This window comes from Schistocerca americana, chromosome X, assembly GCF_021461395.2.
Source record: "Schistocerca americana isolate TAMUIC-IGC-003095 chromosome X, iqSchAmer2.1, whole genome shotgun sequence".
In the NCBI taxonomy this organism is placed as follows: Eukaryota; Metazoa; Arthropoda; class Insecta; order Orthoptera; family Acrididae; genus Schistocerca; species Schistocerca americana.
The window spans coordinates 869,068,814-869,357,171 of NC_060130.1; the positions used below are offsets into that span (position 1 = coordinate 869,068,814).

At 39.7% G+C, this 288,358-nt stretch overlaps 2 protein-coding genes across 4 annotated transcripts; one reads left to right on the forward strand and one right to left on the reverse strand.

The window, feature by feature from the left end:
- Positions 1 to 2,957: 2,957 nt before the first annotated feature.
- On the forward strand, positions 2,958 to 9,974 carry LOC124555230 (gamma-aminobutyric acid receptor-associated protein). Its single transcript, XM_047129087.1, has 3 exons — positions 2,958 to 3,162; positions 4,395 to 4,592; positions 8,644 to 9,974. The coding sequence occupies exons 1-3, from the start codon at positions 3,073 to 3,075 to the stop codon at positions 8,707 to 8,709; spliced, it is 354 nt and encodes a 117-aa protein (XP_046985043.1). The 5' UTR covers positions 2,958 to 3,072; the 3' UTR covers positions 8,710 to 9,974.
- Positions 9,975 to 30,827: 20,853 nt separating this feature from the next.
- On the reverse strand, positions 30,828 to 123,494 carry LOC124556474 (type-1 angiotensin II receptor-associated protein). Of its 3 annotated transcripts, none has more exons than XM_047130429.1 (7): positions 123,383 to 123,494; positions 119,199 to 119,280; positions 98,654 to 98,688; positions 98,356 to 98,467; positions 96,518 to 96,593; positions 45,318 to 45,455; positions 30,828 to 31,166 (listed from the first exon to the last, which is right to left on the reverse strand). In XM_047130429.1, exons 2-7 carry the CDS (start codon positions 119,232 to 119,234, stop codon positions 31,015 to 31,017), a joined length of 549 nt encoding a protein of 182 aa, XP_046986385.1. In that variant the 5' UTR covers positions 119,235 to 119,280; positions 123,383 to 123,494; the 3' UTR covers positions 30,828 to 31,014. The 3 variants fall into 3 exon arrangements, with proteins under 3 accessions (XP_046986385.1, XP_046986386.1, XP_046986384.1); XM_047130430.1 differs by having other exon boundaries at positions 45,327 to 45,455; positions 123,252 to 123,467; XM_047130428.1 differs by having other exon boundaries at positions 123,252 to 123,449.
- Between the last annotated feature and the right edge of the window lie 164,864 nt (positions 123,495 to 288,358).

Below are 288,358 nucleotides of genomic sequence, written 5' to 3' on the forward strand. Positions count from 1 at the left end.
ATGCCCTTGACAAATCCAGGAGGGGCAACATAGCCTGGTGTAAAAAGTTCTTGAAACATGCTGGTCCATCTCAGGGCCATTAACATCCAGAAGACATGATAGAACTCTACAGGCAACCTTTCTATACTAGAGGATCTGATAATGGCATCCTTGTCGATGGCAGCCTCCTGTTCGTCCCTAGTGATCTGTTCTGTTGGTTGGGTATCTTCTCTGTTGGGGATTGTGCGGGTGATATAAGACAAGATCTGATCAATTGCTGTAGCATTGGCAATCCCAACGCCATGGATGTTCCCATAGTGATCGCCAAAAGTAGTGACTATTTCATATTGTTGATTGAAGGTCGGTGGCTATGGCATGATGAGTTTGGTTACGAGCAGTCGTCGTCGGCGGCGTCGTCGTCGTTAATCATTGTTACTGATATGATGCATGGTAGGTGAGTCCTGTAGATGCGTTCTCATGAGGACACCCTGTAGACGACGTCAGGTCATTGGTACTATGCACAACTTAATCTGCTGCTCCTCCCTCTGGATGTATGGGTCGGAACCTTGGATGTCTAAGTCTCAGAAGACGGTATAATAGTAACTAGTTGTGTGTTGGCGCCATTCCGCCATATCTTTCTCGTATCACACCAGGGTTTGCTGTAAGAAGGACTTGGCGCACTATAACTACCATTCTAAAATCCTTCTGTAGGTGGGGAATAGTCGTTTGCAAGCTGTCCAAGTTTCTGTTATGTGCCGTTGATATTCTGCCTCCTGGAGGTGTGTGATATTCATTTTCCATGGCTTATGACTGAATCAGAGTGATTGCGATTTGAGAAGAATTGTGCAGATATATGCACTGTGGTCAGACAGCTGCCAAGTTCAACGTATTTGACATCAGATGCTAGCTCTCTGGAGACGTAAATCCTCTCATGTCGACTTTCCGAATGCCTTGTTTGATACGTGAGGCCGCAGGCATTGCCAAACTTCACTTTTCATGTGTCGCCAAGCCAGAATTCTCAGTCGATCATGTGGAGTTCTTGACAGATATTAAATGGAGGCGCCTGATCTCTCTGTTGCAAGATATAGTTGAAGTCGCCTTCAAATATGCAAATAGCACAACTCTCTAAGAATAACAGGGCAGTGTCTTTGGAGTGGAATGTGGCTCTCTCCTACCTGTGGGTGGATGTAGCCACGCCCTTGTCATGGAAGATGAGCAGAGCTGTCCAAGTGTGACTCACGACCTATTCTTACAGCCTTACTTCCATCAGTATCTCGTCTCCTTCCTTCCACACTTCACAGACCTATGGGACTAGCACTATTGGAAGAAAGGAAATTGCAGAGATGTGGCTTAACCACAGACTGTGGGATGTTTCCAGAATGAAATTTTCACTCAGCAGTGGTGTGTGTGCTGATATGAAACTTCTTGGCACCTTAAAACTTTCTTCTGAGAGTGCTAGTCCCACAAGTTTGGCTGGAGAACTTCTGTAAAATTTGGAAGATAAGAGATGAGCTACTGGCAGAAGTACAGCTGTGATTACAGGTCAGGAGTTGTGATTGGGTAGCTTAGACGGTAGAGCACTTACCTGCAAAAGGCAAAGGTCCCGAGCTCAACTCTCGTTATGGCAAACAGTTTTAATCTCCCAGAAAGTTTCATATCAGCGCATACTCTGCTGGCAACTGAAAATTTCATTCTGGAAATTTGCTATATCGAAAATGTTGACAGATAATCTTCATGAGTTCATTATTAATAACCCTAAAGGCGTACCATATTCAATAAGATTGTTAAATTATTTACAACATACATTTTGGAAATCAAATAAACATGGTAAGGAATTGGTTAATATATTAATTTATTAATAAACTTCATTTTGAAATGCATCTTCCTGGATGTAATTATTGTTGTCCAGATAAAAAATGAGATGAAGGTAAAGGAATCATTTCACTACATGAAGCATTTAAAAAACACAACCTTGCTTATAGAAAACATAAAGATCTAAAACATAGACATGAAGCTGACAAATTCCTGTAATTTTGGACAACATTTTGTTTTCTAAATTTTACATTTTATTGGGACACAGCAGCTAGTAGAAGTAATTCACTACCTTAAGTATCACTGCAGAATACAACAGCACTGAGTGAGAAGCTATTACTCATACAGGCATTGGTAATGGGTGGATCATATGGCACGGTAATGAGTCATTGGAATGAGGAGAGGTGTGCAGGCCATGAGAAAGAATCTTGCTTGCCAGTCATTAGGTGGAGGAACCAAATACGTTCAGGTTTGAAATTGAGAATTTCTTTATTAAATAATATTAATTCTTAAGATCCACTTTTGGCATAGTAAATGCTAGGAGGAGCTCACAAGTTACTAAAACTTCGATACTACTATAACACTATGGAGTAAATCAAGTAAATTAGGAAACAAATGAAAATCATTCTGCTACAGGTCACACTCAAATAACTGTGAACTTAAGCGAAGATTTCTGCTGCACCCTAATCTCGTCAGTCTGCGGTAGGGTGTAATCTGAGTCTATTCTCCGTGCTGTCGTAACTGTGCCTTCGACTTTCTGAGTAACTTCTGTGATGAAATGTTTCAACTATTTAATTGTAAACTGTTTTACTGTGTTAGTAATAAATGTGTCGCTATGGGATACAGGGACTTATTTCAAATAGATTGGCTTACCACACTCCACAATTATAGACATACAGGTCACCTGCTTGCACCTTTCAATGAATCCAACATTCTTCGAGAACTGCTTTAAGGGACTACATCGTTGAGAGATCTGTAAGGTAACGCTTAACTAACGCATCTAACTAAAATTTGTACGCTGAAGGGCATGTGATAAGACTTTACCGTCGAAACTAATAGCTCCTCACATTGCCCCTAATGAGTAAATACTTCCTGTTAAACAGGCAGCCGTGGTTCAAATCAAATACCGACATTTGCGAATGCTGCGGAACAGTATCTCAGGATCCTTGCAGTTATAACTTTGGTCTTTGTCACAAGACAGTGTGGTGAAACTGTCATTCGTGGCTGAGAAACTGCGTATATTTGCAATTGGTGATTAGGGAAGAAAGAAATTTAGGGAAGATGAAGTTTCAATACAAGGAAGAACATCCATTTGAGAAAAGAAAAGCTGAAGGAGAGAAAATACGCCGAAAATATCCGGACAGAGTTCCTGTAAGTAATAATGTTTTTGTCTCCAAAAATTCTGTAGATATTTGTTGCAGTTGTTTGATGGTCGCTCGAAAACTGTGCAAGTAGACTCCCTTACTACAATAATTAGATTAAGATACAGTTAAACTGTTGATACTTGTATAGGGTTTATGGAGCTTGACATTTCAAAGGAATTTTCCTTCCAGTCGCCCGCTCTTCCGAGTATTAGAATTATTTTTCGTGAAACATTTCGTCTATTTTACTTTTGTTTTGTATTTGAGCACTGTATTTCATTACCATAATGAATTTACTTTGTTGTATTGTAAAAGACGGGACGATCCAGCCTAACACAGTTTCTAGTATTCAAGACGGGAAGAAACACTTTTGAAAATAAAGACGGTTGTTTTGTTTTACCTGCCCCAGAAAATCTGGTATTTCAGGCTATTTAACTTTTTGAGAGTTCAGTACCAGTCTCATAGTTACTGTGTAAACGCTGACGTTAGCACAGTGGCACTACGGAATGGTAAAAGCCCCCCCCCCCCCCCCCCCTTTTCTGTTTCTGAGCTAAAAAGTGTGTTGTTACAAACTTACTTACAGTTTAGTAATGCGCCTCACTCTGTTTCGTCGTTTGTGTTAATTTAGTTGATTATCTAGTTCCGTGAACAGTAGGCCTAATGAAGGAACGCAATCATGGATGAAAGAAAGGAGATGACGAATCGATCAACAAAGAGAAGTAGCAGCCAATAACGAATTGTGCAAGACAGTTAGCTTGCCACGAAACTGCTGTGCCAAATTGCTATTTCGGCAGTCTAAAATCAGCGGAATGAAGTTACCAAGAAGCCCAGTACTTTGAAAGATAACGCTACTTTCTCAGTTTTATATTAATATCTCGGAGCTAATAACTGGGGCATCCAGTGCTCAAGTCTTGGCGAGTCTATTGTATTTAATTTACTTTATTTTTGCTTTATAAGTACACGGAAAATAAACTGTTATACCTGCAGGTTTGTGAGGTGATTCAGATGTTATGGGTGGGGGAGGGCTTGCAAAAATGTCTGTATTTCTGGCTTAATCTTGCATTTTCGGTGCTCAAAACGGTGGGCAGTGAAGTGCTTATTGTCCTTGTATTCCCCACTATAGTCTTTCTTTGTGATGGTTAAGTATATTGCTGTTGTTTTTGTGGTTGTCTTCAGTCTGAAGACTACTTTGATGCAGTTCTCGGGTGAGTTATATAAAAAGTAAGCTACGTATTTTTTCAGGTTATTGTGGAGAAGGCACCAAAAGCAAGGATTGGTGATCTAGATAAGAAAAAATACCTTGTCCCTTCAGATCTTACAGTTGGACAGTTTTATTTTCTTATAAGAAAAAGGATTCATTTGAGACCTGAGGATGCACTCTTCTTCTTTGTAAACAATGTGATACCGCCAACAAGTGCTACCATGGGGTCATTGTATCAGGTAAGGGTGATTACTCATAATATTACATATTTGCAAACCTGGAAATCGTCATTGTTGCCCATTTACAGTACCATATTTCTATAGTGATGCTTCTGTTGCCCATTTACAGTACTCTATTTCTGGAGATATTTTAGTAAATTGTTGAGATTAGAAAGGGAGAACAGGTGCCCAACTTCTTTGTTGAATTGTGAATAATGGTATGAAATGCAGTTGCATCTCCTATTATCACAGATGTGTGTAATAGTTAAGATCCAGGCTGCTTGTTCTTAAAGCAGTGCAGATGCTCTTATAAGTTTACCTGCAGGATATTTTTGTCCTTTTTTCCCCCCTGTATTTATAGTTAAAATTGTACAGCAAATGGTACTTGTAATCACAGAGTTTGGGGAGCTAAATGTGCATTGAAGCTGAAGTTATGAGTCAGTGATATTTTTTCAAGGACACACACTTGATTTCTGTGGTTGATTTGCACATGAAGTAAAGTTTAAGATTCATGTTCATATATTTCATGCTTACTGTTAGCTTTTTTCTTTTTTTTATATCATTTTTTATTTTTTAAGTAGTGACACTTCAGTTTTATACAGTCACAGACTTCATCACATTGTAATATGTTTTGTGAAAGATTGCATCATATGGGAATACATGAAGTGTGTCAATTGACAGGGGGCTGTTAAGAAGTGGAGCCATAGATGTCCATATGTCTGTAAAGGGACTGGAACAAAGTAGGAATTTAAACCTTGTGTACATAAAATTGTCACATGATTATAACAATACACATTCCTTCCTCTTTCCCAGAAATTTTAGGGTTTATTTTCAGGTAATAGGCACCTACATATTATCTCTGAGGTCTAGGACCTACATTTGAGAAACTGTAAAATAATTTAAGTAAAGAAAGTTTCTTATTTGTGATCGCTGAATAATTAGCAGGTCATTTAATTTGCTTTTTTTTAACAAGAAAATGGAGTGTTTAAAAATAAATGCAGTTTTCTTTGCTTCAAATGATGCTGTTCTTAACAATTTGAATTGGTCTTTGCTACTGAAAAATAACCTGGCCTCTTTTGTTCTGGCAAATGGTATTTTTCAGTTTCTTTTCTTTGAGTAGCTGTTAATAGTCATTACTCCTGTAAGCTTCTTCTCTCCAAGAGTGTGTTGTAAAATAATATTGTCAGAAATCTGAGTGGATGTAGCATATATATCTATTGTGATTGGGGAGTTCTGTGGTTTTGCCATGCAAGTAATAAGATTTTTCCTTCAGCAAGGTAATGAAGCTGAACAGCTATCTTTTATACCCTTAATGTATAGCTCTGTGCTCTCTCTCTCTCTCTCTCTCTCTCTCTCTCTCTCTCTGTGTGTGTGTGTGTGTGTGTGTGTGTGTGTGTGTGTGTGTGTGTGTGTGTGTGTGTGAGAGAGAGAGAGAGCTATTTCTTTACATTAGATTGTATTATGATGAAAAATACTGTATCATTGTGGTACTTCTCTGGATGAACAAATAAATAGGTGTGTAGGTCCCAGTCTAACCACATATTTGGGGGGGGGGGGGGGGGGACCAGACAAATATTTATGACAACAGTGGAGAAGTGAATTCTTCTATTCCAATGCTAGAAAGTTATTTTCTTGGCTTTCATTTGTTATGTGGAAGTATCATCCCACTGGCTATGTGAAACTGGTGTGTTACCAACCTATGAACAGTGAGAAAAACTGTGGTGACTGCCCCTGGCCCTGACCTATAAATAATTTAGCCCTTTCATTCCCAAACTGTGTGTACAGAAGGCAGGAGATGAGGCTCTGGTGGAACAAAGTTGTGAGGCTGCGGCACAAGTCATACTTGGATATCTCAGTTGGTTGAGCACTTGCCTGCAAAGGCCAAAGACACCAGGTTTGTGTCACAGTCTGGCACACAGTTTTAATCTGCTAAGAAGTTTGAAATTAGTGCACACTCCACGGCAGAGTGAAAATTTGTTCTGGAGCACTGATATATTTTCTCTGGGCAAAACCAAAATTCATACGGCGTGGAAGCTCAGTTGATATTTATAGTATCTAATGCATTTACAGCAAGTTTGTAAGTATCCAGAGATTAAATATTGTATATGGTTGTCTTAGTAACTGGCGAAAACTGTTATTTTGAATTGTAGGTAAACAAATTTGATTTTTGGAAATGAGATTTTTGTTTGGCATTGTGATTTCTTTTACTGATCAAATGTTACATTGTTTGTTATAGTTATGTGACATATGTATCTTTTCTTTAATTTCTAATTCTATACTCCCTTGTTTCTTAGACCATTTATAATTTGTGGTATAAAGCTTGTTTGATTAGTTGGTTATTTCGATTGTGATCTTGCTATGTTATTGTTTGCAACAAGGATTCAGAATTAATCTTCAATAGTTGAATGTTGTGGAGTGAAATGGGGGATGCTGAATCAAGTATTAAATTTTTGCAACTGTTGGGTGTCAGGGGAATACTGTGAATGACGTGTGTGGCAGTGATATGAAATGGACAAAGGTGTCATGACAACATTCTTCTGACATGTGGAGATGTCGCGGGGATAATTTGTGGTGGCCTATCAGGTGCAGAATTTTATTTGAGAAGTCAGGGTTCAATCTTTATGTTTTAGTTATGTTTGACAAAGTTTTTGTTTTCAGTCCTCAGTTAAATATGCCATGCATGAGACTGGTGTTCCTGAAAGTATGGTAATGATTGGTTTACATTCTGTGAGTGCTGTGTGATGAATTCATTAACTAGGTACCAGGGGTGAAGTGGAAGTAGACGAGTCGTCCTTTGAAAAGACGAAGGTGGTTGGGGGCGTAAAGTTGTTATTGGTGTTGCAACTTTTGAGGCCATTGTTTCTGTTGGGGATTGTGATGATGTTTTTTCATATTGTTACAAATCGCAGTAACTGTGTTTTGACTTCATGAATGCAAGAGTATGTAGCACAGGAGTGTACCTTCATGGCAGACAGGTTTGCTTCATGTAACGGGTTGGGCAGTAGGGGGATATATAATCACTTTGATGTGAACCATAATATTTAATTAAAGGCTATGAAACGGGGGCCTGTACTAACACTCTTGAGGGACATTGGAGGCGGTGGGGGGGGGGTGTGTCATCTTGATGAGTACTGTTGATAAAAGATTATTCCACAGAAGTACCATATTTTTCTGGTGTTTTTGAAGTTAACAGGCAAAATATATGGGACCCATTCAGGTCTTTCAGGTTAAACTGTATAGCTCAACTGATGTTGATACTGTCTTCTGTTAGTTTTCATGATTTTTTCCCTCACTCAAGTCTAAATTGTAATAACCAGGCAGAGATTTGAAACCCACTCCTTCCTAATGCAAGTCCAGTACTTTAATCACTGTGCCACCTTACTCAGTTTTTATTGTGATAGGATGGTTGACTGAAATAATATGCTGTGTAGAATTTTGTAGCAATATGGCATATTTGAGCTGTGTGTATCCTATTTTTTTTTTAGGGATAGGTAGCTCTTAATGTGTTGGGGTAAGAATGAGGACAATGTGCAATATTTTCATCTTGGCTGCACTTCTGTGATCAGACAGTAAGGGACATACCAGCCTGATTGGTATCTCTGCAGTGATGTTTTAAAACTGTCAATACTGTGTTAACTAGTACCACACCTCATATTAAATGGGTTTGCTTTTTATTAAAAAGCACTGTGCCAAACATCTGAAGTTGTTGAGACACACTACTTATATTGTGGCATGAAACAGAGAAATGCAATTAAAGATAAATGAAATCCACTCTGACCAGGGGTGACATATTTTGAATTTAACCTATTTTAGGTGGTAATTTGGATGATGATTGTATTCTTTTTGTCCACAGCATATTATTGTATCAGCCCGTATGACAAGCTCCTGCAAGTTGGTTAATGTGAAATACGCACACCATACCATGTATTTGCTCTCTTTGCACACCACTTGAATCTTAGCCTTAAGAGATGCAGCTACTTCCAGTACATAATGTGTTCTTTAATCATATTTTATTGTGGGCAAGTTTGGTCTTCACAAAGAAAAAAAAATTAATGTTTTTGTTTGTTTGCAGGAACATCATGAAGAAGACTGCTTTTTGTACATTGCATACAGTGATGAGAATGTGTATGGCTTTTGATGCAAGGCCGTTATTCTTACCAGCATGCGAAAACGTGTAAGATCTGCTGTAATGAGAGCTTATGGCTGGTTGGAGTTGCATATTCTACAGAAAAGTATTATAGCAGCAAATTTAAAAACATATTCCCTTGACTAATTTTAGCAGGACTGATACTGCATATTACATTTTATATCAATGTAGCATTTTTTAAATAGATTGTAGCAAGGAATCTGTGTTTTTTTTTTAATTTTCTGGGAAACTGTGCAGACACTGCATTTTTAGAAGCTACAAGCATTTTAACAGAAAGTAGAAGTTCTATTATCCTTTTACTGTAGGATATTTGGATTGAAATTATGACTTGTGTTTTTTGCACAGTGGGTTTGTGTTGGCCAATACTATCTGTTATTGTTTTATAAATTATGGAACACAGTAACTTTTCAGTATGTATTAGACTTCCTTTATGCCTTTAATGTAGCAGTTCCAACTATCTCTCAGAGGAGTTGTAAATTTTTATTGTATATAGTCTACAAACAAATCTCCATTGAGTCTGCAAAGTATTCTGTGTAAAAGTTATGTACATTGTATTCAAGAAACACCTGTACAGTAAGTACTGTAGCCAAGTTTACCTTCTGATAAACTGCAGACACCGTAAGTGGTGAAGTATACCATGCAGATGATTGTGGTATTTTTATCATGAAAATGATATTTTGTGTGTAGTTGATGTTCTCATTCCATTATGTGTTATATTGTATCTAACATTAGATTGTACATATTTTATTATTGTGCGGTTCATTGGTTGCTAATGCTTCTTAATGATAAAAAAAAAAAAAAAAACTAAAATTCAGATGGAGGGTTTTCAACAGTGAGTTCTATATTAATCCTTGTAATAATTCACAAAATGTTTTGTCTTCTGCATCAGATGATCACTGATAACACTGATGATGTCTCCTCGGTATAGCTCTGCTGTGTGTCTCCTGAGAATGCAGCTGTCTAGCATTTATTCAGTTCCCATGACGAGCAATCCTGCCATTTGTACAGAGGAATGGTGTAATTTTCATTCATGTTTAACTACGTGATATTTAGGGGAGATATTTCCTCTTACTACTTGCTAAGTTGAACAATTATGCCATAACTTTATGCTTTGTACATATCTGTATGCAAGATCGATGTGGAACCTAGACTAGCTGAAAATATTGAGTGAGTGACAAAAGCAGTCTGCTGTATTTTTGGATAACAATATACTGTGAGCTATAGTAAATAAATTTGTTTGTCGAATTACACTATAATGACTGACTTCATCAGAATCAAAACTACCCTTTATGTATCTATAAGATCCAAGTAAAAATTTTCTAAATGTACCCAATATTCTGTCTCTATCTCTCTCTCTGTGTGTGTATGTGACAAAAATAATTATATTTGCATTGCATTGTAGCTTGAGAAGCTATTTTATATAAGAATATAATAAATTAGACTATATGATTGTCTCATAAATTTCACACCTTTGCCTGCTCTACAATTATGAAATGTTCAAATGTATATGCGAATTCCTAAGGGACCAACCTGGTGCGGTCATCGGTCCCTGGACTTACTACTTAAACTAACTTATGCTAAGAACAACACACACACCCATGCCTGAGGGGGGGCTCGAACCTCCGGCGGGAGGGCTACAATTATCAGCAGTGTTTCACTTGCCACACAGTCCATTATTGTGCTACATTAATATTCATTTTGCCTAGTAAACTACTGTGCACAAAAAATTAATAAAAATATGATAAGGTTCAGCTGTGAGGCAATTTAAAAATTATTTGGATAAATTATGCCAACATGGAATCCGATACATAATATTGCATATTTGATAGCTGCAGAAAGCAATGTTAATTTTTCTGTGCCCTACAAAGATATCAGTTAGTTCCATGTTCCAAAGATAATTTGAATGTCATGATGTAATGTGGTGGAATGAGTTGTTGAACAGACTGCTACATTGTCTCTCAGTGGAACGTATGATCTTTAAGTGCCTTGAAGGTAATGGCTGTTTCACAACAGATGAAAACATACATTTATAATAAGAACTAGGTGAACTGCAAATGAAAGGGAAAAATCTGTCAACAAGGTACAAATTAGTAAGTTTTCTGTTAAGATCATGGATTGAGGTACATAGTAATCAGTTAATAATGAAGTAGCCAATCATTTTTATAGGACTTTTGGAGTATGACTATCTTTCTTGCTCAGTTAGAAAACCTCAGACCTCCCATGTGTTATGTCCACCAAGGACACTTCTTGTTTAACTTTTCATTTGCAGAAAACTGCCATCATAAGACTCTGTACCTAAAATTGAAATCTGCCATCACGAGACACTGTACCAAAAATTTTTCTCCTTTCTTATGCTACTTTTAATACTTGGTTTGGAGATGCCTTATGTCCTCTTTTCAAGAGAAACTTACGCTATAGGTATCTGTCGTAACATAGCCCTATTTGACACATTTGCTTATGAGCTCCAACACTACTTTCATGTCAGCTTTTTAGGTAATCAGTTTCAGTTAACACACATATAGAACAGCCATTATTATTGCTTCATTTGAGAATCTTAATTAGCTGTTGATGAGTTTGCTCTTGCATATATCATAAGAACAAAATTAACCCTCTGAATGGTGCTGTGGTTTTGTCTACATTTTACATAATTTTATTTGTTACAAATTTTTCATCTACCTAAATTTTATAGTTTATTACCATTTTAGTCTATTTATTGCGTAATATAGTCAGTAAAATAACTGGAAGTGGTTTCTGCTTATTAAGCAAGCAAAATATTAGTGCTGAACAGAATAATTATGCTCGAATAATCTCCTTTTGTGGGGTACACTATAAATTGCTTGTACTATTGTGCTCTAAAGTATCTGAATGACCTGAATTGTGTTCTGCCTGATTCATATGTGAACCACATGATATATCTTTCTTCCGTGTGCACTAATATTTTTTTGGTTTAGTCATTTGACCACATGAAATGGTTACTATGAGAGACAACTAGAGAACATTGTCCTGGATGGCAATCAATCCAGATGCAAATTAATACCACACTAATGCTTGTAAATTCAAATGTGTTACAATAAATGACATTTCAAAAAGCAATCAGCTTGAAATTATACAATGAAAACTTTTGTTCTGGACTGTGATCTGAGACTCCTATCCAAAAACTATTGTCCCCCTTAACTAAACACGAAAGATCTTATTTATGGTTTCATTTACAGATAACAACATATGTGCAAGTTGAAACTTGAAATGATATGACAAAGTTTGTGGGAATTTGAACCCAGCACCTGATCAACAATTAACTAAACAATCAAATGTTAGTTATTGAAAACTTTCACAAGTAGCAAGATGATTGAAATAGAAATAATGAGGCGAAAATGTTTTTTTTTTTCTTTCTGGAATTTGATCTTGGCATCTGATGCCCTTGTTTTCTAGCCACAAATAGATACTAGATATCAGTTTACTTCAGCAGTAGTGAGATGTGCAATGTTCGAACTGGAAATAATGTGACAAAAAGTTCTGAGCTGACTGGGAGTTGAACCTGCACAGACTTCTTGCAGATGATGCAATTATCTTTAATGAATTACAGTCTGAAAGAAGCTGCACAAATATTCAGTTAGATCTTATGGCAATTTGCTCTAAGTGCTCAGAAATATATAATTGTGCACTTCATATGATGAAAAACATAGTATCCTCTGACTACAATATCAGGCAGTCACAGTTGGAATTGGTAAACTCATACAAATACCTAAGTGTAAAAGTTTGTAGGGACATTAAGTGGAATAATTACATAGGTCCATTTGTGGATAAAGCAGGTAGCAGGATTCGGTTTACTGATAGAATACAAGGGAAATATTGTAGTCTGCAAAGGAGATTGCTTACAAATTACTCGTACATTCCATCCTAGAATATTGTCCAAGTGTGTGGGACCTGTACTATGAGGGGATATTGAATGTATACAGAGAAGGGCAGCATGAACTGTGACAGGTAATTTGACATGCGGGAGTGTGTCACAGAGAGGATGAAAGAACTGAACAGGCAGATTCTTGAAAATAGATGTAAACTGTCCTGAGAAAGCCTACATACAAAGTTTCAAGAACTGGCTTTAAATAATGACTCTAGGAATGTAGTACAACCCTTGGCATACGAGGTGTGGCTAGAAAAAAACCGGACTAGTACTGGTGAAACAATAAAACGAATGCAATAAGGCTGAAAGTCGCGTGGCCTGTCACGCGACTCTCGCTCCGCCTACTGCTCGAGTTTCATCTGCCTCCTGCACTCAGTCTGCCCGTGGCGTCTGTTTTAAGTAGTTGACGTTTTGTCTGTGCATCGGAAAATGTTGAGTGTACAGAAAGAACAGCGTGTTAACATCAAATTTTGTTTCAAACTAGGAAAATCTGCAAGTGAAACGTTTGTAATGTTACAAGTGTACGGCGATGATTGTTTATCACGAACACAAGTGTTTGAGTGGTTTAAACGATTTAAAGATGGCCGCGAAGACACCAGTGATGACACTCGCACTGGCAGACCATTGTCAGCAAAAACTGTTGCAAACATTGAAAAAATCGGTAAACTTGTTCGACAAGATCGCCGTTTAACAATCAGAGCAGTGTCTGAGTTAACAGGAATTGACAAGGAAAGTGTTGAGCAGATTCTTCATGAAAGTTTCAACATGAACAAAGTGTGTTCAAAAATGGTTCCAAAGTGTCTCACAATTGAACAGAAGGAACGCCGAAGAATGATTTGGTCTGACATCCTGGAAAACATTGAAAGTGATCCCACCTTCTTACAAAATGTTATTACTTGCGATGAATCGTGGTTTTTTACTTACGATCCCGAAACTAAACGCCAATCGATGCATTGGAAAACTCCTGGTTCTCCACGACAAAAAAAAAGCACGAATGTCAAAATCGAAATTCAAGGCAATGATTGTTTTTTTTGACATCAAAGGGATTGTGCACATTGATTGGGTACCAGAGGGACAAACAGTGAATCAGCATTACTACATTAGCGTCCTGGCTACCCTACGTGAGCGAGTATGGAGAAAACGGAACGATTTGTGGAGAAAAAAGTCATGGATCCTTCACCAAGACAATGCCCCAGCTCACAGTGCGTTGTCAGTGAAGACGTTTTTGGCAAAACACAACATTCCCATCTTAGATCATCCACCCTACTCACCTGATTTGGCCCCCTGTGACTTTTTTCTTTTCCCTAAAGTCAAGTCAGCTTTGAAAGGAATTAGATTTGAGACTGTTGAAGCAGTAAGTAATGTATGGACTCACCGAAAATGATCTGCAGCATTGCTATGAACAGTGGAAAATTCGTATGGAGCGGTGTAGAGACCGAGGAGGAGAGTACATTGAAGGAGATAACATGAAATTGTAAATAATTGTAAATAAATGTTTTTTCCAGCATCAGTCCGGTTTTTTTCTAGCCGCACCTCGTATTACTCCCATAGGGATTGGGAGGACAAGAGTAGATAAATTACAGCATGCACAGAGGCATTTAAACAGTCATTCTTGCCATGCTCCATATATGAATAGAATGGGGATAAGCCCTAATAATTGGTGCAATGGAATGTAACCTCTGCCATGCACTTCACAGTGGTTTGCAAAGTATGGATGTAGTTGTACATATCTTCATTGCTGACTACACACAAAGAGATACAACCACCAAATCATTTTTCACCAGTAGTTAGGAGTGGCATGTTTGTACCTGAAGTGGTATGAAAAGTTCTGTGTGACTGGAATCAAAACCAGCACCTATCCTAACTACTGACAGCACACAAAGACATGTCAAAAGTCATCTTTTTTTTTAATTTTAATTTGGGGTGCACATGCTACAGCTTAAAATGAGAAGGTTAAGATTTTTGTGCCAGACCAGGATTTGAAATCGGACATGAACCTTTTCTGGAGACTTTGAAAAGTTTGGAATCATGGGGAAACAACAAAACGATCATCCTGAAGATGGGTGCCAGAGTTTGTACTTGCTGTAGCTTCTGTTTCTGTCATGGCCCAACCTATACCAACTCTGCTGCAGTCAGTAGTGAAGGTATATTGTGTTTAATGTCAATTTGAACCCATGGTACAACTGTAAGTTGTTCAGTTGGCATTATCAAAGGTAAAGAGGGTCTTCGTTCTTGTAAAAGTGGTTGTCTGAAGTGTGAATTGAACCCAGACAGTAAGCATATAAAGCTAGAATTATTCCAACAGACCACCAAACTACATGTATGGTTTGTTCATAATTTTGTCGTAATGATGTATGCTCCACACTGGATGAGAATTCCAATTCCCTGGAGGTGGATCACATGCTGTACAAAACATTCATTTCCTTGTTTGTCAAAATGCCATTCACCATACACACAGTGCATACTTTTGACTTTGTTATCACTGAAATAAAATCACATAAGAACCATCTGCACAAAGTGGCAACATGGTAGGATACAACATTTCTTTAGAAAGCTTCTTTTTTTTTTCACTTGAGCTGCTGTGGTGTTTTGTACATTTGTAGTGTCATAGTAAATATGACCTGTAGCCTCTCATTTGAGATATTTTGTTCACTTTGGATTTAATAGAGAGTTGCAGGTAGTAGAAATAGCTCAAAACATTTGTGCCATGTACGAGGAAAGCACAACAAAGAAATCACATCAGAAAATGGATTTCTTCTATCAAATAGGATTATTTACACGTAAATTTTTGCCCTGTTTAAGAAGACAGTTGATCTTTGATGAAGGACATTTTTATGATTCAGCAATGTGGTCCACGTGTTTACTGGCAAATGTGATGAACTGCAACCTTCATGAGACACTTGCATTGAGTGGCCAGTGTTGGGAAAAAAGAAAGGGCAGATGATTAAATGCCCTTTTGCTGATGAGGTCATTAGAGATGTAGCAGAAGCTAGGAGAGGGATGGAAGTTGGCATAAACCTTTCAAAGGAAAGATCTATGCATTTGTCTTATTGATTAAGGAAATAACAGAAAACCTCAATCAGGATGGTCAGATGGAGATTTGTGTGTTAACTTCATTAAAAAATAATGGTTGGCCCTAACAGAAAAATATCTTAAACAAAGACCAGTGTGAGTACACAAAATATAACATTGTGTGTCCGAAGACACAAATAGGTGTTCCATGTTATTGGAAATGTCTGTCCATCACAGCTGGCATCTGTTGCCAACAACTGAGATGCCTTGCAATTGCAATATAAGAGAAGCGACAAAGGAAACTGCTGCAAGAGTTCATACTGCATGAAAATGTCCATCTGCGCTTGCTGTTTTCATGAAAGAACCTATCTAGAAGCTTGTCTGGAAAGCCATTCCTACCACATTTGTACTTATAATCTTGCTCCCTCAAATATTTACCCTTCTTGCTTTTCATCAAACAAGTATTAGAAAAAATTTTTGTGGACAACTATGTACTTTAAACTTGAACTGACATCATCTTTATCTCTAAACTAGTTGCTTTCTACAGATGTGGAATCAAAATCTGCCTGAGTATCATCAGACTGTTTTAGTTAATATGAGAGGATATAATGTTAATTTCTCTCTTAAGCTTTTTGTTATGTTCAATAAACCAATGAAAAACACTACACAAATATGCACTGTTCTTATACAAATGAATTACAACTTACCACAATAACCTTACAACGAAAGCATAATTTAGTAAAACAAATAGAATCCGTTATATGAGCCTGTTCAAAATTTTACGCATTAGTAAAATATTGCACACATTGCCTTCGATATGGTGTCTCTCTGTGTGTGGAGCCCTGTGTGCTACCCAAAAAGTATTTCGGAACTACCATGGAAGTATTTAAGCCTGACAGTGAGAGTACACAAAAAAATTCATTTCCACACACAGTTCAATCAGATTTTGTATTCGCAAAAAAATAAAAATTCTGTCAGTATAAGTAGAAAAATATAAGTTTTAATAAGGGTACAATGTCACAATTTCTCAAATTTTTCATCTTTAGCTCAAAGGGGTAGTAAATTAAGGACTCAGGAAGGCTTAAGATGGAGAAATTATGATTTCTGTACTGAGTTTTGGTCTGGAGGATTGTAGCTTGGTAAGAAAATAGGTAAAAATATGGCAAAAGTCAAGGTCTCGAGCAAGATTGGAATCAAGAGCTAACAAGTCTTCCAGTTTACAAAGTGTCCACATTTCATTATAAATAGTAAGCAAATGCTCTTGTTGCCGTAGTGACTGGTAACACATAATTTAGAAAGCATCATTCATGCAAAACTCAGCTTGCCCTTTTCTCACATGGTATACTGTGAACTATGGATGAAAGGCAACAGACAGGGTCTGAATTTCTAGATTTATGAAAAGCATTTGGCACTGTTTCCCACTGCAGACTGTTAACAATGGTACCAGGATATGGAATAGGTTCACAGATATGTGAGTGGCTTGAAGACTTCTTAAGTAAGAGAACCCAGTAGTACGTTGTCCTCAATGGCTTGTGTTCATCAGAGACAAGGGTGTCATCAGGAGTGCCCTGGGGAAGTGTAGTAGAACTGCTATTACGTTCCACATGCATAAATGATCTAACTGGCAGGTTGGGCAGCAATCTGTGGTTGCTGATGATGCTGTGATGCACAGGAAGGTGTGATTGCTGAGTGACAGTAGGAGGGTACAAGATGACGTAAACTAAATTTCCAGTTGGGGTGATGAATGGCAGCCAACTCTCAATGTATAAAAATATAAATTAAGACAGATGAGTAGGAAAAAAAAACTTACAGTGTCTGAATACAGCATTAGTACTGTGCTGCTTGATACAGACATGTTATTTAATGATGTGGGTGTAACATTATAAAGCAATACGAAATGGAATGTGCTAGGAAAGGCAAATGACTGACTTTGGTTTATTGGAAGTGTTTTGGCAAAGTGCGGTTCATCTGTAAAAGAGACTGTATATGAGATGCTTGTGCACCCTATTCTTGAGTGCTGCTTAAATGTGTGGGATCTGCATCAAGTCAGATTATAGGAAGACATCGAAGCAATTCAGTGGGTGGGCTGCTACATTTGTTACTGGTAGGTCTGAACAATACGTAAGTATTACAGATATGCTGCGGAGCTCAAATAGAAATCCCTGGAGGGAAAGCGACATGCTTTTCAAGGAACACTATTGAGAAAATTTAGACAACCGGCATTTAAGGCTGACTGCAGAACAATTTTACTGCCACCAACATATATTTCGCATAAGGACCACCAAGATAAGATATGAGAAATTACGGCTCATATAGAGGAATATAGACTAATTTTTCCCATTCTCTCTGCGAGTGGAACATGAGAGACAATTACGAGTAGTGATCCAGGCTACTCTCCACCAAGTACTGTATGATGGCTGTAAGAGTATGTACACTGCTGGGGGAAAAAGAAAATAGTACACCTGGAAAGATGACATCAATTTTGATCTGATGATGGCATATGCCACCTGGGGGATATAGTAGATGTACTTGATAATGGTTTCAACATCACCCGCCAGCAGATAGGAGAGCTGCACAGCTACCTGATCGCCACCTGTGTCTACCGTTTAATAGAGAATCCTCACATCCAGAAGACTCATTTTGTTGTGCCAACATGTGACCCAAGCAGGCAACCATGCCATGGAGATGTACTCATGCTTCCTGCAGCCAACTGAGCGAGTTTGAAAAGTGTCACACTGCTGCCTTCCAAGTGGCGGGATGGTTCTTTTGGAGAATTGCCACACGTTGGATGTAGCGCGTCATTTGTGCAATGATGCAGGTATCAGTGGTCATTTAAACATTTTCACACCAATGGACGAGGTTCTGGACATCCACGCAGCACAGACGCCCGCAAGGATTGTCATACTGTAAGGGCAGCACGTATAAGAGGGCTTGTGAGCCCAGATGTGTAAACATGACCCATTGCAAACTGGTTATTAGGAGTAGGACTATGAGCACTCACACCTCTAGCCTGTATTCCTCTCAACCACAGCATCAAAGTGCGCGGCCTGACTGGTACTGTCAGAAGATCTCTTCGAAAATAGATTGATGCACCATGGTCTTCAACGATAAAAGCATATCCTGCCTGCATGCAAGTGATGTTCATTGGTGCATATGTCGTAATCCTGTTGAGCACTGTCTTGTAGCATGCATTTATCCAAGACATACTGACCCCACCAAAGGCCTTATGATGTGGGGTGTGATAAGCGACAGCTCTCATTCACCTTCCGTGTTTCTACAGGGGACACTAACCAGTGCCCGGTATGTGCAGAATGTTGTTAGATCCTTTCTTTTGGCATTCTTACAACAAAAGGTGATATGTTGTCCCAACAGGATAATGCTCTCCCAACCACTGCCCGTAAAACTCAATGTGCTCTGCATGGTGTGCAGCAGCTTCTCTGGCCAGCATGATCTTCAAACTTATCTCCAGTTGAGCAGGTGTGGGGTATGATGGGACGAGAAGTGACTCAAATGACTCATGAGCCAACAACTCTTACAGAACGACAGGAACAGATTGAGAAGGCATGGCATAACATATCCCAGGATAGTATTCACCATCTGTATGATCAACTGGATGCCAGAGTCAGTTCCTGAATTGTCACCTGTGAAGGCTACACCACATACTAATATGGGTGTTTCAGCATGGGTTGATACCTGCTAACTCTGCTACTGATCTGTAAATGGAATCTGTTCGTATACTCTGTATGAACTGTTGCAACAATAAATCTTGAGTGAATTGGAAACCTCTAAAAGAATGTACCAACTATTTTTCTAGCAGTGTATGTAGATGTAGAATTTGCAACGTAGAATATGAGATTAGCTATAGATTCTGCCTGGAACAACCTTTGTGGACTAAATACATGAATTTGATAACCTGATGTTACATCTTTAGTGAGAAACATTCAGATTATTTTTTGCACATGACAAAAAAAATGTGAAGTGAATTTAGCAGGATAGTTCTGAACCTCTCCTGGAAATAAATCAATGGTCACGTAGTTGCCAAACACATTCTACAATGTTGCCAATTCTCCACTAGACTAGTGCTAGGAAGAACATGTTACCATAGCCAATGTGTCTTGCTAGCACCTGGGAAACTCATACGTCAAAAACATGGTGGTGCCAGCTACCACAGAGTCGAGTGATAGTCAAAATACCTCAAGTACAGATGGATGTGTTTTATTTCGCATTTCTGTAACTATGATTTTGGGCTAAAGTGTAGTTAAAATTAATATCTTTATGCACCCACTGCAACTAGATCATCATAAATAAGAGCAGGAGAAATTATTTGGGCAGTCATAACTATTACTGGTTTTCAGTCTTAAGCATACTGCAAACTGAGAAGCTCATTCAAAAGAAGCTATTCACATTGTTGGCATCATCTGACACAAATCACATTATGAGCAAATAACGTTCTTTTTAATATCACATACTTAAAAAACTGTTTTCCCTATGCATGCTTTCAGTGGCACCACCCCTAATAATAAAACAAATAAAAAGGCAACATAACACTGATTACTGAATGTGAACATCGACAAAGAAATTCCATAAGTTGTGAGTAACATAAATTTTCAAATGAGGAAAGTAAACTTTGCAAGGAAATCATCTGCAGTTACCAAAAAATAGGACTCAAAAAGCTGTAAAAAAAGTGAAACAAATGGATGAGTGCATTCCAGCTTCTGATAACATGAAAGGAGAAGCAACATTGATGAGAGTATGGGTCAAGGAACACAAAACTTTGCCATTAATGTTTAGAATATGTCATCCTTAAGGAAAACTGTTATTTGGTCTATAAAAACCAAAGGAAGAAAAATTATCATATACTCATAGTTATAACAATATAACTGCTGATGAATGAGATTTTCAGTTTCCAGACTGCTTAATATGAAGAAAAATCAAAGTAACATGATGAGCTTCACCTCGGTGTGCAAGGGACAGAATTTCTATGTAGCTCCTTGTGGTTGGTGCATTTTGTTTGTACTTTACTTCCTGTCTGTTCATTGTTTTCATAATTCTTGAAATTGCCCCTACATGGCGAACAAATGGTAAATACATATCACTGAATATCTCTTCGAGCCGTTTTATGCACTTGCTTTGGTAACTCGACTGCAGTGGGGAGTGTCCACCACCTGCTACTACTATCATCACAATCCCAGTGCTATGCAATATCCAATCTCACTACGCGCCACAATTATGCCATTATGGGAAAAATATATCAGCGTACCTGGAGCAACTCCCAGGTTGTAGATACGCTGCTTCCAGTCTCCACATAACCACAAACTAGGACGTTTTGTTTGGTTGGGAAGCTCAGCAATGATATATTTACAGGAAGACAATCATAAAGAGAAAATACACTCCTGGAAATTGAAATAAGAACACCGTGAATTCATTGTCCCAGGAAGGGGAAACTTTATTGACACATTCCTGGGGTCAGATACATCACATGATCACACTGACAGAACCACAGGCACATAGACACAGGCAACAGAGCATGCACAATGTCGGCACTAGTACAGTGTATATCCACCTTTCGCAGCAATGCAGGCTGCTATTCTCCCATGGAGACGATCGTAGAGATGCTGGATGTAGTCCTGTGGAACGGCTTGCCATGCCATTTCCACCTGGCGCCTCAGTTGGACCAGCGTTCGTGCTGGACGTGCAGACCGCGTGAGACGACGCTTCATCCAGTCCCAAACATGCTCAATGGGGGACAGATCCGGAGATCTTGCTGGCCAGGGTAGTTGACTTACACCTTCTAGAGCACGTTGGGTGGCACGGGATACATGCGGACGTGCATTGTCCTGTTGGAACAGCAAGTTCCCTTGCCGGTCTAGGAATGGTAGAACGATGGGTTCGATGACGGTTTGGATGTACCGTGCACTATTCAGTGTCCCCTCGACGATCACCAGTGGTGTACGGCCAGTGTAGGAGATCGCTCCCCACACCATGGTGCCGGGTGTTGGCCCTGTGTGCCTCGGTCGTATGCAGTCCTGATTGTGGCGCTCACCTGCACGGCGCCAAACACGCATACGGCCATCATTGGCACCAAGGCAGAAGCGACTCTCATCGCTGAAGACGACACGTCTCCATTCGTCCCTCCATTCACGCCTGTCGCGACACCACTGGAGGCGGGCTGCACGATGTTGGGGCGTGAGCGGAAGACGGCCTAACGGTGTGCGGGACCGTAGCCCAGCTTCATGGAGACGGTTGCGAAGGGTCCTCGCCGATACCCCAGGAGCAACAGTGTCCCTAATTTGCTGGGAAGTGGCGGTGCGGTCCCCTACGGCACTGCGTAGGATCCTACGGTCTTGGCGTGCATCCGTGTGTCGCTGCGGTCCGGTCCCAGGTCGACGGGCACGTGCACCTTCCGCCAACCACTGGCGACAACATCGATGTACTGTGGAGACCTCACGCCCCACGTGTTGAGCAATTCGGCGGTACGTCCACCCGGCCTCCCGCATGCCCACTATACGCCCTCGCTCAAAGTCCGTCAACTGCACATACGGTTCACGTCCACGCTGTCGCGGCATGCTATCAGTGTTAAAGACTGCGATGGAGCTCCGTATGCCACGGCAAACTGGCTGACACTGACGGCGGCGGTGCACAAATGCTGCGCAGCTAGCGCCATTCGATGGCCAACACCGCGGTTCCTGGTGTGTCCGCTGTGCCGTGCGTGTGATCATTGCTTGTACAGCCCTCTTGCAGTGTCCGGAGCAAGTATGGTGGGTCTGACACACCGGTGTCAATGTGTTCTTTTTTCCATTTCCAGGAGTGTACAATAGTACACAAATCACAGGAAATGAAGCACTTCAATTCCCACAGAAACAATATGGTTTAACCTATTTTAACGAGAATAATGTACAGGGTGTCCATAATTAAAGTTCCAGTTTGAAAACGCTGTAGAAAGAGAACCACTGCTCAGAACGCTGTCAAGTTTGAACAGGTTATTACTGGGGAAACGTCATGGAACAAAAAAAAAAAAAATTATGAAAATTTGACGAAGTTATTGTAAGCATCTTAACGTAAGTGGGGTCAGCTACAAATGACAGATGACTCACTATAAGACAGATATGGTTTCAGTTTCACATTACACTATCTGTACTGCACAAGTTCAGCAGTCAACAGTTGTGGCACTGTTAGCTAAGTAAGCCCATCCACCACAACAAGGTCATACCAAATTAGAGGGGAAAAAGTGGGGTTTTAATTGTCCTGAGGCCAAAAACAGCACAAAAAGCAAAATACATTGGTTTGTAATCGACCAGGGGCCAAAAACCACATAAATAGCAAAGTTCCATTGGTTTTTAAGTGTCATGAGACTGGCGCAAGGCATGTTCAATATGCTGTCCACTATTTTCTGCCAAAAGTTGAAATCGAGAAACAGCATGTTCCACAACAGATCGGAGTGTCTCAGGGTCACATTCAGAACTGCGAAATGTGAGCCTCCAGTTCACCTACATTCATAATTAGAGCACTGAACACAACAACTTTCAGATAACCTCACAGCCAGAAGTCACACGTATTATGACCAGGTGATCTGGATGGCCAAGCTGTAGGGACATGATGGCTGACAGTTCTAGTATTTCTGAAATGCCCCTGAAACAGCTGCTTCACTGGCTGTGCATAAAGTCACATTTTGTGAACTCACACTAGTCATTGTTTGAAATTTTTTGTTATGGTCAACGATTATTTTCCTTTTATGACGTTAATACACAGTGGTAAAAATCCTCATCTGAGCATCCTGATTTTAGTTTTCCATTATTGAGAGTTCAGTTTATTTCCTTCCCACTCCTAGCTTCTGCTTCATCTCTAATGACCTTGAGGTAGGTGGGATGTGTAACACTAATCATATTTCCTTTCTGTTTTCCCCTACATCTTTCACTGAATCCAAGAATCTCACAAGTGTCAAATGGTCACAGTTCATCACAATTCCCAATAATCGGGTGGACCATATGGGCAAACTGTAAAAAATTCCTTTAGTGCAGGCTGTTGGTGGTCTTAAGTTGGCAAATAATGCACATCAAAATTATCCTACTTGCAACAAGAAAACTAGTTTCTGATATTTCTTTGATGCACTTATTCCATGTGTGGCAGAAATGTTTCCAGCTGCCTCCACTGCCTTTATTATATCCAAAGAGAAGAAAATGTCAGAAATGCTAACCTTTTTTCCTGTTTCACACACTGTTTCCTAATTCTTAAACAATGTTAATCTAAACCTTCAACTATGCCATGTTCTGTAAGTCATCACAAAAACAGTTCTAGAAGTTCAAATAAAAAATTAAGATTGATAAATCTACCTACAGCAACCTGCAGGATGACATGCCAAACAAAATTGTCATGAACTTACACACCAGCCTACTTTTATCAGGTTAATTTTGCCCTTGTAAATTACATACAGTTTGATAAATAAGATTGTGGTTGGGTTAATCAATATAAAAATGTATTTGACAACAAACTAATTCATATACATACATCATATATGAACAAAAGAAAAATTCAGTTGCAATTAATAATATGTCCAGTCACCCACAGCATCAATAATTGCTTGGCATTTCTGAGGCATCTTTGAAACCAAGTTTTCTATTTATTCGGGTGGAAGAGACCTCCAAATGCAACGAATTTGCACCGACAGCTGTTTCAAAGTGAATTTTGTTTGCACTTGATGCAACGTTAAGAATGGGTTTCCCGAAAATAGTTTCATAATAATTTTTTCCATTTTTGAGGCACTTTACCTGTTGTGCCACGTTCTTCAAAGCCGTGCACAGTTTTAACCAATTTACAGCATGTTAGCCACTTTTGTACAAATGCCTTTGATTTCCCCATATATTTAGACACTGCAGCATGACTCATTTTAGGATCTTTAGGGTGGCTAAAGAGAAACACGAGTCTCAAAACCTGACATGCAATCTGCACTCATGAATCTTCTTGTGTATTTCAGTCAAGAATTCAAAGCAAACTAATGCTTTACGAACATGGCATTGGCTGTGAAGGACCTAAGCTGATATCTTTCACCATTTGTATGTAATGCCAACCACACTCTTAGCAGACTTATTTCAATATTTTTCACATCATATGCTGCATTAAAGAAAGAGAGAATGCAGTTTTGCATATTGAAATATGGTATAAAAAATAAAGAGAAGAATGTGCTTGATATCTTGGCTTCACCAGTAAACAATAACTACATACACCACCACAGTACTTCAACTGGAAAGCAGCAGTTCCTGCAGTAATGTTGTATCCTACCATGTTGTCAATTTATGCTGATGACTGTTATGTGGTTTTATTTCAATGATAACAAAATTATGTCAAAATTATGCATTATGAAGCAGAGGCAGCAGATGAACAGTGATGCAGATGCGTGAAGAAATGAATGTTTTGTGAAGAAATGTATGTTTTGTATAGGCTGTAATCCCCCCAATGAGTTGGAATTCTCATCCAGCATGGAGCATCCTTCTTTATGAAAACATCATGAGCCCAGCTGTATGTGTAGTTTGGAGGTCTGCTGGAATAATTCTAGCTTTGTGTGCTTAATGTCTGGGTTTGATTAACACTACAGGCAATCATTTTTAACAAGCATGAACAGACCCTCTTTACTTTTGGCAATACCAATTGAACAACTGTGGTTTCAAATTGAAATTAAACACAATGTACCTCAGCTACTGCCTGAAGGAGAGTTGGTACAGGTTGGGCCATGAGAGAGCTGCCAAGACTCTTGTCACCGGTAAGCTTTCTTATACCAGAATCAATCTAATTAATGAGCCAGTCACCATGTAAGGTCACAGACACTTGTTTCTTACTGTATTTGAATTAGAGATGTTGAAAATATTGATGCTGGACTAGGAATTGAACACTAATCTCCCCTTTTGTGGGATTTGACACCTTCAAGACAATTGTTTTGAGACACCTTCAAGACAATTGTTTTGACATTTCCCCAAGATTCCAAAGTCCTCAAGGTTTCCATAAAGAGTGCATGTTTGCATTCAAACCCTGGTCTGCCACAAAAAATTTTATCACACCATTTCAAGCTGTAGCATGCGTGCTCCAAATTAAAAGTGAAAAATAACGGTTATTTTTAATGTGACTCTGTGTATTGTCAACAATAACGATAGGTGCTGGTTTCAACTCTCAGTGAGAGACAGAATTTTTCATCACGTCATTTCAGGTTCAGGCATGCCACTCCTGGCTACTAGTGAAAAATAATTCGATAGTTAACACCTCTGTGTGTAGTCAACAATGATAATATGTGTGGGTTTGACTTCCATATCAGCACAGAACTTTTTGTCACATTATTTCCAGATATGACATGCACACATCTCACTACTGCTGAAATAAACCGATACTAAAATCTAGTCATGGCTAGAAAATGAAGGCAATAGATGTTGGGTTTATATTCCTGTGACGCAAAATATTTGCCTCATTAGTTCAGTTTCAGTCATTTCACTACTGATGAAAAAATTCAGTATCTAACATTTGATTGTGCTTAGTTAACAATCTGATTATGTGCTGGTTCGAATCCACATCCAACACAAAATTTTATGCCACTTGATTTCTAGTTTAAACCACACTTTGTTACTTGTGAATGAAACCATATTTATGGTCTGTTAGTTAACAGGGAGAATAATTGTTGGATAGAAGTCCCAGGGTCCCAGTCCAGTACAAAAATTTTTGCCATTTAATATCAAGTTTAATCTTTCTTTTTGAAATGTCACTGGTTGTAATAAATGAGTTTAGAAGACCAAGCCATCTTTAATAACATGTTTCCTGATAATTACATTATTTATTTATTTTCGTTACAGCCATTTATGGGCTATGTTCACACAACTTCTCTCACTTTCTAAAGTTCTCTTCCTTCCTCTTTCATCAGTACTACTCCATCCGTTCGCTCACTCATGCGCGTTCTTCTACCGAGAATACTCTGTTCTTCCTCATTTTCTCCTCAAAGAAATCCTTCACCTCTGCAACCTTTTTCCTGAAGAGCTGCCTGTTCACAATTTCTTCTGCCATGATGCCGCATTTTTCTAGATCCCAGTGCACTTCTTTCACCCAGGGAACTAGTGTCTTCCTATTCTCCTGGAAGAGAAGAATCTTGTTGGCAAGCCTCTCTGATTCCATTCTTTTAATATGTCCATAGAAAGACAGACTTCTTTTCTTCATTGTGGTGATGATATTTTCAAATCATTGATAAAGTTCTTGATTTGATTTTAGGCAGAACGTAAATTCATTAGATATTTTTCAGGGCCCAAGAATCTTTCTAAGGAACTTCCTTTCTTTCTTTTCCAAGTCTGAAAGTCACTTCCTGGCTATTGTCTCAGATTCATATAAACATTCAGGTTTGACGACTGTACTGTAGTGTTGGAATTTGGCCTAGGATGAGAGTGATCTAGATTTGTGTGTGTTCTGACACAATCTGAATGATATTTCCATTTTTCTTGCCTGTTCTTCAATTGTTGCATTTTAATTGTTGTTTGGAGTCAAAATCTCTCCTAGGTGCTTGAACTTCTGAACTCTCTTGATGTCGCCATACTTTGTCCTCATTGTCCAGACTGGATTATTCTGGAATTAATTTTAATCTGGACTGACAGCCATAGAGACCTGTGTTTTCTAGAGATCTCTTGTAGTATTCATTTTGTATGGTCGAACAACTGTACCACAGGGAAATTAGAAGAGCTGCAAGAAAGTTACTTTATGTGGGTCACACACTAATCAGACAGAATGCAATTCATGTCATTACAGATATTTTTTAGTATGATCGTATATAACAATGATGAAAATGCACAAAATTTCTTAAATATGTACATATTTAAAAAATGTCAAGTATGTACCTGAACCCACATGGATGCCATATAAAAACGACGCAACATTTCAGTTGATCTCTGCTACAGTCATGTTATTTCCTTATCAAAAAATATCTTGAAAACATTGTGTAGTTTCAAAGCATTCATATCTGTATTTTTCTTGACAAGTAAATGCAATCTTTCGAATAGCTATTTCTAACGTGCTACCCTCAGTATCTACAACAGACACCTGCAGCAGAACCACTGAAGTTCCTGCCACCACCACCACCACCACCACCACCACCACCACCACTTCAATTTGAATTGTCATCAGTTTCAAACATACCTTCTTTGTGACAAAATGTATAGTTCTGAATCATTTAATCTAAAATTTGATTGTTAATAATCTTTCACTAGCCACAACACTTGTCTTTCAGTATTTACAACTGTTCAACAGTATGGAGTTAATTTGAACTAAAATCATTCATATTAAACAATACAGTATTCTTGGTTTATAACCACACTAACCAAACAGTCAACATTATGATGAGTGACAATGATGTTTTGCAACAATTAGTAGTGAAGTAATCTTAGTCAAATTAATTTTTTTAGAAAAATAAAAATAGATGATATGTTTGATTACCCTATATACTCCTATAAATACAATCAACCAAACAAACAAAGGCACAGAACAGCAGGGAACCAACAGCAATTAGAGCTGCAAGGAACTACAGTTGTGAGAAAGACTCACTGATGATCCATCTCATACTCAAGAAGGCATCTGCAGATGACGATGTGTACACTTCGTGTTTCATCAAGTACCAAGTGATCTAGGATTGCATTGCAGACACGTTACGGGCTAGTGATGCATTAAATGTTTCAGCTATGAAACAATTTGCATAAAACTTTGTTTTATATTGGAAACACTATCAGTAACTTATCAGCTTCATTTTAGAATAATTATTTTCATTTCAGAATGTCAGTTGGATGAAAGTTAAGTTTGGAAAGGTTTTTGCTTACCCTCTATGTATTTGTCTCCAGAATGAAGATCAGGACTTAACTTCCAATTAACCTTAAGGTTAATAAAGATGAAAATGAGCTTGGATCGGACAATGATAGGGGAGGAAATAAGGTGTGTGCTTTTCAAAACAACCATCCCAAAATACGTACACTGAAGCCCCAAAGAAACTGGTATAGGCATGCGTACTTAAATAGGGAGATATGTAAACAGGCAGAACACGGCATTGCGGTCATCAATGCCTATATAAGACAAGTGTCTGGTGTAGTTGTTAGATCGGTTACTGCTGCTACAATGGCAGGTTGTCAAGTTTTATGTGAGTTTGAACATGGTGAATATAGTGGGCACACAAGCAATGGGACACAGCATCTATGAGGTAGCGATGAAGTGGAGATTTTCCCATATGACCACTTCATGTGTGCACTGTGAATATCAAGAATCTGAAAACCATCAAATCTCCGACATCGCTGCGTCCGAAAATAGATCCTGCACGAATGGGACCAATGATGACTGAAGAGAATCATTCAACATGACAGAAATGCAACTCTTCCACAAATTGCTGCAGATTTCAATGCTGGGCCACCAACAAGTGTCAAGTGTGTGAACCATTCAATGAAACATAATTGATATGGGCTTTTGGAGCCGAAGGCCCATTTGTGTACCCTTGAAGCTTTACGCCTCGCCTGGACCCATCAACACCAACATTGGACTGTTGATGACCGAAAACATGTTGCCTGGTCGGATGAGTCTAGTTTTGAATAGTTTTGAGTGGATGTACATGTAAAAGTATGGAGACAACCTCATGAATCCATGGACCCTGCACATCAGTAGTGGACTGTTCAAGCTGGTGGAGGCTCTGTAATTGTGTGGAGTGTCTGTCATTTGAGTCATATGGGACCCCTTAAGCGTCTAGATATGACTGACAGGTGATACATACGTAAGCATCCTGTCTGATCACCTGCATCCATTCATGTCCATTGTGCATTCCAATGGAGTTCGGCAATTGCAGCAGGACAATGTGACACCCCATATGTTCAGAGTTGCTACAGAGTGGATTAAGGAACACATTTCTGAGTTTAAACACTTCTGCTGGCCACCAAACTCCCCAGACATGAACTTTACTGAGTATATCTGGGTTGCCTTGCAATGTGCTGTTCAGAAGAGATCTCCGCACCCTCTTACTCTTACAGATTTATGGACAGCCCTGCAGAATTCATGGTGTCACTTCCCTCCAGCACTACTTCATACATTAGTCTGAGTCCATGCCAGGTTGTGTTGTGGCACTTCTGCATGCTCGTGGGGCCCTCCACAATATTAGACTGGTGTAATAGTTTCTTTGGCTCGTCAGTGTATTAACACATTGGCTGCCGGACACTTAAGTGATGGATGTTTCAATGGCGTTAGGCTGTGGCCACCAGTGGCCACACAGCAGTCAACATTTTAAATAAAACCTGAACTTGGTTGGCCATACAGGGATTTAAACCTCACTCAGGAATGGGTGTCTAGTACCATTTGGCTGTGGTTAACTACACTGTTGTTAAATGATTATTAAAAAAACTGCTACCTGTGAATAAATTCTTTCTTCATTCAGCTATATAGTGATATTTTGTTCTCTCATCCACTCATGAACTTTGCTGATAATCATATCAATTGTTGTGTGTGAATTTAATTTAAGTTAATTTTCCATTGTACTGTACTCCTGGGAGAGACTTAACTGCTTGTGCTTTTGGTTTTTCAGTCCACAATTTTACAAAACCCATTATCATGTCTGTGTCTACTGTACAGCATGTTCTCTCTCTTACAATCTCCAGATTCATTTCACAAATTGATGATATTTCATGAATAGTCTTGCAGAAACCTTGAACTTTCACTTACAGCAGTTCCTGTTTCTTTTGTCTTTTCCCCCACACACCATAGGTTACCAAGCAATAACAGGTGTGGCATGTACCATATTTGGCAATTAACATTTCCATTTAACCCACAATGGTGGGGAAAAAGAAGTGCACCATTTACCTTTGTTCCTTTAACTTCTGTGCTATGCTTCCAACCTGCGTAACATTTTCTCAATGATTTTAAGCTTCTTGTAGACAATCTGCATTATTGCCTTTCAGTCTAATTTGTATACTCTGTACTTCCCATTTGGGCATATGTATATTTATCAGGCAAACTACTGAAAACCTAAATATGGATGGCCATACACAGAGTTTTTAAACTCATTTCTCCCAAATGCAAGCCCAGTCCACAAACTACTGTATCACTGCACTGAAACTTAACATTTAGTGTGTTCAAAATACTCTTTGCAGTTAGTTGTGAGAGTCATATACAGTGCGACAACTGGACACTCGTGGGAAGAAATACGAGTAGAGACAAATTTGATAACATGTATAAACACAGTTTATTAAAAATATTTGCACTACAAAATGTACAGTGAGTATTCCTCAGTAGTTAATGAAATTTTCAGCTGAATTAGGATATTTCTTACTCCATTTGGAGACAAACATCTCTCCACACAATTAGAACTTTTAAATTCATATGGTAATGTACAAAAAAAGACTGCATCAGGCACCATATGGTGGTGGTATTTTCTCTGTGCCCTGAGCAGAGTATAATGATGGAATGGTGCTTGTTCCTGCTGCATTATTGCTGGGGACTGCTTGGTGAGTTCCACTGTCTATGTCCTCATATACTGTCCTGGTTCTGCCAGAATTACCTGAAAAATTCCAGGTTAAAGGATTTAAATTTTACAAATATTGTAACACGAGTACACGCTTATGTATAACATAGTAACTCTTATGGTTATGATGCCACCCAGTTACATTATATGAAATATGTACAACTGGCACTTAAATTATTAACTCTCGTGAGGAAACATCCCTAACTTTATCTCATATTTTAAGGAGAAAAAAGCACATCTGCAAGATATTAGCCCCATCAATCAACCTTGTACAAAATTTTGCAGTGGATCAGTATGAGAATATTGTTAAAATAATATTGAATATACATAGGTGTGAGGTTGAGATTACACAGTTGTATTACTTACTGTTATTCAAGTAGAATAATGTGTGTTCTTAAACAAGATTTTAAAACTCATTGAGCAGATTTGTGCACCTACCCCCTCCTCTTCCCTCTCATCTTCAACATCTCGCAAACAGAGCACTGGTTGTCACTCTGCTGTACTGTATTTCGCACTCTGGCATTAGGTGGTGGTGGTGGTGGTGGTGGTGTAGTGAGTGACCAACAACCAGTGCATGCAAAAGTTTGAGAGTGGTACTTTCAGAAGGTTGTAACTGCATACTTTCAGAATTATGGCCCAAATTTTCACTCGGGATCAATTCCTGGGGGCTGATACCTTACAAGTGCGCTTTTTCCTCCTCAAAATATGAGGTCAAGTTGGTGATGTTTCCTTGACTGAGCAAGCTTTTCAGTAGTTTTGATATTTTTTTTTCCAGAGCTCAAGGTGAAGGCTGGAAAAGTGCCTCATAATCCACATTAGGGCAAAATGATGAGGGTGCTAAAATTTCTTAGTTTATGAGTTTGTATCTTTCTGGAATGTGGTAAGTGATTTGTAGTACTGGTACTGCTTTAAGGAGTAGGAGCATCCAGAGATGATACAATAAAATTTCAGGAAGATATGCATGAAATGCCATAATAACAGTCACTACCTCCCAACAATTTTGAAGTGCTGTCAAACTGACAGTGTACTTTTACAACTGTGACAAACTTCTCCTATTGGAAAGCTACAAACACCCTATGTCAGTTTAAAGCAAAAAAAAGCAAGGGTGGGTCCGGTAATCATTTGCAGAAATTGGTGGCAAATACAGATTGTGGTCCACATCAGAACTAATGATACAAGTTGTGAGACTAGACTACATTCCTTCCAATGAAATAAGTACAGTTGACAAGACTAGCCATTGTGCTTTGATATGCTCACCTTCTGCAGCTTTGTTCTGAGAGATGACTGCAGGCCTCTGATTCTGATAAATGTGGAAGGCCTGAGCCAGATACTTAGACAATTCTGTGACAATCCACATTGTGACTCATGACAAATGAGTGACACTGGATGAAGAAAATCTTCTCTTAATTTTGTTTTCATTACTGCAAAGTTTAAGTTGGGAAGCCATTTTCAAATTTGTACATAGTGTTCAATGATAATTTTTCAGATAGTTGACTCTCCACCCAGTCAAGTAACAGTTACTGACCACACACAACCTTCCACCAGAAGAAAATACTACGATATTAGTAAGCCACTGTACAAACTTTCACAGAACTAGTCCAAGTTGGCTAAACCTAAAAGACAAGCTGTGCAAGACTCAAGTGAAATTAAATCAGTCTCCCTTGAGCCTGTACTATTGGTCCCTTTCAACCTGGGGTAGGAATAAACTGACTCCTCTCTCCCAAACCCATCACTTTTTCTCTCTCCTGAGGAAAGAACGAACTGTTCCAAGAGTTAGGAACAGTTTCTCACTTTTAAATGAGTGCTGATAGTGCTGGAAGCTTACCTCCTGAGGGTAAATACTGGTCAGCTATTCTCTCTCTTTTTCACTCATAGTTTCATTTATAAGCAAATCAAATGACAGCCTTACATTTATGAGTTGAATCTTTCCACTAATTAAGAATCTGGGAAGTGACTCATGCTAGAATAGGCCTCAAGTCAGTGGGGGTTCTGCTTAGCATGCACCTATGAAGGTTGCCTGAAGATCACAAAATTATTGACATGTAAGAGTAAAGGAACTGTTGGTAAACCTGAACTATTAGACAGTAAGAAAACTACCAAATATCTCATGAACATTTTCTTAGGAAATTCCAGGAACTAGCCTTCAGGGCACTATGTATGAATATGCTACAACACTCTACACATCACTGACAGAAATGAAGCAGCAAAATTAGACTAATAACTTGCACAATTGTACAAGCAAGCAGTTTGTGAATGGAACTCAAAGAACCCTTAATATATGGTGCAATGAAACAGACACCACCACACACTTCACAGTGACCATAAAGTATAGAATAAGGTATTAATTACAATGGTCTTCAGGACTCTATAATATCTAGAAACAAATAGCAGCATAACAACACTATGAAAGCCCGACACCTGTATGTATTTAACATTTTGCAGGCAACTGCACAACAAAAAACTCTTATCAAACTTTTTTGTTGTCCTCCAAACTCTTTCAAAATCCATATTAGACACCAGCTTGCAATTAGCTTCAATTAATAATCTGTACATCTACATCTGCATTTATACTCAGTAAGCCACCCAACGGTGTACGGCGGAGGGCACTTTACGTGCCACTGTCATTACCACCCTTTCCTGTTCCAGGAGCATATGGTTCGCAGGAAGAATGACTGCCGGAAAGCCCCCGTGCGCGCTCTAATCTCTCTAATTTTACATTCGTGATCTCCTCAGGAGGTATAAGTAGGGGGAAGCAATATATTCGATACCTCATCCAGAAACGCACCCTCTCGAAACCTGGACAGCAAGCTACACTGCGATGCAGAGCGCCTCTCTTGCAGAGTCGGCCACTTGAGTTTGCTAAACATCTCCATAATGCTATCACGCTTACCAAATAACCTTGTGATTAAACACACCGCTCTTCTTTGGATCTTCTCCATCTCCTCTGTCAACCCGACCTGGTATGGATCCCACACTGATGAGCAGTACTCAAGTATAGGTCGAACGAGTGTTTTGTAAGTCATCTCCTTTGTTGATGGACTACATTTTCTAAGGACTCTCCCAATGAATCTCAACCTGGCACCCGCCTTACCAACAACTCATTTTATATGATCATTCTACTTCAAATCGTTCCATACACATACTCCCAGATATTTTTCAGTGTTTGTTCTGCTATCATATAATCTTGTAGTTAGCAGAAGGAATACTACACCACTTTTTTTCCCAGGAGTAAGTCGGAAACAGATGTTTCCAACATAAAAACAGACTTGTTTACATTTAACATGCTACTAATTTTCACATCCTGTTTACATTTAACATATTGGTAATTTTTTTTATGCTGCAGATGTATGCGACAGCTTCTTATTAGTTACCGTAAATCAGTGTAAGTTACCTTAAGAATTTTTAATTTTCCTGGTGTAGATGTCACATTCATCATGCTACTTGTGCATATTTTGACAGTATTCAGGCAATAATGATGTTACTGACACTTAAGAAGACAGTCGTAATGTAATTTTGAATGAAATATTCTGTTTTAAAATTTCAAATGAAATACTTCAGCTTTCAACAGCTGTGTCTGCCACTGTTGTCACAACTAAAACTCCTGGGGTTGTCACAGTGTCCCATTTATACAAATGAGGCAGCAGAGTCTGGAACCTTCCAGAAGACAACAGAAATGACATGAGTGGGAAGCTGAGTTGGGCAGCTGGCTATTAATCTGCACAGAGCCTAAGGCTTAACCTCATGAAATACCTACAGGATCACACTTGACTGATATTTTTATTTCTGATGAGATAGGTGTAATTGAAAGCCACCAACTGGAAGACCGACACAATAATGGGTGGATGCAATTTTAATTTCATGATACACCAGGTCAAATATTTTGAGAGGTTGCTCCCCATACAAATAAGAATTTTGTTGCACTGTCCACTTGTGGCACGTAAAGGAAGATTAAGATTTAATGCCCCTGTAAATAATGAGATAATTAGAAACTAAGCACAAGCTCAAAATTGGAAAGGTATGGAATGAAAGTGGTCACTTCCTTACTTAGGGCTCCTCTTGGCTTTTACTTTAAGCATCTTAGAGAAGCTAAGAGAATCCTAAATCTGAATGGCTGGACAGGTCCCATGAATGTAAGTCCCAGCCCACAAATTTGTGTATTCGGCGAGGGACTACTTTGAAAAAGAAAAGGAAAACAGTAAGCCTTATTTCCTGCTGTTCAGGTTGTTAAGAGAACTGCAGCAGCATTGAAAATAAGCAAGATTGCTTTTTGTAACAACAGGGAAAGAACACTACAGTATTGACAGTGGTGAGAGTGGCACAACAAGGCTGCACACACCAGCAAAGAAGCAGCTGAGGACGAAGCCACTGACAGCTTTGGACGATTTTCAGAAAGACTCTATTCGTCCTCATACATATGGCTATTATAAGAGAAGCAAACATTCCACTCTACCTGTGTCACTTCACAAAAACGATCTTTCCAAGGATGCAAATTTTCATTACATACAGTGCTAAAAGACAGGCTTCAGCTATTCAGTGTTTAATGGACCCAAAATATTGATGGAAAGGACAGATGTAATGGCATGGCTGTGTATATTTCTGCACAAGATCACGGTTGAAAATATAGTGTGGATAGATGAAACGTGGGTTAATGCCAGACATTCATTATGTAGGGGCTGGAGTGATGGAACGCCACAGGGGACCAAGGCAATGCCTGTTGGAAAAGGAGGGCACATTATTGTTTTATATGCAGGTACATCGAACAGTTATGTGCCAAACTGCTTGTTTATGTTTTGTTAAAAAAAGACCGGTTATTACCATGAAGAGAAGAACAGTGGTTCGAAATGTTGCTTATGACGAATCTGACAAGTCCATCTGTTATCGTCATGGGCAATAACCCCTTATCATTCCGTTGTTCACAATAGGACACCAACTTTGGCAACAAAAAAAAAGAAGATATTATTCAGTGGCTGAAATGACGAAAAGTGGATTTGAAAGAATCTATGAAGAAGGCAGAATTACTCAAGATTATGGCATAAAAGAACCACAATTTCTTACATATGTAGTTGATGAGAGTGCCAAAAGGCATGAGCATGAAATTGTTTGGCTTCCTCCATACCATTGTCACTTCAAAGCCGTTAAAGGGGTATGGCTGCAAATAAAAAATTATTTGCCTACATACAATACAAAATTCATGACGTATGAAGTTGAAATCTTTTTGTAGCAGATATTAATCAAGTACAAATGAGACATGGACAAAAATTGTACTGTTCACAAGCGTCATCAGAGAGGCAGCCAAAAATGAAGGCATTGTGGAAGAATGCATAGAAAATTTAATTATACAACTGGGAAGGAGCAGTGAGAGTTTGAGCAGTGCCGAAGAAGACTATTTCACGTCACATTCTGACAGTAATGAGAGAGGTGTTCCTCCATTAGCATAACTACAACACACTCCGTAATATAAGGAGTGACCAATCATCTTTATTTTGAGTACCACTTTCAGATTTTAACTGTTAACACTTTGCTGTCCACACATCTCTTACAAATGTATTCGCTTGGCACCGGCAGTGCTAGTTCAGATTACTTGGATTGTCGCCAGCCGTTCTTGACATTATCGGGAGGTTATACATTATTAAGTTTTCCTAATCTTGTTGTCAGTTCTCCTAAGGTCACAACCCTGTTTCCCCATTCTCATAAAATTTCAAAGTTATATATACATAAATAAATACAAAATCTGTTTTTTTCATATATTTGTTTATTTGTATTGTCTTTGGTACTTAGTACTACTCTTTCGTAAGGTATGCAGCAAAAAGTCTCCAAGATGTAATGCAACTCCACAAGACTTGCACATTAAGTTTGTTGTTCTCCATTTTTGTTTTTGCTACATACATGGCAGTTCCTTCATTTTCGTTTATTTGTTTCGGAAATAAGTATTAGCTGGTGTTGCTTTACGTGACCAGAAAGTCTGCCAACCAGATCATGAGGAGACGTATGCAATGTAGTGGCAACCCTCAAGTTTTGCTCAGAAGCAGGTACATGGTCTTTTATCCACGAATCACACACGTCCAATAAAAAAAATTGTGAAATCACTCTAGTGGTCTGTGCCGAAATATTGCCATGTATGAGACACATTAAATAATGTGCAATTAAAGAGGTACATGCAAACCTTTTTTGACCATTTTATAATTTTTCTGTATATAGGGTAATAACTCAAATATTGATCTGTCCGATCCACTCCTTTCATGTATTTGTTGTAGTCTAATACACTTCAGCTTTCTTTTATTGTGTAATTGGTTTTTCTACATTTTCTTTGAGTGTCAGTCGAAGTGGCATTATGTATTGTAGAGATCATTTGTATTGTTTTAGTTTTCGAAGCTCTCCATACCTGTGCGAGTACTTCACCTTTCCATTGACGACAAGATTCAAACACGTTGACTTTTGCGTGCTTTAATTTTTCCGAAAATCCTATATTTTGCTGTATCGTTCCAAAAACTAATTTTCTTTTCCAGTAACTTCTCTGCAAGTTCTACACTATTATTATAATTATCCATGTAGAGGTCATGCCACTTTCCATAAGAAGGTGTAAATAGTTCCATCACCGTTTTTGCTAAAGGCTATCATGCACCGCTATATATCTTGAATGAGGAAACGTATCCCACACTCTAATCTCACAGCATCTGAATGAGTATCCCATATTACGTAATTTTCAATGGACTGTAAACTTTAAAATTTAACCGTCCACACAACAGTATCATTCCTTCATCAATTGAGATGTTTTGGCTTGAATTAAAGGTCTCTCTCAACTTTTCAGAAAACAATCAATTGCGAATTGCACTTCGAAAAGCCGGTTGGCATTATCCGGTTAATTGTTGTTGTCAGAAAAATGTAAAAATAATAATATTTGTCTGAATCAGTTGTGGGACATTGTTTTGTGAAATATCGGTGTGGCTATCAATGGATTTGTTGACCAATAATCAGTGATCCTTGCTGTTTTTTTACAATTCCCATAAGGACAGCAAGCCTAAACCATTTTTGAAGTTCGGGTCCAATAATGTTGACAAATTCGCCATTTTTTAAAATCCAGTTTCCTTCTATTGCAATTCTGACTATACTACTTGTTGGTTTTGTTGCTAATATATTCAAATAGATCATTCCCAATATACAATTCTACAATATCCTCGACACTCTGTATCTTTGGGAAATATGTTAGGACTGGGAGATCTTTCAAATTTATTACTGGTCCCCGGTAAATCAAAGTCTGACCACTGTGCACTGTCGTCATCTTCTGATTCATCCAAATCAGTTGGCAACTGTAGCATTCGCCAAATTCTTCTTGAACGTATTTTACTACCTTCCGACAATTCTGCTTCACTTTCATTTTTTTCATATTCAGTGTCTTGTTCCCACTCGGCCAAGTCGTCTGAAACGTCAGACAAGGCATCCGCTCATTCATCGTAAATAATCTTATCGTCTCTCATCTGCCATGATGAAAGGGCACATACTTGTTGACTTTTATAACTTATTGTTACCTAAATAAAACACCAACAGAATGCAAAAGATACTAAAGTGCTGTCGCTTGCCACTGTGCGATACTATGCTCACGACACCACTGTGTTGTCGCCAGCCACTGTGCGATACTATGTACACGACACCACTGTTGTGTCACTGGCTGTTGACTGCTGTTTCGCGCGCGGCACCACTGTGGTGTCGCCGGATGGCATATTGTTAATGTACTGATAAATTATTCAGTCTCTCACTGCAGAACTAATTAATATTGCTAATATTTAACAATGGAAACAAAAATTGCAAATGTTCGATTTGAGAAAATTGTTTTCATTTGTATTTTGAAGTTTGACAAATAACTTTATGCTGTATTGGCATATTAGATACTAAATATGCTCATTTACATTTTTCGATATTATACAGGGTGTTCCATTTATCTTGTGACCGTCTGTGCAGTGCAATAGATACTGGGCAATGAGAGCTCCGTTGCCTGGCTATAAGATGCTGTGTCGCCCACCTACTGCTGCGGTACGACATGAATACATTTAAAATTTAAGCAAATAAATTTTGTACTCGCCAATGTCATGCAATTACCTGCCGTTATTTTCCACACATTTCTGACATCTACTCAAGAAATTATCACATGATGTAATTCTGTCCAAGATACTGAATTAATTGATTCATGGATATTATCCTCGAGTTCCTCTGTCGTGTGAGGATTTGTTGTGTACACTTCGTCCTTTAGTGCACCCCACAAATAATCACATGGAGTTAAATCGGGACTTCTAGTGGTCCAGATATTGTTACTTATCATTCTTTCATTGAACACATCATTAATTGCATGCAAAGAAACATTGTTCATATGAACCCTTGCTAAATCCTGTTGAAGAAATGTGAAGCTTCATTCTCTTTCACTCAGTTCATTAAAAAATGGCCGCAAAATGTTTTTTTTTACACATCTTTCACTTGTAACTGTGTCATCAAAAAGAATTGAGCCTATTATTCTGTCACCACTAACTGCACATCACATCCCTATTTTTTGATCATGAAATGGTTCCTCATGAAGCACAACAGGTCTACCTGCGCTCCAATGTTGACAGTTTTGGGAATTAACATACCTGTGTAACTGGAACGAAGCCTCATCTGAAAACAGAATGAGGTAAGGATCCATTTCACCTTCACGCTCTTGTTTAAAAAACCCATTCGCAACACTTAACCCTGTGTGCAGGATCACCAGGTCAAAGTTATTGTACTACTTATACTTCATAGGGCCTTAGACCAAGCAGCTTAGCACCTCTTTATACAGAGGTGCACAATATTTGTGTTTGCTGCAAAAGATGTCCAAGACTTTTCAGGTATGCAGTGTCACCGCGATGAGCTTCTGTGAGCACTATACGTCATCTTTTATGCTTCTAGTCTTTAACACTTCTCGCTTCACAAAATTTATTCACTAATTTGAACTCCATCACAACTCTGAACTCTAACACCTTGAAACTTCTGTTCAAACAATCTCCAAACAGTATGAGTGGACACTCTACACACAAATGGATTATAAATAAACATTTGTTACGGAACTGAATAATTCGCTCTTGCCATGGTTGCATTCGCAAACTTCCCTGTTACACTTGTGATGCCCATTTCACTGGTCGACAAGGTATGTATGTGTGTATGGCCTTCAGGCATGGCTGGCCTGCAGTATCCCAGGCAGGCGGTCATCAGATAAATGGAACACACTGTATATTACAAGTAGCAACTGTAACTAAATTCATGCATACACTATAGCTAACGGCACTTGTGGTCCTGGGTGAACCAACAGAACTATCTTTTTAGGTTTGCCTTCACTTGATCGAATGCCTTCTGCATTTCTGGTGTCTAATGCAGTGACTGCTGGCCACTCATGTTCTTGACCATTAATCCTGCTAACAGCACCTGCGCCCTGGTCACCCTTGGCAGATGTCGATTGCAGTTTCGTGTTCCTAAAAACCTTCCAAGTTGGTGGTAATCAGTTGATCAAAGTATCTCTTCAATTATGGCTATTTCATCCTTCAAGGGGCACATCCCGGCTGCTGACCGTTTGTCACCAACGAATGTCACCTGCTGTTGCCAGAACATGCACTTTGCCTTACTGATTACCATTCCATATTTATTGATGTTCTCAAAAATGGTCCTGAGGTGCTCTTCATGCAACTCCTCTGACTTTGAGAACACCAATATATTGACCAAATATACAAAACAACTTTGCAGTCCCTTTAGCAGCTCATTAATAAACCACTGCCATGTCGTGTCTGTGCTGTGTTCTTCAAGCTAAATGGCATTTGCACATACTTAAACAAACCAAAGGGTTTTGTTACTGCTGTCTTTGGTATATCCTTCTCAGTTACTTTTATCTAATAGTATGCTTTTCTTGCAGTCAATTACGCTTATTATTGTCGCTCCTGCCAGAACTCTGGTGAAATCCTTTATGATGGGTATCAGGCACTGTACCGGTGTTTAACACCCGGTAGTCACATAGAGCTTCCAGTTGCCATCTTTTTGTACCATGTGCAGTGGCGACACTCGGGGTGGGGGGGGCAGGGGGGGGGTATCAGATCTACATAGCATGTTCACCTTACACAAGTACTCAAATTCTGCCTTTGATACTATGAAATGGTCTGGGGCTAACCTTTGTTGGAGCACTGTGTTGTGCAACACCATTGGCATATGCACCATGATGTTACCAGTTACCTCTCACTCTCTCTCACTCTCTCACACTCACTCTCTCACTCTCTCTCTGTGTGTGTGTGTGTGTGTGTGTGTGTGTGTGTGTGTGTGTGAGCATATCTGTGATGAATTCCCCTCTTTCCTAATTTGTGTGGTGCTGTTGTGTACCTCTATTTCTGTCTGACACAGTAAATTGGCAACCACTATGACCTCTGCTAGCACAAAGGTCGACCAGTAACTCTGCTGGCACCCTTAATATCTCAATTTCACATTTTATCCATCATAGTTTCACCTGCTGAGATTCCAGTAACCTCTTCAGAGGAAACTTAATTACTCAAAGTTTTCGCCAGATTGTTCAAACTATGACAAACTCAGCAAACTAGTTATGTGCATTTTATTAGGCACAATGCTACATTAATAAAGGAATAGTAATCACATACTCATGAATATAAACAAGCAAACAGCAGTGTTCTTTTCGTGGCCTGCCATGCCTACTGCTGACTGCTGTCATATGAGTGTGCACAAGGTTTCGTGCATCTTGTTGCTCTGTTGCCAAACCACCGGTGATACCAACAAATCTGTACCTGTTGGCTGTTTTGGGCAGCTCTTAATTGTTTCTTGGCCAGGTAAGTTTTTCTGGTTTTGCAGTACTACTGACACTTGCCTCTGTAGTGCACCATATTGTTGTTAAGCTTCTGCATTTGTTTAGTAATATCCACATGCTGGCACTTCCGTATTGCTGCAGTCTCTTGCTGTGCGTAACCATCTCACCATTGTCACGTTTGCTCTATGTGTACTGTCCAATTTTGCATAAATTTGGTCTGCCAGTGATATCAGCATCTAAATATCGTCTTTATCACCAGACATTACTGCTGCCCTCACTGCACCTTGCAACTACGCTAGCCACATGTGTCTCAGTATAGCGTATGGTAACTGCTTCTGCAATGATTCCTTGTAAGTACTACCAATATTTGGAGAGTGTGTTCTATCTTCAGTACCTGTTGTATATTTTTACCTAGTGGTTTACACATTCTGCTGATCAACAATATTTCCAAGCGTGTATACTGCTGTTTTACCTATGGCTTAAGTATGATATCTGCACCTATGGCAGCTGCCCTGGTGTCTGATGCTTTTACTGACACTGCAAACCTCATGCATTCATCTTATCTCATTCTGTTGAAATGCCAGCTCAAGCATTGTAAACCAAAGTTCCAGTTTGTTCACTGTTAACTGTGATGTCTGCACCTTTGTTTGGGATTCATTTGTTGCTGCACATCTGCTGCTAACTGCTGGACTTTGGCTCACTGCAGAATTCTCCTGTTCCTCAACTGCCAACTGCAACCCATCTTCTCTGATAGCTGCTAACTCTCTGTGTGCGCACGCATGTGTTGCCCCTTGACCCAACAGTATTGCTTAGCTCTGCATGCCCATTTGGGTATCTCTGGTTGGTTGCATGATCACCACTCATATGTTGCATCCAAATAATTACCACACGTCAGGATTTCTCTAAACTTTATTACCAATCTTAGGCACGCATTGTCAAAAGAAATGCAAAATACTACAACCAAAAACAAATAATAAAATCCAAGGCATAAAGCAACTACCAACTGGGTCTGCTCCAGAGAATAAAAACCAACTTGCACTGTGCGCAAGTCACTCTGGTGGCAACAGCTCCCATAATGTTATTAGTGTTAGGCTGAACATCACACATGTATCCACACAAGTACTGTGGTTGTAAAACTTCCTGGGGTTGTTTTTACTTGTGATAGCTCTGGTACCTAAGACAGAAGCTTTTCAAAGCAACTGACTGTGGTATAATATGCTTTTCTGTCAGTACGTACAACCTGTGGGGCACCACCTATTTAAAGTATTTCATCACTTTAGGCATGTGAACACTCAAGATCCAGACTTTCACACCCATTCTTAAAATTTGTGAAGTTACAATATGACAACAGTACCATTAACAAACAAGAAATCTTGCCTATTTTGATTATCTGTATTGTAATCCATAAAATATTAAAAGAACTCTGTGTCAAAGCATAGAAAACACTAGGTAAATAACACTCTTACACCCACTTTTTATTTTCCTTGCACTTTTTTTTGGTGCTAAACCTTATAACTTGCAACATTGTCTAACTAGGTCCAATGCAGTGCGGGTGGAAGAGTAATACTAATTGTTTTAATGCAGACTAAACAGTTTAAAATTTACACTACTGGCCATTAAAATTGCTACACCACAAAGATGACGTGCTACAGACGTGAAATTTAACTGACAGGGAGAAGATGCTGTGATATGCAAATGATTAGCTTTTCAGAGGATTCACACAAGGGTGGCGCTGGTGGCAACACCTACAACGTGCTGACATGAGGAAAGTTTCCAACTAATTTCTCATACACAAACAGCAGTTGACCAGCGTTGCCTGGTGAAACGTCGTCGTGATGCCTTGTGTAAGGAGGAGAAATGTGTACCATTACGTTTCCGCCAATCCCAGGAAATGCATTTGCATTTCCTGACCTATCCCAATGAAGACGGTACAAAGTAATGGCTGTGACAGGTCTGACCAGAAGATTTAACACAGCCATTCTACTGCTAAACTTTTCACCTGAAGCTGAAATAATACAATGGCATGTAAATACACAACCAACACGGTCACATTGTAGCCTATCGCGATTGCGGTTTATCGTATCGCGACATTGCTGCTCGCATTGGTCGAGATCCAACGACCGTTAGCAGAATATGGAATCGGTGGGTTCAGAAGGGTTATACGGAACGTCGTGCTGGATCCCAACGGCCTCGTATCACTAGCAGTCGAGATGACAGGCATCTTATCCACATGGCTGTAACGGATTGTGCAGCCACGTCTCGATCCCTGAGTCAATAGATGGGGACGTTTGCAAGACAACAACCATCTGCATGAACAGTTCGACAATGTTTGCAGCAGCATGAACTATCAGCTCTGAGACCATGGCTGCGGTTACCCTTGATGCTGCATCACAGACAGGAGCACCCGAGATGGTGTACTCAACGACAAACCTGGGTGCACGAATGGCAAAAAGTCATTTTTTCGGATGAATCTAGGTTCTGTTTACAGAATCATGACGGTCGCATTTGTGTTTGGCGACATCGCAGTGAACGCACATTTGAAGCGTGCATTCGTCATCGTCATACTGGCGTATCACCCGGCGTAAAGGTATGGGGTGCCATTGGTTACATGTCTCTGTCACCTCTTGTTTGCATTGACGGCACTTTGAACAGTGGAAGTTACTTTTCAGATGTGTTACGACCCATGGCTCTAAGCTTCATTCGATCCCTGCGAAATCCTCCATTTCAGCAGGATAATGCATGACTGCATGTTGCAGGTCCTGTATGGGCCTTTCTGGATACAGAAAATGTCCGACTGTTGCCCTGGGCAGCACATTCTCCAGATCTCTCACCAATTGAAAACGTCTGGTCAATGGTGGCCGAGCAACTGGCTCGTCACAATACGCCAGTCACTACTCTTGATGAATTGTGGTATCGTGTTGCAGCTGCATGGGAAGCTGTATCTGTACACGCCATCCAAGCTCTGTTTGACCCAATGCCCAGGCGTGTCAAGGCCGTTATTACGGCCAGAGGTGGTTGTTCTGGGTACTGATTTCTCAAGATCTATGCACCCAAATTCCGTGAAAATGTAATCACATGTCAGTTCTAATATAATATATTTGTCCAATGAATACCCATTTATCATCTGCATTTCTTCTTGGTGTAGCAATTTTAATGTCCAGTAGTGTAATAATCTGTGATTGTAGGAGCAGTGCTACTTCATCATTCAGCACACCATAGAAATTTGTAGATAGAACAAATTATATAGGTGTGCTGCATTAACAGAAATGCGAAAGCCAAAACATGCATAATAAGCTTCCAAAACCACATATAGCTTGTGCAGAAATTTCGTATCAATTAACTAAATTTCAAAATTGTGTCAGGGATTAGTAATTAATGATTACCAAATATACCACCAAATCCAGGGAATGCATTTGTATTTCCTGACCTATCCCCATGAAGACGGTACAAAGCAATGGCTGTGACAGGTCTGACCAGAAGATTTAACACTGCCATTCCACTGCTAAACTTTTCACCTGAAGCTGAAATAATAAAATGGCATATAAATACACAACCAAATATTTTCAACCATGTTCAAAACTTAATATATCAGGGAATTAACAAGTATTAAGATATTTGTTGGAACATTACACATTAGGCCATTACAAACACTTATTTTCTCATTACTGAAGGCAGGAAGCAATATTACACATTCAGAAATTAAATATTTGACACATTATGAATCACAAAAGTTTATGAAACTGACTGTGCAGCATTTCTTCTAATGTGAAAACCTGTGCACGAATACATTTAGCAATACTGGTAGTCACATACAAGTTTATGCTTTGCATGCTAATGTACATGGACATTAAGAATTATTCTTTACTTTGTTTAGATAACAATTGCAATCTTTTTCAGATTAGGAAGGAGAACGAGCAAGTTTGCTTAAAGATTGCACACTGAGCATATTCATTTATTGCTCTTTGAGTCCAAATTATTGCTATAAAATTTTAAACTGTAAAATTAGATCATAGTAATGAGTTGTTAAAAGAATGTAAACAACACAGAATACCTTTCATATTATTTATATCACACCCAGAAAAAAACATGAGCCCTTTCTCAATTCAGAGAACACTAGACAACTGAAAAACACACAGTGGCAACTTTTAAAATTTGATAATTAAATTAAAATACAATTTCAGAGCTTCACTCAGTCTGCTTGTAAAACTGAACAAGTTAATGCACTCTTCAAATATATATACACAGGGTGTTACAAAAAGGTACAGCCAAACTTTCAGGAAATTATATATATGGCTATTATTCATTGTTCATCTTTTACTTTTATCTTTATAGCCCCATTGTCACTACCATGTAGCAAAGATTGAATGTAATTACATTATAAAATTTGAGCAGCATTTCTACGCAAATTTTTTTTTACCAATGATCACTGAAAAATTCTGCATAAATAATTAAAACCAACCCATTTATTATCTTTCATTGTTTGTCTCTTATTTGATAAAGCTGCCTTAATATTTTGAATGGTTAAGTTTTTCTATTATCTGACTATTTTAATTAGGTCTTTAAAGTCTGAAAAAGCAGGTTGTTTTATTAACACAAATACTCATACTTTAGTCTTTACTAAGACGGGCAGGGGGGGGGGTCCCATCAGATATTACGGTGGGATCCCACCATAGTTAATAAGGACCCATGCCCCAACACAGCTTAAGGAACCTATCATTTCATTTGCTAGTGGAGTGGTTACTCCCATAGTTCCCTAGCTGTATTTGGCCTCTTCTGCTATTTACTTTGGTACAAATATCTCTTTCTGTTCCCTCCTGTTGGTCACACCTACCAACTTTTGTTTCTTCAACACAGACAGGTGAAGCTTTCTAAGACTGAGGGTACATCAAATGTCCTTATCTAATTGTTAAACCATCTCTGTATGGATTAATAGTCAGATGTGGTTTCATCAAAATTTCTGATATGAAAGCTCCATCGTACTCTTACTTGGCAAGATTGCAGTAAGCTCTTCAGAGGAAACTTATTTACTCAAAGCTTCCACCAGATTGTTCAAATTATGACAAACTCTGCAAACTAGTTATCACGTGAATTTTATTAGGCACAATGCTACATTACTAAATAAATAGTAACCACATACTTATTAATATAAAGAAGCAAATATCAGTTTTCTTACACATAATTTAACAAACTTTTATAAAGGAAACTTAAGTGCACACAAAATGTGAAACTGTAAACAGTCTGTCCTTAGAAGTGCTAAAACGTGAATACAATATTACTAAGTAAAAGCTAAAATAAGAATTGCATGATCGCTCTCTTCCAAAAGCATTTTTATGAGCCAATCTCTGAAAGTACATCAAACCTCACTCCAAATTATTTAGGAAGCATATTATTCATTTCAATAAGTCTAAAAAATTCACTTTATAATTAAATCTGTTTTAACAGAGTGCAGTGTTGTTGGTTTATTACCTCTGCTCCCTTGTCTACATATGCGAAACAAATTAATATCAGTTGTATGAGGTCACAAGTAAATGAAAACTGGTAAAACTGATCACACCAAAAGCAATTTTGAAAAAGATGCTTTATATTTATGGGGGAAGAAAATCAAACTAAACTCTGCATTACAGAGGTTTTAAGCTCTCTCTATTAAAAGAGTCTACATAATACATAATTCACGAACACAAAATACAGCCCTGTTAAATTGAAAATATCAAAAACAGGACATAGACTAAGGTCATACTTTGTAAACAACAACAACAACAACAGCAGCAGCAGCAGCAACAGCAACAGCAACAAAAAACAACAACCTACAGCAGAGCTGACCATGGCTGTGGAACAATTCGAAGTCTATCATTAACAGGGTCTGTTCTTAAAGAACTTCCGAATGCTCCTTTAATGACAATGACAACAGTGCACTCGTGCCCACACACATACACAAATGATAGTTGTTACTTGTGCCATAGAAAATTGGCACATATGTACAATGGTAATTCCTATGTAGCGGTGATTTCAATCCCTGAACTTTAACAATATGATAAATTATAGAAAGTCATCCAGATTTATTTCTCAACTTCTAAGAATTGCCATTTTCTTGCCTTATGTTTGTGCAGTTACTTGTTAAATATTTTTGGCATCATCAGATCATATAAATCCAATATAATATGCTATTGCAGAAGGCAAAGTATACATAGAAATATTTTTGTATAATATTGTAGTTTTGTATTTCACATCAATAAAACCTATGCCTAAATTCAGGGCCAGCAGTAACATCCTGGGGTGCAAAATATGCATACCCTTTGTGGTAAAGGACAACCCATGTCAAGACTGTGGGCCCTGCCTTGATCCAAGTTCGCAGGTTAATCACCGGGTGCCTAAAACCCATCCCTGTCTAAAAGATACACTGTCTTGCTGACATTGCACCTGCAAGCATTCACTGTGAAGCTGCTGATTGTCAAATGCAACTGAAGGTTGAGAACATTGAAGCTCACGAACTGTTTGGCCTTCAACAGTCTCAGCCTAGGCAGAAATCAAGGGAAAGTTTCCTCTAGACATCAAAGCCTTTGGAAGTACCTTGAGATAAGGAAAGACTTTCATTGTGGAAACCCAAGCACCAAGACTGTATGGACACGTGTGGACATTTCTGGCTGGTTACAATGAGAACTGGGGTGTTTGGAGGTCCCTAAACTGAATAAAAACTAGTGTCGACAGGGCTAAGTCACTGCTCAACTCGTGGGGCTTCAGATCAGAGGACATCAAGTGCAAGTGTGACCAAGAACAGTCAGCCATATGTGCCAATGTCATCTCTGCCCACTCTCATGCCCAGAACAAGATTTCTTGTCTGGCAGTGACAATACCCTAAGTGTAGCTCAGTTCTGGAGAAATGTTATCTGCATGTAGATTTGGTCAATTCCTTTCTCTTATTAATTTTTTGTAATATATGTATACATAACTATGATTGTTATGTTCTCATGTTTATATTTCATTCTATATATTTGGCATACTTCTGACATGCATAAATACAAATAAACTGAGGTGTTGACTCAGACATCCCAATTAGTCATGTGTGTTTTTGATACTGACACTGACCCTTGTTTCACAAGTTTTAAGTTGTGATCTGGGTGATAGCAGTAGCTGAAATTATGTTATAAATAAAGATGTTTATTAAATGATTTAGACAGTTTTATTCACAAAATGGACCAAAATAAACTGGCATTTTTGTCTGGAAGTAGTACGATCCTGGACTTGTGCATTTACCACCGATATGAGAGTAATAATTACAGCTTTGAAACTGACATTTGATAGATTTGGAAGTTCATTTACAAAAGTAAATAACAAAAACACAACATGTTACATATTTTGAACTCATCAGCCAGACTTCGATTTTGTTCTTATTACTAAGGATTTCTGCACTCCGTTCTGGAGGAAACAGTCCTTCCATTTGGCAATTAATACTATAATTGCAATGAAAATTCTCTGATTAAACTATCAGAACATATGTGAAGTTATATGTATAACTATCTTTAAACAGAACTCTTCAAGGAAGCAACACAGCACGCGTGTGTGTGTGTGTGTGTGTGTGTGTGTGTGTGTGTGTGTGTGTGTGTGTGAGAGAGAGAGAGAGAGAGAGAGAGAGAGAGCGTGAGAGAGAGAGGTAGGTTATGAATAAATATATTAATGCTACAAGTGTACATCAGAAACAGCATGCAGAGAACATTATAATGAATAGCCAAGTACATTAACTATGATACACTAAAGATAATTACTAGAAAAATAATAAAAGAGTAACTGACCCCAGACCATATGATGCTGGAAATTTCTTTTAAAATAGACTGCAATGAAAGATAAATGTATTAATTTCATTTCAAAACCAGATTTCTAAATTCTTACTAGAATTCACTGACAAATTCTTAAGCTTATCAGCACACTGAAGTGTAGCAAGGTGGAATAGATCCACTTGTTATAATGCACTCCCAATAAATATACTATTATTTTCTGCTATTTCCTGAATGCAATAAATATACCATTTGTATATAATCTCTAAATCATTTCCAAAACATTATTCAGTGTATAATTTAGAGGCAGCCAATAATTACAGTCTAAGTAATTTATATAGCACCATTTTCCTTAATGAAATATTCAGAGTCAACTATTCACTAAAACTATATGTTCTTCAAAATTCAACACAGTTAATAAGCCTCTATTTTAGGACATTATTTGAAAGTTGCTTGTCTTGTGCTTCTAAATAAGATCTCATTTTTCCTGAAAACTTTACAATTACAAAGCTATCTTTATTCAGAATAGTCAGTTTTCACAATATCAATCTCAAAATGTATTCCTTTTAAAAATTCAATGCTGTTGTCCCATAGTCCTAATTTTCCTGTTTCCAAAAAGATATATTTTTTACTAGAACAACATTTTAGTTAATGAAATATCTTAATCAGGAAATTAAAATTTTTAGAAAAATCTTAGCAGGCTTTCCCAGGAATACAGGTGTACGGCCAAAATATCCTTACATGAAACAGAGTTTACCATTTACATAATTTTGAAGATATTTATGCAACTGTTAATCAAAATAATAATTTCACTGCCTAATATGTATACTGAGGTGACAAAAGTCATGGGATAGCGAAATCCACATTACAGATGGTGGCAGTATTGCATACATGAGGTATAAAACATCAGAGCATGGGTTGAGCTGTCATTTGTACTCAGGTGAGTCATGTGAAAAGGTTTCAAATGTGACTATGGCAACACAATGTGAACAACAGACTTTGAATGTGGAACGGTAGTTGGAGCTAAACACGTGGGACATTCCATTTCGGAAATCGTTAAGGAATTCAATATTCTGAGATCCACAATGTCAAGAATGTGCTGGGAATAGCAAATTTTAACCACTACCTCTCACCATGGACAACACAGCGGCCAACTGTCTTCACTTAATGTCCAAGAGCAGTGGTGTTGGCGCTGAGTTGTCAGTGCTTACAGACAAGAAATACTGCATGAAATAACAACAGAAATCAATGTGAGACATACAACAAACATATCAATTAGGATAGTGCCACAAAATTTGGTGTTAACAGGCTATCACAGTAGACAATCAATGCGAGTGCCTTTGCTAACAGCACGGCATTGCCTGCAGTGCCTCTCCTGCATTCATGGCCAGTGGGTTCATGACCACATCAATTGGACTCTAGATGACTGGGAAACCATGATCTGGTCAGACGAGTTTCAATATCAGTTGGTAAGAGCTGATGGTATGGTTCGAGTGGGGTGCAGACCTCATGAAGCCATGGATCTAAGTTATCAAAAAGGCACTGTGCAAGCTGGCAGTGCCTCCATAATGGTGTGGGCTGTGTTTACATGTAATGAAATGGACTGGATCCTCTGGTCCAACTGAACTGATTATTGACTGGAAATTGTTATGACTGGCTACTTTGCGACTCTTTGCAGCCATTCAACAATGGAATTTTTGAGGATGCCAATGCGCCATGTCACCAGGCCACAATTACTCACGATTGTTTTGAAGAACATTCTGGACAATTTTAGCGAATGATATGGACACCCAAATCGCCCGACATTATTCCCATCTAACATTTATGGAACATAAGAGGTCAGTTCATGCACAACATTCTGCACCGGCAACAATTTCACAATAATGGACAGCTACAGAAGAAGCATGGCTCAAAATTTCTGCAGGGAACTTTCAATGACTTGTTGAGTCCCTGTCATATTATGTTGCTGCACTATGCCTGGCAAAAGGTCTGACAATACTAGGAGGTATACTGTGACTTTTTGACCTTGGTGTATATGCATTCTTTTCTTTACTTTTTATTTATGATGGAACAACTTTGTATTTTATTATTCTGCAAAAAAACCACAACCAAAAAAAGGGGGAAAAGAATTGCACATCTCTTTCAATTGGTGCTGGGCACAAAGCCATAGTCAATCTGTGATGAGTTATAATGGAATGCAGTTAAATGTATATCTTTAGTCAATATGTGCCTTTGATCACATGAAGTCCAAATAGACTGTAGTGTTTTCATTCATTAATGTTCACAAAGTCAGTCCAAAAAGTCAGCATCAAGAAACGAGTACCGAGTACAGACTATGTATTATTGCCAGTTATTTGTCTAAGTTATACTTATCAAAGTATATCTAGTTTAATCTGTCTAATTACAAACACAAAGTATCACTTAATATCATAAATTTAAAGTCTTCTGCTGCATTTTTCTGCCTGCTTACAAAGGTTAATCTCAGAAACTATGCTGTGTTGTCTGAACAAGACACAGCCAGGGTAAAAGCACCACAGGCACAAAGATGCAAGCTGGTGTCAGTGCCACAGAGACTCGTCACGTTTGCAAGTGCCATTGGCAGCACTGAGGATGAAGATATCGACTTCGCCTTGGCCAGCTGCCGGCCAAGTACAATCCACCAATGACCAGACGACAACGGACAGAAGCCTACTTGCAAGACAGAAGAGCAGCTCTCGCCCACTTGTTTACAGATCGCTGTCCAGGGCTGACTTTGACAGGGAACATCATTCAGTGAACTCTTAGAAGTGAGCAGACAGTAGCTGTAAATTGCATTTGCTATGTACTGTGAAGTTTACCTATGATTATTTACACTTAGACATTGAGGGTCTTTTTTTGTGTTATGTTACAAGTAGTGTTGCAGATTTCATTATTCAACAGGCCACAAGGATAAGTAAACCTTCTAACTCATTTGTGTGACTGTTACTAATTTGTTGGACCATTGTAGAAGCTCCGTTCTCCTATTCTGTTACCTGACTATGGGGCACAGCTGTGTAATAGTGGAAGGGAGAAATTGTCTTAGCGGTGTACTGCACCAGAAGCTATTTGACAAACTCTCAAACACTGTCTACTGTACAACAGTGGCAACTCTGCCTCCCCAGCAGTAGCGACAAGACATTTACAAAACTGGGGACGATGGTTTACAAAAAACTACTGCAGGGATTTCGTTACCATTTTCACTAATAGATAGATAGACTGATCCACAAGGAAGGTTTGTGTATATAATTTATAACGACTATGCCGGACATCATCCTGTCATAGGTACATTGCATTACATGTGCGAGGTGCGGCAGGTCGCTTATCAAAGTAGACATAAATTGCTTCTTCTTGGTTCGGAAATGCTATTGTCATCATTCTGGAATGATACAGCCTACTTGTACACCTGATGTTTCAGTTGTTTGGAAAATGACCCTTTCAATGAGGAACTACAGGTGGAACCTACATCATTAAGGTATGATGTATATGCTGTTAATGTGTCCTTTAACATGTATCTTATTAAAGAAAAAATTATTTCAATGTTGGGGCAACTATATGAAGGAGCAAAGTAGATATAAGCGGGAGAGTGCTGAAGATTATTCTTAGTAATATATTAATCTACCTATTACACACTTCCTGTCATTTACTGTCTGCTTTCTGTGTTTAGTTGACAGAAGACATGCTGCAGTGTGTATCAATTTCAACAATGGCCTTCTGCAAGGTTCCTAATGGCAAATGTCCATTGCATGCAGTTCCCTTTCGAATATTTGCTTGGAAACTGGTTGAGATGGATTTGTGATCACTGTCAGCAGCAACTGTTGTCTGGTTTAAACCAGTTCTGGTCAGTCAGGATATTTTTATAACCAAATTATGTTATTTGGCTGTATGTGGTACACTATTCCTTGTAGGTGTGTTAAACAGTTCAAGCTAAGAGCACAAATCAGGCAGCTTCATTCACAATGTTGTCATGAGCACATACAAACATGATAGCTCCTTTCTGCCATTCTCTCATGTCAGACTATTTTACTGTGCCAATTCCGTAAAATGAACTGACACACTCACCATTTCAATGCTACAAGTCATAGCACAGGTGAAAGGTACCACGATAGCATGTTAACAGTTCTACATCATCTACATTCAAACTCTGGAAACCACAGTGAAGTGCATGATAGTGGGTACGTCCAACTGTACCAGTTATTAGGGCTTCTTCCCATTCCATTCACATATGCAGAGAGGGAAGAATGACTTTACCTCCTCTATATGTTCAATATCCCTGTTAGCCCTATTTGGTACAGGTCCCACACACTGAAACAATATTCCAGATTGGTGGGATAAGTGATTTTTCAGCGATCCCTTTGTAGACCGACTGCATTTCCTCAGTGTTCTATCAATGAACCGAAGTGCGCCACTGACTATCTACAAATGAGCCTTTGTGATCATTCCACTTCATATCCCTACAAGGTGTTACACCCAGGTTTTTGTACGAGTATACTAATTCCAACTGTGACTCATTGATAATGTAATCATTGTATCCTATGTTTTTTCATATTGTGAAGTGCACAATTTTACATTAACGTTTAAAGTAAGTTACCAATCTTTACTTTACATCACTCTGAAATGATATCAAGATCTGACTGAATACTTATGCTGCTTTTTTCAAACAGTAATTTATTATAGAGAACTGCATCAACAGTGAAAAGTCTGAGGTTACTATTAATATTTTCTGCAATGTCATCAATATACAATTATGAACAGCAAAGGTCCAAACACACTTTCCTGGAGCACATCTTAAGTACTTCTACATCTTTCAATAAGTCTCGAGACAAGATAACACGTAGCATCCTCCCCACTGAGAAATCCTCAGTCCACTCTTATATCTCACTTGATACCCCTATGATTGCACTTTTGGTAAAAAGCATGTGTGCATTATTGTGTCAAATGCCTTTCACATTTCAAGAAACACTGCATCTACTTGACTGCCTTGGTCCATAGTTTTCAGGATGTCATGTGGCAAAAGTGCTATCTGGGCTTGACATGATCAATGTTTTCGCAATCCATGCTGGCTGTCATGGAGGAGGTCATTCTGTTTGAGACTCCTCATTATGTTGTAGTTCAGAAGATGGTCCAAGATGCTACAACAAATGGATGTCAAGGATATTTCATGGCAGTTTAGTTTGTGGATCACTTCTGATAACCCTTCTCGTAGATGGGTGTGGCATATGTTTCCTTCAAACTACTGGGCACAGTTTTTTGTCTGAGGGATTTTTGGTATCCTATGGTTAAAACAGGGCTAAGTCAGCAACAAATTCCTTGTAGAATCTGATACGAAAGCCATCAGGCCCTGCAGCTTTGATCAATTTTAGTGATTTCAGCTGATCATCATCACTATATCACTTATTTTTGGAATGGTGCAGCAATTAAACTGTATCCCAGGAGTCATTTGTAAAGGAACATTTGAAAACTGAGTTCAGCTCTTCTGCTGCTTCTTTGTCACCCTCAATTTCTCTCCCTGCCTCATGTCCAAGTCTCTGGACCTTAACTTTGGCACCACTAACAGCCTTTACATGTGACCAGAATTTCTTTGGGTTCTGTGAAACATCATTTGATAATATTTTCCTACTGTAGTCTCATGGGTTCACACAGTGCCCTCTCGATATCCAAGATGTTTCATTCAGCATCTCCCTGTCTATAGCTGTATGCTTTGTTTTACACCTATTATACAGTAGTTTATTTCTTCAGATGTTTCTTTACACTGACTATGCCTCAGAGTTCCTCCCGTCATTTTTTACATATATAAGAAGCATATAATTAACTATTCATTTAGACCTGAGCCACAGTTCTACATGATCCTCTCCCGAGCTGAATGTTTTGAATCCCTTAGTGAGATATGACACTACTGCTTCTTTATCTAGAAAGATGAACATATTTCTACTTGTGTTAGTTACGCGCGCGAAACAGCAGAGTGGCTCATGGACAGTTGAAGAAAAAGTGTTCCAGAGGTGGACAAGCAACAGTTTTGTGTGGGGGTGAAGTCAGAGCTGCGAGGATCTTACATGCCTAATGAACCCGAGGAGCTGTCGCTGGATGGTAAGTTGTAGTTCCCCCGCCTCAGCACAGAGGCTGGGTCTGGTCCTATAAGCACCAGTGGCCGAATACCCTCACGGTGGACAGTGTCAATGATCTTCAAATACAGAGGCCTCACTGATCCATACACTGCACACCCATAGTCCAGCTGCAAATGCACGAAAGCCTTATAAAACTGGAGCAGACACACCCTGCCTTGCCTGCCTGCCTCCCAAGACCTGCAGCTAAGGCACTTTAAGATATTCAGTGCCTTGAGGGTTCTGGCTTTAAGCTGTGGCAAGCACAACTATTTCTAGTCAAAAATGATGCCCAGAAACCACACTTAGTCTCTAGAATGTGGGATGGTGTCCTCCACATGCAAGTCAGGCAAAGTAAAGAAATGACGAGAATGATTAAAATGAAACACACACACACACACACACACACACACACACACACACACACACACACACACACAAAAAACAGAAAACCCGTCTTCGCAGCCCACTCCTCTAACCTCTGCACTGTAAGTTGCAACTGACAGCTTGCTTTTGCAACACTGGAGCATGAAAATTAAACTGCAAAATCGTCCACAAATAAAGAGCACTGTATGGGACTCTTTACGGTAGATGTGATACCACTTATGGCTATGGCAAACGGCAAATAGGGTAACACTTAAAACACTGCACTGAGGGAAACCTGCTCAAAACGATTTGACATCAAGGCACCAACTCGGGTCTGAAATGAAAAAACCATTGAGACATGAAAAAACCATTGAGACATGAAAGACCCTATGAAGATGGGGAGGTGGCCATGAAAGCCCCATTGCTGCAGTAGTGCAAGAATGCATTGTCTCCAAGTCGTATTGTACGTCTTACTGATGTAGAAGAATATACCGATACAGTGATTGTTGCATCGGAAAGGCTGCTGAACAGCTGCCTCTAGCAGGGTCAGATTGTAGACAGTGGACCAAAATCTCTAGAATCCATACAGAGTGGTTAAGGAGTTGTCTGATTTCTAACAATCGGGCCAAACGATGGTTACCCACTCGCTCCGGGGTATTTTCTATGCAGCTTGTAAAGGCGATACTCCTGTAACTACTGGGAGATGTATGGTCTTTTCCCGGTTTCAGGAGAGGTATCAGAATTGCCTCCGTGAGTTGGCGTATTGACTGTCTGCCATAATAAGATTAAAACATTTGAAGAGGATTTCCTTTGACGCAGCTGGCAAATTTTGAAGCATGCAGTGCCAGATTTGGTCATGACCAGCTGCTGTATCACGAGTCTCAGACAATGCTGATTCGAGCTCCCGCATGGAAAAAGGACAGTTGTAGACCTCAGAACAGTTGGATCCGAAGTCCAACTTGTCCCTCTCTACAGATGCAGAGTAATGATGAAATGCCAGATCCTGGCTTGCTTGGCAGTAGCTTTTGCAAAATGTTTGGCCAGTGTCTGAGCAATGTCTCCGGGCGTCATTTGGAGACACGTCAGTGCTGCTATTGGTCAACGGCTCCTTTTACCAGAAATCCTCCTGATGGCTTCCCCTACTTTTGTAGAACAACTGGAATGGTTAATGGAGTCCAGGAACGCTTGCCATGACCGTTTTTTGTTTTCCTTAATGACACATCGAGCCTTTGCTCTTGCGACTAAAAGCCATGAGGTTTTCCACTGTCGGGTGGCTTTTAAATCATCGAAGAACAACATGTCTGGCCCAGATGGCTGAGCAGCATTCTCCTATCCACAAAGGTTCGGGTCGCCTGCTAACAGGAATGAAAGACTGTGGTATAGAGCGGTCAGTGGCATGATGGATCACACGCATGATGTGGTCCACCCATTCCTGAATGTTGTCACGGTGTTCAAACACAGCCAACTGGCTGAACAGTGTCCAGTTAGCCCTGCCAGTCATCCATGTTGGTGGCTTCTGTTTCAAATGCACCATCCAGTAGGTGAATGTGGATTGGGAAGTGGTTACTGGAATAAAAGTCGTCAATGACCTCCCAGTGAACATAGTCAGCGAAGAATGGAGAGCAGAGACATAGGTTGATGGCCAAGAATGACCCGGTAGCAGCATACGAATGAGTGGGAGTACCAGTGTTTATGGTGCACAGCTCTTGAGATGTCAAGGAGGCTCTCCAAAACCTGGCCCTGAGGGCAAATAGTGGCTGAGCCCCACAGAAGATGGCGGCCACTGAAGTCTCTCAGGACGACAAATGGTCAGGAGAGGTTTTCCATAAGATCTGTGAGAGCCTCAGAGTCTACTGCATCCAGCAGAGGTAAATACAGAGAGCACACTGTAAACATCCAACTTGCATAAATTTCAACTGCTACTGCTTGCAGGTGAGTAGCCAGGGGAAGAGCAGAAGAGTTGTGCGCATTAGTAACAAACACTGCGAAACCTCCCTTGGCTCTTTCCCCCCATAGGTCATCCTTGTGGTATACCTTATAGCTCCACAGCAAGGGACATCTGTATCTGTAAATACGTTTGTTGTAAACACAAGGGGCGTGCCTGTGCTAGGAGTTTCAGTTTCTCTACGAGATTCCTGAACCTACTCAAGTTCCACTGTAGTATGGGAGCCATGTCATTGGTGTGGTTTTAATTTACCCCTATCTTTGCACTGGAGAGGTGAGGCACTTTTCGAGTGAGGGCAAATGGAGGGGCTGCTTGGATCCGAGGCATCCAACTTCATGATGTCCTCCTCCTTAGTCAGAATTGCCATAATGACATCAGACGGTGCCCGGGACAGCTTGTGACCTGAATTTTTGGATAATTTCCCTACACCCTATCCCATCAACGATGATGGGGACAGGGGGCATTGCGAGGCACTCTGCTTTACGTGTGCCTTCTGGATGCTCACTGTGGGAATGTTGTTGGTCTTTCCTGTTGCAGCTGCCTGGATTGCTTTGTCCTTACTCTTTTTTTTCCTTAGCATGTACAAGTGCAAGTACATGTGCTAGTGGTGGGTAAGGCACACTAGACATTGTCTGTGTTGAAGCGTCCACCTTGGGAATAGGTTTCTGCACCAAGGATAAAAATGAGATGGCAAAGACAGGCAGTTTTGATACCTTATATTACTTTTTTTGTTTCAGCATAGGGGGTCCGCTTGGTCACTTATTTCCTGTATTTTGTGTTCCTCAGCAAAAACAGGGCAGTCTCAGCTCCAGACTGGGTGGTTCCCAGAGCAGTTGCCGAAGATCGCTGGAGACAGGTAGTCAGTTCCAGCATCATGAGCTGCTTTTCCTTACTCCCTGCAGGTTGCTTCACCTCCACAACTCATGGCTGTATGGCCAAAACACAGGCATGTATAGCATCACATTGGGTTTGGTATTAAGGCCGAACATTAAGTAGAACAAACCCCACCACAATATGTTCAGGCAGTGTCAGAGAATTGAATGTGACAATGAAAGTGTCTGTCTTTTCAGTGTCTCCATTAGTCCTTCACGTTCGTTGCTGAGATGCCCATTCTTGTTTCATTTCCACTATGTTCATGTACGTGATATCTCAGCATGTGACACGCTCTTTCAGGAGCTGAGAGAGGTGTGCATCTCAACAATGATATCATATTCATCCAGTTTCTGCGATTTCTTAAGAAGTTCCACCTGCTGTGACCTGTTAGTTTTGACCAACAGTAAGCCATTATGCAGTTGTTTTATAGATTTTAAAGTGACAGCAACGCCTTCCTAATCTTTAAGGATATAGAAAGGGACACTTTTTCAAATGTCCATCCTTCTTCTTTATCACCAAAAACAGGTTATTATTCAAGACTCCACGAGTCGTCTTTCTGAAGTCCAAAGTATTGTTATCAGGAGGACTAGCCCCTCTCGTTCTCTTGGATGAATGGGTGTGAATACTCCCGGGCAGTACACCCTTCCCACTGAAAGGAGAAGATGATTTTGAGGGTTCCACCTCGGGAAGCAGCTAGGGTAATAAGGGTCCACTCAGACAGAGCCCCACGTGCCTGAGTAAGCTTTATGCAACTGAAGGGTGGCAGGTTCCCCAGAGTTCGCTCACTAACGACTGTTCCACCTCAACAGCCATATGTCCCATCAGCACGCAGCACACCTTGAGATCGAGGGTTTTTATAGAGGTTTATTCCATCCTTGCGATCCAAGCCGTCAAGCCAAGATTCCATTCCCTGAGACACACAATGTTCCATCGCCACTCCGCATTGTCGTTGCTGAAGCATGCCCACAGCTTATGGTGACGGGGGACTGGCAGTGCTTAGCAGTCTCCAATTCAGGAACCCCTGCTGTGCCCCTGAGGGTGCATGTACTGAAAGCAGCCATCTAAACACAACCATGGTTTCATCATTTGTCACTGGGATTCTGTAGCAGAACAATGTTAACATCCTGACTAACAGCTACTGAGGTCAGAATGTAAGAATGAAGAGAAAAAGATAGTGTAAAAATGCAGAGAACATTTTTAACAATCTGACTAAACTACATCTGTCAATCGAACTTCCCCTGTAGGCACATTTAGTTCCTTTCCTCTGCATCAAACTGAAATGATTTTCCAGAGTGGATAATTAGCTTACTAAAAACTCTGACAGCCAAATTCCAGTGGGATTCATGCATTAAAATACCCAGTATAATATCTGGTAAAGGAAGAGAAGGACAAGGCAGTTGTGAAACAGGGCTAGCAGAAATTGAGGCCAGGGAGGTTATGCTCTATGTCTACATCTACATTGATACTCCGCAAGCCACCCAACGGTGTGTGGCGGAGGGCACTTTACGTGCCACTGTCATTACCTACCTTTCCTGTTCCAGTCGCGTACGGTTCGCGGGAAGAACGACTGTCTGAAAGCCTCCGTGCGCGCTCTAATCTCTCTAATTTTACATTCGTGATCTCCTCGGGAAGTATAAGTAGGGGGAAGCAATATATTCGATACCTCATCCAGAAACGCACCCTCTCGAAACCTGGCGAGCAAGCTACACCGCGATGCAGAGCGCCTCTCTTGCAGAGTCTGCCACTTGAGTTTATTAAACATCTCCGTAACGCTATCACGGTTACCAAATAACCCAGTGACGAAACGCGCCGCTCTTCTTTGGATCTTCTCTATCTCCTCCGTCAACCCGACCTGGTACGGATCCCACACTGATGAGCAATACTCAAGTATAGGTCGAACGAGTGTTTTGTAAGCCACCTCCTTTGTTGATGGACTACATTTTCTAAGCACTCTCCCAATGAATCTCAACCTGGTACCCGCCTTACCAACAATTAGTTTTATATGATCATTCCACTTCAAATCGTTCCGTACGCATACTCCCAGATATTTTACAGAAGTAACTGCTACCAGTGTTTGTTCCGCTATCATATAATCATACAATAAAGGATCCTTCATTCTATGTATTCGCAATACATTACATTTGTCTATGTTAAGGGTCAGTTGCCACTCCCTGCACCAAGTGCCTATCCGCTGCAGATCTTCCTGTATTTCGCTACAATTTTCTAATGCAGCAACTTCTCTGTATACTACAGCATCATCCGCGAAAAGCCACATGGAACTTCCGACACTATCTACTAAGTCATTTATATATATTGTGAAAAGCAATGGTCCCATAACACTCCCCTGTGGCACGCCAGAGGTTACTTTAACGTCTGTAGACGTCTCTCCATTGATAACAACATGCTGTGTTCTGTTTGCTAAAAACTCTTCAATCCAGCCACACAGCTGGTCTGATATTCCGTAGGCTCTTACTTTGTTTATCAGGCGACAGTGCGGAACTGTATCGAACGCCTTCCGGAAGTCAAGAAAAATAGCATCTACCTGGGATGCCTGTATCTAATATTTTCTGGGTCTCATGAACAAATAAGGCGAGTTGGGTCTCACACGATCGCTGTTTCCGGAATCCATGTTGATTCCTACATAGTAGATTCTGGGTTTCCAGAAATGACATGATACGCGAGCAAAAAACATGTTCTAAAATTCTACAAGAGATCGACGTAAGAGATATAGGTCTATAGTTTTGCGCATCTGCTCGACGACCCTTCTTGAAGACTGGGACTATCTGTGCTTTTTTCCAATCATTTGGAACCCTCCGTTCCTCTAGAGACTTGCGGTACACGGCTGTTAGAAGGGGGGGCAAGTTCTTTCGCGTACTCTGTGTAGAATCGAATTGGTATCCCGTCAGGTCCAGTGGACTTTCCTCTATTGAGTGATTCCAGTTGCTTTTCTATTCCTTGGACACTTATTTCGATGTCAGCCATTTTTTCGTTTGTGCGAGGATTTAGAGAAGGAACTGCAGTGCGGTCTTCCTCTGTGAAACAGCTTTGGAAAAAGGTGTTTAGTATTTCAGCTTTACGCGTGTCATCCTCTGTTTCAATGCCATCATCATCCCGTAGTGTCTGGATATGCTGTTTCGAGCCACTTACTGATTTAACGTAAGACCAGAACTTCCTAGGATTTTCTGTCAAGTCGGTACATAGAATTTTACTTTCGAATTCAATGAACGCTTCACGCATAGCCCTCCTTACGCTAACTTTGACATCGTTTAGCTTCTGTTTGTCTGAGAGGTTTTGGCTGCGTCTAAACTTGGAGTGGAGCTCTCTTTGCTTTCGCAGTAGTTTCCTAACTTTGTTGTTGTACCATGGTGGGTTTTTCCCGTCCCTCACAGTTTTACTCTGCACGTACCTGTCTAAAACGCATTTTACGATTGCCTTGAACTTTTTCCATAAACACTCAACATTGTCAGTGTTGGAACAGAAATTTTCGTTTTGATCTGTTAGGTAGTCTGAAATCTGCCTTCTATTACTCTTGCTAAACAGATAAACCTTCCTCCCTTTTTTTATATTCCTATTAACTTCCATATTCAGGGATGCTGCAACGGCCTTATGATCACTGATTCCCTGTTCTGTACATACAGATTCGAAAAGTTCGGGTCTGTTTGTTATCAGTAGGTCCAATATGTTATCTCCACGAGTGTGCATTTCTGGGAGAGTACTCACCCAAGCAATTCAGAAAAGTTAATGTATGGCATGGCTGCTTTCACAAGCAGCTCTGACACATAGGTCATATTCCTGTGGAAAAGTGAAGTGCAAAGGTGAAAGGCCTGTCCTTCCCCACATCTGCCCACTACCTCTTATTCCAGCTCAGTCACTGGCATTTTTGGACACATCAAAGGCAGACATCTGTGGAAGCTCATATCATCTTCACTGCACAACACTATTTAGATATAACCAACAAACTATTGCTGAAGGACAACTAACCACCCAACTGCACAGCCAAACACACTACTGTTTATTTCAACAACTGATTCACAATCTGTGCCATTTAGATTCTCCCAATAAACACTAGCTTTCCTAAACTGCACATACTCCCTGGTCTTAACAACCCCCACCTTCCCTCACTTCTCCATTATATCCCCATCCTAAAAACCACTTCTTTGTTCAAATGGCTCTGAGCACTATGGGACTTAACATCTGTGGTCATCAGTCCCCAGAACTTAGAACTACTTAAACCTAACTAACCTAAGGACGTCACACACATCCATGCCCGAGGCAGGATTCGAACCTGCGACCGTAGCAGTCCCGCGGTTCTGGACTGAGCGCCTAGAACCACTAGACCACCGCGGCGGCACTTCTTTGTCATATCAGCTTTTGACTGTCTGTGAATGTTGCCTGCTGTTTGTTTACCAGCAACTGGTAACTTCACCTGACTCTGCAAAGTTTATGTAAGATGATTTTAGTTATATTTGGTGTCAATGTATTATTATTAGATTATTAGTAAAGGTGCAACTCTGCACAACTCATGAGGAAGTGCTGCCCACAAATGATTTGGCACTCGGTAAAGTTCTAAATTTAGATTACACACTTTTTGGAGCATATATCGCATACACCAGATATATCACCTTCTGGATCACATCTACTCACATACGTGAAGAAATTTGTGGTTAGGAAAAATTTTCAACCCAATGAGGGGATTATGACACCTGTAGATTGATATTTTGCAGACGTTCTAGGATGTCACTTCAGGAAGAGAATCTATTCACTGGTGAAATATCACCATCCATTGACCTAAAAGGGGAGTATGTTGATAAATAAGATAAATCTTAACTCAAATACAGTCTTTACGGCAGACGAAGAAATTTTTATGTACCCACATAGCAACTACTTGTAACATAGCAGAAGGAAATCAGATTAAACTGTTCATTTCCTGGTGGACCTTTCAACTGTATTAACAATATTCATATGTAAGGACCTGAGGAAAATTATGGAGCCTGATCTTTTTATTACATAACATGAACTCCAAAGACATCAACTATAACACAAAGAACACAGTCATGCTGTTAATACAGAACACGACTGGTCAAACAAGAATACAGGAGTTGCCGTCAAAAAGTAGGCTGTTATATGGTACTACATGTTCAGCTGGAATTGTTTCTATTACTTTTTGGAAAAAGTGCATAACACTTCCTTAGCTTTGAGGAGAGAAGGGATTGGGGTAAGATGAGGGCACAATGCAAGGCTACGTTCCAATGAGAGGAAACCTCAAGATCTGAAGACTGAGTCCATTACTTTTACATATATTATTCTTGCTTATTTCACTGAGCACATGCACATTTTTGTGGCTGAGCATTGTCTCCGACAATAACTTAATTCTTTGAGTGAATCTTTTAACGTAACCCAAAATGTCATCCCTAAATTTCTGATCAGGCACCGGGAAAGATGAAGGCACAGAGAGTAATTATTTACCCCGAGAGCTGTCAACCAGAAACAAACAGAATGGCACCCCACAAATTTCTCTCAATGGTTTTCAACAGATGGCAATGTTGCCTTCATTCTGCACATATCACAATGAGTCGAGAATCACAGTCTAAAGGAAACTAAGTGTGTCTGCTTGTGGACTAAGATAACCCATATACTAGTCCACCACAATAATCCAATTTTATGATGTGCTGGGTGAGTTGTAGGTATGTCATGGGCTTCAAGACCTATACATCATACATTCATGACTGTATACACAACTGTGTTCATGGATATCGTTCAGTCACTGGCACTCTCACTTTCAGGCAGTTTCAAGTGTTGTGATTATTCATTCAAAGTATTCATGAAAATGTATTGATCATCAGTGCCCAAATGTTGATAACTGTTTTAACTCCAGGTCTCGTTATATTAACATTAATATCCTGCACAGTTAACAGGTCACTGCAGGCTGTACCCTTAGGCCTCTAACAATACCTGGCTATCCTTGCCCTGCTCCAGTCTTTTACATGCATGCTACAAACATATGCAGGAAAAAAAGCTGTCAGTTATTTTGGCTGTTTTCTCTTGCAGACAAAAAAGAGCACTAACACAATTGTGATGTAACCAACCATTACCTGCAATGTTCAAATTCTTTTTTAGTTTCTAATTTATGAAGCATGTGAATTTGTCACGAAATGTAAAAATTTTCATCAAAGAAAATGAAAACCACAGAAGCAAAGGGTGAAAGGCAAGCATTACATCCAGTCATATGGTAAAGGTGGCACTAGAACACATATTTTAATCAAACTGAAGGAACCCAATTATAGAGAAGAGTTGTCAAATTCCATTCCAGAACAAAACATCTTAACTCAATAATACACAAAAAATAGAATTAAGCAGGCGGACAATGAGCCATGGAAATCAGAGCTCATTCATGGCCAAAAATTTAAAAAGCCAAGACAAATAATGGCTAGAACAGATAAAGAATTTCTGAAAGACACTTCAAGACAACATTGTTAATTTATTACACAACTGCCATCAAAAAATTTTTTACTGTTACTCTTCCCCCAACTAATTTCTTTATTTCATCTTATTTCTTTCGTCATCCCTAATTTGTACATTTTCAATACTAGTATCAACTTTTCTTGTCACATTGTCCGCCCTGCACTTACATTACTGATCAAGGCCTTTTGCCAATACAACTGATTTTACCCCTGGTGGTGGTTGTTTTGTCCCAAATTATTAATAGATTTCCTCAATACTTGTAGCCATTATAAATATTTAACAACAATATCTAAAGACAAATAAGATGCTTGGGTAACACTGGCAGATGTAATGAAGCTGAGAAAGAATACCCAAAATGCCTGAAGATTTCCTAAGAGATTCTGTAGCAGTGGCATGCAAATGTTACTGCCAATCAATTACCCCATGAACAACAAACATGAAAATTGAAAACCATGCGAGAATGGATTCCATTCCTGTAATCTGATTCTGAAAAGTCTAAATTACACCTCTACAGCTGATACTGGTTCTTCATTGGACTCAATATGTTCCACAGCTACAAATTGTTAAGCTGTGGGAAGAAGTGCAACTTTAAGGGTAGCACATCTGGAAAATAGGTGGATGTTTCAACATTTTGCATTTCAAATTATTCAGTTCACTAACAAATCATCTTTGGGGGCAGGTGCACTGTAACAAATGAAGAAGATTTTTTGTTTGTTTGTTTTTAAATCCACATCCCTATTCCTGTAAGTTGATCCTTTAAGATGGTCCAGAGGATCTGTGATGCACACACCCATAATGGTCTTAGACTATGCAAAGTATTTAGGGAGTATAATCCCCTTTGGTGCCCAGATGACACTGGACACAACCTTTTTGCCACACAAAACATTTAGTTTGGCCTTTGGTGCGAGGCCACCAGCTTCCATTCACTGCACTCATTACTGTTTCATTTCTGGAGTTTGTGGCACAGTAACAAATCATCACACAAAATCCACCGAGTTCTCTTTAAAACAGTCTAGACCTTTATTTTTGCATCTGCTTTTGATCAGCATTCAACCACTTTACTGGAATTAGGTGTGAGGCACTGCATTGATTTCAGTCTTATGTGAACAGCATGAAGCAGAAGGTTGCTTTACATTGTGATATGGCTGGGACCAAGGTTCCATCTGATGGGGTACCCTAATATGGGAATTTTTCAAGATTCCAGTCTAATTATTTGCCATTATCTGTTTCAAGCAACTGTAAAACTAACAGCATCTGACAAGCATACTTTTAGAAATTCAGGCCATGAGCTGAAAAATCAAATCATGTTTTGAAGATGAGCAACTTTCAGTTCATGAGTAATAGACCAAATTTTAGTTCCAATAAAATATAATACAGCCAGTTTCTTTGAATAATTCTGTTTCTGTTGACATTAAACTATCTTAAAATGTTGGCACTATAAGTGAAGCAGAATTATTATTATTATTATTATTATTATTATTATTATTATTATTATTATTTTTAAATTTAAGGACTTATGGTAGTTGGGAAGACCTTGTGGCTAGCACACATGCACATCACCCTGCATAAACTGACTGAAGGTGCCTTTATGATAGTAATATTTGCTAGTCAGCACCATTGATCGAAATAGATGACAGAGGGATAGAAAAACAATTAAAATTGCTCAAAAGAGGAAAGGCCGCTGGACCTGATGGGATACCAGTTCGATTTTACACAGAGTACGCGAAGGAACTTGCCCCCTCCTTGCAGCGGTGTACCGTAGGTCTCTAGAAGAGCGTAGCATTCCAAAAGATTGGAAAAGGGCTCAGGTCATCCCCGTTTTCAAGAAGGGATGTCTAACAGATGTGCAGAACTATAGACCTATATTTCTAATGTCGCTCAGTTGTAGAATTTTGGAACATGTATTATGTTAGAGTATAATGACTTTTCTGGAGACTAGAAATCTACTCTGTAGGAATCAGCATGGATTTCGAAAAAGACGATCTTGTGAAAACCAGCTCGCGCTATTTGTCCACGAGACTCAGAGGGCCATAGACACGGGTTCCCAGGTAGATGCCGTGTTTCTTGACTTCCGCAAGGCATTTGATACAGTTCTCCACAGTCGTTTAATGAATGAAGTAGGAGCATATGGACTATCAGGCCAATTGTGTGATTGGATTGAAGAGTTCCTAGATAATAGAATGCAGCATGTCATTCTCAATGGAGAGAAGTCTTCCAAAGTAAGAGTGATTTCAGGTGTGCCGCAGGGGAGTGTCGTAGGACCGTTGATATTCACAATATATATAAATGACCTTGTGGATAACATCGTAAGTTCACTGAGGCTTTTTGCAGATGATGCTGTAGTATATCGAGAGGTTTTAACAATGGAAAATTTTACTGAAATGCAGGAGGATCTGCAACGTATTGACGCATGGTGCAGGGAATGGCAATTGAATCTCAATGTAGACAAGTGTAATGTGCTGTGAATACACAGAAAGACACTTTATCGCTTAGCTACAATATAGCACGTCAGCAACTGGAAGCAGTCAATTTCATAAATTATCTGGGAGTAGACGTTAGGAGTGACTTAAAATGGAATGACCATATAAAATTAATCGTCGGTAAAGCAGATGCCACACAGATTCATCGGAAGTGTCCTAAGGAAATGCAATCCAAAAACAAAGGAAGTAGGTTACAGAACACTTGTTCGCCCACTGCTTCAATACTGCTCATCCGTGTGGGATCCGTACCAGATAGGGTTGATAAAAGAGATAGAGAAGATTCAATGGAGAGAAGCGTGCTTCATTACAGGATCATTTAGTAATCGCGAAAGCGTTACAGAGATGATAAACTCCAGTGGAAGACTCAGCAAGAGACACACTCAGTAGCTTGGTACAGGCTTTTGTTGAAGTTTCGAGAACATACCTCCACCGAGGAGTCAGGCAGTATACTGCTCCCTCCTACATATATCTCGTGAAGAGACCATGAGGATAAAATCAGGGAGATTAGAGCCCACACAGAGGCATACAGACAATCTTTCTTTGCACGAACAATACGAGACTGGAATAGAAGGGAGAACCGATAGAGGTACTCAAGGTACCCTCCGACACACACCGTCAGGTGGATTGTGGAGCGTAGATGTATATAGAAACTTCTCTACTTTGAACGCTTTCATTCCTTGATGCACTATCCAAGAGATATGCAGTGTTAATTCACAAAGCTCAAGCAACTACATAATGATCTGTGGATTTTTTACATTGATATCACATTACATCTATTTGCTCAGAAGATATTTGACAAAGTGAAACTATTTAAAGTGAACAGCCTAATCCATTCAGCGAATGAACACACACACACACACACACACACACACACACACACACACACACACACACACACACACACACACGATCTTTACATTGTAAGCACTGTCATTCTGAGAACTGTGTAATGCTCTGCTGCACATATCTTCGGTAAGAGGCTATAAAATTTGAAGGCTATTTTTCACAAGCAGCATATTTCCCAATCCAACTCCCATGTTACCTTCGTCTTTTTCTTCTGAAGCAATAGCAGAGATTGAAACTGGGCACAGACTTACTATTTTTTTTTTAAATATTTGTAAAGTAGATATGTTTCTAATCACTAGAGATGATTTCAGTTTGTTGTAAACTCACAGGTGTACACCTTCATTTATAACTGCATAAATTTTTATTTGCCTCTCTGATTTTGCCATGCATTGAAACAGCAATTTTCTTTGTGCTTCTGGAGGGAGTAGAAAGCCTTTTATATATTGTATAGGGTGACACAGCTGCCCCTACAACCATTTTTGCAACATGCAATATTATATCTCGCCTTCACAAACCACATGCATGATTTTCATGTAGTTTCATCACTATGCACAAACTATTAGTCCTGCAGAAAAGATGAACAGGACTTCTGTAAGAAATTTTATGTAGTTAAATTTTGTACTGGGATACATTTTCACTGTAGGTCTTACAAAAGTTACCTTCAAATGCACCTCCATTCCCATGTTCAACCTCCACCGATCAGTATTTCTTGTATTTTGTTCATAGCACTCCCTCCTATCACTGTACTGCATGAAATATTTCCGGAATTTGAATTTTTTTTGGTCTTCACTGACTAGCATTTTTACACTACCCGTTTAATCTAGCACTTTAAAGTATAACTGACATATGTGTAAATTTTACCTAACAATTTTGTGCATTTTAACAGCATAAAATAAACAATTTTATTGTTATAAACTTCAGGATTTCTGACTATGAAACTACCGTGCTTGTAAGGATTAAGTTTGGACTAAAATTGTAAATGCAATTAGTTTTAGCATAACGATTACAAAAGTCATTTTTCGTTCATTACCCTCATGGTCATGTTTAAATTATGAATGTTAAAGTAACTGACTATGCCAAGGGCTTAATAGCCCCATCAATAGAGGCCAAAAAGGACTAATATCAGGAATAGTTCATAAAGTTGGAAATTTTTGAACAGTGCTAGAGAGGAGTGCCACAAACAACATACTAGAAATCATGACTGGTGAAGGACGAGAGTGAGGTGGAGGTGTGTCTGAAGGTCACTTCAGTACGTTGTTCTTGAATAACACCGTGGCCTCCAGCAAAAATGCTTTCCAGCACAAAATTTAATTATGTTAAATCTCCTACAAAAAAGTCCCACTCATTTTTCTGTAGGACAAATAATTCGGACACAGTGAGCAGGAGAATATGAAAATCTCGTACATGGTTTATGAAGGCCAGATATAACACTGCTGGTTACATAAAATGACAGCAGTACGGACAGCTGAATTTTCCTGTATATGGGGGGGTGGGGGGGGGGGGGGGGCCGAAAATAACTGGAATCTTAATGATGCACATCGTATACTTGTAGTAGCACTTTGCACCGCCAGAGGGTTGTAGTAGGAGCTCTGCTGAGTCATTCTGCCACACAGCATCATCACCCAACAGTGAGAAGTGTGGTTTCTTTGGCAGTTCTTTGAGTATGCGTACAGTGCAGACATGACACGAGGAAAAGGCTAGTTCTTACGAACAATGTGCGGCAGTGAAGTTTTGTTTCTTGCTCAGCAAGAATGCAGCAGAAACTGTTGTGATGATTCAGACAGCCTACAAAGACCATGCTCTTAGTAAAATGCAAGTGTACGAATGCTTTTCTCTGTTTAAAAAGGGAGAAATGGTGGTTGAAGATCAGCCCTATTCCAGTCGACCTTCAACTGCTCGAAGCGAAGACAACATCGACAAAATCTGTGATCTCATCAGTGAAGATAGACTCAAGACAATCGATCAACTCAAGAACTTGTCCGGGTTGTCCTGGAACTCAATTCAGCACATCTTTAGCATCGATTTGGGGATGTGAAGAGTGGCAGCAAAATTCGTGCTGAAGCTTCTTACCGGAGATCAAAGGGATCATCGCGTTCAAGCCTGTCTCTAAATGAAGGACGCGTTCAAAGATGATCCACATTTTTCCAACAAAATCATTACAGGTGATGAGAGTCATGGTGCTATGTGTACAATCCAGGATGTAAACAACAGTCATCACAATGGAAGTCATCTGGCTCACCTCGACCAAAAAAAGCTCGACAAGTGAAATCGAATGTGAAAACAATGTTGATCTGTTTTGTTTTTTTTTGACATCAAAGGGATCTTAAACTCTGAATTTGTCCCTGAAAACCAGACAGTAAACCAACAATTCTATTTGGATGTTATGAAACGGCTTCGCAGAAGTTTGTCGTGAAAACATTCGGCTTTGTGGGATTCTGGTGTGTGGTTCCTGCATCACGACAACGCTCCCGCGCACACGGCTCTCAGCGTTTGCCAGTTTTTGGCCTCAACGAAGACTACCACCTTGACCCACGTGCCCTATTCACCGGATTTAGCACCCTCTAACTTCTTCCTATTCCCGAGGGTGAAAAGAGGTTTGAGAGGGAAGCGTTTTGCGGATGTGGAAGACATAAAACGCAGTGTCATGTAAGTGCTAGTAGGTATCAAACAGGGCAAATTTAAAAGGTGCTTTGAACACTGGAATGAAAGTTTGGACAAGTGTATTAATGCTAATGGAGAGTACTTCAAAGAGGATTAAGGTTGTATTTGAAAACAAAGTATATGCTTTCTAGAAAGAAATTCTGGTTATTTTTGGGTCCCCCCTCGTATGTAATCACTTCCAGGCTGTTTCCTCTCCCTCCACTGAAAAGGGGGATGGGGTGAGTATGCAAAAATTATAGAAGTGACCAAATTGGAATCATTTTTTAACTATGCTGCCATAGATTGTGTGCTTATTTTCATTTCGAAAATAATTTGATTTAACTTCTGGTATTACACACTCTTACAGTTCTGAATGACTTTCAGTTCACTGAAAGCACATACAAAATGTAGCAAAACTGTAACAAAATACTTCTTTTCAACTGGTAACAAACTATATAAAACAAAGTTCTTGTAAGTATGGTTATAATTATTTGAATAGAAGTTGTATTACATTGGTGGTGGCAGTTGCGATGTATACCATGATGTAGGAAGAGACACCAGTGTGACATGGTGTTTTTTCTATTTCTGGCCAGTTAAAACTGTGTCAGACTAGGACTTGAACTCAGATATCTGGCTTTAATAGCCAGTGTGTTACTGATTTGGATAACTCAAGCAAGTCACTTTAACCAACTCAAAGCTTCACTTTAGCAAACACTTCCACCCAATCACTTCCAAAAGTAAGTGTACAAAATACTATATTCAATGAGAAATTCAGCGAGTTCTGCTGCAGATTAAATGAGGTTCAGTGGCAAGTATAAAATGAATCACGTGAAAACTTCAAGAAATTTTCAGAGTGTTTTCTGTTTCATTAAACACTTTCACCACTAGTCTGCCAGAGAAATGCAACTCATTACTTGAACTAGACTACTGCTGGCATAAAAATATCTAGTGCCAAAGGAAACATGGAGAACTGAAATGCAATAAAAGCCCACGAGTTCATAACTTTTGATGAAAACTATAAAAAAAAATTAAGAATGTTGTATAGACAGGAAAAGAAATTACATTAAATTCATCCAGAAGCAGGGAAACAAATTAATGGCAGTTTGGACAGTCATTAAACCATAAAGTTAACAATCAAGAAACTTCAAAAATTAAGATACAAGATACACTGGTGGAGAAAAAATTGCAACACAAAGGAGGAGTTGGGTGACAAACAAAAGTTGGAAGGCATGTTTCTACATCTGACAGATGACGTCCATTCCATTGTCACAGCAGTCGCATAAGAATGACACTAGTAGCACCACTATGAGGATGCAAATCATGTGTGCTTTAAATACATGCTGTAACAGTCATGAGCGATAGTTACCTTTGAGACTGGATGTGATGAGTTTATGTTTGTCAAGAATGCCTTTAAGGCAGCGGTGGCACCGCAGCCGTCACTATCAAGACCTCACCGATTTTGAACAAGGTCATATAATAGGGCTATGAGAAGCTGGATGGTCTTTCTGCAATACTGCAGGAATGTAGCCAGTGTACACGACTGCTGGCAGCAGTCATCACAAGAATGAACGGCTGCAAGGTCGCACTACCGAGAAGGAAGATCACTGTGTTAGGAACACGGTTCTGGTGCATCGTAACCGCATCTGCAGCAGCAATCGGAGCAGCGGCTGGCACCACAGTGACGACAAACTTTTACAAATAGGTTACTCCAATTACAGCTCTGAGCCAGATGCCCTGTAATGTGCGTTCCACTGACACTAAACAGCTACCATTTCCATCTTCAGTGGTGACAAGCGAGAGATCGTGGGAGGGCAGGTTGGAATTCTGTTGTGTTTTTTGACAAAAGTTGATTCTGTCTTGGTGCGATTGATGGCTGTGTGTCAGAAGGTGGCCAGCTGAGGGCCTGCAGCCAACCTGTCTGCATGCTAGACACACTGGACCCACACTTTGAGTTACAGTCGGGGATGTGATTTCGTATGGACAGCAGGAGCACTCTGTGATTATCCCACAGACCCTGACTGCACATTTGAAATTTTTACATCAATCTGATGATTTGACCTGTTGTGCTGCCATTCATGAACAGCAAACCAGGGGGTGTTTTCCTACAGGATAACACTAACTGATATACCACTTCTGTAACCCAATATGCTTCATAGATTGTTGACATGTTGCCTTGGCCTGCTTGACCACCACATCTATCTCCTATCGAGCACATATGGGACATCATTGGACGACAACAACAGTGTCATTCACGTATAGCATCCACTGTCCCTGTATTGACTGATCAAGTGCAACAGGCATGGAACTCCACACCACAAACTGACATCCAGGACCTGTACAACACAAAGCATGTTTGCATGCCTTAATTCAACTTTCTGATGGCTAAACTGGTTAGCAGTTCACATCCGCAATGGCTTTTCTCACACTTATGTTAACCTATGCCTACAATTTTAATCACTTAGATATGTTACCTAGACAAATGTATTCTCGAAATTTCATTACTTTATTTATTTATTTTTTTCTGCTAGTGTAGCTGTACTGTAAATCATGCTTAAATACTAGAACAGTTAAATGATTTCTTCATAACTGTAGCAAAATATCTCAATGTAAAACAACACCCAGAAAATGAACATTTACTCTGTTTTAATCTAAATGTAAATGTTCTATTAAATTTGATGAAGGGATTGACAAAGAGGTGGAAACAACACTATGCTTAAAAAATAAAAACTATGTTGAATGAGATTGAACTAACACCAAGGTTTTTAAAGTAGCTTTTGGTATACAAGCAGGCCTATTATTCATGATTATAAATCAATCATTTGAAGAGGGATACTTTCCAGATGTGCTAAAATACGCTGAAGCCAAACTCTTAATCAAAAAAGGCTCCAAAGACGACATTGAAAACTACCATATTGTCCTTCCTCTTACAGAATTCCCTAAAATCTTTAGAAAGTTTGTTGCAATACAATTAGGAAATTTAATTTAAAAAATTGATGTCACTTTAGATTTGGTTCCCAAGTAGGCAAAGGCTCAATTTCTGCTATTAATGAGTTTGTGGAAAGAATTAGTTTATCCATAGACAAGTCTCAGACAACTGCAGAAATTTTCTGTGACTTACCAAAAGCCTTTAACAGTGTAAACCACTCTTTACTTCTGCAGGAACTGGAAAAACAATGAACTAAGGGCTGATATTTAAAATGGTTTGAGTTATAAGAGGGCAAGTCAATTATCATCCACAAAGTAGTTATAAAATTTTATTGTAATCAAATAGAAAACCAACAAGAACATAATTTTTCGACAGTCTCCTTGCGTTTCAATGCACTTGGTCCATTGCTGTACTAGCTTCCTGATGCCCTCATAAAAGAAGGCTCTCAGTTGACCTGCAATCCAGGAATGCACCGCTTCTTTCACTGCTTTGTCCGAGGCAAATCGATGGCCCCTTAATGCCTGTTAGAGTGGACCAAAAGTGATACTCAGAAGGGACAAGATCAGGACTATATGGAAGATGATCCAGTACTTCAAATTTGGGTTTCTGGAGCATTTCAGCAGTGTGGGCAGCAGTATGCAGATGGGCATTATTGTGCAACAACACACCACCTTTTGACAGCAATCCTTGGCGTTTGCTTCGCTTTCCCCATAATGTTCCAGTACTGGACCTGAATAGCGTACATTAATTACTTTGAATCCCTGGTGAGGAATGGCATTATCTTTTGGGCAACACAAGAAACATGAAAAGAATATAAATCTTTGGGAAAAAACCCTCCCTATCACAAATATGTGCAAAAAAAAAAGATCAAGAGTGGTTTGTCCACTATTAGGTATTAAGAGATCTGAATTTATAAGAATGTAGCCAAATGGAGGGTCGGTGTGGTCCAGACCCCCTTATCACCTAAATTTCATTTGAGTGATAAATGAAATTACACATGACCTAACTGCCACGTGGTTAAACAGAAAGATATTTTCGTTTTCAATCATACGTTGAAGAAAGGATATGCACTGTCGACAGCCAAGAAGGCCATCGATAGATTTAAATTATTGATATATTGATAGCACTATCAGCTATCGTCTACCACTGCTTTGGCCAAGACCATCTGCTGTTCACTGTTGCCTTTACTTGGCTCAGTTGTTTCGTCAATTAATTCAGTTCTTACTTGCAGTTTAATTCAATGTAAATCCTACAGTTTATGGCTTCTTTTCTGTGTGACATTATGATAGTTTGTAATTATGAACACTTGTAACAAGAAAGAAAAATGAAGTTTGGTTTACCCACTAGCATTATGGGAAGTTAAAAATATGAACATGCCACTAATTGTCTGTCTGTAGCAGTTTCATGTCAGCACTGGAGTTGTTACTTTGAGACTGGAGGAACTTTGGGGGTTGCAACACTTCACTTCACTTCACTTCACTTCACTTCACTTCACTTCACTTCACTTCACTTCATTATTTCACAAGGCAGCAGAGCGGTAAAAGTAACAAATAAAATTAAATTAAAATCAGTGTACAAAAACACACTTGTATTTGCCTGTTTTGACCAAATATCGTGATGATCAACAAAAACATCACCTAAACTGCAATAGTTGCATTTCTTAAATTAAAAAAAATGCTCAAAATTCTATCATTACTAGCCCAAATGGCAAAATATCACTTTTGGTCACCCGGGCGATTCTCAGTTATAAAAACCAGTTCCGATAAAGAATGACGGGGAGTGGTTTGTGGAGAGTGGAAGAGATACGTGATGACAACACATTCTGTAGTTTGTTTCTAAAATATTTTCTCTTTGGGCTGCTTGAATTCGTCTGAACCAAAATGCATCCTCCATTCCTACTCCCCCTCCCCTCTCGTCCATAATCATTTTACACTCTTAATACTACTAACTGAAGTTTTTTCAGGTACTCTGTGATTATCTTCAAACTGTGATGCATTTAAGTTGCAGGAATAGTCATGTAAAATTTTTCTTTTGTTGTTTTTGTAACAGCACTTATCTTGATTTGGAGAATAGTTATTTATTTCTTGGGCAGACCGTATTTGGTTTTAATGCTAGTTTGAATAAGATTTCGACAATATGCATAGTTTGACAATATTTATACTGGAAGGCAGCTAGTGATGACCATTTTGTACTATGTATCTGTGCATAAATATGGCTCAGTTGTGGAATGGTGATATATCGTGTCTTCAAATTTTACTGCAAGAATGATGTTCTACAGTGAAATGTTTTATTCGTAAAATCCTTGGAATATTCAGTCCAGAGTCACAACTGACAACTAACATATTTGTAAATGAACATCATATAAGAGATAACACCTGTCATACCTCGCAGATGCAGGGTTGTCAACTGTGCAGTTTTAGACTAGACAGTCCAGTTTTTAAATAAAAACTGTGGTGTCCAGTCTAACATCCTGACCAGAGGTCAGAAGTCCGGTTTTGGGCCCCCTTAAATTAGGCTAAACTGATATTTACTAATTTCATTTAAAAAATTATAGAAGCCAAATAATGAAAATGCAATCAGTTTAACTTTTCAATTTGATTATTCTTTGGTTTCAATATTTTGTATCATATTGCGTCACAAGTTGAGAGCATTGTGGATTTGTTGCTACGAATTCCAATGTATTTTAATATCAGCTGGCAGGTTCATTTGTTTGACAAGCCTCGTCAAAGAAGCTTTCTTATTACTACACCGCAGTGTCCTTTGTCGTTCACTGTCATCAAGTCATTTGAAGACCGCTCCAATAAGAATGAGCTAGGAAAGACAAATCAATAATAGTGTGTATTTTCTAACGATAGCTGCACGTCACTCCCACGTGGACAATGAAGCAGAGTCACAATATCAGTTTACGTCTATTTGTCCTTCTGCACAGTTATATTTTCCTGCGGCAAAAAACAATAAGCAAAACAAGCTGTGACAATGCCGCATTTTCGTTTTATTATCGGTGCTTGCAATACAGACCTACTAATTTTACAAGGAATACCACTGTCAAACACATGACTACGCCAAGTCTACTCATTGTTGTGCTTGTCTGATTGATGCACTGAAGTACTTTGTCATGGCTGTATTAGGTGAACTACACACAACATGTGTTTAGTTTAAAATTTGAAGTGTTTAACAACAGCATTTTAGCAACAGTGATACATGTACATATATATCAGTGAGCTTCTCAAATGCAGCAGTCTATAAAACAGTGCCATGTCATTTGAATGAAAAATGGCTGCAAGAAACAGACTTTTCAGAGTAGCTTTTGAAATAAGATGAATATACTGGATATTGTAAAACATGCCATGTAAGTTTCACAACTCAGTGAAAGCAGTAAAGCATCACACCAGTACCAAGACTAATATTGATAAGGTGTGGGATGTGTTAAGAAACTTTGAACAGCAAAGGTAATTCGTGTCAGCAGGAACTAGTCAGGAAGAGGATGTGTTAGCAACGGCACTAAAACACACACACACACACACACACACACACACACACACACACATATATATATCAAAAAATGTTTTGCATCACCTCAATTCCAAGAGTTCTGGAAGCTGTACAGAAAACTGGAAAAATGATCAACAAACATCATTTCCGCCCTTTTTATTGCACATGAAAACCACACATTGCATGTTGTACCACCATACAGCAAGACCTTCAGAGGTGGGTTTTTTTTTTTTGGTGGGGTTTAAGGGCGCTCAACTACTGAGGTCATTAGCGCCCAGTCACAGTTATTAGAGCACATGGAATGTAGTAAAACTCAAGGGGAGGGGGGACACCAGGAAGGTTTGACAAAGATGCAGATAAAAATAAGTAAAAAAGTTAGATGTCTTCGGACAAGCCAGTCAAAGTTATAAAACGCAGAACACGAGCAGCTGCTCGAGCGTCATCAGCTAAAATATCCGGTAAAGTAGATGGCAGGGACAGGACAACACGACATTGACTAAAGCGGGGACACGACAATAAAACATGGCGCATTGTTAATGCCTGACCACAAGGGCACTGCGGGGCTGGGTCACCGGAGGGCAGGTAGCGGTGGCTAAACCGGCAATGCCCAATCCGCAACCTGGTCAGAAGGACTTCCTCTCGCCGAGATGGTCAGGATGAGGTTGTCCAAGCAGTTGGGAGCGGTTTTACTGCCCGGAGCTTGTTTCCTTGGAGGGATGACCAAGCATCCCACCACAACGACACAAGCCTCTTACAAACATCCCCACGAACGTCAGTTGACGGGACACAATGGGAGGCTGGCCGAGGCAGGACGACTGCAGCCTTGGCTGCAGCATCCGCAGCCTCATTCCCAGGCACTCCTACATGTCCGGGAACCCACAGAAAGCTGACAGGAGAACCATAATCAGCGAAAGAATGGAAGGACTGCTGTATCCGTTGAACCAAGGGATGGACCGGATAGGGAGCTCCAAGGCTCTGAAGAGCACTGAGTGAGTCAGAGCAGAGTACATACGATGAATGGCGGTGGCGGCGGGCATACTGAACGGCCTGATGGAGAGCAAAAAGCTCGCCCGTAAAGCTGGAACATTGGTCGAGGAGCCGGTATTTAAAGGTGACGGCCCCGATGACAAAGGCACAGCCGACACCATCGTCAGTTTTGGAGCCATCGGTGTAAATAAAGGTGTGACCGGCAAGTCGAGCACGAAGTTCGACAAACCGTGAGCAATACACTGCAGCCGGAGTACCCTCCTTCAGGAGTGAGCTGAGGTCGAGATAAATAGGAACCGGAGCCTGGAGCCAAGGTGGTGTCAGGCTCTCACCCTCTCTGAAGGTGGTAGGGAGAGCAAAATCCAATTGTCGAAGCAGGCGACGGAAGCGGACTCCGGGGGGCAGCAGGGCAGACACATACAACCCGTACTGACGGTCGAGAGAATCGGTGAAGAAGGACTGGTAAGAGGGGTGGTCGGGCATAGGCAACAGCCGGCAGGCATACCGACACAGCAGTACGTCGCGCCGGTAGGTCAATGGTAATTCGGCAGCTTCAGCATAAAGACTCTCAACAGGACCAGTGTAGAAGGCTCCGATCGCAAGACGTAACCCCCAATGGTGGACGGAGTTGAGACGGCGTAAGAGGGATGGCCGAGCAGATGAGTAGACGAGTAGACGAAGCTCCCATAATCCAGCTTCGATCGGACTATGGACCGATACAAGCGAAGCAGGACAGTGCGATCCGCTCCCCAAGATGAACCACTAAGAACTCTGAGGACATTAAGGGAACGTGTACAACGGGCCGTCAAATAAGAGACATGCGGAGACCAACACAGTTTCCTGTCCAACGTGAGCCCTAGAAACTTAGTTGTTTCCACGAATGGGAGAACAACGGGACCGAGATGTAAGGATGGCGGAAGGAACGCTTTATATCGCCAAAAGTTGATACAAACTGTCTTCTCTTCAGAGAACCGGAAGCCATTTGCCACGCTCCATGAGTATAGGCTGTCTAGACAACGCTGAAGGCAGCGCTCCAGGAGGCATGTTCTCTGGGCACTGCAGTAGATCGCGAAGTCATCGACAAAGAGAGAGCCTGAGACATTAGCTGGAATGCAATCCGTAATTGGATTGATCGCGATGGCAAAAAGGGCTACACTCAAGACGGAGCCCTGAGGCACTCCGTTCTCCTAGAGGAAGACGTCGGACAATACGGAACCCACACGTACCCTAAACTTTCGATCCGTTAAAAAGGAATCAATAAAAAGGGGCAGGCGACCGCGTAGGCCCCACCTGTGCATAGTGCGGAGGATACCTCCTCTCCAACAGGCCGGAGAAAGGTGTGCCAGCATCTGAACGTGAATGGCATCTGGCCCCGGAGCAGAGGACCGGGACAGTGCAAGCGCACGTTCGAGTTCCCGCATAGTAAAGGGGGCATTATAAGTTTCCAGATTCAGCGAGTGGAAGGAAGGTCGCCGAGCCTCTTCTGCCTCTTTCCTGGGAAGGAAGGCAGGGTGGTAATGGGCGGAGCTTGAAACCTCCGCGAAAAACCGGCCGAAGGCGTTGGAGACAGCCACAGGATCAACGAGGACCTCATTACCTGAGGTCAGGCCAGGTACCGAGGAGTGGGCCTTAATGCCCGACCGCCGGCTCAGGCCACCCCATACGACAGAAGAGGGAGTAAAACTGTTAAAGGAGCTGGTGAGAGAGGCCCTACAAGCTTTTTTGCTGTCTTTGATGACTCTACGGCATTGCGCTCGGAGTCGTTTGTATCCAATACAATTCGCCAACGTAGGATGGTGGCGAAAGGTGCGTAAAGCACGTCGCCAAGCACGGATAGCGTCTCTACAAGCCTCATTCCACCAGGGGACGGAAACGCGACGTGAAGAAGAGGTAGTACAAGGAATGGAACGTTCGGCAGCATTGATGATAACAGCCGTGAGGTATTCGACCTGACTGTCACAACTGAGAAAATCGTGGTCCGGAAAGGTCACCAGGGAGGAGTAAAGTCCCCAGTCAGCTTTCGGTATGTTCCAGCTCGAAGGACGTAGGGATAGGGTATGGTGCAGGAGACGAACGACACAGGGGAAGTGGCCGCTCGAATAGGTGCCAGAAAGGACATACCACTCGAACCGACGGGCAAGAGTGGTAGAACAGATCAAGAGGTACAAGTGGGAGTAGGTATGAGTAGAGTCTGAGAGGAAAGTCGGGGCGCCAGTATTGAGGCAGACAAGATTGAGATGGTTGAAGACATCCGCCAAGAGTGAGCCTCTTTGACAGGATGCAGGAGAGCCCCAAAGGAGATGATGGGCATTGAAGTCACCAAACAATAAAAACGGCAGGGGAAGCTGAACAATCAGGTGCATCATGTCAGCCCGACTAACAGCGGATGACGATGGAGTGTAGATGGTACAAACTGAAAAAGTAAAAGCAGAAAGAGTAATACGGACAGCTATTGCTTGGAGTGGGGTGGTCAATGGGATGGGATGGTAATAGACATCGTCCCGAACGAGCAACATGACCCCACCATGAGCTGGGATACCGTCCACAGGGGTGAGGTCATACCGCTCCGAGGTATAGTGGGTATAGGCAGTACGGTCAGTCGGGCGCAACTTGGTTTCCTGGAGACCAAGGACGAGCGGACAGTGCAGGCGGAGGAGCAGTTGTAATTCCTCCAGATTAGATCGAATACCTCTTATGTTCCAATGTAACAAGGTCATCGCTAGTCAAAAAAGAGGGGGAACGAGACGGGGAAAGAGCTGGTCACCTCGACGGCCGCGGAGGGCCAGCTTTCGAGGGAACAACGCTACAACCAGCGGGAGGCGGATCCTGTTCCATCGAGTCGTCGCCAGCTGTGGCCGCTGTCCCTGGTTGTGTAGGAGGGGGAGCATCATTTGCCGACGAGAGGCCAGCTGAGCGCCTGGCAGCAGAGCGTCCCGGCGAAACTGAGGACGGCCGGGAGCAGCGACTCACGGATGGAGCATCAGACGAAACGCGCCGGGGTGGATAGAGACTACTTCTTGGAGGCCTTCTTGGAAGTCCGAGGAGGCACAGGGATGGTGGGCTGTACCCGAAGAAGGTCCTCATGCGTGGGGTCCATTTTGGAACGCCGGACCTCGGAAGCTGGGGTCCGGAACGTTTCCCCCAATGGACGCCTAAGAAGAGGATCACTTCTCAGGCGGCGGGGGGGGGGGGCGGGGGGGGCGGGGGGAGTGTGCGGGTGGGGGGGGAGGAGGAGGAGGAAGGGTGGCCCCTGGGGCAGAGGGGGTGGGGGCCACGGGGGAGGAGGATTTGGAAGGGAGGGATTTGGGAGGCGGAGGCAGAGACCCCGGATGGGGGGAGGAGGCGGAGGGGGGACAGGATAGGGGTGAGGATACCGCGGAAGGAGTGGACACAACTGAGGCAAACGAAGTGGTCAACGGCACGGGATGGAGGCGGTCCTACTTCTTCCTGGCCTCAGAATAAGAGAGACGATCCAAAGTTTTGAGTTCTTGTATCTTCTTCTCCTTCTGATATGTGGGGCAGTCTGAGGATCTAGGCGAGTGGATGCTAGGACAATTAACGCACCGAGGTGGTGGGATGCATGTATGTTTCTCACGAAGAGGACGTCCACAATCGCCACAAAGGGGCTCAGCCTCACACCGTGACGACATGTGCCCAAAGCGCAGACACCGAAAACAGCGCATAGGAGGCGGGACGTAAGGTCGCACGTCGCACCTGTAGCACATCACCTTTACCTTCTCCGGGAGAACGTCCCCCTCGAAGGCGAGGATAAAGGCCCCGGTGTCGATGCGACGGTCTTTGGGGCCGCGCTGGACTCGCCAGACGAAATGCACGCCTCGGTGCTCCAGGTTGGCCCTGAGCTCCTCATCAGATTGCAGCAGGAGGTCCCGATGAAAAATAACCCCCTGCGTCCTATTTAGTGCCAGATGCGGGACAATGGACACTGGGATGTCCCCTAGGCGGTCGCACGCCTGGAGCGCCGCCGACTGTGTGGCGGAAGTGGTCTTTATAAGAATGGACCCCGAAAGCATCTTACTGAGAGCCTTGATTTCCTCGAAGATGTCCTCAATGTGCTGGACAAAGAACATGGGCTTGGAGGTGGCGAACGTCCCCCCATCGGTTCGAGAACAGACCAAATAGCGGGGGAAGTACTTCGCCCCAAGCCGGCGGGCCTGTCCCTCCTCCCAGGGAGTGGCCAAGGGGGAAAGGGCAGGAGAACCAGAACCAGAGACAGTACCTTTCCTTTTGAGAGACTCGACAACAGAGCGACCTGATACGTGTTGACGTTGCATCTGCGAAACGTCCACCCCGATACCATCCACTCCGACCAGGGGCTCTCCCCACGGGCGCCACCCAGCCTCAGCAAGGGCCACCTGGCAGGATGACCGTTGCCGAGAGTCCTGATGCCCCAAGGAGACTGGCATCTACTCCTTGGCCGACATGGGGAGGGTGCAGCTCAGGTATCGGCAGTACAATCCCTGTGTTGTCAGGGGGCTACAACCTAGAGGGTACATGACGACCCCACCACAACGGGCTGGCTACCATGCTGGATTTCTTGTGCCATGGGAAGTCCATCATGATCATAGATGCAGATGGGGACGCACTATGGGCATAACTTGTACAACCCATCAGGCGTGTAGGCCCAATTTGAGGAATAGTGGGTATGGTTACAACGCCGGTACAATGCTGAGTGCCAAGGTCTTAGTGCACTGAGGACCAGTGGTACACCACGTAAGGCGTCCTTCCCCAAAAGGCTCGTACTTCTGTAGAATTTTGAAAAATGGAGGTCAAACCCCAAGGCCGAAACGGTTGAAACTCCTTTTAGTCGCCTCTTATGACAGGCAGGAATAACTCGAGCCTATTTTTACCCCGGACCCGCAGGGGGTATTTCAGAGGTGGTGGTCCAGTCTGCTGCACATATGGGTACCTCTAATACACAGCAGCACATCCTCTTGCATTGATGCACGTCTGCATTCGTCGCTGCATACTACCCACAAGTTCGAGCCACTGTTGGTCCAGATTGTCCCACTCCTCAATGGCAACTCAACTTAGATCCCTCAGAATGGTTGGTGGGTCACGTCATCCATAAACAGCCCTTTTCAATCTATCCCAGGCATGTTCAATAGCGTTCATGTCTGGAGAACATGCTGGCCACTCTGGTCGAGTGATGTCGTTATCCTGAAGGATGTCATCCACAAGGTATGCACGATGGGGGGCATGAATTTTAGTCCATGAAGATGAATGCTTCTCCAATATGCTGCCGATAAGGTTGAACTATTGGTCGGAGGATGGCATTCACATATCATACAGCCATTACGGCGCCTTCCACGACCACCAGTAGCTTATGTTGGCCCCACATAATGCCACCCCAAAACAGCATGGAACCTCCACCTTGCTGCACACCCTGGACAATGTGTCTAAGGCATTCAGCCTGACCAGGTTGCCTCCAAACACGTCTCCAACCATTGTCTGGTTGAAGGCATATGCGACACTCATCGGCGAAGAGAACGTGATGCCAGTTCTTAGCGGTCCATTCAGCATGTTGTTGGGCCCATATGTACCACACTGCATGGTGTCGTGGTTGCAAAGATGGCTCTCGCCATGGACATAGGGAGTGAAGTTGCGCATCATGCAACCTATTGCACACAGTTTGAGTTTTAACACGACAAGCATTATTCAACATGGTGGTGTTGCAGTCAGTGTTCCTCCGAGCCATAATCCGTAGGTAGCGGTCATCCACCGCAGTAGTAGCCCTTGGGCAGCCTGAGGGAGGCATGTCATCAAAAGTTCCTGTCTCTCTGTATCTCCTCCATGTCCGAACAACATCGCTTTGGTTCATTCCAAGACGAGTGGACACTTCCCTTGTTGAGAGCACTTCCTGGCACAAAGTAACAATGTGGACAAAATCAAACCGCGGTATTGACGGTCTAGGCATGGTTGAACTACAGACAACACGAGCCATGTACCTCTTTCCTTGTGGAATGACTGGAACTGATCAACTGTCGGCCCCCTCCATCTAATAGACGCTGCTCATGCACGGTTGTTTACATCTTTGGGCGGGTTTTGTGACATCTCTGAACAGAAAGGGACAGTGTCTGTGATACAGTATCCATAGCCAACATCAATCTTCAGGAGTTCTGGGAACCGGGGTGGTGCAAAACTTTTTTGTGTGTGTTTGTATTAACATATCAGTGTGAAACATCACAGTTACCTTTCAGAAGACTGTGGAAATGCTCTCCTATCAATTTTTGTTTCAAGTTTTGAAAGTATCATACAAAATTCACTGTGGACAGACTAAAGCTGAAGCTGTAGTGGATAATGAATTGGCTTCACATTCTCTGTAACAAATTCTGGAAAATGTTGGTAAAACTCCATTCTCAATTGCATGTGATGCTTCAAACAAAGGAGATATGAAATTATTTTCAGTTGCTGCTATCCTGTACTTTGACCAAGAAACAGGAACAACTTCAGCTGTTAAGGATTTTTACCATGATGCTGATGAAGCATCAATTTCTATAGTCAAAAGATTACAGAGAGCATTATTAGGAGTGGCCTTTCAGGATGCAACTAGCTGCTTATGCTGAGGACAAATGTTGTGTTAATTGTGGGAAAAACCAATCTGTTTTTATGGAGTTAAAAAAAAAATGTTTGCAGTAGCAAATCTTGTTGCAGGGGATTGTCACATGCAACACTGCACAACACTGTGAAATACAGACTAAAACTACTGTCACATGAAGTTTAATCTTTAGTGGTTAAGGTATTTAATGAGTTTTCTTCAAGTGCAAAGAAGATGAGTGAGCTTAAGGACTGAGTTACAGTTCTTCACACTACTCTGGCATGTCCCTACACGCTTTTTTACTCTTTTCTGCTGTAGACAGATTGTTCCAGAAATGGCCACTGTTGAATTCCTAATTTCTGAGCCAGGGTGAAGACAGTACTGCCAAACTTATTTTGACATTCATAGCCCATGGAAAGACAGTGAAGTAGACAATGAAGTATCACTCCCAGAGATTTACATTTATTTTGTACACAGTGTTATGCATTTATTTAATACAACCATAAAACTCATGGAAAGTGATTATATACAGATAACTGAAATATATTCTGTATTTCTGAAGTTGTGTATAGAAATTATTAATAGACAAATAATTTCTTCAGATTCTAGGTATTAGAAGAGCTGGAAAATTGTCTGCAAAATGAAGAAGCAAAATTTGTCAGAGCAGCTCAGGGAGTCTACTAGGGTTCTGGAAATCCAGAAAAATGGTTTAACTTCAGTGACGATTCAATTTTCAAGCTCAGCTCGCAGTTACATCCTGAAGAGCCCCTTAAAATGGAGAACATAATGAAACTGTTAGATTATTTCAACATAAATATAAATGAAACTTCCTGGCAAATTAAAACTGTGTGCCGGACTGAAACTCGAATGCGGGACCTTTGCCTTTCGCAGGCAAGTGCTCTACCAAATGACATACCCAAGCACGACTCATGCCCCGCCCTCACAGCTTTACTTCTACCAATATCTCACCTCCTACCTTCCAAACTTTTAATCTGCCAGGAAGTTTCATGTCAGTGCACACTCCGCTGCAGAGTGAAAATCCCATCCTATAAATATAAATGGTGATGAGCTGTTCCCTGAAATATGTGAACTAAATGACATCTTGCCATACATGAAGGACCTACCAGACTCAAACATTTCAAGCAAATGGGTGACTTTTTGTTTAAAGAGATGCAAAGCAGACAATTTGTTGAAAGTTGTTCAACATGTCCTACCAGTGCCACCATCCAACGATTTTGTGGAGTGAATTTTCAATGTGATGCTAAATATCTGCAGCAATGAAAGAAACAGATTAAGTGGAAATGGTGAAAGCTAAACTATTTGTGAATTTGAACTACTGTATGAAATGTGCTGAATTTGCTAAGTTGTTCAATCTGACAACAGGAAACAACTTGTCGAAGCTGTGAAGTCAGAAAAGAAACAAAGAAACCAGAGGCTTGTAGAAATGGCAGGATTTGCAGTTTTAACAGTGAGTATCGTGTTAAATAAATGCACATTTCCTGTTGCAGCGGCTATAACTTATGCATTGTGTAATGTGTCACGAATAATAATAATAATAATAATAATAATAATAATAATAATAAATAATTATATATTTTTGAGTTGTCCAATTTTGGCTCCAGTTAAAGTTGGCAACCTTACAACAGGAGTTTATTACTATCAAGACTGTATAACCATATTATCATGAATAAATGCAGACTCATTTGTGACTTCACATACATTACAAGCACAGCTGAAATCAATTTTTGAATCAATGATAAGATCTCAAGACTGTTGCTCACAGTATTTATGTATTCCATTTTGTTTTATAAACAAATTTGGTTGCTTTAGTTTCAAGTTGACTGTTGAAATAATTTAAAAAGAAGTTCTTGATCACTTAAGAAAATTAAGGAACTTTAATGAAATAGTTAATTTGAGATTGAATGAAGGAACTTAGGATGCTTTGATATGCTGAAGGGATTCTGACTTTGTTTCAGATAATTCGAAATCTTAAATACAACACTGTACTAGGAGAAAGATAGCTATTGTCAAAAGAGGTTTGAACCCTTTGACATTAGAAGTTACTCAGTTCAATGTTAAGATTCTTCTGGTCTGTTTTGTTTTAGGGCACAAAAACAACTGTGGTCATATGTGCCCATGTAAAAACTACAGAGCACAAAAGAGGATGAGTTGAAAAACAACTACACGCTAATTCCAATTGATGTACGAGAAGACAGCTAAAAAAAGGGACATGTAGAAAGGGCTATAAAATACAAAATAGAGAATCGGAGGTCCAGAACTAAAAATTAAATGGCCTTCACCATACTGCTACGATGGATAAAAAGTAAAACATGGTCAATGGATAAAAAATAAAACATGGTCAATGGATAAAAAGTAAAACGTGGTCAATGGATAAAAAGTAAAACGTGGTCAATGGATAAAAAGTAAAACGTGGTCGACAACCTGCGCATCGTTCGCCAAAATGGCCGATAACTCAGGTGGCAAACCCAATCAGGAACGTAAACGGTTACAAAATGGGCATTCTGTCAGAAAATGGTGGACAGTTAAAACTTCGGCACAAAGTGGTGGGGGAGCACACAGAGACTGACGGTCACCGAGAGTGTGAGCAGAGAACACAATTGGAAAGTCTGTGTCGTCGGATGTACTCCACGGCCTGATACAGGGTGAAGAGCTAGGCTGTAAATAATACTGAGCAGTGTGCCAGAAGCAGATACCAAAAACTGTCAGCACCAATGACGAAGGCACACCCGACACCAAGGTCAGTCCGAGAGCCATGAGTATACACAAAGGTACTATCGTGAATTTCCATGCAAAGGACATGAAACTGAAGGTGATAAAGCAAGGAACTCTCTCTCTCTCTCTCTCTCTCTCTCTCTCTCTCTCTCTCTCTCTCTCACTCACTCACTCACACACACACTCTCACTCACTCTCTGGGAAAGTTGCAGGTAGTGCGAAGTTAAGCCGCCGGAGCAAGTGGCAAAAGTGCACTCCAGGAGGTAACAGAGAAGACGGATTTCCACAGAAAACCATTTATGACATGGGTGGACAAAGTGACTAGACGGTCAACTGCAGAATGGTGTGCTCGAAATCCACACTGTGCAGTGGTTAGTAAATTGCAAGACTCGAGCCACCATACCAGCTAGGCATGAATCATACATTCCATCACCTTGCAAACACTGCTGGTCAGAGGGATTGGCCGGTAGCTAGAAGGAAGGTGTTTGTCCTTACCAGGCTTAGGTATGGGTATGACAGTGGCTTCACGCCAGCTTCCGGGAAACATGCCCTCTGCCCAGATTCATTTGTACATATTAAGCAGACAGTGCTTGTGCTCAAGAGAAAGGTGCTGCAGCATCTGAATGTAGACAGCGCGAAGGACTGGGATGAACTGAGAGCATGATCTAGCTCCCACATAGTGAAGGCGGCACTGTAGCACTCTGCAATGATGGTGATGAGTTGGGTTGAGGGGGCACTCGACATCACGATCATCAGCGCCCTGACGAAAAGTCAACATGAAATCTCATGGGTGGGGACGAAGGCTGTCCCACATGCAGAGCAGTTTATAACGTACTACAGTCTGCTGCCCTTCCCCACCAGTTTAGGGATGAGGCCTGATCACAAAATTTCACTAATCTGTTAACATTGGTATCGGTATCTGCGAGGCTGGTGGGCAGATCTCCAGCAAGACCAAGGGCTGCCCTATTATCAGTATACAGGACACACGTAGCAACAATATGCTGAACTGAAAGCGGCACGGCACAAACTTCAAAGACAGGTGGATCCTCCTCCTCCTCCTCCTCCTCCTCCTCCCCCCCCCCCCCCCAAAGGAGGAAGCCATTTGTGAAAGGGCTATGCCCGATGCGCAGTCTGGTACGCAAAACCTCCTCCTGGTGGTGAGGCTGACAAAGTCTGCCAATCTTTTGTGGTCGGTTTGAGCGACCGCAGTTTGTTGTCCGACACCTGCAACCATTCAGTCTACCATTGACACATGATGCATCTGTCAGAAAATGATAATAGCGTGCAAGAGGATGGGACATTGATGGACAGCACCATCCCAACATGCTTCTTCGGCAGCTTTATCAGCCATGTTGTTACCCTGTATACCAACGTGGCCAGGTACCGAGCAAAAGATCACCTTCTTGCCACGGCGTTGGAGCCGACGTAAGCTGTCATGGATGAGCTCAATCAGTGGGTCTACCGGATTCATTTGGTGAAGCGCTTGCAGTGCACTAAGAGAGTCAGAACAGACAAGAAAACTCTTACGCTAATGTCTGTGAACCCTCTCCAGTGCCATTAGAATGCCATATAACTCCACATCATAATTTGTAAATTGTTCTGGAAGATACACTTTAAAAAACCTATCAGGGAAAACTGCAGAACAACCAAGAGTGTTCCCCTGGTGGGATCCATCTGTATAAATAACAATAAAACTATGGTACATACTTAAAATAGACTAAAACAAAGTTGTAAAAACCATATCTCTAGTACAATTTTTCGGGTACTGCTTCAAGCTTAAAATCACTTTGGGCCTCCGAAGACACAAAGGCGGCAGTGCATTCCATCCCTGGGTGTGTATTTTCATGCCCGAGAGATCCAGATCCTTGTGGCAGGTCGTAGCACATATACCAAATGGCTGGGTCGTTTGAGGCCAATTCCTGAACAGTCATTCAAAGGCAGGTTGGAGCACTGAACTAAATGCCAATGAATGGGGTGAAGCTGAGATTTCCAGCGCCTGTTGAGCCAAAAGGATACGCTGCCGAATCCAGAGTGGTGGTTCACCAGCCACTGCACACGTACTCTGAACTGGGCTGGTACGAATGCCTCCAATCGATATCCGAATGCCCGCATGGTGGACAGCATCTAACATCCAGAGGTAGCAAGGATGGGCTGATCCATGGACCACACTGCCATAGTCTAAGCATGATCGAACAAATGCTTTATAAAACTGTAGGAGGCGGGACCTGTCAGCTCCCCATGTTTTTCCCCCAATGAATTTCAAAATGTTCAACAACTGGAAGCCCTTTGTTCGTAGGTCTTTCAGGTGTGGGAGCCATGTTAATTTTGAGTCAAATAATAAACCCAAAAGCGCACTGTCTTGAAAAAGTAAAATACGGTCCCCCTTTGTAAGCTCTGGTTGGTTAAAACTCTGACGAGCGCGATTAAAATTTACACACACAGTCTTCTCAGGTGAGAACCGAAAACCAGTTGTCTGGGTCCAGGTTCCCAGCCTCCTAATGATCAGTTGTAGCTGCCTTGTCGTCATATGATCAGAGGAAGAGTAGAAGACTGCAAAGTCATCCACAAACAAAAAGCATTTGACAGGGCTACTGACTGCAGAGGAAATGCTCTTGACAGCGATGGCAAACAATGTGACACTGAGGACACTGCCCTGGGGCACACCATTCTCCTGAACATAGCAATCAGATATGGCATCGTGAATGCGATAACAAAAACGCCTGTCCTCGAGAAAGGATTGGATCAGAAGTGGTAGGCGTCCACGTGGTTCCCATTCATGAAGTTGGCGAAGGATGTTTTACCTCTAAGTAGTGTCATATGCTTTTTCTAGGTCAGAAAACACACAAACTAAATGGTTTCGGCATAAGGAGGACTTCTGTATTGCCGTTTCCAGTAGAATTAACTTGTCCGGAATGGAACGGTAGCACCTGAAACCACAATGGGAGTGGCTCAGGTAACCTCGGGATTCAAGCAGCCGGATGAGGTGGCGGTTGACCATGTGTTCAAGAGTCTTACCCATACAACTAGTAAGGGTGACACTCCGATAACTGTTAGGGGCGCTACGGTCCTTACCTGGTTTCCAGAATGGAATTAAGATTGCCTCCTTCCAAGTCATGGGGTACTGTCCATCAAACCAAATCTGATTTAAAAAAGAGAGGAGCTGACCTTTCATTTCAGGGCACAGATGACGAAGCATGGTATAATGGATCTCATCAGGTCCTGAAGCAGTGTCTCTGGCTGCAGATAAAGCTGATTCCAGTTCCCACATGGAGAATGGAAGGTTGTAGACTACTTCATTACACGAGAAAAAAATTGAGTTTCCTGATCTCTGCAGTCCGACAGAATACCTGAACAGCAGGAGCTTGTCTGGATGACTTAGTAACTATAAACAAGTGTTCAGCTAAAATGTGAGCCATCTCTTCTGGCATGTCCACCAAGACCCCATTATTTGACAAGGCCATAAGGGGATGTGGACTACCCTTGCCTGAAATCCATCTTACTGATTCCCAAACATGCGCAGCGGAAGTGGACCGATTAATGGAAGTCTTTACCTCCAGGAAGCCCTCTTCCATTCTTTGATCACTCGCCTTGCATGTGCTCTCGCAGACCTGAAGACCTGAAGATTTTCTGTAGTTGGACACTGTTTGAAGTTCTAAAGAGCTGTCCGTCTGGCCTTGATTGCCAATCGACAGTTGTCATTCCACCAAGGTACAGACCATCGTCTGAGGTGGTTACTAGACCTGGGGAGGGACTCTGTGGTAGCCCTTTGGATCTCAAGAGTGATATGGGCCATCGCCTCTTGTGTACAATCCTTTTGTTCAAAAATAGCCTGTCGACTGTACTGTAACCAATTTGCCCTTTGTATCATCCACCTGCTTAGTCTCCTGTTGTCACTGTCGTAGGCGGCAGACAAATCCACACTGGGAAGTGGTCACTAGAATGTAAATCTGGAGCCACTTCCCCCTGAACTGAATCTGCAATAGCTGAGGAACAAAAGCAAAGATCAATAGCTGAAAAGACCCTGTAGCTGTGGAGAAGTGAGTCATCTGACCCGCATTCAAAAGGCAGATATCCTCAAAATGGATGAGTTGCTTGATCAGCCAACTCCTGGAGCAAGTAGTAGCCTAGCCCCACAGCAAATTGTGGGCATTGAAGTCCCCCCCCCCCCCACAAGAAGGGATGGGCACAGGAGTGTCTGGAAAGGTCTGCCAGTGCATCCGCATTCAAAGTGTCATAGGGGAGGGGAGGGGAGGGGAGGGGAGGGGAGGGGAGGGGAGGGGGCAGGTAGGTACAAAGAACCTGTGATAGCAAACTGTGAGAAAACTTTCACAGTAATTGCTTGGATGGTCGTGGTAACAGGGACAACAGAGAAGTGGTATCTGTCATCAAGAAAAATAGCCACTCCACCTTTAGCCCTGCCTACAGTAGTATCATCTTTCCTGTACATGTGGTAGCCCCGTAATGTAGGTGTGTCTGTGACTAAGATGCGTTTCTTGTAAGCAGATGCAGAAAGGTTTATCCGGGACCAACAGCTGCAATTCTTCTAATTGTGAGCGATATCTATTCAAATTCCACTGCAACACCGAAGCCCCTATGGAAACCATTGGGTAGCAATGGTGTTTCTTTCCTTTCTCCCTCGGAGGTGGTGATTTACTGGGTAGGTCAGGGGGAACGTTAGCCGGTTCCGCGTTCTCTACTTCTTCTGACTGGAAGTTCATATCTTCAAGAGCATAGTCGCCATCAGAAAGGGAGAGCGCTCGTCGTTCTGAAGGCTTACCTACTGCTTTCGTGGACTTAGAACTACTTTTAGAACGATGTTTTTCTTTACTGACAGGAGGAGGAGGCTGCCTGGGTTGCTGGGATGGCTTAGGTGGCTTCTGAAGTTGGGGAGCGGTATGTGGCTACTGCTGATGGCTTCCGAGGGACATCAGTTGCAAGTGGAGCACCAACGACATGGACGCTAGCAGGGTGAAGATATCACTTGGCGACATCCTCGAAGAGGATCTTCAAATTGGTGAAGAAGACCATGCTACCTTAACATTAGGTGATTTCAAAACCTCAGAGTTGAATTTGAGGTCGCATATCTGCAGAGCCATGTCCTTCATGGAGGAACATGTAGCCAGAACAGAATTAAACGTGCCAGACTGTAGAATGCAGGGTTTGTGACTAGCCAATAACTTGCGAGCGACGGGGTATGGCACTGTTTCCTTTACCCAGATTCCAGAACAGCCTGCGCATCAAGATACACAGGACAATCTCTAGAGAAGGAGGCGGCATAGCCGTCATTGCAGTTCATACAGTGGGGAAAAGGAGGTGAACAGTTGCCCTCATGCGCACCTCTACTGCAGGTTTCATATTTGGCTGGTTGTCGACAAGACATAGTGTAGTTGAAATGATGACACTGGTAGCAGCACATTTGGTTCAAAATGTACGGTCGGACTGTGGTAATTTCATAGCCTGCTTTGATCTTGGACGAAAGCACCACTATCAAAGTCGAGAAGAAGAGTGGGATGGAGGAGGGGGGGGGGGGGGGGGGGGGACGGCACTAAGGAGGAACCTACCTTTTTCAACACCCGATGGATGGCAATGACACCCTGATAAGAGAGGTACGTTTGAATTTTGGCCTCGGTCAGACCGTTGAGCAGCCTAATATAAATAACACCACAGGAAAAATTCAGAGTTCTAAGGGCCTCGACATGAACAGGATACCCACAGAGAAGCGAGGTGGCAAGCAGTAGTGTGCTTGAGAATCCAAAGTAGCTTCCAAAAGTAAAGTACGATTCTGTAAACAATAGCATGATTTCATAGGGCTGGCAACTGCATCAACACCTTTCTGAATAATTAACAGGTTTACCGCTGTGAAGGACTGACTGTCTTCAGTACATGAAACCCCTACAAACTGTGCTGCACCTGGAAGGGTCTTTGAATCCATAGCCTCAGTCCATTTACATTTCGTAGTCGCTGAGTGTGAAGATGATTGGCTCATTACGAGAAAATCCCCCATGATTGCCAGCGTCTCTGATGGCATGCTACTTCCAACTGGGAGGCCCCTTCACAAGGGGGCACACCCGCCTTAGGTGATTGTTCACACCTCAGGTCACATCTCCCGAACACCTGACAGAGGGACCAATCAGCATTTTGGGAAGGTAGCAGCTCAGGCAATCACCCCTCCCTGGGCCTGGCCTGTACCAGGGGGTATGTGCAATTGTTGACCCAGGGCTGGGAATTACACATTACTCAGTCACCTGTGATGCATCAGAGGCATAGACCAGCCTTCAGGCCCGCACAGGGAGTAAGAAGAAAAAAAGAGGAACGTCAAGTGTCAAAGTTGAGGAAGGACAGAAGAAGGGAAACAAAGAAAGGGAAACGGAATGAAAAACAGTGGAGAGACTGTTGTTCTGTCAGAGACTGACAATGTGGAACATTCCCAATAACACCCCAGACATGTTCCCCAAGGGAGAGGAAAAAGAAGAGCAAGAGGAGAGACACGCAGCACGGAAGGGAAAAGATGCTGCAAAGGCTGGGGCCCTATGGTAGCCAAGCACAAACCCACCGAAGAGTGGCGAGCCCCGTGGCGGGGGCCTCTGTGATAGAGAAATATCTGGGTATTTACTGTTTGTATGAAGGCCTCCCAGAAGCAATGTATGTACATAAAATTATTTACTTTTTCTTAATGTCTTTTTAACATAAAAAGATGAGCCTTTTTATGGGCCTCTAATAAATTTGACTACCCATTTGACAAAATTGTGGCTACGTCCTTGGAATATATTAAGCGTTTCGTGCCTGTAAATATATGCTCTAACTCACTCTATACGCAATGCTAATCTAGAAGTGCATGCTCAAAAGTAATGCCTCTGAATTTTTTTATGTAAAAAATCAAAGTTCTTTAAATAAAACAAACATTTTACATATTTATTTTTCATATCTATATATTTTCATCCCACTGCCACTAGAGAGCTCCAAATTTTAGCATGTAACATGGTGGCCTGTAACACAACTATATCAGTGTGTGAGAAATGGTACACGTAATCGAGTTTTGACTTCAAAAACTTCATCGACACATGGAACACCCTCTCCTTTACCGATTTTCACCTTTTTCTGAAACTTAAAGAATGCCTTCAAGGACCTCACTTTGATAGTGATGAAGTGTTGCAAGCAGAGGTGAGGTTGGGGCTCTGTGAACAAAGTCAAACATTCTACATTGATGGTCCTAACAAACTGGTCTTTCGCTGGGAGAAATGTGTGTGTCACCAACGTATGTTGAGAAATAAATACAGGAACATGAAGAACAAAGATGCACAATATTAATACAGTTCATTTTATTTAAAAAGATTTAAGAGTTTTCACATAAATTCAGCAATTAGTAAGTAATTTCCAGCTTACGCACAGTGCTAGAAATAAACAAAAATTCATGCTTCCAGCCCCAACCTACAGTTATTTACCCAAACCACATAGTACATAAAAAATCTAGGATAGATTGCTGAAGAGAGAATTGTACAGTGTGTTAGTCCAAAAGTGCTATTGCACAGGAGAGGAATTCTTGAATGACAGTGTCATAATTTGAGCAGGATATAGCAAACAGAACTGAAATATGTAAACCTACAAATTCTGTTTTAACAATGATTTGGTTTTCATATAGCGTGTGAAATTAAATAATTATTAAAGGTAGATTCTACAACGCCAAAGTATCTTAAAACTAGAATTTAGCATAGTATAATGTTGATTAGCCTCCTTCACAACAAATCACCAATTTAACTTTAATTTTATGAAACAAAGTTCTGATTTCAAATCATACGGTTTCTCCTACAGTGCTGTTGAACTAGCACCTCTGGGAGAATGGATATGGCAAGGAGTTGGGCTTCCCTTCCAGGGTCATTACTTGAATGGAATTACTCCATTCTTTTGTGGATATTGCTCTTTACATGAAACGGAGGTTTCATGCTAACGTCCTGAAACCTACAATGTTTTCATTCCTCTTGTATAAATCAACTAGAAGAAAAGTGTTCATTTTATGTGAAACATTTAGTTTCAGATAGTTATATGGAAATTCATAGAGAGATACCTGTATTTTTATCCCTCATATTCGTGCCCTATAAGAAACAGATGAATGAAAATGGCAGAATCAGTTAACAGAACAGCTGCATCCATCAAGTCTATCATGAGTAAAGACACACTGATAGTGACAGACATTTTTTGATACTGTTAGAATATACACTTCCTATCATGTAAACGCAGAAACTTCAGCAGAATTTTCCAATAACACAAGTAGCAAATGATCGGTATCAATGAATACTAAATTAATAAACTAAGGTTACTGAAAGAGATCAAACTCTACTAACTGTCTAAACCAAAACAATGTATTCCAGACAAATTTCCTTATAGGTGTACTTACCTCTTGAACTTGAAGGAAAATAGATGATAAGTATCACAATATCTAAAGCGATACACAAGACATTCAGCATCAGTGCCTGAAATAACAAATCAGCATAAAAAGGTTGGTTTTAACACCAAAGAAACTATGTTACATATTCAGTGACAAACATTTCTTATGTACATGAAAATACATTCATAAATGAGAAAGCTCTTGCTACTTTGTAGGAACCAGCTACTAAGAAAGCACATGCAGATTAAATCTTTTTGGGTCTAAAGATAATATAAAAGTAGTACGGCAACTGTTTGTATGAGGGTTGGAACTTTAATAGTGGCAACTATTTATTTACAACCTAAACACAATAGACACATGTTTCATAGTTTTACTGCCCTATAAAGTTGTCACCAGCATTGTGTATAACCCTTTACCAGTGAACTGGAAGTCATAGGATACCCTTTGCAGTGGCAGTTGTATTGACAGTTCGGGTGGAGCTGTCTATTGCCTGACAAATATCTAACAGCTGTGAAGCGAATGCTATGAAGTGCCTCCTTCAATTTAGGAATAAAGTTGTAGTCACATGGGCTTAAGCCTGTGGAGTGTGGTGGGTGGTACAGCACTTTCGAGCCAAATCAGTCATAATTTGCATCGTATGTGCATGAGCATTGTCCTCCAAAATGATGGGCAGGTCCTGCAGAAAGTGTTGCTGCTTCTTTCTCAAAGGTGGTTGCAGGACCCAACCAATGGCTGCTTCACAACCCGTGACATCTGGTCCCTTCACCCCAGCACCAGCTTTTCTGAACTACATAGATAGGAGTTACCCTTTCAACACATCCCACATTCTTGTAATCCAGATGGCATCAATCTGTGCTAACCACCTGCACACTCTCCCCCCCCCCCCTCCCCCCCCCCCCCCCCAGTCTCCTCTTCCTCCTTCGTGCCACCCTATCCCATTGAAATCCCTTACATTATCATCAACATGCACTGCAAGAATTCTCCAGTTAAAATGTCTACGTGTTGCATTTCTCTCTCACAAACCTACTGCTCCCTCCAAGCTATGAGTCACCCTTTTCCAAACCTCCTTCATGTTCCCATCTCTCATTCCCTCACTCACTCCACACAACACAACCCATCACCCCAGTTTACAGTCTACCTGGACTGCAGACAGAGAGAGAGAGAGAGAGAGAGAGAGAGAGAGAGAGAGAGAGAGAGGTGGGGGGGGGGGGGGGGATGGAGAGGGTGCCTTTTGTAGGCCAATTTGAGGTTGTCTCCCAGCTTCATAGACTATAAGTGTGTCATACCAAACTTCATTTCTACTTGCCTTGTATCACTGTGGTACACTGAAAACAGCTAGATGGGCAAAATATGTGGTGGGATAGTCCAGCAATGGTACACAAAGAAACAAATTGTATTTAATTTCACACTGAAACTGGAGAACAGTAAAGTAAGAATATCACCAAAGCAAGATGATATTAATTTCAACTCAAACGGCAATCATTTTTCACCAGCATTGACGCAATGAAGTGGCGACTAAAGAGAACTTTAACAGGTAGGATATATGCTTTTTGAAACTCCGAATTAGACTAATTCTACACTATAGAAGGAGTAAGTAAAAACATAACATTTGGGAAAAAAGCTCAAGCCATCAAAATTTACTAGAAGTCTGAAACTATACAAAAATTTTTAGGCTTCATTTTGATAAAAGACATTTATAGTTAATTGCTTTTAGAAGTTATGTCTATTATACAGCTTTTTGTCTCCAGTCACATGCAAAATATCTAGTCAACCAGATAGAAAACAACCTTAAGAAAAATTCACTTATAGGAAATAAAATTACTGCAGTCATGTATGTCCCAACTTACCATTTCTGTTGCATCAGAAGATTCCTTGTCCTTAATAGCCCAGAAAAGAGCAATGAAGAATAGAAGTGAGTAAAAGAAATATGAATCTGGACACCAGTCGCCTTGTAAGGCCCTGAAAGTGAAGGGACGTGCATACTTTAATTGCCCGGCTAGCAGTGTTAGTAACTAGAATATCAAACAACTGTTGTGTAAATTGTCTAGCAGCATATTCACAAACTTCCTTTAAGTTGATTAGGAATGGAGGCTATTGTTAAAGCATTTTAGAATGGTAACATTAAGAACAATGGAGTCTACTCACCATGTTGATAATATGAAGTGTATAATAAATATAACCTGAAAATGAAATACCCATGATTTTAGTACAAAATTCTCCAAAAACCAAACAAATCTTTTAGCTTGTTACTTTCTACAAATGTTTATAATTCTATAATTAATGCATATCATTTTAACCAGTGTAATGGTATGACATCCTTATGTTATGGATGTGAAGGTGCTGGTGGCAGTATTACCACTCAAATTTGAGCGAATTAAAGAAAGGCACGATGAAAGATTAGTGTTTTTCCATCAACAATGACACCATTAGCAATGAAGCAGAAGCTTTAAGATTTGGAAGGAAATCTATTATTTTTCAAAACATGATCCCCACATTTATCTCAACTAATTTTAGAAACCACAAAAAACTGAAATTTGGATGGCTGGATACAAGTCTTAATAGAGCTCCTCCCAAATGCAAGGCCATTGTCGTATTCCCTATTGGTTAAAGATGGTCTATAAAAAAAAGGAACATAAAATGTTAAGTATGGACAATTCCTAAAGAGTCTCAATCACAAAATATTTTCATGGTTGGAAGAGGAATGGTAAGGTATGACAAGCAAGTGTATGAGTTACAAAATTATTTTGCATGCTGCTCATACTAAGAGGGGTTGCAAGCAAGTTTACACAGCCTTTCACCACCCTGAGCATACGTATTGTAAATACAGTTGGTCCAAAAATGTCACTGTGTCTAACAATATTTCTTCATAGTGCCCAACAGTTCATACTCATTTTTACACAAGATAGCTCCACAAACCACATAGCATACATCTACAATCATGTTAATATTGTATGAACACACTATAAAACCAGATCTTACAACCTGTGGGTTATGCAATATCACCTGTCTTTTTTGACCACACATGATAGGCCACTCACATCTCTGTGGAAGAAGAATCATTTAAACACACCGGTAGCATGAGTCTGACTCTCCAGGACACACCATCTTCCTATAGGTTCCACTATAGATGATGTCTTTTTAAGATGCTGCACTCTGAGCTCCAGCCCAGATCTCCGAGGACTTGCAGCCAGACCCCCAACTACGAACTTGCGCGACACTACTGATATTCAGTAATAGAAAATAATTGTCAGTGTTCGATCAACATTACTGTACAGACAATTCAGTAACCGTATGAGTATTAAAATGTAACAGAGAAAACAGGAGACTTAAGTTATGAGTAATTGAAGTTACTTTGTACATAGTGTAAAAAATACTCATGTTATTTATTGACTGTCTGTAGTGCCTACACCATCTTTTACAACTACAGACAATGGGTTACACACCCTAAAATTTTTTATACACCATGTCTTTAAGTGTGGCAACACAACAGCCTGACTGAAAATGCCTGTAACTTTGGACACACTAATTTTCTAGAATGTTTAAAAACATCAGTCTGTGAAAAGTTTTCAGAAGGACAATTCACACAGGTGTTTATAGATGTAATAGCACTAAGCACTACTGAAGGGGTTGTTTTTTTTTTTTTTTTTTTACACAAAACTTCTCAGTTGCTACTTGTGTGGAAAAACTAGTTCTATAGCCATCTCTTGTTTGGCAGGGGGTGGGGGGGGGTCACGTTAACACAACATTACTCTACAATCATGGGACTGCAGACAAATACACTTTAAAACACATACTAGTGTGCAGCTGACATCTTCCCTGCACTGTTAGTGAGAAACACTATGATAATTGCTCAGTCAAGTACAAACCTTCCCTGGTGTGAAGATGGACAATGGCTTCTTGCCGAAGTTTGAGACATTAACAAATTTCATTGTAACTTTCTATTGAATCACAAAATGCAGATAATGAGAAATCCTCCTGCTAACTGAACTAATCCACATTACAAGAAAACAGACACTTCCAGGAAATCCTGATCACCCCTTGTGCTGTGGAAAGTTTGCTGGAACAATCTATGGAGTACAGAAACTGTTGCCATGGTTGTCTTGCCCTCTTTAGTTCAATCTACCTCTCAGAAAGCCAAGATGATCTATGTAATTAAAGAATCTGAAAACATTTTTATCTAATCTGGAAAATTACTCTTGCGAGAACAGCCAACCAATGTTGAACTGCCTTACAGGCCTTCTCTGAAGAGGTTTATGGCACGAACCTTTTTAGCCCGAGTTTCTTTATCTTTATTTTATAGAGATGCACAGGATTTACTGTTACAAGCCGTATACATCCACGGTTTTGACACACATTTGCAGACACAGAGATTGTAGAGGTGGTGCGGTAGGCTGAGAGAGAGAGAGAGAGAGAGAGAGAGAGAGAGAGAGAGAGAGAGAGAGAGAGAGAGAGAGACTGTACCCTTACATGCCAATACTATGGCCAAACCAACAAGATTTATCAAAATGCCTTTCGTTTCATGTATGTCATAGCTTGAGGCATATGAATACAACAGTAGTGTGCTCTATGATCACTGGTGAATTCCATGGTGGAATTGCTACTATAGTTTTCAGCAACTCTGACACAGTGTCCCAATGCAGACTGTTGATAGGGGTCTGAGCATATGGATTATGTTACTATTCATCTGAGTTGCTTAAATATTAAGTAATAGAACCCAATACATTTGCCTCCAAAGGCAGTGTTCAGAGACATGGGTATCATCAGGAGCGGCCCAGGAAAGTGTGGTAGGACTGCTCTTATTCTCTACTGGTGAATCCAGCAATGCTTCACAATTACTAAGTATCTATGGGAATTGGATATATTATCTAATCACCTTCTCCACCCTCTCCCTGCCCATCTTCTCCTCCCATTCTCTCCACTGCTCCTTCCCCTCTCTATGTCTATCTGTCCACCTCCTCCTCTCCCCTCTCTATCCATCATCTCCACCTCCTCCACGTACATTTCCTGCCGCCCCCTGTCCACCTTCTCTCCCTGAATATACAATGTTTGTTTAAAATATATATCATGAGAATTAAAATATATGGCAGAAACAATTTGTCTAATGGTTTGGTGCCCTCATATCGTAATTAAAACTGACTGTGAGAAACAAAACCACACATTTTCACAGCAGAGCACAGTGCAGCATTTTCTTCCTCGCAGTCTGTTTTAACAGAATACCTGTACATCGTTGTTTAAATAAATATATAGCCCATGTCAGTCTGAATGTTTATTAGGGTACCATATACAAATTTTATGGTAAATTGGTCAGTCGGTCGAGAATATTTTAAGACCTGCCAACAACATTTCCCTGTTTGTGTTATATATATAACACACACACACACACACACACACACACACACACACACACACACCTATGTCTGTCCGGAAGTTTATTACGGTACCATGTAAAACTGTATAAAGTAAATCAGTCAAGAAATTTGATATTTTGGGAACAATGTTTCCCCTTTTTATACATCCATCTCAATGTTCAGAGTATCACAAAAAGTCTGAAGTAAATCAGCCAAGTACTTTGAGATTTTTGCTAATAACATTGCCTCTGTATATTAGATTATACATATATACCATATATATTAAAAAGAAATATGTAGCCTATTTTCATCTCAATGTTTGTTAAAGTATCATGTATGTATCTGCAGTAAATTGGTCACCTACTTTTCTAGTAATTTGGTAACATCATTACATGGCGACTTGTCTTTACACAGTAACTAGCAAACCCAGCAATGATTTGCAACTGCTACATACATATGGAAATTGGATATACATCCTAATCCTCTTCTCCTCCCTCTGTGTCCACTTGACGACGACGACGACGAACCACCCCCTCCCATCTGTCCATAACCTTATCCACCATCCGCCTGTTTCCTTCTGCCTCATCTCTCTCCATCTCCTCCTCCCATCTCTCTGTCCATTTCCTCCTTCCCCCTCTCTACGTCCCCCCCCCCACCTGTACATCTCTTCTTCCCTCCTCTCTCCGACCTTGAGCCTCAATTACTGTCATTGCAAATTTGTATTCTGTAGTATTATTCAAATCATAAACCCGTAAGCTACGTACACAACCTTTCTGTTTTCTACGAAAACAGACAGTGAGGAAGGAAACAAAATAACTGTGAGGATGAAAACAAAATTATGCATTGTTGGGCATACTAGTTTTTAAAAATTATATATAATGAGAAAGAATACATATGGGAGAAAGAAGTTGTTTGACTGTGAGAATGGAAACAAAACCGCACAGTTTCACAGCAGAACACTTCACAGAAAACCTGTACATTTCTTTTTAAAAAATATGTAGTCCATATCTGTCCCAATGTCTATTAGAGTACAATGTAAAAGTAAATCGATCAAGGACTTTGAAATTTTGGAAAGAATGTTTCTTCTTTATGTATCAAATATATATTGATATATTAAAAAAAATATACAGCCTATGTCCGTCCAAATGTTCATTACCGTATCATGTAAACACTAAAAGTAAACTATGAGATTTCTGATAACAGTGTTACCCCTTTATTTATTACATATATATTTAAAATATATGCCCTATGTCTGTCTGAACGTTTATTAGAGCATTGTGTAACAATTTGAAGTAAACCAGTCAAGAACTTTTACATAAATGATGTGGCAGACAGGGTGAACTGCTGTTTCCTCACGACACTGTGGTATGTGGGATGGTGTCGCCCTTGAGCGACTGTAAGGGGATACAAGATGACTGACAGAATTTCTACTTGTGACGAATGGCAGCTTGCTCTAAATGCAGAAAACATTAAGTTACTGCAAATGAGCAAGAGAAACAATCCAACAATGTTCGATTACAGCATTAGTAATGTGCTACTTGACAGTCACAGTGATTCAGTATAACACTGCAAAGCGATATGAAATGGAAGAGCATATCAGGTTGGAAGTCGGGTAGGTGAATGCTCAACTACATTTTATTGGGAGAATTTTAGTTAAGTGTAGCTTATACATCAACAACATGGCATCTAGAACACTAGTGCCACCCATTCTCGAGTACAGTTTTAGTGTTTGGAATCTCCACCATATCTGATTAAAGGAAGACATCGAAGGAATTCAGAAGCACGCTGTTAGATTTCTTACTGATACATTCGATCAGCACCCAAGTTTTACGGAGATGCTTTGGGAACTCTAATGGGAATCTGCGAGGGAAAGACAATGCTCTTTTCACAATATTGTGAAAATTTAGAGAAGCGGCATTATCAGCATTCGAGGCCAACTGCAGATCAATTCTACTGCTACCAACGTACATTTTATGTACAGACTACAAATATAAGATGAGGGAAATTGGGGCTCATTAAACAGACATTCATTTTCTCTTTGCACTATTTGAGAGTGAAGCAGGAAAGGAAATGACTAGTGGTATGTGGTACCCTCTGTCATTCACTGTATGGTGGCATGCAGAGTATGGATGTAGATGTACTCTACATTCCTTTGTCTCATTTTTAATAAGTCACAACTAAGGTGCAAACTATTATGCCAGACGAATTAACACTCCTCAACTCTGTGCTGGGTTCTTAGATTTACTTCTGGAGGAGGCCTATTTGTGGAATAAAACGTATACTTGACTCTGAAACAATCTATGTACACAGGACTGTCACATGTATTTGTTATTGCCTTTGAACACTAAGTTATCCCTCAATACAGTACAAGATAATAGCATCTTCTCTGAAAGTTCAATTGACAAACTTCGCTACATAGTTCTAAGACAACTCCAACACTGCTGGCTCCATAATGTGACGCCGCTGCAGTCTTCACTGATGATTGCAGACCACCCCGACATCTCTCATTATCGTCTCATCCGGCAGCGCCTATGTTTACTTGTGGTTCCATCGCAAGGTACCAACTTTGCCACGGACCCTCACACAAATAGTGTCCCAAATGTTGGAAACTGCAGAGTGTTCAGCAAATACAACTATTCACTAATTTGGGGAGCTGATCTTGAGGTTGGGTTTTTTTTTTAGGGAGGTTGATAAGTTTATGATCAAGTTTACTGACTGTATTATCCCATTCTCTGTAACAAGTACCAGTCTGGTACAATGGCGACCTGTGATTGCAGAGTGTGCTCAGTAAATTATGATTCTATTGGATTGATCTGATAAGCCTCCTGTTCACCAACATCAAGTTTCTCAATTCTTAACACTTCTGCATCCAGTAAAAATAACAACCTGCAAAGCAAGTTGATGGCAGATACAGTATTTTGAGAAATTATGCTGGCATTAATGGTTGCATACAACAATAATGCAGGACCTCCATCCAATGGAAAAAACCATGAAAATACTATTGAATTGCTGTCCTTTACCTTATAGAAACTACAATCTTATTAAGGTCCCTGTAGGACTCTCTATGAAGCATTGATATTTACAGGATGTGTGTACCACAATAAGACAAGCAAATGTTTTGAAACACAGTTAATGTCTCATTAGTACTGAATGGGTCACCATAAATTAGATTTTAATGTTGAAGACATGAAAACAGCAGGTTTACCTTCTGCAACACCACTTCTTGTATGAAACATTTTAAGTAAGCAGTAAAAGCAGTGGGCTGAACATCATTTGCCACAATAAAACTTGGCACAAGATATATGACACCATACCACATCAAATATCTCACCTGAAAAACAGCAAGAAAGTGCTAACAAAATGCTAGAACATTTACTGATACAATATTATCTTCTCCCATAGCTAAACTGTGAGCTGTTTACAAACATTACTCAGATTGGTTTGAGGCTCAACTATCACCACCACCTTCGGTTACAGGAGTAGTTTAAGTAAATCCAAAGTAAACAAACTTAATGTCAAGCTTGGAGCCTTGGGTCTAAAAGAGACAAACTTATAATTCCTGGATGTGACAGTGTAAAGGTACTTGACATGGGAAAATTAGATAAATAATATTTGTCATAAAGTGAGAAAGTATATTTCTAATGAGAGAAATGCCATTGATATCCTTTCACCTTGAATTTAAATTCCACTCTTGAACCTTTATTTTATTTCCCTCACGGCTTCTTCGAAGTCAAGATTGAACAGTAGGGGTGAAAGACTGCATCCCTGTCTTACACCCTTTTTAATTTGAGCACTTTGTTAAATTATGTTTAAATTGACATTTTGTAAAATTGTTAAAACACTTATGATGTAAATTTTAATTTAAAGGAATGCAGTGCTTTACTATGCCATCTTCAGGCCCCTGACCAACGTATAGGAAGAATCTACCTCTGTTGTGATCAAAACACAAGCCAGCAATAGAGGTATTAGTATATACTTGCTACAGTGATCACTCCAACTATCAACTGCCAGTGATGCATAGAGAGTGAGTGAGTAATTCGGATGAAGGTCTTCCTGGTCAATCCATTTTCCATATTTAGAGATGGCAGATTTTGCAAGCCATCTTTCGAAACACTGCTTATAACAAATGAAGTGTCCTCTGCATACATGACAGCATCTACTTTAGACATATCTTTTACATCTAAAATAAAGATTAGCCAGCTAAGTACTGATTTTTAAGGTACTCCATATTTAACAAATTCAAAATCTCGATAGACTTCTATGATGAATTGTTCAAATTTTATGAAAAGGATAGTCGCTATATTGTTACATTCCATCTGGGATTTTCCACAGTTTGTTCAAATTTATTGTTATTTCTGTACACTGTTCTCCATTTTCCATTAACAATATTATGATATCAGTCCGATTATGCCTTACACCACAACACTTACACTTATTATCAAATAAGCTGTTGCTTACACAATCAAAGGCTTTTGAAAGGTCAAGAAACATATCACAAACTCTTGTTGGTCTAGTGCTTTAGTTACATACACTGTGAATTCAGCTATTACTGTGTAGCTGAATCCTTCCTAAACTCATGCAGCACATCATTAAGAGTCCCACATTTTTCTATAAAATTTGCTACTCTCTCTTTAATTACACTTTCCACTATTTTAGACGATGCAGGTGTAGTAATTATTGGCTGATAATTTCCTGGATCTTCCTTGTTGCCTCCTTTGAAAACTTTGTTGTTTTCAATCTAGAGACTGGTTTGATGCAGCTCTCTATGCTACTCTATCCTGTGCTGCACCTCCCAGTACCTACTGCAACCTACATCCTTCTGAATCCGCTTATTGTATTCACCCCTTGGCCTCCCTCTACGATTTTTACCCTCCATGCTGCCCCCCAATACTAAATTGGTGATCCTTGATGCCTCAGAACATGTCCTACCAACCGACCCCTTCTTCGAGTCAAGTTGTGCCAATAACTCCTCTTCTCCCCAATTCTATTCAATACCTCCTCATTAGTTATGTGATCTACCCATCTAATCTTAAGCATTCTTCCGTAGCACCACATTTTGAAAGCTTCTATTCTCTTCTAGTCTAAACTATTTATCGTCCATGTTTCACTTCCATACATGGCTACACTCCATACAAACACTACCAGAAACTACTTCCTGACAAATCTATACTCTATGTTAACAAATTTCTCTTCCTCAGAAATTGCCATTGCCAATCTATGTTTTATATCCTCTCTACTTCAACTATCATCAGTTATTTTGCTCCCCAAACAGCAAAACTCATCTACTACTTTAAGTGTCATTTCCTAATCTAAACCCCTCAGCATCACCTGATTTAATTTGACTACATTCCATTATCTTTGTTTTGCTTTTGTTGATGTTCATCTTATATCCTCCTTTCAAGGAAGGCACTGTCCATTCCGTTCAACTGCTCTTCCAGGTCCTTTGCTGTCTCTGACAGAATTACAATGTCATCAGCAAACCTCAATGTTTTTATTTCTCCTCCATGGATTTTAATACCTAAGCCGAATTTATCTTTTGTTTCCTTCACTGCTTGCTCAATATACAGATTGAATAACATCGGGGATAGGCTACAACCCTGTCTCACTCCCTTCCCAACCACTGCTTCCCTTTCATGCCCCTCAAATCATAACTGCCATTTGGTTTCTGTGCAAATTGTAAATAGTCTTTCGCTCCCTGTAATTGCCCCCTGCCACCTTCAGAATCTGAAAGAGAGTATTCCAGTCAACACTGTCAGAAGTTTTCTCAAAGTCTACAATTCCAGAAATGTAGGTTTGCCTTTTCTTAATCTATCCTAAGATAAGTCATAGGGTCAGTATTGCCTCATGTTTCCAACATTTCCACAAAATCCAAACTTATCTTCCCCAAGGTCAGCATCTACCAGTTTTTCCATCCATCTGTACAGAATTCATGTTAGTATTTTGCAGCCGTGACTTATTAAACTGATAGTTCGATAATTTTCACACCTGTCAACACCTGCTTTCTTTGGGATTGGAATTATATTCTTCTTGAAGTCTGAGGGTATTTCGCTCATCTCCTACATCTTGCTCACCAGATGGTAGAGTTTTTCCAGGGCTGGCTCTCCCAAGGCTATCAGTAGTTCTAATGGAATGTTGTCTACTCCCAGGGCCTTGTTTCAACTTAGGTCTTTCAGTGCTCTGTCAAACTCTTCACGCAGTATCATATCTCCCATTTCATCCTCATCTACATCCTCTTCCATTTCCATAATATTGTCCTCAAGTACATCGCCCTTGTATAGACCTTGTAAGTACTCCTTCCACTTTTCTGCTTTCCCTTCTTTGCTTAGAACTAGGTTTCCATATTCATACAAGTGGCTCTCTTTTCTCCAAAGGTCTCTAATTTTCCCGTAGGCAGTATCTATCTTACCCCTAGTGATATAAACCTCTACATCCTTACATGTGGCCTCTAGCCATCCCTGCTTAGCCATTTTGCACTTGCTGTCGATCTCATTTTTGAGATGTTTGTATTCCCTTTTGCCTGCTTAATTTGCTGCATTTTTATATCTTCTCCTTTCATCAATTAAATTCAATATTTCTTCTGTTACTCGAGGATTTCTTCTAGTCCTTTTTTTACCTACTTGATCCTCTGCTGTCTTCACTACTTCATTCCTCAAAGCTACCCATTCTTTTACTGTATATCTTTCCCCCATTCTTGTCAATCATTCCCTAATGCTCTCCCTGAAACTCTCTACAACCTCTGGTTCTGTTAGTTTATCCAGGTCCCATCTCCTTGAATTCCCACCTTTTTGTAGTTTCTTGTTTTAATGTACAGCTCAAAACCGATAGATTGTGGTCAGAGTCCACGTCTGCACCTGCAAATGTCTTACATTTAAAACCTGTTCCTAAATGTCTGTCTTACCAATATATAATCTATCTGAAACCTTCCAATATCTACAGGCTTCTTCCATGTATACAACCTTCTTTCATGATTGTTGAACCAAGTGTTAGCTACGATTAAGTTATGCTTTGTGCAAAATTCTCCCAGGCAGCTTCGTCTTTCATTCCTTATCCCCATTCAATATTTACCTACTACATTTCCTTCTTTTCCTTTTCCTACTATCGCATTCCAATCACCCATGACTACTAAATTTTCGTATCCCTTCACCATCTGAATAATTTCTTTTATCACATCATACATTTCATCAATCTCTTTGTCATCTGCAGAGCTATCTGGCTTGTACTACTATGGTAGGTGTGGGCTACAATAATTAGTTCACTATGCTGTTCGTAGTAGCTTACCTGTGTTCCTATTTTTTTATTCATTATTAAGCCTACTCCTGCATTACCCCTCTTTGATTTTGTATTTATAATCCTGTATTCACCTGACCAGGAGTCAGGTTCCTCCTGCCACCAAACTTCACTAATTACCACTATATCTAACTTTAACCTATCCATTTCCCTTTCTAAATTTTTTAACCTACCTGCCCATTAAGGGATCTGACATTCCACACTCCAATACGTAGAATGCCAGTTTTGTTTCTCCTGATAAGTAAGTCCGCCTGAGTAGTTCTCGTCCAGAGATCCAAATGGGGGACAATTTTACCTCCGGAATGCTTTACCAAAGAGGACGCCATCATCATTTAACCATACAGTAAAGCTGCATGCCCTCGGGAAAAATTATGGCTTTCGTTTCCCCCTGCTTTCAGTCATTCATGGTACCAGCACAGCAACGCCGTTTTGGTTGATGTTACAATGACAGACTAGTCATTCATCCAGACTGTTGCCCCTGCAGCTACTGAAAAGGCTGCTGCCCCTCTTCAGGAACCACACGTTTCTCTGGCCTCTCAAGAGATACCCCTCCATTGTGGTTGCACCTACGGTACAGCTATCTGTATCGCTGAGGCACGCAAGCCTTCCCAGCAACGGCAAGGTCCATGGTTCATGGGGGCATTTGAAAATAGGGATGACTTTACTCATTTTTAAAAAAAGTTGGAATTATTCCTTCTTCTATGGCTAAGTTTATGATAAAAGTCACAGGATTTACCACCAACTGCATGTGTAATATCTGTTTTCTCAAAATCTAGAGAGGCACCTTAAATACTCTTTGTGGGCAAGAAAGCCTTAGGAACATTACTTGCTTTTGGAAGGATCATATTGTTGCTGTATTCATCTCTGTGTCACCTTCTACAATTTTTACTCCCACACTTCTCTCCAATAAACTGGCGATCCCCTTATGTCTTAGAATGTGTCTGACAACAAATCCCTTCTCTTAGTCACATTGTGCCACAAATTTCTTGTCTCTTCATTTCTATTCAGTAACACCTCATCAGTTACATGATATACCCATCTACTTTTCAGGATTCTTCTGTAGTACTATTTCAAAAGCTTCTATTCTCTCCTTGTCTGAACTGTTTATTGTCCACATTTCACTTCCATGCAAAGCTACACTCCAGACAAATACCATCAGAAAAAGACCTCATAACACTTGAATCTACATTCAACATTAAACTTCTCTTCTTCAGCAACACTTTTCTTGCCATTGCCAGTCTGCATTTTATACCTTCTCTACATCGGCAGACACATTATTTTAGTGCCAACTTTAACTATCTCAGCACCTCCAGGCTAATTCGACTACATTCCATTATCCTTGTTATGCTTCTGTTGATGTTCATCTTATATCTTCCTTTCAAGACTGTTCATTCTGTTCAACTGCTCTTCCGTGTCTTTTACCATGTATGACAAACATGTTAAACCTCAAATATTTTATTTCTTCTCAGTGAACTTTAATTCCCACTCCAAATTTTTCTTTGCTTTTTGTAAGTGCTGGCTCAATGTACAGATCAAACAACATCGAGAATAGGTTACAACTCCATCTCACTCCCTTCGCAATCACTGCTTGCCTTTCATGACCTTGACTCTTAACTACACTACTGGACAATAAAATTGCTACATCACGAAGATGACGTGCTACAGAGGCGAAATTTAACCGACAGGAAGAAGATTCTGAGATATGCAAATGATTAGCTTTTCACAGCATTTACACAAGGTTGGCGACGGTGGCAACATCTACAATGTGCTGACATGAGCAAAGTTTCCAACCGATTTCTCATACACAAACAGCAGTTGACCGGCGTTGCCTGGTGAATCGTTGTTGTGATGCCTCGTTTAACGAGGAGAAATGCGTACCATCACGTTTCCGACTTTGATAAAGGTCGGATTGTAGCCTATCGCGATTGCGGTTTATCGTATCGCGACATTGCTGCTTGTGTTGGTCGAGCTCCAAGGACTGTTAGTAGAATATGGAATCGGGAGGGTGATACGGAATGCTGTGCTGGATCCCAGCGGCACATTGTCTTGTCCGCATGGCTGTAACAGATCGTGCAGCCACGTCTCGATCCCCGAGTCAACAGATGGGGACATCTGCAAGACAACAACCATCTGCACGAACAGTTTGATGACATTTGTAGCAGCATGGACTATCAGCTCGGAGACAACAGTTCCGGTTACCTCTTGATGCTGCATCACAGACAGGAGCGCCTGCGATGGTGTACTCAATGACAAACCTGGGTGCACAACTGGCGAAACATCATTTTCTCGGATGAATCCAGGTTCTGTTTACAGCATCATGATGGTCGCATCCGTGTTTGGAGACATCGCGGTGAATGCACATGGAAGTGTGTATTCGTCATCGCCATACTGGCGTATCATCCATCGTGATGGTATGGGGTGCCACTGGTTACACATCTGGGTCACCTCTTGTTCGCATTGACGGCACTTTGAACAGTGGACGGTACATTTCAGATGTGTTATGACCCGTGGCTCTACCCTTCATTCGATCCCTGCAAAACCCTACATTTCAGCAGGATAATACACGACCGCATGTTGCAGGTCCTGTACTGGCCTTTCTGGATACAGAAAATGTTTGACTGCTGCCCTGGGTACCACATTCTCCAGATCTCTCACCAATTGAAAACGTCTGGCCAATGGTGGCCGAGCAACTGGCTCGTCACAATACGCCAGTCACTACTCTTGATGAACTGTGGTATCGTGTTGAAGCTGCATGGGCAGCTGTACCTGTACACGCCATCCAAGCTCTGTTTGAATCAATACCCAGGCATATCAAGGCCGTTATTACGGCCAGAGGTGGTTGTTCTGGGTACTGATTTCTCAGGATCTACGCACCCAAACTGCGTGAAAATGTAGTCACATGTCAGTTCTAATATAATATATTTGTCCAATGAATACCCGTTTATCACCTGCATTTCTTCTTGGTGTAACAATTATAATGGCCAGTAGTGTACTATCTACATCTACATCCATACTCCGCAAACCACCTGACGCTGTGTGGCGGAGGGTACCTTGAGTACCTCTATCGGTTCTCCCTTCTACTCCAGTCTCTTATTGTTCGTGGAAAGAAAGATTGTTGGTATGCCTTTGTGTGGGCTGTAACCTCTTTGATTTTATCCTCATGGTCTCTTCCCAAGATATACTGCTTGAATCCTCGGTGAAGTATGTTCTCTAAACTTCAACAAAAGCCCGTACTGAGCTACTGAGTGTCTCTCTTGCAGAGTCATCCATGGAGTTTATCATCTCTGTAATGCTTTCCCTATTACTAAATGATCCTGTAACTAAGTGCGCTGCTCTCCATTGGATCTTATTTCTCTCTTCTATCAACCCTGTCTGGTATGGATCCCACACCGGTTAGTAATATTCAAGCAGTGGGCAACCAAGTGTACTGTAACCTACTTCCTTTGTTTGTGGACTGCATTTTCTTAGGATTCTTCCAATGAACCTAAGTTTGGCATCTGCTTTACCGACCATTAATTTTATATGGTCATTCCATTTTAAACCAATCTTAATGCCTACTCCCAGACAATTTATGGAATTAACTGCTTCCAGTTGCTGACCTGCTATGTTGTAGCTAAATGATAAAGTGTCTTTCTCTGTATTCGCAGCACATTACACTTGCCCACATTGAGATTTAATTGCCATTCCCTGCACCATGCGTCAATACGTTGCAGATCCTCCTGCATTTCAGTAAAATTTTCCATTGTTAAAACCTCTCGATATACTACAGCATCATCTGCAAAAAGCCTCAGTGAACTTACGATGTTATCCACAAGGTCATTTATATATATTGTGAATATCAACGGTCCTACGACACTCCCCTGCGGCACACCTGAAATCACTCTTACTTTGGAAGACTTCTCTCCATTGAGAATGACATGCTGCATTCTATTATCTAGGAACTCTTCTCTCCAATCACACAATTGGCCTGATAGTCCATATGCTCTTATTTCGTTCATTAAATGACTGTGGAGAACTGTATCAAATGCCTTGACTTCTGCAAGAAACACGGCATGTACCTGGGAACCCGTGTCTATGGCCCTCTGAGCCTCGTGGACGAATAGTGCGAGCTGGGTTTCACACAATCATCTTTTTCAAAATACATGCTGATTCCTACAGAGTAGATTTCTAGTCTCCAGAAAAGTCATTATACTTCAATATAATATGTGTTCCAAAAGTCTACAACTGTTCGACGTTAGAGATATAGGTCTATAGTTCTGCACATCTGTTCGATGTCCCTTCTTGAAAATGGCGATGACCTGTGCCCTTTTCCCATCTTTTGGAATGTTCCGCTCTTCTAGAGACCTACGGTACACCGCTGCAAGAAGAGAGCAAGTTTCTTCACGTACTCTGTGTAAAATCGAACTGGTATCCCATCAGGTCCAGCTGCCTTTCATCTTTGGAGCGATTTTAATTGTTTTTCTATCCCCCTGTCATCTATGCAACAATCTAGAGAAGGAACTACAGTGCAGTCTTCCTCTGTGAAACAGCTTTGGAGAAAGACATTTAGTATTTCGGCCTTTAGTCTGTCATACTCTGTTTCAATAGCATTTTGGTCACAGAGTGTCCGGACATTTCGTTTTGATCCACCTAGCACTTTGATGTAAGACCTAATTTTCCACTTTCGAATTCGTTGAACGCCTCTCGCATAGCCCTCCTCTCACTACATTTCGCTTCGTGTAATTTTTGTTTATCTGCAAGTCTTTGGCTACGTTTATGTTTGCTGTAAAGTTCCCTTAGTTTCCGTAGCAGTTTTCTAACTTAGTTGTTGTAGCACAGTGGCTTTTTTCCATCTCTTACGATCTTGCTTGGCACATACTTATCTAATGCATATTGTACACTCCTGGAAATGGAAAAAAGAACACATTGACACCGGTGTGTCAGACCCACCATACTTGCTCCGGACACTGCGAGAGGGCTGTACAAGCAATGATCACACGCACGGCACAGCGGACACACCAGGAACCGCGGTGTTGGCCGTCGAATGGCGCTAGCTGCGCAGCATTTGTGCACCGCCGCCGTCAGTGTCAGCCAGTTTGCCGTGGCATACGGAGCTCCATCGCAGTCTTTAACACTGGTAGCATGCCGCGACAGCGTGGAGGTGAACCGTATGTGCAGTTGACGGACTTTGAGCGAGGGCGTATAGTGGGCATGCGGGAGGCCGGGTGGACGTACCGCCGAATTGCTCAACACGTGGGGCGTGAGGTCTCCACAGTACATCGATGTCGTCGCCAGTGGCCGGCGGAAGGTGCACGTGCCCGTCGACCTGGGACCGGACCGCAGCGACGCACGGATGCACGCCAAGACCGTAGGATCCTACGCAGTGCCGTAGGGGACCGCACCGCCACTTCCCAGCAAATTAGGGACACTGTTGCTCCTGGGGTATCGGCGAGGACCATTCGCAACCGTCTCCATGAAGCTGGGCTACGGTCCCGCACACCGTTAGGCCGTCTTCCGCTCACGCCCCAACATCGTGCAGCCCGGCTCCAGTGGTGTCGCGACAGGCGTGAATGGAGGGACGAATGGAGACGTGTCGTCTTCAGCGATGAGAGTCGCTTCTGCCTTGGTGCCAATGATGGTCGTATGCGTGTTTGACACCGTGCAGGTGAGCGCCACAATCAGGACTGCATACGACCGAGGCACACAGGGCCAACACCCGGCATCATGGTGTGGGGAGCGATCTCTTACACTGGCCGTACACCACTGGTGATCGTCGAGGGGACACTGAATAGTGCACGGTACATCCAAACCGTCATCGAACCCATCGTTCTACCATTCCTAGACCGGCAAGGGAACTTGCTGTTCCAACAGGACAATGCACGTCCGCATGTATCCCGTGCCACCCAACGTGCTCTAGAAGGTGTAAGTCAACTACCCTGGCCAGCAAGATCTCCGGATATGTCCCCCACTGAGCATGTTTGGGACTGGATGAAGCGTCGTCTCACGCGGTCTGCACATCCAGCACGAACGCTGGTCCAACTGAGGCGCCAGGTGGAACTGGCATGGCAAGCCGTTCCACAGGACTACATCCAGCATCTCTACGATCGTCTCCATGGGAGAATAGCAGCCTGCATTGCTGCGAAAGGTGGATATACACTGTACTAGCGCCGACATTCTGCATGCTCTGTTGCCTGTGTCTATGTGCCTGTGGTTCTGTCAGTGTGATCATGTGATGCATCTGACCCCAGGAATGTGTCAAAGTTTCCCCTTCCTGGGACAATGAATTCACGGTGTTCTTATTTCAATTTCCAGGAGTGTATAATGGTTTTGAACTCTGTCCACTGATCCTCAACACTATCTGTACTCGAGATAAAACTTTTGTGGTGAGTCATCAAGTACTCTGAAATCTTGCTTTTTGTCATCTTTGCTGAACAGAAAAATCTTCCTACCTTTTTTAATATTTCTATTTATGGCCGAAATCATCACTGCAGTAACCGCTTTATGATCGCTGATTCCCTGTTCTGCATAACTGTTTCAAATAGTTCGGGTCTGTGTCACCAGAAGGTCTAATATCGCCATGAGTCGGTTTAACTGCTCAAGGTAGTTTTCAGATAATGCACTTAAAAAAAATTTCACCGGATTCTTTGTCCCTGCCACCCGTTATAAACATTTGAGTCTCCCAGCCTGCACCTGGTAAATTAAAATCTCCTCCCAAAACTATAACATGGTCAGGAAATCATATTTTCCAAATTTTCCTTCAGCTGTTCTGCCACAACAGCTGCTGAGCCAGGGGGCCTATAGAAACATCCAATTATCATGTCTGAGCCTGCTTTAACCGTGACCTCCATGCAAATTATTTCACATCTCTGTCAATTTCCTTCGACACTATTGCACTTGTTATTGCTATAAACACGTCTCCCCCTTCTTCACTGTCCAGCCTGTCTCTGCGATATACATTCCAATCTGAGTTTAGAATTTCATTACTGTTTATATCTGGTTTCAGCCAACATTCCGTCCCTAGTACGATGTGGGCATTGTTACCGTTTATTAACGGGAGCAGTTCTGGGACCTTTCTATAGATGCTCCTGCAGTTTACTATTACCACATTAATACTGTCATTCCCTGTTGTGTTTTGCCTACTGCTACCTTGTCGCATCTCAGGAGGCGTCTTGTCGGGCCTAGGGAGGGAATTCTCTAACCTAAAAAACCCACATGTGCACTCCACACGTACTCTACTACCCTTGTAGCTGCTTCCTGGGTGTAGTGCATGCTTCACCTATTCATGGGGACCCTACATTTCTCCACCCGATAGCGCAGGTTGAGAAATTTGCACCCCGACCACAATTGGTTCTGGGAACGACACTACAAATAGTTAGCTCAGATTCCACCTCACGAGCAAGGCTTTCTGCCTTCATCAACTCCGCCAACCGCCTGTATGAACTGAGGATGACCTCTGAACGCAGATGGCAGGAGTCATTGGTAGTGACATGAGCAACAATTTGCAGTCGGGTGCACCCAGTGCCACATCTCAGATGATATCCCCCCAGCAAGAAGATAGAGTGAACATTGGCCTTCTTCCCTGACCTTTCCGCTATTTCCCTAAGGGGCTCCTTCACCCACCTTCCATTGGAGCTTCCAATCACTATTAAACCCCTCCCCCCGTGTGCCTGCTCAGACCTTGCTGAAGGAGCAGCCACATGTCCACTCACAGACAGAGCAGGCGACGCCACACCGCCAGTCTCCACATTGACCCTCTGCCTCGTGCGATGCGAACGCTGTTGAACTCTCCACTCCCCTTGGGGAGAGGGTGGTCCAACCGCACCTGGTTCCCGTGAAGATGTCTCGACAGCAGGGACCGCGGGAGAAGCATGTAACACCTGGGGTGTACCATGCGATGCACCACACTCCCCACTGCCGCTACACTCTGAGGCAGCAGCCTGAAGACTGCTGACCGTGGCCATCAGCATGTGTCTATACAAGTTGTATTTTACCCCTGCTATATTCAAAATTCACATTATCTATTCTGATATAAATAAATATGACAACAGAAATACCAGGGTGGGATATGTAATGGGTGTAGAGACAGATAGAACTTGCCACATAGTTGAGGCAATGAGCAGTCAATACATGTGCATTCTCTATTAGTTAGCTCCAAAGGAGGACACTGAAAGCTTAATAATACAAGGAGAGGCAAAAAGGTGTTGACATTAAATAGATGTTCTCTTGTTTTTATTTTTTGCAGATTAAATGACAGTGTCCCAATATTCCATATAGGAACAAAGAAAGATAGCTGCCTGGATGGACATCTTTCAGTCTGCAAGCATCGTACAAGAAAAATTCGAGGCCTGGACTGGACTGGCTTTCATCATTGCACCTGACAATCTGTAGAATCTACAAGAAGTTTGTAATGATGGGGTCTGTTCAAGACAATTCCAAGGGGAACAGCGGTAGAAAGATCTGTCTGAACTGAAACGAATATCGTGCCAGGCCAGGAAGTGACTGTAGCCATCCCAAACAAGGCCTCATGCAGCCTCTCTAGAGATTAACATGTCTTGAAGGTCAGGGATTAGAATTTTGCACTGTGATGTAGGAATGAAGCCATACCACTCACAGATTGTGCAGCAGCTCACAAACGTGGACAAGCAAGCACATGTGAGTTCTGAATAAATTATCTTGGAAATTGTGCACATGGAGCCTGACATTCTGTTCATGTTATCTGATGCAGCAACATTCCATATCAGTTGCCATGTGAACAAGCACAACTGTGTCATCTGGGTGACCAAGCATCCTCTAGAAGTTCCAGAGCACATGCGGGATTCCCCGCAAGTGAACATTTGGTGTGCAGTGAGCAAATCTGGAGTGATTAGACCCTTCTTTTTTGAAGAACAGACCATCAGGGGAAAGAATTACTTTGCTACGATCAGCATGTTTCAGGAGGAGAACACGCCACTTCCCATTCTCCAGTGAGGGTACGTTCAAGATGGCACACCTACCCATTGCAGTCAGACGATTTGGGAGTATTTGAACATTCAGTTAACACTGGATTGGTAGAGGTGGTCCTCTCCCATGGCCAGCATGTTTACCTAACCTGATGCCATGTAATTTTTGGCTGTGAGGCATGTCACTGACCGTGTCTATGCCAGCAAACCTGGCAAATTGGACAACTTGAAGCACCTCATCACTTAGGTCATCACTTCTATCCTTGCCCACATGGCCCACTGGGCTTTACAATCAACAATGGACAGATTCTATATGTGCACTGAGTGGGATGGGTACCAAATTGAAAGCATATAACCAAATCTTTGACTTGTAATTTCACGTGATTGTACACCCATTTAATGTTAACATTTTTTGCTTCACCCTGTACTTACTGTCTTGCTTACATACTTATCAACCGCTTAACACCATTACTATACAGAGAGTTGTCAGTACTACCATCATTACTGTTATAAATAAATGTTCAAAAGAGTTACAGTTGAGTTTGTAAAAATGTATTTCAGGCACAGAGTGAAGCAATTTGTCTATTTCCATATTACGCACATTAATTTTTGTTACCACCACCACCACCACCACCACCACCACCACCACCACCAATAATAATAATAATAATAATAATAATAATAATGCAGAAAAGCTCATTTCTAAAACACTGCAAGACTGGACACAAGAAAAGACAAACTGTAATAAAATTATATGGTACTAACAGCTGGGATATCCCATCTAGGGTTGACCTATTTACACCTTTTTGGCAACTTGTGCAACACCAGTACCCCCATTTAAAAAAAAAAAAAAAATCACCAACCCATCCCGGAATTTACCCTGGGAACCTATGATCTAGAGGCCATGGCACTAACCACCAGACCATGAGCTGTGGGAAAGGTGTGTTAATATGAGTTTTCCCTGAAAATGTGGGTGAGAGTTGAGGGAGGCAGGACAGGTGATTCCGTTTGTACTTCTGCAAAGCTTAATTTCTGGATTAATTGAAATCTCACACTAAATAAAGTGAATAAATTTACTGGATGCCTACACTGAAGTTACAAGAATTATTGAGTACTAACAACAAACTAGTTACTCACCTTCAAAGGGTTATTTATTATATTCAGCTCCACCATTCTTCTGGATCTCACAAACTGCAATTACTAACAAGTATCTGAAATTCTGAATAAGATAAACAAACTGTTATATGACAAAGTATATATAGGGACACACACACACACACACACACACACACACACACACACACACACACACACACAGAGACAGACAGACAGACAGAGAGAGAATGTAAATCTATGTGTAACTAATTTTATGATTCACTTCACATCACGCCAAAAATCCATTTGAGTGAACATCCTGACAAGCACCTAAAAAGTAGAAACTCATTTCCATAATTACCTGAACATTTTTTTTATTCCAAAAACCTGTAAATGTAGTTTTAATAAAGAAGTGTTTCAACAGACCTAACACACCAGAAACACTGAATACCTCACTAACATCTGTCACATATCTTAACTCACACGAAGTATAACCAATTCCACTGTTACAAATAAAATGAATCATTTTAACTATACTTAGGGTGAACTGTAAAAAAAAAAAAAAAAAAAAAAAAAAAAAAAAAAAAAAAAAAAAAAAGTGAGTGTGGCTACTTCAGTTATATACAGCTTACATTTCCTTCATAGGGCAGGAAATCCTCACCTAGGTTAGCGGCAATACTCACTTCAGAGATGGTCAGTTTAAGCCATATCCAGTACCAATATGAAAACAAGTTTCTCTTTTGGATTTGATGATGCACTTTTCAGCAATCTGGCCAACTATGATGTTACATCAAATACCTCACAGTTAAAATTAGAATACAGAAACAGATTGTACCCATCAGAAGAGCAGTGTTATGGGAACAGATACTAGAACATAACAAGCATTATGTATTCATACTTGGGCTCCTTGCCATTTCTATATGACTTTGGGTGCAATTCACAGATACTTTAACAACTGATATGGCCTTATCTTGTGGCAAAGAACCTACTCAGAGAATTCTTAAAGCAAATGTTTTATTCAGTATAACAGAACAGAGAACATTGGTTCAAAGAATAGAACATGAAAAAGATTATGATAACTATTGAAGATCTTATGTAGTCTTGGTGATACTGGGTTCTTGAATACATAGGAATTGTGAAATATTGTGTGTGTGTGTGTGTGTGTGTGTGTGTGTGTGTGTAAACATACCTCTTTAAAAAATGAAAACATATAACAACATGCTCATGTGCGTTCTCTCTCTCTCTCTCTCTCTCTCTCTCTCTCGTGTACCATTCACCCTTTCATTGCCACATGCCACATCAATTACAGAATTTTTATGATTTTATTCTATGTCTATTTCTAATAGTATCATTGACTGGTACATGACTATCACTTTGTAAGAAACAGTAAAATTTGAAGAGGTTTGGTATTTCAACAAAGAATAGAATCTGCATTAAATTCTGCACTGCTATAGGTGTACCATTATTATTATTTTTTTTAGTTTTTCCACAAGGAAATTTTCAATTCGTTTCATGTTATTCACAACCAAAAATCACACAGTCTCTCTCCCCCCCTCCCCCCATTTTCTCCAAACACATGAAGGAGAAAAAAAAAAAAACATCTGTTATTTCACTTTTTAGTATTGATTTGGCATAAATTTTAAAGAGCTTGTAAGGAGTGAATGTGCTGCACTGTTATCTGTCAAAGTAATACAGCCTAGTGAACCCACACACATACTCCTTTTTTATTTTTTACAATTTATGTTTATGTATACGCATAAAGCTTTGTTTGTGTCTTATGATTTTTGTCACAAACAAAGCAATAAATTTTAAAAGGTCTGAAGAAATTAGTGCAAATCATTCAATTGTACCATGTAAAATGATCTAATTAAATTTTATATAGATCACTGACTGCTACCTCTTTTCCCATACTGAAATACTTTGAGAAATTGTAAGGGCACATTGTAGTTCTATCACCCCATTTTATTTCTGATCAATATTTTATCAGATCTCCAGAGAGATTTAAGCTCTGGGATGATTCACTATTACACATGTAAAAAGAATGAGTACTTTTCATATTCATAAATACCAGTTTTCCATAGCTGAACAAGAGAAATTATTTTTTAACACACACTTTGAAATACTGCAGAAAACAGCTTCAGGACCAAACTGTGTGAATCTGAATGCACTCTGCAAGTTTGAAAAAACACCTGCTAACAAGATCATACTTACACTGTCCTAAGTCGTGTATGGGCTATTAACAACAGTTTCAATTAAAGCAATCCACTCACTGTAATACCTACAATAATTGACGATTTGCTAGTATACACTTCTAAATTATATAATACACTTCTAAATTATATAATACACTTTATTAGAGGAAAATATACTTCAAACCCAAAAGTAGTTAAGGAAATGAGTGTGATAATAGCTTTAATAATTTACATTTTGTTTCTGTCACAATGTGGGTGAAAGTTACGCAGTAGAACCCCTTGCATTTTTCACAGTTTATGTTCAATATATGTGAATGATCTACATTAAAACACTCATTGCATAACTGTCCATTTCTTAATATATTCTTTTGGAATTTAGCTTGCAGTTTTAATTTTTAAGATGAAAATCTGGCAAAACGCATTGAAATATGGAGTGAACTTAAACATTAGGCTATGCTACAGATTGAACTGTTTCTATCCCCTTTATGTGGCATTCACATTTGTTGGCTTTGCCTGCTCACAACCAAATTATCACCTTTCTACCTAACCTAGACCTCAGGCGACACTAAGGACCAGTGTTGCCACAACCACGATTTCTGAGAGGGTGAGTGGTCCAATATCACACTCACACCAGCATGTGTTCATTAAGAAAATCATTTATTAACAAAGTAAGTCAGAATTATAGGAATAAAGAAAGGAAAAAACTTGTTATTTTGCTTGGATGTAACATCTCAAAACAAGACTTAAATATTTCATAAATTATTTAAATTCTCTTAGCATCAATGAAGTAATTAATGGAGATACAGTTGCAAAAAACACTGAAGTCCTCTTCCGACATGAACTTGCAGCACTGAAGGTGATACGTGTTTACAACTACTGGTACACAGCATTTTCGCTCAAAGACAAAAACAACAAAGCTGATGTACAGAGCTGATTATGGATAAGTAGTTACAAAATTACTCCTGGTCTACAACAGAATTATGGATAGCTAATGGCACATTGGACAGATCTAGATCTACAAAGAATAAGATCAATTTTTTCTTCTCAGTGAAAAGACAAACGACATGGACTATAGATCATGAAGAATTCACAACTTTTAAGCTGCTACATATTAAAATTTTGCTGAACACACACTTCAGATATTACCACAGAAATGAATACATCATTCATTACATTCAAATGTCTTTCTTTTGCATACAACACACCACATAAAACTCTTCTTAGTATAAACAACAAATATACTGGTGGCCTAACATGAGAATCAATAGCCAAATTCCTCAATACTGAATTGTTGCTTAGTTCAGCTGACGGCAGTGGGGAGAGGGGGGATTGCATATCAGTAGCAAAGCAGTGTGGAGATGAATTACAGCTGAAAGACAAATACGAGTCTTCACTAACAGTTAAAACACGAACAGATAGCTAAGGCATCAACGGTATCTTGAGTGCACCGAGTTATATTTGCATCACAACGTAACAAGCTACATTACTGATATTGGTACCTGGTCCAGATGCAGCTAGCAGATGCTCTTCTTTTACAAAACAGATAAATAGTTGTAAATCAGGACAACTACCTTCACTGGATGTGAAAATTTGGGACAATACATTTATCTGAGGACGCCTATTAATGATACTTAAAACTGTAACTGGGTTAAAAATGTGACAACACAACTGAAAAATTAACTCGGAAGGGGGAGGCATGGGGGCGGCGGCAAAATGAAATTCTTTTAAACTAAAGTAGGTGTTACGTAACTTTTCAACAGAGCCACAGATCAAATCGGAGAATACTACGGTTTCTGTATCTATAAGCCAATTACAGGTTTATATCACTTCATATTTCGTCATCACACGTCCCATAAACAGTTTTCACGTTAACTCTGAATTCCAAAAATAAGTAAAAACTTACTTCTCTTCAAGAGCTTGACAAGTCACTATATCTGCTGATGATATCTCATTTAAATCAATACCGTCGTCTCACTGACGCAACGGGGAAAATGAAGCTAACACGTTGAGCATTTAACTTATCACGATACGTACACAAACATCCCCACGCGACGATGACAGTTCTGCCGCACCAGAGTTATTTTATTTTGTTTGTGCTTGTCACGTGCATTTCTTCTGGTCTCATAGTGTAGCTTGTGAAACATCTGTGGAAAGCCGTCAATGTGTGTAGAAAAATGCAGCCAGGACGATCTTTTTACGCCCCTGTCCACTTAATAATAATCAGTCTTGTGTAAATGTTAGTTAAGAATTACATTTCCTAATCAGAGTTTTATTTTACAAATTCGCAACAAAGTGCCAGAGTTGCAAGCGCTCAAAAAAGCAATAAAGCTCACATAATACAACGTACAGAAAGCTGTATAAAACCTAAAATTGATAGAAGTGAGAGTTTTGGGGGAAATTTTTGTGTATGCCGAAGGGGTACGCTAACGTGATATGGATAGGCTTAATTTGTCCCAGCAAAAAGAAGCTCAAATCCACCGAGGTGGAAACTTACGCCGCATGCGCGATGGTCTGGACAAGACAAAGTACCAAGGATAGACATAAGCTTACAATTGCATCTCTTTATTGACCACCAGAATCACGTACAGATGCAACTGAAAAACGTAGAGAAAACCTCAGTTATTTAGTATGCGTGTTCCCTTACCATACTAATCAAGTTCTGAAGGAAATTGGTTTCAACCGTTGCAGTGTTCAGGGTCTCAGAAACTAATTAAATCTACTGGCTTTAAACACTGGTCATAATGGTTTCTCAATATATGGAGTTTCTGCTGGGATATTGAATATTTTCTTCAAAAATGAGAATATTGGGTATAGAGGAATGTTATATACGAGTCACCGGTTTTGACCAGTGATATAGGAAACGTATGACAAACGCCACAAATATAGCGATGTAATGTGATGATATAGGCGAGTTTTTCAAAGCAATGAAGCTACTGATCAGGCCGTCAGGGCAACCAGGTTTTGTTAATATCACCTTCGTTGGCTTTGCCGACTCACAACCAAACTGTCACCTTCCTATCTAACCTAGACCTCGGGCAAAGCTACAAACAATCTGCTTCCACAACCAATTTCTTTTGCTTTGTATTCAAAGGCTTCGCCAATTAGCAACAAAACTGTTTATATATATAGCCAAAGAGGATGGAGAATATAAGCAACACAACATGTTTACATGTATAGTTTGTAAGTTTTCCATGTAATCTAAAAGCCAAGGTCTATAAGAGGAGTCTTATGATTCATGTAATTAGTATTGTGTTCATAAGTCTCTGTCGAAATATGTAATTTTTTCAGATAGCATAAAGTGACCTTGATAATTGCATCTCTATATATATCCATTGTTTATAAGAACCATAAAGCAGGGTTTCCTTGCACCACTTTTGGACAGTTTTTTGAACAGTCTTTTAATGCATAGTAGTTTTGTAAAACGACTTTGAAAAAGAGGTTAGTCTGTTCTATAAAATGCAAAAAACCATCTACTACCAGTAACATACAAAGACATCAAAGATGTGTTTTTAATATTTAACAATATTTTACAAATTGGAACAAGGTAGCCCCTAGAGTGGGTTACTTTGCTCCGCTTAATATAAACATTATTTTAAGACAGGATAATAGCTTGAGGCAATGGTATTGTATTACCTTATAGAGCCATAGTAAATCAACATTTCTGTATTTTTTGGTATTAAAGGGACAGAACTAATAAAACTCCAGGGCAGCGCAATATTTTTTTATTTAAGATGCATGTAAGTATCAGGCATGAGCAAAATTTAGATTTGTTTTGTTATCAAAGAACTGTCCAATGTTTCATTAGGTATGCTGGCGTGTCAAAATGTCAGTGACTATACCAGGAAAATATTTTCATCAACTTTGACCAGCCCTGTAATGGAGAAAATGCTTCTTTTACTTAACTGTTTTGAGGGGTTTGTACCTTCAATTAAATCATCCCATTTGTGAAAAAGGTACATCTTTATTTACAGGTCATTTCCAGATGTTCAGAAATGGCAGTATTTATGGACGCACCATCTTCAATAAAACTTTCAATAACACCACGGTAATGTTTATTTTTCACACTGTGCAACCACAAACACAACAATCTGCTTGTTGATTGGTTTCAGTTCTTCACGTGGTTTCGACAGGTTCTCTTCATCCTCAGCAGATGCCGCTAACACTTCCATTTGATTCCTTCTGTGTGATTCTCGATCTTTGTTCAACCTTTTGTCAAGAACTGGTTCTTCTATTAAGTCTTCATCACTAGAATAACCAGGTACTGCTAGAATTTTGTCTTCTTAAGTTGTATGCTAGTAACTGCCACTGGTTTAGAAGCATTGTGTGGCACTTCAAGCACGTGTTCCATTTCTTATGGACTCCAGGCATTCTATCAGATTTTCAGTGTTGTAAACTGCATATAGGCAAAATCCTAACCACTTGTACGATACTATAACAACATAAATGACTTAGTTGTATTCATTTTCAACTAATAAGATTCCTGCCAACATGAATGAGGTAAAACGAAGTTGTGAAAGTACTGTGGAGCTACTTTGATCCACTTTATCAGTGGAGCAAAGTTGCCCCATTTTCCCAGAAAGTAACATTCACAGCTGCTTTCATTCAGACAGTCATCAATAACATGTTGATTACAAGTTTGTGGGTATAATTTAGATAATAAATAATTTACACTTATAAATGAACGTCATTTGACTTCTGTTTAAAATGTTTTCTGGTAGCAAAACACCACTTTTTCGTGACAAAAATTATCTCAAAAATAAGCTAGTATAGAGATGATTGGCAGAAAAAACCCAAGATAGCAGGTGGTAGAATAACTCAACATATGATCTAATAGAAACTGTCAAGTGTTGGGCAGAATCAAAACTGTTCCCAAACGTTTATTAGAATATGTGCTAGACAGGACTGAATCTTTTTTCAGAGTTGGAGCAAAGTTACCCACTAGGGGCAAAGTAGCCAAACTTTATGGTAGTTATTTTAAGATTAGTAAGCATGTCTTCTGCAGATGTAGACCAGTGTAACTCCATGCAACATGCAGAAAGAAACTATATGCATATCACTGTTTTTAGATGGTTATATTAAGATAATCATTTCTTTTATTGACATATTCATATTAGTGTGTGATTTCGAAACTTATTATTTTGTAATTTTTTAAACTCCATGTAAACATCACGTGTCCAAAACCAATGTACTGAATGGTCCACAGATAAATAAGACTATTACTTTCTCTAGGTTGCCTTATGTAATTCAGTGACAAATAGTGTGCATTTCTCTCTATCTGGACTTTTCTATGTATATTTTATTTATTTTCTGTTAGTCTTGTGTAATGTACAGTACCTCTGTCATATGTAATGCATGTATGTATGTATGTATAATGATGAAATCCATGCCAAGAAATTTTTTCTAGAGATGAATGAATAAATAAGTAAACAAAGATACTCTTCTACATTACGATTCCTCTGAAACAAAGCAAAAATTATCTATATTTTTGCTGACTTAAATGTTCACTTTCTGAGTGCAAATAGCAGTGGGACTGAACTTTCGCACTTAATGAATACATATAATCTCAGTGCTTTTGTTGATTTTACCTCAGCGGTCACAGATAACTGTAAATCTCTCACTGACATTTACATTAACATGACCAGAAGCCCTAACATAACAGTAAAGAAAATTTTAAACTTTTCTTTGCCCATGATGACCAATTACTTATAATCAGAAGTCTTACTACACATACCAAAATCAATGTATGTAGTACCATTACAAAAAAACTTATAGGCTTCAGAAATTCCTTACAGAACATAAACTTGGATCCAATCTATAATGTTGAAAATGTAGATACTAAGTTTCATCTATTTTTCCGAGATTTTATGTTCTTGTTTCAATCAATCATTCCTAAAAAAAAACGGTTCATGAAAACTACTGAGTACCCATGGATAAATGTTAGATTACACAAGGGATCAAAACTTTGCATAAATGGATATGAGAGCTGTTTGCTTCATTTTGATAATCCAATGTCCTGGAGAGAAAAGCACACTACCATACTGCAGTATCCTAAAAATGGTTCTGAAAAAAAAAAAACCAGAGAGTATGACTATTAAGTATGGAATTGATGCTTCCAATAACAACATGAAGACCATATGGGGTATAATAAAAAAGAGAAAGAAGAGAAATTTCACCAGACTCCAACATTGGGGAATCAAACATGATGGGATCGTTTTCAAAACATCTGAAAACGTAGCAGAGATTTTCAACAATCATGTCCCATCAGATATATCCCCAAACTGAACGTAGGGGCTCTGTTTATGAGGAAATGGCTCTGCTTCAAAATGCAGGTATCTCAAATTTTAACCAGTTGTAGATGTCTACTATAACTTTGAATAAAACTGAAACGGTGATTAGTGAAATGAGAAATAAAAACTCCACTGATAGTGATGAAATATCCATAAAAATTCTTAATTGCTGCTATTATCCTACAAATGGGATAGTGTGCCATGTCTTTAACAAACAACTACAACAAGGAACTGTTCTAGATACACATTAATATGTCGTTGTTAAAAGTATTTGTAAAAATGGTGATAAAGTTGAAGTAGGTATTTATTGTCCAGTTTTCCTCCTAAGAAGCTACTCAAAAATTCTAGAAAAGCTTTCTCTTAGAAGGCTTTTAAACCATCTCAGCAACTCCATCTTACTGAACAAAAAGCCATTTGGCTTCCGGCAGGGTACTGCTGACCAAATCTTAGATTTCATGAAGAGAAAAATGTTTTTTACTTAATTTTTTTTGTGATGTGTGCACATTCTTCGACTATGTCAACTATGATATTCGTTTAAGAAATGTGTTTTATGAGATAGGTGGAGCGACCAGCATGTGGATGAAATACTTCCTGAATGACACGACAGATTACACAAGGGACCAAAACTATGCATAAATGGAGATGAGAGCTGTTTGCTTCATTTTGATAATCCAATGTCCTGGAGAGAAAAGCACACTACCACACAGCAATATCCTAAAAATGGTTCTGAAAAAAAAAACAGAGAGTATGACTATTAAGTCTTGAATTGATGCTTCCAATAACAACATGAAGACCATATGGGGTATAATAAAAAAGAGAAAGAAGAGAAATTTCACCAGACTCCAACATTGGGGAATCAAACATGATGGGATCGTTTTCAAAACATCTGAAAACGTAGCAGAGATTTTCAACAATCATGTCCCATCAGATATATCCCCAAACTGAACGTATGGGCTCTTTTACTGAATGTTAGATTTGTTGACTATCTCGTATGGAATACCTGCAGGATGTAAGTGGGGCACTGTCAAGTGTAAAGTCTCACAGGGCTCTGTGCTTGATCCCCATCTTTGCTAACGACCTTCCAATGTGTACGAGCTTTGAGATAAATTTTCCACTTTTTGCAGACGACAAGACTATCGTGGTTAACAAAGAAGGTAACTGTAATCTGGCTGTGTCTGGTATAAGGAAGTAAAACAAACTGTGCCCTGGTTTGGATGAAATGAGGTGTAGAAGTAATCAGCTTTCCACGAAATCAGACTCTTCGGCCTTTAGGAAGACGATAGTACACGATAAAAATCTCAAATCCAAATTGAAAAAAAAGAATAAGACCCGAATATTTCGAAAAATCATATATCAGCGAACACAGTGACACTATGAACACCGAAGTGTGACTCGCATTTCGTCACTTCTTTTATTAATCATAAGTTGTCCATCAGACACAAATCTAAGCAGCAGAGGAGAGTGAACAGTGGTCGCGAACAGAGCTCATCGTTCTTATCGGTGCTGGAGAGTGTAAACACTGGAAGTCATGCATTTCAGACTATATTCCGTATTTCTACTTGTTTAGGATGTTCATACAAACTGATTTTTAATGTGGTACTCAAATGAAGATAGGGAAACACTCCCAATAGATACTGGTTAAATGGTAGCAGCTGGAATTGCAGCATTTTATACTGACTGCACTTGCGTGTATAGGAATTACATCCCTGTAAAACAAAAAATCAATCGGGTTGGCCATAACTTCCAAATCAACCAGAATGTAAAGAAGCCTAACATGCATTTCCGTTACCAGATACAGAATTAGTTTCAGCAACTGCTATAGCTGGACAGGTGCAGCACAATGACTGGAAACTATCAGTGGTGGCAACAAAAAACACAACAGCAGCAGCGTATACGTCTAGAGCTACTGCCACCCCATCACGAAGAGTTTCATCAGCCCATGTGCCCCCAGTGGGAGCTACAACAGCAGCAGTGGGAGCAGGGCATGAACGTGTCGACACTGCTGATCACAGGAGTCTGCATAAAATTTGACTTGAGTTTATTGAACCATAGTGCCAACAGCTTGTTACAATTATAAAATCACATATGCAGAAAAATTACAAAATCTATAGTTGATTTAAAATTATTTTACAGCGTCTAAGGTAGGTACAATATTTATGTCTTATGAACATTCACTTATCAACTACAGACAAAACAGAATATAAAAAAGAACTCAACAAAGATTGGAAAACGTACACTTGAAGATTAGAGTATTTATACAACCACAGGTAGTACACAAAATTCCATTTACAGTCATTACTACAGGAAAACAGCATGTTGCTTACATCTCCTTCTTCTTTCTTCTGACAGTCGCAGAAAGTGTTACCCCTGATGACTATGAGATGTAAATGGGAAGGAGTTGACCGATGGTTAGGATGCGTTCACAAAAAGGTTGCTACCAGTTTTTTGCTCACCTGAAATTATCGAAACTAGGGAGTGATTATAATTACTGATTGGAACACAGCATATTATTGACGTTTATGGCAGATTGAAAGGCGCCAGTCCTCTGTCCATGCTACCTCGGCCAGTTTCTGCATTCATAACTTGAAATCAAATGTTATTAGATTGAAGTTCACTATGGGACCAACTGGTCGACCTTTTCATTGTAAAAGAATCATGAGCTGGCCCCATGAAATGGAGATACTCATACCTCTTCCGTTATTTAGCAATGATTATTGTATAATTTCCAGTAACTGAATATTCATTCCACTTTTCCACTTTTGGTTTTCAGTAACCTTCAAATAAGTTTTTGATTCTGACACTGTCATTGTGTTATGGAGCTCTGCATGATGGCCAAATTTGAGAACTTCTTGAATCGTTATCGCCTCTGCATTAAAAATGGAATAATATGGTGCAGACAGAGTTACTTAAAATATTTCAGTTTGGGGACAAGAACTGCACATTATACAGCTCCTGTCTGTTGATATCGAGAGCCGTCCATATACTTATGAACAAAGTGTGGTCAATAAAGATTAATGTGTAGCACTGAAACTTTAACTAATTGTGCCAGACCAATTGCTCATAAAACTGTAATAGTGAATATTGAGGTTTTTCATCAGATATCTGAATGGGATTATGTTGCTACGTGTTTGAATCCAGTGACTGATGACAAGCACTGAGTCTAATGCTGCCACAAGTAGAGGGCAAGGGTTCTGCATTTCTGATGAAGACATTAATGGAAGACGGTCTCTCATTTCTTGGAGGAGGGTGATTAACCTACTATATTTTAGGCGGGTAACTCCTCTAGCAAGAAAATACACAGCATGTTCAGCGAATTACAGTGAGGCTTCAATGGAATCAATCGTGTTGCTCCTAGGCAAATCCACAGCCATCTGAACTGTATCATGTCAAATTCATGAGGTGCACATTTAGTTGCATTGTAATATAAGAAGCATCTATAATCGATGATGAGTAGACGAGGCCATTGTCTATAATCAAGAGGATGTAAGGGCCTGTATCTCATCAAGTTCCAGCTTCAGATGTCACAGTGTTAATGTTATTATCTGTTTTCTTGATTGCATGAGAGATTAAGAACATGTCACATACCATGCCTAAGACCTTCACTTTAGTCTGTGAAGCCTGGAAGGCAGGGCATGAGGTACTGGCGGGAGTAAAGCTGTGAGGACAGGTCGTGATACCTGGCAGGGTAGCTCAGTTGGTAGAGTACTTGCCCGCAAAAGTCAAAGGTCCCGAATCCGAGTATCGGTACAGCACACAGTTCTAATCTGCCAGGGAGTTTCATATCAACGCATACTCCACTGCAGAGTGAAAATACCTTTCTGGAAACGTCCCCTCAGGCTGTGGCTAAGCTATGTCTCTGCAATATCCGTTCGTCCACAAATGGTATTCCTGCAAGATTCACAGGAGAGCTTCTATGAAGTTTGGAAGGTGGGAGACGAAGTACTGGCGGTAGGAAGGCTGTGAACTCAGGTCGTGTGTAGTGCTCGGGTAGCTCAGTCGGTAGAGCACTTGCCAGTGAAAGGCAAAGGTTCCGAGTTTAAGTCTTGACAATGTACTCAGTTTTAATCTCCTAAGAAGTTTCATATCAGTGGTCTTTCCTTTCTTCTCTTTAGCTGCTCACAGGAAAGAAAGACCTCCTAATAGGATGTCTAAGCTGGTTGATTACTTCTTTTAGTGACTAAACTACTGAAGATGGCGCGGTTGAAACCGTTAAGCTGTTGATATATAACTAGTGGGTTAATATGTAAATGGTCCTGCCTGATTTACGCAAAGAGAGTCAAGATCGTGACGTGTAGAAGAAAGGCACAAATCGTCAGCATACTGGAGAGTTTTAATGCCGACTGAAACAGCATTGTCCATATTTAGTGTAGATATTAAAATAGAAAAGAGTTGAGGGTTGAGTCATGGGGCAGTTCTTTTGATGCTGTACAAGGACTGAGTAATTTGTTCTGGAAACTTACCTATATAGGGCGAGTCTTCTAAAACTTGCACCACAGATATTGCTGAAATGGAAATTGCTATTGATGTGCTGGTTTCACAGAATGGATAGGTAGTCAGGGGCTTGAATTGTTAGCCAATCAACAGATTGTAACAATACTTAGAAAGTGTATTTTTTGTGTAAACATACACTTTTTTAATTGATGCACTGCCTATTGCGATTTACAAACTACAAGTAGGGTGAATTATAATGTCAGTGGAGTTTGTTGCAGGATCGTTTACGAAATATTGTATTTTGAAAAGTTTCCACACTGACACTTGTTTGAGCCATTCAACACACCTAGTTGCTTCGTAAAATGTTGCTGTGTTTGCTTACAGTGTGCTTGTGTGTCTCTTGTGTGCACTGCAATTTGCTAGTCAGTTATTGCATAACACATGTGTGACGTAGTTATATGCATTCTGACCAGTAACGAGACAGTTGACCATCACAGGTAGTGTTGAAAATGACCATCGGCAGCAGCAATACACTCTTCCAGTCTGGTATGGAACGACTGCTGCACACATGCTAATGTTTCAGCGGAGACGTCCGAGCAGGTTGCAGTAATACGTCGTTGCATATCATCAGGTGTAGCTGGTATTTCCTTGTAGACAGCGTCTTTCAGATTTCCTCTCAGACAAAAGCCTACAGGCGTCGAATCCAGGGAAACAATCTGTGAAGACATGTTGTAGTACTTTGTGCTTTATAGGCTGGACAGCCCTCTAGTTGGTACCACAGATTTCCCACAGTTTGCAGAGGAACGTCTTCTAGCATCCTTGGAAGAGGGTCCGTTAGGAGGCCGCGATAATTGTGCGCGTTCAGTGTTCTATCTATGAAAAACAGCCCTATGGGCAGATGGTTCAGTATCTCAGGCCACACGTTTAAACTCTGTGGACACTGACATTCTGTGTGACAAAACCAACAAGCATTCTCAACAGTCCAATTGTACATATTTTGGTGGTGTACCTGGTCATAACTGGTAAATGTGGCTTTATCACTAAATAAAATACATGATATATCTGCAGTATCTTGTCTTAATGCGCCACGTACAGAAGTTGACATGAGTCTCATAATCGTTTCCAAGCAGTTCTTGATGAAGAGAGTTGTGACAGGGATGGTATCTATGTCGATGGAGGATGCGTAGGACATTTGCCTGGCTCATGCCATTGTGCAGGAGCTGACATGAGGATCAACTGCAACATTATCAAGAACAACAATTTCCCCATCTCCTGTCGTTACTTGTTTCCTTCTGTTACGTTGTCCAGATATTACACTACCACTTTCACGTAAAGGTTGAAGAGGTTGATAAAGAACTGCCGATATGGTTAAAGTCTATCAGGAAATGTTGCCATATTCACCATACGAGAACGAACTGCATGCTTGCTACACTCTTCATACGCCATGAGCTTGTCGGCTTTTTCTGCATTGGTAAAATCCATCGTTCACTCAACGAGTGTCACACACTAACTGACTACCAAGTCGCAATGTACTCAAGGGACGCACAAGCACACTGTGAGCAAATATAGCAACATTGCACCAAACAATTACGTGTGCTGAATGGCACAAACAAGCGTCAGTGTGGAAACTTTTCAAAATACGATATCTCATAAACGATTCGCACTAGGATCCTGCAACAAACACCACTGACATACTAATTTACCCTACTTGTAGCCTGTTAATCTCAAAATGCGTCGTTTCATTTAAAAAAGTGTGTGTCTACACAAAAATACACTTTCTAAGTATTGTTACAATCTGTTGATTGGCTAACAAATTGAGCCCTTGACTACCAGTCCATTTTGGAAGAACAACACATCAATAGCAATTTCCATTTGCGCAATATTTGCAGTGCAAGTTTTACATGAAAAAATGAAATGAAATGATTGTGTGTCATCGTTGGCCAGAAGGCTCCATCAAGGGAAGTTCGGCCGCGGTGTTGCAAGTATTATTTCAGGTGACACTACTGTGGGTGACTTGCACATCAGTGATGATGATGAGGACAACACAACACCCAGTCCACGAGCAAAGAAAATCTCCAATCTGGCCAGGAGTCGGACCTGGGCGTGCTACATGGTAGGCAAACACGTTACCACTCAGATACGCAGGCGGACAGTTCTAGATAATTCCCCCTGTATATGTAAGTTTCCAGAACAAATTACTCAGTTCTTGTACAGTGTCAAGAGAACTGCCCCATGGCTCAACACTCAGTCCTCTTCTGTTTCAATATATACACTAGATATGGACAATGCTGTTTCAGTGAGCATTAAAACTCTCTAGTAAGCAGACGGTTTATGCCTTTTTTCTAAACGTCACGATCTTGAATCTCTTTGTGTAAATTAGGCAGGACCATTCGCACATTAACACACTAGTTGGATGTCAACAGCCTAACCGTTTCAACTTAGACATCTTCTGTAGTTCAGTCATTGAAGGATGCAGTCAACCCGTTTAGGCACTCTATTAGGAGGTCTCTCTTTCCTGTGGGTGACTAAAGTGAAGAATTTAATTTTCCCTCTGCAGGTGTCCGCTGATATTAAACTTTGTGGCAGATTAAAAACTTGGCTTGGGGCTAAGAAATGAAAGAGGAAGCCGCCTGGTAGAATTTTGCACAGAGCATAACTTAATCATAGCTAACACTTGGTTCAAGAACCATGAAAGAAGGTTGTATGCATGGAAGAACCCTGGAGATACTAAAAGGTTTCAGATAGATTATGTAATGGTAAGACAGAGATTTAGGAACCAGATTTTAAATTGTAAGACATTTCCATGGGCAGATGTGGACGCTGACCATAATCTATTGGTTATGAACTGTAAATTAAAACTGAAGAAACTGCGAAAAGGTGGGAATTTAAGGAGATGGGACCTGGATAAACTGAAAAAACCAGAGGTTGTACAGAGTCTCAGGGAGAGCATAAGGTTACAATTGACTAGAATGGGGGAAAGAAATACAGTAGAAGAAGAATGGGTACTTTGAGGAATGAAATAGTGAAGGCAGCAGAGGATCAAGTAGGTAAAAAGACGAGGGCTAGTAGAAATCGATGGGTAACAGAAGAGATACTGAATTTAATTGATGAAAGGAGAAAATACAAAAATACATTAAGTGAAGTAGGTAAAAAGACGAGGGTTAGTAGAAATCGATGGGTAACAGAAGAGATACTGAATTTAATTGATGAAAGGAGAAAATACAAAAATGCAGTAAGTGAAGTAGGCAAAAAGGAATACAAACGTCTCAAAAATGAGATCGACAGCAAGTGCAAAATGGCTAAGCAGGGATGGCTAGAGGACAAATGTAAGGAAGTAGAGGCTTATCTCACGAGGGATAAGACAGATGCTGCCTACAGGAAAATTAAAGAGACCTTAGGAGAAAAGAGAACCACTTGCATGAATATCAAGAGCTCCAGTGGAAACCCAGTTCTAAGCAAAGAAGGGAAAGCAGATAGGTGGAAGGAGTAAATAGAGGGTCTATACAGGGCCGATGTTCTTGAGGACAATATTATGGAAATGGAAGATGAGGTAGATGAAGATGAAATTGGAGATATGATACTGTGTGAAGAGTTTGACAGAGCACTGAAAGACCTAAGTCGAAACAAGGCCCCGGGAGTAGACAACATTCCATTAGAACTACTGACAGCCTTGGGAGAGCCAGTCCTGACAAAACTCTACCATCTGGTGAGCAAGATGTATGAGACAGCCGAAATTCCCTCAGACTTCAAGAAGAATATAATAATTCCAATCCCAAAGAAAGCAGGTGTTGACAGATGTGAAAATTACCTAACTATCAGTTTAATAAGTCACAACTGCAAAATACTAACGCACATTCTTTACAGACGAATGGAAAAACTGGTAGAAGCCGACCTCGGGGAAGATCAGTTTGGATTCCGTAGAAATGTTGGAACACGTGAGGCAATACTGACCCTACAACTAACCTTAGAACAAAGATTAAGGAAAGGCAAACTTACGTTTCCAGAATTTGTAGACTTAGAGAAAGCTTTTGACAATGTTGACAGGAATACTCTTTTTCAAATTATGAAGGTGGCAGGGATAAAATACAGGGAGCGAAAGGCTATTTACAAATTGTACAGAAAGCAGATGGCAGTTATAAGAGTCGAGGGGCATGAAAGGGAAGCAGTGGTTGGGAAGGGAGTGAGACAGGGTTGTAGCCTCTCCGCGATGCTATTCAATCTGTATATTGAACAAGCAGTAAAGGAAACAAAAGAAAAGTTCGGAGTAGGTACCAGTTCAGGGACAATGGGCCCATTAGCCTTCTGAAGTAAACAAAGCCAGCCACTTATTCTGTTTATTTCCAAAACTTGTGTAAATAAATCGCACCTCAATAAGCCACTTACACTATTATGCAGTATTTATTTTAGTCAAATTTATGACCTAATTATCTCAATGGTTATAATTTACGACCAAGAATAAAAAAAACGGTTACCTCTATATTTATGCTACCTTACCTTAATTGCTATTATTCACGGTATTCTTATCTCAGTTACTATCATCAGTCACCCAAAACTATACATTGCAGTCAATAAGGCTGCCCAGCGCTAGCCAGACACTTTGACATTACAATGGATTTGTTAAAACGCCAGGAAATTAAAAAAAATCCCAGTGATATAGAACGGTCTATGACCTGAATCTGCCAGTATTATGTAAAAAATCACACCAGCATAGTGCTAATAACAGAATGCACAATTGCTGACGTGATATAACTTTTTAAAAATGTATTTACTGTAAGTAATTTGTTCTCACATTATCAGGGTGCTCAAGTAAATCAAAATGCACTTCCTGACATGTTATAACTTCCTAGTGATGAATCACAATGCGTATCCAGTGTAAGGAGTGAGCATCAAATAGTTCCTGCCGCACGCAGATGCTGGAACAGCATATCACGTGGCCAATAAGCAATGAGTGGAGACAGAGAGAGAGAGAGAGAGAGAGAGAGAGAGAGAGAGAGAGAGAGAGAGAGATAGGTAGATAGATAGAGAGAGAGATAGTGTGTGTGTGAGAGAGATAGATAGATAGGTAGATAGATAGATAGATAGAGAGGGAGAGAGAGAGAGAGAGAGAGAGAGAGAGAGTGCATCTAGTGCATCAAGTGGACTCACTGTCTTATGATGCACTCCAGCCTCCTCAATGTTTACTAATAGGGTCATGTGTAGTGAACAACTGTTTGGCTATAAACAAACTCTGGCCAGAAGCAGTGGGGGAACACGCTATAGACAGGCATCTCTTTGTTACTCTCTGTCTAATCGCTGCTGTTGCATTCTATAGAGGCGACCAACAAGTCACACAATGCTCTGAAAAAACTCACTTATCTCTGTGTTATACCAGTTCATAATATAGCTAAGCTATGGGGGTCACTACACTTCCAACTACCTAGTTTCAACTAGTTTTCAGTATCATCCATTACCCTGATCAAAAAGACTCATATCGTAAATAGGAGACTCTTTAAAATTTTTAGCAGAGTAGTGAAAAAGAAAACGAATGTTCTCATACAAAAGCTTTTCTTAATTTTTACATGCATATTTACATGCAAAAAACAATTCTTTTTATACTTATGTTTGCTGTAGTTTTAATAACACTGAGCTTAATTTTTATCTTATAATTTAAATCTTCATTAAAATCATCTGACTCTTTTTCCAACATTTAAGTTTATTAATACAAAGAAGGTATGTTCTCCAAACCAAAATTAGCCGAGTTCATAACGATGAAATGAACATAATGCCAACTCAAATGGTGGTGTAGTCATCGCAATTGGTAGTTGGAGTTGCATGCATTGTGTGCTGCATTGTGGAACTTGCCAGCTGGATGTCAAGGATCCCTATGTGGAATTTTGACTTTTTTTCTGTAATGACAGCCAACGAATATGGAAGTTCACTGCAGTGTTATATCCAGGGTGATCCAAAAAAAGTTCCCAAGCTGACATAGTACATCAGGAATACAACAAGAATCAGTAATCTCATAGGAACCAGAGGTCGCAAACGCCATGAGAGGGCACTATGATCGGAAGAGGGCATTGCTATAAGAACATGGGCAGAACACATGGAGGATGTAGCCATTATTGCCTTGGAAGCGTTATGGGTAACATGGATGGCTACACATGCTGCGAAATGGCTGAGATGACTTTGATTTATGGTGTGGCCAACAGCCACAGTAGTGTGATTGCACTATGTGAAATATCCCAATATAAAGGTGCCATGTTACACATTATTCGCCATCCTGCACAGCTAATTGGCGGAACTGGCTCGTTCTATGTACACAACCTGGATGTTGCTCGCCAACAACCAACATGGAGAGCTGTGGCTGAAGAAAGCGTTCTCAAAAGGGTACAGTGTATACCATCAGCAAGTACACGAGGTTTATCCCAAGCCACTTATATCCCCAAACTCTTCGCCTGTCGCATTGTACATGACAAAGGAGTACATCCATTTAATTTCCAGTGCATCCAGATGTTGCAAACAGGGGAATACAATGAGTGCATGGTATTTGTGCATAGGTTCCTGCAGGAGTCCGTTGCAGACCAAAGCTTCACAGCAAGTGTCCTCTTCGCTAATGAAGCTGCATTATCACTTGAGGGTGCGATGAACGTTCACATCCTGTATATGTGGGCGGATTTCAACCTACATGCCACACATACACATGCCTGACGACGCAAATTTGCCTTTAAAGTGTGGGCTGGCATTGTCGAAGATTGTTTAATTGGGCAGTACATTCTCCTGGATCTACTTGTTGGTCGCATGTATCTCATATTCCTGAGAGAGGTTTTTCCAGACATGCTGAAAGGTGCCGGCCGAAGTGGCCATGCGGTTAAATGCGCTGCAGTCTGGAACCGCAAGACCGCTACGGTCGCAGGTTCGAATCCTGCCTCGGGCATGGATGTTTGTGATGTCCTTAGGTTAGTTAGGTTTAACTAGTTCTAAGTTCTAGGGGACTAATGACCTCAGCAGTTGAGTCCCATAGTGCTCAGAGCCATTTGAACCATTTTTCTGAAAGGTGTTCCCATGCCTTTTCGTCGCTGTATTCAATTTCAGGATGATGGAGACTCCATAGATTTCAGCAGACAAGTGAGGGCACATTTGCAGGCGACCTTTTCTGGCCGCTTTCTTGGTCATGGTGGGCCAGTTGCATGGCCACCATGCTTACCCAATCTGTCGAAAATCGAATTTTTCCTGTGGGCCTTGTGTATGAAACATATCATGTCACTGAAGGACCTAGTGGGCAGGATCGTTGCAGCAGTATGATGTCTTAGAGATACACCAGATATCTTTAAGAGTGTGCACTGTTCATTGCAGTATCAACGTCAAGTGTGTCCCAGTGCATCTGGACATAACTTTGAGCACCTCCTGTAGTGAGAGTCCATTTGTAGCATGTGGCTAAATAACTGCAACCTTTGCAAATGACTGATCCTTGTTGTATGCCCAATTGCCACGTCAATTTGTAAATATTTTTTTGAATCCCCCTGCAGATAATTATTTTCCTATGATTCTGTCATTTGACTGTTTATGCAATAAATCACAATATTCCTCGCTAGTTGCTGAAGCTCAGAGAGCAAACATCTCTCTGGATTTTACCCAATGTATGAATTAAAATGATTATGACTCAAGTGATATATGTGTACAGCATGGTATGCCACCACATAATGTACGTGTCATTTTGAAGATAAAACGTGAGGTATTGGGGTACCCTCTCAGCACATTATAGGGGCGAGGAGCCACTCAAACTCAGCATATACTACAAAGGGGATTTGCTCCTGGTTGTGGACATTTATGAATTCTAAGAACTTATTTTCCTCAGTGGGCTTTTCCACATGTGCTGGTTCTTGCATAGAGGAATCCAGCAGATGCTCTGGTAATCGCTCACTCATAGTAAATGAGCTGAGACATCCAGGACAATAATGTCATTTACGACCATCTATACTCAACAGGGAGGAAGTTATGTGAGACATGGCCTTGACCTAGGTGTAATGTGGTTTCTTCCCCTGAGAGAATAACAACTAATCTACGTGTTTCTCATGCTAACCAGCAAAATTAAAACAATGAAGGGGACCAATGACTTTGTGTGTAACAACACCATTATCTGCCTTAGTTTTCCCTAGGCTGTAAACATGAATAGATATATGAGGATTCTGCCAATTGAATTTAGATAAGATCGGGAGTTTAATGGGAAAATTGATCCCATCGAAGCTATAAAATCCACGAAGATCATCCATTTCGTTCCAAGCTGTAGCTTTAGGATGATTCCTGTATTTTCTTTCACAATACAGTAGTGACCAAACAATGGAAAAACCATCATCTTTATTTTGAACTTTATAACTGTTCTGTTTTTTGGCTATGTTCTCTGTACCTGGGATATATGTGGGCTCCCCATTTAATGAGTAAAAAAACATGTGAATGAATATCCAGGTGATGCACATGGCTGAGTGCCTTAGCTGAGCTCTTTACTGCATTTCAGAAAATAGGTCCAGTATGACACCCCAGTCATAATCTCAGAACCACTCAGCAACTTACATGCCATGTTATATCACACCATTTCCTGTCGAAATATGGAAAATAATCTTCTGTTCACCATGACCATCTTTTTTAGTATTGACTGAGTTCATGGCATAAAACTGCATTGCACTTAATGGCAGAACACTGCAGATCATTAATGGTTTCAGGAAACCGTCTTTCCAAAATGGGTAGACATGTGTTTAGGAAACGAATTGGGTCCTGGTAGCCTTAGTCGAGTTATCAATGCAGGCATATTAGATCCAGCCCCAGATGTGACTGTAATTATTTTAAGCTGCTGTGCAGCTAACCTGGTGCAGACCTACACTCGTGCAATGGACAGGGAAACTACTGCTAGTCAGTAGGTAATTAAAAGCAATAGCTGACGCTACAGCATGAGCTGGATTGGTTCTACCTGAGGCGACATCTACAGTCTGGGCCAAGGTGGTGTTGCTGCTGTGAGACTGCTTCCAGACAGCAGCTAAAGTTTGTATGTTCTGCCTCATTTTTGGCCCACCAACTCACTCATGAGTTTGTTAGCTAGTTCACCAAAGTTAGCCAAAACATACAAACTTTAGATACTATAACATAAATTTTTCAGCTCAATTTCACTGTATTTTTAAAAAAGGTGAATGTAAGAAAGTAAATTAATATAATTTTTTGTAAAAGGTGAATGTAGGAAAATAAATAAGATGAATTGTTTAATGAAAATTATTCACTAACAGTGGTAAGGTTTTTATGAAGAGCAGTTTGTAATTGTCTTTTTAAATAAGGTCTGTTTACAGTTTTACCACAGTCATATGTGACTTTAATTGTTTGGTAATGATACACACATTCTCTACATATATTTCGATGTCCGTCTTTTCGATGTATATCTTTATTAAATTCAGTAATATTTTGTTCATCCATACATTGACTACATTGCTTTGCTGTATGGTGTTGTCTATTTAAAGATTATGAATCAAATAAAAATTAAAAAACTCACAGCATCAAGAACTCTATATCACGAAATTCATTATTTTTATTTTTAAATTTCTTCATCATTTTATATCTCATCTGCTCGTTTTCAATCAATTCAAAAGCCCAGTTAATAATTAATTTAGAAAATGTATCTGGTAAAATAATCTTCAACTCATCATTAAGCTCCATACCATTTTATTTCTCCATATCTAGTATTTAAATATTCGCATCCAGTAACAATATGTAAAACATTTATCTCTAACACACGTATTTCTTAAATCTTTTTTGAGACAGTTGCATTGTTGAGCTTCTTGATTAGAGTCGCCATTTTACCTAAATAACGTAAAATTTTAATAGAGAAATAATTATTTTTTTACTGTTAAATTTCATGCTTTATAAATGGACTCAGAAAATAACAATAATAATTGTACAACAGTTTATACTGTTGAAGAGATAGCGGAAATGATATATAGTACACCCAAATTAATTTCCTTATTTTTAGGGAAGAAGATTATTATGAATATGAAGATTATCCTGATTATTATGAATATGACAGTAATGAGTAATGTCCATAAAGTAATTTATCAATTTTATTTACCAAAACATCTTTTATTATCACGAGTGCTGAGTGCTTTCTTGTTTGTTTCAACTGTGCATATTTTGTGCTTTTCACCTCAAATTATATTAATTTTTCTGTACTGTTCTCTATCGTTAAACAAGCAATCTTTATGATCTTCTAGACTTATTCTATTTTTGACAACACATTTCTTAACTCCTTTAGATTTTTTCTCAATTTTATCACCAATTTTATAAGCATACATTTTTGATCTTAAAACACAGAATTCTTCCATTATTTTCCCATTACATTCATCTTTCATTTTTCCGAAAACTTTCTTGTTTGCTTGTGGAATTCCATAAACATTGTTTGCTGGATAATCACTTGTATCAAAATAATTAATCATCGATTTCATGTGGTCATAAATATCTTCGGTTTCAATATTGTAAATGTAACTGTCTGTATCTTGATATTGTAACTCAATATTTTCTCCGTATTTTGATTTCTCTATTCTATAGTGAAAATCATACATCAATTCTTTAGATGAATCGATTATACTCATTCCAACATAGATAGGCTTATTAAATGTGATTTTTGTCTTGTTCATATGGATAGCAACAAGAGGTTCATGAAATATAGTGCTTCCTTTAAAGTTTGCCTTTGCTCTTAATTTATCACATTTTTCTCCATCTGATACTAATTTTGTATCACATCTATTTCTAATATTTTCCATTGTCTTCCCATACACAGAATTATTCAGTTATAGAAATCTTTCTCAAAGTGATTTGTAACCTTGGTCCTCATTTTTAGTATTCAAATCAATATATATTTCTTGAAGCAGTCTGATTGATTAAATTTTAAAACTCTGTGAAATTTTGTTAATTTCATTCTGAGAGACAAATACTGTTTAAGATTTCTATAATGAACTATATATTTATGTTTGTCATTCAGAGTAGTCAACAACTTGCTTTCTTTAGTTGCTGGCACAACTTTATTTTCCGAAACAAATGGTAAATCTTTATGTAAATCATGTAACTCTTTAGAATATTCTAAATCTACTTCAAAAATATATCCAATTTTAGCAGTATCTGATATTCCACTTATTTTTGCACAATCGCACTTAACACTCAGGTCTTCAGACCAATCAAAATTATTTGTTTCATCCTATTCAAATCCACAAAATGGCAAATGTTGACTCATAGCATGAACATATAAATTGTTTGCATCTAAATATGCTAAATAATTCGATATTTTTTATCATCAAAATCTTTTAGTATTTATTATTTGCTTTTACATATATTTACAACATTGGGATATTCTTCTCCTTATTCCTTTTTCAACCATAACAATCATATCATTATCATGTAATAAATCAAGTGGTTGTTTAGTCATTTTCAACATTACATCAAAAGATAAACCAGGTACATTAAAATACCAAGATGGATCTGAATCACAGGCTTTTATACAAGATCTTCTAAAATTTTCAAACACATCAGACAACAACTGTACAGCAGTTTTAAGATGTAAATCATTATATTCACTTAGATTTTTCATAATAAATTTTTCTCAAAATGTTTTTGCATGTTTATAAATATCATCATTTATTTTGCAGTCGTCAGTTTATTGTAAAATTCTTCTTTTGCTGGTAATTGCGTTTCTTTAAATTTCTCCAATGAACCTATGTAATCATATGGATAAACAGCTTTTCTGATCACTAGACTGACTACATCTTCTGAGTAAAATTTTCTGATGTTTTTCATGTAATTCTTTTTCAGATTTGACTAAAGTTTGTCAAGTGAAGAAGCTATAAATTTAAATGTGTCAATAAATCTCACCTTCAATGACTCTGTCTTCTTTCCAAAACTAATATATGTATCTTGATTGTTTGGTATGAAATCTATTTGCTTATTATATAACCAAGTTCTTTCACAAACAAATGAGAGTCATATCCAGATAAATTATGTAAATAAACTGGTACGAAAGTTGGATGTTTAAAGTGTAAATTACATAACGGATTTATATGTTATCTGGTCAAATGATCATGATGATAAACCTTTTTATTTTTCTGTAAGTAATGACATTTAAACAAGGTACAAATTTTTGATTTATTGTGTCTTGATTTTTCTTCAGAAATGAATGGACTAATTTCTTCAACTTCAGAATATATTCTTCCAATTTCTTCCACTTTTGTTTTTATACATTCAATAAAATTTTGATACAATTTGGTCCTCTATAAACAACAGGATCTTTATAATGTTCATTTACATAGTTGATATACTAGCAGAATCCACTTGATTCGTGTTTTTGATATTTGATTGTATATGAACTTTCTGGATTTGGTTGGCTATTATCCATTATTAATCACAAACTTTCAGAACCAGCATAAATAACAAAAGGAACTTCCATTGTATGTTGATAATTTTTAAAACGACCATATCAACCTTTTTCTGGTATCTCTACTTTTAATGGTTTGTTAATTAAGCATTTTTTTGTATGACCATGTAAATTTTTCTTACTGTTGAAATGTAGTTAACACATATCGCAAATAAATTTTGCTTTTGTGTCTTTTGCAATTTGACTTGAAACAAGTCTAGGTAAATCTTTTATCCAACAACAGTGTGAATTTTCACCATTTTTAAAATATAATAAACTTACATGTTTCTCTTTCTTACATTTGGTAATTTTTAGTGGGTACACTTGATATTTTTCATCAAATGTATAAACATTAACAGATACATTAATTCGACTCTCAATTTTTGCAATGTGATCAACCGCTATAGGAAATTCAAGGTTTTTAAGTTTCTGATAAAGATCAAGACCAACATTTTATATTTTATTACTTTTTCTGAATTTTTATATACAGGATACAATGCAGATTTTATTGCCCATGGAAAATATTTTTGATCTTTATTTTTCACATTAATATGGGCTTTTTTACTTTTTATTTTATCTGATAATTCAATGTAATATGATCCTCTCAATGGAACATAACTGTTAATACCTAACTGAAGCTCAATAATTCTGTTTAATGTCCACCCTGATCCACGAGCTTGAAAATCACCCATTGCCGATAAAATGTTTCATTTAGTTGTCTTAAATTTTTTAATTATATTTCTTCCATTTGTGATCCTATAGGTCTGTGTCGGGAACTGAAATTCCATAATATTTCTATTTGTCTGCATTTGATAATCACAAAAAGTTTAAAAGCTATTTTCAGTCTGTGATATATTTTTAGATTATCTTTCACAATTTTCATAATTTTGGTTTTGCTGCAATCAAGAAGGTATTAGGTTCAATTGAGTTTACATTATTCTCAAAATTTATCGTTTGTAATCTCTTTACAAATGCAGTATCTACTAGATAATCTCTAATAGTTTCTGTCTCTCAGTTTCTCAAATAAATTAGTATGAAGAGGAAATAATAGTTCATTATTCGTTCTGTCGCATCCCAAGGGTGGGTTTTGCCAGGGATTGAGCGACATGGTTCGTGAAAGGGATCTAGCCAGTTGACCTTAGTGAGAGGGAGAATTTTTGATCTGCCTAAGATCTTAAAATCCCTGGTGTGAAGCTACAAGACTAGGAGGTGGTAGAAATAAACTCTTCTGAACGTTACACAAGTTCTAGTTTATTCAGTAAGAACACAGATCACCCTAACTGCATTGGTGATTGTACCCACAGAATGGTGAAGTCTTTCACAGGGACAGTGACTGACTTCCACCATTCCGACTGCCTGACAGAAGCTCTTCAGTAAAACTGCTGCCCACACTAACAGTCTACATCAGGGTCCTGTGGCTACTGCCTAACACATATCAGCGGCTATCTCCGGTTGACTGCCTACAGCCCGTTCCTGAGCCCAAGTCAGCTGCTGCTATTCACACTGACTACACTGACTACTGTCGCTACTGGAAGCCTAACCTCGAGAGCGCCAGAGTGGTGTGCTCCCGAATTTTGTTAGCTTTCTCCCTTCGACCCCGCCAGCGCCTGATATGATGCAACATTGAAGGCAACTTGTCCTTATTTGGTTCTGTTTAAGTGTTAATTTAATTCTTTTCCTTCAGAAGCTGGGTGGAGGGATAGAGGTGCCTCTCTCTATATGGTTACGTACTGTGTCCTGAGCCCTTCATTGGCTCCTCCTTATGTAGTGCTGTGCCCACCAAGGGCCCTCTTTCTTTCTCTCTCCACTCCCAGACTTCTCTCTCTAACCAGAAGTGCCCTCTGTTGATACTTTTAATTGACTGCTTATCACAGGTCCCCTACACAGAGCTTCTATTGTCTCTTTATAACTTGGTGGCTGTTTGCTTCCTTATCACGTACACCTGCCAACAGTTTGGACTTCCGCCTTGGCTATCCAGCTGCATTCTGTTTCTTTGTGACCCCTTTGCCACACCCGGCATCCAGCTTTACATTTTAACTCACCTAATGTTTACATACTATTTCCGTCACGCTGCCTGAGAAGACTGTATTTAAACATGGCTTTTTCCTGCAGTTACAACAATTCTAGTGTTTTGTTTCGCAAACACATTAGTGGAGAATGGAAATATTTTTTCAATGTTTTATTTTCTTTAGTTTCGAAAGCATCATCTTTATTTTTAATTTTACCATAAGGTAATTGTTTCCAAAAACTGCTTCCTTCTGTGATCTGATTCATCTAGCACTGATGTCTTTTAATAAATTTAATTAGATTGGTTTTATTTAATATATTATAATCTCTTAAATTATTGCTTTTGCAATAATCACAAAGTTGAACAACTGTGAATTGGCAATTGGCCAAGTAGTCCTTAGACTGCGTCTGCTCCACTTGGTCCTTCTATTTATAGAAAACAAAATAATTTTTTTTAAAAAAATTATGGTCTCAAACTTTCAAGGCTTATTATTTCTTATTTAATTGATATTTAAAAGTTAAGTACAAAATTTTTCTAATTTCTTATTTCTCATATATTCTCTACTACATTTTTACATTTACTGTCATGTTTATCTTTATGTGATGGATTTATATAAAAACACTTAATACTTAATTTCTTGACCAGCTACGTTATTTTGTAGCTGGATCAGCGACAGCTTTGTCATTATTCATCGACAACAATATTTCTGAATATTCTTCATTCGGAATTCGTTGTGAACGACCTTTATAGTAATAGTTGGCAATATTTTTTCCACATATCCAAGGATTTTGATTTTCATTATAATTTTTTAAATGATGTTTATTTACACAATGTCTACACATCGTTCTATAACCATCTTTTGTTTATTTCTGAAAAGTAAACTTATCAATTGACTTCTCAGAATTACAACATTTACAAAATTTGGATTGGATTGGGTGCTCCATTTATGTAGAAAAAATTTATTAGCTTTGCAATAAAGTAAACTCTTCCAATTTTTAATGTATCTTTTAATATATTTGTTACCTCAACCACTAATGTTGTACATTTAATACTAAATAAAGTTAAATCACTTTTGCCAGCTCTAACCACTTTTTTTTAATTCATTATATTTGTAGAAAGTATCATCCTTGAAAAGATACCACATTCCATTAGTGTACCTACATGCAAAATTCATTTTAGTTGGCAACTGTGGAAATTCTCTTGTTATAACTCCTCGTGATTTGTATGTAAAATTACACTCATCTAATTCCACATAGAAAAGTTCATTAAAGAATAAAAACGTTTTCCCTGAATAAGTGTTGACTGCACCATTTAATAAAAATTGGTCACGTAATCCGGTAGCAGAAATCAGTTTCAAGTATCCTGAAATTAAATGCAATGTTTGAAAATTTACCATATATATCATATTGTCAACAAATAATACAATTTCGACACTTCGTCTTTGATATATTCAATCTATTTTTTGGGAATTTTGACGTACGAATGTTAACCAACTGGTTATCAATTGCGGCTTATTACCATCTCTTGAAACCCAGTTCCCTTAAAAATGTATAAAACCCCATTTAAAAAAGTAAGTGATCGAATTTTTTTATTTGACATAATGACTCAATTAGTTCATTTAGTATAGAAGGTTGTGTTGATGATGGATGAACTGGTACAGTTCGTTGTGTCATTATTTTTTTACCATACAAACTTTGAATAGTATCAATACCATCTTGAAATAATTCTAAATGTGAACAACTATAGTATGGATACATTATTGACTCATAAACATCTGAACGATATAAACCTAATGAGTGACCAATTTTGTTATCTAAATTTTCAAATAAATTTGTCTGGTGTTTTGGTGTATTTTTTCAGTTTCTAAGTACGATAACTTATCATCATCCATATGTATCTCTACTGGATCATTATTCTTATTTGGAATAATCCATGACCTAACACATTTCCTTTTCCATCTAGATCCTTTGGACATCGATGACCACATATTTCATTTTGATGTAACTGTCTTTTATTTGAAATTAAATTAGCAGGGTTGTTATTGAGGTGAAATTTAATATCAGTATATTTTTGCCATAAATGAAATGTTTTTTCTAATATTTCTAATTCTTTCTTAATAGCTCCTTTATAGAATCGTTTTATATCCTATTCTCCATTGATACATACTAGTTGCATATGTTCTAGAAGAATCTCTTACACTGCATCTAGTTAGATGTATAAAATTTAAATTATCTTCAATTTACTCACTGGTGATTTCAAGATCATGTGTTGAAGAAACATTAATGATTCTCTTAGTAGAGCTTCACAAACTTGAGTGTTTTCTGTTGTTGATGAAATATCTAAGTACCCATAATCAGATAAATGCTACTTTGCTCTTTTCATTTGCTAGTACTATTTTAACAAAGAACAATAGCAGAAGTATCTTCATTGATATATAATTAAAATATTATAAAGCATTTTTTCCCAAGAAGAACTGGTTAGTGCTCAAAATAAAAATCAATTTCATTTTCATGTGTTTGACTTGGAACATTGATTTTAATACTTTTTCCACAATATGGTCAACTCTCTTGTTCACTTAATCATTCATCAGTATACTCTTTATCAAAAATATGCTTACAACCTGTTTTCACAAATTGGTGATTTTCATTAGTTAAGCATATAACACATTCCATACCTTCAGAGTGTTCAATTACTTCATAAGATTTAAATACTTTCTCTTTAATGCTTTTGACAGATATTTATATTCTAAAATTAATCCCCAATTAATTTTGTCTTTAAATTCCATTAAAAACCCTCATTCAATTTTTGAGCAGTTAATATACGATCCCAATTCAATTTATCTTGAAATTCTCTTATAAAATTTTCAGACAACTTATGTCTATACTATATAACTTCCCAATCTAATTTATCTTGAAATTCTGTTATAAAATCTTGGGATAATATCTGACTATATGATATTCTGTACCTATCTAATGTCTCTTGAAATTGTTTCATAAAATCTCCACTCAGTTCTTGATACCTTGAAATATCATTCCAGTGTATTTTATCTCGAAATCCTCTCATAAAATTTCAGCTAATGTTTGATCGTATGATATTCTTTCCACATCCAATTTATCAGCAAATTCTGTCATAAAATCTTCAGACAGTTCTTGAAGAGGTAAAACAGAAATTCAATTCATTTCATCTTGAAATTCTGTCATAAAATCTTCACTCAGTTCTTGTTGATACAGCATTTCTAACGTAGCTAATATATCTTGAAATTCTCTTACAAAATCTAGAGAAATTTGTTTTTGGAATATAGATATGTGATTCCAATTCAATTTATCTTGAAATTATCGCATAAAATCTTCATTGAATTCTTGATATCTTGAAATATCATTCCAATCTAATTTCTCTTGAAATTCATTGTTAATGTTGATCATATCAATAAGGTCTTGTTTTCTCATTTTAGAATAACCACTAATTCCTAATTCTTTTGCTGTAGCTCTCAGTTCGCTGACTTTCAGATTAATTAGGCTCTACCATTTATTAGAAATAAATTTTAATAATTTTGTAAAGAAAGGGAAATCAAAAAATGAGTTAATCATGAACGATATTTTGTCATTTATTCAACTTGGAATTTCATACTGGAAGATCATCCCGAATGAAAATATTAATGAAAATCACCGATCGAATTTTACAATTGTTGAAATAAGGATAAAAAAGCTGCTTTGATAACAAACGACATTTTACACTTTATTAAATTTAGAATATTACAGGTGCCAACCACCACCTATGGAAATATAAAGCAAATTTAAAGACATCTAATTGATTCTTTAACAAATTACAACCTTGAATACAAGTAAATTGAACAGAGATGCAATTATTAAAAATGTTGATGAAGATAAGCGAAATTTTAGAAATTTTTTGGACGTCGTTCTGAGAGAACTTTCTGATTCTGAAGTTTCTATCATACCTAAAAAGAACATTAAAACACTTCTTGGTGACTCCAATGTGCAAATTGGGAGGGAAAAGTAATTTAGGACTATTGTAGGTGAATATCCAGCACACTCAAGAACAAAACAGAAATGGTGAAAGGCTGATCAATATGTGTGAAATGTTCCAGTTAAACCTCATGTCCAAACACTTCCGCAAACTACCAAGAAAAGCCAAAACTTGGAGACATTCAAATCCAAACCTAGGAGAATTTCAACTGGATCACATAGCAATATCTAAAAGGTATATCATGGAAATTATGAATGCTAAAATAGTTAGAATTGGGAATTCGACTCAGATCATTATCTCTCTAAAACAAAAATGGTGACCAAGAAAATGAGCAGATACAACACCACAACAGCTAATATTCGAAAAGAAAATATAGAAAAATTTAGAGAAGAAATTGAGACAAGTAAAGAAGGTGATTGCTGTGAACTCCAGATCCAAATAAACCAAGCAGCACAGAAAACTTTAGGATTGGCCAAGAATAAAAAGAAAACATGGTGGAATGAGGAATGTGAAGAAGCACTAATACAAAGAACTCAAAAATGGAGAAATTTGATATGTTCGAAAACAGACGAAGTCCTTGAACAATACAGACAACAAAGAAAATAAAAATAAAAAATAATCCAGAAAATCATAGGAAACTTTGAAAATTCTCAGCTTGTTGAAACAGAAGACAATTTTACCAAAAATAATACTAGAAATTTTTACCAAATTTTTAAGCACATACTTAAAGGATTCAGACATCAAAATTTTTTTCAAAGATGAAAATAGGAAAATGGGATTAATTAACAAAGAAAATTTTAGAAAAATTTCTTGAAAAGCTGTTAAACGGTCCAGATCCATCAGATAAAATAGAATTTCCCGTGACACCTCAAAAACTAGAGTAAGATTTCCCACCAACACAGCTGGAAATTCATGAAGCCATCAAAACACTCAAAAACAATAAAACAAGTGGTCAAGTCTTCAGTACTGCAAAATTATTGGTCAGAATCAAAAATCATGAAGGTCCTACAACAGCTTCTTGAGAATGTGTGGAAAACTGAAAAGATTAGAGTTGAGTGGAAAACAGCATTAATCCACCCACTACATAAAAAGGCTGACAAACAAAATGTCAATAATTACAGAGGAGTGCCACCTCTGCCAGTGGCATACAAAATATTATCAAAAATTCTCCTGAACAGAGTTTTCGATACTTTAGACAAACAATTGGGAGAATATCAGGGCGGTTTTCGAAAGGGAAGATCCATTGCAGAACAAATTTTTAACTTAAAGTCAATAATTCGCCATATAATGTCACCCAGCATACCAATAATAGTGTCATTTATTGATTTCAAGAAAACGTTTGATTGTATGGACAGAGAAACAATAGATAAGGTCATTAGAGAATTTGGTGTTAAATCAAAATTAGCAAATATGATTCGTGAAACACTAACAAGTAAAGAATCTAAAGTAAAATTTATGGGAGAAGTTCTCAGTCATTTGCAATAAAAACTGGTGTTAGACAAGATGATGGTTTATCACGTTTGCTGTTTAACTGTGTTCTACAAACAATTGTAACGATCTGGATTTTGGAGCTAAAAAATCGCAAAATTGAACCAATAACCCTGGGAAGGAAAACAAATGGAATCAAGGTATACTGATTGGCTTTAGCGAATGATCTTGCAACACTTTCAGAAAACCTGACAAAAACAGTTATTCAGATTAACTTTCAGGAAAAAATAGCAAACAGAACTGGTATCAAAATTTCAGATGAAAAATCAAAATTCATAACAAATATAAAAATATACCAAAATTCATAGAAACACAAATAGGTAAAATAGATTCAGCAAATAAATTTAAATATCTTGTAGAGACTATGCAGCAGAATGGACTAGAGAAATCTGGAATAGATGTAAGAATTAACAAAATGGAAATAGCAGATGGTTTGACCAAAAATATTTAAAATAAGAAACTTATGTCTAGAAAAACAAAACTATAACAATACACCATGGTGATTCGACCAGAATGTTTACATGGATCTCAGTGCCTAACAATAAACTATAAGATGGACAGACTTGAGGTACTGGACAGAAGGATTATTAGAAAAACAATGGGTGCAACAAAAACTGCAGATGGTTGGAAAATAAGAAGTAATGAGGAGATCTACAAAAATATGTTATAATCTAGAACACACTAAAAAACTGACATATAATAAATTTACTTATTTTTTACAAAACTAATAAAAATTATTTCTCTTAAATGGGGTCGATTGTAGATCTAATCAACAACATACTTACATATCATAATAAACAAGTGATTATTGATGAAGAGAACAATCCTTGGTTTAAAGCAAAAGACATTACTGAAATTTTAGAATACAGAGATACAAAAAAGCAATACACAAAAATGTAGATGTTGATGACACAAATAATTATGAAAATTTAAAGGAGGACTCTCAGTCCCTATTAAGAGATAATGAAAAATCTTCAATATTTGTCAATTAATCTGGATTATATTCTTTAATTTTAAAATCGAATCTTCCAGCTGCAAAACAATTTAAAAGAAGGGTTACCCATGAAATTTTTGCCTTCAGTTCTACAATATGAAGAATACGAAATGAAAGAGAGGATAACTCACTTGGAAAATTTAAATAAAATCATAGATGAATGTATGGAAGGGTTCAGAGAAGTAATTCCTGATGCAATTGGAATAATAAGCGAAAGAAACAATAAAATAGATGCACTCTTGCCTCATTTGATTCCTCCAACAGTTGATGAAAATTTAAGACCAATCTTTAGTCTTTCGAAGTTATTTGATGATGAATGTGATTATAATTACTATGTCATTAGAACACAGTGAAAAAATTTATGGAAACAGCTACATAGAAACGAAGATAGGCATCCAGATTGTGAAGAAATGTTGAGACTTAATTACAATCCTAACCTAGTCAATTTATACCAAAGAATGAGATTTAAGTGATTCATTTAGAGATATAAATATTTTATACTTATTTTTCAGTTAAAGTGATGGATTATTGAACTGTGTTACATATAATAATCGCAGTTCATCAAAATTGAATCTTTTTATCTCTATTTTAAAATCAGTAGGCGACAGGTCACGATTTACATTGGCTCCAAATAAAATAATTCTCTTGATTTTTACATAATAACCAAATGTGTATTTCAATATTTCTGTACCGGGATTAAAATCAAACTTCAATTTATCTTTGTCACACATTCTTTTCTGAAAATCACTTATTGTAGGGTTAAGTCTACCTTTGAAAAATAATCTGTAATAGCTTTTTCTGCTTTCTTGTTTGTAAAGAAAATTGTTATAATATTATAGTTATATAGATGAATCTGATTAATTTATTTATTAAGCCATGCATCAGTGACATAGTTATAAAACTGTGTTAAAATACTTGTGTATTCAGGTTTTGTAACACATGTATTGTTTAGTAACTGCATCATAAGCATTTACTCGATCTTTTGTATCTACAGTTCTTCTACCTTTAAAATCAATATAAGTTTTAGTTGCTTTAAAAATGGTGTGAAGTTATTTACGAAAATGTTTGATTAAGCTTTCTATTTTTGGATCAATTTCACTTTGGATTTTTCTAGATCTCCATTTTTTAATTTCAAAAAAATGGCTCAAATGGCTCTGAGCTCTATGGGAGTTAACATCTGAGGTCATCAGTCCCCTAGAACTTAAAACTATTTAACCTAAATAACTTACACGCAACACACACACTCATGTCTGAGACAGGATTCGAACCTGCGACCGTAGCGGTCGCGCGGTTCCAGACTAAAGCGCCTAGAACTGCTCAGACACACTGTCGGCTTCCGATTATTTATTCCACCTTTAGGCAATATTCATTTTGAAAGCTGTCCATTTATTAGGTACAACATATAATTAAAATTGAAACTATCACACAACAGTTTGAAAACGAACAGACACAAATGACTACATATCATTTCATCAAAATTTTGAATACGTTGTCCTTTATTGTACAGCTGATTCGAACAGAGATATTTAGCCAGTTCTTAAGGAATATTTCCCCCAAATCAGCCAAAACAAAATTTTCATAATGATTCTTATAACAAATCCAGTGAGTACCAATATAATCAGATGTATTTAAATTAACTATTCCACATTCATTATTGTTTGGTTCATTAGGCAATTCGTTAATCATAAAGACACACCACGAAAGTGATTGATTTTTAATTGTTTAACTAAATTTCCTTTGTCAAAATTAGGTAAATGATTATTGTGCTTTTTGATTATTTTTTCGATTTTTTTGCGTTTTGAGCCCAGCTTTCTTTTCCATCTCTAAATTATGTCTCTTTTGTTCTTCCAATTCCTTATCTGCTTTCTTTTTATGTATAACCACATTTGCAATTGGTGCAGATACGCCATCAAGTGAACGAATTGTTGGAAGATATAGTAAAGCTGTTAATGATAAAGGAAGAAATGCACTATCATTGTTTGTTAGTCCTGCGCCTTCTTCTTTTTTGTTAGATATTCAATCTCTTTTTCACAAATCAATAGTTACAGCAACAAACAACTATGCACCTGTGTTTTTTCTTTCTTTCTTTTTTGAACATCAGTGAAAACTGGTTCAATTGCATTTAATTGATCTTTACTTAATTCAAGTTTAATTGATTTTGGCTTAGTTTTGCCACTTGGAAGCAAAATATAATCAATTGTAAAGCTGCTCATTTATATAGATAAAATTTTATTAAAGTGTTATAAACCTTATCTGTTTTCATCAATATCTAAACCTATTCCTAATTTTCGTTTTCCATACATTACTTTTTTCACCTAAAGAAATGTGACTTGCATGCATTCTTTCTTTTTAGCTAACTAAAGTTCTTTATCAGCTTCATGTCTTTTTTCTAAATGTTTATTATCTCTAAAAGGTATATCGTGTTGTTTACAAGTTTCATCTAATGGATTAATCCTTGATCTCCGCCAGCCAAACATTCTTCTAGTTTGGATTCCGAACCACAAGATGGATAACTATGAAGATGCATCAAGAATGGTAATTTGTTATTCATAGTTTTCACTAATCTTTTTCCATATTTTTCTCTTTTCCAAAGTGGATGTGGTAAATTATTCAAAAATCTGATCAAATATGGGATTCCTTTTGGATTATTGGTAATAAAATCACTAAACTTATTTTTAAACATCTAAGTTAGTCCAACTTTCTCATTATGATCATTTTTATTTCCTGCTAATTCTTCACCATGAATTACTGCTAATCTATCGACTAAATCTCTAACATCATTCATCCAAACACATTAAACTGGTTTTTCTGTACATTTTTTAATTAAGCCTTTACCCATTTTCTCAGGTGAACTTATTTATGAAGAATATGAATCTGGTGGCACTTGATATACTTTTGGAAAATAGACATTAACAATTTCTTTTATCAGTTAATTGTATTTTTACCTCTACTTGCCTTTATTTAATTAGTATTATTTTCAGAATATAATACACCTGCATGGTATAATATGTCTGCATGGTTTGATAAATCTTACCATCAAATTTATCATCCAATGCATCCATAGTAATTTGTTTTTTAGTAAAGTGTGTCGTTAATCCATCTGTGCCTTCATATTTTTTCCACCAATTTTTAATTTATCGCTATCGAAATCAACAGGAAAACGTTCAACAAATTTAAATTTATCAACAGGTCTTAATCCAAAAGTTGGCTCTTCACTTTGATTAATATACTTTAACATTCGTGTGTTTACATTTTTAACATTATCAGGCTGTTTTTAATTGAATTGAATCTATTTTAATTTTTTAACATATTCAGACTTTTTTCCCTTTTTCATATTTATTCAATGCATATTGAATTTTTGATTCACTTAATGTATAGTCATATATTCCTGGAATATCATCAGACGAATCATTCAATTGTCTAATTGGTGATAAATCTCCAAATTCTTCGTGATGGTGATATAGAATCATTTGTTTTTCAACTTCGCAGTTTTCTGTAACAGCTTACAGAACATTGTAATCTAATCATTCGACTCCTTGTTTATCTTGTTGAATAGCATCGATAACTGGTTGATCCTTTTTATATTTTTCATATTCTGTTCTTGCCTGTTTTTCCAAAACTCCAATTGTTCTTTCAATTCTTCAGCTTTCTTTCTGTTCTGTTTGGTTTTTTTAACAACCTCCTGATTATATTTTGCAAACATTTATTAAGGATGAAAACATATGAATTAAACATTTAATGTTTATATTGAACGTTTATGTTTGCATTTTGTTATGTTGTTATGTAATGTTCTATTTCATTTCTGAACTTTCCCTCATTTGTTTTTCTAGTCATGTCTATCATAAAAAATCCAAACTTATCATTCCAACACATATTACAAATTATTTTAAAATCGTCAGACTTTAAATCACCTCCAACATATTCATGATAAATATGATTTAAATTTGTGTCATCCTGTCCAAAAAATTTAGAAAATTTAGATTATCTATTACCAATTGTTTTGGCATTTTTGAGTAGGTTTGAGGTAAATAAAAACGATCTTTTCCTTTATGTCTTCCTCTAGTAAAATATTCTCTAACTACGTCTTGATTTTCGGGATGAAGTCATCAAATACAGCAACGGAATTATCTAGAAATTGATCTAGTGCAATAATTTCATCACTGTTTTCAATAAACATAGTAATCTTTTCAGTATTTCTATCTTCAATTTTTGTACACCTTTTTACAGATTCAGAATTTTTTGGCTGATCTAAACTTTTGGAGTAAACATACAAGTGATTAATTTTATTCCAATATAATCATCCCAGATCTAGAACATAATTATCAGTCATTAATGTATTTTTCCACAACCACTTAGTCCTATGATTGCACATCGAAAAGAATTTCGTCAAAGTTTATCATGGTTACTTTTTGATTTCTTTTCTGATACTCTTATTTTTCGTTCCCAGTCAATTTTGTACATTTATTTTAAAAACTTAATAAATGTGTCAGTTAAATTAACTGAGTGTAAGGTCATCTGTTTTAAAAAAAAGATTGACTGTACCTTTACCTGAAAGTTATAAAAATGTTTCACTTGTTGGTGTTTATTCAACTTTTTTAACTCTGAATATAACATCAAAAAATAATAAATTGTATACTGATGGAGAAACGAGAGAAATTCCAATTGGTCAATAAACTTTGAAAAATTTATAAGAACTTATTCATTCGAAGAAACAAAGAGTCACATTAAAGCAGATGACATTCTGAACAGGGTTACTGTTGATAGTGATGTTAAATTATATATGTATATAAAAGAATATAATGTTGCAAGTATACTAGGATTTAAGAATCAAATTATTGAAGCTAATGAAAAGACTGTTGCTAAGGATGTTCCTAAAATTATTCCTTTTGAATTAATAAATATAAATTTTAATCTAGCTGATCGAATGTTTGTGAAATATGATGACCATTTTCACAGAGAAATTGATATTATTGCTTCATTGAAACCTAATGCTGAATTTGGAGCACCAATAATCCATGAACCACATTATCCAGTAACTACTGCAATTTTTGATGCTATTCAGGATTTGGAAATTACTATAACTGATCAAGATGAAATTTAATTGGGTTTAATGGAGCTACAGTAACAGTTGTTTTAGAAATGACTTAATCTTAATAAACTATTCTCCTTAATAAATCAGTGACAGCTAAAACAGTCTTTGTGCGTATCATGAATAAAATCGAGAATTATCAATTTTACTCATTGCCTTTGAATCAGAAAACTGTAAATAATTTAAATGTGTCAAATAAGGATACAGAAATTGAAATAAATATTGATGATGGATGGCTTCATCGGAATCATGCACAACTTTATATGAATTTCAGTATTATTGGAACTGATGCAACAGGTTATCCAACATATGGTGGAAAATCCAACAAAAATTAATAGACAGTTATGTGGCAAAAATGTTTGGTTTTATAACCATAAAGAAAGGAAATAATATTTTACTTAGAATCAAACATCCTATTATTTCCTCATCAGGTTTGCTGCATTTGACTTCAACTGTTAGTGATAAAATAAGCTTAGATTGGCATATTCTTAATAATGGAATAAGAGAAATGAAGTGCTATATCCATTGTCAATGTTTCGTGGATTTTTTAAAGATTATAAGGAAATTATGTGTGAAGGATATTTAACTATAATTTTTACTAGAAGTTCAAGTTCTGAAGATGTAATTCTTCGATGGTCTGATTATAATGATGCTGGGATTGAAATAAAAGACACTCTTAGAAAGGAAGGAAAAATTATCATTGAATCGATGGAAATTCGTGTACCATTTGTTAAATATGAACCAAATTATGAGATAGAGTGATGAGAAAATATTCTGAAAAATCCAAAAATTCCGTTATCTTTTTATGAACTGTAGAAGTTGCTGGATTAAGTGGCAAGAAAAATTTTCAGTTAGATAGCGATAACTAACTGAAAACTATTAAACTACTATAACTCAGAGGAATTTGACATGCCATATTTTCTAGTTGTTATAGTTCAGACACATCTTAAAAATAATCAGGTAACTGATTCATCGTTATTCGATCATGTTAAACTACAGAATATATGTTTTATAAATGGAAGAAACGAAATTTTCCCACAGGAGATGTGGAATATTAATCCTCCAGATAATTTTGTCATAGCATACGATGCATTTCTCGATTTTAAACGAGTTACTGTACTAAAAGGAGATGTAGATATTTTTCTAATGATAATTTAAGTGTTTTAACTATCGTTACATTTTATTTACAAATTCGACTCTTCAAATTATAGTATATTTTGATAAAATAATTTGCCTTTATTCAAAAATAAATTGATGAAAAATGGCACTTCTAGAACATGCTTTGCCACTCGAATAACAACTACATATACGATTTGTACATAGAATTTCTTTTCTCTGCGGATTAAAAAGCTGAATTCCTATAGAAACTGATTCTGGTGGGCAAATGTTATTGTAATTTGCTATCATCGTTCACTGGTCGAGCCCATCAAGAAAAAGAAGATGCCAATAAGAGTCATCAGGAGCTTTTCCATCCATTCCAGAGACAGATGACAAGATGCAACAACAAGAAGAAAAGAATATGATGGGTGGATGATGAAGCAACCAAAGTCGCAGAACAACAGTGACGCTCAGAAAAAAATATCCCTTGAGGGTGAAAATGAAATAAAGAGAGTACCATCAAGAAGAAAAACACCTTCCAGATTTTCCTTCAAATGGCTTCGAAGGTTTTGCATTTTTGGACAATGAATTTATTTTAATTCATTTTATTTATTTTTTCCTGTTGAAGTTTATATTCTTTAAATGGAACAGCTAAAGCAATGTGGTATGTGTGTAGAGAAAAAGAATGTTAGTGAATTTTACAAGGATAAATATCGAAAAGGTGGATATCGTAGAATGTGTATAGAATGTAGTAAAGAATATCATAAAATAAATTTTACTTGTGAATGTGGTAGAACTGTGTTCAAGAAATCACTCAAACAACATAAACAATCAGGAGTTCAAAAAATCTTATTGCTGCTGAAGAAGAAAGAATTAGGAAAATTTTAGGTAAGAAATAGATTGCCATAATCAGTATTATTTATATTATTATGTTCGCCTTGTATAAGAAATTATATTACATTTATTTTCTTACATTCAACTTTTATAAAAAAAATATTATACTTATTTTCTTACAGTCACCTTTTATAAAAATGTATTAAATTTATTTTCTTAAGTTCTCATTTAAAAAAAAATAGTTAATTTAAACTGAAAGCTATATGTTACAGTAGCTAAAGTTTGTATGTTCTGGCTAATTTTCGTGAACTAGTGAATGAACTCATGAGTGAGCTAGTGAGCCAAAAGTGAGCCAGAACATACAAACTTTAGCTTCTCCAGACAGTTCCAATATTCCGATTGGAAATACACGATGTTGATAAGTAATGCATGACGATTCTGAACAAAAATCGTTTGCAAGCATAAATATTTTTCTGGTATTTATGTAGACCACAGTCTATGGCAGTGTCGATCCATTTGGAGTACATCTCCTTATCATTATGAGATTGGATATTTCTCAATATATTATTCACCTTGGCATGGGGATCTGTGTGTGCCATCACCAATCATTATGAAGCACACCTAGAAACAAAGCAAATATATGACAGAAGTTGTGTATGTTATGTCGAGGCCCTGCACTTGCTCAGCCAGCAACCAACACCATAGACGGATTATGCAGGCGTGGACCTTGCAGGGGCAGCTCTTGAGACGATAGACAAGGTGGCTGCACTCTGCCTGGACACCAGGTGGCAACCCAAGTGCCACCATGGTCACTGGCCACACAGACCTTTTCTCATCTCCTTCTCTTCTCTGAAAGTAATACCTGCAGTATCCTGGTGCTTGGGCCTATTTAGGCTCGCGCCCAGGCTACATTCGAGCAGTTCATTCAGAGTGAATGTCCTGTGCCAGGCACTGATTGCGAAAACGTTTATGCAATCAGAATGTCACTCTGGAACCACCACTATGATGACGATGCATCCACATAGATCTTTGTTCTCAGGAGCTGTCAACTATGGACCTACACTGTTTGAGGTCTCTACACTGAAAAGACATGGCCTCTGATGCTGTGACCAGCAACTGGACTAAGTAATATATGTTTTTGTGTTTCATTGGCAATACTCCAGACTTACTCTTTTGTGCAGCCCTTCAGGACTTTGACTGCGACACACTTAGTGTTTGGACATTGGATTTTGGCACTTTCAATTAACTTTACCATTATCAGACCTTCAGCCTTCAGATTATATTGTTGTTCTCCCAGTATTCAAGAAGTGACTTGTCAGAGAAGATTGTTTATGTCTGTTATAACAAAACTTCATATTCGTTTGATACCTGGGCATTTTTCCTGCACTGCCTCCTGAGGACACATCAGTTGGCGATGAGGTACTTTTTTTCAAGTCAGTATATCATGTGTGCTCTGACACAGATAGACAGTGTTTCGGGCAGTGTTTGTTCTTCCACTTTCAAGTACACTTATTATCATTTTACTTCCAGTATGATGGAAAGTAAGGCCCAGGTGTTGTTTCTGCTCCAGCAGATGCAGAGCACCCACAAACTCCTGACTGAGTGACTGGCAGCCATCTCCACATCACTTCCAGAGCTCTCCAACCACTTCTCCTGCATCTACTCTATGCTCAAGGGTTTCCACTCCCCCCCACCATTGTAGCATCTCGACAAGAAGGTCGAGCGGTGGGCAAACTGCATCATATTCATGGAACTGCACTTCTTCACCTAGCCTATGGCGCCACAGGTGATTTCCAGCAGAGTGCGCTGTTTCTGGCATACATGTTGCTGGACATTTACCACTTTCTGCAACAACTAAATCCAGTAGTGGAATCCCTCGCTCTGACCTATGACAGGTAAAGTCCAATTTTGAAAATTTGGAAATTTGTGGTAAGTTCATATGGGACCAAACTGCTGAGGTCATCAGTCCCTAGGCTTACATTCTACTTCATGTAACTTAAACTAACTTACGCTAAGGACAACACACACACCCATGGCCGAGAGAGGACTTGAACCTCCGATGGGGGTAGCTGCACGATCTGTGGCAAGGTGCCTGAGACTGCACGGCTACCCCGTGTGGCTTAGTCCAGTTAATACTCTGACTCCCAGGTGCATCTGGTGGCAGCCCACCACAGGTTTATAAGCAGTTGTATGGATTTTCCTTGGTCCAAGAATTGATTCTCATGCATGCTGCTGATGAAGGACTATGCATTGATTTCTTTAAATTGAAGGACTCTTCCTTAGAAACATGTCTCCCCATTATCAGAGCCTTTTAACAGTCTCTCAGATCATTAGCCACCCTACATGACCCATCACAAGTGTTTGCTGCTTGTTCAACACACTGTGTTCAGCCCCAGTCATGCTCCCCACTCAGGTCAGATCCACACAATGTAGGCAAAGAGTTAGTGGTCAGATGGTGGCCTCAACAGCTTCCTTCCTGCAGCCAATGTTTTATCAGTCACCAAAGACACCACTGCCTCAACCAGTGCACTAAGTGTACCTCTTGTGGGAAATCTGTACATAGGGCTGAAGTGTGCCAGTAAGGACTCAAAATGAATATTTACTGTGCATGTATGGACCTCTCAGATGTGGGGTAGGACGAGAGGATGGACCTGTTCTCAGACACGTCATACATGCAATCTGTGCTCTATCACTCACACTAGCCATCATATCTGAGATAAGCATCGCTGATAATGAAATGAAAAAAATTGAAATATTGTTGAAATGGAAACGGTATCCAAGAGCACAGGAAGACTGTGTTACCAAGAAACTGAATGAAAAGTTGATCAACAAAAAGCCAGACGTTGAAAAGATTTTTAATAATCATCTTTTTAAATGTTGTGGGGAAAAATAGGATTCAGATGTTCATTAGAAAAGGCAAAGCTCTATATGGAAGAGGCAATACCTGTACAATTTAATAAAACTGAAATTCTGCCCATCTCTCCTTCTGAAGTTAGGAAAATGATAAACTCACTCTAAAGTAAAAGCTCGCACGCAATTGATGGCATCTCTAACAAAGTATTGAAAGCTCGTTCCCAACAGATAAATAGGATTCTCAACCACATACATAATAGCTCACTGAAAGAGAGCATTTTTCCTGATAGATCGAAATATACTATTGTTAAACCATTGCATAAAAAAGGGGATAGGTCTAATGCCAACAATTATCCTCCAGTCTCAATGCTGACAGCTTTGTCCAAAAATTTTGAAAAAGTAATGTACTCCAGAGAAGCTTCACATATTTGTAAAGAAAAGTACTAACAAAATGCCAATTTGGCTTTCAGAAAGACTTTTCAGCAGAAAATGCTTTCACTAATCAAATTTGATAAATTCTCTAAATAACCAAACATCACCAGTTGAGATTTTCTGTGGTCTCTCAAAGCCTTTTGAATGCGTACATGATGGAATTCTCCTAGATAAGCTTAAGTATTGTGGTAGGAGTGGAACAGTGCACAAATGGTTCATATTTAACTGGAAGAGCACAGAAGGTTGAAATAAACAATTCATATAATGTGCAAAGATCAGCAGATTCCTCAAACTAGGGAGGTACCAAGAATGGGGTCCTACAAGGTCCAATCTAGGATCCTTTGTTCTTCTAAATATATATTAATAACTCTATATTCATGAAGGTGTAAAACTAGTTCTTTTTGCTGATGATACAAGTATAGTAATGACAATCAAGAAACAAGAATTAGCTGCAGAAATTGTAAATAATGTCTTTCAGAAAACTATTAAGTGGTGCTCCGCAAAAGGACTCTCATTACTTTTTGATAAAACATAGTATGTATGGTTCTGTACAGTAAATGGCACAACACCATTAATAAATATAGAGTTTGAACATAAGTCTGAAGCTAAGTCAAATTATTCCATATTCATTGATGAGAGATTGAACTGGAAGAAAGACATTGATGATCTACCGAAATTTTTGAGTTCAGCTACTTATGCTATTAGGGTTATTGAAAATTTTGGCGATAAACATATAATTAAATTAGCTTAATATGCCTATTTTCATTCACTGCTTTCGTATGGCATCATATTTTGTGATAATTCATCATTAAGAAAAAAGATTTCATTGCACAAAAGTGTTTAATTAGAATAATAGTGGGAGCCCAGCCAAGATCATCTTGTAGACATTTATTTAAGGAACTAGGAATATTCGCAGTAGCTTCGCAACATATAAATATATTCACTTACGAAATTTGTAATTAATAACCCATCCAATTCAGAAGTAATAGCAACATGCGTAGCTACAACACTAAGAGAAACGCTAATCTTCATGACTCTGTGTTAAATCTAACATTGGCACAGAAAGGCTTGAATTTTACTGCAACAAAAGTCTTTGGTCACTTACCAAATATCATCAAAAGTCTGATAGACAGCCAACCAACCTTTAAAAACAAATTAAAGGAATTTCTAAATGATGCCTCGTTCTGCTCAATAGATGAATTTTTAGATATAAATTAGTAAGCTTACAAGAAAAAAAAGTTGAATTACGACATGTAAAGAAACCTTTTGTTAAACTGTTACATTCCACATCATTATGGAGTGTCGTATTCATGATCTATGGAAGAAATATTAATCTAAACTAATCTAATCTAATCAACAATGTGCCCATCCAGCTGCAGATAGACACAGGGTCCTCCATGACCATCATATATTGGTAATCTTATTATCACTTAGGGCTCCCGCTCCTTCAACCTTTTGACGCTCCGCTGTGTAGCTACAGCAATGACAGCTCTACTGTCAAGTGTCTGGGCGCCAAATCCTACCTAAAAGATCTCTCTTCCAAGTTTAGCTCAGTCTTCGTACAACACTCATCATGTGTCCAAGTTTTTGAAGCACATGTGGCTCTTCTCCCAGCAGTGACACCAAAGTTCTTCAGAGCCATAAATGTTCCCTTCACACTCTGAGATAAACCTTGGCTGGAACTAACGTGGTTGCAAGAAGAGAGTATTCTACCTCTATTCCCAGCAGTCAATGGTCCACCCCAACCATCACCATAGAAAAACCAATCGGCACATTGCACATTTACAGGGACTTCAAGACAACCACTAATGCCCAATCTGTCACAGTCACTTATCCTGTTCCCAAGGTAGAGGACATAATAACCTGCCTCACAGGTGGAAAAGTATTTGCCAAGATTTACCTCCATAACGCATATCTCCAGCTTCAATTTGGCAGATTTCTAGCACTTCTTGGTGATCAATACTCCATTTGGACTGTTTCAGTATAATAGACTTCCATTTTCTGTGCTACCTCGAGCATGTCACCTGCAGTGTGGCAGGTATGGCAAACTATTTAGACAACATTCTTGTCACAGACAAGGACAGACAGGACTTGGCTAACAACCTACAAGCACTGTTCACAGTCCCCCAACAGGCCAACCTCAAATGCAATAAAAACAAATGCTGTTTTTTTTGTTCACCAAGTGGAATACTTGGGGCATGCAAAATTGTGCATCAGGCATTTTCCCTACCCTGCAGTATATTGAGGCGGTCCAAAAACTTCTAACCCCCACCAACACCATCCAGCTGACATGAGTGTTGAGACAACTCAATTATTTCCTTAAATACACTGGCAGCAGCACCTGAAGAACCATTACACCACCTCTTATGCAAAGATGTTTGCCTGTAGTGGACCTCAGCACACGATAAAGTCTTCAGGGACTTGGAACAGGCCCTCCTCCACCCCATATGTCTTAAGGGCATATGACACCACCAAGTCCCTAAACTTGGCAGCTGATGCATCAGACTATGTGTTGATGCAGGCCTTTCACATGTGATTGATGAGGTGGAACGAGCAACTGCATTTGCGTCTAAGAGTCCCTCCACTGCACAGAGTAACTACAGTCAGATAGAAAAAGGAGTCATAACCATAATATTTGGCCTAAAGAGTGACATGGGCGCCAAACTTGTCATCTACCACAGTACCAAGGACTCAGTGCTCTATGAGTTACTCTGCATGGTGGAACATGGTTGGCTGCTGGACTGCAAACAGGTATGACATCCAGAGGTTTATGTATTGCCAGGATGAACTCTTCACCCTTAATGATGTGCTCCTGCTCCAGGGTAACACAGCCATACCATGGTCATCATCCTGGTAGCCCCCCAGCAGCATTTATTATCTGTCTCGTGTGTCGGCCACTGGGGTGCTGTGCTCAACAAGTGCCTGGCCCACCAACATGTCTTTTGGTGCGGTGTGGGATTTGGGATTGGGTTGTTTGGGGGAAGAGACCAAACAGTGAGGTCATCAGTCTCGTTGGATTAGGGAATGACAGGGGAAGAAGTCGGCCATGCCCTTTCAAAGGAACCATCCCAGCATTTACCTGGGAGTGCTCCTGGTTAATCGCCATATACGCTAGCAGTGTCTTTCCCTACATCTCAAACATGTCTACTGCATCTAGAGAGCAGACTATTCAAACCCTGTGGCCCACATTTTTTCAGTTGAAGGGCTCCCAGAAATTATTGTCTTGATAAACATCCCCAGTTTGTTTCCTCAGAAGCTCTGCTTTCTGTGAAGCAAATGGAATAATGCTGATACATACTGCGCCCTTCCACCCTCTTTCAAATGGTCTAGCGGAATACTTTGTGCCTTTAAATCCCAGCTGTTAAGGCTCCATCACCATCAAACTTTGGATGAGGCCCTTATACTCCTTTTGGCTTCTTATCGTTCCACACTCAGGACAGGTCAACACCTGCAGAAAAGCTCTGTGATTGACCATGTTGGGCGCTATTATGTAATACCAGTCCCACCATCACTTCCTCTCAGCAGTCTGGCTGCCGCTGTCTCTCTCTCCAAGATCCTGTGTGGACCCTTGTCTTTACTAAAAGCCGACAGCATTCGATTCCTGTGGTCGTTTTCAATCATCAGGGCAGCGCCATCACTGTAAGCGCCTTAGCGAACTGAGGCATCACTGTGGTCCTCTTTCTGAGTTCAATAGTCTACCATCATCTTTTTTTCCAGAGGTGGAGTCCTCCACAATGCCGATCCCATACACTGCCGATCTATCTCAGCTCCAGCCTTTGGCCAGCACCCTGGAACGGTCCTCAGCTGCTCCATATGCAAAATCAGGGCCAATGGAGGCAGACCTCAACTCCTCCCCCCCCCCCCAACCACCCCAACCGCCAGCTAGGACCCAGCCCCTTCCAGGGACATTGAGATGTGCAACCACCTCTCCTCCCCTTCAGGGCGATGGGGGAGGGGGTGGGGGAGAAATGCTGTGTTGAGGCCTTGCACCTACTCAGCCAGCAACCAACAGCAGAGAAAATGCAGAAACGGACCTTGCAGGGGACAGCTCTTCAGATAAGAGACAAGGGATGGCAGCATTCTGCGCAGTCGCCATGTGGTAACTCAGTGCAGCCAGATGTCACTGACTCCATGGACCGTTTCTCCTCTGTGGGTCACGTGATGGAAAATAGTACTTGCAGTGTCCTGGTACCCAGGTAGTATTTAGGCTGGTGCCCAGGCTAAGCTCAAGTAGTTCACTTCGAATGAGTTTCCTGGGCCAGGCACTGAATGCAGAAGCATTTTCACAATCAGAATCTCACTCTGGAGCTGCTACTACTTTGACACCGTGGTCCACGTTGATCTTCACCCCCAGTACTTACCAGCTGTAAACCTACACCATTCATGACCTCTACTCAGAAGAGGCATGATCTTCAGCACTATGACCAGCAACTGGACTTTGTAACATTTGTCTCTGTTTTTCATTGGCAGGACAAAAAACTTTAGCTTTTACTTGTCCTCTCGGAACTTTAACTTTTGCAAGTCCTTCTAAACCTTAGTAGTGTCATGCTTAGTATATGGATATTGGATTTTTGGGATTGCAATGTACTGTAACATTTTCAGGTCTTCAGACTTCATATACATGGTGGGGTAAATAAAAGTGGCCCAGATGAGTGGACACAAGTGGACGTGAATTCGTGGCAGCATTAACAGAGGAGGAAAAGACCTACAGTTACTTTCACCTGGATGGAGCAATTGCCCATACAGCTAGCCGAACCTTGGAGCATATTTACGCAGTCTTCGTGCCTGACAGAGTTGTTAGCAGAGGTCAGGGCTGTCTATAAATCCTTAAGAATACGAGGAGTAGGAGATCTCTTCTGAACAGCACTTTGCAAGGCATCCCAGATATGCTCAATAATGTTAATGTTTGGAGAGTTTGGTGGCAAGCGGAAGTGATCGAACTCAGAAGAGTATTCCTGGAGCCACTCTGTAGCAATTGTTGACATGTGGGATGTCGCATTGTCCTGCTGGAATTGTCCAAGTCCGTCGGAATGCACAACGGGCATGAATGGATGAAGATGATCAGACAGGATGCTTACATACATGTCATCTGTCAGAGTCGTATCTAGGCTATAAGGGGTCACATATCACTCGAAATGCACATGACTCCAGACCATCACTGAGATTCCACCAGCTTGAACAGTCCCCTGCTGACATGCAGGGTCCATGTATTCATGAGGTTCTCTCCATACCCGAACACATCCATCCACTCGATACAATATGAAACGATACTCGTCCGACCAGGCAACATGTTTACAGTCAACAGTCCAATGTCGGTGTTGACGGGCCCAGGCGAGGGGTAAAGCTTTGTGTCATGCAGTCATCAAGGGTACACAAGTGGGCCTTCAGCTCCGAAAGCCCATATCGGTGATGTTATGTTGAATGGTTCGTACGCTGACACTTGTTGATGGTCCAGCATTGAAATCTGCTGCAATTTGTGGAGGGGTTGCACTTCTGCTATTTTGAACGATTCTCTTCAGTCGTTGTTGGTCCAATTCGTGCAGAATCTTTTTCCGGCCTCAGCGATGCCGGAGATTTGATGTTTTATCGGATTCGTGATATTCACGGTACAGTCGTGAAATGGTCATACGGGAAAATCCTCACTTCATCGCTACCTCGGAGATGTTGTGTCCCATCGCTCGTACACCGAGTATAATACACGTTCAAACTCACTTAACTCTTGATAACCTGCTATTGCAGCGGCAGTAACCGATCTAACAACTGCGCCAGGCCGCGCATAGTGGCCGCGTGGTTTGAGGCGCAATGTCACGGATTGCGCGGCCCTTCCCACCGGAGGTTCGAGACCTCCCTCGGGCATGGGTGTGTGTGTTGTTCTCACCGTAAGTTAGTTTAAGTAGTGTGTAAGGCTAGGGACCGATGACCTCAGCAGTTTGGTCCCTTAGGATTTCACACACATTTGGACAGTGATTTGAACTGCGCCAGACGCTTGTCTTATATAGACGTTGCCGACTGCAGCGCCGTATTCTGCCAGTTTACATATCTCTTTTTTTGAATACGAATGGCTATATCAGTTTCTTTGGCGCTTCAGTATAATAAACTTTATTTTCATTCGATTCCTGGGCATTCCTCGTGCTCCACCTTTGGCGGACCCAACAGTATGTGAACGTAAGTAATTGTAGATATGCGAATTACTGCTTATGTATTCAGTCATCTATAAGTGGAGTCTGTTGCTGTGAACTCATATTCGAGATTGACGTCACAGCGTGGGATGGAAAAATATCAGCCATCTCATTACATTCAGTGTCGACGTCTGTGACGTTAACCCATTCTGCCACGGTCAACTCCTTACCGAGCACACCTGGAAACAAACACATTTGGTAAGCACTGTGTGCAAAAATAGATTATTATTGCAGCAAATGGATTACCACTCTGGTACTTGGTTATCTATAATCGGAACCCGGCACTGTGAACTAACAGCTGAGAATTCCATCACCAAATCCACATCATCTACATGAGAGCAAAGCATCTCATCGTCATGGATCTGGCTCTCTCTGATATAACGGCCACTGACAGAGCTCCAACCCTGGGTGCTGGGCAGTGTCGAGTACTGGAATAGTGGCTCAATATTTCTAAAAAACGCAACGGACGATGGCATGTACGTATCTAATTGAAATATGCAGAGTGAAGAAAAAAGCTGCGCTTGGTTGTCGGCATATGATTCCTCATTCCAACTCAAGACTAAAGAGTATCCAGCAAAACCTGGTCCTGCCAATAGGTTTAATAGGAATGTGTCTTACAAAACGAGGCTATGGCAACTATGTAGCTACATGCGGCGTGGCTAAGAACAGGTGGCATGAATTCTGCGCTGTGCTGGAGCTGTCCCTTTAGCTCAGTGAGACTAGGCAATTCCGTGGGGAACAAATATGCAGACTCGCTGATGTCCCAACTGCGTTCGCACCAAACTTCTTTTTTCAGTTAAAGCGTCAAATTGTATCCAATATACCCCTCCACAATGTGTTACCTTGTGTATTTATGTCACTGTTAGCTTTACTTAAACATTTAAGACATAACATGAACTTCTTATAGTCGTAAATGACCACTTTGTTTCGTCCATGACACAAATAAAGCCAACAAAAAATAACAGTGGATGCAGTAACATCGCCTGTATCCTGTGAGATACAAAAAAACACAATAGGTAGGATACATTAGATTGCACATTATGCTATGCACAATTAATCGAGTATGTACATTTGACGTCCAGGCTTATCTTCACAGAGCCGGTACATACACGTACGACCAACGTTCGTTTTGGAGAAGATGTTCAAAGCGACTACCTCAGATCTGCAAACACTTCGCCACTCGCTGTATGATACTTCGCTGGACCCTACACAACACACCTGAATGCAGTGTTGCCGAAGCGTCATGCACACGACCTATTAGGATATGTATATCCATGGGTGGAGTATTAGAAACTTTTTCCTTTAACTGTCCCACAAATAAAAATCTATTGGGTCTGGGGAACGTGGAAGCCAGAAACATTAGATCTCCACGACTAATCTATTTCCCTGCAAACGTTTCATTTAAACAGAAACGCACATCGATTCCAAAGTGGGACGGTGCACCACTACGCTGAAACTATAGCTGTCGCTGAACACCAAGTGGAACGTTTTCTGACGCGTCAGATTAATTTTTGCAGAGAAACGTACGATAAAGGGGCACATTCAACTTGTCTGGCAAATTGGTAAAAGCCTAAAAGCATTCCTCACAAGATTTTAGCCCACAGGTTCATGCCAAAGCATGCCTGAAAGCCACATTCAGGTGTGAGATGTGGGCTGTGTTGGGACTACTAACGGCTGTTGCAGAGGTTGAAAATACCTTCACGACTGAAGCTACATTCGTCAATCCGTATCACGTTATTTATAAAATGTTCGTTATCTTTGACTTGGTGCAAAAGTCGTTCACAAAACCGAATGCATCAAATGCGGTCTTCTGGACGCTCGTTTTGAGCTTACGTTTAGTGATATGTATGCAGTTCTTCATCGTGCAACATGTCCAAAACCAGTCTTTGAGATATCTGAGGCTGCCTTGCAGTATCATGGGTACTTAAGCCATGTGACTGGTGAACGATTTAAGGAATTGTGTCATCTGTTAGTGGAGTACGTCTAGTCCTCGAATGACCTCTGTCAATTATTTGTGAGCAAAGATTACCGGTTTACCCTTAGGCGTTGTTCCAGGCGACGAAAAACATTCTTATCAGGATGGTGCCTTTAAGGCTTCCGAACAGCATACGCAAGAACAGTAGCAGCAGCAGCGTGACTATCAGATGCATCCAGAAGCAAAAGCATATCGTCGTATTCATCGTCTGTGTACTCCATTGGAAAGCTACCACACATTAAAATAACAAGACCAGTTATGGTTGTACACTGTGCAGTTAGTAGAAACAAGTGGAGTTCAATGGATCCCACTGTCATGTGATAGGCTACAATCATGTGACAAAATAATGTCCTGAGTAAAAACGACGAGAACTGGGGAAAGGACTTCTAAAAAATAAAAAGGAACGTGGTGAGTTTCTTTGTCGCCTTCCCATTTTTTTCCGCGAGCGGCCACCTTAACGGTTTTTCTACAATAAACTTTAGTTTTATTTTTTTATTTTTACAGAAAGGAATGTATAGGGGTAAAAATATATTATGTGTGACCATCACCAAAATAACAAATAATTAAGATCAAATAGGACACCCTCCAGGCGAAAAATAATTACGTGCAGTTAGCATCTCTAACAAAAGAAACATTAATGGAAGTAAAATCGCCCTCCCGGCGAAAGAAGCGAAATAGCATCTGCTCGCCGCCTAACCTGCGAGTAGATGCACTCAGAATCCCAAGCAAATCAGGCATGTTCTGGGCACGTGTTATCGGAGAATATTCCATTTTGTCGGTGCACGGCTCTGACAGGTGAGTTCTGGTATTACACACTCACAATGAAATCACCTTCTCACATGGGGGACACTCCAGCTGTAGGAGGGGTGGGGGATCCAATAAAGCACAACTCAAACAGTTAGCATAGTACTGACGGTATCTCGAATTGTGTGTGAGAAAGGTAAAGCGATCCTGCAGAAGTGTCCAAAAAACAAGTACACTCTTATCTTCTTCAGGAAACAAGTAAGAAATTGATGGGTCCTTTATCCAATTCACCGCATTGCCTTCATAAATGGGTAATAGGTCTCATCTGGGAAAGGAAGTGAGTTCGGTGCAGTGGCATGGGGAACTGTACATAGAAGAAAGGAAATCATTTTTCGAATTAGTTGCCACACCTCTGCAGAAGATCCACACATCAGCTGATGTTTATCCATGTCAAGTGTGAGAAACTGGGGACAAAACGGCGAATCTGTCTAGTTAATGACATGTAGACGAAGTTGTGTCATGTATTTCCCGTTAACAACCAGATACCAGGTTGTACAAGCGTTTGTTTTGAGGAGGACATGGTGCGGTGCACAGGACGTCAGACCATGGGACATGCGACCATAGGATATTGGCTTTCCACCACATTCTGGGTAACATCTCTCATCATTAGGCGATAAATATCACGTGCTGTAGGGTTCCTGGTGCAAGGCATATCGGCATATACATAACTGTATTCGATGAAAAAGGTCCTGACATGTGAGAGGGAGACAGAAATATGCGAGACTGCAACTTGCGCCACTTGGGAGGGAGGGACCAGTTCATCAATCAAGCTTCCCGTTAATCCAGTTGGATAGTGGGTCCACTACTTAACCATTGCACATACATAAATTGCAGTCGCTCTCGCATGTACGTTGACAAGATCGAGACCACCATCTCAAGGAGGAAGAGTTATCGTGTCGTAGCGGACTTTGATGATAAAACTCTTGCTTACAAAGTAGACAAATGCCACATGCAATTTGTGTGCTATTGTCTTTTGCATTGGTAAAACCTGTTCCAAATGAGGTAGTCGTGAAGACAGATGAGTGTTAACAAAATCCACCCATTTTATCATATCTAATGCTCCCAGGAGGTTGCCACAAACGTTTGTGCAGACCATTTGAAGGAGGCATTTATAGCTAAGTGAGACTATTCGCTGTATATCATGCACGAAAGTGATCCTCAAACATTTGAGCTTGTCCTTAAATGGCGATGGGAACACATTCCCTACTGGGAGACCTCTACCAACGAACATAGCACCAGATTTCGTCTGATTCACATGGCTTCCCATAGCAGTCCCATATTGATTGATCCATTCCAGTGCCTCTCACACTCTATCTCCCAATAGATCCAAGAACACCAGGCCATCGGCATATGCACGACAGATGAAAGCTCATTGTGATCCCAGTCAGTCGGCTCTGCAAAGCGTGTAACAATGGTTCAAGGATGATGGCTTGAAAAAGCATCTATAGAGGACATCTGTGTCAGACCAACTGCCTGATAGTAATATGGCCTGCTGCACTGCCATTGACTAGCACTCATGATGTGGCCCCTCGGAGGAGTTGCAAGATGATGTGTGCAAATGAGTGGGGGAAGACCATCTCTCACAGAACTTTCTCTAGAAAGTCGCGAATCACTCTATCAAAGGCGTCAAAGGCGTGGTCGAAGTCCACTGTCACTAAGGCACTGTATATGCAGCAGGTTCTAATTTACCGTCTAATAAAATCATCAGACGATCAATCCCAATCACAAAATGATCTAGAGAGAATTTCTGTATAGTGTGAAAAGTGCTAATTGGCACTAAACAAAGAAAAGTGTGAGGTCATCCACATGGGTACTAAAATAAATCCGATAAATTTTGGGTATACGATAAATCGCACAAATCTAAGGGCTGTTAATTCGACTAAATACATAGGAATTACAATTACAAGCAACTTAAATTGGGAAGACCACATAGATAATATTGTGGGGAAGACGAAACAGAGACTGCGCTTTGTTGGCAGAACACTTAGAAGATGCGACAAACCTACTAAAGAGACAGCCTACATTACACTTGTCCGTCCTCTTTTGGAATATTATTGCGCGGTGTGGGATCCTTACCAGGTGGGATTGACGAAGGACATTGAAAAAGTGCAAAGAAGGACAGCTCGTTTCGTGTTATCGCGCAATAGGGAAGAGAGTGTCACTGATATGATACGCGAGTTGGGGTGGCAGTCACTGAAACAAAGGCGGTTTTCTTTGCGGTGAGATCTATTTACGAAATTTCAATCACCAACTTTCTCTTCCGAATGTGAAAATATTTTGTTGACACCCACCTACGTAGGGAGAAATGATCATCAAAATAAGAGAAATCAGAGCTCGAACGGAAAGATTTAGGTGTTCGTATTTCCCACCCACCATTCGAGAGTGGAATGGTAGAGGAGTAGTATGAAAATAGTTCAATGAACCCTCTTCCAGGCACTTAAGTGTGAATCGCAGAGTAACCATGTAGATGTAGATGTAGGCACTGCCAGGGCTATAATGTCGTGATAATCACTGAGTGCTGTCTGAATTTTACTGTCGCCACCAAAGCACGTTTGATCCCAGGAAGAGTCCGGGTAAAAATATGAAGTCACAGTATAACATGGTCAACGGCCGATGATATCCAACTCCCCAACCCCCAGATGGCTTGGGCACTGGGATAAGCAGGCCTTCTACGAATTCAGGTGGATGGAGAAGGTCAGGGTTCATCAGATCCTGATACATCACAGTCCAGTGTGAAGCCATGATGTCATGGAATGCACAGTAAAAATCCAGCGGGAAGCCGTCAGGATCTGGGGATTTGTTTCTCTCTCCCTTATGGAGAGCATCAGCGACATCATCAGTCGTAATCGACGCTGTGAGAATCTCCACAGCAGCCCCATCAAGGGTTCCTATCAACGAGTGGAGGACATCATTCATTGCTGTGGTGTCACGGTCCTCTGCCACACAGAACTGTTTGTAGTGGTCCACAAAGGTGCCTGTGATATCATTCTGGCCGGCCGGAGTGGCCGTGCGGTTCTAGGCGCTACAGTCTGGAGCGGAGCGATCGCTACGGTCGCAGGTTCGAATCCTGCCTCGGGCATGGATGTGTGTGGTGTCCTTAGGTTAGTTAGGTTTAATTAGTTCTAAGTTCTAGGCGAGTGATGACCTCCGAAGTTAAGTCGCATAGTGCTCAGAGCCATTTGAACCATTTGATATCATTCTGGGACATCAACTGGCGACCATCTGGTATGTCGAGGGCGTGGACAAGCGTTCTTTGACAAGACTGATTCTCTTGGATAATGTGATGCACATCTTCTCACACCCAGCCTTGACATCTCGCACATACTATTGTGCTCTCAAGGAGGCGACACATAATCGAATTTATCTTCACCTTAATCTGTTGAATTTCAACCTTTCTTTGAACAGAGGGAGTGTGTCCTGAGAACCGCTACGGTCGTAGGTTCGAATCCTGCCTCGGGCATGGATGTTTGTGATGTCCGTAGGTTAGTTAGGTTTAAGTAGTTCTAAGTTCTAGGGGACTGATGACCTCAGAAGTTAAGTACGATAGGCTCAGAGCCAACCAAGCAATTGAGAGACTGAACTTTTAAATTCTAGAACTACAGTCCATACTTAACCTCAACTAGAGTAATTATTCATCATCTACTATGTTAGGTTAGACTGGGTTCAGAACATTAACATCGATGACAAGCCTGCCCCTCAAGCAAAAGCTGAATATGTTTTAATGTGTGCTACATGCTTTTAATGACTATTTTTATTTCTCATGTGTTGCCGTAGCTATTGTATTGTAGATATACAGTAACGACCCAAAACACTGCGACCAACTGCTTAATAGCTTCTTTCTCCGTCTTTGGAACGAGATGCATCACTGATTCTGCGTTTCAGCGATCCGACAGTTTGCTGATAGGTGATAGGTTTATGGAGATCTCTGGCATTAGATGTCTACGCACAGACCATGTAATTCGCGTAAATAATGGGCCGCTGATTTGCGTACACGGTGATGGCGCCAGATAGCGGCCCAGATGGGTTCCATAGGAATTAGATGAGGCGAATTTGGTCGCCCAGACATCAGCGTGAGTTCACTATAATGCTTCTGAAACCACTATGCATCTGAGAAGACATCAAGCATGAAGGGATGCAGGTTGTTCGCAGCTGTCAGCATGCCTTCGATCACTACCACAGGTCCCATGCAAGCGCAGGAGACAGTCTTCCATAGCATAATAATATTCCCACCAGCCTGGGTCCGTAGCGCGCTACACGTTTCTAGCCGCCGTTCACCTCAATGACGGCGTTTGTAGAGACGACCAGCGACCTAGTGTAGTAAGAGTGTGACTGACCCGAAGAGCCGACATGTTTCCATTGATCTACGATCGAATCCCGATAGTCCCGTGCCAACTGCAGTCGTAATCTCCGATATCGTTGGGTCAACATGAGAACACAGGGGGGTGGTCTGCTGCAGAGCTCCATTTTCAACAATGTACGATGAACGGCGTGTTCCGAGACACTTGTGCGTGCTCCAGCATTGTGCTCTTTCGGCAGAGATGCCACAGATCACCATCTATCCTACTTCACAGAGCAGATAAGCCTCTGAGCCCCAGGCTCTCTGGGGACGCATGGACGTGCAACCATTTGCACCTAATGGTAGTTTCACTGTTCTACCTCTTCCTGTAGATGCTCACGACGGTAGTACGTGAATAGTCGACTAGCTTCACCGTTTTCGAGACATTCGTTCACAGGTTTTGCTTAGTAATAATCTGCCCTTTGTGAAAGTCACTTATCTCAATGGATTTCCTCATCTGCAGTCCATATCTTCGCTAGGATGATCCCCCATCTGTGTCTGCTCCGCTTACATACTTTTGTTGTCGCGTCACGTGCGCGCAATGCCACCAGGCAGCATCCAACTTCGCGGTGGGCAGTAGTCATAATGTTTTGGCTGATCAGTGTATTTCCCTGTGAAGTGACCGTGGCAAGCGTGCAAATAGGCCACTTTCCAACAGCCACGGAACTCCGTAGCCGGGGGTTCGTTTCCGGCTACCTTTAAACTGGGCACCTTAGTTATTGGTGAACACACTATAAGTTGGTGACAAGGTAAAGTCCTTCAACCTGCCAATATCAAATCAGAAGGAATAATCCCAGCGTTACATAAACTGGCGACAAGAACAAACTGTGACAACTGTCGATGAATTTTCAAGGGGATTTAAGACAGGATTTAAAGCTAGTACAATTCAGCTGGCAAACAAAAATTTTGAGAGAGCGAATTCACAGATTTATGTGGCAACGTTTTCACACTGCGTGGCCTTTACATTGATTACCGATTTTTTAAATCTGTCTGTGGATTTCCAATCCCGTTTCCTTTTCTGGAAGATTTCAGAGAATTTTGTTTACTGTTTTGGCTGGTATTTTTCAGATATGGCTCAACCTGACTTGTGCAGCCAATGATGTTGTGTTTACAACAGCACTCAAATATGCAAAGCTGCTTCTGGTGATGCTGGCAAAACTAGAAGGCGTGAAGCAACATTGCCAAAAATTATTTAAGATGCTGCCGCCATCACTCCCGGCGTTCGACCGGAAGCTTGAAGCTTGGCACAGTTATATCTCTCGAATGGAACAACATTTTACTCATACATCAAGTATTACGAGATGCTGAGCGTAAAGCTTTCTTTATTGCTAATCCTGGTCGTGAAGTGTTCAAATTAGTGAAAACGTTATGTCCAGAAGTCGCGCCAGTGACTCTGCTCTATTCAGAAATGAAAGATAAATTAGAATCATATTTTGGGGCTCAAATTGGTGTTGCCGACGCTAGGCATAAATTTTTTCGGTGCTGAATTAGGGTTATGGAAAGTATATTGCACAATTACACGGCTCAGTTAGAGAGTGTAAATTTGAGTGCGGAAACGACGAATATTGAAAGTCAAGTGCAGGGTCTCTCATTCAAGATATGCTGAACATACACTTGCTAGACAGTAAAATAAAGAAAGAAAGATCTGTTTAGTTAATCTGTTGTTGCAAGACTCTGAACAGACGCAAGCATCAGCAGAGCCGATACATTTTGACGATGCTGACGAGTCTGCAACATAAACACCTCGCTTTCCCTAGCACTCACACATGGTATGCCAAGAACACGACATAATCAGATTCCATAAACGATTTCTCTAATGCTAAATTAAAATCCTATGCACGCTGTCGAGTTAACTACACGCAAGAAACTGTTTCTTTCAAAATAAACAGTGATATTATTGTAAAAAATCATACAAAAGTGGTTCAGAATAAAAATTAAAGCGAACACGTACAAATCAATAAACTCTCACGATCTATACGTAATGTGAATGCAACAATTTCAGTCACTTACAAGGCTTTATGGGTAACACTTTGTGTTAAGAAAGTGCCGTTAAAATTTCAAACTGACACAGGCTCGTCAATTTCCATAATTAATCTATGGGCGTACAAGAAATTAGGATCACCGAAATTGAATGAATTTCAGTGTTCGCTTGTTAGTTACTGCGAACAACAGATCGCTATCAAAGGTCAATTCATTACAGATGTTGCGCGCAAGCAATTTACCGGACAGGCCCGATTCATAGTTCTCATTTCACAGATAGTAACAAATTTGTGGGACTTTCATCTATTCAACACACTTGGCTTCATCATTCAGGACGGAGCGAATCAGATTCATACTGATGTTCCAACGGAATGATTACAAAAACTGTTGCAGGGAACATGATCACGTTGAAGAGAGTGGTATTATGTGCTCCATAATCAGTAGTTAATAGGCAACACCAACTGTGATAGTTCAGAAACTGAATGTCACACTAGAGATCTGTAGAGATTTTAGAGCGACAGTCAATATGCAGTCCATCACTGATTCTTATTCAGTTCTGAAACAAGAAGAACTGCTGTCTAAATTAGTGGGTGATCTATACTTTGCAAAACTTTATCTCAAGGAGGCCTGTTTACAAATATCTTTGGATAGCGACACACAAAGATTCATCGCTCTAAATACTCCATTCGGTCTGTATAAATAAAAGAAGTTACCATTTGGAATTGATAGTGCTCTGAGTTTGTTACAGTGATATTTAGAATAATTAATTAGGAAGTCTACTCACGCTTTGAACTATACAGACGACATCACTGTCTCAGAAAAAGCTCCAGACGAGTTGTTAAATAATTTGGTGTCTGTCTTCAAAATTTTGCAAATGGCAAATTTAGGATGTAATAAAGATAAGTGCACATTCTTCCCGCGTGAATTATAATACTGAGGACACATTCTGTCTGCACACGGCATCAGGCTGACGCCGCACAACATAATGAAACAATCCAAACCCTTCAGGCTCCCAGAGACCTCAAGTAGTTGTGTGCCATCTTAGGAGAAATAAATTTCTACAAGAAGATCATTCCACATGCAGCTTTAATAAGTGAACCTCTTCGCACATTATTATGCAAAGGCACAAAATGGAATTCGAACAGTGAATGCTAACGTGCATTCGACAAACTGAAAAAAAAAGAAAATTCTGCTCGATGCCAAATGTATAGCAACATATCACTCACTTAAAGTGTAGAGAATTGCAGATGACACGTCAGATTACTGAATCAGCGCCGTTTTGTCGCATTGAAAGCATGGTTTTGACCAGCCTACAGCTTTCCGGTGAAAACATTGTCAATTGCTCAGAGGAATTGCAGTCGGATTTCGAAAGGCACATTTGCAATTATTTTCGATGTTAAAAAGTTTCGTGGGTATAATTACGATCCTAGATTCACTCTATTTATGGACTACAGCCATTCGGTGGGTATCTTTGAACCAAGTAATACCGTTACTTCCAGAACATCTCAACGTTTGCAGCATTGGGCGCTACTTTTGTCGAGCTATGACCACAGAATAATTATCAGGTCCACAGAACAACATACAAACACAGTTTTGCTTTTATGACTGTCAATAGGGCAAGATGAAAAGCTCGAATCTTCAACAGGAATATGTTTTTAATTAGATTTAGTTAGCAGAGACATTGCTGAACATTTACCACTGAATTCTAATTTGATTGCAAAACTTGTGCCCAAGGTTCCAGTTTTATCTAGGATTGAACAGAACATTCAGATGGAGTGGCCTATGGATCTAAAACGTTGATAAATAGCCCGAAATTAAATCATACTAGCACATGAGACATACTCTCACTGTTTAAAAAGCTGTCCTTGTGATGAATTCAGATTTAGGAAAGACACACTTGGTTAGTTGCAAACTCCTTAAGTCCAAAGTACTTCAAATGCTACACCAGTGCCACTGGGGCATAGTACATACCAAATGCATTGCCTAAGAGCAATGCTATAAGAAAAATATAGACAAAGGTATCAGAGTGATGCTGTCTAAATGCCAATTACGCCAAAAGTACCAGTCAGCTCGATAATTTCCGTGGCCACAGGCATTGGGAGCCAGGTCACGTTTGCATATTGACTTTGCTGCACCATTTTTAGGTGGCTGCTGGCTCATCATCATTGACATTTTTTCCTAATCTGTGATCATCTATGATCATCTGTGCTCCAGATGTCATCGATTGCGTTCAAGTAAACAATTCAAGCTTTATCAAGGATTTACTCCAGTCAATGATTGCCAAAAGCAATAGTTACTGACAATGGCAATCAGTTTTCTTCTCATGAGTTCAAACGTTTTTGCGAAAGAAATGGCAGTTCACCCTTTAAAACTACATCTGGAAGTCAATGGATTACCAGAAAGATTTGTACAGATCATCAAGTCGTATATGCCACAGCAGTATAATAAGAATAATGTTTTAGTGATATTTCACTCTCAATGCAGAGCCACTCCTCATGAGGCAAAATCTCTAGCTGAAAGACTACATGGGAGACAACACGTACTCTAATGCCAATTTTAAAGCCACTTGTGCGTCCTTAGCTCGAGGATCAACAACAGTTAAGGCAACAGTTTTTTTAAAATTAATGATCCAGTACTCATTACATTGTAAAAGTTTAGAAAGAAATTCTGGCTACCAGGCAAAGTAATACAGCATTTCGATAGTGTCATGTTTAGAATATTAATTTCTCATGGTGTCTCAACACGCCATAGGAATCAAATAGGGTTGTAACGCGCTCATACACATATGGGCAGAGCTCCTCAGCTGCTCTCTTTTACAGACTCGCGCCTTCGATGCAGCCAATCGTCTGGAGGATCCACAGATAAAGTCGGGCAGCCTCCGGCAGCAGGGCCCAGCTGTAGCCAACCAGCGGCCACTAACCTCGTCCCACAGACGAGCCTATGAACCTGGACGCGGCCAACGTTTGACCGACCACCCCCTCACTGATGTTTTGGGTGTAGTTTCTAGCGGTGCCACAGGCGGCTGCCAGGGGAGCAACATACGTGCATCCACCATGTTTGCACTGGGGATGAGGAAGCAAGAAGTGATTCTTCAGTTTCTCCAGGCGTATCTCATGACGAAATAAATCTCGGGTGAACAGCCTGGTGTGAGTGTACAAAGGACACAATATTTCGGCAATAGACCTTGTTTCCACCATCAGGTGTGCTGTGTACATCAGCACGCCTGATGATGGCAACAAGGTCGATTGCCGAAATATTGTGTCCTTTGTACACTCACACCAGGCTGTTCACCCGAGACTTATTTCGTTAGAAAGCAAGAAACTACCGAAGACAACTTCATCAGCTTCACAAACCCCTCCCCTCCAGGGACGGTGTATTGTGTATTCGCCAACTGCGGTACACAATGTCATCATCAGGCAGCGCCATACAACAGCCAGTCTCAGCGAGTAGTATGGTCAATCGCCTCCTACATGGCGCACATACGAGGAACTAGTTTATGCTTCCACTACTAGACATTTTATAGGCCATCCATTCGCCAACTGTTCTATCTGCCACTACAAAGGATGCTGAAACCCGCAGCTGCTTCAATACTGAGAATGTTATGCACCTGTCGTCAAATGAGAGATTTTTTAGCACAACATGGTTTGGGACTACATTATCCCATTATCAAGTGCTATAAAACAAGGAAACAAATCAATACATTGCAATACTACACATACTGACACCCATGTAAAAATCTAAATTGTCCTGCAGCATAAGATATGTTGAATTTTTTATGCCATTAGACACCGTCAGACGCAAAAGGTCAGCAACAAACACATATTGTCAAACATTTAAGTCTTCTGTGGACACTTCATGTCGACGAATCATACTCTCTCAAGGCCCAGTTGTGAACTAAAGTCAACTGCCTTCATCTACCAAAGATGCTATAACGTATATACATGGTCCAGTCACATTAACGTGACCACCACCTATGTTCGACATCAACGTGCAATAACCACTCGCAGACGGCAGGGGGCAGCTCTAGCAGTGGAGCATATACAAACTGTGTCGGGGAAAGAGGGGAGGGGGAGGGTGGGGGGTGGACACACAGTGCAGTCGTTTACATAATGCGGCGAAGTGGAGCAATTTATCCGACTTTCAAAAGGACACGATTATTGGCTTTCGGGCCGCAGGTGGAAGTATTTCCGAAACGGCTAAGTTTGTAAACTGTTCGCGTGCCGCGTGGTTCCAGTACACCGTGCTCGGCAAAATGGCACTATCGAAAATTGGCGCCAAGGCAACCGTGTTGCACCATGGGTCATACATGACAAGGGCCTACAACAGCTGTGGAGATGTGTACGGACGAACAGACGTGCAACTGTTGAACAGCGGACAGTTCAGATGATCCAAGGGACTACCAATAGTATATCCTCAACGACCGTTCGGCTAACACTGCTACGTATGAGTCACCACAGCAGCCCCCTGGTTAATGTGCCAATGCTGACTGCTTTTCATTGGTGCAGAAGACTGGAATTTACACGCTAATAACACAGCTATATGTCCACTGAGTGGAGACATCTAGCGTTTTCTTATGAACCATGTTTATGCTCCAAAGGACAGATGACCTTGGCGTGTAGTGCGTCAAACGTTCGAAAGACTTCCAGACCGGAGGAGGGAGCGTTGTGGTCTGGAGAATGTTTCCGTGGCATTTCCTGCGTGATCTCGTCAGCTTGTAGCATGAATGACACCAAGTATCACTTGAGCTTGTAATAAGACAAGTCACTAATATTTGTATCTGGTTCCAGAGATATCCGAACTGCATGAACTTCTGTGTTCTTCACACATGTCAGTTGTCACATGCGTGAAGAGCACGAATACTCATGAAGTTCGGATATCTACGGAACCAGATAAGAATATTGGTGCCTTGTCTTGTACACTGAGGTGACAAAAGTCATGGGATAGTGATAGGACAAATACAGATGGCGGTAGTATCGGGTATATAAGGTATAAAAGGGGAATTCATAGGCGGAGCTGTCATTTGTACTCAGATGATTCATTTGAAAATGTTTGCGACGCGATTATGGGCAGTCGACGGGAATTAACAGATTAACACGGACTGGCAGTTGGAGCTAGACGCATCGGACATTCCATTTCGGAAATCGTTAGGGAATTCAATATTCCGAGATCCACAATGTCAAGAGTATGCCGAGAATGCCAAATTTTAGCCATTACCTCTCACCATGGATAACTCAGTGGCCGACGACCTTCAGTTAACGATCGAGAGCAGCGGCGTCAAAATGTTCAAATATGTGTGAATTCCTAGTGGACCAAACTGCTGCGATTATCGGTCCCTAGACTTACGCACTACTTAAACTAACCTATGTTAAGAACAACACTTACATCCATGCCCGAGGGAGGACTCGAACCTGCTGCGGGAAGAGCCGCGCAATCCGTGACATGGCGCCTCAAACCACGCGGCCACTCCGTGCGGCCAGCAGCCGCATTTGCTTAGAGTTGTCAGTCTGACAGACAAGCAACACTGCATGAAATAACCGCATAACTCAATGTGGGACGTGCAACGAACCTATCCGTTAGGACAGTGCGGCGAAATCTAGCTTTAATGGTCCATGGGAGCTATACGACCGACGTGAGTGCCTTTGCTAAAACCACGACATTGGATCCTCTGGTCCAATTGGAGCGATCATTGGCTCTAAATGTTTATGTTAGGCTACTTGGAGACCGTTTGTAGCCATTTATGGACTTCAGTTATGGATGATAATGAGCGATGTCACTGGACCACAACTATTTGCGTCTAGTTTGAAGAACATTCTGGACAATTCGAGAGAATGATTTGACCATCCAGATCACCCGACATGAATCTCATCTAACACTGACGGGACATAATCGAGAGCTCAGTTCGCGCACAGTATCATGCACCGGCAACGGTTATGCGATTATGACTGGCTGTAGAGGCAGCATGGATCAATATGTCTGTAAGAGACTTCCCACGATGTGTTGAATTCACGCCACGTCTAGTTGCTACAATACGCTGGGCAAAAGGAGGTGCGACACGATGCTAGAAGGTATCCTATGGCTTTCGTCACCTCAGTGTACATTCACGATTGGTACTCGGTGTCATTCATGCGACAGGCCTAAAGATGACGCGATTGGTAAGTCGAAATTGTTTGCCTAATAAAACAGTATCAAAATAACGGCTTTTGGTATTTCATCGACCAGCTGCTGTCGCACGCTTCTGAGCCCAAGACGGAGTTACATTTACTCCATATGTTTAAGTCGCTGAACGACACTGAGGTCCAAGAAAAACAGAAGACGATACACGCTAGCGCACGGAGGCTAGACAGAGGACGCCGGAAGCATTTATGCAGCTCAATTGGCTGAATTGGCCCAACACCGGTTGAAGGAGAGATGAACGAAATAGGCGTGACAGGGACAGGCGTCGTGATCCTCGCCAGAGAGTGCAAGGCTGAACGAAACACAGGACCGCGGACGCTATGTCAGTCGCCTTCAAGCGTCGCGTAAAGAGAGAGGGTATGAAAGTAATGTGTGCGCGCCACCAGTGGCCACGGCTAAGGCACAGATGCTCGAGACTGTATTAGTAAGTGGTCAAAGACAATAAGATTGCCCAGGAGACTATTCATTTGTAACTATCACATACGGAATGTGTGGCACTGGCGATCAGAAGCGCAAGGCGACATTGACTAGCATTGTGATGACCCAGAGATACCTGAGAATGGATACAGCCAGTGTCCCCCCATCGAGATAGCCTTGGAGGGAATCAAGACCAGGGTGCGTCTGTATTCTGGTTCCAAAGAGATGACACTTTCAATGTCATTTTACTCAAAACCTGCATGGTGTGACAATAAATTAGGTGAGATGCCCGTAAAGAAATTCCCACGTTTCGTGGGAAAAAGGAGCGTGTGGAAAAACAGTTCCTGGTGTCGGTAAGCGACGGAGGAAGCAACCTTCAATTAAATGCAATGATTATCGATTTTATAATCATCAATGATTTGTTCCAGAGCAGAATGTGTTCATGGACTGGACCACAAAAAAATGTGACTAATTTTTTTAAAGATTTGCTTGCATAGAGTGCAAAGGGCACTATTGGCGCATGTAATTTAGTAAATTATAAGGAAGGCAAAGAAATGTGTATAGGTGGGCCGTGAGAACTAAAAGGTAATTTATTAGATGGAACAGGGGTTCCAGTAGTAATGATCATTCCAAGCACCTAGCCGATGAAAGAGAATCTGATAGACATGTTACGACTGCTAGTGGATTAAAGGAGCTCGCATATTTGTTGATAACGTTTGGTAGGCAAGAGGCCGTTAGCCTCCCCAAGGCGCCCATGCGAATACGGAAGTCACGCACCGAGAAGAATACGCTAGTACGTGACAGACGAATATAAAGATGGGAAGTGGCGTCGCCATAGTAACGGAGACGCTCATTTGGAGCGGAGATTGCAACAGAGATCTTAATTTAGCAGAGAAACACTTCGAGTTGCTACAAGAAAATATAGGAAATGCCCCCCCCCCCCCCCCCCCCCAATAATAGTGAGACTCGATGTCGTCCGTCCACAGTTAGGTGATTGTCAGAGGACGGCGAGTTTCTCCACCCATCAGTGTGGTGGGAGAGAGCGCGAATACCTCATTCAGATGAGGTTGATAAATTGTAAGGACCGGAAATACCCAATTTTTGTCAATGTGTTGCATGTAATCATAGTTATTACATAATTATTGTGGTTAGATAATAATTTCCGTACATGGGGAGTCTAGGATATTACTATGGATGAAAGAGAGACAAGAGCGGATTTTGGTTGTGAGGCAGGCGAGGTCACAGCTTGTTGCTGTCCTCCCCCCATTTTTATGGATGTAAGAGACAAGGGCGGATTTAGGGTTTGGTTGTGAGGCAGGGAGGATAACGTATTGTTGCTGTCCTTCCCCCTTTAAAATCAAAAAGAGAAAAAGAGCTTGCTGTCATACATATGTGTGACAGAAGTCTACATTTTACTCCGCCAGCCAACTTACGGTGTATGGTGAAGGGTAAATCTTGTATCACTACCTTTCCCAAGTTCCGTTTGCTAACGTCTCATGGGAGACTGACGGTCGGCAACCTCCATATTAGTTCTCAGTGTGTGTATAATAGCGACTCAGGATATAAAATGACCTTAACGGCAGTCATTGAACTTGAAGGTCATCATTTGCACATGAAGTGATCACCCATGATGTCATCACGACTCCCTCTCCTCCTCCCCAACCTTTCCTCTCACCAGCCAAACAAACTGAAGTATTGTAATAAGGCAATCAATCGGAATGTAACTGCAAGTTTCTGGGAGCTATTTTGAAGATATGCATCATTTCTGACACCTTCACTTGAAAGTCAAAGATATTTGCTTAAAATTGCTTACTCACACAGTCGATACAAACCAGGTTGGCACTCAGCATGGTGACTGATAGGAGCGACCATGAAGGCATCTGCCTCTGTAAATACTGTACTATTTTGTCATTTAAATTTAATCTCCGATGTGTGCGATAAAATATTCTCAGATTTGTATGATTTATAAACCCCTGTAAATTTCGTATCTCTCTCTGTCCACCACCACCTCGTTATATAGGTAAGAAACGTGGGTTGTCGTGGTTTCAACTGCTAGTTCAACTACTATTCAAGGTCACCCAACTATCCACTTTTGACTACTTTGCTAGTTCATCAATCAAAAGACAGAAGAAAAAATATTATTTTTGGGTTTTGAAACAACCATCATCGTGCTGTTATCTGCGACAATGTGCCCAAATGCTTTGAATTTTTTTACACTGTATTCAAAATAATTTATCTAAAAGTTATGTAAAGGGTGTAACTTGCAGTATTTTTGGCCATGCTCAAAAGTATCTGAACGCTGTGAATTCTTTTGCACCATGTTCAAAATAATTTATCCTAAAATTATGTAAATGATGTAACTTACAATGTTTAGAGGTACTTTACGCAAGTAGTATATTGACGAGAGTTCTGGCATAAAGAGATATTTGGAGTAAAAATTCCAGGATGCAAACCAAGAATCTAATTTCAGTTTTTCCCAACCAAAAAATTTATCTATACCCACAAAAACAATATCTCATTTTCTCATTTTTAAAATTTACAGATCTAATAAATTTTATTCTTGATAAATAGGAACCATCAAAACTAATTTTCCTATATTGGAAAAACCAAATTCTAATTTTCTCAGTTAAAAATTTACAAACCTAATAAATTTCTTCTTTATAAATAAGAACCATCAAACCACACCTATCTATATCATCTACTGAAATTTTAATTAAAAATCTCAAAGGTACATTTTAACCATTAACATTTTAATAAAAATAAGAATCAAAGTTCATTCTACATGAATACATCTACATCTACATCTACGTGATTACTCTGCTATTCACAATAAAGTGCCTGACAGAGGGTTCACTGAACCACCTTCAAGCTGTCTCTCTACCGTTCCACTCCCGAATGGCATGCGGGAAAAACGAGCACTTAAATTTTTCAGTGCGAGCCCTGATTTCTATTATTTTATCGTGATGATCCTTTCTCCCTATATAGGTGGGTGCCAACAGAATGTTTTCGCAATCGGAGGAGAAAACTGGTGATTAAAATTTCATGAGAAGATCCCGTCGCAACGAAAAACGCCTTTGTTTTAATGATTGTCACTCCAATTCACGTATCATGTCTGTGACACTATCTCCCCTATTTCGTGATAATACAAAAGGAGCTGCCCTTCTTTGTACTTTTTCGATATCATCCTTCAGTCCCACCTGATGCGGATCCCACACAGCACAGCATTACTCCAGAATAGGGCGGACAAGCGTGGTGTAAGCAGTCTCTTCAGTAGACCTTTGCACCTTCTAAGTGCTCTGCCAATGAATCGCAGTCTTTGGTTTGCTCTTCCCACAATATTATCTATGTGATCGTTCCAATTTAGGTTATTTGTAATTTTAATCCCTAAGTATTTATTTGAATTTAGAGCCTTCAGGCTTGTGTGACTTATCGCGTAATCGAAATTTAGCTGATTTCTTTTAGTACTCATGTGAATAATTTCACACTTTTCCTTATTCAGCCGGCCAGAGTGGCCGAGCGGTTAAAGGCGCTACAGTCTGGAGCCGAGCGACCGCTACGGTCTCAGGTTCGAATCCTGCCTCGGGCATGGATGTGTGTGATGTCCTTAGGTTAGTTAGGTTTAATTAGTTCTACGTTCTAGGCGACTGATGACCTCAGATGTTAAGTCGCATAGTGCTCAGAACCATTTGAACCATTTGAACCACTTATGACCACAGCAGTTGAGTCCCATAGTGCTCAGAGCCATTTGAACCATTTTTCCTTATTCAGGGTCAATTGCCACTTTTAGCACCATACAGGTATCTTATCTAAATTATTTTGCAAGTCGTTTTGATCATCTGATGACTTTACAAGACGGTAAATGACAGCATCATCTGCAAACAATCTAAGACGGCTACTCAGATTGTCTCCTATGTCGTTAATATAGATCAGGAACAATAGAGGGTCTATAACACTTCCTTGGGGAACACCGGATATTACTTCTGTTTCACTCGATGACTTTCCGTCTATTACTACGATCTGTGACCTTTCTGACAGGAAATCACAAATCCTGTCGCACAACTGAGGCGATACTCCGTAGGCACACAGTTTGGTTAGAAGACTCTTGTGAGGAACGGTGTCAAAAGCCTTCTGGAGTCTAAAAATGTGGAATCAATTTGACATCCCCTGCCGATAGCACTTATTACTTCATGAGTATAAAGAGTTAGTTGTGTTTCACAAGAATGATATTTTCTGAAACAGTGCTATGTGTCAATAAATCGTTTCCTTCGAGGTACTTCATAATGTTCGAATACAGTACATGTTCCAAAACCGTACTGCAAATCGACGTTAGTGATATAGGCCTGTAATTCAGCGGACTACTCCTGCTTCCCTTTCTGGGTACTGGTGTGACTTGAGCAATCTTCCAGGCTTTAAGTACGGATCTTCCAAAAACAATGGCTCTGAGCACTATGCGACTTAACATCTGAGGTCATCAGTCCCCTAGAACTTAGAACTACTTAAACCTAACTAACCTAAGGACATCACACACATCCATACCCGAAGCAGGATTTGAACCTGCGACCGTAGCGGTTGCGTGGTTCCAGACTGAAATGCCTAGAACCTCTCGGCCACACCCGCCGCCATGGATCTTTCTGTGAGCGAGTGGTTGTATATAATTGTTAAATATGGAGCTATTTTATCAGCATACTCTGAGAGGAACCTGACTGGTATACAATCTGGACCGGAGGCATTGCCTTTATTAAGTGATTTAAGCTGCTTTGTTCCTCCTAGGATATGTACTTCTATGTTTCTCATCTTGGCAGTTGTTCTTGACTGGAATTCAAGAATATTTACTTCACCTTCTTTGGTGAAGGAGTTTCGGAAAACCGTGTTTAATAACTCTGCTTTAATGGCACTGTCATCAGTGACTTCACCGTTGTTATCGCGCAGTGAAGGTATTGATTACGTCTTGCCACTGGTGTGCTTTATGTATGACCAGAATCTCTTTGGGGTTTCTGCCAGATTTCGAGACAGAATTTCGTTGTGGAAATTATTAAAAGCATCTCGCATTGAAGTATGCGCCATAATTCGAAAACTTTGCCAATCTTGGGGATTTTGCGTTCTTTTAAATTTGGCAAGCTTTTTTCGTTGCTTCTGCAACAACGAGCTGACCCAGGGATCAGTATCATCACTTATTAATTTATGTGATGTATATATCTCATTTGCTGTCGATACTATCTCTTTGAAAACATTCCACAACTTTTCTACACTTACATGATCAGATCGGAAGGAGTGAAGACTGTCTCCTCAAGAGGTGTTAAGAGCATTTATATCAGCTTTTTTAAATAGATATACTTTGCGTTTCTTTTTGATGGTTGTAGGTGTGTAAGTAGGCTGTTTAGGTTTTCTTATTGGTAACGCCACGTAGCGCTCTGTATGAAAATCACTGGCTGTGCTGTGTGCAGTCTGTGGCTAGTTTGCATTTTTGTCTGCCATTGTAGTGTTGGGCAGCTGGATGTTAACAGCGCGTAGCGTTGCGCAGTTGGAGGTGAGCCGCCAGCAGTGGTGGATGTGGGAAGAGAGATGGCGGAGTTTGGACATTTGTAAGACAGGATGTCATGAACTGATATATATAATATGACTTTTGAACAATATTAAGGTAAATACATTGTTTGTTCTCTATCAATATCTTTCTTTTGCTAACTGTGCCTATCAGTAGTTAGTGCCTTCAGTAGTTTGAATCTTTTAATTAGCTGGCAGTAGTGGCGCTCGCTGTATTGCAGTAGTTCGAGTAACGAAGATTTTGTGAGGTAAGTGATTTGTGAAAGGTATAGGTTAATGTTAGTCAGGGCCATTCTTTTGTAGGGATTTTTGAAAGTCAGATTGCGTTGCGCTAAAAATATTGTGTGTCAGTTTAAGGACAGTCACGTATAATTGTTCAAAGGGGACGTTTCATATGTCGACCCTTAGCCGAGGATACCTCACTGGAATCTTCTGATTTTTTTCTTGTAGTTTGTGTAATTAGTGTAGCTATTGTTTATTGCTAGCGCGTAATTGTAGAGAGAATCTCCTTTGTAGTTGCAGTCTTTCATTGTTGTTGTGGCATGCATGTAGATTTGCACCAGGTATTTCGCAGCTGCGCTTGCAATTAACTAGTTATTATTTTCAATGCTATGTTAATGTGTTTTCTTATTTTGCTCTTCAAATTGTGCTTTTCTGTGTTGTCATGTGAAATATTGTGACAATAATGGCGTGTGAAAAACGTAATACTAGGCTCCAAAGTAAACTGAGAAATAATAGTGACGACGAGCGTAGTTTATCAGCACCACTGTGTAATGAATTAACAGACATTCAAAGTAGTAATTTGGTAATTGTGCATAGGGAAATTGAGCCGGCGGTAAATAATGGCGTAGACAGTGAAACAATTAGTGAACAGGGAAGCATTATCGATCGATCGCTCAGCAACAGCTTGCCTCAGGAATCCGAAATGACAGGACACAATCTCGCAAATACTGTAGATTCAGGTTTTGGGTCCTCACCGTTTTCTCAAATAAGTCAAGACACATTTTCTGCTTGTCAAAACGTGAATGTTGCCGGTGGAAATTCACTGCTGAAAAGCACTGAGGAACATGTTTCGGACACCAGTGCATTGTTATTACAATTAATACAACAAATGGGATAAACACAGCAAAAGCTTAAAAAGTTAGGCACAATGGAACAAAATCTTCAAAAGTGAGACACAATGGAACAACACCAGAGACAAACACAGCAACAGTTAGACGCAATGGAACAAAATCTTCACACCACACTTGAACAAACACGTGAAGATTTAACTACTGAGTTACATAAAATCGAATCGAAATGTTAAAAAGTCTGTGATGACGTAAAAACACAAATTTGTGAGCATTTCCAACCTTTTTTTCGCGTCATGAAAATGCATTACAGAATCACGAAGCAGCCATAAAAGAACTGCAAACTATTGTTCATGAAAATCGTGAGACCTTGCAAGCTAAAATTGACTCAGTTGCATCTACCGATTCGGGTATGCAACTTGCAAAAATTCAGGAAAACTTAAAGGACATAGTAGATGCTATGAAAATTGGTTCAGAAAGACACATGGAGGAAATTAGTTCATTATCAGAGAAAGTAGTTGAACTTTCGGATCAGCTAAATAATTTATCTACGAAGGTAGATGATAATCTGAATGACACAAAACCGGTAGTCTTTAATGACACAGAAGAGTGCGAACAAATTAGGAAATTCAAACAAAATCAGAATCAAATTAATACGTAACACCAAAGAGAAATCCGGGAAGTACAAGATCAGCTGACACAGGTAATACAAGAATTACGTATTTCAGAGGACACTCGCGTCCCAATACGGGAAGAGGGACATAGAAATTCGGAACAGCCACAAAATAATAACACAGCGAATTTCGGAAATTATGAAAGAAATTGGCAAGGTGCACCGAATTTTGAAATGGAACCGCCGAAACGGTGTAACAATGAACAATATGCGACTCGCCGACATGATGATTTTGACTATAAGCTGTTCATTACTACACGTAAATTTAAAACATTTAAGAATTCTGGCAACGACATTCATCCACAGGCGTGGTTCCATCAATTCTCTCATTGTTTTCCTCCCAACTGGTCATTAGAGCACAGATTAGAATTTATGTGTGGCTACTTAGAGAATGAACCAGCTGAAAGAATGCGATCGGTCATTCACGATTGTCACAGTGAAAGAGAATTTTACCATGCCTTTCTCTCAGCATATTGGTCTCAAGCTACACAAGACTGAGTAAAACATAGCATCATGATGATGAAACACTTTGAACAATCTGAATTTTCCAGTTTTGTCAAATATTTTGAAGACATGTTGCATAAGAATCAATATCTTTCAAACCCATACAGCCCTTCAGAACTCATCCGCGTTTGCTTAATGAAATTGCCTGAACATTTAAGAAATATTATTTTGGCAGGACGTTGCAAAGACGACATTGAAGCTTTTCAGGGACTCTTACAAGAATTAGAAATTGACACTGACAATCGCGGAACACGAAAACAGGAGTACAACAATTACAGGTCACATCTGTCACAATTCCGCGATGACAGAAATAATACACGACAAGGCTATTCTTACAACGTAAATCGTGACCAAAACAGACACCACCCGTATGACAACCACTGGCAGAGTAATAATAGTTACAGAGAAAGATCGCATTTCCGTAGTAATGAATATGACAGAGATTACCATAGAAACAGACAATATGATAACCAGAACTATTATTATCAAGGGAGACAGAATAATTTCAGACGCAACAGTTCAGCGCGTAGTTACGATTCCGGGAGAAATTCTCCACCACATGACCGACAAACAAGAAACTATGTAAACTACCGACAAAACGACAGACCTGAATTCCATCAGAACCGGCGAGCTTCAAACAGGGCAGGGTCTTCTCGTCATGGTGAATTTGTAGAAGTTAGGTCTCCTGATCCCAATAACGATGCGCGCCAACAAAGAGACAGACAATGACTCGCACTGCAGGCAGCTGCGTGCGCCGGCTGGCTCAGAGAAAAATAACATAGATGCTAACCTTGAGAAAAATTCCAGTATTCTTTACCGACATATACCACACGATGTTTCCGTTGAAGCTGGAGCTCTGCATAGTCGTAAGAGTAAAGGTTTACACCACATTTCACATGTAAAACCGTTTATTGAAATATAATTTGCTTTTTAACTTTGTCTTTGCCATATAACTTTTCACTTTACATTACTAGTATGCTTTGTCAAACTTAGAATCTGTTAACAGGCAACAATGTTTGAAGTTAAATATCCAGTCAAGAACCAAGAGAACTTATTTAAACAGAAATTACGAATGCATTGTATAGTGAACAGACGACACAGTGTTATTGTGTGTGTACATTCTTGCTTGTTAGTTGCACGATTACGTAATGACTATAAGGCTCACATACTTAGAACATTTACCAGTACTGCTAATGAGATTTTAATGCAACAATTTGGTTTACTTGAAAATACATTCTAGATTTAAAGTACTTTCTGCGAGATACCAGATGACACAGTGGTTAGTTTATGTGACAGCTATGCGATTTTATCACGACGCTACTAATGAGTGACAATTTACAATGTTGCTTTTGCGGCGTTTCTCTTTCATATCTGCACAGTTTTTCTGTATTATTCTGGAAAGTAAAACAAGTTTTAGTAGTAACTTTTGTGGTATAGCTACGATGAGACTGCCTTTTCCGTAGCACAACAATACGTTACAGCACAGTACTTTCTTCATCACGGCAATAAGCGTAATTACTAAGATATCTATACGCAAAGCATTTCACTTTTGTGTATCATGAGGTAAGTACATTTACTTTTGCGGAACTTAGCTTTTGGAGGACGATAACTACGACACTTCGACAGAGACTATCTTACAGCAAGACGCACATTTAGCGCTACAGGACACGTATTTGAGTGATTAATTTTGTACTTAAATCATTTTTTTTAAAGATATTTGAAGTACAATGATACAAAGGTTTTCCGTGATACATTTCATTCCATTGCTGTAATCTGTAACACCTGAGGGTATAATTACATTAATCCTCAGGCGGTACACGCTTACTTTGTGTACCACGTGTGTGGCAAGCACAAGGATCCCTAGCTAATATGGTATTTGCTTATACAACTTTACACATCGGTACCATATTTCTCCAACACAGAATTACACAGCTACCTGATTATTTAACAGAGAAACAAACATTTTTTCTACTACATCAGTGACCGATGTTTACATAATTACACAGTTGGATAACTTCACACTTATGAAACTGTATTTTGTCTGTACTTTGTGAACTGTTCATATTTTTTCGGAACCATTGTGATACTATGAGAGCTTTGAATGATGTATTTGGTAAGGGAGCATGATTTTAAAGTACGTTTGAGGTAGATGACACTATTGAAATGAGGAGAGAATATTTTTTAGGTTTTGAAATTATTGGAGGAAGCTACGACGATTTTGAGAATTGACTGAGATGTTATGATATTATTACGACGACGATGTGTATTATGCTGTTGAGATATGTTTATAATCAATATGATGATGCTAACGTATATGAGGAATTTGATTATGCTACATATTTCTTATGATGAAATATTGAAGAAGTGTCGACGAATATGTATATGTATAATAAGGTAAGGAATAATGAGTAGTGGTTAGGGACTCTGATTTGTGGAAAAGGATGTTGGAAACCAAGAATCGTACTTTAAGAATTATGAAATGTGTGTATATGCGTGAATGTATTACAATGGTGTCGAAAATTTTTTGGACGCTGTTATATTTATAGGATTTTATTTTCTACACATTTGTAACGCAAATTCTCAACCTGTGAAAATGTTTTTATATGAGACTGTCACTGTAGCGGAAACTGCTGTCGTAAATATTTCAGTAAGAAAGGTAAGTGACCTTGACGTAATGTGTTTTGGGCGCCCAGCTGAGAGATAGTCATCTGACAAAAGAAAGCCATTAGGTGGAGAAAAAAAAGGAGGCCATTATCCTCGCTATTGACATTCCTTTGTAGAAAGCATCGCAAATACGACATGCTCAAACTTGAAAACATATGATTATACTGTGGAGCTCTTAATTTATGATATTTACTAAAATACCTAATGAAACGATGAGAAACATTTCACGGATATTGTCTTGCTAGTTGAGAGAAATGCCATATGGCTTGCTTTATGTATTTGTTTACACATTTTGTTTAATATCTAGTTCCTAGCTGCACTGCAGCATTGGTTAAAATAAAATTTTATAGATGTACTAATATAAATATTTTATGCCTACAGATCCAGTAAAAACTAACTTTGTGATGGATGTACTCCAAAAAAATGAGGGAGCACAAAAAGACATTTCCACTTCACAGGAATTGCATACATAATTTTTGTCAGTGACTTGGTAACTTATCTGCTAGAGCAAGTTACAGTGATGCATCACTCTAGTGTTAAGATGTGACATAGGTATTAAACATGGCCATTTTTACTGTAATATTTTTTCTGCTTGAGCTATGTCATGTTTAGATATAAGTTATTGCATTTGCTGCTGCTGTCTGCAGGCATAGTGCTACTAAATTTCACTTTGTATTACTCTGTAAAGCCAATTTTACTACTGATTTATTTTCCTTGTTGCTGCACATTGGCTCATATTAGTTGTAATGTTGCATTTGCTTGGTAATTTAGATTTACTGTAACTTGCTTTGACAATTTACATTTTTTTTATTGCTGTTTGTATTAATTGTTTTGCGCTGCTGCATTGCCTTGTCCTTTAGTCTAGCATCTGAGCTCAGTAGATTTAAGTTAGCTTAAGAGGGGGTAGACTATATAAGAGAATGAGTTGCAATGCATTGGAAGAAATGCATTGAGAAGTTATACGGAAAAAGTATAGAAAGCAGGTATAGACGGGACTTTTTGGAAATAATGAAGAACGAAGGGAGATCTCCGAGAAGTAAAGAAAGTTTTGTTTGCAAAATACTGCAGTAAAATAAACCCTGTCCTTTCCTTGTGTTATCCCACAATGTGTTCTTCCTGTCTTTATGTGTTTATCTGATGAGAGTTACGTTGTATAATTTTTCTGATAATATGTTATTTACTCTGTAAAAATGTTTAGACATTATTTATTCTGTTTTGTTTTAATGCTCATGTGTGAAGTAGATCTTTCAAAAGTTATTGTGATCTTTTATGTATTTACTTATGTCATAATTCCTATAACACTGATGTATATGTTTATGTCTATTCTTTTGTAAAGGCCCTATTACTACAAATGTCATCTGTATTGTTATGTTCTTTAATGATGTATTTTGTACCTTTGTAATTGTATTCTTATGTTATAAAATTGTAGTTGACACCAGTTCATCATATTATTAACTTGTAAGTTTCATTTCACTGCACACGTTTCTGTTGGTCATAGTATATGGACAATATGTGAGAAGTAAGGACTGTTAGTGTTTGCACGTGTGTTAATAATTCAGCAAGGGAATGGATAACAGCATTGCTGGTTCTAAGGACAATTCCAAAAACTTTGTGAGTGCACAAGTGGTGGTTATGGACTTGCTATATTATCTGCAAGACTCTTCAATGGTGATTGTGCACCTGCACAGTCACAACAGATGGCTGCTGGCCATCTCTACAAGGACTACAGTGGGTCTGCAGCTTTGATGACCCACCAATACCATTATTTCTACAAGGACTGCAGTGGGTCTGCACCTCTGGTGGCCCACCAATACCGTAATCTCTACCAGGACTACAGTGGGTCTGCTCTGTGATGACCTACCTACCAATATTCTTCAAAACGTCGAATGACTCTGCTGTTGGTTTGTTCTGTTGTGGCCCATTACCTGTCAGCATTTCAAGAGTCAGCACTGTCTTTCTGTTGGAAGGACAACACCACTTCTTCAAGACTGCATGGAAATCCACTACTTCCATGTGCGTTGTCTTTTACTGCTCAGACTTTGAGAAGAAGAAAAAAACAACACTGCAATTTTACTGTGATGAATGGTCAGGACTGTCTTTATGGACTGTGAGAAAATTTTAGCTTTTGACCAACATTGTATCAATAAGTGCGTGCATTTGATATCTTTGTTGTTGCAATTATGAAAAATTTTATCAAATCAGGCATAGTGCTACTAAATTTCACTTTGTATTACTCTGTTAAACCAATTTTACTACTGATTTATTTTCCTTGTTGCTGCACATTGGCTCATATTAGTTGCAATGTTGCATTTGCTTGGTAATTTAGATTTACTGTAACTTGCTTTGACAATTTACAATTTGCAAAATTTTTTGTGGGGAGCATGGAGGCTATGTAAGTAGGCTGTTTAGGTTTTCTTATTGGTAACGCCACGTAGCGCTCTGTATGAAAATCACTGGCTGTGCTGTGTGCAGTCTGTGGCTAGTTTACATTTTTGTCTGCCATTGTAGTGTTGGGCAGCTGGATGTTAACAGCGCACAGCGTTGCGCAGTTGGAGGTGAGCCGTCAGCAGTGGTGGATGTGGGGAGAGACATGGCGGAGTTTGGACATTTGTAAGACAGGATGTCATGAACTGATATATATAATATGACTTTTGAACAATATTAAGGTAAATACATTGTTTGTTCTCTATCAAAATCTTTCTTTTGCTAACTGTGCCTATCAGTAGTTAGTGCCTTCAGTAGTTTGAATCTTTTAATTAGCTGGCAGTAGTGATTTTGTGAGGTAAGTGATTTGTGAAAGGTGTAGGTTAATGTTACTCAGGGCCATTCGTTTGTAGGGATTTTTGAAAGTCAGATTGCGTTGCGCTAAAAATATTGTGTGTCAGTTTAAGGACAGTCATGTATAATTGTTCAAAGGGGACGTTTCATATGTCGACCCTTAGCCGAGGATACCTCACTGGAATCTTCTGATTTTTTTCTTGTAGTTTGTGTAATTAGTGTAGCTATTGTTTATTGCTAGCGCGTAATTGTAGAGAGAATCTCCTTTGTAGTTGCAGTCTTTCATTGTTGTTGTGGCATGCATGTAGATTTGCACCAGGTATTTCGCAGCTGCGCTTGCAATTAACTAGTTATTATTTTCAATGCTATGTTAATGTGTTTTCTTATTTTGCTCTTCAAATTGTGCTTTTCTGTGTTGTCATGTGAAATATTGTGACAATAATGGCGTGTGAAAAACGTAATACTAGGCTCCAAAGTAAACTGAGAAATAATAGTGACGACGAGCGTAGTTTATCAGCACCACTGTGTAATGAATTAACAGACATTCAAAGTAGTAATTTGGTAATTGTGCATAGGGAAATTGAGCCGGCGGTAAATAATGGCGTAGACAGTGAAACAATTAGTGAACAGGGAAGCATTATCGATCGATCGCTCAGCAACAGCTTGCCTCAGGAATCCGAAATGACAGGACACAATCTCGCAAATACTGTAGATTCAGGTTTTGGGTCCTCACCGTTTTCTCAAATAAGTCAAGACACATTTTCTGCTTGTCAAAACGTGAATGTTGCCGGTGGAAATTCACTGCTGAAAAGCACTGAGGAACATGTTTCGGACACCAGTGCATTGTTATTACAATTAATACAACAAATGGGATAAACACAGCAAAAGCTTAAAAAGTTAGGCACAATGGAACAAAATCTTCAAAAGTGAGACACAATGGAACAACACCAGAGACAAACACAGCAACAGTTAGACGCAATGGAACAAAATCTTCACACCACACTTGAACAAACACGTGAAGATTTAACTACTGAGTTACATAAAATCGAATCGAAATGTTAAAAAGTCTGTGATGACGTAAAAACACAAATTTGTGAGCATTTCCAACCTTTTTTTCGCGTCATGAAAATGCATTACAGAATCACGAAGCAGCCATAAAAGAACTGCAAACTATTGTTCATGAAAATCGTGAGACCTTGCAAGCTAAAATTGACTCAGTTGCATCTACCGATTCGGGTATGCAACTTGCAAAAATTCAGGAAAACTTAAAGGACATAGTAGATGCTATGAAAATTGGTTCAGAAAGACACATGGAGGAAATTAGTTCATTATCAGAGAAAGTAGTTGAACTTTCGGATCAGCTAAATAATTTATCTACGAAGGTAGATGATAATCTGAATGACACAAAACCGGTAGTCTTTAATGACACAGAAGAGTGCGAACAAATTAGGAAATTCAAACGAAATCAGAATCAAATTAATACGTAACACCAAAGAGAAATCCGGGAAGTACAAGATCAGCTGACACAGGTAATACAAGAATTACGTATTTCAGAGGACACTCGCGTCCCAATACGGGAAGAGGGACATAGAAATTCGGAACAGCCACAAAATAATAACACAGCGAATTTCGGAAATTATGAAAGAAATTGGCAAGGTGCACCGAATTTTGAAATGGAACCGCCGAAACGGTGTAACAATGAACAATATGCGACTCGCCGACATGATGATTTTGACTATAAGCTGTTCATTACTACACGTAAATTTAAAACATTTAAGAATTCTGGCAACGACATTCATCCACAGGCGTGGTTCCATCAATTCTCTCATTGTTTTCCTCCCAACTGGTCATTAGAGCACAGATTAGAATTTATGTGTGGCTACTTAGAGAATGAACCAGCTGAAAGAATGCGATCGGTCATTCACGATTGTCACAGTGAAAGAGAATTTTACCATGCCTTTCTCTCAGCATATTGGTCTCAAGCTACACAAGACTGAGTAAAACATAGCATCATGATGATGAAACACTTTGAACAATCTGAATTTTCCAGTTTTGTCAAATATTTTGAAGACATGTTGCATAAGAATCAATATCTTTCAAACCCATACAGCCCTTCAGAACTCATCCGCGTTTGCTTAATGAAATTGCCTGAACATTTAAGAAATATTATTTTGGCAGGACGTTGCAAAGACGACATTGAAGCTTTTCAGGGACTCTTACAAGAATTAGAAATTGACACTGACAATCGCGGAACACGAAAACAGGAGTACAACAATTACAGGTCACATCTGTCACAATTCCGCGATGACAGAAATAATACACGACAAGGCTATTCTTACAACGTAAATCGTGACCAAAACAGACACCACCCGTATGACAACCACTGGCAGAGTAATAATAGTTACAGAGAAAGATCGCATTTCCGTAGTAATGAATATGACAGAGATTACCATAGAAACAGACAATATGATAACCAGAACTATTATTATCAAGGGAGACAGAATAATTTCAGACGCAACAGTTCAGCGCGTAGTTACGATTCCGGGAGAAATTCTCCACCACATGACCGACAAACAAGAAACTATGTAAACTACCGACAAAACGACAGACCTGAATTCCATCAGAACCGGCGAGCTTCAAACAGGGCAGGGTCTTCTCGTCATGGTGAATTTGTAGAAGTTAGGTCTCCTGATCCCAATAACGATGCGCGCCAACAAAGAGACAGACAATGACTCGCACTGCAGGCAGCTGCGTGCGCCGGCTGGCTCAGAGAAAAATAACATAGATGCTAACCTTGAGAAAAATTCCAGTATTCTTTACCGACATATACCACACGATGTTTCCGTTGAAGCTGGAGCTCTGCATAGTCGTAAGAGTAAAGGTTTACACCACATTTCACATGTAAAACCGTTTATTGAAATATAATTTGCTTTTTAACTTTGTCTTTGCCATATAACTTTTCACTTTACATTACTAGTATGCTTTGTCAAACTTAGAATCTGTTAACAGGCAACAATGTTTGAAGTTAAATATCCAGTCAAGAACCAAGAGAACTTATTTAAACAGAAATTACGAATGCATTGTATAGTGAACAGACGACACAGTGTTATTGTGTGTGTACATTCTTGCTTGTTAGTTGCACGATTACGTAATGACTATAAGGCTCACATACTTAGAACATTTACCAGTACTGCTAATGAGATTTTAATGCAACAATTTGGTTTACTTGAAAATACATTCTAGATTTAAAGTACTTTCTGCGAGATACCAGATGACACAGTGGTTAGTTTATGTGACAGCTATGCGATTTTATCACGACGCTACTAATGAGTGACAATTTACAATGTTGCTTTTGCGGCGTTTCTCTTTCATATCTGCACAGTTTTTCTGTATTATTCTGGAAAGTAAAACAAGTTTTAGTAGTAACTTTTGTGGTATAGCTACGATGAGACTGCCTTTTCCGTAGCACAACAATACGTTACAGCACAGTACTTTCTTCATCACGGCAATAAGCGTAATTACTAAGATATCTATACGCAAAGCATTTCACTTTTGTGTATCATGAGGTAAGTACATTTACTTTTGCGGAACTTAGCTTTTGGAGGACGATAACTACGACACTTCGACAGAGACTATCTTACAGCAAGACGCACATTTAGCGCTACAGGACACGTATTTGAGTGATTAATTTTGTACTTAAATCATTTTTTTTAAAGATATTTGAAGTACAATGATACAAAGGTTTTCCGTGATACATTTCATTCCATTGCTGTAATCTGTAACACCTGAGGGTATAATTACATTAATCCTCAGGCGGTACACGCTTACTTTGTGTACCACGTGTGTGGCAAGCACAAGGATCCCTAGCTAATATGGTATTTGCTTATACAACTTTACACATCGGTACCATATTTCTCCAACACAGAATTACACAGCTACCTGATTATTTAACAGAGAAACAAACATTTTTTCTACTACATCAGTGACCGATGTTTACATAATTACACAGTTGGATAACTTCACACTTATGAAACTGTATTTTGTCTGTACTTTGTGAACTGTTCATATTTTTTCGGAACCATTGTGATACTATGAGAGCTTTGAATGATGTATTTGGTAAGGGAGCATGATTTTAAAGTACGTTTGAGGTAGATGACACTATTGAAATGAGGAGAGAATATTTTTTAGGTTCTGAAATTATTGGAGGAAGCTACGACGATTTTGAGAATTGACTGAGATGTTATGATATTATTACGACGACGATGTGTATTATGCTGTTGAGATATGTTTATAATCAATATGATGATGCTAACGTATATGAGGAATTTGATTATGCTACATATTTCTTATGATGAAATATTGAAGAAGTGTCGACGAATATGTATATGTATAATAAGGTAAGGAATAATGAGTAGTGGTTAGGGACTCTGATTTGTGGAAAAGGATGTTGGAAACCAAGAATCGTACTTTAAGAATTATGAAATGTGTGTATATGCGTGAATGTATTACAATGGTGTCGAAAATTTTTTGGACGCTGTTATATTTATAGGATTTTATTTTCTACACATTTGTAACGCAGATTCTCAACCTGTGAAAATGTTTTTATATGAGACTGTCACTGTAGCGGAAACTGCTGTCGTAAATATTTCAGTAAGAAAGGTAAGTGACCTTGACGTAATGTGTTTTGGGCGCCCAGCTGAGAGATAGTCATCTGACAAAAGAAAGCCATTAGGTGGAGAAAAAAAAGGAGGCCATTATCCTCGCTATTGACATTCCTTTGTAGAAAGCATCGCAAATACGACATGCTCAAACTTGAAAACATATGATTATACTGTGGAGCTCTTAATTTATGATATTTACTAAAATACCTAATGAAACGATGAGAAACATTTCACGGATATTGTCTTGCTAGTTGAGAGAAATGCCATATGGCTTGCTTTATGTATTTGTTTACTCATTTTGTTTAATATCTAGTTCCTAGCTGCACTGCAGCATTGGTTAAAATAAAATTTTATAGATGTACTAATATAAATATTTTATGCCTACAGATCCAGTAAAAACTAACTTTGTGATGGATGTACTCCAAAAAAATGAGGGAGCACAAAAAGACATTTCCACTTCACAGGAATTGCATACATAATTTTTGTCAGTGACTTGGTAACTTATCTGCTAGAGCAAGTTACAGTGATGCATCACTCTAGTGTTAAGATGTGACATAGGTATTAAACATGGCCATTTTTACTGTAATATTTTTTCTGCTTGAGCTATGTCATGTTTAGATATAAGTTATTGCATTTGCTGCTGCTGTCTGCAGGCATAGTGCTACTAAATTTCACTTTGTATTACTCTGTAAAGCCAATTTTACTACTGATTTATTTTCCTTGTTGCTGCACATTGGCTCATATTAGTTGTAATGTTGCATTTGCTTGGTAATTTAGATTTACTGTAACTTGCTTTGACAATTTACATTTTTTTTATTGCTGTTTGTATTAATTGTTTTGCGCTGCTGCATTGCCTTGTCCTTTAGTCTAGCATCTGAGCTCAGTAGATTTAAGTTAGCTTAAGAGGGGGTAGACTATATAAGAGAATGAGTTGCGATGCATTGGAAGAAATGCATTGAGAAGTTATACGGAAAAAGTATAGAAAGCAGGTATAGACGGGACTTTTTGGAAATAATGAAGAACGAAGGGAGATCTCCGAGAAGTAAAGAAAGTTTTGTTTGCAAAATACTGCAGTAAAATAAACCCTGTCCTTTCCTTGTGTTATCCCACAATGTGTTCTTCCTGTCTTTATGTGTTTATCTGATGAGAGTTACGTTGTATAATTTTTCTGATAATATGTTATTTACTCTGTAAAAATGTTTAGACATTATTTATTCTGTTTTGTTTTAATGCTCATGTGTGAAGTAGATCTTTCAAAAGTTATTGTGATCTTTTATGTATTTACTTATGTCATAATTCCTATAACACTGATGTATATGTTTATGTCTATTCTTTTGTAAAGGCCCTATTACTACAAATGTCATCTGTATTGTTATGTTCTTTAATGATGTATTTTGTACCTTTGTAATTGTATTCTTATGTTATAAAATTGTAGTTGACACCAGTTCATCATATTATTAACTTGTAAGTTTCATTTCACTGCACACGTTTCTGTTGGTCATAGTATATGGACAATATGTGAGAAGTAAGGACTGTTAGTGTTTGCACGTGTGTTAATAATTCAGCAAGGGAATGGATAACAGCATTGCTGGTTCTAAGGACAATTCCAAAAACTTTGTGAGTGCACAAGTGGTGGTTATGGACTTGCTATATTATCTGCAAGACTCTTCAATGGTGATTGTGCACCTGCACAGTCACAACAGATGGCTGCTGGCCATCTCTACAAGGACTACAGTGGGTCTGCAGCTTTGATGACCCACCAATACCATTATTTCTACAAGGACTGCAGTGGGTCTGCACCTCTGGTGGCCCACCAATACCGTAATCTCTACCAGGACTACAGTGGGTCTGCTCTGTGATGACCTACCTACCAATATTCTTCAAAACGTCGAATGACTCTGCTGTTGGTTTGTTCTGTTGTGGCCCATTACCTGTCAGCATTTCAAGAGTCAGCACTGTCTTTCTGTTGGAAGGACAACACCACTTCTTCAAGACTGCATGGAAATCCACTACTTCCATGTGCGTTGTCTTTTACTGCTCAGACTTTGAGAAGAAGAAAAAAACAACACTGCAATTTTACTGTGATGAATGGTCAGGACTGTCTTTATGGACTGTGAGAAAATTTTAGCTTTTGACCAACATTGTATCAATAAGTGCGTGCATTTGATATCTTTGTTGTTGCAATTATGAAAAATTTTATCAAATCAGGCATAGTGCTACTAAATTTCACTTTGTATTACTCTGTTAAACCAATTTTACTACTGATTTATTTTCCTTGTTGCTGCACATTGGCTCATATTAGTTGCAATGTTGCATTTGCTTGGTAATTTAGATTTACTGTAACTTGCTTTGACAATTTACAATTTGCAAAATTTTTTGTGGGGAGCATGGAGGCTATGTAAGTAGGCTGTTTAGGTTTTCTTATTGGTAACGCCACGTAGCGCTCTGTATGAAAATCACTGGCTGTGCTGTGTGCAGTCTGTGGCTAGTTTACATTTTTGTCTGCCATTGTAGTGTTGGGCAGCTGGATGTTAACAGCGCACAGCGTTGCGCAGTTGGAGGTGAGCCGTCAGCAGTGGTGGATGTGGGGAGAGACATGGCGGAGTTTGGACATTTGTAAGACAGGATGTCATGAACTGATATATATAATATGACTTTTGAACAATATTAAGGTAAATACATTGTTTGTTCTCTATCAAAATCTTTCTTTTGCTAACTGTGCCTATCAGTAGTTAGTGCCTTCAGTAGTTTGAATCTTTTAATTAGCTGGCAGTAGTGATTTTGTGAGGTAAGTGATTTGTGAAAGGTGTAGGTTAATGTTACTCAGGGCCATTCGTTTGTAGGGATTTTTGAAAGTCAGATTGCGTTGCGCTAAAAATATTGTGTGTCAGTTTAAGGACAGTCATGTATAATTGTTCAAAGGGGACGTTTCATATGTCGACCCTTAGCCGAGGATACCTCACTGGAATCTTCTGATTTTTTTCTTGTAGTTTGTGTAATTAGTGTAGCTATTGTTTATTGCTAGCGCGTAATTGTAGAGAGAATCTCCTTTGTAGTTGCAGTCTTTCATTGTTGTTGTGGCATGCATGTAGATTTGCACCAGGTATTTCGCAGCTGCGCTTGCAATTAACTAGTTATTATTTTCAATGCTATGTTAATGTGTTTTCTTATTTTGCTCTTCAAATTGTGCTTTTCTGTGTTGTCATGTGAAATATTGTGACAATAATGGCGTGTGAAAAACGTAATACTAGGCTCCAAAGTAAACTGAGAAATAATAGTGACGACGAGCGTAGTTTATCAGCACCACTGTGTAATGAATTAACAGACATTCAAAGTAGTAATTTGGTAATTGTGCATAGGGAAATTGAGCCGGCGGTAAATAATGGCGTAGACAGTGAAACAATTAGTGAACAGGGAAGCATTATCGATCGATCGCTCAGCAACAGCTTGCCTCAGGAATCCGAAATGACAGGACACAATCTCGCAAATACTGTAGATTCAGGTTTTGGGTCCTCACCGTTTTCTCAAATAAGTCAAGACACATTTTCTGCTTGTCAAAACGTGAATGTTGCCGGTGGAAATTCACTGCTGAAAAGCACTGAGGAACATGTTTCGGACACCAGTGCATTGTTATTACAATTAATACAACAAATGGGATAAACACAGCAAAAGCTTAAAAAGTTAGGCACAATGGAACAAAATCTTCAAAAGTGAGACACAATGGAACAACACCAGAGACAAACACAGCAACAGTTAGACGCAATGGAACAAAATCTTCACACCACACTTGAACAAACACGTGAAGATTTAACTACTGAGTTACATAAAATCGAATCGAAATGTTAAAAAGTCTGTGATGACGTAAAAACACAAATTTGTGAGCATTTCCAACCTTTTTTTCGCGTCATGAAAATGCATTACAGAATCACGAAGCAGCCATAAAAGAACTGCAAACTATTGTTCATGAAAATCGTGAGACCTTGCAAGCTAAAATTGACTCAGTTGCATCTACCGATTCGGGTATGCAACTTGCAAAAATTCAGGAAAACTTAAAGGACATAGTAGATGCTATGAAAATTGGTTCAGAAAGACACATGGAGGAAATTAGTTCATTATCAGAGAAAGTAGTTGAACTTTCGGATCAGCTAAATAATTTATCTACGAAGGTAGATGATAATCTGAATGACACAAAACCGGTAGTCTTTAATGACACAGAAGAGTGCGAACAAATTAGGAAATTCAAACGAAATCAGAATCAAATTAATACGTAACACCAAAGAGAAATCCGGGAAGTACAAGATCAGCTGACACAGGTAATACAAGAATTACGTATTTCAGAGGACACTCGCGTCCCAATACGGGAAGAGGGACATAGAAATTCGGAACAGCCACAAAATAATAACACAGCGAATTTCGGAAATTATGAAAGAAATTGGCAAGGTGCACCGAATTTTGAAATGGAACCGCCGAAACGGTGTAACAATGAACAATATGCGACTCGCCGACATGATGATTTTGACTATAAGCTGTTCATTACTACACGTAAATTTAAAACATTTAAGAATTCTGGCAACGACATTCATCCACAGGCGTGGTTCCATCAATTCTCTCATTGTTTTCCTCCCAACTGGTCATTAGAGCACAGATTAGAATTTATGTGTGGCTACTTAGAGAATGAACCAGCTGAAAGAATGCGATCGGTCATTCACGATTGTCACAGTGAAAGAGAATTTTACCATGCCTTTCTCTCAGCATATTGGTCTCAAGCTACACAAGACTGAGTAAAACATAGCATCATGATGATGAAACACTTTGAACAATCTGAATTTTCCAGTTTTGTCAAATATTTTGAAGACATGTTGCATAAGAATCAATATCTTTCAAACCCATACAGCCCTTCAGAACTCATCCGCGTTTGCTTAATGAAATTGCCTGAACATTTAAGAAATATTATTTTGGCAGGACGTTGCAAAGACGACATTGAAGCTTTTCAGGGACTCTTACAAGAATTAGAAATTGACACTGACAATCGCGGAACACGAAAACAGGAGTACAACAATTACAGGTCACATCTGTCACAATTCCGCGATGACAGAAATAATACACGACAAGGCTATTCTTACAACGTAAATCGTGACCAAAACAGACACCACCCGTATGACAACCACTGGCAGAGTAATAATAGTTACAGAGAAAGATCGCATTTCCGTAGTAGTGAATATGACAGAGATTACCATAGAAACAGACAATATGATAACCAGAACTATTATTATCAAGGGAGACAGAATAATTTCAGACGCAACAGTTCAGCGCGTAGTTACGATTCCGGGAGAAATTCTCCACCACATGACCGACAAACAAGAAACTATGTAAACTACCGACAAAACGACAGACCTGAATTCCATCAGAACCGGCGAGCTTCAAACAGGGCAGGGTCTTCTCGTCATGGTGAATTTGTAGAAGTTAGGTCTCCTGATCCCAATAACGATGCGCGCCAACAAAGAGACAGACAATGACTCGCACTGCAGGCAGCTGCGTGCGCCGGCTGGCTCAGAGAAAAATAACATAGATGCTAACCTTGAGAAAAATTCCAGTATTCTTTACCGACATATACCACACGATGTTTCCGTTGAAGCTGGAGCTCTGCATAGTCGTAAGAGTAAAGGTTTACACCACATTTCACATGTAAAACCGTTTATTGAAATATAATTTGCTTTTTAACTTTGTCTTTGCCATATAACTTTTCACTTTACATTACTAGTATGCTTTGTCAAACTTAGAATCTGTTAACAGGCAACAATGTTTGAAGTTAAATATCCAGTCAAGAACCAAGAGAACTTATTTAAACAGAAATTACGAATGCATTGTATAGTGAACAGACGACACAGTGTTATTGTGTGTGTACATTCTTGCTTGTTAGTTGCACGATTACGTAATGACTATAAGGCTCACATACTTAGAACATTTACCAGTACTGCTAATGAGATTTTAATGCAACAATTTGGTTTACTTGAAAATACATTCTAGATTTAAAGTACTTTCTGCGAGATACCAGATGACACAGTGGTTAGTTTATGTGACAGCTATGCGATTTTATCACGACGCTACTAATGAGTGACAATTTACAATGTTGCTTTTGCGGCGTTTCTCTTTCATATCTGCACAGTTTTTCTGTATTATTCTGGAAAGTAAAACAAGTTTTAGTAGTAACTTTTGTGGTATAGCTACGATGAGACTGCCTTTTCCGTAGCACAACAATACGTTACAGCACAGTACTTTCTTCATCACGGCAATAAGCGTAATTACTAAGATATCTATACGCAAAGCATTTCACTTTTGTGTATCATGAGGTAAGTACATTTACTTTTGCGGAACTTAGCTTTTGGAGGACGATAACTACGACACTTCGACAGAGACTATCTTACAGCAAGACGCACATTTAGCGCTACAGGACACGTATTTGAGTGATTAATTTTGTACTTAAATCATTTTTTTTAAAGATATTTGAAGTACAATGATACAAAGGTTTTCCGTGATACATTTCATTCCATTGCTGTAATCTGTAACACCTGAGGGTATAATTACATTAATCCTCAGGCGGTACACGCTTACTTTGTGTACCACGTGTGTGGCAAGCACAAGGATCCCTAGCTAATATGGTATTTGCTTATACAACTTTACACATCGGTACCATATTTCTCCAACACAGAATTACACAGCTACCTGATTATTTAACAGAGAAACAAACATTTTTTCTACTACATCAGTGACCGATGTTTACATAATTACACAGTTGGATAACTTCACACTTATGAAACTGTATTTTGTCTGTACTTTGTGAACTGTTCATATTTTTTCGGAACCATTGTGATACTATGAGAGCTTTGAATGATGTATTTGGTAAGGGAGCATGATTTTAAAGTACGTTTGAGGTAGATGACACTATTGAAATGAGGAGAGAATATTTTTTAGGTTCTGAAATTATTGGAGGAAGCTACGACGATTTTGAGAATTGACTGAGATGTTATGATATTATTACGACGACGATGTGTATTATGCTGTTGAGATATGTTTATAATCAATATGATGATGCTAACGTATATGAGGAATTTGATTATGCTACATATTTCTTATGATGAAATATTGAAGAAGTGTCGACGAATATGTATATGTATAATAAGGTAAGGAATAATGAGTAGTGGTTAGGGACTCTGATTTGTGGAAAAGGATGTTGGAAACCAAGAATCGTACTTTAAGAATTATGAAATGTGTGTATATGCGTGAATGTATTACAATGGTGTCGAAAATTTTTTGGACGCTGTTATATTTATAGGATTTTATTTTCTACACATTTGTAACGCAGATTCTCAACCTGTGAAAATGTTTTTATATGAGACTGTCACTGTAGCGGAAACTGCTGTCGTAAATATTTCAGTAAGAAAGGTAAGTGACCTTGACGTAATGTGTTTTGGGCGCCCAGCTGAGAGATAGTCATCTGACAAAAGAAAGCCATTAGGTGGAGAAAAAAAAGGAGGCCATTATCCTCGCTATTGACATTCCTTTGTAGAAAGCATCGCAAATACGACATGCTCAAACTTGAAAACATATGATTATACTGTGGAGCTCTTAATTTATGATATTTACTAAAATACCTAATGAAACGATGAGAAACATTTCACGGATATTGTCTTGCTAGTTGAGAGAAATGCCATATGGCTTGCTTTATGTATTTGTTTACTCATTTTGTTTAATATCTAGTTCCTAGCTGCACTGCAGCATTGGTTAAAATAAAATTTTATAGATGTACTAATATAAATATTTTATGCCTACAGATCCAGTAAAAACTAACTTTGTGATGGATGTACTCCAAAAAAATGAGGGAGCACAAAAAGACATTTCCACTTCACAGGAATTGCATACATAATTTTTGTCAGTGACTTGGTAACTTATCTGCTAGAGCAAGTTACAGTGATGCATCACTCTAGTGTTAAGATGTGACATAGGTATTAAACATGGCCATTTTTACTGTAATATTTTTTCTGCTTGAGCTATGTCATGTTTAGATATAAGTTATTGCATTTGCTGCTGCTGTCTGCAGGCATAGTGCTACTAAATTTCACTTTGTATTACTCTGTAAAGCCAATTTTACTACTGATTTATTTTCCTTGTTGCTGCACATTGGCTCATATTAGTTGTAATGTTGCATTTGCTTGGTAATTTAGATTTACTGTAACTTGCTTTGACAATTTACATTTTTTTTATTGCTGTTTGTATTAATTGTTTTGCGCTGCTGCATTGCCTTGTCCTTTAGTCTAGCATCTGAGCTCAGTAGATTTAAGTTAGCTTAAGAGGGGGTAGACTATATAAGAGAATGAGTTGCGATGCATTGGAAGAAATGCATTGAGAAGTTATACGGAAAAAGTATAGAAAGCAGGTATAGACGGGACTTTTTGGAAATAATGAAGAACGAAGGGAGATCTCCGAGAAGTAAAGAAAGTTTTGTTTGCAAAATACTGCAGTAAAATAAACCCTGTCCTTTCCTTGTGTTATCCCACAATGTGTTCTTCCTGTCTTTATGTGTTTATCTGATGAGAGTTACGTTGTATAATTTTTCTGATAATATGTTATTTACTCTGTAAAAATGTTTAGACATTATTTATTCTGTTTTGTTTTAATGCTCATGTGTGAAGTAGATCTTTCAAAAGTTATTGTGATCTTTTATGTATTTACTTATGTCATAATTCCTATAACACTGATGTATATGTTTATGTCTATTCTTTTGTAAAGGCCCTATTACTACAAATGTCATCTGTATTGTTATGTTCTTTAATGATGTATTTTGTACCTTTGTAATTGTATTCTTATGTTATAAAATTGTAGTTGACACCAGTTCATCATATTATTAACTTGTAAGTTTCATTTCACTGCACACGTTTCTGTTGGTCATAGTATATGGACAATATGTGAGAAGTAAGGACTGTTAGTGTTTGCACGTGTGTTAATAATTCAGCAAGGGAATGGATAACAGCATTGCTGGTTCTAAGGACAATTCCAAAAACTTTGTGAGTGCACAAGTGGTGGTTATGGACTTGCTATATTATCTGCAAGACTCTTCAATGGTGATTGTGCACCTGCACAGTCACAACAGATGGCTGCTGGCCATCTCTACAAGGACTACAGTGGGTCTGCAGCTTTGATGACCCACCAATACCATTATTTCTACAAGGACTGCAGTGGGTCTGCACCTCTGGTGGCCCACCAATACCGTAATCTCTACCAGGACTACAGTGGGTCTGCTCTGTGATGACCTACCTACCAATATTCTTCAAAACGTCGAATGACTCTGCTGTTGGTTTGTTCTGTTGTGGCCCATTACCTGTCAGCATTTCAAGAGTCAGCACTGTCTTTCTGTTGGAAGGACAACACCACTTCTTCAAGACTGCATGGAAATCCACTACTTCCATGTGCGTTGTCTTTTACTGCTCAGACTTTGAGAAGAAGAAAAAAACAACACTGCAATTTTACTGTGATGAATGGTCAGGACTGTCTTTATGGACTGTGAGAAAATTTTAGCTTTTGACCAACATTGTATCAATAAGTGCGTGCATTTGATATCTTTGTTGTTGCAATTATGAAAAATTTTATCAAATCAGGCATAGTGCTACTAAATTTCACTTTGTATTACTCTGTTAAACCAATTTTACTACTGATTTATTTTCCTTGTTGCTGCACATTGGCTCATATTAGTTGCAATGTTGCATTTGCTTGGTAATTTAGATTTACTGTAACTTGCTTTGACAATTTACAATTTGCAAAATTTTTTGTGGGGAGCATGGAGGCTATGTAAGTAGGCTGTTTAGGTTTTCTTATTGGTAACGCCACGTAGCGCTCTGTATGAAAATCACTGGCTGTGCTGTGTGCAGTCTGTGGCTAGTTTACATTTTTGTCTGCCATTGTAGTGTTGGGCAGCTGGATGTTAACAGCGCACAGCGTTGCGCAGTTGGAGGTGAGCCGTCAGCAGTGGTGGATGTGGGGAGAGACATGGCGGAGTTTGGACATTTGTAAGACAGGATGTCATGAACTGATATATATAATATGACTTTTGAACAATATTAAGGTAAATACATTGTTTGTTCTCTATCAAAATCTTTCTTTTGCTAACTGTGCCTATCAGTAGTTAGTGCCTTCAGTAGTTTGAATCTTTTAATTAGCTGGCAGTAGTGATTTTGTGAGGTAAGTGATTTGTGAAAGGTGTAGGTTAATGTTACTCAGGGCCATTCGTTTGTAGGGATTTTTGAAAGTCAGATTGCGTTGCGCTAAAAATATTGTGTGTCAGTTTAAGCACAGTCATGTATAATTTTTCAAAGGGGACATTTCAGGTGTTACGGTATTCAGCCTGCTAGCAACTGCCTTACGGTCGCTAATCCCTGTATTTGTCACAGTACTCACTATTAGTCCAGGATTATCTGTTGCTAAAAGGTCATATATGCTTTCGCAACCATTTACGCTTCGAGCGGGCTCATGAACTAATTGTTCAAAGTAATTTTCTGAGAAAGCATTCAGCATAATTTCGAATGTCGTTTTATGCCTACCACCGGCTTTAAACGTGTAATTTCTCCAGCATATCGAGGGTAGATTAAAGTCACTACCGACTATAATTGTATGAGTGGGGCACTTATTTGAAATGAGATTCAAGTTTTCTTTGAACTGTTCAGCAACTATGTCTTCTGAGTCGGGGGTGGGGGGGGGGGGCGGTAAAACGATCCAGTTAGCAGTTTAGTCCGATTGTCAGGTGGAACCTCTACCCATACTATTTCACACGAACTATCAACTTCAATTTCGCTACAAGGCAAACTACCTCTGACAGCAATAAATATTCCACCGCCCACCGTATTTAGTCCATCCTTTCTGAACACTCTTGGATAGTTTGAAAAATTTCGGCTGAACTTATTTTCAGCTCTCTGTACCAACAATTATTTGAGCTTCAGTGCTTTCTGTTAGGGCTTGGAGCTCTGGTTCTTTCCCAGCACAGCTACGACAATAAATTTACAACTACAATACCAATCGTTTCTACAACCACCCTACTGTGTTTTACCTGCTCACTGTTAGACGGACGTCATTTCTGTGGTTGCCTAAGACCCTCTAACCTAAAAATCCGCCAAGTCCCTTCCACACAGCCCGTATAACCACTTCCTGTGTGTAGTGGACTCCTGACCTATTAAGCGGAACCCAGAAACCCACAACCCGATGGCGCAAGTCAAGGAATCTGCAGCCTACAAGGTCACAAAACCACTTGAACCCCTGAATCAGACCCTCCACTCAGCTCTGCACCAAAGGATCACAGTCGGTTCTATTGACGATGCTGCAGATGGTGAGCTCCGCCTTAATCTCAGAAGCAAGACTGGCAGTCTTTACCATTTCCGCTAGCCAGCTGAAACCAGACAGAATCTGCTCCGATTCAAAGCGACACACGTCATTGGTACCGACATGAGCCACCACCTGCAGTTGGTGGCACCCTGTACCCTTCATGGCATCTGGAAGCACCCTATCCACATCTGGAATGACTTCCCCCGGAATGCACATGGAGTCCACACTGGGTCCTTCCCCTCCTTGGCAGCCATATTCCTAAGGGGCCCTATTACCCTCCTAACGTTGGAGCTCTCAGTTACCAGGAAACCCACCCTCTGTGAATGCCCATACCTTGCAGGCTGAGAAGCTTCCTCTGGAATAGGGCGGACAACTGCATCCGGCTCAGAGACATCGTCAGCTACAGATAATGCCCGAAACCTGTTCGTCAAACGAACCGGGGAGGCCCTATGATCGGCCCCTCGGAAAGTTTTTCGCTGCCTGCCAGACTTTGGAATGATCTCTCACACGACCACAGGAGAGGGGTCAACCTCAATGCAGGCAGTACACGGGGCGGCCACAGCAGTGGACTGATCGGGGGACACGTGGGAAGTACTCGACGTCCCTTGCATCACCATGTTCGATCCTACACAGTGACGTCCCTTGGCAGCAGCCTCAAGCTGTGTCATGGAGGCCAAAGCAGCCTGGAGCTGTGAGTGAAGGGTCGCCAGCTCAGCTCGCATCTGTACACAACAATCAAAGTTCCTATCCATTACTGCAGTCGCTCCTGTTTGAAGCTGTTAAAAATATGTAACAAGCAAATGGTGTACTAGTCTTATTAGTAGCAGTAACTAGCGGTGCTGCTCTTGCTGATGGTCTAACCGACACTGAGCTGTTTTAACCAAACAAACAAGAGCCTGTACGATACCAGGGTCGATACAAGCGTCGATAACAACGGCGGGACTGTACACTACACTGTTATTAAAATAAAAGGTTGTGCCTGGTAAGAACTCAAACACGCAGGAAATTACAAAAATAAACCAGTAATTACACAAAAACTGAAAACAAGTGGCTCCTGTTTGAAGCTTGTAAAAATACGTAACAAACGAACGATGTACTCGCCTTATTAGTAACAGGAACTAGTGGTGCTGCTCTCGCTGACAGTCTAACCAAACAAACAAAAGCCTGTACAATTCGAGGGTCGATAGAGGTGTCGATAACAATGGCAGTACTGTACGCTACACTGTTATTAAAATAAAAGGTTGTGCCTAGCAAGCACTCAAACACACAAGAAATTACAAAAATAAACTAGTAACTACCCAGATAACTGAAAATAAGTAGCTCCTGTTTGAAGCTCGAAAAAATATGTAACCAGCGGACGATGTACTCGCCTTATTAGTAGCAGGAACTAGCGGTGCTGCTCTCGCTGACAGTCTAACTGACCAACACGACAAAGTGAACAACAAAGTTGAGTCACTAAAAACTCAGAAAATTATAGGAAAGGAAAGTATGGACTGAGTTATAGGGACTTAGAAAATTATTGTAAAGAAAATCGTTATTCAAATGTAACTAGACAAGATGTGTTGGAATCTATTGAATATTTTAATAGGAAAGAAAAGAGTAAAGAAATGGAGAAGAGAGAATTAAAATATAAAAAAATAAAAGACTTTGTTCAATCGCTAAAACAGAAAATTTATTGTACTGTTCCAAACTTAATAAACAACAGTTAAACACTCTTACTGTAAACCCTGTTGACAATATTAATAACAATGACAACAATAATAAATCGAATAAGAATTTTTAAAAGAACTTTATCAAATCTGTAAATTGAAAAAATAAAAAACTTAGACTTTTACTAAGTCAATCACCCATATACAAAAATCAGAAGTTAAAATTAATAACGATAACGATTTAATTATAAAATCTTTAATTGAACCTCATGAAATATATGAAACGAAAATTTTAAAAATAATTCTAATCTTAATATACAGTTAATCAGTCTTCTCAATAAAACAGAGAACAAAATTAATAATAATGATAATTATTTTCAAAAGCATGTAGTAGATAAATAACAATAAATTAAACAAACAAAATATAAGAAAAATTTACCAAGTTTCAATTTTCTAGATGATGAAGATTTTTTCCAAATCAGCCAAAGCAGTTTGTAGAAATGTTCTGGTTTCATATCATGAATAGTAACTTATGGAATTAACAATGATGATAACATTGTTAAACCACAAGATTTTTTAATGAAATTAAAGATTAAGTAATCGCCAAATTAAAGAATATTTTAATATAAAGAAGAGCATTAAAGTTAATATGAAAGCTTATTATTATTTTAATAGGCAAGGTGAAATACAATGAATTAATTTTAAACCAACTAAGCAAGTTTTATGAAGAATAAGTGATTTAGAAGATTATTATCAAAAATCAACTAATAAACTCTTAACTGAAATGGAAAAATATGCAATGAATAAAATGTGGGTGGTATTTCTTTTATATAGATAATTTAGAATTTAAGTGTTAATAAACAATGTACAATTTTTGCTTCCTCTTATATCGATATACTTAAACTAATTTAAAATAAAATACTGTAGTTAATGTAAAAATACAGAGCAAAAATGATTCTGTGGGTTCTAAAATCTGCATTATGCCCTGTAGGTAAAAATTCAGACAGACTTAATAATTATAAAAATATTGGATCAGGTATAAAATAAATTTTTTGAAAACTGAAAATTAATTTGCCAGTTCAAGTAATAAAAAATCCAGAATTTGAAAAGAAATCGAATATTTCAATTAACGGTGATGCATGTGAAAGCAATGAAGAAGATGTAAAAAATATTGTATGTCCTCTTTGTCATACACAAAATATGCAAGAAAAACAAGTTAATCTTCTTTTAATTCGAGAAGAAAATAGTTCACATGATTGTTGGATAATAAAATCTATCTAGATTAATTAGTTCACAAACAAGTAAACACAGTGGAAGAATTTATCTTTGTGATAGATGATTAAGATATATTCAGTAACAAGAAAAATTAGGTATGTAGTAAAATTATTGCAAAGAACATAAAGAAGTAAAATGGAGATTTCGAATGTTATTTAAAGAAATTAAAAGTTGACTACCAAATCCTGAAAAATCTTATACTGACAATAAAAAATTTAGCAATTTCATTCAGATATTATGTTAAATTTTGTAGTGGTGATTATAAAAATACATATACATTATAAAATTACATATACCACAAAAGATGAAGCAAAAACATTCATAGAAATGCTAAAAGAACAATCTAGAGAAAGTGCTTGAATATGTCGATGAAATATTCCAATAAAAATGAGTAAAGAAAATTTTATCAATTTAAAAAATTAAAAAGCTTGTCATATTTGTGAAAAAGAATTTACTTTTGGTGAAAAGAATGCAAAAGTGCATTGTTGTTTAACAGGAACATATCGAGGTACTGCACATAATGATTGTAAACTTAATTACGAAAACACTAAATTAATTCTAATTTATATTTATAATTTAAGAAATTATGATGTTCAGTTGGTTCTTATAGAATTAGCTATATATAAGAAACATTTTTATGCATTGCCAAATAATGAACCAAAATATATTTCTTTTCCTAACCTTGTTGAAGATGGAATTACATTAAGATTTCTGAATACATTTCAATTTATGGCTACTACTATTGATACATTTCATTAAATCTTAGAAAAGAAGAATTTAGAGAAACAGCAAAATATTTTGAAGGTGAACAGTTACTCATAGATTTAATAATTAAAAAATGCGTTTACCTTTACAAAAATATGGATTCTTAAAAAAATTACAAGAAACTAAATTACCAAAAAAGAGTACTTTTATTCAAGACTTAATAAAGATAATATTTCTGATGAAGAGTATAATATAGCGAAATCGCTCTGGAAAAAATGCAATATTTAAAAACTAGATGAATGTACAAAATTTTGTCATAAATCTAATGTTTTAATTTTAGCAGATATTTACGAAAATTTTAGAGACAAATGTATTAAATCTTATAAACTTGATATATCTTGGTATTTTACTGCACCAGGATTATCTTGGGATTCTATATTACAAATGCCAAAAGTCAAATTAGATATATTATATGATTATGATATGATTTTATTTTTCCAGAAAGGAATTCGAGGTTGAATTTCTTAAAGTATTAAAAGATATGAAAAATAATTTAACAAATATATAAAAAATTTTAAGCCAACAAGACAATCATATTATATATTAGATGCAAATAATTTATATGCCTGAGCAATGTCTCAATTTTTCCCATTTAAAAATTTCCGTTGGGGGGAACCATAAAGTTTTAATTCTGAAAAAATACTTAAAATGTCAGATGATCATAAATATTGTTTTATTTTGGAAGCTGATTTAGCATATCCAAAGGAATTAAGTAATATGCATAAAGATTTACCATTAGCACCAGAACAAGCAAATAAATTATTGACAACTTTAAAAAATAAGGAAATATATATTTTACATTATGAAAATCATAAACAATGGTTTTGGGTTAAAATTAAAGAAAAATCATAGAACTCATTTGAACAATCAGATTGATTGAAGCAATACATTAATTTTAATACCGAACTGAGAAAAAGGGAGCTAAACATTTTGTAAAAGAATTCTAGAAGTTCATGAATAGCTGAGAGTTTTGAAAAACAATGGGAAACATTAGAAACAAACAATTTATTTAATTAATTACAGCTCTACAATTATGTACAAACTATATTTGAAAACCAAATTATGAATATACTACTATATTTCCAGAAAACTTATTTGCAGTTCATATGTTTAAAATATAAATTATGTACAATAAAAAAAGTTATTTTAGAATGTGTATTCTAAATACCTAGAAAATAAAAATGTGTCTTTATCATTATAATTTTATGAAACCAAAATATGGTGAAAATTATCATTTATGTTTTATGGATACTAATTATTTTATTATAATATAAAAAATAAGGATTTTTATCAACATATGAAAGCAGTGATATATATATATGTATTTACTCAAGTTATAACCGAAAAGATAACGTTTTAGGACTTCCACAAGTAAATAACAAAGTTATGGAAAAAATTAAAAAGGGGAAATTGTGGAAAAATTTTGCAAGATAACTATAGTTTAAGATCAAAAATGTATTCTTATAAAATTGATGATAAAGAAGAGAAAAAATTTCAAGGGGTTACGAAATCTGTTGTGAAAAAGGAAATCAGTTTTGCAGATTATAAGAAAGGCTTCGAAAACAAACTAAAACAATATAGAAAATGACTTGTTAGTGGGTCGTTTAAGTATGAATTATATGCAATTGAATGTAATAAAGTTGTTTTAATTTCTAATGATGATAAACGTATTGTATTACGAAATGGAATAAATACATTACCATATTGTCAGACAAATTAAACCCAAATTAAACAGAACATGTTAAAATAAGTTCTTAAGGAAATTCGAAAGATGCAGGGAAGATAATATAAAATAAAAATTAATTACTTTTTAATATACATGATATTAATATACATTTCATGACATGGTAATTTTTTATGCATTGGAAAAAATTTACAAACATATTTTCTACAAAAACAATCAACTTTCTGAAAATCTTATTTTGTGTTTTGTGGGTAAAGTAAAACTCTCTTTTGATGTTTTGAATGACGACAGTTGTGAATATATTTAGAAGAATTTTAAATTTCCATTTTACATTTTTCACAAATAAAAGTATTATGTACCACTTATAAAAACTATTCTTTTATTATCTTTCTTTTACAGTAATTACAGCCTGATTTTGAAAGAATAGGCTCTTTTGTCATTTTAAATTCTGTATAAAGTTATTTTTCATGATTGTACCATGGAAAAAATAATTTGATTTTCGCTTACCATTTACAAGGAAAGAAATTTATTGACATAAAACTAGAAAAAACATTAAATTAATGGGGTCGCTTGTGGATCCAAAAATTAATAAAAAAGTTTTAATAATCAGTGGTGAAAAAATAAACACTTCTTTTATACAAATTCAGGTTGTGATATTTTAACATATAAACGTTCTCAAGATGGTATATAGCTAACATTAAAGAAAAAAATTCTCAATTATATGAAAATTTCAGTACTGGTATTTCACTAGTATCTCATAATGTTCAACCACATTTGAGAGTTATTGATGAACCTGGCTTATATTCTTTAGTCACAAATTCACAATTACCATTTGCCAAAAGTTCTCAATTTATGGTTTATGAAGAAGTTTGACCATGCATTAGAAAACATGGTGAATATGAAATGAAAGAGAAAATAACTCATTTGGAAAATTTAAATAAAACCAAAGATGTAATTATGGAAGGTTTCAGAGAAGAAATAAATACATTTTCACCACACATTGTTGCTCAATTATGTAACCGAAATTTAAGACCAGCTTAAGTTACTTTATGATTATGTTATTTTAATTATGAATAATATGTTATTCAAACAAATTTAAAACTTTACAAAACCGACAAGTCATTATAAGAAATAGACATCTAAATTGTGAAGAATTCTTAAGAATTAGTTATGTATCAAATTCATAACATTTATGTACATGAATGAAAGAAAATTTCAGAAATGTTTGCTAGCGAAATTATTTCAGTACTCTGGTTGAGTATTCATAAAATCAATTGCATGAAGATATAAATAAAGTAGCAAACGTTTGTTATGTTATAAAACTAAACTTTTATAATCAAACACTAAATAACATTTATAAATTTTTTATATTCATTTAATAAACAAATCTCACTAAATCCATCATTTTATTCCATTAACTCAAATTTAAGGTCCTAAAATAATTTTGACTCAAAATCGTTTTTTCAAACCCTATTTGACTACCAAAATATACTCTATGTTCCTTAAAGAAAGAATTAGCTCAATGAAAATACTATTCATTGTCGAACATGTTTAAATTTTCAGTAACGGATTCCATTTATGTCTACTATTTTTTATTGACACAAAAAATTACTTTACTTATATTTACCCAACGATAATATGAATTATTAAAACGGTGCCATTTAACAAATACTTTAACATATTTCTCATTTAAAACATTTTCAACAAGGATCCACAGGAAAATTTGTTTTTGCTAGTTCTTATTCATAAAACTTACATTTTTTACTTGAAATTTAAATATTCTATCTTATGTGTGATTGTAGTGCAAAGTGTAGCAACTTCCCTTTCAGAAATATCTGTTGACCAATATTCTGTACAACTTTTTTAAAAAAGTTGCTTTTAATTTATTATTCTTACTTCATCAACTATTTAATATTGAGGTTCAGTATCTAGCAAATTTATCACATGAACAGTTTTCAACAAGATTTCTTCACTTCCTTTATTCATGTCTTTTGGGGCTATTTTTATAATTGAATTGTACTGTATTATTATATTCATAAGTCAGTTTAGAAACTCAGTCATCTCATTTATAATTTCCTTGAAGAAAAAGCTTCTCACACATTTTTTTTCTTTCAATGTTTTATTAAATCGTTCAATTACAGTTGCTTTTAATTCACTCAAAGTTAAATAATGGTTAATGTTAAATTTTTTAATTAATTCTTAAAATTCTTTATTATATAATTTTTTGCAATTATTTGATTTGGTTTTCTGAATTCAAATATTTTGCCTAAAGAATCGACTATATTTTTACTGGAATTTTAACTGGGATTAAAAAAAGAAATTTTGAAAAATCATATATAGGTATAATTAAATATTTCTATCCTTTATTTATTTTTGAAGTTACTTTCAACTGAGCTGACTCCATCAGGTTGCCATAAATCATCCATTGCAATAGAAATTACCTTATGTAATTTATTAATAAGTTGGTCACAAATCTTTAGACCTTCACCTGCAAAATGTATTTAGCGAATTTACTATTTTTAGTTGTAAAAATTGAACTTAATTCTCAGATACTTTGATTTCTATTGTTTATTGTTAATCTATGAAGACTATGTGTTACAGTGAACATTTCGCACTTTAAACAGTAAATGTGATTATCAATGTTCATTTTTATAGAATAAGGGTAATTACATTGTTTTGACAAATACAATTTCCTTTACATCAACTGGAAGAATTTCAACACAATATTTTAATGTTACAGTTGGAAAATTTGATCTGGAAACTATTTTTATTACTGTGATTTCAGGAATAATTTTGAGAAGTTCATTAACAACACTCATCCATGAATCAGAATCATTAAATGTGAATTCTGTTCATACATTTATATCAACAAGAATAAATCTTTTAAGCATTTTATCATATTCATAGAAATTGTAATTTTTTTGTTTGCTTCTAGTCTTAAAACTAAATTCAGTAATTTGTTTCTCATACACTTTTTAATTACATTTCCTTACCTAATTTAAGAATTGGATTCATTTCAGTTTTGTAATGACTTACCCAATTCCCTACTTTGTAAAGTATTTAATTACTCCTTGTTTATTAATACGATTATTGAGTTGTTTTAGAATAGTTGTGTATTCAGGCTACATAAAAAGATTTTTCAAGTCATTCTGAAAATAATAATTGTTCACTGCATCTTTTTCATCAATTGGATCATTAACACTCACAATTCTTCTACCATTAAAATCAATGTAACCTCTAATTACATTAAAAATACCAATAAATTTTTCTAATTGTTCAATTATAATAACTATTTTTGAGTCTCCTGATGGCTGAATATTATTAATTTTTGCAACTGAATAATTATTAATTTTTGTTCCAGTGATTAAAAATCTTTTATTTTTTTCTTAATCAGTGAGTTTATTTCCAAAAAGGATATTTCATAAATTTTAAAATACCATTAAGCTTATAATTTGTGCAAATAAACACAAAGGCCCACATATTACTTCATTGAAGAATTATATCATTTCGATATTTTAGAATATCTTATTTTTTCCCAAACAGTTAACCAGTTGTTTAGGTATTTTTCCTCCATGTGTACAAATTTTATACCTTTAATCGTATAATAACAAATCCAATGAGTACCAACACGATCATTAGTGTCCAAATTTACTATTCCATATCGTACGTTTTTTGGTTCATAAGTTAATTCATTAATCATATAAATGCCAAGAAAACAATTAATTTTTAATTGTTTAACCGATTCTACTATGTCAAAATTAGGTAAATGATTATTAAATTTTTTTGATTACTTCCTTGAAATTTTTTTCGCCTCCACTTTCTTTCTTTCCAATTGTTAAATTATGTTTTTCCTGTTCTCCTAATCTTTATCACCTTTTTTCTTATTTAAAACTGCATTTGTAATTCCTGCAAAAACCCGAGCAAGTAAACTAATAGTTGCTAGATATTGAAATGAAGCTACTAATAATGGTAAAAATCAATATTTGTGTTTTGTTTCTTTTTTGCTTATTAAATATTCAATAATCTTTTTCACAAAATAAATAGCTAATGTAAAAATCAAATTTGCACAAGTTTTTTCTGTCTCTCTTTTTTGAAAATCACTAATAATTGGTTCCATAATATCTAATTGTTCATTATTTAAATTAATTTTAATTGATTTTGGCTTGGTTTTACCACTACGCAACATTCTGTAAACAATTAAAATATTATTTAGATTCAAAAATAATATGGAATTTTTATAAACCATACCAATTTTCATTTTCCATGCATTATTCCTCTAACTGCAGTTGCAGTAGTTTTTTTCTCCTATTGAAGACGTACTTGCATGTATTCCTTGTTTTGCAAATAATTGAAGTTTTTAATCTGCATCATATCTTTTTTTTCTAAATCTTTATTATCTCTATAAAAATATTATGTTCTTTACATTGTACATCTAAAGGATTAATTTCTGTGTCACCTCTGTCTAATCTTTCTTGTAATATTCTTGCTTAACAACAATAATTATAACCAAGTAAATGCATATAAAATTATGTTAATGTATCCTTTTCAACATTTTTCTCTTTCCCACAATGTATATGGTAAATTATTAAAAAATTTAATCAAATAAGGAATTCCTTTTGGATCACTAATTATAAAATCACTACATTTATTAGTTAATATTTGAGTTATTTCACTTTGTCATAATAATAATTTTTATTTACAGTTAATTCTTTACCATTATTATTGTTAAACTGTGATTTAACTGATGAATGTCATCAAACATATTCAGCTGGTTTTTCTGATTATTTGTATAGTAAACCTTCACCAACTTTTTCAAGTGAATCATTAAGATTTTCTCGTGAAAAATTACAAAAATATTCTTCAAGAATGGGCTTAATCAAATTACTATATTTATTTCCTTTACCTGTTTTCAATTTATTTGGGTTACTTCCATTATAAATAGTATTTGAACAGAATAAAATTCTTACATAATTTTGTAAATCAAGAGAATTAAGTTCTGTACTTAAAGCAACAGTAGTTACTTTTTTGTAGTTAAAAGATTCATTAATACATCCATTCCTTCACATTCTTCTTCATAATTTTTTATGTTTTCATAATAAACATAAACATTATCTACCAGTTTTCCAACCTGTTGAAATATACCAATGGGTCTAAATGAAAAAATATTATTTTCACTATGATTAACAAATTCTAATATTATATCAGTTTCATTTCTAAGATGTCTGTCTTTCTTTTTCAAAATTTAAATCACTTAATATATCATCAATATCATATTGTTTAAATGATTAAATATCATTACATTCTTCTAAATAGTGTCGATTATAAGGAGTCATTGATTTCCAGCTTCCCTGGTTCCTTCAATTCCTTTTAAAACTTTTTCACCTAATCCTTCAGTTAACATTTTTAATTGTATCGATAACTGGTCAATCTCCTTTTCAAATTTTTAGTATTCTGTTCTTGGTTGTTTTTTCCATATTTTAAACTTATCTTTTTATTGTTCCTTTACTCTTATGTTTTGTTTGGCTTTTTTAACAACTTATGGATCGTATTTTGCAAACATTTACTAAGGTAAAATATGATAATCGTTTCTCATCTGCATATACATCTACATAATTACTCTGCAATTCACATTTAAGTGCTTGGCAGAGGGTTCATCGAACCACAATCATACTATCTCCCTACCATTTCACTCCTGAAAAGCACGTGGGGTAAACGAACACCTAAACCTTTCTGTTCGAGCTCTGATTTCTCTTATTTTATTTTGACGATCATTCCTACCTATGTAGGCTGGGCTCAACAAAATATTTTCGCATTCGGAAGAGAAAGTTGGTGACTGAAATTTCGTAAATAGATCTCGCCGCGACGAGAAACGTCTTTGCTTTAATGACTTCCATCCCAACTCATGTATCATATCTGCCACACCCTCTCCCCTATTACGTGATAATACAAAACGAGCTGCCCTTTTTAGCATCCTTTTGATGTCCTCTGTCAATCCCACCTTGTAAGGATCCCACACCTCGCAACAATATTCTAACAGAGGACGAACGAGTGTAGTGTAAGCTGTCTCTTTAGTGGACTTGTTGCATCTTCTAAGTGTCCTGCCAATGAAACACAAACTTTGGCTCACCTTCCCCACAATATTATGTATGTGATCTTTCCAACTGAAGTTGTTCGTAATTTTAACACCCAGATACTTAGTTGAATTGACAGACTTGAGAATTGTACTATTTATCAAGTAATCGAATTCCAATGGATTTCTTTTGGAACTCATGTGGATCACCTCACACTTTTCGTTATTTAGCGTCAACTGCCACCTGCCACACCATACAGCAATATTTTCTAAATCGCTTTGCAAACTGATACTGGTCTTCAGATGACCTTACTAGATGGTAAATTACAGCATCATCTGCAAACAACCTAAGAGAACTGCTCAGATTGTCACCCAGGTCATTTATATAGATTAGGAACAGCAGAGGTCCCAGGGTGCTTCCCTGGGGAACACCTGATATCATATTTAATGTTCAACATTTATTTTTAATGTTTATTATTCAACATTTATGGTTAATGTTTATGTTCGACATTTATAAAACTCTTAATCTTTTATCTATATATACCTTCAATTATGTTTCTTCTCATATCTGTTGTAATAAGACAAAATTTATCATTATTCCAACAATAATTAAATTTTTCCTTAAATTTACCAAGCTCTAAATCACCACCAATAAATTCATGATAAATTTGACGTAAATTTCTATCATCTTGTGTAAAAATATTTTAAGAAAGGAAATTATCTCTAACCAGTTGTTTTGCTGTTTTTGAATATGTCTGACGTAAATAAAAACAATCTATTCCTTTATGTCTTCCTCTAGTAAAATAATCTCTAACTGCATCATGATTTTCAGAATTGAAATCATGAAAACCTACAACTGAATTATTTTTATATTCATCTAATGGAATAATTTCATCATTGTTTTCAAAAGAAAATGACAGTTTTTCAATAATTTTATCTTTAATTTTTTCACATCTTTTTGTGAATACTTGATGTTTTGTTGATATAATTTTTAGAATAAACATACAAATGGCAGATTTTTTTTCCAATTTAACTATCAAGATGCTAAAATATAATCATCAATCATGAATGTAGTTTTACCACAGCCACTTCATCCTATAATTGCATACTGAATAGAAGTTTGTACATGTTTGCCATGTTTGATTTGCAATTTCTTCCCCTGAATTATTATTTTCCATTCCCAATCTGGCATTTAATAACATAATTTTTAGTAGCATAAGTGAGAAGATTATTTCAACTGTGTGATAATTTCTCTGTTCTGAAAGAACGATTAACTGTTCAGTAATAAAAAATTATAAAAGTTTTTAACTATTTGCTTTTTATTCAAGTTTACTAACTGTAAATATTACATCGAAAAATAATAACAATAGAAAAACTGTTAGCTAATGTACTTTGAAAAATTTAGAAAAATTTGTTCATTCGAAAAATCCAAATATTGATATTGAAGCAGACAAAATTTTGAATAGAACTGTTATAGAAAATGATTAAAAATTGTACATGGATATAAAAGACGATTATATTGCTAGTGTTTTAGCTTTTAACAATCAAATTATTGTACCTAATAAAAAACTGTTGCTTAAGATGTTCCTATAATCATTTCATTTGAAATAATTAATGTAAATTTTAATTGGCCTATGAAATGTTTGTTATATATAATGATCAGTTTCATTGAGAAACTACTGCTGTTGATTCATTTGAAACTAATTCAGAATTTGGTGGTCTAATAATTTATGAACCAAATCACTCTATAAATATTCCAAATTTCAATACTATTCAGAATTCAGAAATAATTATAAATGACGAAAATTGCAAATGAATTGATTTAAATGGTGCTTATGTAAAGGCTGTTTTAGAAATGAATTAATAAACTGTTCGCTTAATAAATCATGAACCAAATCGAAAGTTATTAAATTTACTCACTTCCTGTTATTGAGAAAACTAAAAATAATTTTAATCCTCCTAACAAATAAACAGAAATTAGTAGTAGTATTAGTTATGTTTGGATTCATCTTAATTGTTTAGAACTTTATATGACTTTTGATGCTAATCACACAGATGGAACTGATTTTTCTGTGTATGATAGTAAATCAATATTAAACTAACTGATAATTGTGTTTTAAAATTGTTTGATGTTATTAGAGTTCAAAAAGGAAATAATATTTTACCTGGAATCGAACATCCTTTTACCTCTTTTCAACTCTTATATGATTAACTTAATCACTTTCAAATGAATTAAATATGCAAGATCATATTATTAACAATGGGAAAATAAAAACCAAACAAAATGGAGTTTTTTATTCACTAGAATTATTTGGTTAATTTTTTTTGAATAGTAAAGAGAAATTATATATTGAGGTTGATTTAAATATATTTTTTACTTGGAGTTCAAGAAAGGATGAACAAGATTCTACTCTTTGTTGCACTATGGGAAATGACAATTCTACACTTCCAAAAGAAAAGAAAATCGTTGGAAAAGCCTCGGAAATTCGTTTTCCGGTTGTTTAATGTAAACCAGAATATTCACTTGAACTAGAACAAGAAAAACATTAAAAAATCCAAAAATTCCTATTTCTTTCTTTGAATCCAATCAATTGGCTTTTCTGGTTTACAGGGAAACAGTAATTTTATACTTAATATTGCTAATTATTATAATTCTACCTAATTTGATATGCAATACCTTATGTTCGTTGTTTGCCAAGCAGATAGAAAAAAATAATCACTTACTCGATTCTTCTTTATTCAGTCATGTTAAATTTCAAAACATCCATGTTAAAAATGGAAGAAATGAAGTTTTTTCTCAAGGATTACAGAATCTTGGTCCACCAGATAACTTCTTAAAAGCTTATGATTCTTTTAGAGATTTTAAAAGAATAACCCTATTACATGATTTTGTAAATGTAAGGCCATTTAATGTTATTGAAAATTATCCTCTTTATGTATTTAATTTGTCTTGGAGAATGAATGTTTCAACTACTCAAAAACAACAACGAAATTATGTCCATTCCTTAATGAAAATATCCCAGATGACACAATTGCATATGTTATCATGTATGCTAACAAGAATGTAACTTATGATTGGCAACACAGTAGGCTCACTGAAACCTTTTAATTGGACAAATGAATAAAAAATTAGAAAAATTTAGAGACCTTTTAACTTCATGTTTTCATTTCCTTTTGAAATATTTTCAGAAAACGAGAGAAAACTTTACTTTTTCAAAAATTAAAACTTTTCTAAACATTTGAATAATATTTCAATTTTCGATTCCTTAATTTTTATGTATAAATATAAATGAAAATGAAAGGTAGCATTGAACTTCTATTAATTGAACCTAACAATCATAGTAATGGTTGTTCAGAAGTGCTCACTAAACTATGAGAATTCAAAAAAACGTAAATCTTATATGATTTCAAAAGACGAAATTTTACCAACTAAATATGCTGGTAAAGCTTTATTACTTTTAGATGATAAATATAAAATTACTCTTCCAGATCATTAACTGAAATCTTTACGAATGATGATGATAAATTACATAAAATTGTGTGATTACAATTTATTTATCATGGTAAAACAATAAAGATCATCCTATTTATGTTCCTGAATTTGAATAAATTTTAATATTTTTGTATTTTTGCCAGAGACAGAACTCTCATATAATACACTACTTACAGAGTACTCAAAAGTATCTGAACACTCAGAAATTTTTTGCACCATATCCAAAAGTATTTGTACAAAAAATTATGTAAAGTAGCATTTGAATACAAATGGAGCCTCAAATTTATTATTTTCCTGTCCTAAATTGTTATAATTGTTATATGACACTTGTCTAGTGTCACAGGGCCAGCAGACATGCAATGTCAAAGCTTAACTTGGTAAATAAGCGTTTTGCCTGTTCTGATGAATATTGTCTCAATGACTTCCACTGTATTTCACTCTCATGTTTTATACACCAGTTTCACAAATATTTGTCTGTACGTAGAAAAAAACACTTTGATAGTGTGTGTGTGTGTGTGTGTGTGTGTGTGCATTTTTAAATATCACAGCAGCACTTGACAAGCTCCGTAGAACAATTTCAGTTTAATCTGAGGTTTCATTGCACTTTACGGCAAGTGTAGGATTAATTAACTACATTCTTTCAGTAATTCACACTACTTATTTTTTGTGTTCTTGTGTAGTATGTATTTTAGATAACACATATTTTCTGCAGTTATAAGCCCAAACTTGTTAATTTTACAACATCGATCTTTTAGAGATAAGTTGTAATGTTAACTGTCTGTTGTTTTCCTATTTAAGCATGGAAAGAGCATTTTGGTAGTTCAAATTCATGTTTTACATACCAGTTTCACGAATATTTTTGTGTATGTGGAAAATAACACTGACACTTGATGTGAGTCTTTCATATTTGTGAATTGCTGACGTATTTTTGATATACTTGGAAAGAACATTGTGACACTCGAGAAACATCATACTTTTGAAAAATAACCAATTGGTCTTGGTGCTTGACGTCTGCTGAAGTGACGGTTGCATTTTTTTGGAAATAATGCGTATCTTTGAACCTGACACTATTTTTACAGAGTTCAAGTAATATTATGCTGATTAAATATAGTGTTACCCATGTGTAGGCAATTTAATGCGGTAATCTTGGACTTTCAAGTGAAGGTTTTGTAAACAATGCGTATCTCCAAACTTGGAGCCAGATACTTGTAGCTACATTCTGATTAATTGCCTCATTTGAATCTACTGACAGAAAAAAATCGCAACACCAAGCTGGAGTTGTGTGACCTAAACGAAAATTGGTAGGAGTGTTTCTACATATGAAAAATGATGTCTATTCAAATTTCGAGCCAGTCGCATAAGAGTAACACCAGCAACGCCACTACGAGGATGCAAATCACTTCTGCTTTAAGTACATGCTGTGACGGTTGTAAGCATTAGTTACCTTGGACATTGGATGTGGTGGGGTGATGTCAAGAATGCTTTCAAGGCGGCAAACACGCCAGTATCAGCATCTCACTGAGGTTGAATGGGGTCATGTCATTGGGCTACGATAAGCTGAATGTTGCTTCTGCGTTTCTGCAGAAAGACTTTGAAGGAATGTAATTGCTGTCCATGACTTTTGGCAACTGCGGTCAGGAGAATGTAATGAAGACCCAGCTTCCGATGGCTCTGAGACACTGCTGAGAGGGAAGACCATCATGTTCAGCATATGACCCTGGTGCATCGTACTGCATCTGCAGCAGCAATCTGAGCAACAGTTGACACCGCAGTTACATTATGAGCTGTTACAAATCAGAGATTTCAAGGAAAGCCCCGAGCCAGAAGCCCTGTATCGTGCATTCCACTGAACCCAAACGACCGCCATTTGCGACTTTTAGTGGTGTCAAGCAAGAGCTTATTGGAGGGTAGGGATGGAGATCTGTTGCGTTTTCTGATGACAGCTGGAACTGTATCAGTGTCAGTGATGGCTGGTTAGAAGGGGGCAGTTGAGGGTCTGCAGCCTACCTGTCTGCATGCTAGACACACTGGACCTACACCTTGGATTATGGTCTGCAGTACGGTTTTGTATGATTGCCGTAGGACTCTCGTGGTTATCCCATGCATCCTCACTGCAAATTTGTACATCATTCTGGTGATTCGACCTATTGTCCTGCTATTTATCAACAGCGTTCCAGGGGGTGTTTTCCAACAGGGTAACGCTCGCCCACATACATCTGTTGTAACCCAACATGCTCTACAGAGTGTTGACATGTCGCATTGGGCATGACGATAACCAGATCCATTTCCAGTCTAGCACATATGGGACATCAGTAAATGACAACTCCGACATCATCCACTAACAGCATTAATCGTCCCCGTGTTGACCGACCAAGTGCAACAAGCTTGGAAGTCCATACCACAAGCTGATACCCGGCGCCAGTACAACACAAAGCATGCACGTTTGCATACTCGCATTCAACGTTGTGGCGGTTACACCAGTTATTAACGTACCAGCATTTCACATTTGCAGTCGCTTACCTCGTGGTTACATTAATCTATGGTCTTGGGATGTTAATCACTTAAATACGTTACCTAGACAAGCTTGGTGGTGCGATCTTTTTTTCTGTCAGAATATTTTTCAGTGATTGGCTAAAGGGGGAGGGGGAGGAGAGGGGAAAGGGAAGGGCAGGTAGGAGAGAGAGGATGTGGAGAATAGGGATGGGAGTCAACATGGCGTAAAGGGTGATCACTTAATGTGCAAGTGATGACCTTCAGAGACAATAACTGTGTTCCAGATCATTTTATATAAAAAAACCTCGGCATTGCGTAGCTACTGCTCTAATTCATCAGATTTTCTCATTGTGGTCATTTCGTGGGATGCCTGTGTGAAAAACTAATATGTTGCTCGACTCTTAAAGGAATGTAATCTTTCACTCTTTCAACATTTCAACAGTAAACATCTCAGTCATGTCTAACTCCTTTCTTTTGGAGCCTGGCACAGGAGATTTTTGAGCATGTGCGCTAACGATCTGGCGCCGACCAAACGATCCTATCACGAGACTTTTCGCTTTTCGTTGGATTTTGTCCGTATCTTCTACTAATCCAACCGGACTGGTTTGCAATACTCAAGAATCGGTGTTTTGTAAGCCCCTTCTTTGATGATTTGATTGTATTTGCTAGGGATTCTGCGAATGAATTCCAGCCTGGAATCCGCTTTCCCTACTTTTTTATGTGGTCATTCCACTTTAGATCGCTCCAGACAGCTACTCCTAGGTATTTCACAGCAGTTACTCTTTCCAACGATTAATAGAGAATAGTGTAATCGCATAGTAGTGAATTTCTTTGCCGATTTATGAGCAGTGCGTCGCATTTATTTATGGTCAGGGTCAATTCTAGTCCTTGAACTAGTCATTATCCTCTGCAGGTCTTTCTGCAGTTCGCTACAGTCTTCTGAAATTGCTGCATCATAGACAGCCATCTACGTTACCTGCGAACAGCCTCATGGGCTTCCAATGTTACCATGTTACCCAGTAGATCTCATATATGTTGTAAACAGTAATGATCCTATCACACTTCTTGGGGTACTCGTGAAATCACCTTTATATCTGTGAGTTCGTGTGTTTTTTTCCGTTAAGTGCGCTTGTTGAGCTGCATCTGTGACGATGTCCTGATTATAGTCGCAAATGTTGTTCGATACAAGGTGAAACGTCCCCTTTGAACAATTATACAAGACTGTGCTTAAACTGACACACAATATTTTGTTAGCGCAACGCAATCTGACTTTCAAAATTCCCTACAAAAGAATGGCCCTGACTAACATTAAACCATACCTTTCACAAATCGCTTACCTCACAAAAATCTTCGCTGCTCAAGCTACTGCAATACAGGTGCGCCACTACTGCCAGCTAAATAAAAGATTCAAACTATGGAAGGCACTAACTACTGATAGGGATAGTTAGCAAATGAAAGATATTAGTAGAGAACAAACAATGTATTTACCTTGATATCATCATATATAAATATAGCAGTTCATGACAAATTACAAATCTCCGCCATCTCTCTCCCCACATCCACCACTGCTGGCGGCTCACCTCCAACTGCGCAACGCTACGCGCTGTTCACATCCAGCTGCCGCTGCCCAACACTACAATGGCGAGTATTACAACAATGCAAAGCAGCCACAGACTGCACACAGCACAGCCAGTGATTTTCATACAGAGGTGGCGTTACCAATAACAAAACCTAAACAGCCTACTTACATAGCCCCCATGCTCCCCGCAAAAAAATTTACAAATTGTTTTGGGCAGTGGCCAATAATGATTTGATAAAATTTTTTATAATTACAATAACAAAGATATCAAATGCACACACTTATTGATACAATGTTGGTCAAAAGCTAAAATTTTCTCACAGTCCATAAAGACAGTCCTAATCGTACATAACAGTAGAATAGCAGTGTTTTTCTCAAAGTCTGAGCAGTAAAACAAAATGCACACGGAAGTAGTGGATTTCCATGCAGTCTTGAAGAAGTAACGTTGTCCTTCCAACGGAAAGACAGTGCTGACTCTTGACATGCTGACAGATAATGGGCCACAACAGAGCAAACCCACAGCAGAGTTATTTGACGTTTTGAAGAATATTGGTAGGTAGATCATCACAGAGTAGACCCACTGTAGTCCTGGTAGAGATTACGGTATTGGTGGGCCACCAGAGGTGCAGACCCACTGCAGTCCTTGTAGAAATAATGGTATTGATCGATCATCAAAGATGTAGACCCACTGTAGTCCTTGTAGAGATAATGGTATTGGTGGGCCACCAGAGGTGCAGACCCACTGTAGTCCTTGTAGAGATGGCCAGCAGCCATCTGTTGCGATTGTGCAGGTGCACATTCACCATCGAAGAGTCTTGCGGAGAATATAGCAAGTCCATAAACCACCACTTGTGCACTCACAAAGTTTTCGGAACTGTCCTTAGAACCAACAATGCTGTTATCCAGTCCCTTGCTGAATTATTAACACACATGCAAACACTAACAGTCCCTACTTCTCACATATTGTCCATATACTATGACCAACAGAAACGTGTGCAGTGAAATGTAACTTAATTTGAAGAACTGGTGTCTATACAATTATAAATTTACAACATGAAAATACAATTACAAAGGTACAAAATACATCATTAAAGAACATAATAATACAGATAACATTTGTAGTACAGGCTTTACAAAAGAATCGAAATAACATATACATCAGTGTTACAGGAATTATGACATGAGTACATACATAGAAGATCAGAATAACTTGCGAAACATCAACTTCACACATGAGCATTTAAACAGAATGAATAATGTCTAACATCTTTACAAAGTAAATAACATATTATTAATGCCAATTATATTTGAGGATAACAGTATTCCTCATCATAGTGAATGTAGCTTATTATTAAAAGAGGAAAAAATTCTATGAAACTACACAGAGACAGGAAGAAAACAAATACACAAGGGTACACAAACATATAGTGGGATAACACAAAAGGAAAGGACAGGGTTTGTTGTACTGCAGTATTTTGCAAACAAAACTTTCTTTACTTCTTGGAGATCTCCCTTCATTCATCATTATTCCCAAAAAGTCCTATCTACACCTGCTTTCTGTATTCTACTCATATTTCTTTCAATATAATTATTTCTCAGTGTACAATACTCATTTTGGCCCAAATCTTTTTCATATTGTCCATAGTCAGTTTCTTATATAGTCTACCTCCTCTTAAGCTAACTTAAATCTACTGAGCTCAGATGCTAAACTAAGGAACGAGGCAATGCAGCAGCACATAAAACAATAAATATAAACAGCAATAAAAAAAATGGAAAATCGCAAGGCAAGCTACAGTAAATCTAAATTAGCAAGCAATTCAACATTACAACTAATACGAGGCAATGCGCAGCAAACAAAAAATAAATCTGGCTTAGCAGAGTAACACAAATTAAAGTTCAGTAGCACTATGCCTGGCAAACAGCAGCTTATATCTAAACATGACATAGCTCAAGCAGGAAAAATAGTACACTAAAGATAACAATGCAGATAAGGGAAATGTATAATCACATCTTAATGTCTAAGTAATTAAAGTGGTGCACCACAACAACTGATTGTAAAAAAAATATTACCATGTACTTGAAAAGAAAATTATGTATCCAGTTACTGTTACTAGTCCCTTCTTATTGTTCTTTCCTTTCCAAGTGCTCCTTTTTTTTAAAGAATGTGGTTTACAAAATAATCATTTAATAGATCTGTTGACAGAAAGTTTTCACATTAGCAAATGCATCTAAGTTTATTTTATAAAACTAATGCTGTAACACAGCTGGAAAACAGGTATCAAATGAAATAAGCAATTACGCAAATCAAAGCATACAAATATCATTCAATAGTCATGTGACATTTCATAAGTTAGTAGAAATTCTCTCAACTCTTGTAGAAAGACGCTTGTCGTAATCAAGTGTGCAGATGTAAAAATATTTCTCGTCATTTCATTAGGCATTTCAGTAAATATCATAAATTACGAGCTCCACAGTATGCTTTCAACAAGGAAATGTCAATAGCAAGGTTAATGGAAGTAATGAGGGTGTCGCATTTGCAATATTTTCTCTAAAGGAATGTCAATGGCGAGGATAAAGGCCTGCCTTTTGTTTCTACCTGTGCTTCCGGAAAGGCACACCCTAATGGCTTGTTCTCCAGGTGTTTGACACAGCTGTGTGCCCACGACGCATTACGTGCAGGTGGTCACTTAACTTTCTTACGGAAATATTTACGACAGCAGTTTCCGCTACAGTGACAGTCTCACATAAAAATATTTCACAGGTCATGAATTAGCGTTGCAAATCTGTAGAAACAAAATCCTATAAATATAAGTGTCCAAAAAAATTTTCGCCGGCATTGTGATACATTCACGCATTTACACACATTTCATAACTCTTAAAGTACGATTCTTGGTTTCCAACATCCTGTTTCACAAGTCAAGAGTCCCTACCCACTATTCATTACTCCTTACCTTATTACACATATATGTATCCATCGACACTCGTCAATATTTCGTCATTATAAATATGAAGCATAATCAAATAACTCATGTAGCCTCAGCCTATTAATCATAAACATACCTCAGCAGCATAATACACATCGTCGTCGTAAAAATAACATCATAACACCTCAGTCAAATCTCAAAATCGTTGTAGCTTCCTCCAATAATTAAAAAAATTCTCTGCTCATGTCAAAAGTGTCATCTGCCTCAAACATACTTTAAAAATCATGAATCCATACCAAATACATCTTTCAAAGCTCTCATAGTATCACAATGGTTCCGAAAAAATATGAAGAGTTCACACAGTACAGACAAAATACAATTTCGTAAGTGTGAAGTTATCCAACGGTGTAATTACGTAAACATGTGTCACTGACGTAGTAAAAAAACATGTTTATCTCTCAGTTAAATGATCAGATAGCTGTGTAATTTGTGTGTTAGAGAAATATGGTACCGATGTGTAAAGTTGTATAAGCAAATACCATATTAGCTAGGGTTCCTTGTGGTTGCCACACACATGGTACACAAAGTAAGCGTGTACCCCCCTGAGGATTAATGTAATTATACCCTCAGGTGTTACAGATTACAGCAATGGAATGAAATGTATCACGGAAAACTTTCTTTGTAATTCAAAAGTCTTTAAAAATAAATGTTTTAAGTACAAAATTAATCACTCAAATACGTGTCCTGTAGCGCTAAATATTCGTCTTGCTGTAAGATAATCTCTGTGGAAGTGTCGTAGTTATCGTCCTCCGAAAGCTAAGTTCTGCAGAAGTCAATGTACTTACCTCATAATACACAAAAGTGAAATGCTTTGCGTATAGATATCTTAGTTATTACGCTTATTGTTGTGGTGAAGAACGTACTGTGCTGTAACGTATTGTTGTGCTACGAAAGAGGCTGTCTCATTGTAGCTATACCACAAAAGTTACTGCTAAAACATGTTTTACTTTGCAGAATAATACAGAAAAACTGTGCAGATATGAAACAGAAACACCGCAAACAGATTCTAAGTCTGACAAATCATATTAGTAATGTGAAGCGAAAAATTTTGTGGGAAAGACAAAGTTAAAAGGCAGATTATCTTTCAATAAACGGTTTTACATGTGAAATGTGGTACAATCTTTTACTCTTCAAAGTACGCAGAGTTTCAACTTCAACGCAATTATCATGTGGTATACATCGGTAAAGAATGCTAAAATTTTTCTCAAGGCTAGCGTCTTATGTTATTTTTCTCGAAGCCAGCGGGCGCACGCGGCTGCCTGCTGTGCGAGTCATTTTCTGTCTCTTTGTTGGCGCGCGCCGTTATTGGGATTTGGAGACCTAACTTCTACAAATTCACCTCCTCGAGAGGGCCCTGCTCTGTTTGAATCCCGCCAGTTCTGATGCAATTCAGGTCTGTCGTTACGATCACATCGTCTGTCGTCATGTCGGTAGTTCCTGTAGTTTCTTTCTTGTCGGTTAAGTGGTGGAGAATTTCTCCCTGAATCGTAACTGCGCGCTGAACTGTTGCGTCTGAAGTTATTCTGTCTCCCTTGATAATAATTATTTTGGTTCCCATATTGTCTGTTTCTCTGATTGTCTCTGTGATAGTCACTACCGCGGAGAGGTGATCTTTCCCTGTAATTATTACTACTCTGCCAACGGTTGTCGTACGGGTGGTGTCTATTTTGGTCACGATTTGCGTTGTAAGAATAGCCTTTTCGTGTCCAGTTATTGTTTCTGTCATCACGGAATTGTGACGTATGTGACCTGTAGTGATTGTTTTCCTGTTTTCGCATCCAGCGACGGTCTGTGTCAATTTATAATTCTTGTAGGAGTCCCTGAAATGCTTCAATGTCGTCTTTGCAACGCCCTGCCAAAATAATATGTCGTAAATGTTCAGGCAATTTGAGTAAGCAAATGCGGATGAGTTCTGAGGGGCTGTATGGGTTTGACAGGTACTGATTCTTGTGCAACATGTCTTCAAAATATTTCACAAGACTGGAGAATTCAGATTGTTCGAAATGTTTCATCATTATGATACCATGTTTTACTCGGTCTTGTGTGGCTTGAGACCAATATGCTGAGAGGAAGGCATGGTAATACTCTCCTTCACTGTGGCAATCGTGAATTACCGATCGCATTCTTACAGCTGGTTCATTCTCCAAGTAGCCACACATAAATTCTAATCTGTGTTCTAACGACCAGTTGGGAGGAAAACAATGAGAGAATTGATGGAGCCATGCTTGTGGATGAATGTCGTTGCCGGAATTCTTAAATGTTTTGAATTTACGTGTAGTAATGAACAGCTTATAGTCAAAATGTCGGCGAGTCGCATATCGGTCATTGTTAGGTCGTGTCGGCCGTTCCATCTCAAAATTCGGTGCACATTGCCAATTTCTTTCATAACTTCCGAAATGCCCTGTGTTATTATTTTGCGGCTTTTCCGTGTTTCTAAGTCCCTCCTCCCGTGTTGGAGCGCGAGTGTCCTCTGAAATACGTAATTCTTGTATTACTTGTGTCAGCTGATCTTGTACTTCCCGGATTTCTCTTTGGTGTTGTGTATTAATTTGATTCTGATTTTGTTTGAATTTTCTTATTTGTTCATACTCTTCTGTGTCAGTGAAGGCTACGGGTCTTGTGTCATTCAGATCATCATCTACCTTTGTAGATAAGTTAGTGACCTGATCCGAAAGTTCGGCTACTTTCTCCGATAGTGTACTTATTTCTTCAGTGTGTTTTTCTGAACCAAGTTTCAGAGTATCTACCGTGTCCTTAAAGTTTTCCTGAGTTTTTGCAAGTTGCGTAACCGAATCGGTAGATGCAACTGAGTCAAATTTAGCTTGCAAGGTCTCATGATTTTCATGAACAATAATTTGCAGTTCTTTTATTACTGCTTCGTGATTCTGTAATGCATTTTCATGCCGCGAAAAAATTGGTTGAAAATGCTCACAAATTTGTGTTTTTACGTCATTACAGACTTTTTGACATTTCGATTCAATGTTACGTAACTCAGTAGTTAAATCTTCACGTGTTTGTTCAAGTGTTTGTTCCAATGAGTCTAACTTTTTAAGATTTTGTTCCACTGTGTCTAACTTTTGAAGCTTTTGCTGTGTTTGTCTCTGATTTTGTTCCATTGTGTCTAACTTTTGCTGTGTTTGTCTCTGATGTTGTTCCATTGTGTCTAACTTTTCAAGCTTTTGTCCCATTTGTTGCATTAATTGTAATAACAATGCACTGGTGTCTGAAACATGTTCCTCAGTGCTTTTCGGCAGTGAATTTGCACCGGAAACATTCACATTTTGACAAGCAGAAAATGTGTCTTGACTTATTTGAGAAAACGGTGAGGATCCAAAACCTGAATCTACAGTCATTTCGGCTTCCTGAGGCGAGCTATTGCCGACCGATCGATCGATAACGCTTCCCTCTTCACTAATTGTTTCACTGTCCACGCCATTGTTTGACGCCCGCTCCATTTCCCTGTGCACAGTTACCAAATTACTACTTTGAACATTAGTAAATTCATTACTCGGCGGCGCTGATAAGCTACGCTCGTCGTCACTATTATTTCTCAGTTTAGTTTGGAGCCTAGTGTTACGTTTTTCACACGCCATAATTGTCACAATATTTCACACGATAACACAGAAAAGCACAATTTGAAGTGCAAAAATAGGAGAACACATTAACATAGCACTGAAAATAATATCTAGTTAATTGCAAGCGTAGCTGTGAAATACTTGGTGCAAATCTACATGCATGCCACAACTGTTTTACTGTACAACAATGAAAAACTACAACTACAAAGGAAATTCTCTCTATAATTACGCGCTAGCAATAAACAATAGCTACACTAATTACACAAACTACAAGAAAAAAATCAGAAGATTCCAGTGAGGTATCCTAGGCTAAGGGTCGACATATGAAACGTCCCCTTTGAACAATTATACATGACTGTGCTTAAACTGACACACAATATTTTGTTAGCGCAACGCAATCTGACTTTCAAAATTCCCTACAAAAGAATGGCCCTGACTAACATTGAACTATACCTTTCACAAATCACTTACCTCACAAAAGTCTTCGCTGCTCAAGCTACTGCAATACAGGTGCGCCACTACTGCCAGCTAAATAAAAGATTCAAACTATGGAAGGCACTAACTACTGATAGGGATAGTTAGCAAATGAAAGATATTAGTAGAGAACAAACAAAGTATTTACCGTGATATCATCATATATAAATATAGCAGTTCATGACAAATTACAAATCTCCGCCATCTCTCTCCCCACATCCACCACTGCTGGCGGCTCACCTCCAACTGCGCAACGCTACGCGCTGTTCATATCCAGCTGCCGCTGCCCAACACTACAATGGCGAGTATTACAACAATGCAAAGCAGCCACAGACTGCACACAGCACAGCCAGTGATTTTCATACAGAGGTGGCGTTACCAATAACAAAACCTAAACAGCCTACTTACAAAGGTAATATCGGATTTTGTTCACTAAACGAGGAAGCGGAACAGTACGAACTGCCTTCCTGAAGTCCAGGAAAAGACATCATTTGGGAGCCAATGCTTACGGCATTCTGGGTCACACAGATGAACACAGGTAGCTGAGTCATGCAAGATCTCTGTTTTCTGTAACCATGTTGATCTTTAAGGAGCAGATTTTCCTCACCAAAGCGTCATAACAAGTGAGCAGAAAACGTGTTCCATAATCCTACAGTTTATTGACGTCAGTGATAGCGGTTCATAATTACGTGCATCTGTCCAGTGATCCATTTTGAGATCGGTAATGACCTGATCTTACCTCCCATCGCTTGGTACCATTCGTTGCTCAAGCCACCGTTGATAAATTACTGTTAGAAGGGGAGCAAGTTCTTTGTCATAACTTCTGCAGAATCTCACGTATATTGTCGCAGAAGAAGCAGAATAGCACCGTGGTGTAGTGGTTATGTTACTAAACTGTTGCATGGATTGTTATGAGTTCAAAACTCACCTGGACTGTACAATTGCCGGCCGGTGTGGCCGAGTGGTCTAAGCGCCTCAGTTTGGAACCACGCGACCGCTACGGTCGCAGGTTCGAATCCTGCCTCGGGAATGGATGTGTGTGATGTCCTTAGGTTAGTTAGGTTTAAGTAGTTCTAAGTTCTAGGGGACTGAAGACCTCAGATATTAAGACCCATAGTGCTCAGAGCCATTTCAACCATTTTTGACTGTACAATTCTAATTTCTATATTCGGTTCGAGTACATTCTAGAAGTATCCACAAATGTCAAGAATCACTGTATTGGAATGTTCTGTAGCTGTATATATACTGTATGTGTTCTGGCCGGAGGCAGTTCGCTCCACGCTCTTGTATGTGCAAGTTCAAATGGTTCAAATGGCTCTGAGCACTATGGTAGTTAACATCTTAGGTCATCAGTCCCCTAGAACTTAGAACTAATTAAACCTAACTAACTAAGGACATCACACACATCCATGCCCGAGGCAGGATTCGAACCTGCGACCATAGCAGTCCTGCGGTTCCGGACTGAAGCTCCTAGAACCGCACGGCCACCGCGGCCGGCTATGTGCAAGTGCTGAATAAGCCTTCGTTAAGTGAAGTTAGTGTTCGCCATTCATCCAATTACACATTCTTTTACGTGACATTATTCTGGTGGAGGCGATGGGTATTGGAACTTGTGATAGCGCCCATTACTGACGACACAGTGACTCCCATCAGGCACCGACAGAGCCGTTGTGTACGTGGCGAGAAACCCGAATTCGAGGCATATTCAACAGATCGCAATCTATCGGAAGCAGAAGAAGAAGAGGACATAACGATGACAGCAACTGTGTGCCACTGCATGAGACATCCTTCTGGGTTCTCTGGTGACGATGGCCAAGTTCCAAACAAGTGGCTGAAGGCATATAAGCGTATAGACAAATTTAACAAATGGGATGACACCGTGTGTTTGGCTAACGTATTTTTCTACTTGGAGAGCACTGCCGAGCAATGGTATGGGAACAACGAGGAGAAGTTCACAAGCTGGGAAGTATTCCAGGCGGAACTGCACAAGTATTTCGGCCACACACAACGACAGAAGTGCAAGGCTGAAGATAAATTAAAGTGCAGGGCACAGCGTCCAGGAGAAACTACAGCATCCTATATTCAAGAAGTCTTGGAGCTGTGTAAAGTAGGGGATCCTAGAATGAAGGCGGAAGATAAGGTTGCACATCTTATGGAGGGTGTTGCCAAGGACATGTATCAAGCCCTACTCCTGAAGGAGGTTTCGACAGCAGACGACTTCATAAAATGGTGCATCAAAAAAGAATTACACGCAAGAAGTATGAACGGCTTCCAAACGTCGTATCGATGTCTGTGATGGAGGAAGAAACTGATTTTACAAATGTTCTTCGTGAGCTCGTGAGAGAGGAAGTTCAGAAGGCACTTGGATTGCACGGTGAGCAAAAAACCGAGACGCTTCAAGAGGTAATAAGGGAGGAAGTGGAACAGACATTGAACGCAATCTCTCGTTCTTCATTTCCCTTTAATACGGTGAAAAAGTCGAGACCCAGGCGGCGTTACGTTCCTACAGTGCCGCATGAGGAACCTGTTTGGGCACCAAGGAAGACTGATGTCTGGAGGACCCAGGATAACCAACCAGTATGTTTCCACTGCGGACGACCGGGACATGTGGTACGCTATTGTCGAGAAGGGCGTAGGATATTCGACGAAGCCCGCTCCAGAAGACAGCAGACCGATATTTGCCGACGCCAACTCCGGGACGATGAAGATGAACAAGAAGATGTGGGTGCAGGACGACGTAAGTCACCATCGCCGCAAGCTAGCCGCTGGAGCGGGCGCTCCCAAACATGCCGATCAAGGTCTCCATCGCCGTTTAGAAACTCCAGCCGATCACCCAGCCGCCGCAACCTGAAAAACCAAAGGGTGCGGTCTTCCTTGGAGGTGAGGCCGACGAAGAGAAAAATCCTCCGCCGTCGATCATTAGAAAAATGATAGGAAACTACGTCGACATCCTCATGCATGGCCGACCAGCCCAAGCTCTTGTGGACTCTGGAGCATCAAATTCAGTCATTCCGGAGAAGTTGCGTCGCCAATTGCAGAAAACCGTATTCGTCGACAGCGAAACATCTCTGCTGGAGGTGGCTAATGTGAAATATGTAAAACCTACAGGAAGATGTACCATTCGTGTGGGTATAAGTGGCCATGCACAGCCCTTAGAATTCATTGTCTTACAAGAGTGTAGTCATGACGTCATTCTCGCATGGGACTTTTTGAAAGCTTCTCAGGCAATTATAGATTTTGGTCGCTCGAAGATTATGCTAGACGAGATGAGATACTGTGGACAGGAAGATGCGCATCCGAGTGTGTGGAGACTGTGTGCTGGATGAAGTGATCATTCCTGCAGTCAGCGCTAGAAAGGTAACGTCAATTGTCATGCCATGCATCAACCAATGGCTCTTGTAATGGAATGTAAGAGAAGCATACTACTGAAGAATAACTTGGTCATCCCAGCCTCTGTCGTATCATTTAAGAACGGATTCGGTGAATTGTGGATAGTTAACTGTCGCCGAGAACTGAGAACCGCAGATCCTTCCAAGTCGCTTGTGCGTAGCAAACGCTGAGCCGTTAATTGAAGAACAGCTGAGCGTCATAGAAACCTCCAATGCCGAGTCTGTGGACGAAATTAGCGCTAACACTACGAGACAAGATCTAACTCGACTATCTCCAGATCTCAGCCGCGCGGGATTAGCCAAGCGGTCTAAGTCACGGACTGTGCGGCTGGTCCCGGCGGAGGTTCGAGTCCTTCCTCGGGCATGGGTGTGTGTGTTTGTCCTTAGGATAGTTTAGGTTAAGTAGTGTGTAAGCTTAGTGAATGATGACCTTAGCAGTTAAGTCCCATAAGATTTCACACACATTTGAACATTTTTGAGCCAGATCTCACTAAGGAACAACAAAGAAGCTACTTGTCATTCTTCAAGAGTTCTCTGCTTCAGCCCATAGGCGAAGAGCAAATTAGCAAATCGACGGTGAAGCACCGGATTAGCACTGGAGACCATCAACCAATAAGCCAGAGAGTATACCGTGTGTCAGCAACGGAACGTCGAATAATTCGCGACGAGGTAGAGAAAATGATGAAGAATGACATCATTCAGACTTCGCAGAGCCCTTGGTCGTCACCAGTGGTCCTCGTCATGAAGAAGGATAGCAGTTGGCGCTTTTGTGTTGATTACAGGAAGCTTAATAAGATAACTAAAAAGGAATTGACGATACACTAAATTGTCTGAAGGGGGCTTAGTTTTTCTCAACCATGGACATGTACTCGGGACACCGGCAAATCGAAGTAGATGAGGCTGATCGTGAGAAAACTGCATTCATCACCCCTGATGGCCTGCCTGTATGAGTTTAAGGTAATGCCGTTTCGTTTGTGTAATGAACCAGCAACTTTTGAACGGATGATGGATAATCTTCTAAGGCACCTGAAGTGGACGATGTGTATTTGTTATTTAGATGACATTATAGTGTTCTCAGAGACATTTGATAAACATATAAAAAGACTGCGGGCCGTTCTGTGGCCGAGCGGTTCTAGGTGCTTCAGTCCGGAACCGCGCGACTGCTACGGTCGCAGGTTCGAATCCTGCCTCGGGTATGGTTGTGTGTGACGTCCTTAGGTTAGTTAGGTTTAAGTAGTTCTAAGTTCTGGGGAACTGATGACCTCAGATGTTAAGTCACATAGTGCCAAGAGCCATTTGAAACATTTGAGGGCCTTTCGTAAGTGTCTCCAACAAGGCGGACTGAAACCTAATCCAAGAAAGTCTCTGTTTGGAGCAAAAGAAATCAGAATACTTGGACATCTTGTGTCAAACTAAGGTGTGCGGCCAGACCCAGAAAAGGTGAGATCTAAAACGGAATTTCCTATTCCTAAAAGTATTAGAGATGTGAGCAGCTCCCTCGGATTATTTTCTTATTACCGTCGTTTCAAAAATGGTTCAAATGGCTGTGAGCACTATGGGACTTAACTACTGTGGTCATCAGTCCCCTAGAACTTAGAACTACTTAAACCTAACTAACCTAAGGACATCACACACATCCATGCCCGAGGCAGGATTCGAACCTGCGACCGTAGCGGTCACGCGGTTCCAGACTGTAGCGCCTATAACCGCACGGCCACTCCGGCCGGCCTTACCGTCGTTTTATCAAAGAATTTTGTATCAAAGCCAGGCCACTCCAAGAGTCGTGAAAAGCTGATGCTATATTTATCTGGGGTGGTGCTCAACAAGATTCTTTCGATGTGCTGCGAAAAACTCTGACGACTGACCCTGTACTTGGTCTGTATGATGAGAGAGTACCTACAGAACTACACACAGATGCCAGCGGGTATGGGATCGGTGCTGTTCTGGTACAAATTTTGGATGGAAAAGAGAAGGTTATAGCCCATGCTTCTACGACACTTACAACAGCCGAGAGAAACTATGTGTCCCACTGTGGAGAGTGCCAAAGGAGACAGGCGGCTCCTCAGAAACCACCTGGCCGACTCATACCAATTCCACCAGCCGAAACACCTTTCCAGCTTTTTGGGATTGACCTCGGACGATTTCCAACGTCTGCTAGTGGTAGTAGATGGATTATTGTTTGCACTGATTATCTGACACGCTATGCCATTACAAAAGCCGTGAAAACAGCCGAAGCATCTGAGGTAGCCAAATTCATTGTGGAAGACATTGTATTAAAACACGGTTCCCCAAGGTCGCTAATTACGGATCGAGGGAAAGTTTTCAATCGAATCTTGTGACAGAGATAAACCGTCGATGTAACATTACTCATCACATGACGACTGCCTACCATCCGCAAACTAACGGGCTTACTGAACGCCTTGAATAGACCTTGGCCGACATGCTATCAATGTTCGTCAATGTTGAGCAGAGCAACTGGGATGAGGTGCTACCTTTCATGATGTTTGCCTACAACACCGCCAAACAAGACACCACAGGATTTACGCCATTTTTCATGGTGCACGGGCGTGAGGCGACTACGACGATGGACACTGTGTTTCCGTTTACATCCTCATGACGTGGACGACGACTACATCGGCCAGGTGTTAACCAGAGCTGAGGAAGCTCGGCAGTTAGCTCGACTTCGCACGCTGCAGGCTCAAGAAAACAATCGCCGAAGGTATGACGCGAGCCACCGCCATGTTGTCTACCAGCTTAGTGACCTTGCCTGGATCTTCGCTCCTGTTCGGAAGGTTGGTCTCTCTGCGAAGCTCCTCAGGCGCTACTTTGGACCTTATAAGGTTTTAAGACAGTTGTCTGATGTTACTTATGAAGTTGAAGATTTCGACCCTGACACAAGACGACGAAAGATCAGATATAGGGTCCATATCCTTCGAATGAAACCCTATAAGGATCCTGCAACCCAGGATAAATTCGAAGCTCCAGCGACAGGCAACAAGCGGAAAGGTGACGAAGAGCGTAGCGGCAAAAGAAGTTGTAAGAAGATCACCGCCAGGGCGAGAATCAGTCATCGGGAGTCGGAGAAAGCAGGACTCGTTCCCGGACTAGGACGACGTAACACCAAGACACTGTTCACTTAAGGACGGAGCAATGTCATAGCAGAAGCTGAGTACCAACGTGGTGTAGGGTATGATACTAAATTGTTGCATGGAGGGTCGTGAGTTCAAAACTCACCTGGACTGTACAATTTTAGTTTCTATATTCGATTCGAGTATATTCTAGAAGTATCCACAAATGTAAAGAATCATTGTACCTGGAATTTTCTGTAGCTGTATATATATACTGTATGTGTTCTGGCCGGAGGCAGTTCGCTCCGCTCTCTTGTATGTGCAAGTGCTGAATAAACCTTCGTTAAGTGAAGTTAGTGTTCGTCATTCATCTAATTACACCTTCTTCTATCTCATCAGTTCCAGATGCCTTTCCACCGTTAAGCAATTGTAGTTGCTTGTTTATTCTGTGATCACTTATCTGGGTATCTCCCATTTCAACTCTCTTGCGGTGACTAAACTGAAGAACTGTATTAAAATCAGTATTCAGTATTTTGGCCTTCTCTCTGTCATCTTCCATTTCGGTGGCAGTATGGTCGTTGAGCCACTAAGTAGATGACTTCGTTCCGCTTACTAACTTTACCAAAGACGGGTAGGTCGGGGAAGAATGCCAGTGTGCACTCGGTGTGCTTGCCGGGGGGTCTCGTCCGTAATGTGGAGGAGGCCCTTTCGGCAGCTATTGAACGCACTGGGTGTGACCGGCTGCAGATAGTAGCACATGTCGGAACGAATGACGCCTGCCGCTTGGGTTCTGAGGCCATCCTTGGTTCCTTCCGGCGGCTGGCTGATTTGGTGAAGACAACCAGCATCGCACGCGGAGTGCAAGCTGAGCTTAATATCTGCAGCATAGTGCCCAGAGTCGATCGCGGTCCTCTGGTTTGGAGCCGTGTGGAGGGTCTAAACCAGAGGCTCAGACGACTCTGCGACTATAATGGTTGCAAATTCATCGACCTCCGTTATTGGGTGGAGAACTGTAGGGCCCCCCTAGACAGGTCAGGCGTGCACTACACACCGGAAGCAGCTACTAGGGTAGCAGAGTACGTGTGGCGTGCACACGGGTTTTTTTTAGGTTAGAGGGACCCCCCCCCCCCTTGGGCGAAACGATAAAATACCTGACGGCTTACCAGAGAGGACATTATCATCGTTGATAAAGAACGTCCGTCCTCAGAGACCAAAAACAGGAAAAGTCAACGTAATATTGGTAAACTGCAGGAGTATCCAGGGCAAGGTTCCTGAATTAGTATCTCTTATTGAAGGAAATAGTGCGCATATAGTATTAGGAACGGAAAGTTGGTTAAAACCGGAAGTGAACAGTAACGAAATCCTAGACACAGAATGGAATATATACCGCAAGGATAGGATAAACGCCAATGGTGGAGGAGTATTTATAGCAGTAAAGAATTCAATAATATCCAGTGAAGTTATTAGCGAATGCGAATGTGAAATAATCTGGGTTAAGTTAAGTATCAAAGGTGGGTCACATATGATAGTCGGATGCTTCTATAGACCACCTGCATCAGCAACCGTAGTAGTTGAGCGCCTCAGAGAGAACCTGCAGAACGTCGTGAAGAAGTTTCGTGATCATACTATTGTAATAGGGGGAGACTTCAATCTACCAGGTATAGAATGGGATAGTCACACAATCAGAACTGGAGCCAGGGACAGAGACTCTTGTGACATTATCCTGACTGCCTTGTCCGAGAATTACTTCGAGCAGATAGTTAGAGAACCAACTCGTGAAGCTAACGTTTTAGACCTCATAGCAACAAATAGACCGGAACTTTTCGACTCCGTGAATGTAGAAGAGGGTATCAGTGATCATAAGTCAGTGGTTGCATCAATGACTACAAGTGTAATAAGAAATGCCAAGAAAGGAAGGAAAATATATTTGCTTAACAAGAGTGATAGGGCACAAATCGCAGAATATCTGAGTGACCACCATCAAACGTTCATTTCTGAGGAAGAGGATGTGGAACAAAAATGGAAAAAATTCAGAAACATCGTCCAGTACGCCTTAGATAAGTTCGTACCGACTAAGGTCCAAAGCGAGGGGAAAGATCCACCGTGGTATAACAATCATGTACGAAAGGTACTACGGAAACAAAGAAAGCTTCATCATAGGTTTAAGAGTAGTCGAATCATAGCTGATAAGGAAAAGCTGAACGAAGCGAAAAAGAGCGTAAAGAGAGCAATGAGAGAAGCATTCAACGAATTCGAACATAAAACATTGGCAAACAATCTAAACAAGAACCCTAAAAAGTTTTGGTCATATGTAAAATCGGTAAGCGGATCTAAATCCCCTATTCAGTCACTCGTTGACCACGATGGCACCGAAACAGAGGACGACCGAAGAAAGGCAGAAATACTGAATTCAGTGTTCCGAAACTGTTTCACTGCGGAAAATCGTAACACGGTCCCTGACTTCAGCCGTCGCACGGACGCCAAAATGGAAAATATTGAAATAAACGATATCGGAATTGAAAAACAACTGCTATCACTTAGTAGCGGAAAAGCATCCGGACCAGACGAGATACCCTTAAGATTCTACAGTGATTATGCTAAAGAACTTGCCCCCTTTCTATCAGCAATTTATCGTAGATCGCTGGAAGAACGTAAAGTACCTAGCGACTGGAAGAAAGCGCAGGTCGTTCCCATTTTCAAGAAGGGTCATAAATCAGATGCGAATAATTATAGGCCTATTTCGCTTACGTCAATCTGTTGTAGAATAATGGAACATGTTTTGTGTTCTCGTATTATGACGTTCTTAGATAATACAAATCTCCTTCATCATAACCAACATGGATTCCGCAAACAGAGATCATGTGAAACTCAGCTCGCCCTATTTGCCCAAGAAATTCACAGTGCCGTAGACACTGGCGAGCAGATTGATGCCGTATTCCTGGACTTCAGGAAGGCATTTGATACGGTTCCGCACTTACGTTTAGTGAAAAAAATACGAGCTTACGGAATATCGGACCAGGTTTGTGATTGGATTCAGGATTTCCTAGAAGAAAGAACACAACATGTCATTCTTAACGGTTCAAAATCTGCAGATGTAGAGGTAATTTCGGGAGTACCGCAGGGAAGCGTGATAGGACCTTTATTGTTTACAATATACATAAATGACTTAGTTGACAACATCGGTAGCTCCGTGAGGCTATTTGCAGATGACACGGTTGTCTACAAGAAAGTAGCAACATCAGAAGACTCGTACGTACTCCAGGAGGACCTGCAGAGGATTAATGCATGGTGCGACAGCTGGCAGCTTTCCCTAAACGTAGATAAATGTAATATAATGCGCATACATAGGGGCAGAAATCCATTCCAGTACGATTATGCCATAGGTGGTAAATCATTGGAAGCGGTAACGACCGTAAAATACTTAGGAGTTACTATCCGGAGCGATCTGAAGTGGAATGATCACATAAAACAAATAGTGGGAAAAGCAGGCGCCAGGTTGAGATTCATAGGAAGAATTCTAAGAAAATGTGACTCATCGACGAAAGAAGTAGCTTACAAAACGCTTGTTCGTCCGATTCTTGAGTATTGCTCATCAGTATGGGACCCTTACCAGGTTGGATTAATAGAAGAGATAGACATGATCCAGCGAAAAGCAGCGCGATTCGTCATGGGGACATTTAGTCAGCGCGAGAGCGTTACGGAGATGCTGAACAAGCTCCAGTGGCGGACACTTCAAGAAAGGCGTTACGCAATACGGAGAGGTTTATTATCGAAATTACGAGAGAGCACATTCCGGGAAGAGATGGGCAACATATTACTACCGCCCACATATATCTCGCGTAATGATCACAACGAAAAGATCCGAGAAATTAGAGCAAATACGGAGACTTACAAGCAGTCGTTCTTCCCACGCACAATTCGTGAATGGAACAGGGAAGGGGGGATCAGATAGTGGTACAATAAGTACCCTCCGCCACACACCGTAAGGTGGCTCGCGGAGTATAGATGTAGATGTAGACCAATACTTGTTAGAATCTTTAGTTCAGTCGATTGGCAAAATTTCATCTTAAAATTGATTGAACGCTTCTGTACTTTTTCTTTCAACCCATTTTCGCTTCTTTCAGCTTTCGTTTTTCAGCTACTATTTGACCTCGCTTAAACCTGTGATGTCACTTTCGTAGCAACTTTCTAACATAATTATGAAACGACTTCCTATTTTTTTTCCACATCTTCATCCTCAAAAATGAATAACTGATATCCAATTCCCATATTCTCTGCAATTTGTGTCGTGTCCCTCTTGCTAATCAAAAATATTTTCTTACATTTCTTAACATTTCTTGAAACACCCATAGTAATTGGTGCTATCACAGCATTATCATCACTGCTGGCCTCCTCTACGTTGACTCATTCGAAACGTTAAGTCCTACGTGTTGCTGGGAGATCCAAGAAGTTACCCTTCGTAGTAGGTTAATGGGGGCGGGAGAATCATTTGTCTGTGCAGGTTGCATACATTAGAGGCAAGCATGCTCTCAGGGTCAATGATGACATCATGCCTTAAGCTATTGTTCTTCTACGCCACTTTATATCAAATTTCTGGTACCGAGCGCCGCGGGTTTCAAATCGGCGCCAGACGGCATGGAACTCGATGACCACTAGAGGTCGCTGCAGGAGTCGCGCCGTAAGCCGTGGCTGCGGGCGCTCCTGGCTCCAACGTGAGGGCGCCAATGTGGAGCACGTGGTCCAAGCGGCCAATAGCGACGTACCCTGTAGTGTATTGAGGCTCCTGCGTTTCACTCAGCGAGGCAGTCTGGTATACGAGTTGATTCAGTTGACATCTCGCTTATAGACATCGTGTTTACATTGTGTGTTCAAAAATGGTACAAATGGCTCTGAGCACTATGGGACTTAACATCTGAGATCATCAGTCCCCTAGAACTTAGAACTACTTAAACCTAACTAACCTAAGGACATCACACACACCCATGCCCGAGGCAGGATTCGAACCTGCGACCGTAGCAGTCGCGCGGTTCCAGACTGAAGCGCCTAGAATCGCTCGGCCACAGCGGCCCGCTTGCGTTGCGTGTGCTTACTTCCTGTTTATGAGTGGGCGTTGTTTTGACTTCATGAGGCTGTCTCTTGCGACCCCGTTGCTTAATACTTTGTTGTTGATCTTGGTCACTTACTCAGTTCTCTGTCGTCGTTCCTGTCCTTCCATTCCCGTCCGTCCGTCTTGTTTGTTCACGGGCCACTCGTGCCGGTCCCACCACGTTTTCGTTAGCAGCAACCCCGCGATAGGAACTGTCGCGGTAACAACAAAATTGACATTAAATTAATTATGCAACTTAATTAGACTGACCAATCAATCAATTCAATGACACCATCAGTTTTGCCCTAGCAAAACGTGGCCACCGATACAAGCGCACTTTTCTTTGTCACCCTCCCTTCTGGGATATCCCCAGCCCTCCCCCGTCTCCCTTTCCATCCCCACACGCTTTTGAAGGGGTTAATGGCGCACCTACAAGAACCTGGAGTGTGCTCAACAGAATCCGATACGGACATGAAAGAAAAAAATGGCTGTGAGCACTATTGGACTTAACATCTGAGATCATCAGTCCCCTAGAACTTAGAACTACTTAAACCTAAGTAACCTAAGGACATCACACACATCCATGCCCGAGGCAGGATTCGAACCTGCGACCGTAGCGGTCGCACGGTTCCAGACTGTTGCGCCTAGATCCGCTCGGTCACTCCTGCCGGCGACATGGAAGAACTAAGTCCTTCACGTACAAATCGGAACTCTCAGACTCCGTGTTGTGCGACAGTGGAGCAACAGAACAGCCTGCTGAACACAATGTAGAGGAATGTTCCAATAGATGTTTTCGTGAAGACTGGAATTACATAATTAACGCCTCGCCAACAACACTGGATTGGATAGACTCTTTGTTCAAAATGTTCAAATGTGTATGAAATCTTATGGGACTTAACTGTTAAGGTCATCAGTCCCTAAGCTTACACACTACTTAACCTAAATTATCCTAAGGACAAACACAAACACCCATGCCCGAGGGAGGACTCGAACCTCCGCCAGGACCAGTCGCACAGTCCATGACTGCAGCGCCCAAGACCGCTCGGCTAATGCCGCGCGGCGATAGACTCTTTGGAAATCAGTTTGTGATATAATTAGTGACCATAACTCTTGTGCATTCCTTTCGTTATGTATAAATATTTCTTTTGCATTGTGTAAATATCTCGGTAAATTTCACGTGTATTTCCGTACGATAAATAAATAAATAATAAACTGGCGCACTTTCTTTGTCACCCCCTTAACCTATCGTTCTGTTCCATGTCAGCACTTTCGATATCAAATTAATTCACCAATTTATTAAATTGATCGAAAAAATTGGTAAGAAATAGTTCAACTGTGCTACTTCCCCTCCTCTTAACCTACTGTGCCACTTGCAGTATTCTGTAGTTGAACACGAGCTGCATCAGGTGAGGCCTGAGTTACACGATTAGCCCCCCGGCCACCCAACCAAATAAATTGACTAATTAATTAAACCGACATGCTCTTGTGTGGGGACAGTTTTCCTTTGTGGATACTGCCCCCGTCTGGATATATTGCTTGACTGGCGGGATATCTATCGCATTGTGTGCAATATTGTTTATTTAAACAATTTGCCAGGAAAATGATTGCAGTGTGTGGAATATTTAAACAATTGCAGCACTCTTTATATGAGATCGCATAAGGAATACCGTCATGAAGCACTCACTACTTGTAATTACACTGTCACAGGTGGCGCTAAATGTGACCGGCGAAAAAAAATCTCCCAGTCGCGTCGCTGACTGCCACATGAATCACCTCACTACGCACGACACGGGTCAGGGACTGCCGCAACTGCCGCACCGCGCTAATTCTCCGCAAACAAAGCAACTCTTTGATATATGACACCACACTTGCTTCCTGCCTCTCTATCTCTCTCCATTTCCCTTTCCCTCTCTCCTTCTCTCTGTCTCAAATGGTTACTACCTGTTTGTCTGAACCAACGTATGCAAACACACACAGACTAAGATTTCCTCGTCACCCCTCCTCCATTCCAACCCCATCCCCCACCCTCCCCACCAATCAAAGGATTTAAACCCATAAAGAATGCATAATATGAGCCATCAGTTGTTAGTCCCATTGGCGGAGGAATGGAATGAATTTCATACACCCAGGCCAGCATGTGTGTACCCTCATCCACCCCCCCCCCCCCTCACATTATTTATGGTACTTTTATCAAGTTTACGTGTTTTCCATCAATTTTCGTAATTTTACCGGGTTTTCTCTAATTTCAACGCATTGTACTCAATTACTCGAGGTTCAAAGCATCACTTTCTACGAGCTGTCACGTCAACAAAAAGTCTCTTTGTGTCGATTGCATGATGCTATCAGCCAATGACATTGCAGCATGGTTCTCAATTTCTGTATTATTGCTAAACTACTCCCTCCATTACTCTGTGAGGGTCATATGCATGTGGACATCTTGCAAACCCTGTTACACTGTCTACATCAAATGACACAAATAGTGTTTCTTAGTGTAGGAAATAGGCGTCAACAGAGAGGAAGTGTGGAAACTACTTTCCTTAGCCGAAACACTTTATAAATTCGGTAAGGTTTTATTATGACTTACCATCTCCCCCTATATGCATGGGAGTGACGAAGTATTCTGACATTCGTGGGATTGAATTGGAGATTTAAAGATGTAGCACTCTGACCTCTATTTCAAAACAAGCTACCCCTTCGTTGAACCTATCAGGTAAGGACCCTAAGCAAAACTCCGGATGGTCTCTCTCTATTCATCTCGTAATTTTAGTAATTTCAACGCATTGTACTCAATTACTCGAGACAAAACCACCACTCTCGGCGAGTTGTCACGTCAACAAAACGTCTCTGAATGTATCAGGTATAGTACCTTCCTACTGCTGGTCAGTTCCATATTAAATCGAAGACAATGTTGCAGGAGGATTGGTTAAAGGCAGAGGAGGTGTTAGGAGATGCATAGAGAGAGGCCATCCAGAGTTTTGCTCAGGGTCCTTACCTGATTGGTTCAACGAAGGGGTAGATTGTTTTGAAATAGAGGCCAGAGTGCTAGATCTCTGAATCTCCGACTTGAGCCTACGAATGTGAGAATACTTGGTGACTCCCATCCATATAGGGGGAGATGGTAAGTCATAATAAAACCCTACCGAATTTATAAAGTGTTTCAGTAAGGAATGTAGTTTTCACACTTCCTCTCTGTTGACGCCTATTTCCTGCTCTAAGAAACAGTATTTGTGTCGTTTAGACAGGGTAACAGGGTTTGCAATATGTTTACATGTATATGACCCTCACAGAGTAATGGAGGGAGTAGTTTAGCAATAATACAGAAATTGAGAACCATGCTGCAATGTCATTGGCTGATAGCATCACGACGTCGACGCAAAGAGACATTTTGTCTACGTGACAGCTCGTAGAGAGTGATGCTTTGGACCTAGAGTAATTGAGTACAATGCGTTGAAATTAGGGAAAAACCTGGTAACATTACGAAAACTGATGGAAAATACGTAAAATTGATTAAAATACCATACATAATGTGAAGGGATGAGGGAACACACATCTGGCCTGAGTGTATGAAAATCATTCCATTCCTCCACCGGTGGGATTGACAACTGATGGCGGTGGCCGTGCGGTTCTAGGCGCTGCAGTCCGGAACCGCGGGACTGCTACGGTCGCAGGTTCGAATCCTGCCTCGGGTATGGTTGTGTGTGATGTCCTTAGGTTAGTTAGGTTTAAGTAGTTCGAAGTTCTAGGGGACTAATGACCTAAGATGTTAAGTCCCATAGTGCTCAGAGCCATTTTTTTTGACAACCGATGGTGCATACTATGTGTGCTCTATGGGTTTAACTCCTGCAGAATAACCCCTTGTTCCACATGCAATTATGCATTGTAAGCCATAAAAATGAAATACGATTTGGCGGCCATGATGACCGCCACCTAGGACACCGAAACAGTGATATTATACATGGGTGCGATTTGCCCCTCCGATATGAGGACTCAGTACTCTTGGTCTCTTCGAAAATGGAACACCGAAACATCTGCTACCCCATCACTGTGCAACTTGAGTTTAAATGTGTAGGTCATCACCTTTGGAGGGGCCGTTCGGAGATGCTCCACAATGCGGCAAACTCTTCCAGTTTCCGTACGCTGAGATGTCTTCCATATTTTTGTCAATAACAAACACCACCTCTGTCTTTTTTCAACCATCCTCTATGTTGTGGGAGCAGCTTAACCTGCACCCCGCGATGCCCAGCTCTCTGTGAGAGCCGATGGATCGAAACGTGTAGGTAAGCGATATTCTGACGAAAGGGGAGTTGAGAGGTGAGCTCTATACCCCTTCTTCTTAGTGTTGTAATGTATGCAACATATTACAACCTCTCACATACGTCTTGCGAAGTTACAGCAGTAAGAAAACTAGGAGCTAATACGAAGATTTTTACCGAGAGACAATCAGCAGCAGAAGTTGCATCTTTTGTTTTCTCGCTAAGTAAGAGACAACATTCCTCGATGATGATTGAGTGCCTACAAATGGTTGGAATGACATCTCAACAGATAGACTAAATTTACATTTACATCTGTATGCGTACTTTGCAAGCCGTCTTACGGTTTGTGGCGGAGGGTACACCACTACTAGTCATTTCCTTCCTCTTCCACTCGCAAATAGAGCGAGGGATAAAGACCGCCTACTAGCCGCTTCAAGAGCGCTAATTTCTCGTATCTTATCTTCGTGGTCTTTATGCGAAGTGTACTTTGGCGGCGGTAGATTCCTTCTGCAGTCGGCTTTAAATATCGGTTCTCTATAGTGTTCCTCGAAAAGAACGTCGTCTTCCTCCCAGTGGTTACCATTTGAGCTGCCTGCCGAGTGTAATCCAAAGCTGGAAAAAATTACTCACCATGCAAAGCGACTCTCATGATCAGTTTAATTGATTAGCCTATCAGTCTGATATCAGTGACGTGTCGCCGGTTGGGGGAAAATTATGTCCAGTTATAAAAAGGAAATAGATTTAGATGGGCAACTGATATTTCTAGAGCAACAGTCGTCAGGAGGAGCTATTTCCGATACTTCGTTCTTTGTCAAATGTCACCATATTGGGGCTGCACTCGTAATATTTAACTGTAATTACACTGATAAATATGTGGCTGGTTTCCTTGGATGACTGCCTGCAATCCAGGTGTTAGGCAGAGGTAGTCAGTGACTGGAACGAATGGACATATCCAGCTCAAGGCTGTCGGGAGTGATGGGTACAAAGAAAAGTTCCGGCTGGAGAGTTAGCCGTCTCTTTCCCAAGGCTGCGGAGGCAAGTTCCATCGGCAACCCTATCGATGCCCTCTGCACAGATGAATATTGTAATAGCCAGTATGCTGGAAGAGTGGTGACAGAAGCGGATGTGTGTGCTGCATGAGAAGAATCTATATGGTGAGCGTTTGCGCTAGACAATTATACCCCCTCATGTAAATTGATCATCTGATGGCTGGGCGGCCACGGTGATACGCTATTTGGCCCCTGAGCATCTGGTATAGCAGGTGTGTTAATACTGGTTGATGAGTGTGCAGCTGCTGGTGTGACGATCACACGGAGGTGGCCTATGGAATTTTCCGCGATATCCAACACCTAGCCATGACAACTACTGCCACGGAATGAATCGTGGTTTATGTGTGTCATGTCTAGTGCTTCTCTATACATCGCAGTGGTCTCTGTCTTGCAGTGGTATTTGTTGTTGTCTCTGTTCTATCACACAATAGGCCCTCACTCCTCCTCCTCCTTCCAAATGGAGCGGGAGGGACCAACTTAGGAATTCTATAGTGTTTTAAAAACAACATGAAATTCCCGACTCAGCAATTTATTGTACCCGATAGTGGTATTATAAGCATGCATCTACCCAAGCCCTTACCAGACTGTTTAAAGATATGGCGCAATTGAGATGAAATTTTAAATTTTCAGCTATCTCCAATGCTCAGAAATGGGCTTCCTGAGAAACGACCTAACTGTGTCAGTATCCACTAATAGGAGGTAGGGAAAACATTTGGAAGGGGGAAGAGTAGGGTTTGAAAACCGGCGGTTGCGGGTTTGAATTCCAGAATTTCTACATATACCAGTCCTAATGTCCACCAGCAGAATGCAAGGGAAAACTGCCTACACCCAAAGGGTATCGATTTAATTAATTAGTCAATAAACCTGATAGAGTGAGGGAATATTTACAAGACAGCCACAGCCTTGCATTTTCCGAATTGCCGGAGATTTCCCAGGTATCTACCGCTTTGTTCAGGGCAAAGGAGGGGTTAGTGTGGCACGAGACAGATGCTACCTACTTCTTCTGAAATGTCTTCGTTCCCTCTGCAGTATTAATGGTTTCTATAGCAATGGATGTGTGAGAACAGAGGGATATACCGACTACCACCACCAAGTCTGCATGAGCGGTGGGGAGACTGGTGGACGACGTTGGAAGGGAGGAGGGGTGGGGAGGATATATTGGCGTGTGTGTATTTGCATATGTTGGTTCACACAAACAGGAACTAACCACTTGAGACACAGAGAGGGTGAGAATGAGACGGAAAGGAGAGAGAGGCAGGAAGTGGGCCTGGTGTCAAATTTCAAAGAGGTGCCACTACCTGAAGCATTGTTTACGGAGGATTAACGCTCTCCATCAGCTGTGGCGGTCCCTGGCTGGTGGCGATCACGGTGCAGTGAAACCGGCCCGACAGTCAACGACGTGATCGGAAGTTTTTTAGCCGGGCACTTTTAGCGTGATCTGTGACAGTATAATTACATGTGGTGAGTGCATCATGATGGTATTCCTTAGGCGATCTGGATAAAAGAGTTTGTCTAAATATTCTACACACTGCTATCAATTTCCTGACAAATTGTTCAAATAAACAATATTCCATACACTGTAATAGATTTCCCGCCAATCAATCACTGATTTCCAGAAGGGGGCCATTTTCCATCAAGGAAACAGTCCCACACAAAAGTATATCGATTTAATTAATTAGTCAGTCAATTTGATTGAGTGGGAAGGGTGTTATTCGAATAACTCAGGCCTCACCTGATGCAGCTCGTGATCAGTCACAGAATATAGCAAGTGGCGTATTAGGTTAAGAGGAGGGGAGGTACTGCAGTTGAACTATTTTCCAGTTTTTTCTATAAATTTAATTAATCGGTGAATTAATTTTATATCAAAAGTGCTGGCATGGAACAGAACAATAGGTTAAGGGGATGACAAAGAAAGTTCGCCAGAAACCCCTTCAAATTCGTGCGAAATTCAGAAAGTACGCTCGTATCGGCAAGGTGGGAGGGGGAGGGGGGGAGGGGGAGGGAGGGGGAGGGGGAGGGAGGAAGAGGGGGAGGGAGGGGGTCAAGGATTTTCCAGAGGGGAGGGTGACAAAGAAAAGTGCATTAACGTCGGTGGCTACGTGCTGCTACGGGAAAACGCATGATGCCATTGAATTTATTAATTGGTCAATTTAATTAAGTTTCTTAATTAATCTGATATTAATTTGTTATAAAGCTACATACACTCCTGGAAATGGAAAAAAGAACACATTGACACCGGTGTGTCAGACCCACCATACTTGCTCCGGACACTGCGAGAGGGCTGTACAAGCAATGATCACACGCACGGCACAGCGGACACACCAGGAACCGCGGTGTTGGCCGTCGAATGGCGCTAGCTGCGCAGCATTTGTGCACCGCCGCCGTCAGTGTCAGCCAGTTTGCCGTGGCATACGGAGCTCCATCGCAGTCTTTAACACTGGTAGCATGCCGTGACAGCGTGGACGTGAACCGTATGTGCAGTTGACGGACTTTGAGCGAGGGCGTATAGTGGGCATGCGGGAGGCCGGGTGGACGTACCGCCGAATTGCTCAACACGTGGGGCGTGAGGTCTCCACAGTACATCGATGTTGTCGCCAGTGGTCGGCGGAAGGTGCACGTGCCCGTCGACCTGGGACCGGACCGCAGCGACGCACGGATGCACGCCAAGACCGTAGGATCCTACGCAGTGCCGTAGGGGACCGCACCGCCACTTCCCAGCAAATTAGGGACACTGTTGCTCCTGGGGTATCGGCGAGGACCATTCGCAACCGTCTCCATGAAGCTGGGCTACGGTCCCGCACACCGTTAGGCCGTCTTCCGCTCACGCCCCAACATCGTGCAGCCCGCCTCCAGTGGTGTCGCGACAGGCGTGAATGGAGGGACGAATGGAGACGTGTCGTCTTCAGCGAAGAGAGTCGCTTCTGCCTTGGTGCCAATGATGGTCGTATGCGTGTTTGGCGCCGTGCAGGTGAGCGCCACAATCAGGACTGCATACGACCGAGGCACACAGGGCCAACACCCGGCATCATGGTGTGGGGAGCGATCTCCTACACTGGCCGTACACCACTGGTGATCGTCGAGGGGACACTGAATAGTGCACGGTACATCCAAACCGTCATCGAACCCATCGTTCTACCATTCCTAGACCGGCAAGGGAACTTGCTGTTCCAACAGGACAATGCACGTCCGCATGTATCCCGTGCCACCCAACGTGCTCTAGAAGATGTAAGTCAACTACCCTGGCCAGCAAGATCTCCGGATCTGTCCCCCATTGAGCATGTTTGGGACTGGATGAAGCGTCGTCTCACGCGGTCTGCACGTCCAGCACGATCGCTGGTCCAACTGAGGCGCCAGGTGGAAATGGCATGGCAAGCCGTTCCACAGGACTACATCCAGCATCTCTACGATCGTCTCCATGGGAGAATAGCAGCCTGCATTGCTGCGAAAGGTGGATATACACTGTACTAGTGCCGACATTGTGCATGCTCTGTTGCCTGTGTCTATGTGCCTGTGGTTCTGTCAGTGTGATCATGTGATGTATCTGACCCCAGGAATCTGTCAACAAAGTTTCCCCTTCCTGGGACAATGAATTCACGATGTTCTTATTTCAATTTCCAGGAGTGTAGAAGAACAATAGGTTAAGGGCTCACATGAATCAGTGCAATAGCTTAAGGCACTATGTCATCATTGCCTCTGGATGTATGCTTGCCCCTGATGTATGCGTCCTTCACAAACAAATTGTCCTTGTACCCCCATTATCTTAGTACTCCCCTCATGAGCTGGTTCTCTAACTATCTGCTTGAAGTAATTTTTATATTAGAAATTCAGAATAATCTCTAACGAATCACTGTTCCTGGCACCATTTTTATCGAATGACTCTCCCATTCTATAGATTGCAAATTGGAGTGTGCACCTATTACAATAGCGTGATCAGGAAACTTACTCATCATACGCTGCAAGTTCTCTGTGAAGTACTCTGCCACTACATGTCCTGATGTGAGTGGTCTATAATAGTATCTTAATACCACCATTGACACACTTTTGATGCTTAGCTTCACCAAGATTATTTCACTTTTGGATTCTCTTATAACCTCACTAGATACTATCATGCAGTATGCCAATAAATACGCTGCCACCTTTGACGTCTATTCTATCTTTGCGATATACACTCCAACTGATTTACAATTTCGTTGTTATTGTATTGTATTAATATTTTCAGCCAGAGTTCTGTTGTGAATACTATGTGGACATCATTGTCTTTAATATGCAATACGAACGATGGGACCTTACCATGGATCCTCCTGCAGTTTATTAATGTCACGTTACCCTCTGGTATTCTGGGTCTGTGAGGATGAACGTTTTCTGAGAGTAATGTGGATGACATATTTTCGATTTCGGTAAGCTGTTAATCACTGACCTAAAGAAACTCCCGTGTGCACACTACATGCACTCTTTTACCACAGTAGTCGCTTCCTTTGTGCATGTATGTCCGATCTATTGAGAGGGGGAGGGGGGGGGGACCGATAATTCTCCATCTTATAGCGGAGGCCTAGAAACTACCAGAAAATATCATTGCAGAATCGTCTGAGCCTCTGGTATGGACCTTCTGTTCGGTTCAAAACTAGAAAACCACGATCAATTCCGGCTACGATGCCACAAATAGCCAGCCGAGCTAGCGAGCTACATACGATGCTACCACCTAAATAATCTGAGGATAGACTCAGAATCTAAGCAGCAAACGTCACTCATGCTGACTTAACCAAGAGTTGCACCCTGTGCATCCAATAGGCGATGGCATAGTCTCCTCCACATCTCAGACAAGATATCTCGGCAAACATACTGAGTGTACACTGGCTTTAACATGCTTGCCACTTTTCTGAGGGCTTCATTACTCGCCTAGCGTTGGAGCTCCTGATGACTAGCATACCCACCCTCTGCAACTGTCCAGACTGGACAGTAAAAGCGGTTATGGCCCCAACAGGAAATACATCTCATGCTGGTTCAAGTCTGTGATTAACACTAGGCAGCGCCTTGTACTTGTCGCTAAGGCAAAAGGGGACAGCTGTGCAGCCGGTTCCAACTTATGTTCTCCGCACAGAGGCAATTAACCCAACACCTGTCCACCACTCACGATCAAGCAGAAACACTCAGACGAGTCAGACGCTGCACATGGGAAGATGCAGAGTGGCACGTACCCGAATTCGCCTAAGGGGACTGGCAACCCTTCATGCACTGAAGCGTCACAGCCTTACATCTGCACAAGGCGTTGCCTCCCTGGATTGTGTCGGTCACAACAAGGACGACAGATGGCAGGACAAGGGCCACCAGAGGTCCTGCATGACAGGGACCTATTTCCTCCGCCGTATCACGTGTGCGGAACTGGATCGGTGCGAATTCCTCTGCGCCCCGGTTGTATGGTGCGGTGCAAGCCAACACGTTGGGAGTTCACTCAGCAGAAGATCTTGGCCAAATCGTATGTCCTCTCTTAGAGTCCATCAGTCAGAGGCTGCTCGAAAGCCACCACAGTGGGTCCTACAACTTTCCAGCGATATCCTGAGACGTACCTGTTGGCCAACTACGCCTAACACTCAACCTCTGTCGTTAGGGATTATCGGTGGCATAGTCTTCACGTCCCACTATGTTTATTCACTGTGTGTTCCAATCGTATGCGCGTTAGTGTCTGAGAAGTTGTATTCCTTTTTATTGAGAAGAGTTTCTCCTTTGTTATTAAATCTCTCTATGGTGGTCCAAATAAATCCTGGTTTTCGTTTGCCTGTATCTTGTTATTGCTTAGCAAGCATCTCCTCATGAGTGATATAGCAGTGACGACGCGATGTTTGAACCCAAGGGTCCACGTGTGTTTTTTTTCTGTTCTTTATTCTCCCAGCTCACCTGATATTCGATTTCTTTCTCTTGTTTCTCCGTGGTGAAACAGCCAGTTTTTGAATTCCCTGACATGGCGCAAATAATGTTGCTGTATCTGCAGTCCATGCAGCATGTCATGCAAGGATTAATCGCCACGGTAGCGAGCTTTCCAACAGCGTTCGCCAATGGTTCCCAGTGCCCTTCTCGGTCGGACCTTACGGTTAAAGCCTTTCGCGACGCATATCCACTCCTTCCGTCTTTTGACAAAAAAGACGAACGTTGGGTGAACTTCTTGGCGTGCCTTGAGAGGCTGTTTCTGGTGTATGGTATCACAGGAGACACCCATCGTAGGGCATTTCTCCTCGCCTGTATTGTACCAGAGGTTTACCGTCTTCTTCAGCAACTGAAACCTGAATTAGAACTACATCTACATCTACATCCATACTCCGCAAGCCACCTGACGGTGTGTGGCGGAGGGTACCCTGAGTACCTCTATCGGTTCTCCCTTCTATTCCAGTCTCGCATTCTTCGTGGAAAGAAGGATTGTCGGTATGCTTCTGTGTGGGCTCTAATTTCTCTAATTTTATCCTCATGGTCTCCTCGCGAGATATACGTAGGAGGCAGCAATATACTGCTTGACTCCTCGGTGAAGGTATGTTCTCGAAACTTTAACAAAAGCCCGTACCGAGCTACTGAGCGTCTCTCCTGCAGAGTCTTCCACTGGAGTTTATCTATCATCTCCGTAACGCTTTCGCGATTACTAAATGATCCTGTAACGAAGCGCGCTGCTCTCCGTTGGATCTTCTCTATCTCTTCTATCAACCCTATCTGGTACGGACCCCACACTGCTGAGCAGTATTCAAGCAGTGGGCGAATAAGCGTACTGTAACCTACTTCCTTTGTTTTCGGATTGCATTTCCTTAGGATTATTCCAATGAATCTCAGTCTGGCATCTGCTTTACCGACGATCAACTTTATATGATCATTCCATTTTAAATCACTCCTAATGCGTACTCCCAGATAATTTATGGAATTAACTGCTTCCAGTTGCTGACCTGCTATTTTGTAGCTAAATGATAAGGGATCTATCTTTCTATGTATTCGCAGCACATTACACTTGTCTACATTAAGATTCAATTGCCATATCCTGCACCATGCGTCAATTCGCTGCAGATCCTCCTGTATTTGAGTACAATTTTCCATTGTTACAACCTCTCGATACACCACAGCATCATCTGCAAAAAGCCTCAGTGAACTTCCGATGTCATCTACAAGGTCATTTATGTATATTGTGAATAGCAACGGTCCTATGACACTCCCCTGCGGCACACCTGAAATCACTCTCACTTCGGAAGGCTTCTCTCCATTGAGAATGACATGCTGCGTTCTGTTATCTAGGAACTTTTCAATCCAATCACACAATTGGTCTGATAGTCCATATGCTCTTACTTTGTTCATTAAACGACTGTGGGGAACTGTATCGAACGCCTTGCGGAAGTCAAGAAACACGACATCTACCTGTGAACCCGTGTCTATGGCCGTCTGACTCTCGTGGACGAATAGCGCGAGCTGGGTTTCACACGACCGTCTTTTTCGAAACCCATGCTGATTCCATCATCACTGAAGAAGTAAAATTTTGAGTCGCAGACCACGTCGCTGCAACATGACACAAATTTTTCATCTGCCATAAGCAGCAGTATTCAGTACTACTGAGAATCGATTGCGACCCTCCAAGGCGTTTCTTGGGATTACCAATTTTGTGTTCCAATGAAGCATGTAAACAGTCTCACGCCATGTCACTCGTCTGGGATATGCTCCTGTAACCCACACCTGATGAGGGACTTTGGTCAGACTTACTGCAACTGAAAGACCCTACACTGAATGCTTGTCTTCTGGCTGATCGAGCATACGAGCAGTCCATCCATGTGTCAGCTACCATACAAGATCCTTCTTCTGTCTATGTGGCCTGTCTACCAGCTACCTGCTACCCAGGCAGCCCATGCTCGCTACAGACTCACTACCAATTGGTAAATAGAGACTCCCCACCTGCCATCCCAAACAGTTGCCCTCCTACATACTTAGCACCAGCGTCAGTTTAGCCATGCCATCATAAGTCACAAAGCGGAGGTTTGTCAGGCCTCAACCAAGAAGCACGTGGATTCGGCTTAAGTGGACACTTTCCTGATGGAGGAATCAGACATGGCGGCCCAGAAGTGCTTCACGTCTGTGTCGTTCTTCCTCTCTGGGATCGAAAAATGCCTCTCCAGGTGTTTGTCAATGATCGGCTTCCAGATGGATACTGGTTCTACCGCCTCGATCATCGTGTGGAACACCTACAAGTGGTTAGGCTGTCCCCCACGATAATCGTTCTCCCAGCGTTCCACAGTTACAACAATGACATAGTGGCGGTCAAGGGACAGATCACAGCCCTCTTCCAATGTGGGACCACTATCTTCCACACTCCTCGCCATACAGTGTTTGAGCCTTCTACTATGGGCATTGCGGGATTTGAGCACATATCACCCTCCAGCCCTCTTCCAATGTGGGACCACTATCTTCTACAATCCTCACCATACAGTGTTTCAGCCTTCTACTACGCGCGTTGTGGGATTTGAAGCACATATCACTCTCGTCCCAACGGCCATGCCCCTCTTTTTCCTCTTTTTCATGGCTCAGAATGTCCCATTCGCCCTGAGGGATAAGTTACATGTGGAACTGTAACGTTTGCAAGACGATGACATCTTATCAACTGTTTCCAATAGTCAGTGGGCAACAGCCATCGTGCTGGTCGACAAACTGGATGGATCCCTCGGCATATGTGGCGATTTCAGGAAGATGATCAACGCACAATGCATTGTGGATACTTACCCTGTCCCAAAGATGGTCGATATTCTTATTCTACTGACTGGAGGCAAGGTCTTCGCGAAGTTGACCTCAAGGACGCATATCTACAGCTTCCACTGGATCAGGCTTCTCGTGAATTGCTGGTAATCAACACACCTTACGGTCTCTTCCGCTAAAACTGCTTCCCCTTTGGGATTACGGGCACCCCATCGAAATTTCAGCGTTGTTTGGAACACCTTTCGCGGGAAGTGCCAGACACAGCCAACTACCTAGATGAAATTATCGTTGCAGGACGGTCCGTACAAGACCTGTCAGATAAGCCAGACACTCTTTTCTCCGTCCTACATGCTGGAAATCTTGATTGTAACTTGGAGAAGCGCCAGTTTTACGTTCCTCAAGAGGAATATCTGGGACATATCCTCAGCTCTGAAGAAATCCGGTCGACGCTGCACTATATCCAGACTATGCACGATTTACTGCCACTGACGAATGTCAAGCAACTTCAGTCTGTGTTGAGCCACCTGAATTACTATCGTAAGTTCATTCCCCATTCTGAACTATCGCTGCTCCGATGCACTGTTTCTTACGCAAGAATGTGGCGTGGAACTGGGACACTATCTGCGACCAGGCTTCCCAGGCCCTTAAACGGACATTGCTTCAATCTACCTGTCTGATGGCTTACGATCTGAGACTTCGTGTGGTCATCGCGGCTGACGAATCCGATTATGGTGTAGGAGCCATCTTCTCGCATGTAGTCGATGATGTGGGACGACCAGTCGCCTTCATCTCAAAGACATTTACGTCGACCCAGTGCAACTATGGATAAATAGGAAAAGAAGCCCTGGATATTGTCTTTGCTTTAAAAAAATTACATTTTACCATACTGATGAACCACAAACTACTGCTGTCTCTATTTCATGCCAATGCCAACATCCCTACAAAATCGGCCCGCCGACTTCAGCGATGGGCTCTGTTCCTCACCAGTTATTCCTACAAAATTCAGTACCGTTCTACGACTCGCCATGCCAATGCAGACCTACTTTCGCGGTTTCCAGTGGTTTGGAACTCCTCCTTTCAGTCCCATACAGACAGCTGTCGACCCTTAGATACTGTAGATGGAACAGCTCTCACCTCGTTCCATATTGATGCTAAGCTCGTGTCCCTGCGTTCTGCGGGAGGCTTGGTTCTTCATGAACTTCTCATTCTGGTTCAATGGGGATGGCCATTGGACTTCCAGCAGATAGTCAGCTCAGCTGTTTAAGGTTACTGGAAACCGCAGCATGAATCCTCTGCCCTCAATGGTGTCTTGTTGCCTCAGGAAGAAAATGGCTGGACTCGAGTGTTCATCCCATCCCCTATTCAATGCCAAGTGCTTCACCAAGGTCATTGGGGAGTCATACCGACAAAATGCCTGGCGTGGCAGCATGATTTGGAAGGGATAGACAGTGACATTGCTGGCTTGATGGTCACCTGCACATCTTGCCAAAGCAAACAAGCAGCCCCACCGAGTGGCTATTTTCCATGGATAGAGTCATCGACACCATGGTCATGACTCCACCTGGATTTCACCAGCCCTTTTCTCAGCCTTTCTTGGATCGTTGCAGTCGACGCCGGATCTAGTTTTCCATGTATCTTCCAGATGTCTTCTATGTCACCTCAATATGTGATTCAAGCCTTGACCCACATCTTCGCAACTGAACGTCTGCCAGAAACAATAGTCAAGGACAATGGGCCTTAGTTTACATCTACCAAGTTCATATCTTTCTGCGCATCCAACGGAATTGCTCATGTCCACAGAGCTCCTTTCCACCTAACGTGCAACAGTCTGGCAGAGCAGTTCGGTCGAACATTTAACGATCAGCTGACGAAGCTTTGCCATCACCAATCTCTCGATGATGCGCTCTCCACCTTTCTGGCCTCCTATAGATTGACACCACAGGAAGAGACCAGTCCATCTGAACGACTCCATGGACACCTGCAGCGATCACTTCTTTCCCTCCTCCACCCACGACAGTCAAAGCAGCAACCATCGTGAGGTCGTCCACCTCGCTTTTCCATCCATGATGACGTCTGGGTCCTGACTTTCTCGCGGCATGGGTGCTGTTGGACTCTGGAGATAGTGAAACAGCTGTTAGGATGGGTGATGGTCGAAGTACAACTCCTCAATGGTTCATGCTGTCTCACACATCTGAACCATTTCGCCCAAGGAAACTGTTGTTGGAAGCTGACACAGACTCTGGGCCTCTCCTTGTTCCAGGTACATCTGCGCCACAGGCTCCACCCCCGGCAGCCCCTTCATCTTCCCTGTGGAGGGTGGTCTTCCAGTGACCACTTCTGGGCCAGCATCAATGGACGTCGACCACAGAGGTCGTGATCCACATCCACCAGATGCCCCTCCTGACGCCATGGAAATCAACCCTGACGTTGAAATCAACTACCGACTCTCCCATCCACTTGCGTGGGAGGGATGCCATGTACTTGACGTTCGCCTAAGCAGATTGGCTCCCCTTCAGACACTGAAGCGTCATGAAGTTGCACATGCAAAAGGCGTTGCCCCTCTAGACTACGTCGATGACAACAAGGACGGCAGTTGGCAGAACAAGTGCCACCAGAGGTCCTCCATGACAGGGACATATTTCATCCATCGTGTCACGTGTGCGGAATGGATTGGCATGAATTCCTCTGGGGCCTGGCTATATAATGCGATGCAAGCCAAAGCGTTGGCAGTTCGCTCCACCGAAACTCTGGGCCAAATCATGCGCCAGCTCTTAGAGTCCATCAGTCAGGACCCGGTCGAAAGCCACCGCAGCGGGACCTACGACTTTCCAGCGATATCCCGAGACGTACCTGTCGGCCAGCTGCGCCAAACGCTCAACCTCTGTCGTTAGGGATTAGCAGAGGCATAGTCTTAGCGTCCCACTACATTTATTCACTTTATGTTCCAGACGTGTGCTTGTTAATGTCTGAGAAGTTATACTATTTTTATTGAGAAGAGTTTATCCTTTGTTATTAAATCTTCATACGGTGGTCGTAATAAACCTTTGTTTTTGTTTACCTGTGACTTATTATTGCTTATCAAGCATCTCCCCGTGGGAGATATATACTGAAGCGCCAAAGAAACTGGTATAGGCATGCGTATTCAAATACAGAGGTATGTGAACAGGCAGAATACGAAGCTGCGGTCGGCAACGCCTATATAAGACCAATTGTGTCTGACGCAGTTGTTAGATCGGTTACTGCTGCTAAAATGGCAGGTTATCAAGATTTAAGTCAATTTGAACATGGTGCTATAGTCGGCGCACGAGCGATTGGACACAAGATCTCCGAGCAGCGATGAAGTGGGGATTTTCCCGTATGACCATTTCACGAGTGTACTGTGAAAATCAGGAATCCAGTAAAACATTAAATCTTCGACATCGCTGCGGCCGGAAAAAGATCCTGCAAAAACGGGACCAACGACGACTGAAGAGAATCGTTCAACGTGACAGAAGTGCAACCCTTCCGCAAAATGCTGTAGACTTCAATGCTGGGCCATCAAAAAGTTTCAGCATGCGAACCATTCAACGAAACATCATCGATATGGGTTTTCGGAGCCGAAGGCTCACTCGTGTACCCTTAATGACTACACGACACGAAGATTTACACTTCGCCCGGGCCCGTTAACACCGACACTGGACTGTTGATGACTGGAAACATGTTGCCTGGTTGGACGAGTCTCGTTTCAAATTGCATAGAGCGGGTGGACGTATAAAGGTATGGAGACGACCTCATGAATCCATGGACCTTGCATGTCAGCAGGTGGCCCTTCAAGCTGGTGGAGGCTCTGTAATGGTGTGGACATGTGCAGTGGAAGTAATATGGGACCCCTGATAAGTCTAGATACGACTCTCTCAGGTGACACGTAGTAACTATCCTGTCTGATCATCTGCATTCATTCATGTCCATTGTGCCTTCCGACGGACTTGGGCAGTTCCAGCAGGAAAACGCGACACCCCACACGTCCGGAATTGCTACAGAGTGGCTCCAAGAACACTCTCCTGAGTTTAAACACTCCAACTGGCCACCAGACTCTCAGACATTAACATTATTGAGCATATCCGAGGTGCCTTGCAACGTGCTGTTCAGAAGAGATCTCTACCTCCTCGTATTCTTACGGATTTATGGCCAGCTTTGCAGGTTTCATGGTGTCAGATCCCTCCAGCACTACTTCAGACATTAATCGAATCTATGCCACGTCGTGTTGCGGCACTTCTGCGTGCTCACGGGGACTCTACAGGATATTAGGCTGGTGTACCAGTTTCTTTGGCTCGTCTGTGTAGATCATTGAAATAGTGTTTTTCGGGGTATTCCAACGGCACCAAAAATGTTGCAGCTCTGGTCACTGGTGCCTCCATCTCATTGCAGCTTATAACAGTAGCCTGAGGCCTATCAGCCACGTCCAACGCAGCTTGTGTATAAAGTGGAAGCAACAATTCGGCAAAACACCCAGAAGCACACTATTAAGGACGACATTTCTGATGATGGAAAAATAACGATGATACTGGATTGGTACATACGTTCTTGGTGTTTTTCCGTAAGTTTAATGAACACAATAGACATAGATAAGAGAGGCTTTAGTCATTGATAACACATTCTCCTTCGCTATTTATAACAGTCTGCCAATGCGGCGGTATATCTTCGATTCTGTGATTGTAGAAATCGCATGGTTTGAGGCCTAGATCTCATCGAACCATATTCGGAGCTCATTTTCGTCCAGGAAGGAAGTTCTTTGAAGGTCGTTCAATAGGAAGCGCGAAAGGTGAAAATATGAGGGCGCAAGTTCAAGTGAATAAGGATGTGCGGTGTGCGGGATGACTTCCCAACCCAACTCTTAAATAGTGCTTTTTGTCAGTCTATAAAAATGCGGGCGGGTGTTATCGTGTTGTAGCATCACTTCACAGAGTCTTCCTGGTCGTTGTTCTTGGACCGCGTCTGCAAGACGTCTCAGTTGTTAACAGCAAATGTCAGCTATGATGGCTACACTTCAGGGAAGCAATTCATAGTACACCACACCGTTGCCGTTCCACCAGACATGTAACATTACTTTTTTGTGGATGCGCGTATGTCTTTGTACGGGGAGTTTCTGCTTTGTTTGGGCTCAACCATTCGTTCCTTTTCCTTACCTTAGCATAAAGATGCCATTTCTCGTCATCAGTAATGATACAGGATAAGAATTGTTGGTGCAATCAGGCATGCACATATGGCCACCCGCTGATTTTTGTGATGCGGTATCCATACACCCGATTTTTGAACCCTCCCGATTGCATGCAGATGTCGCACGATGGTGGAATGACCACAGTTCATGACATTTGCCAGTTCCCTCATACAGTGACGTGGATCATTGTGGATTAATGCGTTTAAACGATCTTCGTCAAACCCCGAAGGTCTACCTGAACATGAAGAGTCACTAAAGTCAAAACGATCCTCTTTAAAACCAGAAACGCATTTTCTTGCTGTATCCTTGTATTATCTCCATACACGTGGCGAATGTTTCCTGCTGCCTTCGCTGCTGTCACCCCTCTGTTAAAGTCGAACAGAACATGTCGGGAAAGTTCCTATTTCTCCACTTGGCACTCCGTTTGCTAGCATCCAGAGCTCCACTCATAGTCTCCAAATGACAAAATGACAACATGTAAACTCAAGTAGCAACAGTGAACTACAAATAAAAAACTTACAGTCGATGAATAAACCCATAGCAACCGGAATAATAACATGCAAAAAAGACAACTACAAGCTTATGCACAAATTTAATATAAGCTAGCCGAAGAAGAGACAAAAAACAACAGCAAAAGGTGGCTCACTGAGTAACGGGCAGACTAGAAATCCAAAAATTTCTGGGTTCCATAATAAGCTGGTCCTAAGATTTTTCCTGTCTCTTATCACGTTACAGAAATTCTGAAGCAGCACCAGTGAAACTCTTAAGCGATGATCAGAAAGAAAGGCATACGCTGAAAGTTAACTGTTTATGTGTTTTCCTATTTGTGTCTACGTGATATAACTTTATGTTAATGTGTAGCTGTATGTAGCCATTAGCAACAGTGTCGTGCATATACCGTGATGCAGAAGTGCCATAACTATACTACTTTTGAATATAAACATGAATTGTGTGAATTTCCTCAAATATGTGAGATGCAATTACGCTAAACAGAAAGTGACAAACTGTAAATGATTAATACTTGGATGTCAAGAGTAAAATTTTGTGGTATACTGAATCCTTAAATAAACAATCAAAAGCTTAACTGTCAAGTGTCACATGTTAAATCTGTCAACCGTGCTAAAATGCACTATGGTATAGAAACAATACTGATGATCACTGTTCCTAATTACAACGCGCAATAGTTGGTTTTGGCCCTATGATTTCTTCTTACCTACGCAATAGACAACGCTGTTCTCCTCTGCTCTAACGTTAGAAATAAAATGCTGAGCGGTATGTTCCTGAAAGAAATCACTGCACGGCTCATAGCCTTAACATTTACTTTAGCTGCTTGTCAGTAAGTATAGATACGTTACCGGGAATGCAGCTAGCTGATCTCGCAATTGCTGACAGGATGCGGATCTGTGATGTTATCCTTACGTCTGGGCAGGATTACCCACTAACGTGGGTCCATCGGGTGACAGAAGTAATCGAAAGTTGTCTGAGCGATTTTAAGGGCAGAGGAAAAAGGTGCCACGGGAAAGAACCTTAGTGACAGTCTGGGCGGATAGTAAGAGCAGACCCGGTTTTCTTGCTTTCTGTTGAAGACCATGTGAGGATGTGAATATGTAAATAACGGGCATCATGCAATGCTCGGTACCAGTTTCATATCCAGTGTTCATCGTAAGACTGTCAATCCAGTCGATGAGAGGTAGCTGGACAGTAACGATATCTCCTGAGCCAGCTTCGGCCTCTGGATACCTGTAACAAGCCAAGTCGTCGTCTCATCGGTCGGTTTTATTATAAAATCGGCTGTCTGTGTGAAGGCTGAGTGGGGTTTGTTTACGTTTCATGTGTGTTTGGCTTCCCTGCTGTCGCCAGTTTGTCGGCTGTGTTATTCAGCTAGCAGTGCCAGTTAGATTTACTGTATTGCAGGGGATCACCGATATTCCGTTGTTTGTGTGTACTTAAACTGAGCGTGTCATAGGTGGTTAATTATCCCTAAGGAGGAATGTCTTTGGACGATTATGCTTCCACCTACGGTTGTGATCGCAGTTACACAGGTTATGGATGAAAGGGTTGTTCGAATATCCCGAATTCCTGTGTAGTCTTGTGGCGACTTTTGTGAACACTGCCGGGAGGCTTTCAAGCCAGTACTCACTGTGTAGGTCCGCACTGGGTGTGTATCGTGTAGCATTACTTATGATACATAACACTTGTTCTGTATGACCTGCAGGCGGCGCAGATGTCTTGGATTTGCGCATGCCTAGACTGGAGCAGCGTATGTCATCAGCAGTCTAATCAAAGTCACGTACACGGACCTCGGCACGCTTCTATCAATGTTCTTTGCCTGTCTAACATAGGGTACAGTTGTTTGAGCCTCGCATACGCTTTGTTCGCGACGTGTTGGATGATGTACTCCCCCTCCCCCCCCCCCCCCCTCCCCGCACCACCGCCACTGAAGATTCTGATCCATCCAAACACTGAGGTATCTCACTTTTTCGCGGAAACGGATCGGACGGGTCTGTAGTGTTATTTGTCTGCAGAGTTGGTGTTTATGCAGTTGCCTCGGTCTGCGTGTAGACAGAACAGCTTCGCACTTACCGACGTTTACTTTTATACACCATTTCTCCAAACACGGCTCAACTGTTTTGAGTGCTGTCTGTTGTTATGTTGTATGGTTCCCAGCCTTGCGCTAGAATGGCTATGTCATCCAAGTAGATGGCAACCATCGTGTCTCCTCTCCTCTCTCCCGAATCTGAAATAGCTTTGTAAAGCTGTGAATTAGATCTTCAGTAGTGTTCTAGGTGAATTTAATGTTGTGTGCAATTTAGGACGAAATACGTAATTTGAACCCTCATTCTGCTTGCAGAGTGTGAGAAATCTTACAAAAATACAGTTTCATTTTTATCGAAATGTCGTGAAGATCTTGCATATTACATTTCAGAAACCGGGAACCTGCGTATTTTTTAATAAGTTATACAGACAGTTTAGAACCGAAAATATTTAGTTTTAAGGCCGATAGAGCTTGCAAGTGTGGTGCCTCAGAAATAATACAATAAATGATAAATAAATGTATTTTTTTTCGAAATATAGACTCTGATTTTGTCTTTGGACATGACACATCTCTCTGTTACTGTCTTTGGTCGCCTCATGAGCGTTTATAAACAGAGTATGTCGATCTGCAGTTTAGTGGTACATCGAAATAAAACATCCTCTTACCTCCTGACATCGAACACCTTCCTCCTTCTTTCCTTCTTAATGTGGCATTTATTTGTCTCTTGGCTATGTCATGGATGTCCCGCATTTTTATTAGGCGGTATGTTATTTAAAAGTTGATTATAGGAGATACAGTCTATAAACCTTGTAGAGAGATTTGGCACCATAGTTCTGACTGCAAAAAATCGCCAAAATTTGTTATTGTTTATAATCTCTTTCCCCCCCCCCCCCTCCCCATCGGACTCTGTAGGAATCAGCATGGGTTTCGAAAAAGACGGTCGTGTGAAACCCAGCTCGCGCTATTCGTCCACGAGACTAGAGAACCAGGAGGGATGGTCTGGCTTATTCAACGCCCCGTTTTGTAGCCTTTCATGACCAGCCATCCTAGGTATACATTTCAGTGAGACAATGCACGTCCGCACACGGCGAGAGTTTCCACTGTTCGTCATCGTGCTTGCGAAACCTTACCTTGACCAGCAAGGGTACCGGATCTCTCCCCAACTGAGAACGTTTGCGTCTGGAGCACTATGTGCAGGGCCTTCCAACCATTTCGGGGTTTTGACGATCTAACGCACCAGTTGTGCGGGAATTGGCACGATATCCCTCAGGAGGACATTTAACAGCAATGCCAAGCCGAATAACTGCAGAGGTGATCCAATGCGTTACTGACTTGCTCAGTTTGTGAAGCTCTTTCTGTTGAATAAATCACCCAGTTCTTCAGAAATTATAATGATATGTTTATCTGTACTTCTACCGATTTCCGTCCCATTCGGATGATTTCTTCGTGGTGTGTCGGTTTTGTTCTAGAATGTTTTTCTCACATGTAAGGCCGGTGGCTGTGCCCAGTCTTTGAGGGCCCTGTGATATTACCTTTCAACGCTAGACAGCAAGCTGCTTGTGCTGCGCCGACCTACATCGATACAGAAGGTATTTAACCGTTGCCCTGGCCAGCACTTCCTCCTCATATTTCACCCACTGGGGAACTTCTGATGAGCTGATGATGAGTTGCCTAGAGAGTGGCACTCCACGAGTCACCAGTCACTACGATTGATGAACTCAGTCATACAGGAGCATGGAATCACGTACCCATTTCTGTCATATATGCTCAAATCGACTCTATTCTCAGCCGGGTTTTTAGGCATTGTTGCTGCCAGACATGACAACTCCGTGTACTAAATTTCGCACTCTGTGTACCCGTAAATCATTCTCTATACTATAGTGATACACAAACTGTCACCCTTAGAATAGGATTTCTAAAGCTGACCAATACAAAACATAAACAATTACAATCAAAATGCTAATAAAATAACGTGGCTACTCCCCTTGCAGCCATGCCCTCCTAAGATGTACTGTCACATCACTGTCAACTGATAAAATAGATAGAAGTGGAATTCCAAATGTTGTCCAGGATACTTGCAGCGTCACATTAACAGCTAGACCCTATATGCGTATAATGGCAGCGTTAAAAAAAACAGCTACACTGATGAGCCAAAACATTATGATCACCTGCTTAATACCTTGTTTGCCCGTCTTTGGAACAAAATACATCACCGATTCTGCGCATCAGGGATCCGACAGTTTGTCGGTAGGTTTGTGGAGATATGTGGCATTAGATGTATATGCATATGTCATTTAATTCGCATAAATGACGGGCCGTTGATTTGCGAAGGCGGTGATGGCTCCCGATAGTGACTCAGATGCGTTCCATAGGATTTACATGAGGCTAATTTGGTTGCCGAGACATCAGCATGGCCGGCCGCTGTGACCGAGCGGTTCTAGGCGCTTCAGTCCGGAACTGCGCTGCTGCTGCGGTCACAGGTTCGAATCCTGTCTCGGGCATGGATGTGTGTGATGTCTTTAGGTTAGTTAGGTTTAAGTAGTTCTAAGTCTTGGGGACTGATGACCTCAGATGTTAAGCCACATAGCGATTAGAGCCATTTGAACATCAGCATTTCACTACAATGTTCCTGAAACCACTATAGCAAGGTTCTGGCTCCGAGGTTGAAACAATTATACTGCTGAAAGATGACATAGTTGTCGGGGAAGACACAAGCATGAATGGATGCCCAGCGTGTCTTCGATTACTACCACAGGTCTCATGCAAGCGCAGGAGAATGTCTCCCATAGCATAATACTGCTCCCACCAGCCTGCGTCCGCTGCGCGCTGCTCATTTCGAGCCGCCGTTCACCGCAATGACAGTGTTTGTGGAGATGATCATCGATCTATTGTAGCAAAAATGCGATTCACCCAAAGCGCCGAGAAGTCTCCATTGATCGACAGTCGAATCCAAATGGTCCCGTGACCATGCAATTGTAATCGACGATGTCGTTGGGTCAACATGTGAACATGTAAGTGTGGTCTGGTCTGGAGCTCCATGTTCAACAATGTACGATGAACGGTGTGTTCCGAAACACTTGTCCGTGCACCAGCATAGTGTTCTTTCGGCAGAGATGCCACAGATCACCATCTATCCTACTTTACAGAGTAGACAAGCCTCCGAACCCCACGTTCTGTGAAGAGTCATCGACGTCCAACCATGTAGCACCTAATGGTAGTTTCACTGTCCTCCTACTTCTTCCCGTAGATGCTCACGACAGTAGCACGTGAATATTCGACTAGCTTCACCGTTTTCGAGATATTAGTTTTCAGGCTAAGCGTAATAATAATCTGCTCTTTGTTAAAGTCCATTATATCAATGGATTTCCCCATCTGCATGCTCCTCTTACTAACTTTTGTCCCCGCATCGCGTGCGTGCAACGCCACCAGGCGACATTCAACGTATCGGTGGGCAGTGGTCATAATGTTTTGGCTGTTCAGTGTATATGCATACATAGTCCCTGTATCTTCCTGAAAGCCACACCCCGCAGGCAAACACCGAACTAACGGGAGCGAACTCTTCGTGAACGTAGGAATGAAATCCAAATTTTGTATCCTTCCTGGTTATGCAATTTTAATGGCCAACAATATAACTGAATGAGCCACTGACCACTAATACGCTTTGCAAATTTATCTTGTTTATAGGAGCCCGAGATGCTAGAGAAATGTTCCAGCCTACTTCACATAAATTTTTAGAAGCAGCTTTCGTCGTGTAGGATTACAATTATTTAATATTTTGATAAAGGATTGAAGCGTGCAGCTTGCTCAAGACAAAACTGACAACCACGCGATACTTTGAATCCCTTGGTTCCTGACTTCAGTGAAAACGTCATACGATCAAATTTCAGATATATGATCGTTGTACTGTGGAAATGCAGAGTTATTACTGCGTAAAACTACAGTGATGCGTGTTGGAAGACCGGAGCCGTATAGAATCAGACTATCCACGAATAGTTGTGAAATATGTCACAAGTCATTGCATTCCAGGAACAGACTTTCACCTCTACAGTCCAAATTAAAATAAGATCAGTTTCTAGAATGTATTGTCTTGTGTCATATTTTACGAACACCAAACATGATGGTTCGAGGTGCCAGGACTCTACACATTCCAAGCTATAGATGCTCTTGGCAGCAAGCGTTGTATCAACGAAGTTCGCCTACTAAGATACCCCGCATTTAATGATTCAAATGGCTCTGAGCACTATGGGAGTTAACATCTGTGGTCATCAGTCCCCTAGAACTCAGAACTACTTAAACCTAACTAACCTAAGGACATCACACACATCCATGCCCGAGGCAGGATTCGAATCTGCGAGCGTAGCAGTCGCGCGGTTCCGAACTGAGCGCCTAGAACCGCTCGGCCACCGCGGCCGGCCCCCATTTAATGATATCTGTGGATAAATACTCGTCCACGTCTTGCAAGGGAAGTTTGTAAGACTGCTTTTTTACAAGATACCAATTCGCTCTTGGATTGGCCATTCATCTGTCAGTTCCCAATTCGCACTTGGATTGGCCGTTCATCTGTCAGTTCCCTCACTCACCATGAGTGAGATTTCTTCGGTAGTTGAGCCGTCAATACAGCAGAACTCTAGCTAGATTCGGATATAATATTTCTGAAACGTTTTTATCACGGTCACTATCAAAGAGATTTGAGTTGATGTGGCGAATTATAAAGGCTCTCACCGTAACAGTTGGCGACTTTATCTAATATTTGTTTTCGGAAGGTAAGATTGATCGTTCTATGCTTTTAATCTCTTCTTGACATCACTATGTGTCACATGCGGACAAATGTAATTAAAACTTGAGGATTCCTTCGAGCTGATGCAGTTCTCTGGGACGTAATTGGAGGAGCAACTGATCCTCCGTCAGCAGCTGTCTTCAGGAGAAAGAGAACCAAGTGTATTATTAGATCCGTGGCCGCTCACTTTCATGAAAGCAGTGATCTCTCTGTACTATGTTTTTAAATAATGCTGCGGACTTTCTTGTTGTTAGTCCTGCTTGGGTGATCGTCATATTCATTGGGTTTTCAAATCCCTGTTATCAACAAGAAATTTGCACTTGGAGAATCACTGTAAACGTTAAAAGTTAGTTCAATTCACTGATACCAGTAGAGGCAGTTATGGACGTAATGCATATTAAAACAGTTTTCACAACATAAACGGCATTTATTTTCGTATAAAACATGAATTACAATAACAAAATATACAGTGAACGTATATGGTACACAAAGAACTCTTTAAGAATAATTACGGCTCTACAGAGATACAAATACATGAATCAGCATTCCATAGAGATTTTTTTAAGTGGTAATTTTTATATTTTGTAAATACCCGACCAACCGATCGGGTGATCTTAAGTTTCTCGCTCTGGGAAGCAGTTGCGAACAACTGTCAAGACACCATTCTCAAGCAGCACATTCGCTCTTAACAGAGGAAGTACTATTGCGTGCCAACAGAGAAGAGAAAATATAGATAACATTTTCGGCTGTAAAATTGTCATTACAACAACTGATTACATGATTAATCACATATGTTACACTACGATACTAATTCCGTTTAGGCAGCATTACACATGTAGAGTTTTCATATAAGAGCAAGTTATAACTGCTCATAAATAATGTTTACAGCAAAGACGGTTTCAACAATTATTTTCAAAATAGTCGAATTCCATAAACACATTTAACACCCAACATATAAGCTGTGGGATAATATTTTTGGTTCATCTTTACCTTAAAACATTTAATAAGTGCAATATTCTAAATCTTTAGATGAAACATGCCATAGATAATTAGTTCAACAAGAATGGAAAATATACATTTGGCTTAAAATGTGATACTTTGTGTCAGGTTTCGTCTACAATCGAATTTTCATAACGTTGAGGCAGGCCAAATGTCAGGTGTATATCTTGTTATTCGATCACCGACCCACAACTGCTGCGATGCTGAGGAAAGAAAGATCAACCCTATCAGTTCTCTTTACCATTCCACACACAATTACCCCAAGATTGTTGACATCTATATACAAGAATGACTTTCCGGTAGACAAGTGTTCTTTGTTTTATTTGACGTGACATATATTCGATAAATATTCTGGTCATTAAAGAACTTCAACTTATGAAGATACATAGATGGTTTCTTATTTATTTTATAACAGTTACATAGAGGCCGACTGAGATGAAATGTTTCTGTATATAAATGAAATATCTTCTAGCACGTTAATCTGGGATTACTGCACTGATGAACGTTTACCTTCTGTTCATAAGGGCCATTCGTACAGTTAATAGTTACGATTCAATTGTAGATGAGGTGCATTGGTGCACTGAACCACAAACCAAACAAACCGTGGATGTTTATACCGATAGCAAAACGTGGAATCGTGAGATATGCAGATGGATTCTTTTACTAAGAGACAAGTTGATAGCACTCTCCCTGTTGTCGTTTTAGTGTAGAATTGGTCTCTAAGGTGAACCACACTGATTATCCTAGTCTGTTGGTTCATTCCATAAAGAGAAAGTTAATATTAGATACGAAACAAGAATGTTTATCACACATTAAATAAAGATTTTGCTGCCTCTGAGACACGTTTGTGATAATAACCATAAAAATATCGATATGTCGTTTTGATGGTTCCATAAGAAAACACTATAGACTATCCCATAGGCGACGAAAATGAGTCCGAGGGAGAAGTTGTGTTTACATGTCGCTAAAGGCACGGCAGCTTTTAAACGTTATCCATAAGATTACTGTATGTCACTCTCTAAAATTATTATGCAATACTCGAAGCGGTCTTAAATAAACACACTCTAAAGGAGATTTTGGTAGGGATAATCGAGTTGTGTGTCAGAGCTGCACTGGGCTACAGTCGCCTTAGATTTTCTCAAAGCGGGAGAGTATTTACTGACAAGTTTGGTGTTTCCTGGAAACGTAGAATGCGTGACGCAACCGAATAGACACGTTGGTACCATCTTTAAATTCTCTTAATGGTTCAATCAACCATTTATTTATACAGCCAAACGAAATATGGACGTAGTACTGCGGTATTAATGGTCAATGAATGATAACTAGGCCGAAACAAAGATTTCGAGCTATGGGATAAACAATCACCAATTTCTTTCAGATATCAGGAAGATATACGACTAGAGCATTTAATAAATTATAAACATTAATATTTCAGTATCTGAGCAGTAACTTTAGAGTGTTAGATGTGTATCCAGTGGAATATTGGAGGAGGTAAAGTGCACGTTTTTAAAATAAACTTTTGACTCTGATTATGAAATTACTGTAGTGATTTTTCAGTAATTTTTCAGAATTCAGTGAAGAGAAGCGAGTTCAAACCGGCAATAGAGCAAATTTGCGAAAATTTGTCTAGACATCAGAAATACAAATCAACGTAAACCAACTTCGTGATTTTTCAGCGGGGTTGGCAGTTTTATAGAATCGTCGAGCCAGCTGTACATCTGGAACTGTTTATTCTATTAGTCATGCCAGCAACATCTAAGAAATCACATCGTAAATCATATTCAATGCGTCTAGGATATAATTAACACATCTAATATTCCATAAATTTGTTTTTTATGTTCTGTTAAGAGTGAAATGGACGCGTAAAAATGCCAAAGTAAACTTTACGTTGAGTGCAATTTAGAAAATGTACACTGCGGGTCCCCAGGACGGCAGCTTAGTTCGGATTTGGCCACACGAGATGCAACGAGAAAGGAAAGGAAGACTGTGGCAAGGCACCTTATTTACGGTCCAGGTTCTCTCCCCGTCGAAGATCACAGAGATTTTCGTAAATCCATCATGAATTCTTGATGAACTTGCCATATTTCTTCTTAGTTTAATTCTATTACGAGAATAAATGCTCTTGCTTTAACAATTTCGTCATCGACAACACACAATTTGACGATTTCGTATATTACTATGAGGATTATGTCTAATTCCGGCAGCCTCAACAAATCCTAAAACATTCTCTAATATTTAAATAATTTTATTGTTTTTATAGTGGATTAAATCAAGCGATATAGGCCGACCCAACAGAGCATAGCGGTCATTAAAAACGTCCAGTCACTGTTGTCATTTATATGCAGCCTGATGCTCAGTTGTATACAAGAAACCAAGGTATGGACGTTATCAATTATTTTAATTTGGACGACAGTGTAATATTTAAATTTACACACATCCCGTTTGCGAGGACTCCAAATTATTCCATAAATCGCGGAAAACGAATAAAACTTGTTATAGATATATGGGATGTTTACGGAAAAGTGGAGACTTTTGGCGAGTCTATTTCTGAGCTGTAATGTGCTAATAAATTTAGGAAGTTTTACCGCGAGTCATTATTTAAATTAACTTTGTAGAAAGTCTCGCAAATACCGAAATGTGTGTGTTAGTCAGTTGCATTACCACCGTCGAACCTAAAGCTGTCTATCAGTTAGAGGATTCCTGGAGTCCAAACCAGAGGCTTTCAATCTGATGCAACGTAAAATTCACAATAAAGAATTACAAACAGACTCTTTACGTCGTAGCTAGTGCTCAATAAATAAAATCTATATCTCATTCATGAAAGCTAGTTACAGTTCATGTTCGGACATTCGTGGTAGCTTTCTGAATAGTCTGTACGAACGTTACTACCAGTGGGAGGAGAAAAGTGATAGATAATTTTCGTGATGGATTACGACTGAAGAGCATAAAAACTCCTCTCCCTCAATCCTTTTATAGAGAAGACATTTCTGTGATCTGAGATGGCTTCTTTGCTCTGGCAGCGAAACGTTTAAGTATCGTCAGCTTGCACCCCTAGTTATACGTGTAACCGCACTGTGGAGAGCTGGAGACTAAGCAGCCAACTATTTTGTTCCTCTAGCACTGAACAAGATATGGAGTGGCAACCATCACGCTGCAGGAAAGCTCTGATATTAGATGAAGGCTAAAATGAACCCTTTGTTATTAAAAACACTGCGACAGTCCGTCACACACTTTCTACCACCTGGACTGCCCTAAATCAGTCCGCTATTTCAATTAACCTTTTACGGACGAAATGATTTAGAGAGTCAATGATCAGAAACAGTCTGAAAAACTTGTAATTGTGCTACAGGGTAGGTTGTGCTAAGAAATAATTGTTAAGAAAATTAGTCGATAATTAGCGTTGAAGTTAGCCTACGAGGCCGCTGCGATCGCCAAGCTGCCCTCCGTAGACGGTGACGCCAAAATTTATTCTTCGGAAACCGAACAACAGAGCGATACAATAAATGGACGTGGGGCGCTCGCAAAGGTCGAACCCGAGCCAAAGGCTGAGCAGTCTCGTGGGCTATCGTCTTCGCTAGCAGAACCTTTGACACTAATTTTATCTAAAATGTCGAATCAAAACACCTACAGCCGTCTAAATTTCCAGTTGTTATTTTATTTGAGCAACCAGTTTCGGAGCTACATTACGCCATCTTCAGGCCCCCTGACCGACATGTAGGAAGAATCGCAACTTCGGTCCAGTCAAAATAGGGGCCAGCATTCAGTGAATGGTAACCGTAGATTTTTGAAGCAGCAGTGCCTTCGATCATCACTTGCCGATTCACGGCGTAATGTAGCCCTGAAACTTGTTGCTCAGATAGAATAACAACTGGAAATTTAAACGGATGAAGATGTTTTGACTCGACATTTTATACTGAGCAGCAGAGATCCCGCAACCATCTGTAGAAAGATGGACTTACAGAGACTAATTTTATCTGCCGGGCCGCTTGAATCTGGGAGTAACGCATCGAATTTTTTTCTTAAGAATTATTTCTGAGCACAGCCTACCCTGCAAATCCCTTACAGGCTTCTCAGACTATTTTGATCACTCTGTCCTCTGACAGTAATTTCAAAAATCAAGATTTATGGTATATTAATTTTAATGGAATACACCTGGTGACAGAGGTATAATGCTTCGAAATGAGTCCAAGATTTTTAAAATAAAACAAAATTTGTACGATTTTTTATTTTTCAGGTCAAAGTTTTTTTGGAGTTTACTCAGAATACAAATTTCTTTGTTTGATATGTTTGGCTTATTCACAGGGGTCAAACATTAGAACAGCGTGGCGGGAGAGGAATATGTACATTCCATATGACACTGAGAAAACGAATGACAACGGTGGTTAAACTTGAACTATTAGCGCATTTTGACATAATATATGTTACAAATTCTTAATACATTATCCCGATGTTACCTTTCCTACAAGCAGCGAAGATCAGATGACGCAACTCTCCGTGACCCTAAGACAGAGATGAGACAAATAGTTGCGAGGATATCTCAACAACTGGCGACTGGCAACTATCTCCAGTGCTTTGACACACGTAGTCGCTATGTATTTCATATTAGAAGCAAGCTCTAAAAGCAATCAACTCGAAACAACGCACTGAAATTAGTGTTTGATATTTAATAAAATTGCTGCCTCAAGATTTTTGTCTAGTGTCTGAGCGTTTTTCCACTGTTGAATGACTTAAGAGTTATTTTTAGGAATATGCTACCAGGACACTTTCCTGTTCGATAACAGAGTTTTTTAAATGTGAGAATTTAACGTGTTTCAGCAGTTTCGTAAAAGCGAAGTATCGATCTTCGTCAAAGATATCCCCCACGATGGGAAGGAATTATGGTGCGTAACAATGACACACTTGGTAAAGGCAGTTGTTGGGTCGCCACAAAGTCTTAAATAAGCTGTATTTGGAAATTTACCATAGAATTATCGAAACGGATGAAAGATTAAAAATGACCCTGGTGTAATATGTGGTGATATGGAATAGCAATGTAGAATTTGTTTTCTTCTTAACGTCTTAGGTATTAGACGAACACCATGTCTCCAAGGATAACGCCACCGAAAACAGTCACTGGATGGCTGTATTACGTCTCAGTATCCGTCGACATGATAATAATTTGTATGACGGAGCCACACACGATCACTAATAACATGAAGAGGAAAGCAGTCACAAGACTGACCATTTTTCTCCTGAAAACTAGCTTATCTTGGCAGTCATGATGTTCGGACCACGGCAGGATTTTGTGCTTTTTACATATACAAGTATTCCCAGAGGAGAAAGACAAGCTACGAGGCAAATGAAACCCTAGAACCGACGAACATTCGGAGTTTTAATACCTTAATCTACTAAACAGATTAGAAGACTAATAGGTATTAATAATGGTACTAAGAGATTTAGGCTATCTGTAAATAAGAACGTGGAAAAAAGCATTTGTTTAGTCTGTGACGAAGAAAGTGGGAATTAAAAAGTATTTGGTAAGAGAATCTGACTGCGAAAGACCATATTACACCATTGCAGATGGCATGGCCTTGGACAGATACTAAAATATGAGCAGGGCTGTAGATGTTTCACGTAAGTTTACGAGGTAAGAAGTGGAACTTAATTTGATCCGTTCACTGCATGAGATATACTGCCTCAAAAGGCTGTCGATAATGTGCAAAGGTAACAACTTATTCTGTGTCAGAATGACCGGTAGCCTGTAACCAAAATCATTCTTTTTGATTACTTTTGTCGTTATACTCATTTATGCTGTATCTTAAAAAGTGGCCGAAAGTGCTGCATCGATTGACTTAGCAGAAACGGGTCATTCCAGAGGTGGGGAATTCAGCACACAAATTTAGGTGCAATACCTACGACGTGCGAAGTGTTGGCGGTAGAAATCGTTTGTGGGAATTAAATTCCACTCTCCTTGCTCGGCTGAAACGTATATAGTGGAACCTCCGAAAGTCGTGGAGGACGGGATAACTGCACGTGATCGAATCCAAATTTGATCCTTCTGAGAACGGTTCCAACGTTCTGTTGCTCAGCTACCTCGGTGTGTTTCTCATCTTCTGTAGAGATAATCTAGGGTCACGTTAAAATCAGGGATGAAAAAAAATTAACCCAAAGATTTAGCGTCGAGATCTTAATGAGACCAAGCAGAGGTACGAACTGGACATGTATGTCGGCTTCTGCAATTTCCTGAAGGTGTGATTAATAGAGTGCTCAGTATTTTGCACGACGTCAAATTCTAACTGTGTTCATAGTGCCATCTGCACACGTATTTTCATATTAACATTTCTAGCGTAAGTAACAAAGTGAAAACGGCGTTCCTTATGTAGTTATCTGCTAAAACCGGAACTCATGAAAGTTTTATGGCTTTCTAATACGTAGATATGGCTGATGCAAGCGAGGAGAAAGGTTGAAAAACTGTTCAAAAATCTTTCACTCCAATGAAAATACACAGTTTTTACATCAAGGTTTGCCATTCGCAATTAGGGGAACACGTGTGAAACAATTTCTACAGCAAAAACATTGACAGGAAGGATGAAAACTTGACACTAATGAGAAAAATCGCCTCACTCCTTTCCCGAAATAATTTGATACTGCCGCAGCAGTAGCATTCTTCTGATCAGAAAAAAGAAATATGAGTAAGCCAATGAATTAACAATCTCTTTAGTTACAATATTATCTTAGGTCAATCCCTGCGTTAGAAATTGGAAATAACACAGTGATTCTTTATTTTGTGCTTTAAAGAAACGTAGCTTTTCTGCTATAATATTGACTATGGTAGCGTCATTTTTATATCCGCCGCTATAACCAGGTTCAACAATATAAAATAGATTTCTTCGATAGGAAAACCACGAAAAGCGATAGTTTCCTTTGTAAGTACAGGAGAAAAAATATTGCTGTTGGATTGCATTCAACGATCAATAAATTCCACGTAACTTTTTTTAACGGTTTAACAATCTAAAAACTATAGGGGATTCAGAAGCAGTAGCGTCGAAACAGACATTTTATTGATTGCTGATTTCTCTGCCAGCAGCTTCGACTTATCTTCCGACGCTATTAATCGTATTTTTGTTTATATACAGGCGTGGTTAACAACAGGAAATGTACCTTTATGAAGAGACCATTCCTTCTAATGTTCATCGCTTACTGACTAACACAGCTGTGTAAAATGTCCACCACAGATAAATCTTACTGAATGATTTTTCGATGTTAAGGCTGCTATTGCAACACGCGTTTTCTGTCGGAATAAGAGACACGCCGTCGATAAGACTACTAACTTTATTAATCAACGGGAAAGCTATGATTAAACCATCTGTCTCTATGCTCATAAGTAGTATCTGAATGATTCGGAGAAAATTCAATAAATGTAATACTGTATGATATTGTTTGCTCTCGCAGGTGGCGTTTTTCGTGGTAAGTAACTAGGCTTCAATAAAACCGAATGTAACCTTTAAAGATGACACGTTCGTCGAATTGAAACCAACCTCGCATTTACGATATTTTCCGACCTCTGTAAAGGTACAGAACTTCGCCAGCTTTCCAAACAATTAGTGATGAAAAACAGCGATCGGCGTGCGCCATGTGCTTCCCGACAATGCGTACGTACCACTTGTCTTAATCAAATTTCACCATTGGTAGTGACAATAAATCACAGAAAATTCTAAAAAAGAAAGGACAAAAGTTAGTGTTCCGTTACGCTCCACTTTACTCGGATCTGCTCCTTTTCTGTAAATATCTCAGGTCACTTATTTGTATGTTCTGTTAAGAAAAAATGAAAGAAAATCAAATTACAGAAAGGACAAAAGCAGTAATTATTACGTGGAATTTGGTTGCTATATCGATATTCCAGGTATCAAGTGAAGTTCAGTTACCGCCTCAATATTCCTGTAGAAATGGTGGGGAATATAGCAGGTAACATGCGGCAGGATGGCTACAACTACGAATACCTAAACCACTTTCTGCTAAGACAAAAATTAAAAATGTGTATCAGAACGGATATGATATAACTTACATTCGAATTCGTGCCTACTAGGGAGTACGATGGAAAAGCTTCGAATTTTTTTTTTTAGCCAAGGCTGAGAACTATTTGTTTGTCGAAATAAGTGGGAAAAAAGAGAAAAAACAAATGTTGATCACATTGATTCAATGGGCTCCTTAATGCGTAACGTGTCGAGGCCGAAAGTGCATGAATAGCAAAAAGAATGTTATTTCTCAGGAATTTGAAGTGGCTATAAGTATTTAGGGAAACGAAATCTGAAAAGCTAAGAAACTGTTTTTCTCAATATCTAAGATTTAAGATGTGGTATTGAGTATTGACTGTAAAAAAATATTTTAGTTATTCGTCGAGCTACGAGGGGAACATCAGTAAATTTAGAGACAGAACTTGTTGTATGTATCATGAATTTCATTACACTTCGTGAATAACTGCTATTTACTTCCCTCCTGTTATCGTGAGATAAGATTATAGCAAATTATTATTCACCATGATTAGCACAGGAATACCCTGGACTAGAATTTGAAATGTGCACATCCTCAGGACTCATTTGAAGACGATTTACATCCTTAGTCGTGTTTATTTATAATAAGTGATCGTAGACAAGTCTGATGAATTTGTTCTTCGGCGTAAATTGTCTCTTACCGTGCTAGGGTTTTCTGTGTAATATAATTACTAAAGTAGTTCCGTATCTGAAAGCTCGTTTATCCTGAGAAGTTTTCATGCTTCTAGATGCACAGGATCATTTTATTGAAACTGAAGAGAATACTACAATCCCGGGAAACAATTGACTAAGAGTAGTATGCAGAGTTGACTTAATTCGCCAGAAATCAGATACTTCTCTTGT

What these genes read in the sequence shown, in the direction of transcription:
- LOC124555230 (XM_047129087.1), top strand. Translation starts at nt 3,073, where the DNA reads ATGAAGTTTCAATACAAGGAAGAACATCCATTTGAGAAAAGAAAAGCT. An exon ending in AATATCCGGACAGAGTTCCT is followed by an intron (nt 3,163 to 4,394) that starts GTAAGTAATAAT and finishes GTATTTTTTCAG; the next exon opens with GTTATTGTGGAGAAGGCACC. An exon ending in CCATGGGGTCATTGTATCAG is followed by an intron (nt 4,593 to 8,643) that starts GTAAGGGTGATT and finishes GTTTGTTTGCAG; the next exon opens with GAACATCATGAAGAAGACTG.
- LOC124556474 (XM_047130429.1), bottom strand. Translation starts at nt 119,234, where the DNA reads ATGGTGGAGCTGAATATAATAAATAACCCTTTGAAG. An exon ending in TAATAAATAACCCTTTGAAG is followed by an intron (nt 98,689 to 119,198) that starts GTGAGTAACTAG and finishes TTTCATTTTCAG; the next exon opens with GTTATATTTATTATACACTT. An exon ending in TGGATTTGGTGGTATATTTG is followed by an intron (nt 31,167 to 45,317) that starts GTAATCATTAAT and finishes GGAATTTTTCAG; the next exon opens with GTAATTCTGGCAGAACCAGG.